Here is a 210161-nt window from a genome sequence, read left to right as displayed (position 1 = left end):
TTAGACACTTCATTATTTCTAGAACTACGATATGTTGTTTTGTCCTTGTGTCCGTTCATGTTTTTCAGCATAAAGTACTCTGCAGCCACTTAGTGTGGTGTGGACACCAGGTGAGGCCACACACACAGATTCCTGTTGAACACTGTCCCTTTAACTACCTTATTTTCTCAACAACAGTCTCTCTCCTTCACTTCATCCCTCTTCTCCCTAAATCCTCTAGGTTATATCAGCTGTGTCGGTGAACCCCTCCCACATCTGAACTGGCTACATAGAGGGCACAGCATGATCAGAGGGGTCAGCTCAACATGAAGTATTATTAAAGAGATAGATGCAGTAGTCCCAGAGTTAATGATCCAAGGTCAGTTTTGCATTTCACCTGATTGTTATGATGAGTAACAATGTTAGAATAAAAACTAAAAACACAAGGCTCTCTCGCCATCTGTCTCTCGTCTGCAGTTATGTTTTGATGTGAGAGAGGATGCCAACCCCCAGTCCCATCATCGCCACCTCACCTGCTTTTAAGATAACCTTCGGGCCGACGAGACACTAGTATGTAATTGTGATGAAGTGAGAATATTTGGGTAGCACTGATTCATGAATCATATCCCTGCTCCTATGTTCTTATCTCTTTCCCTTTCTGTCTTTATCACCTCTCTCGCCACCTCCTTTCTTCCTCTGTTTTTATAATGCACAACAGATGTGCATTGAAGTACAGATTGAATTTGCATTGATATTCTAATTGTAATATTATAATACATGTATTTATAACACTTGGATAATGAACTTCTTTCAATAAAGTGTTTCACATTCTCTACTGGTTGAAATTAAGTCTCTCATTTGATGAAATACTACACCTATCCTGCGTTTATCAGATCAATGTAGATGAAGGGCATTAGATATTGAGATTTTAGAGTATTTACATGATGCATAGGAAGTGTAGTGTACTGTTTCTTTTTTAAATTATATTTCTGTATATATGAATTACAAATCAGCCTTTAACTAGTTACATCCTGTTTCTAGTCTATTAGTTACAATGTGTAACCATTGATGTCCCAGGACCAAGATTGGTAAACACTGTTGAAGTGTATAATTGTAATACATACATGCAGACACAGCATCATTGAAAGACTGAAATTTGATACTCCTGGTATTGGATATGACTGAAAAATAATCTAAAATACCTTCATACCTGAACTGCACCTTTATTTGCCAAGGTAGAGTACATGACCAGTGAATATATTAAAAGTACAGGCTACAATGTGAGGATCTCATTCATGGTAATAACTACATGTATATACGACTTGCATCCTTGGCACAACGTTATTACAGTATATTCTACTCAATCCATAGGATTCATTAATGTCATTCAGATTGTTTTTAAATTGATACAACTGGCTATGATAGCTGAGGTTCATAGCTAGGTTCTGAACTAATATGTATACCAAATGTTTGGGTCCATACACAGATGGCTAGATAGCTAGCTACACATCCATAGGCGTACAGGTATTTTTATCCTCCACTGCACAATAAGCAAGAACATGGCTAGCTACGTTATTTAATCTATCTGCATGGCAAATATTAGCAAAACAAGCTTACAAGTTTACATTCAATTTGCAGTAAATGCTTTAGCTAGCGAGATTCTTTACATCCACTGTTTCACTAGACGACATCCTGGTTTGCTGGTTGTTTCAGGAGTCACTAAAACATTAAAACAACCAGAATTACAATTTCATAGTCATGTCACAACACCCATAAAGCTAGCCAGCTATCTGGGTAATGTTAGCTAGTCGGCTAGCTTGCTAAATTACGATTTTTCGTAAACATTTTTATAAAAAAATATACAATCGTTTGTCTCTACATTAACTAACATATTTCTGTCAAGTGTACATTATTTTCATGATTCGTTATGACCATTAGTTTGAACTTCAAGTTTCATTATTCGTATGTACAGTATACACCGTACAGTACTGAGTCAATATGCTGGGTACAAAGTACTTGAGGTACAGTGCCTTCAGGAAGTATTCACACCCCTTGACTTTTTCCAAATTGTGTGTGTTATAACAGTGGTCACCAACAAGTCGATCGTGATTTCCAAGGCATTTCTAGTCGATGCCAAACATTTCTGTAAAAAAAAAACAACGATAAAGCCTTGTGTTCCTATTTTTTTTTTTATTGGTCTCGGGCTGTTGGTTGTACGTGCAGCCATTTCATCTGCCCTGCGTGCCGGGTAGGCAAACTGTTGACATTTCATGTGTCTGAAGGTACAAACTCTGCCTTCCCGGTGGGCCTGGAGAGGAAATCAATGCCACCGTTTTCCAATCAGATTACTCAGATTACCAAGTATGCAGTAATGTAGGAGGCATAAAGAAGGCTACGGCAAAAATTGATACTGTGAGATTTTAAAACCATGACTAGAGAGAGACTGTCAACGAATACAGCAAATAGCTGCTGTTTTCATGAGTGAGTTCATGTTTAAGTTCTTACTCAGAAATGTCAACACTTGATATTCAACAATTTTGTAACCCATACAATGCGCGTTCTTCCTATTTCCACTCAGCACTACAAGCAGTGCAGCAGTAATGAAAGAGTAGGAAAGTGTCTATAGGCTTGCGTTGTTGTTATAATTAGAGACTTGGGTATTTTTTTATATCAAGGAAGTTTGCGCTCTCCTCCTTGCGCGTCACAACACTACAGCCATTTATCTGAGATTGATGCTTCTTTCTTTGTCTCCGTCAAAATAAATGATCAATATAAAAATATTTTTACGGTTGGGTTGTCTAAGGCCGCCTATAACGCCGTCCCTGTGCTAACTGGGAAGTGTTTGTTCTAGAACGTAATGTATAGCTATGTTCCTTATCGACTGAGGTCAATGAATGAAGCTACAGCAGCCAAGGTGATAGTGGCTGTTTTTGCTGTTCTCCAAAAAGCATTTTAAAGCTTTTAAATTGTGTAGAAATGCATTAAATCAGCTTCAACTTTCAAATAATTAATTGGATGAGAAAACAAGTCCTTGGAGGGGGAGTTACCACCAAACATGTATCGAACTTGAATATGGAGCAATATGGATCACTTAAAATGGATTTATTTGAATAAATTAGAGCAGATATAAATTAACAATTTAAACAATTATTCAATACAATGCATTGTAGTTTACATTTTCAATGCTATTAGTGATACAATGTGCTGATTTTCCATGGCCACATGACTGATTTTTGGTCCCTCCTTGGCCACCCCATTAAAAAAATCCTAGAAACAGTGCTCTAACATGGCCAGGAGATAGGAATTTATCCAGGAAAACATTGCTATCTGTCTGGTGGAGAAGCAAGTTAAGTCCGCTTATCTCATTTGTACCCCCTGAAGGCTACAACTGCTCAGACCCTCATCTGTTCCATACTCAGACTATAGTGTCAGTCTTTATCTCCATCCCCTTTTCATTAGTCCTCTAGCAGAGACTTCCTCTTGACAGCTGTCTGATCATGCTGGATGTGGATAGATTTCATATCAGATCCGGACCGGGTCACAGCTGGATAGAATAAAACAGAACCTGATTTCATCTTCTTGGTCATGCATTGTATTCATGCATTGCTATGTGGACCTATGAGTCTTATAATGTGACTTATGCCTAGTTTCAATTTGAAACGTGAATTTAAATAGAATTTTGAATAGACCTGTAGGAAACGTTATGCTGAAATACTGAAATTCCCACAGAAGAACGTTGTTTCTTAACGTTCTTGGAACAATTTGAGAACATGACTTTAAATAGAAACATGAATAAACCTGTAGGAAATGTTATAATGAAGTACTGAAATTCCCACAGAAGAATGTTGTTTCTTAACGTTCTCTGAGCTATTTGAGAACATTCCCAATGTCAAACCATTTGAATAACATTCCTAGAACATTAACAAGATTTATATTAAATGTAACCATGTTTGAGCTTTTAGGAAAAGTTCTGTAAAGTAATGAAATACCAAGAAAATAATGTTCCTTAAATGTGCTGAGGATGTTCCAAAACCAACCCAGCTAGCACATTAGGTTCCTTGGAAGTTGTGGAAACGTTTTTTTGGTTTCCCAGTGGTTCTGGGAACAAAACCATAAGTTTCCTGATCGGTAAAACAGATTGTTTAAAAAAAAATTCTCAGAACGGATGTGAAAATTCTGTCTGTTCTGGGAACGTACATTTTTAGGTTGTAAGGGAGGTTCTGAGAACGTTTTACTATGGTTCCCTGAAAGTTTTCCTGGGAGGTTTTATTTGTCATGTCTGTGACTATCATTAAATGTGAAGACTCTATATTATAAAATAAATTATCTATGTGTAATTTAATTACACAATAAAACTAATCATGTAACTTTAATCAACTAGGAAGTCGGGGGAACCATGGAAAAATTTGGTTTTCACACACACTCATGAAATACATAATTAAATTTCTTCCCAAATGAGCGGCTTTGCAGCACTAAGTGATGGTTCCATGGGGACTTTGTTTATGGCTCTATCACTTCCTAAGTGTCAAAGGAACTGAAACCAAAAAGGAATAAAAGCATAAACAAAATATATACAAAATGTATTTATCACACCAAAATCATCTAATTGGACTGTATTCTCTATACGTCCAATGTCCTGGCAAAATAACCCTATCATGGCATTGTCTAATGTCATATCTAGGGTGTTCCTAATTTGCTGTGTGTTGATTAGGGCACTATCCTAAGTTGATTACTACATGATAAGTCTACAGCTGTAAGGCCCCAGCTTCGGGCAGTCTACAGGGATGACCTATGGACCCCTGTGGAGAAACTGGTGAGTACTGCAGCTGTAGAGTCAAAAGGCCTAAGAGTAACTTTTCAACTTCACTAAGGCTGGTATTTTGTTCGGACCCTCATGTGATCCGAGCATAAATACTTATTAAATGTTCCGCTGTATGTGTGTGTTTGTGCTTACACCAGCGCACATACCATGGGAAAGAAACCAAGTATCCGGGTAGGTTGAAATGTGTTCAGAATGGGTCTGATGTCATCAGATAATTTCCAGGTCAATGCCTGGAGGTCAGTAAGAATTGATGTCGACCTTAAGACATTTGTTAGAGGGACCTGTAGTAGTTTTCCTACACTTCAATGTGTCTTACACCATTGTAGTGGTGGTAGGTATGAAGGAGTATTTAATAGCTATGTCATCCACAGAGGAGCTAACCTCACGACGGAAGTACTCTCTAAGCACTGAACCAGTCGTATGCTGTGTGATCAATGTTCATGACTTCTAATAACTTTCCTCCTGAATGGAGGGTTCTATTTATTAGTGGCATGTGTGTTGACCATCAGAAGACTTTTCTGGAGATTCCCTTACACGTGCTGCAATCTGGGTGACTACTAACTCCTCTGTTATCAATAGCAATTTGACTTGAGGTCTTTAACCTTCTTACTGATTGTGGCTGGACTGACTGTGCTGGCATTGGTACTGGTACTCAAGGGGACCAGTTGTCCTACCGATTTATTCTGAAATGTTATTCTACTGGAATACATGATTAGATAATTTTACTAGTTGTATAGTATTTGAACCTACACATGGCAAGGAATTACTATTTTTTTTTTTTGGAGGTGGAACGTCCACTGGACTTCTTTTACGACTAGTTTGGTACACCTCCGTAATATCTTAGATGAGTTCTAAGATTATCCCCGTCTAGGGGCCTGTCTGCTCCTCACTGTTCTCATAGGGAAGTTTACAACTAGATTTGTTTTCTCCTCTGGCGGCCTCATACGGTGTTGCATGTAGTCTCGACCCCTGCATCGGCCTCGATGAGGCTCATCATGGGTCTGGGCTACTATTCCCCCCTTTGTGTCTCGGGAACCCCCCCACCAGTGGTTGATGTTGGTATCTGAGGTACAAACGAAAAGATCAGACCCTATGTACGAGTTGTCAGCGGCCGTGTTGTTATAAGAATGGCTGTAACCTTTTAACCAAATCTCCTGGTGTTTGTGCTTCAAAACGCTCAGTGGCTGTCGGCCTGTCAGTCAGTCACCACAGCGTCTGCTTCAGTACCTGCGAACTGAGACGAGGATATCTGTCTGTGAAATAGCAAAGTGTTTCACCAGTGAGAGTCATTAGTGTCATTGTAAGGGGTGACAGTCCCCCACAAAGCAGAAGATGTATCATCGGAAGCAGAGTACACTCTGCGCATCTATGTTTTTCTTGCTGAGACAGCCGCAGTGCTTGCGGAAGTGTCCGAAGGGCAAGAGAAGTTCTCAACTACTGTAATTCACAACTTCAAGGAGGAGGGAAGTTGCTCATTCACAGAGACTGCTGGCTCGAAATCATGAACATTTATGGTCCTTCAGGTTTGCTGATGGAATGTGTCGAGATATCGTAATATCTCCTTGGATCGGATTCTGCACGAAGAGGATTCGAAACGTCTTTTTCCCAAGGGGTGCTTTTGACAGATACCCCTCGTTAATGACTGTGTTACAGCTAGCGTTAGGAGAAGACCGTGTGGTCAGTGGAGAAGAAACTGTGACCTGTGACCATACATGGTTGGTTTTCCAATCTACCAGTGGGAGTAACTGATCCATCAAGTCTGCTGAGAGTAGCAGGGGTTCAGATTCGAGGCTGGTAACATGCACAGGATGAACGAGCGATACGTCCTGGAAGTGTAGTTTCAGCATGACTCACAATTTGAGTCTGAGTGAAACCTTGAAGTGTAGTGTCGCATCGTTCCACTTTTAACCAAAACACTTTTTTTAATCAAAACACTTTTGAGATCATCTAACAATGTTTGAGAGACGAGCGATATCGTCGCGCCCGAATCCATTAGCCCATGACAAGTTAAGCAGTCCGCCAGGACTGTTTCCAGGTATGGCCGTTTAGAGTTGCATTTGGTGGACATGTTCCCCATAAAGTGGAGTGGTCGTTTCGCAACGACGTGATGTGCCATTTCTGTTCAAGGTGAAAACAGATGGACTTTTCTGATTTTGAGTGGGCTTTGTTTTAGCGAAGCTTTTGATCTGTTTCTTCGGAACCTTTGTATTAGAGTCTAAAAACAAAGCCTGTGGGCTTGTTTCTTGATCGAGCGGGCCCTGGATAGGATCTCGAGTGAGAGCGGGAGAAATATGATTTTTAACTTCCTTGCTAAGGGTGTTAATTCCTGCGGACCTGGTGTCCGGCAATTCCCTGTCTAGTCCTTGTGACTTATCTTTGACCCTTTTCTCAAAAATGTCTTGCTTTAGTTCTTCACATAGTGGAACTACTAGAGAACATTGTTCTGCGATTTGATTGTCCTTGAACCCTTGGTTACCCTTGTGCTCTGTCACTTTGTGTGAGTTGGGTGCAGGAACGTAGCGAACTGGTCTATTGTAGCGGTAGTTGTTTCGATGGCACTCGTACTTTACAGTTATTTAGACCGCGGTGGGTATTGGATTCATGGTTTTGTGGTAGAAACCATTGTTTTGAGTCATCTTTCAATGCTCCAATACCTGCTATTGCACCCTGGAGTGAGTGCTCCTGTTCAAGCTTCAAAACCGAGTTGTCAGGGCTCTTAGTTTGGTGAGCTTTTGATGCCTCAAAAGCAGTGCTTGCAAGCACTCTGAGTTGTCCGCCAATGTGGGCTGTAGGGCCCAAGTAGGTAATGAAGGTGGGATACATGTTCGACAGAAACATTTGTTTGAATGGTAACAGCTCTTCCATTCTTGTTTCAGTGAGTAGTCCAAAGTAAGCTGAACGAAGCCTATGATAGTAACATTGTGGGTGTTCATTCCAAGCTTGTTTGACAGTGTTAGCCAGTGAGCAATTGTGTTTGTGAGTTGCAGATCCACTGAATTCATATTTCACAGCTGTGACAAGTTTAGCGTAGTCATTTAGCATATGTTGCTGTTGTAGACAAATGAACCGCATCACTATTCGATGTTCGCTTCAACAGGTAAACCCTGACAGAACCCGTAGCATTCGGGTAGCCATCCGATGCATCCTATATGTCAGCTAGTAATGTCTCAGTATCGTTTGGCTGACCTGGAATGTGGTCAAAGGTGGGGACATTTTTGACGAGAGTTTGTCAAGGCTTGCCAAGCAGGCGGAGAGGGTTGGCTTCATTCTGTGGGGAAATTGGGGCCGAAAGGCCAAGAGAAGAAGCCAAGCTTTGGCTTTGTTGGCGAAGATTGTACCAGATTGTACCTAAGGGTGGTATTCTGCTGCATTGTTAAGTCCACTTGAGTGCTTAGAGTACTGATTTTGGACACGTAAGTGTCATACTTGCTCCTTTCAGTCTCATACTTATCTGTCATGGTTTGCAAATACAAGTCTTGGGTATGGTGTGAGAGATTCAGTGATGAGATTTTCTCCCTTTGCTTAGAAATCAATATTTCCATCTTCATCACTTGAGTTCTCTCATCATTCATTAGGTCGGCGACTTCAACTTAGTCATTGTGTCCGTTGACTGATCGTCTTTGGTCTTCAGCATTTGGAGTTGAACATTGTTACTTTGAGTAATGTTCAACAAAACTGCCTACATGTTATCAAATTGCACGTTCCTGTTTGTAGATAACTCAACAGATTTATCTAGTTTGGAGTGGACTACATCGTATTTAGTTTTGGCTAAATCGAGTTGTTCCTGTAGAAAATTATTTTGTTGATGAGTTTGTGCTCATTCATCGTCATAAGTATTTGCAGTTACTTTTAATTGTTCAGATTTCAAACGCAGTTCCTCGGTTAGCAGAATGCATTAATTTCCTGCTTTTGCCAATAGTTGCTTGGTTCTCTGTACCTGTCCCTTCATGTCAGCCATGTCTTGCACGTGCTTCTGCTGAGCACTGTGGTACTGGACTGATGCCAATCTTTGATGGTGATACATAAGGGCTAAAGTGGAGAGAACCGTTACAAAGCATGCGTTCGATGGTTAATTTTGGAGAGCGATGTTCACCATTTCTGCAGTTTTTCCGCTAATGTCATAATTAGGGTTTGTATCGCTGCTGAGGTTAGGTTCACTAATTAGCAGGGGAGTGGGGACTATCGCATCTGAAAGCTTGCACATTATCAAAACATTTTAAATAAAAATAATATATTAATATATATATTAATATATTAATATATTATATTATTGGAAGCTGCGAAGATGATTTTAATCTATTTATAGACATTAACTTCTTGGTGACGGGGCAGTATTTTCACGTCCAGATGAAACATGCCCAAATTCAACAGCCTGCTACTCATCCCCAGAATATATGATATGCATATTATAAGTAGATTTGGATAGAAAACACTCTGAAGTTTCTAACTGTTTGAATCATGTCTGTGAGTATAACCAAACTTATGTAGCAGGTGAAACCCCGAGGACAAACTATTCAGATTTTTTTTTTAAGGTCACTCTCTTTTCAATGAGTTTATATTGGGAATCCAGATTTCTAAGGGACCTTCTTGCAGTTCCTACCACTTCCACTGGATGTCACCAGTCTTTAGAAATTGGTTGAGATTTTTCCTTTGTGTAATGAAGAAGTAGCCCTGTTCAAAACGAGGAATACAGTGTACCGTTAGATAGAGGTGCGTGACCAGAAAGGTAGCGTCAGTTTGTTTTCTTCCTGTATTGAACACAGATCATCCCGTCTTCAATTTTATTGATTATTTACTTTAAAAAATACCTAAAGTTGTATTACAAAAGTAGTTTGAAATGTTTTGGCAAAGTTTACAGGTAACTTTAGAGATATTTTGTAGTCACGTTGCGCAAGTTGGATCCGGTGTTTTTCTGGATCAAACGCGCAAATAAATGGACATTTTGGATATATATGGAGGGAATTAATCGAACAAACGGACCATTTGTGATGTTTATGGGACATATTGGAGTGCCAACGAAAGAAGCTCGTCAAAGGTAAGGCATGATTTATATTTTTATTTCTGCGTTTTGTGTCGCGCCTGCAGGTGGTGCTATCCTCAGATAATAGCATCGTTAGCTTTCGCCAAAAAGGCTTTTTGAAATCTGACATGTTGGCTGGATTCACAACAAGTGTAGCTTTAATTTGGTATCTTACATGTGTGATTTCATGAAAGTTAGATTTTTATGGTAATTTATTTGAATTTGGCGCTCTGCATTTTCACTGGCTTTTGGCCAGGTGAGGTTAATGAACCATCACTACTGTATCGGTAATGTAGGAGTTGAACGTGAAAGCAAATTTAATTGATTAATCATACCTGGATAGGCAATCTGGGAATTTTACTTTAATTAACCTGAAAGCGTTGCTTCATCTAGGTTAATATGGAACAGTTTAAAATGTCTCATTTACTTGGAAGAACCTGAAAAGGTACACTACCTTTCAAAAGTTTGAGGTCACTTAGACATTTCTTTGTTTTTGAAAGAAAAGCTATTTTTTTGTCCATTAAAATAACATCAAATTTATCAGAAATGCAGTGCAGACATGAATGTTGTAAATTACTATTGTAGCTGGAAATGGCAGATTTTTAATGGAAAATCTACATTGGCGTACAGAAGCCCATTATCAGCAACCATCACTCCTGTGTTCCAATGGCAAGTTGTTAGCTAATCCAAGTTTAGCATTTTAAAAGGCTAATTGATCACTAGAAAACCCTTTTGCAAATATGTTAGCACAGCTGAAAACTGTGGTCCTGATTTTAAAAAGAATCCCCTTAAACAAGGAAACATTTTTACTAGTGATCGTCTTACGTTCAAACCTTTTTCGGCATTCTTCTTTGCTAGCACTAAGTTACCAGAATTTGCGGTAATTTTAGGAGAAAGATATGCCTGTGCCCTCCTGGCGCTACTGAAAACGCGGGGGACCGAGAATTATCGCTTGGCCAGCTAATATCTCCTCAAATTTCTATTGGCTGGCTCTGTGTCCTCGCTCAAGAAATTAATAATGACCGAGTCTACCTGATTCTGAAACGTGGGAGACAGAAATAGCACGTCTGGCCCAACGCGTCTATTTCTCAAATTTCTAAAATTGCTGGATTGTTATCCATGTACTAGAAATTGAATCACTAACTTTACCAACTCATAAGACACCCTGACATCATCAGATACTGGGACAACTTCTATAGGCAAACAAACACAACCAATAATTCCTGTCTACTACTCCCATGCTGCATCACATAATACGGGTGTATATTGCAATCTGTTTTTCAATTTTATATAGGCTGAATCAAAATTCCTCACAAGGGGCACCATAATGTTGTGTCTGTGACTTAAATCATTAAATTTGACTGTATATTATCAAACTAATCATGTAACTTTAATTAACTAGGAAGTCGGGGAACCACGGAAAAATGTGGTTTATAGAGTGTCAATTTCCCGAATATAACTCTTCAGATATTTTCATATCTTATCAAAACAGTCGCTTATTAATGTGTTATTATTACCTCACCAGTTTTCATTACTGAACTGAAGGTTGAAAGCCTTGGATATCTGCATGAACCCTACCATAAATTATGAATCAGCGGTATACAAATTGGTTCAATTATTTATTTACTAACTAACTTAATCAATCACAGAATTACATAATCACACACTATTAGTTCACACATGGGTTACTACATGATACAAAGAAAAAGTCTCTAGCGGACAAAACCGATATGACGGCTTGGTAGACAAAAGAAAGCTCAAGAGCGGGAAACTCATAGCTGATAATTACACTCATAGAAATTGCTAATGCTTTACATGAATGACCGCTCATTCGAAAAAGCAATTGCAATTTACATATTTACCATGTGTATGTTTTGTTGTCTCTCTCTGTGGTCGCCGGTCCGTCTGCTGGAGAGTCAATCGACAAAGTCTCTACGTTGTGTTCATAATGGATACGTCAGGCATAGTTTTTATAATGGCTACTTCAGAGTACTATTCGGAAATCTACTTAGATCGGCGGCATTACCAGACTAAAGAACTTAACAGCTGCTGTCTGAATAATTATTCTTTAGTTTGTAGATTTCTTCGTCATTTCAACGTGGGAATGTGCTCCACGTTCTCTGGTCTTGTCCTTTGGTAGAGTTGTAGTATAAACCACTTCACACACCAGCGTCACCCGGCATGTTTTGGTCTTAGAAATTCAACCATCTGCAACCTTAGCATACTCTGTGGTTTGCGTGGTCTGGTGTGAATTGTGTCACGGGGGCTCTTATATTTGGGTAGCAAAGGGCCGTCTCATCATGTTTGTGCCCACCTGGGCATCGCCACTGACTGTGTATAAGTTACCATAAAACAACCACTTCTCATTTAGAAGACTAAATAACATTACGTATTGTTTAATTATTCAAACTATTGATGTTCAAGTGTCTGTCTGTGTTCCACAATTTACATTCCAATCTTGAACACTACAGAGCATATTTACAAAAAAAGCAATTGGGAGGAAGCATTGCGCAGCAGCTGAAACCTGGTCCCGACAGTCCGAACGCTCCTTGGCAACAACAACACCAGGCTCCAGAGCATCGAAACTGTAAAACAGGAATAGTTTTTTTTTGAAGGCATTACAACCTTGCACAACATCAATTCACCTCCCAAGCTTAGATAAGAAGAATAACCTCATACAATGCAATGAAAATGATATTCACCTGACGTGCTGGTACTGCTTGATCTGTGGCAGTGGCCTGAAGTACAGAGCCAGGTGTTGTTGCCAGCCATAGTTTTCCAACAGCACCATACCATCCTCCAGTCCGACCAGCTGTGGGATGTTGACCCCTATCACAGTGTTGACCTTCACAACACCAGCAATCTCATACAAAGTGTTCACTCTGGTATTTCTGAAGCGCTGCTTGATGAGGCCGAAGCACCAGTCGGGGGGAAAACTTGGTGTGGCCTGTGATCAGGAAGTGAAGGTCCAGACTGTGGTGGAGCTTGTGCATGGTCCGCCAGGCACAATACCAGAGCACAAACTTGTTCTTGTTTTGGCCACTGCAGTTATCACAATTCAAGTCCACATGTGTTTTCCCAACTCCATGGTTGGAGAAGAAATGGTGCACATAGTTGATGACTGCGCTGCTGCCTTTGCTGGATGACATGCCTTCATCAATCAAGTAGTTGACTTGTGGTATTCCTTCACAGCAGACACCAAACAAGCCACACTTGCGAGGAGTTAGAAAAGAGATGGGACCTGGCTGCATAGCGTGAGAAGAATAGTGCACCTGCAAACAACAAAGAACATTAAGATAAATTACAATTAATTGTCTCACCCCTGTCAGTCTGTCTTTACACCGCTCAATGAAAGATATTTGCCTGCCTCCCATATATATATTTTTAGGCATATTTTTGTGTGTGTATCTATCCATCTATTGTCCTTAATCAGTGTGAAGGAGGAAGTGTTGCTTACGTGTTGAGCGATATCAAAGCTGTAATAAATCCTGATGTCTTTGCTTGCTGGTTCAGTAGGAGCCCCCCAGAGACAACTGAGGGTCTTGACAGGTGGTCTTGCAGTCAGCAACCATCTTCTGATAGACAGACCGCTCACTCTGAACAAGCAGGAGATGCTGCTCTTGCAACTTCAGCTTGGCTGCCTTAAACAGCTTCTGGCAGATCTGAAGATCTGATAGTTGTTCCTCTGGCACTGTCAGCGCAGGTCTGTCCTCGGCTTAGTGCTTGAGATGTGGGGCAGCAATTTTCTCCACAGATTCCTGAAGGAAGATGTGAGATCAATAAAATAATCAATACACGTTGTGATATCAATAAATGTAGTGCCAAACATGTTGTAGGTCAATTAAATAATCAAAATGTGTTTATGCTTTACATACCAAGTGTTGTCATCGATTCCTTGTAAAGACGCCACATTTTGAGACATGGGATGGCAGCAGCTTTCCACCAAAGTGTTTGTGTCAAGGGTGGCGTCCTGGTAATACTATTGCATTATCCTCTGTGTAGTTGTTGATGAAGATCACCACTCGCTGCAAGTCCTCATGCTTCAGGAGTAACCTGTGCTTGCTTGGACCAGCTCTCTTTTTGATGGGAGGCATTAGAACATTCTTCTTGTATGACTGGTGTAGGAGAGTCTGGTGTGTTCTATTGATGCTGAAAGACAAATTCCAGATACTAACATTACACACTTCATACATATAAGTTAATGTTAGCTAGCAAGCCAGCCATCTACGCCCTGTTAACGTTAGCTAGCTAACAGCAAGCTTTAACTTGGGGTCTTTTGTTTAGACATGTAACATTAACTTTAGCTAGCTTGGCACGATCGTCCTCCAGAAAGTCCATCACAACTTTTCCCCACTGTCCTTTGTCGATAGCGCCTGATAAATTCAGGACAGCAATGTTCTTGAGAGCAGAAGCAACATATTTGCATTTATCTGTGGCTAATGCTATATCTTTAAAAAAAACTGCAGTAGAAAGGATTATCTACACATTATGAGCAGCTCATTTTATAGACAGCAGATCAATCCAAACTCATCTCTCGGCATGTCCAGCCCATTCATTATCTCAGCCAATCATGGCAAGCGGAAAGGTTGCTTACCTTTTCTGTGGCTGAACAAACTGGGCTCGTAATTTAACAATTGTATTCACAATTACAAATAGCATACAAGTTTAATATTAAGGCACATGAAAGTTCACATGTTCGAGAATGTATTTCTGCCCCCAAAAAATGCATTTTGATAAAAATGTATTTTTTAACCTCACTAGGGTAGGGGCTATTTTCACCTCTGGATGAAAAGCTTGCCCAAAGTAAACTACCTGCTACTCAGGCCCAGGAGCTAGGATATGTATATAATTATTTGGATAGAAAACACTCCAAAGTTTCTAAAACGGTTAAAATAATGTCTGTGAGTATAACAAAACTGAAATGGCAGGTGAAAACCTGAGAAAAATCCATCCAGGAAGTGGGATTTTTTTTGTTTGTAGTTTTCCATTGACTGCCTATACAGATTCCATTGACTTAGGACTCAAATTGCACTTCCTATGGCTTCCACTAGATGTCAACAGTCTTTAGAAATTGTTTCAGCTTGTATTCTGAAAAATGAGGGAGTAAGACCACTCTGAATGAGTGGACACTGCAATGTCCCAGAGGTTTTTCATGCGTGCGACCGAGAGTGCGCCTATCTTGTTTTCCTTTTATATTGACGTAGCTTTTGTCCGGTTGAAATATTATTGATTATTATGACTTAAAAACAACCTGAGGATTGTTTATAAACATTGTTTCTACGAACTTTACTGATACTTTTCGGATTTTTCGTCTGCCTGTTGTGACTGCGTTTGAGCCTATGGATTCCTGAACAAAACGTGCAAACAAAATGGAGGTTTTTGGATATAAAGAGGGACTTTATCGAACAAAACTAACATTTATTGAGTAAATGGGTAAGTGCAACCATATGAAGATCATCAAAGGTAAGTGATTAATTTTATCGCTATTTCTGACTCCTGTAACTCCTCTACTTGGCTGGTAACTGTTTGTAATGATTTGTTTTCTGGGCGCTGTTCTCAGATAATCGCATGGTATGCTTTCTCTTTAAAGCCTTTTTGAAATCTGACACTGTGTTTGGATTAACAAGAAGTTAATTTTTAAACCGATTTGTAACACTTGTATGTTTTTTATGAATTTTTATAATGAGTATTTCTGTTTCTGAATTTTGCGCTCTGCAATTTCACTGGATGTTGGCCAGGTGTGACGCTACCTTCCCACACCCCCTAGAGAGGTTAAGTTCAAACGGCTCTCCTGTGAAGTCGTGACTTGCGACATATGCCTAATTTCCTGAATCGGGTCACATATATCTATTCAAACAGACCCCATTTCAAAGGAAACAAGCAGTCATTAAGATCAGGTGTGGCCAATTAATGGGAGTGGCCAACACACCTGAACGCACTTAACAAGATAATGTTTTGTTGACGCTGAGAATGTAATGTACATGTTTTTAAATGACATTCTTCAAACATTTAGGCATTAGGTTCAAGAGGACTTAATGTATTGTGCATCCTAAATGGCACCCTATTCTCTATGTAGTGCAATACTTTTGACCTGGACCCATAATGTGCTATATAGTGGGAACAGGGTGCCATTTCGGACACATCCGTAGTCTGATGACACATTTTAATGTACTTCTGTATGGGAGACGATAGTAACAAAGAGGGAGGGGTCGTTTTTAAAAAGAAAGAAAGCAAGTCCTTGGAATGTTTTTCATCTTCATAACAAAAAAATTGCTTGGGAGAATGTATAATGTTCAAGTTGTGTAATTGACTAACTGGGCCGGGTCAAGTCACGCTCAGCTTTACTGGAAAACAATTTCCAAGCTGGCAGAGGAATAGATGCATACAAATCAAACACTTTCTGTGTTTGGGATAATGGTGTGATGATTTTAATAGAGTTCCCAGAGAGGAGGAAGAGAGGAGGAGAAGATGATTAAAAGAGAAGTGACAGCAGTAGAGGACAGAGGAAGAGAATGCAGAGTGATGCTGACTGAAAAATGCAGAGGAGATAAAGCAATGAATAAAAGTCTGACTCATTTTATTTCCTGAGTCTCAATGGGAACAGTGCAGAGAAAGAGAGAGTGAGAGAGAGACCCTCAGCTCACAGGGTTCCAAACACCTACCTGGAGGTGACAGCATTCCCTCCCCCATATGTCCCTCTGGACACAACTACAACAACATAACCAACAAAACAGGTCACAATACCTGCAGCTCTGTCTCACACAAACAAACCAAAACAAAGGCAAATTATTTTCATGCTTTGTAAATTTCAAAAAACCTTGTGACTAAATTTGGTAAGAGGGTATGCTACACAAATTGATGGAAAGCGATGTTGGGGGAAAAACATACAACATCAAATCCATCTACACAAACAGCAAGTATACAGTTAAATTTGGCAAAAAACACACACATTTCTTTCCACAGTGCCGTGGGGTGAGACTGGAATGCGACTTGAGCCCCACCCTCTTCAACATACAGTATTCGGTACAATCAGAAAACATTCAGACCCCTTGACTTTTTCCACATTTGTTATGTTCCAGCTTTATTCTAAATTTGAAAAATATAAAATTCTACACACAATACCCCATAATGACAAAGCGAAAACAGGTTTTTAGAAATGTTTGCAAATGTATTCAAAATAAAAACAGAAATACCTTATTTACATAAGTTTTCAGACCATTTTCTATGAGACTCGAAATTGAGCTCAGGTGCATCCTATTTCCATTGGTCATCCTTGAGATGCTTCTACAACTTGATTGGAGTCATCCTGTGGTAAATTCAATGGATTGAACATGATTTGGAAAGGCACACACCTGTCTATATAAGGTCCCACAGTTGACAGTGCATGTCAAAGCAAAGACCAAGCCATGAGGTCGAAGGAATTGTCCGTAGATCTCCAAGACAGGATTGTGTCAAGGCACAGATCTGCGGAAGGATACCAAAAACTTTCTTCACCGTTGAAGGTCCCCAAAAACACAGTGGCCTTCATCATTCTTAAATGGAAGAAGTTTGGAACCACCAAGACTCTTACTAGAGCTGGCCGCCCGGCCAAACTGAGCAATCGGTGTAGAAGGGCCTTGGTCAGGGAGGTGACCAAGAACCCGATGGTCACTCTGACAGAGCTCCATTGTTCCTCTGTGGAGATGGGAGAACCTTCCAGAGGGACAAACATCTCTGCAGCACTCCACCAATCAGGCCTTTATGGTAGAGTGGCCAGATGGAAACCACTCCTCAGTAAAAGGCACACGACAGCCTGCTTGGAGTTTGCCAAAAGGCACATAAAGAACTCTCAGACCATGAGAAACAAGAGATTGAGACCAAGATTGAACTCTTTGGCCTGAATGCCAAGCATCATGTCTGGAGGATACCTGGCACCATCCCTACGGTGAAGCATGTTGGTGGCGGCATCATGCTATGTGGATATTAGGGGACTGGGAGACTAGTATGGGTCAAGGAAAAGATGAACAAAGTAAAGTATAGAGATCCTTGATGAAAACCTGCTCCAAAGCACTCAGGACATCAGGCTGGGGTGAAGGTTCACCTTCCAACAGGACAATGACCCTAAGCACACAGCCAAGACCATGCATGAGTGACTTCGGGACAAGTCTCTGAATGTCCTTGAGTGGCCAAACCAGAGCCCGGACTTGAACCAGATTGAACATCTCTAGAGAGACCTGAAAATAGCTGTGCGAAGACGCTCCCCATCCAACCTGACAGAGCTTGTGAGGATCTGCTGAGAAGAATGTGAGAAACTCCCCAAATACAGGTGTGCCAAGCTTGTAGCGTTATACACAAGAAGACTTGAGGCTGTAATCGCTGCCAAACATGATTCAACAAAGTACTGAGTAAAAGGTCTGAATACTTATGTAAATGTTTTTTTAATTCAACTTTTTTTTTTAAATGCCTAAACCTGTTTTTGCTTTGCCATTATGGGGTATTGTGTGTAACTTGATGAGGGGGAAAAAAATGATATAACACATTTTTGAATAAGGCTGTAATGTAACAAAATGGATGAGCCGTTGTTGCTCCTAGACGTTTCCACTTCACAATAACAGCAGTTCCAGTTGACCGGGGCAGCTCTAGCAGGGCAGAACTTTGACTAACTGACTTGTTGGAAAGGTGGCATCCTATGATAGTGCCATGTTGAAAGTCACAACTCTTCAGTAAGGCCATTCTACTGTCAAGGTTTGTCTATGGAGATTGCATATCTGTGTGCTTGATTGTATTCACCTGTCAGCAACGGGTGTGGCTGAAATAGCCAAATCCACTCATTTGTGTGGTGTCCACATTCTTTTTTATATACAGTTGAAGTCGGAAGTTTACATACACTTATGTTGGAGTCATTAAAACTCGTTTTTCAAATACTCCACAAATGTCTTGTTAACAAGCTATAGTTTTGGCAAGACAGACAGATTATTTCATGACATCATGGGAAAATCAAAATAAATCTCCCAAGACCTCAGAAAAAAAATGGTGGACCTCCACAAGTCTGCTTCATCTTTGGGAGCAATTTCCAAACCCGTTTAAAGTACCATGTTCATCTGTACAAACAATAGTACGCAAGTATAAACACCATGGGACCACACAGCCGTCATTCTGCTCAGGAAGGAGACACGTTCTGTGTCCTAGAGATGAACGTATTTTGGTGCGAAAAGTGCAAATCAATCCCAGAGCAACAGCAAAGGACCTTGTGAAGATGTGGAGGAAACGGGTACAAAAGTATTTAACCAGGTAGGCTAGTTGAGAACAAGTTCTCATTTACAGCTGCGAGCGACCTGGACAAGATAAAGCAAAGCAGTTCGACATATACAATGACACAGAGTTACACATGGAATAAACAAACAGACAGTCAATAATACAGTACAAAAACAAGTCTATATCTAATATCTATAAAGTATCTGTATCCACAGTGAAACGAGTCCTATATTGACACAATCTGAAAGGCCGCTCAGCAAGAAAGAAGCCTGCTCCAAAACCGCCATAAAAAATCCAGACTACGGTTTTCAACTGCACATGAGGACAAAGATTGTACTTTTTGGAGAAATGTCCTTTGGTCTGATGAAACAAAAATATAATTGTTTGGCCATAATTGTCCATCGTTATGTTTGGAGGAAAAAGGGGGAGGCTTGCAAGCCGAAGAACACCATTCCAACCGTGATGCACGGGGGTGGCAGAAACATGTTGTGGGGGTGCTTTGCTGCTGGAGGGACTGGTGCACTTCACAAAATAGATGGCATCATGAGGAAAGAAAATTATATAGATGTATTGAAGCAATATCTCAAGACATCAGTCAGGAAGTTAAAGCTTGGTCGCAAAGGGGTCTTCCAAATGGACAATGACCCCAAGCATACTTCCAAAGTTGTGGCAAAATGGCTTGAGGACAACAAAGTCAAGGTTTTGTAGTGGCCATGACAAAGCACTGACCTCAATCCTATAGAACATTTCTGGGCAGAACTGAAAAGCGTGTACGAGCAAGGAGGGCCTTACAAACCTGACTCAGTTACACCAGCTCTGCCAGGAGGAATGGGCCAAAATTCACCCAACTTATTGTGGGAAGCTTGTGAAAGGCTACCTGAAACATTTGACCCAAGTTAAACAATTTAAAGGCAATGCTACCAAATACTAATTGAGTGTATGTAAACTTCTGATCAACTGGGAAGGTGGTGAAAGAAATAAAAGCTGAAATAAATCATTCTCTCTACTATTATTCTGACATTTCACATTCTTAAAATAAAGTGGTGATCCTAACTGACCTAAAACGGGGAATCTTTGCTAGGATTAAATGTCAGGAATTGTGAAAACTGAGTTTAAATGTATTTGGCTAAGGTGTATGTAAACTTCCGACTTCAACTGTATATTTGCATGATTTAGCATAATTAATTCATCATTACCGTTTTGTTTCATTCATGTGACCGACCAATACTGTTTCATAACATGACAGACCAACACCTCATGAGGCTTCTCCTCTCTAAGCTGAGACCTTGAAACTGAGATATCGTTTGTTCGTTCTCAAAACAACGTCTGAGGATTTTTACAGTCAGCCACTTGCATGAACACAGAAATCGGTTATTAGAAAAGCACAAATAGTACACAGAAATTACTTTATAAGAAAAGCACAAACATTAAAAGTCCCATTGCATTCAATAATGTTATTACTATGTGTGATATTAATCATTCATTTGTAATGTAAGCATTTAGATTTGAGCTTCTATATCAAAATATTATATATTCCTATTAAAGTTTTTTTTTAAACAGACACTTCATCATTTTAAACCCTTCATTCTGGGTTTCACAATCCACTTAGTATGGTAATACTATGATCAAAATAAAGGTTATACTTTATTCATGGCATTGAGTATAAAAACTACACAATGGATCTGTAGATTCAGAGGTGAATAAATCTCTCGATGTTAACCATTGTTTCCATATTTCTTTCCACAATCGGGTTTTATTGACCTATATTTTCACAAACTGTCCCTGGGGCATCCACCTAGTCAAAATATAAAACCCAGTGGTTTAACTTGCTTGTTCCACTTAATGTAAACAGGTTAAGGGTTTAGATGACCTTAGCCTCTTAAAAGAAAACAACCTTCAATCTAACTGTTGCACCATTCTCGGGAGGAGTAAAAAACAAGATAGCTGCTGAAATCTTATCAGCCAGAGAGGCACATTACCTTACAGCATGTTAATAACATATCAAAGAGAAGAGATAGAGGACACATGACAGTTTCACCCCAAACTTGCTAATATTGAGATTGTTGCAAGGTTAGCCCAAGCTACAATCTCATCTCTCCTAATTTTTTAGGGCACAGCTCTGTCTCTAGAAGCCTTGCCTTTCCCAATCATAATTATTGATACAGTATAGTATCCATCCCACATTTAGAATCAGAGTTCTTATCAGGTTGGAAGGTAAGACCCAGATGCAGACACGTCTAATTAACAGTGGTTTAATAATCCAACAGGGGCAGGCAATAGACAGGTCAAGGCAGGCAGGGGTCAGTAAACCAGAGGCGGGGCAACGGTACCGGACGGCAGGCAGGCTTAGGCAGGCTCAGGGTCAGTGGCAGGTAAAGTGGTCTGGCAGGCGGGCTCAGAGTCACGACAGGCAAGGGTCAAAACCAGGAGGGCGAGAAAAAGGGAGACTGGGAAAAGCAGCAGTTGAGAACAAAAACGTTGGTTGACTTGACAAACAAGACAAACTGGCAACAGACAAACAGAGAACACAGGTATAAATGTCGAGGCTGAATCAGAATTAGTTACACATTGATAAATAAGATGTTTTATTTACATAATAATGCTTATGTGATATGTTTGTCATTAGGAAGTTTTATTTTGGATAATACTGTTGGCAGTTGCATTTTCCTCTCTTTTCTCCAGGTCTTAGTCACTCGGGGCCCAGAGAGTGGAGAGGTCAGGCTTGTCTTCATATGTCAATGTATCTGTTAAACCATGTGATGCTATGAAGAATATCAGAAGGGGAGGAGGACAGAATGGAGGCTTGTCTTCTTATGGGGAATGTGTCTGTAACTATTGTATGTCCCCTCTGAGGTTGCCCTTATCTTGACCTAGCATATGATCTAAGAGGCTCACTGTCTCGGTGAGCTTGTCCATTTGAGATGGGTGTATATAGAATTGACCATTGATATATGCCATTGGATGAGGAAAAGGTTTGGACTATGTTGTACCAAGAACGAGATAAGAACTTTGTTTAGGAGACCAAACTGAACAATAATGTATAGCTAATTCTATCTGGCTATGGGATACTCCTCTCTCAAGTAAAAGGCCCTTTGTAATGATCCTAAGATCTGTTATTTGTCATGTGAGTTGAGAGCGGTGTGTCTTGGCTATAAAGGATACTAAGAACTGTTTTGTAAGCACTCTCAGAGAATTCATTTATAGACACTGAATTGATCTCAGAGTCACAGGGTGAAGCTCATATAATTAAAGATGGACTTTATACTATAACTCTGACTTGTGTGTGGTTTGCTCTCTCAATGTTTAGTAATACAGGAAATTACCACAACAAAATACACAGGGGATAATGAGGAAGATGGGCGACACCTGGAGGGGGGTGGAGACAATCACAAAGACAGGTGAAATAGATCAGGGTGTGACAGTCCTTAGTGCATCACATTGGTTCTATCACTTTAATTTAAGACCCTCTCTTTTCACATCACTTGTGGTAATGATAGATTGGTATTTCAGTCTAAATTATACAATTTTGAGATCTGCAGACCTCCACAATCAACCTGATACTTCAAATAAACAATTTTAGACAAGCCTAACTCAATTACGGGCACGGTTGACCACTCCCTTCCACGGCACTCATTCTTCCTCCTGGCGTCTCATGTTCTTCTTCAGATAGTGTTTCAGTTTGTCCTTTTAATGGCACATGTTCAAAGTGGATGGCCCTTGATAATGTCTCTCACCTGAGCCGCCACTGTCCTTTACAGTCCATTATGTCTTTGTCCATTTTCCTACCTGTACAACAGCAGCATGAGAGATGTTTGGACTGGATCTCTCTCCATGCTCACTCCACATGCAGCCCATGTTGCACTCCATGAGAGAAAAAGCATGAGAGAAATGGCAGTTGATAGCTTTGAATGCTGTGTACAGGTTGCTGGCTTGGACTCAGGTCTTACAGTAGAAGTGGTGTGGTGAAGGACCCTACTGAACGCCATTCTCGCCATTTTCACCAATTTCAAGCGGTTAGAGGGGGTGTTGAGGTTCATCGGCCAAATTATCTTCCATGCATCTAGATACCATCTCAGCCAGTACCTCAAGAGAGGACAGACCAGAACAACAGTTTAGTTTAGGATAACAATACACAGTTCACCAACCCCCCCCTCCCCAAATTGTCTTATACTCCCCTATCATCTTGGTGATCTCACTGCTGCGTTACAGGTCAGGGAGACAGATGGCTAATCCTTAGGGAGGGATCCCGACCATCCAGCAGACCCAATCTGGTGAGATTTGTTATGGAAGCAGGACAAAAACAAAGGAAAGAAAAGAAAGCAACAACAGCAATACACATCTATTACTCGAGGTGGTGAAAACTTAAATTAATTTGAAGTAACTGTCATAAATTACCAGCATCTCTTTTTCTCTTTTACAGGCAGGCATGTGAATAAAATCAATTCACATATTTACCAAAGGGCCCCAGGGGATCGGTAATTCCTCCGTTGGATACATGACTCACATCGTGATTCATGCGTCCGAAAAAGAAGAAAAAACGACACTGCCTGTTAAATCAAAAATAAACCAATTAGAATAAATCAAATATAATTATATATTGATAACTCCATAAGGAAGGAATTGTATCCATAAGGTAATGGTAAAATAGGCTAGAGACAGCTCTCTCTCTCTCTCTCTCTCTGTCCTTCTCGTGGTCTGAATCACACATAGGACTATTGACAAATTACAAACTTCTTCTTAATTTAATTTATTTGTTTTTACATAGCCCATAAAAAACAATGTCTCCTGTCTTCTTAGTAAGGGTGATCAGGCCTCACTAGGAAGTCAGAACAGAGGTCAGAGGTCAGTCAGACCTATTAAGTGAGTGTTTGTTTTTCCTGTACCTCAGACATTATTTAAAGATATTTCAAACATTTTAAACATTTTGTATATCAGGATTACATTTGGGTTTTTCAGTGCATTTCTTCTAATCAAGAGAACCTACATGTGTGTAACCAAAACTCTGGCAATAGAAACTTTTATTTGTGTACAGCATCCTTTCTAACCCGTGAAAAACCAAACAAGAGTATTAAAACCTCTTATGGATTCCTTCATGTGCCAATCCCTTTAGCGAGATCAATTTGACAACATCCAGTGAAATTGCAGAGCGTCAAATTCAAACTACAGGAATATCAATATTCAACATTCACAAAAATATGAGCGTAATACATCAAAATAAAGCTTAACCTCTTGTTAATCCAGCCGCTGTGTCAAATTTCAAAAAGGCTTTACGGCGAAAGCAGACCATGCGATTATCTGAGGACAGCACCCCGCATACAAACACATTAAAATAATTTTTCAAACAGGCAGGTGCGACACAAAAGCCAGAAATAACGATATAATAAATGCCTTACCTTTGCAGATCTTCATCTTTTTGCAATTCCAAATGTCTAAGAGATGGTCATTTTGTTTGATAAATTCCTTCTTTATATCCTCCAAGCCTCCTACTCTGTCCCAGATGCTAATATATGCATATTATTATTAGTATAGAAAACACTCTGAAGTTTCTAAAACTGTTTGAATGATGTCTGTGAGTATAACAGAACTCATTTGGCAGGCAAAAACCTGAGAGGAAATCCAAACAGGAAGTGAGAAATCTGAGGTTGGTCGAGTTTCCCTATTGAATTCACAGTGAGATATGGATGAAGTTGCACTTCCTAGGGCTTCCACTAGATGTCAACCGTCTTTAGAAACTGGTTTGAGGATTCTACTGTGAAGTGGGACCGAATGAGAGAGGAATGAGTCAGGTCTGCCATGAGCTGACCATGCTCTGACCATGTGCGTTCACATGAGAGTTATATATCACACTTCTGAAGACAATGGAATTCTCCGGTTGGAACATTATTGACATTTTATGTTAAAAACATCCTAAAGATTGATTCCATACATCGTTTGACATGTTTCTACGGACAGGAACGGAACTTTTTGACATTTCGTCTGCAACTAGGGAACGCGCTTCATGACTTTGGATTTGTTAACCAAACGTGCTAACAAAAGTAGCTCTAAACTAAATCAAACATTTAATGTCGAACTGGGATTCCTGGGAGTGCATTCTGATGAAGATCATCAAAGGTAAGGGAATATTTGTAATGCTATTTATGAATAATGTTGACTGCCCAATATGACGGATCTCTTTTTGGCTGCTTTGTTGTCTGAAAGCTGTACTCAGATTATTGCATGGTTTGCTTTTTCCGTAAAGTTTTTTTGAAATCTGAAACAGGGGTTGCATTAAGGAGAAGTGTATCTATATTTCCATGTCTAACAATTGTATTTTCATCAACATTTATAATGAGAATTTCTGTAAAATAATGTGGCTCTCTGCAATATCACTGGATGTTTTTGGAACTAGTGAACATAACGCGCCAATGTATACTGAGATTTTTTTAATATAAATTTGCACTTTATCGAACAAAACATATATGTATTGTGTAACATGAAGTCCTATGAGTGTCATCTGATGAAGATCATCAAAGGTTAGTGATTAATTGTATCTCTATTTGTGCTTTTTGTGACTCCTCTCTTTGCCTGGAAAAATGGCTGAATTTTTCTGTGACTTGGTGGTGACCTAACATAATTGTTTGTGGTGCTTTCGCTGTAAAGCCTATTTGAAATTGGACACTTTGGTGGGACTAACAATAAGATTACCTTTAAAATGGTATAAGATACATTTATGTTTGAGGAATTTTAATTATGAGATTTCTGTTGTTTGAATTTGGCGCTCTGCAATTTCACTGGCTGTTGTCATATCGATCCCGGTAACGGGATTGCAGCCCTAAGAAGTTTTTAACCGATACTCGTATGTTCATAAATGTTTAATATTACGATTATTTATTATTTATCCAATTTTACCGGATGTTGTCGACAGGGGTCCTGCTGACGGGACGCCTATCCCTAAGAAGCTCTCAAGGCACCTGTCTCAGGAAACCTTTTCAAAGGGAGAGATACAGAATCATTGATAAAAAATTTTTAAAAATTACTTGGTAGTGGACATTTCATCACTCCTGGAAGAAAGAAAATAAACATGTACTTAATTTTTACAATACTACACTTGAATCAGTCCTAAAAATTCTTAATCATTAATCGAGTTTACTGCATCTAGGGCAGGAAGTCTTAATAAACCCACGCGTATACATAATTATACTTCAAACAAATTTATATTTCAGACATATCAGATGATACTGTGTCCCGTGTAGCTGAATTGGGCACCTTCAAAAGTAAACACTTCTCTTGCATTCATATTCTTTTTGGCCTGTTGCATTGACATACAATTATGTACAAACTGTCCCAAATGTCCCCACTGTGTCTCTCACAGCCTGTTTGAGTTCAGTGTACACAGGCGGCTATCTATTGTTCCACGGAAAGGTTATCTCTCAACCAAACAAAAGATGACGTAAACATGAGAGCAGTGGACCAGGCCTTGAAGAGTGAGCAGCCTCTAGTTTAATTTCAGTCCCAATGCTCAATCCCTCTGTTTTACTCAAATACTGCATTATTGGATTGCTATCATTCACTTTGTTACTTTCACTTGTCTCCATAATCAGTTTCCTTCAACTAAAACCCTTCTACTCTTTCCAGTAGAAAAAAAAACATTCTCAATCACTACTCCTAATACACACGCACCACTCTCAAACAATGTTCTGCCAGAGTCAATATAACAGAGCTCTACCAGGCGGTTGAAAAGTCAAGAGGGTCATACCAGCAATGCCATATTAGAAATGCAATTTAAATAGCTTTGCCATTGAAATCAATCTAAAGTAATTTTTGCAATATTGTTGAGAAGAGTAAAAAATTGTATATAAATTGCAATTCTAATATGTCCTGGTCTCCACACACACACACACACACACACACACACACACACGCAGCATGCCCATGCATTCTTCCAAAAAAAACAAACAGAGCAGTGATCTACAGTAGCTACTTTCATGTATATCATAGTTTGTAACAGATTGGGTGTCGTACTGGGCTGCGTGTGCATCTTGGGCTGTCTGTGCGTCTGAAGATCATGGTATCCCACTGAGCTAAACGCCTATTGTCTTTTGTTATGGCAGCAAACACTGCTGCATGGTTGGATAAACATTTGAAGTCGTCAGGACTTACGACAAGGTTACTCACTCAGACGAGCATAGTTTGTCAATCCACCTCCACTACATATGCAGTTGCTCTCCTGTATCTTCAGATGGTGACAGACATTAATCACAGTAACACAACGTTGAACTGAGGGATACTGAGTCTGTTCAGGGGGATATCATATAGGAACATGTATTATATACTACAGTACAGATGTTACACACAGACATGGGGAATAAAATCTATAATACAATTGATTAGATAGATGGACATGATACCAGGCTCTTCCTTATCTTATCTAAGAGTTCATCCCTTTGAATGTCTTTGTCATAGAATTTAATTACAGCATCTCTATGGTCTTCATTCCAACCCACAAAAGGTATTATATAGACAATATATGCAATGCAAATATTATAGACAAATATAGGGAATAAAACAGATAAGATAGGGAATATATAATGTCCCTAGAATGTCTTAATTAAATCCAAACGAACAAAGGAAACAATGATTAATGATTACCATTGATCCCACCTGCCTGTTTTATATCTGCCTCTGGGGCCCCCTCATAAAACACACACACACACACACACACACACACACACACACACACAGGGCTCTGGTCAAAAGTAGTGCACTGCCATGTAGGACACAGCCCCATACATACACCGTATGGATAAACCTATCCCTCAGTACACAACACGACAGGAACAGAAGTTAGTAATAGCTCCTGGGCTCGCTAGCTAACCAAATTACAGGCCTGTTTTTATGGGCCTCATAGACGTCAAGAGGGCTTCCTCCACCACAGTTCTCCTATGGAAGACTAGAGGAATGCGTGTGTGTCATGGCCCCTGCTCCCAGCTGCTCTTGGGGCGTTCAGCCTGTGTTCTTCTTTAGGTACAGAAACTAACGACTATAGTTTCAACCCATAAGGGGGAGACGGAGCACACATGTCCTGTGTGCTAGGGTGTTGACGATCACCTTGCTTTCATCTTTAGAGGGGGGGGTGGGGGGGGGTGTAATAAGAGAAGTGTTCAAGGTCTGCACCTGTGTGGCTGGGGAGCTGATGCACCCGAGGGTGGTCTCACACACACATTCATGCTGACACATCCCTCATGTGAGCAGGACACACACATACATAGGGACCCACGCACACGCACGCTGAAATGAATGCAGACTCACGCGACCAGGACACACACATCTACATACATGTTGTTACATGCTGAGGCATAAGGACACACATGGGAAAGCACACCAAAGGCATTCCTGTACACTCATAGCTACACCATTACACCTCCCAGGGTTCCACACCAATTATGTGTATATACCCTGGATGACTGACAGGGGGCGCTGTATTGAAGCCACTGTGCAGCCATCTTGTTACCCCTCCTCAATTGTAAAAAAATATATTGGAAGCTATAGAAATGCATTTATTAATGTCTACATTTGGTTTTGACATGTTTGTTATATTACAGACACTTTAATGCATATTTTTAAATAAAACAGAAATATATATGCACATTTTCCTTAAAGTATTTTCTTTAGAGAGTTCTAATGTTACTGTCCACACTCCAGCCTCTCAATGGCCAGTACATAGCATCAGCAATCCAAGGTTTATATACGTCAATGGTTCACACACACTTGTCATTGATGTCTGGATACATACACACACGCACATCTGGTCTGGCCTGGTTTGGCGTGCGTGATACAGGATGGTTCTGTTACTACAGTGTGCTACTTTCCTTCTGATGCTGTGTAGAGACAGTATAGGCCTTAGCAGCCCCAGCCCCGGACACCAGCAGCCCCAACCCCAGCCCTAGACACCCCCCCTCCAACCCTAGCCTCAACCCCAGCCCCTTGCTCTAGTCACCGGGGTGCTTTCCATCTAGGATCTAGGGTTACCCTGCAGGCTCAAACAGGTCCTAGTCCTCTCCCCCCACCTCCCCACCACTGCATTACACATCAAAGCAGGAGAAGGGGCCTCAGTCAAAACCACACAGGGGGTCGGAGATGGGTCGGTGGGGTACGTCTGTTAGAGCGTGTGTAGTCTGAATCTTCCTGTATTCTTTCCTACATTTATTTTGACCCATTTTCTCTCCTCTGGATGGATGGAATGGTGATATTTGAACAGAATTGACGTCCATCGTCTACTGTAACTCCCCTGTCCTGGTGATTTTTAATGAACCTGATACTACATGCTTCTCTCAGTGGCCTTAGTGTGTGCTAATGTAGGTGCCAATTAAGTTTTTGTTAAACATCGTTTTTTTTAGATGATGGATTAGGGATGATGCATTGTCCTCATGGTGTGTGCATGTGTACATTTGACTGTAGATTACTTTTAAAAAACGTAAATGAAGGCTTACTGTACATAACAGACATGGACCCGGTTTCCCGATAGCGAGGGAATTTAGGCTTACAAGTGTTTTAACAATACATCTTTCCTACAACGGCCAGAGATGTAACACGTTGCCCAAAATACCACGCAGAGAGAAAGTTTTCTAAGTGCGTTGTTGAGGCGTGTCGATACTGATATGATCGAAAGAAAGGCAATCAAAATCATTGGAATATATAGGCCTATGTAGCCTATACTGTAGGTAGGCGATTTGTCTTCTAATGCATTCATCTCGGTTTTCATTTCATCCTTCGCTTGTATGTAACAATTGCAAAGCCATTGGCAACTTTGTATTTGTAGTCAAACTTCGTTGTGAAGTTACTGGCGGTCACAGAGACGATAAATATCTTCATTCTATGTTTAGCGGAGATCTTCACATCTAATGTTGCACTTAGCTGTTCTGTGAGTGGTCATGCAGACGGTAAATAACAAGCATTTGCAGGTGCAACTTTAGTAACAATGTTTTTTGGAAAATGCTCTGAGATTTAACAATGTTTCTATGAAGGTTCTAACAATGAACTTAGCCTTAAAGATGCTTTTTGGAAATCTGGGCCCTGCTCTGTTTGTTCGCTGTCTCTTAAATTTGTTGGACTCAATGTTATATTCCTTTGCTGGAAGAAATATTATGTAAATACACGGAGATATCCACGTTAACACTCCCTCTTTCTACTGGTTCCAGATGTATCAATATTCTCATATGGTGTGTGTATCATCAATCATCAATCTTGACTTTGACCAGTTATGTACCTCATGTGTGGGCTCGCTGCTTTTGTTAATCCGATTCAATGTTTGAACAAAAGTTCAATAGAAGGTGTTCAATTCAATAGAAGGTGTTATTACCTTTGGCACTAAAGCCAAATGTACAGTCGTGGCCAAATGTCTGCTGCCTCAGGTTGTATGATGGCAATTTGCACATACTCCAGAATATTATGAAGAGTGATCAGATGAATTGCAATTAATTGCAAAGTCCCTCTTTGCCATGCAAATGACCTGAATCCCCAAAAAACATTTCCACTGCATTTCAGCCCTGCCACAAAAGGACCAGCTGACATCATGTCAGTGATTCTCTCGTTAACACAGGTGTGAGTGTTGACGAGGACAAGGCTGGAGATCACTCTGTTATGCTGATTGAGTTCGAATAACAGACTGGAAGCTTCAAAAGGAGGGGGGGTGCTTGGAATCATTGTTCTTCCTCTGTCAAACATGGTTACCTGCAAGGAAAAACGTTCCGTCATCATTGCTTTGCACAAAAAGGGCTTCACAGGCAAGGATATTGCTGCCAGTAAGATTGCACCTAAATCAACCATTTATCAGATCATCAAGAACTTAAAGGAGAGCGGTTCAATTGTTGTGAAGAAAGCTGCAGGGCACCCAAGAAAGTCCAGCAAGAGCCAGGACCGTCTTCTAAAGTTGATTCAACTGCGGGATCGGGGCACCACCAGTACAGAGCTTGCTCAGGAATGGCAGCAGACAGGTGTGAGTGCATCTGCACGCACAGTGAGGCAAAGACTTTTGGAGGATTGCCTGGTGTCAAGAAGGGCAGCAAAGAAGCCACTTCTCTCCAGGAATAACATCAGGGACAGACTGATATTCTGCAAATGGTACAGGGATTGGACTGCTGAGGACTGGGGTAAAGTCATTTTCTCTGATGAATCCCCTTTCGGATTGTTTGGGGCATCTGGAAAAAAGCTTGTACGGAGAAGACAAGGTGAGTGCTACCATCAGTCCTGTGTCATGCCAACAGTAAAGCATCCTGAGACCACTCATGTGTGTGGTTGCTTCTCAGCCAAGGGTGTGGGATCACTCACAAGTTTGCCAGAGAACACCAAGATTGGCAAATTCGCCACTGGCGCCCTGTGCTATTCACAGATGAAAGCAGGTTCACACTGAGCACATGTGACAGACGTGACAGAGTCTGGAGACGCCGTGGAGAACGTTCTGCTGCCTGCAACATCCTCCAGCATGACCGGTTTGGCGGTGGGTCAGTCATGGTGTGGGGTGGCATTTCTTTGGGGGGCCGCACAGGCCTCCATGTGCTCGCCAGAGGTAGCCTGACTGCCATTAGGTATCGAGATGAGATCCTCAGACCCCTTGTGAGACCATAAGCTGGTGCGGTTGGCCCTGGGTTCCTCCTAATGCAAGACAATGCTAGACCTCATGTGGCTGGAGTGTGTCAGCAGTTCCTGCAAGAGGAAGGCATTGATGCTATGGACTGGCCCGTCCGTTCCCCAGACCTGAATCCAATTGAGCACATCTGGGACATCATGTCTCGCTCCATCCACCACTCCAGCCACAGACTGTCCAGCAGTTGGTGGATGCTTTAGTCCAGGTCTGGGAGGAGATCCCTCAGGAGACCATCCGCCACCTCATCAGGAGCATGCCCAGGCGTTGTAGGGAGGTCATACAGGCACGTGGAGGCCACACACACACTACTGAGCCTAATTTTGACTTGTTTTAAGGACATTACATCAAAGTTGGATCAGCCTGTAGTGTGGTTTTCTACTTTAATTTTGAGTGTGACTCCAAATCCAGACCTCCATGGATTGATACATTTGATTTCCATTGATCAATTTTGTGTGATTTTGTTGTCAGCACATTCAACTATGTAAAGAAAAAAGTATTTAATAAAAATATTTAATTCATTCAGATCTAGGATGTGTTATTTTAGTGTTCCCTTTTGAGCAGTGTATAATTGCGAATGTATGGCTGTTTTTCTTGTCAATGGTTTTTCCTTTATTGTATTGAATACCTTCTCTTTGTCTATGGCTGTGCCACAGGTTTTATCATTACCATCATTATAAATAAACATGGTGATAGATATTGTGTATGGTAATTCAAGGAATGTTTGTTCGTAAGTCAATTATAGATAATAAATGTATGCAATATTGCAAAAGTATAGCTGTATTTTTTGTAGTTTTGAAGGCCTTGAGAATTTTAATCAGCAAATGGTCCCTGTACCACTGTGCTGCCCAAAACAACAACCCCATCCAGCTGTGACCCAGTTGGCCCATAGTGCCCATGCAATGACCCCGTAGCCCCTCCCTAAGTTACCCATGGGGTCATCTTTATGACTTTGACCTAAAAAACTTTTTATTTTCCTTCTCCAAAACAAACCCCAGGAGGGTAAGAGGAACCAGAGGGATTGTGTCCCATACCACTGATCTCTCACTAAGATAGGTGGGTACTGCCGGTGGGGGGTGGCTGGTGTGTGTATGTGTGTGTTGTCTTTATGTGTGTGTTTGAATTTGTGTGTACATGCATGTGTGTTTAGAGGGAGGGTGGGGGCTAATTAAAATAACCTGTCCCTGGTGGATGCTTTGTCTTTGATGTTGTGCGGCAGGCAGCAAGGAGAGCTGTGGTCAATGGCTACCAGCTGTGCAATGCTGGATCTATTAGCAGGACCAGAGGAACTAGAGAGACTCTAGAGAGAGAGAGTCTCTGTAGAGATAGGCTGTTGTTGAGGAAAGGATAGAGGTCTCTTAGGTCTCAGAGGATCCTTACCCACACTGCTGATGCTGTCTGACAGTCATTTCTGCACAGATACACACACATGAATCCAGATAGCCAGAGACATAGACATACCCACATAGCTCCTGGCCTGACATCAACAAAGAATAGAGCAAGTACACGCAAGCACACACACACACGGCTTGCTACACCAAGCTAGAAAAGAGCAAGGGGAGTAAACACACACACACCATCATCATCGGCTATCACGTGGGGTTGAGTATAATTGTCTTCCTTGTGGATCTTGCTTGTTGGTCTTCAGATGGCTGAAGAGGCCGATCCGGGAGCCACATATTTTGGTGTAATGTGGGCAAGGGTCAGTGGTGGTGGTGGTTTGGCCTTCTTTGTGAAAAGTCTCTCCTTTTGAAGTTGCTGCTTGTCCTCTAGCGGCACGGCAAAGATCTTCTTCTCCTCCATGTCCTCTAAGCTGGACATGTTCATGTGGCACTTTTTGAGGTTTGTTTTTAGGTTGTCCTTGTACCGCCTCTTTTGTCCTCTAGAGGGCCTCTGTCCTGTGTTTAGTTGTGGGTTTGGACCTGTTTCAGGAGGCGAGAGTTGGGCATCATGACAACATGGCCAGTCCATCAAAGCTGGTGTTGAGTGATGGTGGTGGTGATGCTGTTAATGTTTGCCTCCTCCAGGACACTGGTGTTGGTGCATTTGCCTTCCCAGCTGATCCTCATGATTTTGCGGAGGCAGCTTTCGTGGTGCGTCTCCATGGCTTTATTAAGGATCAGTATGTGGTTCATGTTTCTGACTCATATAGTAGGGAGGGGAACACTACTCCTTTGTAGACCAGGATTTTAGTTAGTTCTGGCTTGGATGTCATGATCCTTGAAGACTCTTTTCCTGAGTCTCGAGAAGGATCCACTGGCACAGCTTGGGCGGTGGCTAATATCTGCGTCAATGTCGGCTTTGGAGGGGAGAAGGCTGCCAAGGTAGGGAAAGTGGTCCACATTTTCAAGAGTGGTATTGTCAACATGTATCGCTGGGGCGGGTGTATTTTTTGTAGGTATTTTATTAGATTTTTTATCAGGCAGTGATTGGTTAAGGATTTGGCTCTTTATGTTCAGGGCCAGACCCAGCAGCATGTCTGCTTTTGCGAAAGCATACAGGATGCGCTGAAGGTCCTCTTCCAAGTGGGCAGTGAAGGCATTCTCATCTGCATATTGGAGCTCCACAATGGAATTGTTGGTGATTTTGCTCTTGGCCTTGAATCGGTTGAGGTTGAATGTTGCCGTATGTTCTGTACAGGATTTGGACTTTGTTGTTCCTCATCTTCCTGATGCCATCTTACACCTGCTATAGGCTGGGTGGTTCTCCCATGTCCTCCTTTGTGGGTCGCTGTGGGATGTGATTGATGACCTCCATCTCAGCTGTTTGTGCTTCTGTTGAGAGGAGCTCCTCAAGGTGCTCTTTCCACTGGAATTGGATTTCTTTGTCTTCTTTCAGCAGCTTTAACCCATATTTGGAGTGAAGGTGGTTTAGGCCACAGTAACTGGGTATGTACACCGCATGTGTGGTGTCAAAGAAGAGTCTGCCAGCTGCTGGATCTCCAGGACATTTTCTGTCCACCATTTGTTTTTAAGTTCCCTCACGCGGCGTTGGACATCTGCCTTCGCTCTTCCAAGAACTTCACTTTTGTCCTTGCAGTTGATATTGTTCTGACAGGCACAGGATGTTCTCCACTTGGTGTCCATGAGCTGTTCAATTTCTGAGTCATTCTTATCAAACCAGTCCTTGTGCTTTTTTGTCTTATAGCCGAGGGTGTCCTTGCAGGATGGTGAACTTGAGCATTCTCCAGTGTGTTTCAATATCCTCAAGATATTTTTTGGACAGTTCTGCACTGAGAACAGTTTGGAGGTGTTGCTGTTTGCTGGAGTCACCCAGACTTTCAATGTCAAGCCTTGGCTGGCTCAGCTTTTTCTGCACACTTCTTTTCGCATGATTCGGATGGACATAGTGGGAGCAAATTAGACGATGGTCTGTCCAGCAGTTGCCTGCGCTGGTCATTGATCTAGTGATGTTCATATCACAACTATCCTTGGTGTGGACAATGACGTAGTCGATGAGATGCCAGAGTTTGGACTTAGATCCAAGATATTTTGAATTTGTTATTTTGTCAAAGTGTGCTGGTGTGGTTAGTGAAGTGTGTTGGTGATGGTGAGACCATATTCTGCACATTTAGTGAGCAAAATAACTCCATTTGAGTTTGTATTGCCGAATATTGTAGTTCCGACTGACCCTGGCATTAACCTTTTCATGAGCGAATTCCAAATTTCTCTTAATGGTCCCCCCAGCATGAGTTTTTTTTAATGCGTGTGATGTCAGAATGTGCTCACTGTTCCAAAACGTGATTGTTATGCAACAGAACAGTTACCAAGTGCATGCCACAAACCGCGCTGCGCTCAAACCAATATCTTTAGGCTATGTTTCAACTTGTCAGTTTCAAATCATTTTCAAACAACAGTTAAATTTTTTCAAAGCTCTTTAAATGCTTTTGGAGCTCTTCAGTTACTGTTTCTTATATTATTCATAATTGTCATGTTGTCAATGCAACTTCCTAATTCCTCTTTATTCTGTACTTACAGAAACCACACAAACAAATGATATTGAACATGATGTTGACAAATGTTGCTATCTATGCTAGCATCATATTGTTTGGAGAAGGGAGTGAGGAAGTGGGGAGGTGTGTGTGAGATATGATGGAACTGTATTTGATTTGTATGTGAACTCTATGTCCACTGTATGTCCAAGTACAAAAGACCTTGTTCAGTAATCATCTGACTTGTCAGCTGGCGGTGAACTATGTGGCCATTTAGGACAGCAGTGTCGATCAGATAGAGAAAATACATTCTTATATGGCTTGGTGGTTTTCCGAGCGCATGCCACAAAGCTGTTTATCATGTCTGCCTTATCTACAGCCCCAGTTTTGTGATTACAGTCAAGCACACAGCGTGGTTTGATCTTTCTCTCTCCATAAGGTGGTCCAGCTTCCCTGTGCATCTCTCTTTTCCTGTAGCTCCAAGGCATAGTGATTGGTCTCCTTCACTAAGTCTCCCATCAGCTCCACTGTCAGAAACAGCTTGAAGCACTCTGCCTCAGAGGGAGATGGCAAGGGGCTTTGCACTCCAGACTGAGACTCATCAAAGCCAACATCAGGGCCAGGAGGGGTGAAATGGCTGCCTTCCAGCTACCACAGACCCCCTGTACTTCACCTACTGTTGGTCTGCCTCCATCACCACCAGCATTTTCAGAGGGACCTGGGACTTCGTTGGTGGGCGAGGGGTCCTCAGATTCAGGGTTCTCAATGGCCACAAGGTTGGGGGGCAGCTCCCCACTGTCAGAATCTGATTCCTCACATTCAGAATTGACAAAAATCTCCTTTTGAAAGATATTGCAAATGCTACAGATTAGCCCATAGCATGGAACCAACAGGACCCTGAAAAGCTTCTACCCTCAATCCATAAGACTGCTAAATAGTTAACCAAATAGCTGCCCTGATCTGTTTCACCTGTCTTTGTGCTTGTCTCCACCCCCCTCCAGGTGTCGCCCATCTTCCCTATTATCTCTTGTGTATTTATTCCTGTGTTCTCTGTTTGTCTGTTGCCAGTTTGTCTTATTTGTCAAGCTTACCAGCGTTCATCCTGTCAGCTCCTGTCTTTTTCCCTGCCTCTCTTTTTCTCGTCCTCCTGGTTTTTGGCCCTTGCCTGTCCTGACCTTGTACCCGCCTGCCATCTTGTACCTGCCTGCCATCCTGTACCTTTGCTACACCTCTGGATTACTGAACTCTGCCTGTCCCTGACCCTGAGCCTGCCTGCCTTGACCTGTCGTTTGCCTGCCCCAGGGGTTACAATAAACATTGTTACTTCACACAGTCTGCACTTGGGTCTTACCTTCATTCCTGATAGCCCGGATTATCTGCTTTGACCCTTTTTGACTCGTCACATACGCCACTGCTACTGTTTATTATCTATACTGTTGCCTCGTCACATACGCCACTGCTACTGTTTATTATCTATCCTGTTGCTTCGTCACTTTGCCCCTACCTATATATACATATCTACTAAATACAATCATGTGTATTTGTTCTTTGGGGTATTATTTTTCAAAAATGTTTTATTTTTCTCTTTGCTTTGTTGGGAAGGGCCTGTAAGTAAGCATTTCACTGTTAGTCTACACTTGGCGTTTTACGACGCATGTTACAAATGACATTTGGTTTCAGATGTTCTAGCAAAACGAGGTGAAGGAATGGTTCACTCGTCTTTTGAGTAAACTTCCAGAAGTGAATGATGGGAAGTGAATGATGGTAGATGACACACCCCCTTCGCCTTCAACATTCATATTGCGAACAGACCCAACTCATCGGGAAATGGCGGAAGTGGATGCCGGGGTTGAATCGAGCAGCGTGTTGAGCAAAGTTGGTGAAGATGAATGGACAACAGTAGTGAAAAAGAATGGAACAAAAAGGAAATGATCTAAAGTTGGAGTGGAGTATAGATATTCGTATATGTCGGATAATGATTTGTTTCTTGTTGGGATGCTTTTGTTGAATATTGAAGCATGTCTGGGAGACCCATTTGAGGTGTAGAAGTTGGTGAAGCATGCACTGGGAAAATAGGAATCTATCAAAGTGACATGAAGTGGTCTTATTCTGACTAATTGTGTTTCTGAAGAACAGAGGAAGATTGCAATGGGCCGCCAAAAAATCCAAACAACAGAAGTATCGCTGACGGTGTAATCTCCTAACAGGCTGTACATTTCACTGCTTTCATGTGTCAGTCGCTGCTTACAAGAAAGGCAATGGAGCAGATCGCCGAGACCTGTACTGTTCAGAGAGTCAAATGTTGATTAATTGTGCGTTTGTGTGTGTGTATATGTGTGCTTGCGAGTGTGTGTGTGTGTGTGCACGTCCGTAGATGTGTGTGCATACGTGTGTGTGTGTTTCATCTCAGTGGAGGCCTTCTTTTCCAAAGCTGTGTTTACCCATGCCTTATCTCCCATTCCTCATAATTAGCCGAATCCAATTCAAACACAAATAAATGCTCGCCGCTCTGCTCTGCTCTGTTTAAGCCTGTTTCTCTCACTGGGAGTTTTACCTTACTTCAAATCTCCTGTTTTATCCTCCTTTAAACTGACAGATTAGCAGGCCCTGTGTAGTGGTGTTGGCCAAAGATTCAGTTTTTAGTGAGTTTTTTTGTTTCAAGTCTGGTGGTGCAGCTTTGCAGATGCACATTGTTCTGGCTTCTCTTAGGCCTACAATATAAGCATGATTCAATCAATGTGTTCTCTTCTAATATAACCCCAGCTACTCTAGCCTGATCCCAGATATATTTGTGCTGTCTTGCCAACTGCTATGATCATTTTCATTGTTTAGCAACTGTAAAATTGTTATTGTAAAACAGCTCAAACAGTTCAGGAACCAGGCTACAGCTACTGTGCAGTATATGTGGCCTACTCATCTTTAAAGGCTTGTTCTCACATTTATGTGAGTTAAGAAAGCACACTTTACTTAAACACTAACTACACTTGACATTAACACTCTGTGTGACTTTATCACAAGAAAGGGCCTGGCTACTGGTGTTCCCCTTTCTTACCCTCCCTAACATCAGACACTTGAACCCTATTCCCCTCTGAGGCACCCTAACCTAATCCACACACCAGTGGCAAAGTTTAGGGCCGGCTCTCGTTTTTCATTTGAGTCAGTTCTTTTTATAATAGAGAACGTCATCTTCCCAGGCCACAGAAAAGTCAGATACCTCTCTTTAACTGCAACACAGATGAGGGTAACAGAGAGAGAGAGAGCAGGGCCCTGCTTGTGTACTAGTTTTGTGACTACATAACGAATTGCGTGCCATTTGGAACGCAGACTTAAATCTGCCCAACAGAGGAAGCCATTAAAGACTCAATCAGGTGGCGCTATGGAAACTATGGGGCACTAAACTCCACAGAAAGCCTGCGGAAGGGCACTGAGCCAGGGTATTGAGACGTTCACCCACCATACCAAAATATAAATTAATTGCAGGCTACTTGGAAACTTTGTGTTTTTATAAACATGAGAGAGAAACTGGGTGGAGCGAAGTGATTTCCCCGATTTGAGATGATTCAAATGCAAAACAGGGTGTGCAGGGGCCAAATTCAAAATGGGAGGGAGAGAGAGAGAGAGAGAGAGAGAGAGAGAGAGAGAGAGAGAGAGAGAGAGAGAGAGAGAAAAAAAAAACACGCAAGAGAATTGTGGTGGAATTCAATTATTTAGTGATTGTTGTTAGTGTGTGTGTGTTCTGCTCTGTGTTGTGCCACCCAGCCAACACAAACAAGCCCTTATTATTTTGCAACCGTCCTTGACAGGTTGCACTTTTGAACGCTATTTTCAATTTAATGTTTAGGTTAGCAGATATCAAGTTGCAGTTTTTTCAGAGATATACTCAGGGGGATACTTTGATCCCCGATTTCCTCAAAATACATGTACAGTACATTATCCCTAAAAATAAATAATATACTGTATATCCCGTTTAGCAGAAGCTTTTATCCAAAGCATGCATACACTTTGCGAATGGGTGGTCACGGGAATCAAACGCACTATCCTGGCATTGAAAGCACCATGCTCTACCAACTGAGATGCAGAGGACCAAATATTCCACAGTATTACAGTGCCTTTTGTGGTTGGCCTGCACACAATACCCATTAATGTCAAAGTCGAGTTTTTCAAAAGTTTTACAAATGAAATGTCTTGTCAATAAGATTTTAACCCATTTGTTTGTTACGAGATGTCACCAAGCCAATAGATGGCGCTGATGTTATGTGTATCTAAGTGTGATACTACATATTACAAGTGCGCCAAGTTAGGTAATACTTACTATGCACTGAATGGCACTGTATGCATGCTACACAGTGATGCTGAAGTAAAGACTTTCTAATCAACATTACCTTGCTCTTGTATCGAATAAACACAGTACAAAACATGGTGTCAGAAGTCAGAACCAAATAGGTATGTCCTTGACTAATCAAAAGAGCAAAACGACACCATGTTAAATGTGACTCGTTTCTGGAAATGTCGCACGTCACTACTTCACTTGAGCAGCATTTGAAGTAAAAAGTTTTTTTTTTTATCAAAATGCCTTTTTTGGCAGAACTGCCTTCTGGAATATGTGAACTTTCATGTGTCTTGGCCAAAAGTTTTGAGAATGACAAAAATATTAATTTCCACAAAGTTTGCTGCTTCAGTGTCTTTAGATATTTTTGTCAGATGTTACTATGGAATACTGAAGTATAATTACAAGTATTTCATAACTGTCAAAGGCTTTTATTGACAATTACATGAAGTTGATGCAAAGAGTCAATATTTGCCGTGTTGACCCTTCTTTTCACGACCTCTGCAATCCACCCTGGCATGCTGTCAATTAACTTCTGGACCACATCCAGACTGATGGCAGCCCATTCTTGCATAATCAATGCTTGGAGTTTGTCAGAATTTGTGGGGTTTTGTTTGTCCACCCGCCTCTTGAGGATTGACCACAAGTTCTCAATGGGATTAAGGTCTGGGGAGTTTCCTGGCCATGGACCCATCCATGTTTTGTTCCCCGAGCCACTTACATATAACTTTTGCAAGGTGCTCCATCATGCTGGAAAAGGCATTGTTCGTCATCAAACTGTTCCTGGATGGTTGGGAGAAGTTGCTCTTGGAGGATGTGTTGGTACCATTCTTTATTCATGGCTGTGTTCTTAGGAACAATTGTGAGTGAGCCCACTCCCTTGGCTGAGAAGCAATCCCACACATGAATGGTCTCAGGATGCTTTACTGTAGACATGACACAATACTGATGGTAGTGCTCACCTCGTCTTCTCCGGACAAGCTTTTTTCCAGATGCCCCAAACAATCGGAAAGGGGATTCATCAAAGAAAATGACTTTACCCCAGTCCTTAGCAGTCCAATCCCTGTACCTTTTGCAGAATATCAGTCTGTCCCTGATGTTTTTCCTGGAGAGAAGTGGCTTCTTTGCTGCCCTTCTTGACACCAGGCCATCCTCCAAAAGTCTTTGCCTCACTGTGCGTGCAGATGCACTCTGTTACGGTGCGTGAATGAGGACCCAAAAGCGAATTAACTTAAACAGAGCTTCTTTAATTACCAAACATAGGTAGGCTCAGACGGACCGGCAGATTCCGACAGGACAAGACAAGGTTACAGCAAACATGACGACAGTCTGGTTCAGGCATGAAACACAACAAACAAGAATCCGACAAGGACAGGAGCAGAAACAGAGAGAGATATAGGGACCTAATCAGAGGGAAAAAGGGAACAGGTGGGAAAAGGGGTGACGAGGTGGTTAGGAGGAGACAAGGCACAGCTGGGGGAAAGAGGGGGAGAAAAGGTAACCTAACAACGACCAGCAGAGGGAGACAGGGTGAAGGGAAAGGACAGAGACAAGACACAACATGACAGTACATGACAGTACCCCCCCACTCACCGAGCGCCTCCTGGCGCACTCGAGGAGGAAACCTGGCGGCAACGGAGGAAATCCTCGATCAGCGCACGGTCCAGCACGTCCCGAGAGGGAACCCAACTCCTCTCCTCAGGACCGTACCCCTCCCAATCTACGAGGTACTGGTGACCACGGCCCCGAGGACGCATGTCCAAAATTCTACGGACCCTGTAGATGGGTGCGCCCTCGACAAGGATGGGGGGGGGGGGGGGGAAGACGAGCGGGGGCGCGAAAGACGGGCTTGATGCAGGAGACATGGAAGACCGGGTGGACGCGACGAAGGTATCGCGGAAGAAGAAGTCGAACTGCGACAGGATTAATGACCCGAGAAATACGGAACGGACCAATGAACCGCGGGGTCAACTTGCGAGAAGCCGTCTTAAGGGGAAGGTTCTGAGTGGAGAGCCAAACTCTCTGACCGCGACGATATCTAGGACTCTTAGTTCTACGCTTATTAGCAGCCCTCACAGTCTGCGTCCTATAACGGCAAAGTGCAGACCTGACCCTCTTCCAGGTGCGCTCGCAACGTTGGACAAAAGCCTGAGCGGAGGGGACGCTGGACTCGGCGAACTGAGATGAGAACAGCGGAGGCTGGTACCCGAGGCTACTCTGAAAAGGAGATAGCCCGGTCGCAGACGAAGGAAGCGAGTTGTGGGCGTATTCTGCCCAGGGGAGCTGTTCTGACCAAGACGCAGGGTTGCGAAAAGAAAGACTGCGTAAGATGCGACCAATAGTCTGATTGGCCCGTTCAGCTTGACCGTTAGACTGGGGGTGAAAGCCGGAAGAGAGACTGACGGAAGCCCCAATCAAACGGCAAAACTCCCTCCAAAATTGAGACGTGAATTGCGGACCTCTGTCCGAAACGACGTCTGACGGAAGGCCATGAATTCTGAAAACATTCTCGATTATGATTTGTGCCGTCTCTTTAGCAGAAGGAAGCTTAGCAAGGGGAATGAAATGAGCCGCCTTAGAGAACCTATCGACAACCGTAAGAATAACAGTCTTCCCCGCTGACGAAGGCAGTCCGGTGACAAAATCTAAGGCGATGTGAGACCACGGTCGAGAGGGAATAGGAAGCGGCCTGAGACGGCCGGCAGGAGGAGAGTTACCGGACTTAGTCTGCGCGCAGACCGAACAAGCAGCCACGAAACGACGCGTGTCATGCTCCCGGGTGGGCCACCAAAAACGCTGGCGAATGGAAGCAAGCGTACCCCGAACGCCAGGGTGGCCGGCTAACTTGGCAGAGTGAGCCCACTGAAGAACGGCCAGACGAGTAGGAACGGGAACGAAAAGAAGGTTCCTAGGACAAGCGCGCGGCGACGGAGTGTGAGTGAGCGCTTGCTTTACCTGCCTCTCAATTCCCCAGACAGTCAACCCGACAACACGCCCCTCAGGGAGAATCCCCTCGGGGTCAGTGGAGGCTACTGAAGAACTGAAGAGACGAGACAAAGCATCAGGCTTGGTGTTCTTAGAGCCCGGACGATAAGAAATCACGAACTCGAAACGAGCGAAAAACAGCGCCCAACGCGCCTGACGCGCATTAAGTCGTTTGGCAGAACGGATGTACTCAAGGTTCCTATGGTCAGTCCAAACGACAAAAGGAACGGTCGCCCCCTCCAACCACTGTCGCCATTCGCCTAGGGCTAACCGGATGGCGAGCAGTTCGCGGTTACCCACATCATAGTTACGTTCCGACGGCGACAGGCGATGAGAAAAATACGCGCATGGGTGGACCTTGTCGTCAGAGAGGGAGCGCTGAGAAAGAATGGCTCCCACGCCCACCTCTGACGCGTCAACCTCGACAACGAACTGTCTAGAGACGTCAGGTGTAACAAGGATAGGAGCGGATGTAAAACGATTCTTGAGGAGATCAAAAGCTCCCTGGGCGGAAACGGACCACTTAAAGCACGTCTTGACAGAAGTAAGGGCTGTGAGAGGAGCTGCCACCTGACCGAAATTACGGATGAAACGACGATAGAAGTTTGCGAAGCCGAGAAAGCGCTGCAGCTCGACGCGTGACTTAGGGACGGGCCAATCAATGACAGCTTGGACCTTAGCGGGATCCATCTTAATGCCTTCAGCGGAAATAACAGAACCGAGAAATGTGACGGAGGAGGCATGAAAAGTGCACTTCTCAGCCTTCACAAAAAGACAATTCTCTAAAAGGCGCTGGAGGACACGTCGAACGTGCTGAACATGAATCTGGAGTGACGGTGAAAAAATCAGGATATCGTCAAGGTAAACGAAAACAAAGATGTTCAGCATGTCTCTCAGGACATCATTGACTAATGCCTGAAAGACAGCTGGAGCGTTAGCGAGGCCGAAAGGAAGAACCCGGTATTCAAAGTGCCCTAACGGAGTGTTAAACGCCGTCTTCCACTCGTCCCCCTCCCTGATGCGCACGAGATGGTAAGCGCTACGAAGGTCCAACTTAGTGAAAAACCTGGCTCCCTGCAGGATCTCGAAGGCTGAAGACATAAGAGGAAGCGGATAACGATTCTTCACTGTTATGTCATTCAGCCCTCGATAATCTATGCAGGGGCGCAGAGACCCGTCCTTCTTCTTGACAAAAAAAAACCCCGCTCCGGCGGGAGAGGAGGAGGGGACTATGGTACCGGCGTCAAGAGCTACAGACAAATAATCTTCGAGAGCCTTACGTTCGGGAGCCGACAGAGAGTATAGTCTACCCCGGGGGGGGGGTGGTTCCCGGAAGGAGATCAATACTACAATCATACGACCGGTGTGGAGGAAGAGAGGTGGCCCTGGACCGACTGAACACCGTGCGCAGATCGTGATATTCCTCCGGCACCCCTGTCAAATCACCAGGCTCCTCCTGTGAAGAAGAGACAGAGGAAACAGGAGGGATAGCAGACATTAAACATTTCACATGACAAGAGACGTTCCAGGAGAGGATAGAATTACTAGACCAATTAATGGAAGGATTATGACAAACTAGCCAGGGATGGCCCAAAACAACAGGTGTAAAAGGTGAACGAAAAATTAAAAAAGAAATGGTTTCACTATGATTACCAGAAACAGTGAGGGTTAAAGGTAGCGTCTCACGCTGAATCCTGGGGAGAGGACTACCATCCAGGGCGAACAAGGCCGTGGGCTCCTTTAACTGTCTGAGAGGAATGTCATGTTCCCGAGCCCAGGTCTCGTCCATAAAACAGCCCTCCGCCCCAGAGTCTATTAAGGCACTGCAGGAAGCTGACGAACCGGTCCAGCGTAGATGGACCGACAAGGTAGTGCAGGATCTTGAAGGAGAGACAGGAGTAGTAGCGCTCACCAGTAGCCCTCCGCTTACTGATGAGCTCTGGCCTTTTACTGGACATGAAGTGACAAAATGACCAGCGGAACCGCAATAGAGACAGAGGCGGTTGGTGATTCTCCGTTCCCTCTCCTTAGTCGAGATGCGGATACCTCCCAGCTGCATGGGCTCAGCACCCGAGCCGACAGAGGAAGATGGTAGTGATGCGGAGAGGGGGGCAACGGAGAACGCGAGCTCCTTTCCACGAGCTCGGTGACGAAGATCAACCCGTCGCTCAATGCGAATAGCGAGTTCAATCAAGGAATCCACGCTGGAAGGAACCTCCCGGGAGAGAATCTCATCCTTTACCTCTGCGCGGAGACCCTCCAGAAAACGAGCGAGCAAAGCCGGCTCGTTCCAGCCACTGGAGGCAGCAAGAGTGCGAAACTCAATAGAGTAGTCTGTTATGGATCGATTACCTTGACATAGGGAAGACAGGGCCCTGGAAGCCTCCTCCCCAAAAACAGATCGATCAAAAACCCGTATCATCTCCTCCTTAAAGTCCTGATACTGGTTAGTACACTCAGACCTTGCCTCCCAGATTGCCGTGCCCCACTCACGAGCCCGTCCAATAAGGAGAGATATGACGTAGGCGACACGAGCAGTGCTCCTGGAGAAAGTGTAGGGCTGGAGAGAAAACACAATATCACACTGGGTGAGGAACGAGCGGCATTCAGTGGGCTCCCCAGAGTAACACGGCGGGTTATTGATTCTGGGCTCCGGAGATTCGAAAGCCCTGGAAGTGGCCGGTGGATCGAGGCGGAGATGGTGAACCTGTTCTGTGAGGTTGGAGACTTGGGTGGCCAGGGTCTCAACGGCACGTCGAGCAGCAGACAATTCCTGCTCGTGTCTGCCTAGCATCGCTCCCTGGATCCCGACGGCTGAGTGGAGAGGATCCGAAGTCGCTGGGTCCATTCTTGGTCGGATTCTTCTGTTACGGTGCGTGAATGAGGACCCAAAAGCGAATTAACTTAAACAGAGCTTCTTTAATTACCAAACATAGGTAGGCTCAGACGGACCGGCAGATTCCGACAGGACAAGACAAGGTTACAGCAAACATGACGACAGTCTGGTTCAGGCATGAAACACAACAAACAAGAATCCGACAAGGACAGGAGCAGAAACAGAGAGAGATATAGGGACCTAATCAGAGGGAAAAAGGGAACAGGTGGGAAAAGGGGTGACGAGGTGGTTAGGAGGAGACAAGGCACAGCTGGGGGAAAGAGGGGGAGAAAAGGTAACCTAACAACGACCAGCAGAGGGAGACAGGGTGAAGGGAAAGGACAGAGACAAGACACAACATGACAGTACATGACACACTCACACCTGTCTGCTGCCATTCCTGAGCAAGCTCTGTACTGGTGGTGCCCCGATCCCGCAGTTGAATCAACTTTAGAAGACGGTCCTGGCACTTGCTGGACTTTTTTGGGTGCCCTGAAGCCTTCTTCACAACAATTGAACCGCTCTCCTTGAAGTTCTTGATGATCTGATAAATGGTTGATTTAGGTGCAATCTTACTGGCAGCAATATCCTTGCCTGTGAAGCCCTTTTTGTGCAAAGAAATGATGATGGCACGTGTTTCCTTGCAGGTAACCATGGATGACAGAGGAAGAACAATGATTCGATGATGGCACATGTTTCCTTGCAGGTAACCATGGATGACAGAGGAAGAACAATGATTCCAAGCACCGCCCTCCTTTTGAAGCTTCCAGTCTGTTATTCAAACTCAATCAGCATGACAGAGTGATCTCCATCCTTGTCCTCGTCAACACTCCCACCTGTGTTAACAAGAGAATCACTGACATGTCAGCTGGTCCTTTTGTGGCAGGGCTGAAATGCAGTGGAAATGTTTTTTGGGGATTCAGTTCATTTGCATGGCAGAGAGGGACTTGCAATTAATTGCAATTCATCTGATCACTCTTCATAACAATATATGCACATTGCCGTCATACAAACTGAGGCAGCAGACTTTGTGAAAATTAATATTTGTGTCATTCTCAAAACTTTTGGCCACGACTGTATACGGGTAAAAGTCTAGCTACATTTTCCAGATATAAGTTTCTAATTTTGTCAGAAAGTCGTTTTTATTGCTAGTTGAAGTGTACTGTTAGTTAGCTAGCAAACGTTAGCTTACTGGCTTGCTAGCTAACGTTACGTGTATGATCTGTGTGGTAAAATCATTTGAATCAGAAATCCATTAGCATTGTTAGTTATAGCCTAATGTTAGCTAGCTGAAATTGAACCTAGTTTGTTAGCTTTAGCTACCTGCAGAGTCATACCTACAGCTATGACAATGAATGTGTTGGTAGTCGTATGAGTTGGGGTTAACGTGGTTCATTGTTTAGCTAGCTAGCTACATGTCTAAACAAAAGATTCCACTTCGGACAGATTTATCACATTTTAGGAAAGACCCAGATGCAGACAGTATCGAAGTAACAAAAGTTTATTACTAGAACAGGGGTCAGGCAAAACGACAGGTCAAGGGCAGGCAGAGGCCAGTAATCCAGATCAGAGTCCAAAAGGTACAGAACGGCAGGCAGTCTCAGGGTCAGGGAAGGTCTGAGGTCAATAATCCAGTGTTGTGGGACAAGGTACAGAATGGCAGGCAGGCTCAGGGCAGGCAGAGGTCAATAATCCAGTGTTGCGGGACAAGGTACAGAACGGCAGGCAGGCTCAGGGCAGGCAGAGGTCAATAATCCAGTGTTGCGGGACAAGGTACAGAACGGCAGGCAGGCTCAGGGCAGGCAGAGGTCAATAATCCAGTGTTGTGGGACAAGGTACAGGAAGGCAGGCAGGCTCAGGGTCAGGGCAGGCAGAATGGTCAAAACCAGGAAAACAGGAACTTTAGAAAAGACAGGAACAAGGGGGAAAATGCTGGTAAGCTTGACAAACAAAACAAACTGGTGTCAGACAAACCGAGATGAGGGGAGATGGGAGACACCTACTGGGGGGTGGAGACAAGCACAAACACAGGTGAAACAGATCAGGGTGTGACAGTACCCCCCCTCCAGGGGAGCTATGAGGCCTGGCTCCAGGATGTCCCTAGCGGGGACGCAGCACCTCTCCTCTGGGCCATAACCCTCAAAGTCAACCAGGTACCGGAATCCCCTGCCCCGAGGTCGAACCTGTAGGACACGACAGTGTACGCCGATGAGACGGGGGAGAGGGGTGGGCAAGAAAACAGGAGACAAAGGTCTGAGAGATATGAGTTTGAATTTGATTTTAGACACATGACAAGTGGGATGTATACGGAGGGTACGGGGTAACAGAAGACGAATAGCAGAGGGGCTAATGACGATACTGTTACGCCGGGGTCCGGTGAAGGTCCGCTTATCGTCGATACCTGGAGCTGATCTTGAGAAGGGCCGACCAGGCTCTCTTCCAGGTATGACAACGTTCAGACATACATCTGGGCCGAAGGTATGCTGACCTCTTCCACTTTTTCAGGGAAGAGCGTGGGCTGATAGCCCAGGGAACACTCAAAGGGCGAGAGACCAGTGGCAGAGCAAGGAAGGGTGTTGCATATGTATTCTACCCACACTAGTTGCTGATCCACTACCACTACCGATCCACTACTGCCAGCATGGCGGTGTTGCCATCAGACACCTGTGACGAATTCCAGGGATATGTGAGTCCAGGGACCGTGAAGGACAGACAGTGGTTGAGGAAGACCAGCTGGGTCTTGCTGAGGAGTCTTGTTCTGCACACAGACCGTGCAGGCGGCGACAAATGCGGAGAGGTCCAGGACCATGGTAGGCCACCAAAAGCGTTGTCGCACAAAAGCCAGGGTCCGACGGGAGCCCGGGTGGCAGGCAAGCCTGGAGGACTGGGCCCACTCCAGGACCGAGGAGCGGACAGCGTCAGGCACAAACATCCGGTTATCTGGGCAACCCCTGGGGTTCGGCTGGGAACGCTGGGCCTCACGGATCTGCTTCCCTATTCCCCAGCTGAGTGCTGTCGCCAGGCACGAGGTGGGAAGGATGATCTCGGGGTCCGAGGATGTAGCCGCAGGGCTATAGTGGAGTGACAGAGCATCCTGCTTGATGTTCTTGGACCCTGGTCGGTAGGAGAGGGAGAATTTGAACCGGGTGAAGAGCAGGGCTCACTTAGCTGGCCTGGAATTGAGATGCTTGGCGGTGCGGAGATATTCCAGGTTCTTGTAGTCGGCTCACACAATGAACGGATGTTCCACCCCCTCCAGCCAGTACCTCCACTCTTCTAACGTCATCTTCACAGGGAGAAGCTCACGATTGCCCACATCGTAGTTCCTCTCTGTGGCAATGGGAGAAGAAGGCGCAGGGATGTAACTTGAGGTCCAGGGCAGAACACTGGGACAGGACAGCCCCCACTCTGACATTCAAAGCATCGGCTTCCATCATAAACTGGAGGGACAGGTCAGGATGAACCAAGATAGGAACTGTGGGGAAATGGTGTATGAGAACCCGGAACGCCCGGTCAGCACCTGGGGACCACGTGAACGGAACCTTAGGAGAGGTGAGTGCAGATAGGGAGGAAGCCAGGGTGCTGTAACGCCATATAAAGAGGCAATAAAAGTTGCAAAATCTCAGGAAAATGTTGCAGCTGCACCCTTGGATGTAAGCTGGGGCCAATCCACCACTGCTCTTACCTTCCCGGGATCCATCTGTACACTCCCCGCAGCGATGATGTAACCCAGGGATGGGATGGTGGAGCGATGGAATCCGCAGTTCTCCGCTTTCACAAAAAGCTGGTTCTCCAGGAGACGTTGGAGAACCTGCCGGATGTGGAGCACGTGTTCTTGGGTAGAGCGTGAGAATATGAGGATGTCATTGAGGTAGATGACGACACACCGGTTCAACATGTCGCAGAGAACATCATTAACCAGAGCCTGGAACACAGCTGGGGAGTTGGTAAGGTCAAATGGAATGACCAGATACTCGTTGTGACCACTGGCAGTGTTGAAGGCAGTTTTCCACTCGTCCCCATCCTGTATCTGCATCAGGTGGTAGGTGTTCCGTAGGTCCAGCTTGGAGAACACGGTGCACTCAGGAGCACCTCAAAGGCCAAGGAGATGAGTTGTAGTGGGTAGCGGTTCTTCACTGTGATGTCATTGAGGACCCGGTAGTCGATGCACAAGCAAATGGTTTTGTCCTTCTTCTCCACAAAGAAGAACCCTGTGCCAGTAGGGGAGGCAAAAGGACGGATGAACCCTGCAGCTAGGGAGTCCTCAGTGTCAGTCTTGATAGCCTTGGTCTCTGGACCCGACAGAGAGTACAGTCGTCCCCGGGGTCGGAGTGGTGCCTGGGAGATGGTCAATCCCGCAGTCATAGGGTCGGTGCGGCGGAAGCAAAGTGGCCCGGGCTTTACTGAACACCTCCCGGAGGTCCTGGTACTCCGCAGGAATGACGGAGAGGTTCGGGGCAACTTCTGAGCCCACAGGAAGACGTCCCGGGGGAGGCTGCGCTGACTTCAGACAATGGGCATGGCAGAACGGGTTCCAGCCCATAACGGCACCAGCAGTCCAGTCTATGATGTGACTGTGTTGCTGGAGCCAAGAGAATCCCTATACCACGAGAAACTGAGGAGACTTAATCAGCATAAATTGGATTGCCTCGCTGTGGTTCCCTGACACTCGCAGTTTGATGGGAGTTGTAATTGTGAGTGATCCGGCATATAGAGCGCCCATCCAGTGCTCTCACGTCCATGGGAATGGAGAAGGGCTAAGTGGGGATGCCCAGCTCGGACGCCAGGATAGTGTCCAAAAAACTCTCATCGGCCCCAGAGTCGATGAGGACCTAGAGAGATTTCAACTCGGTTCCCCGACAGCAGGATGGTATGGAAAGGGGTGCAAGTAAGGAGAGAGGGAAAGTTCTCCATAAGGCCCACCAGAGTACTAGCCCCTTCTTGAGGAGTCTGTTTTTTTAATGGGCAGTTAGCTACGAAATGTCCCGTAGCTCCACAATATAGACAGCTCTGGGTGTGGAGTCGGTGTAAGCGCTCAGCCAGAGTCAATCTAGCCTTGTCCAGGTACCTGGACTTTGAAGGAGGCGACACGGCAGCCCTCCTGATTCCCGAGAGAAATCCGAGTGTCGTAGGGTTCACTCAAACATGTCGACTTCGGGGGTCTCCAGGATTCTTCAAAGGCAAGGTGGGAATCGAGGGCGAACAAGCTATCCTACGTTCTTGAAGCCGCCCAACGATCCGGATGGAAGGCTATGAGGGAGTCAAGGTCCATGCGCAGCTCCCGGGCTGCAAGCTCATGCTGTAAGCTCATCTTTGACCACGACCGATAATACAAGAAGGAACATGTCGAACAATGCTTCCGTGTTCCAGGCACTCTCAGCCGCCAACGTGCGAAAATCTGTCGCGTAGTGTGCCACACTACGGGAGTCTTGGCGTAGCTGGAGCAGCTTACGAGCAGCCTCTCTCCCGGACAACAGAGAATCAAACACCTTCCCAAACTTCCGCCACAAACTCCTCTAGGCAGACGGCGGACTGTTGCTCCCACACCTCCGTAGCGGTGTTATGATGTATGCTATCCTTGAGAGGTCCGAGGGGAACGAAGAAGGCTGCAGCTCGAAAATGAGGGAGCACTGGGAGAGAAAAGCCCGGCAGGCTCCGGAATCTCCAGCGTAGCACTCCGGAGGAGGTAAGTGAGGTTCTGGGGACACTGGGGTAGGCTACGAGATTACGGGTGTAACCCGCTGCCCAGTGGGGAATCTGCGGAATTGCTCCAGCAAAGTCCGGAATGCCTGGTCATGGAGTTCTGACTGGGTATGAAATCACTCCATAAGACTTTAACTCCTCGTGTCGTCCGATTGTAGCTCCTTGCAGGGAGACAGCATTGTGGAGCTGGTCTAAGTCTACTGGGTCGGTCATGGCCAGTTCATACTATCACATTTTAGGAAAGACCCAGATGCAGACAGTGTCAAAGTAACAAAAGTTAATTACGAAAAAAGGGGACAGATCAGAATCCAAAAGGTACAGAATAGCAGGCAGTCTCAGGTTCAGCGCAGGCAGAGGTCAATAATCCAGTGTGTTGGGACAAGGTACAGGCGGCAGGCAGGCTCAGGGCCAGGGCAGGTAGAATTGTCAAAACCGGGAAAACTAGAAAGCAGGAACTTTAGAAAAGACAGGAGCAAGGGGGAAACCGCTGGTAGGCTTGACGAACAAAACGAACTGGCAACAGACTGTCGTTGCTCCAACGTGTACCTATACAAATGGGATAATGAGGGGAGATGGAAGACACCTGGTGGGGGTGGAGACAAGCACAAAGACAGGTGAAACAGATTCTGTGTGTGACAGATTATTACATGAGCCATCAAATTAGCAGGTGTGCCTGGGGTAATTATGGCCATCGATTTTACATGTCTGGATATAGTAGTGGCCCATCTACTTAGCTAGATGTGGGTGAGTTGTGGTTATAGAATTTCCTTCACATGACCCATCAATTTAGTCAAGTGTGTCAGGTAAGTGTTATCTAATAACAATAAAATATTTATTAAATATTTTTCTGGACACTGTTTTTGATATTGCTACTATGCATGTATGCAAGTACTACCACTGTACTGTTTACACCTTCTGTATCCTGTGCATGTGACAAATAAAACACTTTTTATTTGATATAGCATGTGTTTACCACATGGCTTCACATGTGAATCCTTAAAGAGATGGGTGAGCTAATGCGTAAGAGGGTGTGAATGATTCTGAATGGGTGTAGACTAGAGGTCGACCGATTACTCGTAATGGCCGATTAATTAGGGCCGATTTCAAGTTTTCATAACAATCGGAAATCTGTAATTTTTTTTCCTCCACCTTTATTTAATCTTTATTTAACTAGGCAAGTCAGTTAAGAACACATTCTTATTTTCAATGACGGCCTAGGAACTGTGGGTTAACTGCCTTGTTCAGGGGCAGAACGACACATTTTTACCTTGTCAGCTCAGGGATTCAATCTTGCAACCTTACGGTTAACTAGTCCAACGCTCTAACCACCAGCCTCACAAGGAGCCCGCCTGTTACGTGAATGCAGTAAGAAGCAAAGGTAAGTTGCTAGCTAGCATTAAACTTAATCAATCATAATCACTAGTGATAACTACACATGGTTGATGATATTACTAGTTTATCAAGCGTGCCCTGCGTTGCAGTGCGCATTCGCGAATGACTGTTGTTGCTCCAACGTGTACCTAACCATAAACATCAATGCGTTTCTTAAAATCAATACACAGAAGTATATATTTTGAAACCTGCATATTTAGCTAAAATAAATCCAGGTTAGCAGGCAATACGAACCAGGTGAAATTGTGTCACTTCTCTTGCGTTCATTGCACGCAGAGTCAGGGTATATGCAACAGTTTGGGACGCCTGGCTCATTGTGAACTAACTTGCCAGAATTTTACGTAATTATGACATAACGTTGAAGATTGTGCAATGTAACAGGAATATTTAGACTGATGAATGCCACCCGTTAGATAAAATACGGAACGGTTCCGTATTTCATTGAAAGAATAAACGTCTTGTTTTCGAGATGATAGTTTACGGATTCGACCATATTAATGACCTAAGGCTCGCATTTCTGTGTGTTATTATGTTATAATTAAGTTTGATTTGATAGAGCAGTCTGACTGAGCGATGGTAGGCACCAGCAGGCTCATGAGCATTCATTCAAACAGCACTATCGTGCGTTTGCCAGCACCTATGCTGTTTATGACTTCAAGCCTATCAACTCCCGAGATTAGGCTGGTGTAACGATGTGAAATGGCTAGCTAGTTAGCGGGGTGAGCGATAATAGCATTTCAAACGTCACTCGCTCTGAGACTTGAGTAGTTGTTCCCCTTGCTCTGCATGGGTAACGCTGCTTCGAGGGTGGCTGTTGTCGTTGTGTTCCTGGTTCGAGCCCAGGTAGGAGCGAGGAGAGGGATGGAAGCTATACTGTTACACTGGCAATACCAAAGTGCCTATAAGAACATCCAATAGTCAAAGGTATATGAAATACAAATGGTGTAGAGAGAAATAGTCCTATAATTCCTATAATAACTACAACCTAAAACTCCTTACCTGGGAATATTGAAGACTCTTGTTAAAAGGAACCACCAGCTTTCATATGTTCTCATGTTCTGAGCAAGGAACTGAAACGTTAGCTTTCTTACTTGGCACTTTTACTTTCTTCTCCAACACTTTGTTTTTGCATTATTTAAACGAAATTGAACATGTTTCATTATTTATTTGAGGCTAAATTGATTTTATTGATATATTATATTAAGTTAAAATAAGTGTTCATTCAGTATTGTTGTAATTGTCATTATTACAAATACATTTTAAAAATCAGCATTGGCTTTTTTTGTCCTCCAATAATCGGTATCGGCGTTGAAAAATCATGATCGGTCGACCTCTAGTGTAGACACAGAAGAGCGCTCCAGTAGGTGTACCAAAACATTCAAGGGGCCATTTTCTCAAAAGTGGGGTTACAAGTTTATCAACTTTCAAAGCAAAATGACTTCCCCATTGTTCATCAACTGCAGTGTATGATATACCATTTTCTAGCTCTGAGTCTATACTTTTTTCCAATGTAAAAAACACAATGGAATGAACCCGCCATCCAAGCAGGTGGTGAACAACAAGCTGCTGATATAGAAGAGGCCGCACTGCCTGAAAATATACGTCTGAAACACACCCGAACCAGGGCAAATATCAGTGAATTTCAAATACTGATTCAACCACAAAGACCAGGGAGGTTTTCCAATGCCTCGCAAAGAAGGGTACGTATTGGTAGATGGGTAAAAATAAAAAAAGCAGACATTGAATATCTGTTTCAGCATGGTGAAGTTATTAATTACAATTTGGACTGTGTATCAATACACCCAGTCACTACAAAGGTGTCCTTCCTAACCCAGTTGCTGGAGAGGAGGGAATCCGCTCAGGGATTTCACCATGAGGCCACTGGTGACTTTAAAACAGTTAAGAGTTTAATGGCTGTGATAGGGAAAAAAAACAGAGAATGAATCAACAGCATTGTAGTTATGCCACAATGCTAACCTAACTGACAGAGTGAAAAAGGAGCCTGTAAAGAATAAAAATATTCAGAAACATGCATCCTGTTTGCAACAAGGCTTGGAGTCTAACAATATTTAATAATCCAAAGGGGCAGGCAAGAGAATGGTTGTGGACAAGCAAGAAGGTCAAAACTAGATCAGAGTCCAGAAGGTACAGAGTGGCAGACAGGCCCGTGGTCAAGGCAGGCAGAATGGTCAGGCAGGTGGGTACAGAGTCCAGAAACAGGCAAGGGTAAAACCGGGAGGACTTTTTTTTCTAGCCATGATCAACAACCAATTTGACAGAGCTTGAAGAATTCTGAAAATAATAATGGGCAGATGTTGCACAATCCAGATGTCTCACAGCCGTAATCGCTACCAAAGGTGCTTCTGCAAAGTATTGAATTAGGGGTGTGAATACTTAAGGAAATGAGATATGTCTTTAAAAACATACTTTCACTCTGTCATTATTGTGTATTGTGTGTAGATTGATGGGTGAGAGAAAAAAAATCTATTTGATCCATTTTGAATTCAGGCTGTAACACAACAAAATGTGGAATAAGTGAAGGATACTTTCTGAAGGCACTTTAGGTTTTTTCTCTTGATTGCTAAGATAACATGAATGAAACTGCCGAAACTGGTTTCATGCCATTGATTGATTGATTGAAACGATTAAACATTGATTCAGAATACATTTACATGTATACTAAAGTACATACATTAGGACATAGAGATAAAACAATCTATATGTATTAGGCCAACTGTATTAAGCTTTAGACTAGTATCTCCCTTGATGCATGCTTCATGACACCCTGGTCTCCTCTCTTCTCATGCAAACTGTTTTCTGAGGAATGGAGGTAAGAATCAATATACAATACATTTCTACTATAGCATACAAAATATTAGGCATGCTGTATTAGACAGAGCATATCCCTTGATCCATGTTTCATGACACATCTGTCTGTCTCTCTTCTCATGAAAACAGCTTCTGAGACTCTTTTCTACTGGTGAGGGGAACTTCCCCCTCAAATCCACCCCCAGAATCTCAGAATCCCCAGAATCTCAGAATCCCCCAAATCTGCCAGAACTTGGTTCTTGTTATTGGAGATAAAGGGCTGAAATCCGCCCCAACCATTACCCTTAATGACCTGCTTAACTAACCGCACTATGCCACAGTCAGAGTCACTTCACAGAAGAAAAGGAAACTTCAAACAATACATTTAGAGTACTGTAGATGCTCAGTTAGGTTTGTGTTTTCCCCTTCTCTCTCTTTTGTCTTTGTAACATGCAAAGGGAATTGATATTTGTAAAATGCACTCATCTGATAAAATGGCAGTTGTAGTGTACAGTTTGTACACTTGGTGTTTAATCTGAGTTTCTTTGGCAGATTGTGTGTGGTGTGTGTGTGTAACCAATCTGAAAATTAATGTGTGTGTGTGTGTGTGTGTGTGTGTGTGTGTGTGTGTGTGTGTGTGTGTGTGTGTGTGTGTGTGTGTGTGTGTGTGTGTGTGTGTGTGTGTGTGTGTGTGTGTGTGTGTGCGTGCGTGCGTGCGTGTGTGCGTGTGAGTGAGACATGTGAGTGGTCTCGCACACACAGATTAGCAGAGATGTGCTGATGAGACAGTATCTGTGACTGACTGCCAGTCCAGACTTGATTGTCTCTGACAGCCTCACCCTGTTGATTAAACTCACACATCTCTCCAGCCAGACTAATGGTTTGCTTAACATTATCTCTGGTTTAGGTTTACCTACAGTACGCGCTTAGAACCAAGGGTTCATAAAGGGTTCTTCATTGGGTGAAAGAGTTCTACTTGAAACCAAGAAAGGCTTCTCCAACCTACAGTGACAGCCGAATAACCCTTTGGTTCTAGGTAGTCCTCTTTTTCTATGAGTGTATTGTACTGCATACAGTGGACTGTTATTACCAGGCCATCACCAGAATATGAAATATAATACCCAGAATACCTTAAAAAAAGTGGACCAAGGCACTCTTCATATACAGTAATTAATTAAAATTCCCTTTTTGTATGGCATGTTCAATGGAAAAAAGTTTAAAAACACACAGAATATCTTCTATGGCACATTCAGGTATCATAACGACAAGTAACAGCTTCATCCATTGTGAAAAAAAGTGTTATGCACATTTTAGCCAGATAAGCCTGTTTTCTAAAAGTATTTTAATTTGAAATACCAAATCTCATTATTCACCAACATTTAGGAAAACAAAATGTACTTATAATGTGTACACTACACTGCAATGATTAATTGACTAGATTATGCAGTAGCCCACGGCTCCTTTGTCTAAATCAGCAGTCCTTGTTATTTATGATATCCATAACATGAACCGACTCCTTTATGAAGTCAGTGGGGAAATTTCCCATCAGTAGTCGTGGTTTGAACACGACAGGAGAGGAGGTGGGGGTTCCCAGGCGTAGCTCCCTATGGTATCTGGTTGTGGTTAGCACACACACACAAACACACACACACACACACGCACACACAGCCTTGTACAGCTAACCTTGTGGGGACATACAACTCAGTCCCATTCAAAACCCTATTTTCCCTAACCCCTAACGCTATATCTAAACCTAACCCTAACACCTACTCTTACCCTAACCTTAACCCAAAAACCTAACCTTTAACCCTAACACTAGCTCCTAACCCTAACCCTAATTTTAATCCTAACGCTAATTCTAACCTTAACCCTAAACCCGATAGAAATAGTATTTGCCCTTGTGGGGACCAAAAAAATGTCCCCAGTTGGTCAAACCTTTGTTCGTTTACTATTTTAAAAATAAAAAAAATCTTTGAATGAGTATGTGTAACCCAAATTTAGACTTCTACTGTACATAGGCTATATACACACTACATTGCGTATGGAGTATGCTGTAGACACACACACACATATGCGCACACACAAGCACACACCAGGAAGGCAGCTACTGCTATTGTCTGTTGTCTGGAGCTGTGTGTGTGTGTGTGTGTGTGTGTGTGTGTTTGTGTGTGTTTGTGTGTGTTTGTGTGTGTGTGTGTGTGTGTGTGTGTGTGTGTGTGTGTGTGTGTGTGTGTGTGTGTGTGTGTGTGTGTGTGTGTGTGTGTGCGTGCGTGCGTGCGTGTCTACAACATACTACTGAAACGTACTGTATGTAGCGTGTATGTACCTTATGTAAAGTACCAGTCAAATATTGGACACACAGACTAATTCAAAGACGTTTCTTTATTTTTACAATTTTCTACATTGTAGAATAATACTGAAGACATCAAAACTATGAAATAACACATATGGAATCATGTAGTAACCAAAAAAGTGAAGAGGTTCCCACATATTCTGAGCACTTGTTGGCTGCTTTTCCTTCACTCTGCAATCCAACTCATCTCAATTGAGTTGAGGTCAGGTGATTGTGGAGGTCAGGTCATCTGATGCAGCACTCCATCACTCTCCTTCTATGCCGTACACAGCCTGGAGGTGTGTTGGTCATTGTCCTGTTGAAAAACAAATGATAGTCCCACTAAGCGCAAACCAGATGAGATGGCGTATCGCTGCAGAATGCTGTGGTAGACATGCCGGTTAAGTGTGCCTTGAATTCTAAATAAATCATTGACAGTGTCACCAGCAAAGCACCCCCACACCATCACACCTCCTCCACCATGCTTCACGGTGGGAACCATGCATGCAGAGATCATCCATTCACCTACTCTGCGTCTCACAAAGACACGGCGGATTGGAACCAAAAATCTCAAATTTGGACTTATCAGACCAAAGGACAGATTTCCACCGGTCTTGTGTTTCTTGGCCCTATCAAATTTTCTTATTGATGTCCTGTAGTAGTGGTTTCTTCGCAGCAATTCGTCCACGAAGGCCTGATTCACACAGTCTCCTCTAAACAGTTGATGTTGAGATGTGTCTGTTACTAGAACTCTGTGAAGCATTTATTTGGTCTACAATTTCTGAGGCTGGTATCTCTAATGAATTTATCCTCTGCAACAGAGATAACTCTGGGTTTTCCTTTCCTCTGGCAGTTCTCATGAGAGTCAGTTTCATCATAGCTCTTGATGGGTTTTGCGACTACACTTGAAGAAACTTTCAAAGTTCTTGAAATTTTCCAGATTGACTGACCTTCACGTCAGCTAATAATAATAATAACTAATAATGAACGGTCATTTCTCTTTGCTTATTTGAGCAATTCTTGCCATAATATGGACATGGTCTATTACCAAACAAGGCTATCTTCTGTATACCACCCCTACATTGTCACAACAGAACTGATTGGCTCGAACGCATTAAGAAGGAAAGACATTCCACAAATTAGGGCACACTTACATTCCAGGTGACTACCTCATGAAACTGGTTGAGAGAATGCCAAGAGTGTGCAAAGCTGTCATCAAGGTAAAGGGTGGCTACTTTGAAGAATCTCAAATATAAAATATATTTTGATATGTTTAACACTTCTTTGGTTACTACATGATTCCATATGTGTTATTTCATAGTTTCGATATCTTCACTATCATTCTACAATGTTGAAAATAGTACAAATAAATAAAAACCCTCGAATGAGTAGGTGTGTCCAAACTTTCCACTGGTACTGTATGTGTGTGCGTGTGTCTGTGTGCATGTCCGCGCACACACATGTGTTTGAGTTCACTGGGACATCTGCTCGGCTCCTCTCCTCTCTTTAATCATACATTCTGGCTGCTCCAGTATGAGTCAGAATGTGTTCACTCCTCTACTCTACTTGACTTGGTGTGTCAGGTCCACTGAGGTTAAGCACTCATTATTATTCATGCTGTCTGTTCTGCTCTGTGCTCAACTCCAACCTAACGTACCTGACACAGAATTTAACATACACCATTGACTCTCACCTACTGTTCATCATCAGATTTATCTTCATGCTATTCAGATCATACTTCCTGAGTTTTTAGAAGATGTGATCCAGAATAACACGAAGACATGGTAGGGTAAGCATCAGTGTGATAAATGTGCCTACTAAATGATAAGTGTAAACCCTCAAATGGTCGGCCAGTGTGGGGAATTATGATTTCTTTGGTAAAATGGAACGCCATCTTTATATCCTCAGATCCATCATTCCTAGTACACTGCTCCTCAGCCTACCTGCTTATCTGTCACATTATTCTAGCATTAAACTTAACTAGGTTCTAAAGTTTTTCCTGCTCAGGTCTCATGGTCATGAAAAACTCCTGGTCCAAATGTAAGTAACTGACTATGTCACCTCATACTGTATTTTACAGTAAGTTAAGAGGTACTGATACACCAATACTGTCGTACTGAACATCCTCTGTCATTGATCCTCTTTAGAAGTCCTCCCTCTGAAACAAACTGGAGTTGCAAAACTGCACTGCGTTGGGACATAACATTACTGCCTTTGGATGTGATTTATGGTAGAACTAACCGCCATGCTCTGTGAATCGGTTGTCAGGATAGGGCATAGCTGACATACTTCCCCCCTGACTAGATTCATTTGGTAATTGGGAGTGAGATGTGCGGTTGGTGCGAGTGGTGCCAAACATCGGAGGCACATTTTCACGGTTCAGCGACAAGCAACATTCAGGGGGGTAGGCCTCGGTCCTGGCTGTCTTCAGCAAAGTTCTGAACTTTCAAACAAAACAAACTCTTATTTCTGAGTTAGAGGCTAGAGCAAAACATAATGAATGGCTGTGTCCCAAATGGTACCATATTCGCTATATATTCTCTAAGTCTCCTTGTCAACAGTAGTGCACTATATTCAGAATAGGGTGCCATTCGGGACTGGCCCAATTTGTTTTTGAGGGGACGTACACAGTTATTGTGCTGTGTATGTGTTTGTACACTACACAGTATCAGAGAAATGAAGAGCTGCTGAAAGGAAACATGAAGCTGCATCAGAAGCCCAGTTTATAACTGGTTCTAACATGTGAAGGTTAATGTGAAGCATATAAGCTGTTCATTCTGCTGCTGCTGTAAACATTGTGCCCACACCAAGACGAGCCTTTGTGTCCCAAATAACACCCTATTCCCTATTGTGTACTACTTTGACCAGGGCCCTATGGGGTCTGGTCAAAACAAGTGCACTATTCAGGGAATAGGGTGTCATTTTATACGTAAGTCAAGTATGTTTTCCATCAAGAGCTACAGTATTTACTCCGCTCATATGGTGCGCTGCGGTGCACTCCAAGGAGACGTTGCATTCTCTGGAGGGACAAAATGAAAGGACACTCATCAGATTATGTTTACGGTGTTGTCGGAAAACTTGGAAACCAAGGTTTGTTCTCAATGTACCCCACACAGAGACACACACACACGCACACATGCACACACACATACACACACACACACACACACACACACACACACACACACACAGATGAAACCTCTCATGCTGTTCGTACTTGGGAAGAAATTGCATTTTCGTAATGAACTCGAGATGGTAGAAGGGACCATTTTATACAACCACCCTTTGAAGGCCATGCAGACTCTCACAGCTTTCAGAAGAAAACATTTTCTGAGATTTTAGTCAGTGGTGAGTGTTCTATTTTCTAGAATACAGTGAACATTCTCAGAATCCTTAAAGGGTGGCTGAACTTCCTGATTTGGCCTCGTTTTAAATATGGCTCATTAAGAAATGCTAGCGGCCATGGCTGAATTTAAATGTGAGTTGGTTTCGGGGTGTGTTTTGATGTGGGTGTTTTGTGTGTGTGTTCGCAGGTGGGAAGAGTTAGCCAAATTCTTTCGCCAATTATTAGCTTCAGCCTGCAGTTGTGCAACCATGGCAAAGTTGGTTTGACTTTATCAGTGCCCAAATCTGCCATTTTACGAGTGGAAAGGGTGACAAAACAAGGCTACGACATACAAGTGTCATTTGTATCCTAAGGTTAGGAATGAACTGTCAAAATTGAGTTAAATTGTGGCCTGGGGGGTCTAGCGTTTAGGGCCACTGCCTTCAGTGTGCACATTTAGGCCTACCGTGTCGGCGTGGGTTCGATTGCCGCCCACGCCCTTCTGGCATACATTATACTTGAAAATGCAATAAGTTAAAAACTTTAATTGTTCAAACCCTCAACCCATTCAGAATCAAAACAGCATTGTGAAGACATCGAAATCACCAAAGCCAGTGAAGTGTAGATCTCCAAGATAAACTTTAATTTATAACTGGTATGCTTAAACAGACATTGACAGTTTGTGTACATTCAATTGACTTTGCATGGTTTTTATTCTGTATATTGTTGTGTGTTTAGAATCTCATGAGGAATGTAATCTCCCACCCCCAGCCAATACTGCTTCCCAAGTTATCTAAGTATGGTAGCCTGCAATGCTAATTACTTGGTATCGTTGGTATAGTTGAGTCCAAGTCATGACATTTTACATGACATTTGAATCCCTTCTAGCTAATATTTGTTTTCCCCCTTTACAGCAAGTGTGAGTCTTAGCAAATCAAAGGCAACAGAGGCATAGTCTATGCTAGGTAAAGCTCCGCCTTATCTCAGTTCACTGGTCACGATGGCAACACCCACCCGTAGCACGCGCTCCAGCAGGTGTATCTCACTGATCATCCCTAAAGCCAAAACCTCCTTTGGCCGCCTTTCCTTCCAGCTCTCTGCTGCCTGCGACTGGAACGAATTGCAAAAAAAGTTGGAGACTTTTATCTCCCTCACCAACTTTAAACATCTGCTATCTGAGCAGCTAACCGATCGCTGCAGCTGTACATAGTCCATTGGTATATAGCCCACCCAATTTACCTACCTCAGCCCCATACTGTTTTTATTTATTTACCTTTCTGCTCTTTTGCACACCAGTATCTCTACCTGCACATGTTCATCTGATCATTTATCACTCCAGTGTTAATCTTCTAAATTGTAATTATTCGCTCCTATGGCCTATTTATTGCCTACCTCCTCATGCCTTTTGCACACAATGTATATAGATTCTTTTTTTTCTACTATGTTATTGACTTGTTTATTGTTTACTCCATGTGTAACTCTGTGTTGTTGTCTGTTCACACTGCTATGCTTTATCTTGGCCTGGTTGCAGTTGCAAATGAGAACTTGTTCTCAACTAGCCTACCTGGTTAAATGAAGGTGAAATAAAAATAAATAAAATATACTAAAGGTGATGTTAACGTGCCTGAAATATGCACCTGAGCGCAAAGGGAGCAGTGGGATGAGTATGGGGAAGAAAGAGTTCTTAAGAAGTTAAAAGCATCAAAGCCTGTTCCGACAGTGCCTTTTTTGGGGGGTTATTGCATATCTAATTGGTTTCCAGAAGCCTGTGCCAGAAATTAATTTTGGGGCTTTTTAAAATTATTTATTATCTCTTTTCTGGTGCAATACATTTTAATTTCTTCACGTTGACAGAAAACATTTGCATAACAGTTTTGACATGGGACAAAGGTTTACACAATGCTGTTCCAAGTTACAATAGCTAACAGTTGTATAGACCCTAAGTCTGGAAGATACATTTTGCACTATGAGTATAATTCTATTATACATAGCATGGTGCTTTTCAAAGGTGTGCAACATCAGAAAGGTCCTGGTTGATGCAGTTTGTTTTCCTATTCTTAGCTCAGGCTCTTATCCTTATTTAATGTAAAGATGCCTACATCACAAAATGGCAATTACATCTATACATCTAATCAACACACTTCATGGATTGGTCATCGTCCCTGCTCAATAAATGGTGTTTTGTTGAAATCCCACAAGTGTAAAGGGTTAAGTCATTGAAATTTGGAGCTATTGGAATTTTTACATTTTGTCCCATGTATGTAATTTGGTTCCTAACTAGCCCCATAGGGATAGCCAAAGTTGATCCAAATTTACCACAGGCATTACAATCGGGTTGTGTTCAGCTGCTCTCCGAATTGATGATTACTTGTCTGCTGCCAGCTGTGGGCATGTGGGCAGGATTGAAACAAACCCAACCTTCACTCTGTTTTTGACGAGACTGACATTATGACTAAAATTATCCTATTTACACTTTGAAGTAAATTCTGACAGTAGAACAAATGTTTATGACTCATGTCGATGCCACATAGGCTGTTTTCTAAATGAGAAGTTGTTTTTTAGGGGCAGTTGCTCTTTAACAGAACAACAGAACAGGATGCTCAACACTAATACCATTTTACAGGATTCCATTCCAGCCCAGTGTTTCCGGGTCAAAGGTCATGTTGTTGTTTTGGAGTCAGGTCCGATTAGGTTAATCAAACTGAACTACAACACCATGGCTTAATCCCAAATGACACCCAGGGCCCATAGGGCCAGCTCTGGTCAAACGTAGTGCACTATTTATGGAGTAGGGTGCCATTTGGGACAAACACCATGGCTTCAGACCTCTCTTCTCTGCCCTGGTTGTCTCTGAGATTAGTGGAGTGGAAAGTGTTGAGTCAAAACTCTTATTTCTCCCTCTTTCTCATCTCTCGCTCTCTCTTCCATCTCTCTGTTGCTCAACCCCCCCCCCCCCCCCCCCTCACTCTCTCTCTCTTTCCCGACATTTGGGCTCAGTAGATTCCTGTTATACCAATCTGATTTGCTGTCACTGAGTTCCCCCTGGGGAAATCCACCTTTGTGTGTTTCCCACAGACTGGAACAGGGGCTTGGCCATCTTGTTTTGGCGGGAAGAGGAGAGGAGCACCTCCGGCCAACTATGTTCCGTTCTGGCATCCCTTTGACAAGTATCAGGTAATGACTAGAAAATAACAAGATGATGATAATGATGGTGAGGATGATGATGATAATGGTGGTGGTGATAATGATCCTGATGATGATGACGACGATAACGACCAGAGAAGGTGTCAGAAGAAGCCCAAATCGATTCACTTATCCCCTTGGCCACAGAAGACTACTAGCGTGACGGTACAAAATAGTTAGTGTTATTGTTTAAAGTCATTATCAATATGGGGCTATGCCACTTTTTGTGCACATTTGAAACAAAATATATAGAGTTGTTTAAAATGAGTAAATTCTGTGGATCTTCTGCTACAATGGTGTGTGCATTTATCAACTCAGAGCCAATCAGATTTGACACTGAGGCTTGCAGGAGCATAACCTATATTTTTGTGTCGGCCAAGGAGACCAAAAGGACTGGGCATGCTTCATGATGAAAAATAGCTTTGGAACTTGTTTCATTTAAACATGTGCCATTGCATTTACAAGCTTCCTAGTAGAGGTCTTCATGGATTCACCTGTACTCGAATACCCGAGACCAGTGTGGATCCAGAATTGTAAATAATGTCATGGATCTGATTCAGACCTGATTGTCACGGGTCTCTGTCCAGAAGGGCCCGTGCATTTCCGAACATGAGTGCTGCAGTAAAGAGAAATTCTTTGCAGTAAAGAGAAATTGTATTGTGCAGCTGCAGCTGTTGCGTTTCACTAGACTGGAGCATGGCATGTGTATTTTGTTGTTGGCCAATCATAAGTCATCAAAGTGGCAACAGGCTACACAGTCATATTGCCTCGCTCGATGTGTGAAAGAAGTTAGGAGATATCTAATCAATGCAAGATGGAATTAAAATTACGGAATTAAAAGTTAAAGGAGAAGGATAGGCTACAACGACCAAGAGCCATCAGCTAGGCAGGCTGCCACTTAATATTCGGAATGGAGTTATGTGTAACTGTAGGATCAGAAAGCGTATGCATTGCAGCCTCAGTTAGCCTAGCTAGCTAACTAGCTTGTTAATAACTACCTTCTCGTCCCGGTTTGATGCAGTCCAAGACAGGTACTATGTAATCATATTTGATGATAAATAACTTAGCTATGGCAGCTATTACTGTAGTCTACAATAGCGCAAGCCAGTTTGGTTGCTGTCTCTTGTCTCTCCCTCCTCCCCATGTCACTCGCTCACAGTACGGCCCATCCCCTGCCTGGTAGAGCGGCACCCCTCTCCCTCCTGTCGCACTCAGCTCCCCTCTCCCTCCTGTCGCACTCAACTCCGGTTAATAAAGTAGCTTTTTAAAAAGAAAATCTGCTGATTTCCTTACTTGGATTGGACCAGGTCTGGATCCGACCAGGTTAAAACGGAATGGGTCTAGTTGTCTTCGGGTCCATTCGGAACGGGTTGTTTCAGTATGATATGTTGGATAAAATAATAAAGACAGACACCAATGTCAAGTTTAATAGCCTTGTTCAAGCATTGTACAAGTCCCTACACACGGAGTCCGGGTAAAAGCCCAGCTAGTTGATTACCTATCTACTGGACTCCATAACATCATCCTTTTCAATAGAAAGTGCAAATATAACGGCACAACATTAAGTTCTTAACATAATAATTGAACAAAACACTTTATTTTACTTCAGTTGTCACCTTCCTCTTTTTTTCTTTCTTTCTTTTTTTCATAAACAGAGGACAAGTTAACACAGTCCCTTGCTTACAAAGTAAGCCTGTCCGGTGGCTTGCACAGCCGACTCACCCGTGAGTAAGTATGGGCTCTAACAGGGAAAGGATTCGGGCCACGAGCTGGAGAGCTTGGCCTGGACTGTGCTCCAGGTGAGTGTATGACGTGTTCTGGTTTGTCTGCTCTGCTACGTGCAGATCCACCCGATTGCGACGATAGAGGGAGCCACCAACATCCACCAGGTAAGAACGTGGTGCAACTCTCTATAGGAACGTGCCGAGCCTCCAAAGTCCAGTGTGGTCTCCCATCAGCGCCCTTAGGCCTGGACAGTTTTTTCGTTTCACCCCCCTCCAGCTCTGGTAGGACTCGAGCAGTCCGGTTGTAGAAGCACTTAGCTTTCTGTGTCGCAGTTTGTCCAAGACGACAACACGCAGGGTTCAAGTAGCTTGTTAGCTATGGGGATGGTCTTCATAGTCTTCAGACATCTGGACAGAAGGCGTTGTGCTGGGCTGCTGTCCATGTTTTCGGTGGGTGTATTCCTCCACTGTCAGATGGCTTTCCATGGGTCATTGCTGTCACGCAAGGCCCTGCTTAATAGTTTTTTTGCAATCTTGACAGTTGACTCTGCCTTGCCATTTGCCTTTGGGTGTCTTGGAGAGGAGGCCACGTGGACAAACTCCCATTCTGAAGTGAAACGCTTGAACTGTGCAGTGAATTGTGGTCCATTGTCCGTGATGACCTTGTCAGGCAGGCCTTGCAAACTTCGCCATGCAGTGCTTTATGATCATCTCTGCAGACTAGTCAGGGAGCAGTTCAATTTCCCAAAAGTCAGAGTAGTGATCAAAAATGAGAAGATAGTCCTTTTATCTGTGGCTGAATAAGTCTATGCTGACAATTTGCCAGGCCCTTGTGGGAAGTTTGTGCGACATCATGGTTTCCTTTTGCTGTTCATGCGCGTACTCATTGCATGTGGTGCAGCTGCTGTCAAGGTCTTTAATTTCTGCTTGCATGTTTGGCCAGTATAATGCTTCACAAGCCTGGTGGTAGAATGCTTCACCTCCAACATGACTGGAGTGTATGTGGGTAAACCTCTCTGGACGTAGTGATTTGGGGATAATGACCTCCTGACCTCTGAACAAGATGCCATTTTGCACGCTGATCTCATTTCGAAAGGTCCAGTTTTCTCTCAATGTGAAAGATGTCTCTTCTTTCAGTTACGGCCAACCTGTGAGAACGATGGACTTCAGTGACTGTAGGGTTCGTCCTTGTCAGTGTGTTGCCTAATCTGGGCTAGGTGCGGATCTGTGACTTTAAGTAGTCTGCCTGATTGATCTGTTAAACATCTTGTTGTTTCTGCAGTAGCGAACAGATGGCATGCCGCTGATAGGCAGTGCCAATGCCTGTACATTGTGCTGTTACCCTGCTCAGTGTGTCAATGATGTACATCTCTGTTCCTGGCTTGTAGACAATCTTCAACATGCTCCACGATGTGCAAGACATTTGGTACGGTGAACTGCATCAGTCCCAGGCGTTTGCATGTAGAGCCTGAGAGGAGAGGATGTTGACTGGTTTTCACAATCTCAAACTCCAGCTTGTGTTTGCATCCCCCAATAACACATTCGGTATCAAAGATGCCTATAAAGCTCATTAGCTCTCCTGAGTACAGCTTAAGTCTAGTATCGCTGGGCAAGAGATGTGTGTCAGGTGCCAGATTGATTTTATCTTAGTAGCTCATTACATTGCATGTATCACCGAAATCCAGTTGACATTGTTGTTGCTTGTTGTGTAATCGTAGTGTCACAAACCATTTTTTCCCTCTTGAGTGTACAACCCCAATAGATTCATGCATGTAAATGTCACTTTCACTGTTCTGCTCTGAACACTGAGTGACATCATCATCACAGTGAATCTTGCCATCACTCACCCATCTTTTGCTTTTGAGACACATTTTTGCAAAGTGATTATTAGTTCCACAAGCTCTGCATTGTTTTCCGTAGGCAGGGCAGTGCTCTTTGCCTTGTGCGTGTGCGTTTCCACATTATTTGCATGCTATGGGGCTCTCTGTGTTCACCGTTCGTGGTGAATTACTCTGCTTCTATTGGTTTTGTCTGAATGTCTGCCTGGCAACAGCGTGAACAGTATCAGCATCGGTGCGTGGGGTTTCGATTTCCATTGCTCTCATTCTCATGTCATTGACTTCGGCAGTGCGGCACATTTCAATGGCAGTTACTAATGTTAAGCCTCTCTCTCTTAGTAGACGCTGGCGCTTATCCTCATTTGCAATTCCTAGTACTATTTTGTCACAAATCAATTAATCTTTCAATCACCCGTATTCACAAGTAGCGGATCTTTCTCTCAAACGGCTTACAAAGTTGTGTACTGACTCACCCTCTTCCTGTTTGCAGCTTCCAAAAACGAACCGCTCGTAAATGACTTTCCAGGTTTGAAGTAATTCTCCAATGCACCCAGTATAGCCTTTGCATCACGCTGTTGTTGTGCTGTGAGGGTGAGAATGTGCCGGTAGATATCCCTGCATTCGCTGCCCATTAAGCTCCTCAGAGTTGACTCTTGGACCTCGTTGGATTTCTCATATAGACCGGTCACCAGCGGATAGTCTTTGAATTCATCCCTGAAGTTGTCCCAGTCCCCTGTGAGAACCATGGGATTTGGTGGCGTAATGTTCGCTGCCATAGCGATGGAATAGGAGATCTCTTTGCCTTCAGCCATCGAGTTAGGTAGTGATGCTAGCTAGCCAGCTAACAACGAGTTGATCGGTGTTGGGACTAATGTAAACAGTAGGAAATGGCGCATGTTCGCATATGGAACGTAACCGCGTCTATACTACACTTAGCTACAAAAATAACAAACGTGTGGTTTTCGAGCCACTTCTGATACCATGTTTCAAATCAAATCAAATCAAATTTTATTTGTCACATACACATGGTTAGCAGATGTTAATGCGAGTGTAGCGAAATGCTTGTGCTTCTAGTTCCGACAATGCAGTAATAACCAACGAGTAATCTAACTAACAATTCCAAAACTACTACCTACTACTACCTACTACCTACTACACAAGTGTAAAGGGATAAAGACTATGTACATAAAGATATGTGAATGAGTGATGGTACAGAACGACATTGGCAAGATGCAGTAGATGGTATCGAGTACAGTATATACATATGAGATGAGTATGTAAACAAAGTGGCATAGTTTAAAGTGGCAAGTGATACATGTATTACATAAAGATGCAGTAGATGATATAGAGTACAGTATATACGTAGACATATGAGATGAATAATGTAGAGTATGTAAACATTATATTAAGTAGCATTGTTTAAAGTGGCTAGTGATATATTTTACAGCCTTGAGATAGAAGTTGTTTTTCAGTCTCTCGGTCCCAGCTTTGATGCACCTGTACTGACCTCGCCTTCTGGATGATAGCGGGGTGAACAGGCAGTGGCTTAGGTGGTTGTTGTCCTTGATGATCGTTATGGCCTTCCTGTGACATCGGGTGGTGTAGGTGTCCTGGAGGGCAGGTAGTTTGCCCCCGGTGATGCGTTGTGCGGACCTCACTACCCTCTGGAGAGCCTTACGGTTGTGGGCGGAGCAGTTGCCGTACCAGGCGGTGATACAGCCCGACAGGATGCTCTCGATTGTGCATCTGTAGAAGTTTGTGAGTGCTTTTGGTGACAAGCGGAATTTCTTCAGCCTCCTGAGGTTGAAGAGGCGCTGCTGCGCCTTCTTCACGATGCTGTCTGTGTGGGTGGACCTATTCAGTTTGTCTGTGATGTGTACGCCGAGGAACTTAAAACTTACTACCCTCTCCACTGCTGTTCCATCGATGTGGATAGGGGGGTGTTCCCTCTGTTGTTTCCTGAAGTCCACAATCATCTCCTTAGTTTTGTTGACGTTGAGTGTGAAGTTATTTTCCTGACACCACACTCCGAGGGCCCTCACCTCCTCCCTGTAGGCCGTCTCGTCGTTGTTGGTAATCAAGCCTATCACTGTTGTGTCGTCCGCAAACTTGATGATTGAGTTGGAGGCGTGCGTGGCCACGCAGTCGTGGGTGAACAGGGAGTACAGGAGAGGGCTCAGAACGCACCCTTGTGGGGCCCCAGTGTTGAGGATCAGCGGGGTGGAGATGTTGTTACCTACCCTCACCACCTGGAGGCGGCCCGTCAGGAAGTCCAGTACCCAGTTGCACAGGGCGGAGTCGAGACCCAGAGTCTCGAGCTTGATGACGAGCTTGGAGGGTAGATTGCATCGTCTGTGGACCTATTTGGGCGGTAAGCAAATTGGAGTGGGTCTAGGGTGTCAGGTAGGGTGGAGGTGATATGGTCCTTGACTAGTCTCTCAAAGCACTTCATGATGACAGAAGTGAGTGCTACGGGGCGGTAGTCGTTTAGCTCAGTTACCTTAGCTTTCTTGGGAACAGGAACAATGGTGGCCCTCTTGAAGCATGTGGGAACAGCAGACTGGTATAGGGATTGATTGAATATGTCCGTAAACACACCGGCCAGCTGGTCTGCGCATGCTCTGAGGGCGCGGCTGGGGATGCCGTCTGGGCCTGCAGCCTTGCGAGGGTTAACACGTTTAAATGTCTTACTCACCTCGGCTGCAGTGAAGGAGAGACCGCAAGTTTTCGTTGCAGGCCGTGTCAGTGGCACTGTATTGTCCTCAAAGCGGGCAAAAAAGTTATTTAGTCTGCCTGGGAGCAGGACATCCTGGTCCGTGACTGGGCTGGATTTCTTCCTGTAGTCCGTGATTGACTGTAGACCCTGCCACATGCCTCTTGTGTCTGAGCCGTTGAATTGAGATTCTACTTTGTCTCTGTACTGACGCTTAGCTTGTTTGATAGCCTTGCGGAGGGAATAGCTGCACTGTTTGTATTCGGTCATGTTACCAGACACCTTGCCCTGGTTAGAAGCAGTGGTTCGCGCTTTCAGTTTCACGCGAATGCTGCCATCAATCCACGGTTTCTGGTTAGGGAATGTTTTAATCGTTGCTATGGGAACGACATCTTCAACGCACGTTCTAATGAACTCGCACACCGAATCAGCGTATTCGTCAATGTTGTTGTCTGACGCAATACGAAACATGTCCCAGTCCACATGATGGAAGCAGTCTTGGAGTGTGGAGTCAGCTTGGTCGGACCAGCGTTGGACAGACCTCAGCGTGGGAGCCTCTTGTTTTAGTTTCTGTCTGTAGGCAGGGATCAACAAAATGGAGTCGTGGTCAGCTTTTCCGAAAGGGGGGCGGGGCAGGGCCTTATATGCGTCGCGGAAGTTAGAGTATCAATGATCCAAGGTCTTTCCACCCCTGGTTGCGCAATCGATATGCTGATAAAATTTAGGGAGTCTTGTTTTCAGATTAGCCTTGTTAAAATCCCCAGCTACAATGAATGCAGCCTCCGGATAAATGGTTTCCAGTTTGCAAAGAGTCAAATAAAGTTCATTCAGAGCCAACGATGTGTCTGCTTGGGGGGGGATATATACGGCTGTGATTATAATCGAAGAGAATTCTCTTGGTAGATAATGCGGTCTACATTTGATTGTGAGGAATTCTAAATCAGGTGAACAGAAGGATTTGAGTTCCTGTATGTTTCTTTCATCACACCATGTCACGTTAGTCATAAGGCATACGCCCCCGCCCCTCTTCTTACCAGAAAGATGTTTGTTTCTGTCTGCGCGATGCGTGGAGAAACCTGTTGGCTGCACCGCCTCGGATAGCGTCTCTCCAGTAAGCCACGTTTCCGTGAAGCAAAGAACGTTACAGTCTCTGATGTCCCTCTGGAATGCTACCCTTGCTCGGATTTCATCAACCTTGTTGTCAAGAGACTGGACATTGGCAAGAAGAATGCTAGGGAATGGTGCACGGTGTGCCCGTCTCCGGAGTCTGACCAGAAGACCGCCTCGTTTCCCTCTTTTTGGGAGTCGTTTTTTTGGGTCGCTGCATGGGATCCGCTCCGTTGTCCTGTTTGTAAGGCAGAACACAGGATCCGCGTCGCGAAAAACATATTCTTGGTCGTACTGATGGTGAGTTGACGCTGATCTTATATTCAGTAGTTCTTCTCGACTGTATGTAATGAAACCTAAGATGACCTGGGGTACTAATGTAAGAAATAACACGTAAAAAAACTAAAAACTGCATAGTTTCCTAGGAACGCGAAGCGAGGCGGCCATCTCTGTCGGCGCCGGAAATCATAGATCCTGATAAATGAATTTGCCTGGCTCAGATAAGCTGTCATTCTCGTCCGGACACGTTCATTCTCTATGGCATGGTGGAGATCGCAAAAGAAAAACAACTTTAACATTGTTGCACAGGTTGGAGAACCAGGCAGCAAGCTTCAGACAAACCCCAACTGTTGCAAACCAATTTTCTAGGCTAGAATCTTGCAAAAAAATAATATCTGGACTGTTTTTTTATTTTTAAGTTTATGAATTGCCTGGCTGGGGTGTGGGACAGTAGATGCGCATTGATCATTCAAATGGAACTGTTAACAGGCATTACCCGGAGATTGTGGTGAGTAACTCCCTGCTAACAACCAATCAGAATATAGGATCCAAACTACCTGTTTTATAATTAATCATATTCATAATTAATCATAATCATAGCATTGTTGAATACTCGTTCATGATTGGCTTGAAGGGAATTCTAGAGCGTGCATTATTTCCCTATAACGCACACTATATTAGCATGGTAGAATTAAATGGCCAGTTCATTCATACATTTTATATTGCCGTGTTTATAACAACTGGGAACTCCCAAAAAAATTTGCTTGGACTGGGGAAGACCTGAAGATCACTGAGGTCATGATTTGACCTAGTTCCCAGTTGTCTTGAAAGCACCATTAGTTTGAGCTGCTTTTGAAAGCAAAAGTCAAATTGAAAACATTAACGTTATTGGCATTGATGAATTTTCCTAATAACAAGCTAGGCGTGATGGTTTGGCTAGCTAAACTAGCAAGTCTGTTTGTTTGGTGACCAAGGCAACTACTGTAGCTATCTAGTAAACTTGTGAACACGTTTTTTTCCTGCAAATGAACACATTTCTAGCAGCAAATGTGTTAAATTATAGCCATGGTATAAAAGGAATGATCAACTCGCGGCTCTATGCGTTCTCTGGAAAATAATGCAACTCCGTGGAAGGATAGTTCCACTCCGCTAGCGTGTCTTGGAACACACCTTCCACGCATAGCTCCTGATTGATTATCCCTTACATATTCCCCATGTTATGTTAATTGTGCGCTAACATGGCTGCCATAGAATGTTGTAGTGTCATGTAAATGCATCATAATGCTGAAACTTCAATTGCCCAACTCTCTAAATACATGACTCCGGGGCAGGCCCGGGGGACTGGGACTCTGTAACTCTTTGTGTTGTGATTTTAATTAATGTAGTGACTCGAGACGTGTCAGAGTGTTCGGCGTTTAGTTGGAATTGCACCGACAGCTAAATAGTGAGTCAAACATTAAGAAGTCAAAAGAAGGGTGGAGTAAGGACAACATGAGCACATTTTGTGTTAGCCAAACTGTGAAGAAATATGGCCGTTTTTTATTATTTTGAATGTCATGCATTTGCTAACACTTCATTGGCACAATGTTATCAAAAAAGTAGGGGTGAACTTATTTGAAAAACGTTACGTGACTTTTTTGTTCTTTTAAGGAAACCACGTACTTATTGTCCCCCCATCTCTATCTTTCTCTTTTTTTCTGTCTCTCTCTCTCTCCCTCTCTCCGTCTCTCTCTATTTTTCTGTCTCTCTCTCTTTCTCTCTCCCTTTCTCAGTCTCTCTCTCCCTCTCGCCATCTCTCTCTATTTTTCTCTCTGTCTCTCTTTTTCTCTCTGTCTCTCTTTCTTTCCGTCTCTCGCTCTATCTCTATTGCTCTTGGGTAATAAAACAGCTCATCTAATAAGGCAATTGCATTTACATTTTCATGTTCGTGTTACGCATATTTCTCCTTCGCAAGGTTATGCCCAACTCATAAGACTCTATAATGTAAACACCAATGAGAGCCCCCTATCCTAGACATTTTTCCCTCAAAAAAATCATTTAATTTCAGAAATATAGGGTTCACTGAAATATAATCGCTATGAGCACTTACACTCCACTCCGGATCGTCTGTAGATATGACTAGTCTTGGCTCACCCCACCAAACCGTAAAGTGCAAATTTGATGTATGCATGTAAGAGGGCATACAGTGTTTCAGCAGGAGAGTGCAGGATAAAAGACAAATAGCAGGGTTGCTGTAACTCCAGTTGACCACAAGGAATGCAACCAGGCAGCGTGTACAGACAGGAGAGGAGAGGAGAGGGGAGAGGAACAACGTGATTCCACACAGAGACGAGGATAGACAAAGGCTCCAACCCTGCTCACTGTAGGCTGCTTATCATCATTATCCTCTATGAAAGGAGTAATAGTAGTGAGGAGTAATGGGAGTAAGATAAGTATTTTAATGGGATTCAGTAGAAATTTTGAAAAGTATGAAAATGGCACACAGAGAATATTCTAATAGCTTAAAGAAGTCAATGTACAATATTATGGCCCTTCTTCCGTCTTTTAATATTACTGTGTGAAACAAGGATTTAGTGTCCCTTAGAATAGTTGATATTGACTGTTTTTATTAATAATTATTTGGTTTTCCAAAAAATGAATACATTTGTGAATCATAGACTGTATGTAGAGATCCACTGTAGTGTCGACTTAAAGGCAGTGTGGCCTTATGGTGCTCATGTAGCAGCTTGAGGATACTTTGTAACTTTCATCTCCAAAGGTCACGAGTCACCCAGAATTATTACTTTCCCAGTGCAGTGTTATATAGTATAGTGTACCCTCCCAAACAACCCAACCAACCAGCCAACTCTGTGAGTTCTGGCAACTATGTCATATTTCTGTTGGTGAGATTGGGTTGGTAAGATCATAATGGATATTCTATTTTAGGGTCCTGAATGTTTTCTGACTCTGTGTGTGTGTGTGTGTGTGTGTGTGTGTGTGTGTGTGTGTGTGTGTGTGTGTGTGTGTGTGTGCGTACTTGCGTTCATGCGCGCATGTGTCCGACAGAGCAGACAGCAATACTTCCTAATTGTGATATTATGATGAACACATGAGGGTGCTGTTCTGCTTACAACGTTTGGGAGGTAGTGAGAGAAGGTCAAGCGGTAGAATTACTCAAGCATTTGGGACTAAAGTATAATTCTGCACCTGTTTTCTGCCTGACAACTGATTACTAAGCTATAAATGGTAAAAAGGGTGGTCGCATTTTATTTGGATAGCCCGGATTTTCCATCTGTAGATGCTCTACTGATGGTCATACTATCAATAAACTATTGTTGATAAGCAACTGCTTGCTAAGGTTACGGTTAGGTGTATGAAAATGTAGGGTTAGGATAAGGATTAGGGTTAGGGTTAGAGTTAGGGTTAAGGTTAGTAGATAGTTAGTTGAAATGTTGCTGTAGATAGTCTGTAGAGCATCTATCCAAATAAAAGTTCAAGGCTGCTTATGTTTTAACTCCATTCTAAGCTTTTTATTTGCTTAAAAAAAATGTGGTTTCACCCCCTCCAATAGCCCGGAACCAAATTTATATTGCAAATAAGATACTGTAAACATCATTTGTTTACAACACATTGCAACACATTTCACGGGGACTTCCGGATTTACGTCCCACTTTGTCTCAAAATGGAGCAGGATCATTGAATATGTCAAGGTTCATCCTGGCACGCCCTGAGGGTAACTTACAGGAACGAAACTATAGCATGGTCAGTATAGTGATGGAAGAAACGTTTTGAAATGAGAATAAACTGCTTTCTCCATCTACTCATCCTCACACTGAGCCTCTCATTTCAGACTCCAGACTGTGTGGAAATAATCAGTTCTCCACAGTAAATGGTAGTAGCTGTGCGTCAGGAACAGTACGTTTCAGAGACTTTCAGTGAGTTACAGAGCGCTTCAGAGAGTTTCAGTGAGTCTTGCACATCAAGTCAAACTAAACCAAGGTCTTGGCTCTGTGGTCACTAAAGATCCCAAGGCATCTGTGACAGTAGGGGTGTTAACCCCAGTGTCCCAGGCTGAATTCCAACTTGACCCCTCATCTATTCTCAACCTTATTCCCTGATAAAAGAAAGTGGAATGAATGAACCAGTGTTATTGATGTGTTATTATTTTACTGAGGCACTAAAACTGCTCTGACATGCAAACCCTCAATGACTCCCAATTTACTCGCTCTCAATTTAATTCAATGGGCTTTATTATCTCTCTCTCTCACACACACTCTCACTGCCCAACGCTGCAGGTTGAATCCATTGCCACGATTTCCTGTCACATGATTCGAAATAGGATCCCCTGCTTGCTTTCTACTATCTCTCTTGTGTCTGTGTGTTGAGACCTGCCTGCCTTGGAGTTCACTTCACAGACTTTAAACGCGAACTAGGAACGACACCTCTACCCACACAAAACGACTGGGCGCATCAGTCCGCATCAGGCTGCGTTCAGAACAACAGTTCACCTGCGTCCGAAGCTCTGAACACTCTCTGCTCCGTTCGGGAACACGACTGTACCCTACCCAAGACAAGTCCCCGCTCTTTCTTTCTCAAAGACTGGAGCGATGGATTCATTTTTGACAATTACTGCTGCCCTTCTACTAGTTGGGTTTCTATCTTCGACTGCTTCCAGACAGTTCGACACTGGTAAGTTGATCAGAAACGTATTCTGCTGTTGTTTCTTCTCCCAGTGTGTGTCTTTATCCAACACATCCGCTACCAGAAGCCGTTTAAAAGTTACGAGGTACGCTGCGTACTTTTTTGAGCCGCCTGATAATTTCCTCCCTAGACGCTCAATGGAAAGATGAGGCTATTCGTGTGAAATTCTTTGCGGATGTAATTTACTGTATGACTGAATTTGTGCACATATCGTAGCCCGTGAATATGCTACAATGTTCTGCACTTGTAGCGTACAACAGAGCATTACACATAATTCTTTCTATGCGTCTCCCGACCTGTCTACTGGAATGTTTTGTACAGCCTACTGTACATCGTTGCAGATGCTGAAAGGCTGCTGCTACCTGTCACTGGTTAAATTCAGAAAGCAACAGAAATTCAATTTTCTTATGACAAATGTGTACAAATTATTCAATATAGGCTACTGTAATAATATTCAATTATTGTAATATAAAGTAGGCTAATAATGCAATATTGTCCAAGGTATCGGGTTGACAGTGGGCCAGAGTCATTGGCTGTTATTTATTTCATTCCTTATGAATGGGTTGAGTTGGCTACATTGTAATACAACGTGGACTCCCCACAGTGACATTGGATTCCCTCGTTTCAAGAGAAAAATTAAGAATTGTAATATTTAATATTGATGACCACATAAGCCAACATTTCTGGTGCTGTAATGTGTGATGTGTTTAATGTCTACACAGAAAATCCTCCTGCTTTCCTCTTATTTTTTTTCTTTCTTAATTATACTTTTTTGATTCCAATGAGAGGTTTGACCATCTGGGCTACATATGTTAGTGCTCCCATGTGTACCTATGTATTACCACTGTAAGCAATGGTATTCCCCCTCTTTGCCTGCAATGGACAGAGAACCCTAGTCCAGAATACTGAAGTCTGGCCTAAAGTATTCTGTATGTTAACTGTACAATATCTATGTACCCTCTGCATAATAGATATTGGGTATATAATCATATTTTATACATCCTTTGCATCTGGAAAATCTGTTCTGTTTTCTGTTGCATATTTGTTATAGAGCAACTCAGTGCGGTGATGATGTTCTGTCTATTTTGGATGTTTTCACCCAAATACATTTTAGATCAAGTAGAAGGAACGTTTCCGAGTGTAGACAACACGCACGCATGCACGCACACATACACAAACACATCACACACACACAGAGTTTCCTGTGTGCCACTCATACAACTTGAATTCATGCTGAAGCAAATTGTCCTTTTATATCTTGTCTCCTGTACAGTACAGAGAGGGTCGTCATCCCTACTGTAACTATGCAGTAGGGCAGGGTTTCCCTAACGTGGGGTGCACATATTGGTTTTTACCCTAGCACTATACAGCTGAGTCAAATAATAAAAGCTTGATGATGAATCGGTTATTTGAATCAGCTGTGTAGTGCTAGGGCATAAACCAACACATGTACCCAGGGGGGCCCCAGGACCGAGTTTGGGGAAAACCCTGCAGTAGGACATTTCCATCGTAAAGGACCCATGAGCACCAACATGTGAGGTTTATAGGAGCATATCACATTGGGTGTCAAATGAAAGCTAACTGAAGGTCTTTATACATTTCTCTGTCTCTGTCTCTCTCTCTCTCACTCTTTCACTCACTCTTTCACTCACTCTTTCACTCACTCACTCACTCACTCACTCACTCACTCACTCACTCACTCACTCACTCACTCACTCACTCACTCACACACACACACACACACACACACACACACACACACAGTGTGAACCTCCCCCCATCCAAAAGACCCTATTAACTTCATTTTGGGGAAATGTTTACTGTATAGGGGATGCATTTCCTTCTTGTTTTGACCTTTTGGGATTATTTGTGTATTGAGATTGTATTGCTGCACTAAAGGAGCTAGAAACCCAAGCATTTCGCTGCACCTGCTGTAACATCTGCAAATCTGTGTACACAACCAATAAACTTTGATTTGATTTGTTACATACGGTACATCTCTGATCCTGTCAATATCAGATAAAAAAAATAAAAGCTTAATTGTCACCATCATGGTAGTACATCCAAGTTATCATCATAGTAGTACATATATCATACTTTTATGTTTCTACTTTACAGACATACATTTCGTTTTCAAAATCTGTAGTAAACTAATCGGTTTACATGTAAATATCTATAGGTTTATCAAACATTTAAGTGATTATAAATTAAGAGCAGTCCCATTAAGTAACAGTAAAATGTAATTTAACAAAAGATAAAAGAATCATATCAAAAGTAATGTGCGCATTGCGTTATGAAAGGTAATTACTTTATATGAAAATGTATTGCAATGCGAAACATGTATTTCTAGATGATACACTGATTAAGTTTGGTGAAAAATCTACTGTATGATTTTGTGTTGTACTTAGTCAATTAAAAATGTACATAGTGTTTTGAAACAACTACTTTTTTGATGGTCTGTTTGGAGTTTTGTACTAAGAGTGGTGAAAATGTACCATATACTTGTGAAAATTGCACACACAAAAAAGTGATAACATTTTTTTTTTAAACGTAACGTTCACACTGGACCAAATCTGAACTTATGTTTCACAAGTTTGGATAGCACAGTACAGTAGAATACAGTACAACACAATAAAGTACAAATACAATATAGTACAGTGAGTAGAGCACAGTAGAGTACAGTCCGATACAGTAGTACAATACAGTACAGTAAAGAAAAGCAGAGTATAGTACAGTAGAGTCCAGAATATTCTACTGTACTCTACTGTACTGAACTAAATCGACTTTACTGCACTGTACTGAACTCTACCCTACTCTGCTGTGCTGTATTGTACTGCACTCTACTCTACTGTGCTGCACTGTGTCAAAACTTGTGAAACATGAGGAGAATGACATTCATATCTATAATTATGCATTTCTGTAGTGCAGATCAGGGACCCATGATGTAATTATGTTAGCATAATTCCGTTACCGGGTGTAAATCCAATTCACTTACTGTAGTTCAATAACCAAAATGGATTTTTTTCAAACTCAAGGTGCCATGTCATAGCTGACACCCCATTCTTTCTGCAGAAATCTTTGAATCTTAATTTAGGGAGGATATTTAACAGAGGTTTTGGAAAACGTGGTCACATAAACACCTGAGAGACATTTGACCGTAATTCTACTAAAGTTAGCATTTTCACAGTTCTTCCAAGAAATTTGTTTTTGTAAATTTTTCAGTGGACATTGTTAAACGTAGTCCTTGTGCATTTTTTTTTTTTACAAATTTAACTAGGTTAGTCATTTAAGAACACATTTTTATTTACATTGACAGCCTAGGAACAGTGGGTTAACTGCCTTGTACAGGGGCAGAATGACAGATTTTTACCTTGTCATCTCAGCGATTCGATCTAGTAACCTTTCAGTTACTAGTCCAACACTATAACCACTAGGCTACCTGCCGCCCCAAAGAGTTGAGAGTTGCATAGAGTTGCATAGAGTATGGCTTGTTAAAATCAATGTTTTTTTGGGGCATAATTCAATTTCCGTAGAATTGCCAAGCACAGGCTTACTGTGTCGTAGGTGTTGAAGGAAGATATATAGCTGAGGCTTAAACACTCATCATCTCTGCCTCCTTTTTACACTTACTGCGTCTCAAATGTCACCCCTATTGCCTATACAGTATAGTGCACTTCTTTTGACCAGAGCCCAAATGGGCCCCGGTCAAAAGTAGTGCACTATAAAGGGAATAGGGTTCCATTTGGGACGCACACATTGGCTTTCAGAGCTGAGTGTCTTTAAGGGCTTTATATACGGGCCCAGCCGCTTGGACTCCGACATACCATTCTCCTCTCTAACCAACCAGGAGCAAAGCTCAGAGAGAGAAAGTTTGCTTGGCAGCCGCAGAGACACTCGTACACACAAATGGAAGTCGTTTCATGTCAAAGCTGTAACAGTGACGTTTTGAGTTTTGCTGAAAGCTGAAAGATGGTGATGTTTGCTTTCGCGGTGTGTGTGTGTCGGGCCCTATGAACAACCCGGAGCCTGTTAAACTGCAGTTATTATTCTGTTGTTGACGTTTGTGTTCGGGGGAGTCGAGAAGCAAGTTCAGGGAGTGACTTTTAATAATAACTAACACAAGGAACAAAACAAGAAACACAAGTTGCGTACAGACATGAAACAACGGAACAGAAACTATAACGCCTAGGGAAAGAACCAAAGGGAGTGACATATATAGGGAAGGTAATCAGACAGGTGATTGAATCCAGGTGAGTCTGATGAGGCTATTTGAATCAGCTGTGTAGTGCTAGGGCATAAACCAACACATGTACCCAGGGGGGCCCCAGGATCGAGTTTGGGGAAAACCCTGCAGTAGGGCATTTCCATCGTAAAGGACCCATGAGCACCAACATGTGAGGTTTATAGGAGCATATCACATTGGGTGTTAAATTAAAGCTAAAAGTCTATATAAAAGGCATAGATGCATTTTTTTCCACCATTTTCCACCTTAAAAATTAGGCATAAGTAAAGGCATTGATTTCTGGATAAACAGATGGAAAAGGGGTCTTAGAAAACATCTGCCAGAAAAATTCTTAAAAAGGTTTCAGAAATACAACAAAACAAAACAAAAATCATAACTGCAAGGCCAGCTGAATATCTTTGAGTGCATGTATGGCCATTCCCGTTGCCGACAGGTGTATAAAATAGACAAACATTGGCAGTAGAATGGCCCGTACTGAAAAGTTCAGTGATTTTCAACGTGGCACTGTTATTTGATGCTACCTTTCCATCAAGTCAGTTCATCAAATTTCTGCCCTGCTAGAGCTCCCCCGGTCAACTGTAAGTGCTGTTATTGTGAAGTGGAATAGTCTAGGAGCAACAACGTCTCTGCCACGAAGTGGTAGGCTACACAAGCTCACAGAACGGGACCGCCGAGTGCTCGGTTGCAACACTAATTACCGAGTTCCAAACTGTCTCTGGAAGCAACGTCTGAACAATAACCCTTCGTCGGGAGCTGGGTTGGGTTTCCATGGCCGAGCAGCCACACACAAGCCTAAGATCACCATGCGCAATGCGAAGCGTTGGCTGGAGTGGTGTAAATCTCACTGCCATTGGACTCTGGAGCAGTGGAAACGTGTTCTCTGGAGTGATGAATCACGCTTCACCATCGGGCAGTCTGGCGGATGAATCTGGGTTTGGCGGGTGCCAGGAGAACACCACCTGCCTGAATGCATAATGGTCTGGGGCTGTTTTTTATGGGTAGGCCCCTTAGTTCTAGTGAAGGAAAACCTTAACGCTATAGCATACAAATACATTCTAGACAATTCTGTGCTTCCAACTTTGTGTCAACACTTTGGGGAAGGCTCTCTCCTGTTTGAGCATGACAATGCCCCAGTGAACAAAGTGAGGTCCATACAGAAGTGGTTTGTCGAGATTGGTGTGGAAGAACTTGCCTGTCCTGCACAGACCCCTGACCTCAACCCCCTCGAACACCTTTGAGATGAATTGGAATGCCGACTGCGAACCAGGCCTAATCGTCTGACATCAGTGCCCAACTAATGCTCTTCAGTCCCCACAGCAATGTTCCAACATCTAGTGGAAAGCTTTCCCAGAAGAGTGGAGGCTGTTATAGCAGCAACGTGGGGACCAACTATATATTAATGCCTATGATTTTGGAATGAGATGTTTGACGAGCACGTGTCCACATACCTTTGGCCATGTAGTGTATTTTTCTGCATCACAACATTAGGCTTGGACAGTTTACTGTTGAAATTGAACCCTAACCCTTGCAGGGGTGCATGCTACGCCACTGCCTATGACTATACGTTATAATTATACTTATCGTTAATGAGCTCGAGGAGAACAGAGGAGTTGATTCTGATTCGATAACCCTCACAGCTATCCTCCAATCACAACGATTATTCAAATATTGTAACTCTTCACTTTTTTCTTCTTCACAGAACAGGTTGGTATCCGGTTGCTAAGCAACTGTTTTTTGTTTGTACATGCAAAACCAGTCTGTCAAAAGTTGTAAGTGCTAGCTCATGTCTAAATTCTCCCACTCAATACATACTGCAATTCCAACCACAAAATGTAGGCCTCAAAATCCAACAACTTGCCTAGCTAACAGCTACATGTATGTTTTTTACTTTGTTATAATTCAAATTCTGTTTTTGAGGCTCCACATGTTGTCATGGAAAATATTCATATTATTTCCAACTACCAACTCCACCTGCATATAGAACGTGGATGCCAGTCTCTCTGGCAATGACATTTATCTTTGATTTATTTAAACTTTATTTAACTAGGCAAGTCAGTTAAGAACAAATTCTTATTTACAATCACGGGCCTACACCGGCTAAACCCAGTCAATGCTGGGCCAATTGTGCAACGCCCTATGGGACTCCCAATCACAGCCAGATGTGATTCAGCATGGATTTGAATCACTCAGATGCAATGCCTTAGACCACTGCGCCACTCGGGAGCCCTGGAGAGAAAAAGAGTGGAATGTTAGCTAAAAAGACTGGTACCCAGACTAGAGACATTCAATCCCCTCCTGGATCCAGATCCCTGTTGCCTAAATTGCTTTTATGAGTCCCAAAAAATGTATAAAATAACACCCCTTGTGTGCACTTCCGGTGTAGGTGTTTGACGAAGGAATATCTGAGGAAAACGGAAGGCGACTGAACTGTCAGAAATAAGGCCTGGTGAAAACATGATGTGGTTATCCAGGCAGGATATTAGGGGCAAAATGTCATGGCGTTTGGAATTGATTGAACAGGAGAGAGCGTTAGGTTTGCCATTACTTATCTTGTGCTGTGAAGTCTCCATAGCGATGTAGAGATGCGTGATCTAACTTGTAAGACTGAGCTAATGTGACATGTTAGGAGTGTTCTCTGTTCAGAGAGAGCATCTGATTTGCTGCATGTGAAGCAACAGCATGACGTTCTGACATCAACTGCATTTAGATGAAAATCATATAAAGTAGAGGAGTTTGGATTAGTGTCAATATGTATGGTGTGTGGAGTATATGTGCTTGTGCTCCTTTGTGTGTACGTGTGTGTATGCTAGCCTAGCGGTTAAGACCGTTAAGACCGGAGTGAGGAGAGTGAGTGTCTAGTAATGGATTTCCTTCCAGTCCAGACTGACTCCCCTAGCTGTCTCTGTGAGAGCAGCAGAATTTGGCAACCAAATGGCTTTCTCCTGCTACCTAAGTCTACCATATCTGGCAACGTGACCCCTCGCTCCTACTCCGACTCCTGCTCTGTCAGGCAATCTCACCACTCTCTCTTGCTCTCCCCTGCGCCTGCTCCGAGACGCATCCTGGGCCAGGTTAACAGCAGAACACAGCCTAGTTCACAGAGCCTGCACTCTGTCAGGAGCATCGCAGAGCAGACAGCCAGATACATTACTGGCCTGGAGAGGAGCTGTGTGTGTTGTGTTAGTGTGTTGTGTTAGTGTTAGTGTGTGTGTGTGTGTGTGTGTGTGTGTGTGTGTGTGTGTGTGTGTGTGTGTGTGTGTGTGTGTGTGGCCAACAGCGCACAGTGTGGTAACCGATAAACGGTCCACGCTAGGTTGTAACTGTTTGTGTAATGTTTTTTTCTCCCACTCTGGCAAGCAAGCTACAAAACAGACACGGATTAATGGGCTTTGTGATGACTTCTCAAGTTTCTGGCTCAAGTTGTGTGTGTGTGTGTGTGTGTGTGTGTGTGTGTGTGTGTGTATGTGTGTAGAGGAAGGGTCTAGGCCCTAAGACATCCAGTGACTTCATAAACTCCCCATGTTCCTGCTCAGGTTTTAAAGGGGTCACCACACAACGCTAAGACCCGGGGGTCTCATGTCCTCACCCCTGACTCCCCTTTCCCCGTAGTCTCCCTCCTTTCTCCCCCGTCCAACCCAAGTGTTGCCTCCTCTCCCCCCTCTCTCGCCCTTCTCTCTCCCCCTCTCCCCCTCTCTCCTACTTTCTCTTTCCCCCCTCATCCTTCCTCTCCTCCATCCCTTTCGCTCTCTACCCCCCTACAGCCCAGGTGTTGCCTCGCCCCCCTCATCCCCTCACTATTCCCTGGGTCAGTATCTAGTTAGGTCCCTCTCTCTATTCCTCTCGTAACTGCCGCCCATGCACCATATGTTTTGACTGGGTTATGACTGTTTGACTAGGATGGGGATGGAGATGGGGATGGAGATGGAGATGGAGGTGGGGATGGAGATGGAGATGGAGATGGGGATGGAGATGGGTATGGGGATGGGGATGGGGATGGATGTGGGGATGGAGATGGAGATGGAGATGGGGATGGAGATGGGGATGGAGATGAGGATGGGGATGGAGATGGAGATGGAGATGGGGATGGGGATGGAGATGGGGATGGAGATGGAGATGGGGATGGAGGTGGGGATGGAGATGGGGATGGAGATGGAGATGGGGATGGAGATGGGGATGGAGATGGAGATGGGGATGGAGGTGGGGATGGAGATGGAGATGGGGATGGAGATGGGGATGGAGATGGAGATGGGGATGGGGATGGGGATGGAGATGGAGATGGGGATGGAGGTGGGGATGGAGATGGAGATGGGGATGGGGATGGGGATGGGGATGGGGATGGGGATGGGGATGGAGTTCGGGATAGAGATGGGGATGGGGATGGAGATGGGGATGGAGATGGAGATAGGGATGGGACTGAAGTTGTATGTGTCCCAAATGGCAGCTTGTTCCCTATGTAGTGCAGTGGATTTGACCAGGACCCATAGGGAATAGGGTGCCATTTGGGATATAGCCGATGATGGGGCTGTAGGGGCTGGGTCCTCTTTGAAGATAACAGTGAGGCTGTCGGGGGGGATATGTGACCATGTGTTGGCAGGAGGAGGGAGGGATAGAGATAGAGAGGTAGATGGAGACAGACGGGGGGACACAATGCATGTGTGTGCGCGTGCATGCGTGACCGCATGCGCGCGTGCATGCGTGACTGTATGCGCGCGTGCATGCGTGTGCGCGTGCATGTGTGTGTTTAACCCATCTTGCTCAGCACAGGGAGTGTCAGGGGGTTATAGGCTTCATATGTGGCCCTTGTGGTCCTTTTTTTAACCTCTTAGCCACGGATGGGCTTCAGTGCAGCAGACACTGGTGACCCACTGAATGTATGTGGAGCGGTGTGCTTGTTTGTGTGCTTGTTTGTGTGTGTGTGTTTGTGCGCCTCTCGTCTCCTTCCTCTCCTCTCCTCCTCTCCGATGTATAATCAGTGCATCCCCCGGCCCCATATGTTGCCCTCATAAGTCTTTGATGGAAAGCCAGAAGATGTTCACTTCAACAGGGAAACAAAACACACTAACTAAACTAACACCAATATGTTTCCAGATAGAAGTCCGCTAGTCTCCAGTCCATGTGGTGTTTGTTTACAGCACACAACAAAGAGAGACCGCAGCCTTTTATCACTGTTGTGCAGCACGTGCCAGGTGATGCAGTTACAGTATGGAATTCACAACTAAATGTTTGCCAGGTTGATATCTTATGAAGTTTAGTTCTAAAATGTGCTAAGTGCTCTGCAGTTGTTAATCTGTTTTGCAAATTTCATTTTTTTTGCGAAATCAAGCTTTTCTTGGTAACAGCAGAGAATTCCCTCCTGGATCAACAGCTCTGTTGTGTAATATTTGTCTTGTGCGTGCAGCAAACTGTGAGTAGCATTTTTGAGTTACTTGTGTAACTTTATTAGCTGGGACGTCTGTCCTGCGAATAGTTTAGGTCAGAGACTATATCAAATGTTCGCAGTGCACTCGTTAGCATTTAGTTAGCATTCTCTGTGAGATTTGACATGTACTTGTTAGCATTGCTAGCCTTCGGATTACAGCGGTTTGAAAAAAAGAGCCCCATTTGTTCAGTGCCGATATTACCAAATATCCCAAGATGGCACAAGGTCAGAATGAAGGTATGACAATCTGGATACCGCCCAAACCTAGCTGGCACACTGCAGTGAGAGATCAGGCTGGGCATTACTAGCAGCTTAGTACTATAATATGCTAGGATCTAATTGCTATCCTATCCCTAGCCTATCTTGTTGTCTCATGCGCTAACCTAGGGGAATCAGGCCATCAGTGCTGTTAGCAATGCTAACAATGTGTTTGCGTGAATGGAGACAGAAGTATTGGGGCTTGGAGAGGTTGTGTTAGGACTTATGAAAGGTAAAGAGTTTAAGGGTGGAGAAGGAAGAAGAGAAGAGAGAGACATGGGAAATGGAGAGATATATAGGTACAGAGAGAGGGAGACCGAGACAGAGCAGATATTATAGTGAAAGAGAGAGTATGAGTGCTCCCTATTTGCCTACATTCCCAGTACTTTGCAGCATGCCCTGACTTGCGACGGCTGCCCGAAGTTCAGTGGAATACTCATATTTATTTGGCTGAAAGTGAGTTCAGTTTGGCTGGAAGTAGGAAACTTTGGTCTGTGTTATGTGGCTTAGCGTCCGGCCGCTGGCCCAGTAGCTACTTCCTGTTGACCCCTGGGTGGTGCCCTGCAGAGGTCAGGTTACGGCCGACGCCCTGGGACAGGCTACCATTGCAACCACAGACCCAGACGGACGGAGCCTTATTGTACACTGTCCTGATCGGGATTATTATTACTATTATTACCAAGCCTGATTCTAGACTAGCTGTAGCTGTGAATGTTTTTTTTGTCATGTTCCTCAGAGGATTTCAAAGGCTTCTGTGTGTTTGATCAGGAGCCCTTTTACTGTCTGTCTGTCTGTCTGTCTGTCTGTCTGTCTGTCTGTCTGTCTGTCTGTCTGTCTGTCTGTACTTCTGTCTGCCTCTTTCTTTCTCTCTCTCTCTCTCTCTCTCTCTCTCTCTCTCTCTCTCTCTCTCTCTCTCTCTCTGTTATTCTGTCTTTCTCTGTTCTTACTCCTTTCCATCTCTTTCTCTTTCACCTTGTGCAAGCCACCCCTGTCATCTTCTCATGTGTCAGAAAGTCTCTGCAAGTCTTTGCATCTCACTTCTTTTCCATTTTTCTTTCCCTACCGCCCTTCCTCCCTCTTTCTTTCCTTCCCCGCCCCGTGTCAGAGTCAGATTCGCTTTCTGCCAGAGGCCCTGTCCTGTCTCATCTCTTAACGTCAGAGACACTTCGTCGGATGAGGAGGCGAATGGGGCAGCTATCCTCTATCTAGGTAGTAGATTGGGGACTTGACAGATGTGATGATTATGTAAAGCGTGTTGTGAGAAGAGAGAAAAGAAAGAGGGCCCCAAACAAGGTGGTTTTATGTTCACTGTGTCACTCAGTCTGGCCTGATCCGGCAAGGCAGCTTTCTGCTCTGCTCTACTCTCCTCTTCTCCTTTCTCCTCTTCTCCTCTACATAGAATTAAGCTGTCAAGCATCTGCTTGGTTCAACACTCTGTGTGTTTTTGTGTGCGCGCACGTGCATGTTAGTGTGAGTGTCCAATGCTCAACTGCCAAGACCGGAGGACATAAACAATGTTTAGGTGATGGGAGTGTATTCGTTGTTCTTTTTTTCTGTCTCTGCTGCCAGCTATGACTTTTCTTGGGACATTTTTGTGTTAAATGTAGGTCAAGATCAATCAGGGATGTTTTCTGCTTGGACATGTCCAATTTCAACTGTACTTCACTGTCCTAACCCTTTAGAACTTGATCTATACTGTTGTTGCGCAATACATCAACATCTCTGCACTGCATTCTCTCTTTCCTTCTCTCTCTCTCTCTCTCTCTCTCTCTCTCTCTCTCCCTCTCTCTCTTCCTCTCTCTCTCTCTCTTATTCTCCTCTCCCTCTATTTCTGTCATTCTCTCTCTGTCTCTCTCTCTCTTCCACTCCTCCTCCATCCCTCTCTTATTTGAATGCCATTATGCACGAGCAGCGTTTGTCACCTCATCGGCCCAGTCTTCTTATGTACCTTGACATTTTGCTTCAGCATTAGGAGCCTCTCCTCTCATCTCCCACTGACATTCTCTCCGGGCCCCGCCAATTCCTACGGGCCCTGGTCAAAAGTAGTGCACAAATGGAGGGAATAGGGTTCCATTTGCAACACAGCCTCTGTTATAGGCCATCAAACTGAAGACACTTTGAGACGTGGCGTGCGCAGCGCAGGGTAAATGCAGATACGCAAAGAACAGTAATGGCATTCCATGTAGCAGCATACATGCCCCGTGCTTTCGGAGAATTCTATCAACTCTCTACAGCAAACAATTGTATTTCATTATTGAAATGCAATTTTATTCATCTGAATGGAATTTTAAAGTACGTTTGGTTAGGATTGGAAGCCCCTGAGGGGAAGTGTGTTTCGATGCATTGGCGAATTACACAAAATAATGAGTTTTTGTGCCTAAGCTTTTGGATTCATATAATGAGTTTAAATCCAAATGCCCTGTTATCAGCTGTGGGCGTGTAGATCAGCTGTGGGCGTGTAGATCAGCTGTGGGCGTGTAGATCAGCTGTGGGCGTGTAGATCAGCTGTGGGCGTGTAGATCAGCTGTGGGCGTGTAGATCAGCTGTGGGCGTGTAGATCAGCTGTGGGTGTGTAGATCAGCTGTGGGCGTGTAGATCAGCTGTGGGCGTGTAGATATGAGGAGAACACACATTGCTATTCGAACTGAGTCAGTGCTCTGATAGGTCGCTGTTAGTAATGTATTCCTATTCTTCCTAGTGTGTCAGGAGAAAAATATCAAGTTATGTGAGACACTGTGGTTCTATATTCCCGGTAAAAAAAACAAAACCAATTGTGTTTGCTTTGCTTGCTTCCCCTTTTAGAATACTATTAATAAAGATGTCATATAGTTGTGTTATTAAGGTCAAATGAACTGTTTACTTTTCTCTCTGGTGTAAACGTATAACATGGTTCCAACATCATAACCCACTAGAGATTGGGAGCTTATTCAAAATAATCACCAGACCAGCACCGAATCCCAACCATGCATTTTTGTGGGCCGAAAACCAATCACACATTGGCCGGATATAGAATTGAATTGCTACTGTGTGTGAGACTGAGGCATGACCTGTTTGTGTCGGTGTTTGTCTATGCACGTGCAAGTGTGTGTGTGTGGGGGGGGGGGGGCATGACCTGTCCTGTGAACTCCAGTCTTTTTATACAAGGGTTGTGTTTGGTCCTCAGCCGGTGACCACTGAAGTCTCTGCTTTGCATCCAAAATGGCACCCTATTCCCTACAAGTGGTATACTTTTGACCAGAGCTCTATGGACCCTGGTCAAATGTAGTGTGCTATATTAGGAATAGGGTACCATTTGGGACGTAGCTTGCTCTCTGTTCCAGCCCTGCTGCTGAGGAATGACAGGCTCAGCCTCTCTAAATACACACACACACACACACACACACACACACACACACACACACACACACACACACCAAATGAAATCCCAGGCTCTCTAAATAAATGGAGAGCAATTTCCCTCCAGCAGGGGCCAGTGCCTCAACTTGGCTTGGCATTTTGTGGCCGAAGAAGCAAATTGTCGCCTTTCCCCTCCTGCAGAAGCAGGGAACACCCACTGACATTGGACAGCAGGGATCTGTGGACAGGCCAAGTGGACAGGGATAAGTAGTAGACAGGACATGGGAGATAACAAGACAATGTCTGCACATCTGTACAACATAGGGAGTGGACACAGCTAAATGGACAGGATACAGACGTGAACAAGGCAAGGAGAGTTCAGGACAGTCAGGGAGTTGACATAGTAGTGGATTGGACACAGAAGTGTGCGAGATATAACAAGGACAGGGAGAGGACACCACTGAGTACACTGAACATAGACATGACTTAGCTAAGTGGACTACTCAGAGTTAAGTGGATTGTGGGAAGGGGGATTGCATTGCAATATCTATATCTATCTACTGAATCAAAGTTGTGTGTGAACTCAACAGACACAATGATTTATGGAAGTGATTAAACCTTGGAGAACCACAGGAACATCTTGGTTTCAGGACCTGGTTTTACGACCCAGGTCTTACCCTGTAAGCCGTTTAACTGTGAGCCAGTGATATCCCATTGCAGCGCACTGAATCTCTTTGAATGTGGCTGAAACTCAATGGGTTTGAAACCTGACCTGACAGGACAAGAGGCCTTGATTTAGCTAGCTGTCTGTCTGCCTCCCTAATGGCATCCTATTCCCTACACAGTACCTTTGACCAGAGCCCTACATGGACCCTGGTCAAAAGTGGTTTACTATAGGGAATAGGGTGCCATTTGGGACACATCCCCTGTGTTCTTGAGGTGAATACATCCAACCTCTCTGAGATGAACAACAAGTTGGTTGAATGTGTGTGTGTGTGTGTGTGTGTGTGTGTGTGTGTGTGTGTGTGTGTGTGTGTGTGTGTGTGTGTGTGTGTGTGTGTGTGTGTGTGTGTGTGTGTGTGTGTGTGTGTGTGTGTGTGTGTGTGTGTGTGTGTGTTTCCAAAATACCCCCAGTGCCACATAGACAGTTTGTGGCACCATCACCGTTCCCAGCGCCGACCGAGCAACCAGGGGCGGTCACACACGGCCGATGCCATGAAACTAGATCCTCAATAGATCCCTGTAATGGATCCTCTTTCTCAGGCATGGTAGTGGGACTGGGATGCCCTCTCGCTACCTTTGACCGGAGACATCTGATTCTCTGTACAGAGGAGCTTCCTAGAGCCTCACAGACCACAGTGAAACATACACTCACACACAAACCGCAGTGATAAGGATTCACTTTCACAAGTCAGGACCAGACATTGGAGATGGCCTGGTAAACACACAAAAGAAAGGGGGCTAAAAAGGCTGGTGATGATCCCTGGTTTAGTTCCTTCTTGTGTTGTGTTTAGGGTTGCAAAGGGAGGGTATAATAATGGAAATGTTCCAAGTTTATCTTTCAAGGATTTTATGTAATCTGTCACAAGACATCTAGTGGCCCTTTTGGGTACTTCAGATGATCACAGGTATCTGTAAAGACCTCTGGCCCTCTGTGTGGCCTTATCACATGTAAAATATAGGAAATAATTAAATAGGATGATTTTTAAATAAAACATTTAATGACAAAGCTGTGAAACATTATCCTACATATAAACCATCAATTTAGTGAATACTATTGGTGTTTAATATGAGTGTCTCACACACTTATTTAATTGACTATGTCAATATGTACAGTTGAAGTCGGAGGTTTACATACACTTAGGTTGGAGTCATTAAAACTTGTTCTTAAACCACTCCACAAATTTCTTGTTAACAAACTATAGTTTTGGCAAGTCGGTTAGGACATCTACTTTGTGCATGACACAAGTAATTGTTTACAGACAGATTATTTCAGATATAATTCACTGTATTACAATTTCAGTGGGTCAGAAGTTTACATAAACTAAGTTAACTGTGCCTTTAATAAACAGCTTGGAAAATTCCTGAAAATTATGTCATGGCTTTAGAAGCTTCAGATAGGCCACTTTACATAATTTGAGTCAATTGGAGGTGAACCTGTGGATGTATTTCAAGGCCTACCTTCGAACTCAGTGCCTCTTTGCTTGACATCATGGGAAAATCAAAAGAAATCTGTCAAGATCTCAGAGAGAAAAAAATTGTAGAACTCCACAAGTCTGGTTCATCCTTGGGAGCAATTTCCAAACGCCTGAAGGTACCACATTCATCATAAACACCATGGGACCACACAGCCGTCATACCGATCAGGAAGGAGATGCATTCTGTCTCCTAGAGATGAACGTACTTTGGTGCAAAAAGTGCAAATCAACCTTGTAAAGATGTTGGAGGAAACAGTTACAAAAGTATCTATATCCACAGTTAAACGAGTCCTATATCGACATAACCTGAAAGGTTGCTCAGCATGTAAGAAGCCACTGCTCCAAAACCGCCATAAAAAAGCCAGACTACAGTTTGCAACTGCACATGGGGACAAAGATCGTACTTTTTTGAGAAATGTCCTCTGGTCTGATGAAACAAAAATACAACTGTTTGGCCATAATGACCATTGTTATGTTTGGAGGAAAAAGGGGGAGGCTTGCAAGCTCAAGAACACCATTCGAACCGTGAAGCACGGGGATGGCAGTATCATGTTGTGGGGGTGCTTTATTGCAGTAGGAACTGGTGCACTTCACAAAATAGATGGCATCATGAGGGAGGAAAATTATGTGGATATATTGAAGCAACATCTCAAGGCATCAGTCAGGAAGTTAAAGCTTGGTCGTAAATGGGTCTTCCAAATGGACAATAACCCCAAGCATACTTTAAGGACAATAAAGTCAAGGTATTGGAGTGGCCATCACATAGCCTTGACCTCAATCCCATAGAAAATTTGTGGGCAGAACTGAAAAGCGTGTGCGAGCAAGAAGGCCTACAAACCTGACTCAGTTACACGAGCTCTGTTATGAAGAATGGGCCAAAATTCACCCGATTTATTGTGGGAAGCTTCTGGAAGGCTACGCGAAACGTTTGACCCAAGTTAAGCAATTTAAAGGCAATGCTACCAAATACTAATTGAGTGTATGTAAACTTCTGAACCACTGGGAATGTGATGAAAGGAATAAAAGCTGAAATAAATAATTCTCTCTACTATTATTCTGACATTTCACATTCTTAAAACATTCTTAAAATATAGTGGTGATCGTAACTGACCTAAGACAGGGAATTTTTATCATGAGTTTAAATGTATTTGGCTAAGGTGTTTGTAAATTTCCGACTTCAACTGTATTTTTTGTAAATGTTTTGGCGTCAAACTGGTGGCAGTTGTGAAAAAGTCAGTAGTTAGAAGAGTTGTAGAGTTAATAGAAAATAATGCCATTGTTGATTAGGTGCTTTTTTCATGAATTAGGCTATTTTCTCTTGAACCATATGTTCTGTCTACTGGAAACTCATGGACAATATGGACACAGAAATTAATACTATGGATGAATCCATTTTTTAAAGTTACGCAAATATGATAGATTGCCATAGATTTTCTGTTAATTTCCCAGATTAGATTCCGATAACTGGTAAATGACCTGTAGCTTTGCAACCCTAAGTTGTGTGGCAGCTTTTGTGCATTGGTTTTTGTGTCCTGGTGTTGTGTGTTTTGTTCACGGGTTATCTGTCGGTCTTTTGTCCTTTTAATATGGTGGTATTGCACCCTTTGCTCGTTGGCTGACCGTGGCAAACAGGAAGATAAAACATCAGGCATTAAATGCATTTAGAGAAAATCAAAGAAATCAAAGTACAGATGAATGTGTTTTGTTGTGGTCCTTTTTAGAAAATGTTTCAGATAAGGGGGAATTTAGTGTGGAGAGAGATAAGAGTGACATTTCGGACCGCTCTCTCACCATCATAGCAGAGAGCCCCAGTTTCTCTCGTTTTTTCCTCAGATCCAATTGGAGTAGAAGCAATATGTGACGATGCAGTCGGAGGAATGCAGAAGGGACAGCCAAGACTTCCATCTGTAGTTTACAAAGATCGGCAAAACAAACATGCGGGGCTTTTTTCTGATGTGCTTGCCACTCACACTCTACTAGCTCCATGCAGCTAGAAAAGAGTCATTGGAGGCAGATGGGGCATGTTTGTGTTCCACGTGGACCCGCTGCTCCCACAACACTCTGACGAAGCGTTCTAAAACGAATAGTTCTTGAACTTGGAACACTGAGTTCTAGAACTATGGAGCTACAGGAACACGGGGTTCTAAAACTATGGAGCTAGAAAAACGGAGTTCTAGAACCATGGATCTAGAAATTCTCTGAGTTCTAGAACTATGGAGCAACAGGTATACTGAGTTAGAAAATTATGGAGCGAGGGAAACTCTTGAGTTCTACATGGCTCTAGAATTCTCCAGGTTTCTTAAGTGCAGCTATGAAGTGCAGTCTATGTAATGTTGTCATATGCCCAAAGGGTGAACAAAATCCAATGTTGGTCTTTTCCAATTACGCCTAATCAAAACACATGACTCACTTAGCCTTACTTAGACGTTTTGATCAAATTATGTCAAATTTCCAGCCGGCACTTCATCCCACTTCTGATCTCATCTGAAGAACAACTATTCCAAAGTAAGCCCATTGGCTATAGAACTCACAAGCTGATGTTATATTATTTCACTGTGGCGAGCGGGTTGGCACTCGGCCGGATGTTGGGTTATTGCAGATGTTCCAATCATTGCTACCCAGAATGCCAAGCTGGCATTACTACGTCCTCCTTACTACTTCCACTTCGGTTCTCAAACTGTCAAACTTCTTACGACAACATATTGGGAAGTTCACCGTAATTCTCTCTTTCCCCCTTTGGTTTTGCGTGGTTACATTAAATCCTCATTGCTTCTCTTTCTTTCGACATCAATAACATTCGTATAATATTGCATATTAACATCTGTATTAGTGTTATCGTTACATGTTCTTGAGGAAACAGTAGTGCTGAGCCATTACTGCGTTTTGAGGTTGTTTTGGTTTGATTATATAAAAATTACTTTTTGGGGTTTTGATTTTTGTTTTTAAACATTAAATGCACTATGCATAATGTGGGTTGAAGGCGGTAACAACACAGAATAAAACAATTAATTAACGTCCCGTGATGGTAGTGACTGCCCATTACTGCTTGTCAATTATTAACCATAGTTTATTCAGATTACTTTTATAAAAAAATATCAGGTGTTTTGTATATTTCATTTGTTTTATTTGATGACTTTATTATTTCATTCCAAGTCATCATCCCATCTTTATAGAGCTGCTGCTTATGCTGTCTGACAAAATCACTATGTTAGTAGTTCTTCAAGGTAAATAAGGCATAATTTATGACTGCTGAATACCAGGTATCAATCACTTAGATCAGGTAGAGATACCTCGTGAAGCAGCTGCTCTATCCCTCTCAATTGTGTATTATTCTGTCTCTTCTATGTAGCAGGCTAAAAGAAACATAGATCGGACAAGTAGGCGTGCGTTGGATTACAGTCATTGTAGTTAATTACCACGTTTTCAGCACTAAACGACGTTGAATATTGTCCTGTTGGAAACTACAACTCCCTACTACATCGATCGCACAGTTCGGGCTTGATTTGATTTATCTCTACAGAAACTGAGCAATGTGCACATTGAGCTCACAGAAAAAGAACCAAAATTGAATTCAAATAATTCAACAGATGTTGGTCAATTAGTTCTTTAAAATCTGAAAAATAACCAAAATGCTGGGTAATCGCTCAGCACTAGAACAGAATAACAGAAAGGAAGAACAAAGGTGAATTTCTCTATTACTGTTGCCTGCATAATATACAGTACCAGTCAAAAGTCTGGACACACCTACTCATTTAAGGGTTTTTCTTTATTTGTACTATTTTCTAGATTGTATAATAATAGTGAAGACATCAACACTATGAAATAACACATATGGAATCATGTAGTAACAAGTAACCAGAAAAGTGTTTAACAAGTCAAAATTGATTTCATATTTGAGATTCTTCAAAGTATCCACCCTTTGCCTTGATGACAGCTTTGCACACGCTTGGCATTCTCTCAACCAGCTTCATGAGGTAGTCACCTGGAATGCATTTGAATTAACAGGTGTGCCTTGTTAAAAGTTCATTTGTGGAATTTCTTTCCTTCTTAACGGGTTTGAGCCAATCCGTTGTGTTGTGACATGGTAGGGGTGGTATACAGAAGATAGCCCTATTGTCACGACTGCTGCCGAAGTCGTTGCCTCTCCTTGTTCGGGCGGTGCTCGGCGTTCGACGTCACCGGTCTTCTAGCCATCATTGATCCTTTTTTCATTTTCCATTGGTTTTGTCTTGTCTTCCCATACACCTGTTTTCAATCCCATTCATTACCTGTTGTGTATTTAACCCTCTGTTTCCCCTCATGTCTTTGTCAGAGATTGTTTTATTGTCAGTGTAGTGTGTTTGTTGTATAGGTGTGCGTCGGGTCCTTGTACCCATGTTTATGTACATTTAGTGTTATGGAGCATACTCCGTGGACTTTATTAAAAGACTCCATTTTACACTCCATTTGACTCTCCTGCGCCTGACTTCCCTGCCACCTATTACATCTACGCATGACAGAATCTCTGACCATATTTATGAAGTCAGCAGGAGAGGACACTATGCCCATGGAGCTGGAGGAACGCGTTCAGGAACAAGCTAGGGAGATTGACGTTATCAGCTCCGTCATGGATCACATTGCCATGAAAATGGATCGCTGGGAGAGACAGGGAGTTTCTCCAGCGCCACCACCACCACAACCGGAATCTCCCGTGAACGATTTTTCCTCTCCGGAATCGAGGATCCATTTATCCCTACCTACGGGATACAACGGAGATACTGCCGGCTGCCAGGGTTTCCTCCTTAAACTGAACTTGTATCTAGCCACGGCCTCCCCAGTACCATCTGACCGTGAGAAGAGTTACGCCCTCGTCTCATGCCTCACCGGGAAAGCCCTGGAATGGGCCAGCGCTGTGTGTAGTAGGGAGGTTGCGGCGCTGGACCATTTTGAGGAGTTCACCCGCCAATTCCGGATAGTATTCGATCACCCACCTGAAGGCAAAGCAGCGGGTGAGCTTCTCTATCATCTGAGGCAGGAGACGAGGAGTGCACAGGATTTTGCCTTGGAGTTTAGGACCTTGGCTGCCGGCGCTGGATGGAGCGACAGGGCCCTGATCGACCATTACCGTTGTAGTCTACGCGAGGACGTCCGTCGGGAGCTGGCCTGTAGAGACACCACCCTCACCTTCGACCAGCTGGTGGACATGTCCATCAGGCTGGACAACATGCTGGCTACTCGTGGACGTCTAGATCGGGGTCTGGTTGTTCCATCCTCCCGCACCCTCTCTCCCGAACCTATGGAATTGGGAGGGATGGTGCGCAGGGAGACCGGAGGGGGTTCCCGCTCGAGCACCATTCAAGGTCGCAGAGAGCACACTGCTGGTCGGTGCCGGGTTGGTTCTTCTGGGAATAGAGAGGGCAGGCAGGGCATTCTGGCGTCACCCCAGGTGAGTAGGCACCATTCTCATCCAGAGCCCTCTGCTGCACTAATGTTTGTCTCTGTCTCTTTTCCTGATTTTTCACTGCATTCCCAGTATAAGGCGCTAGTAGATTCGGGTGCGGCTGGAAATTTCATTAATAAAAGTCTAGCTCATAGTTTAGGGATCCCTATTGTTCCTGTGGATATGCCTTTCCCTATTCATGCCTTAGATAGTCGACCATTAGGGTCAGGGTTTATCAGGGAGGTAACCGCACCTTTGTGTATGATAACGCAGGAGGGTCACAAGGAGAAGATTAGTCTTTTCCTTATTGATTCTCCTGCGTATTCTGTGGTGCTAGGCCTACCCTGGTTAGTTTGTCATAACCCCACTGTTTCTTGGCCACAGAGGGCTCTCACAGGGTGGTCGCGAGAATGCTCAGGTAGGTGTTTAGGGGTTTCCGTTGGTGCTACTACGGTGGAAAGTCCAGACCAGGTCTCCACCGTGCGCATTCCCCCCGAATATGCCGATTTGGCTCTCGCCTTCTGTAAAAAGAAGGCGACTCAATTACCACCCCATCGACTGGGGGATTGTGCGATAGATCTCCTGGTAGACGCTGCATATCCCAAGAGTCACGTGTATCCCCTGTCGCAAGCGGAGACGGAGGCTATGGAGACATATATCTCTGAATCCCTGCATCAGGGGTTCATTCAGCCATCCATTTCACCCGTCTCTTCGAGTTTCTTTTTTGTGAAAAAAAAGGATGGCGGTTTACGCCCGTGCGTTGATTATCGAGGTCTTAATAAAATCACAGTGAAATATAGTTACCCGCTACCTCTGATCAATACGATTATTGAGTTAATGCACGGGGCACGTTTTTTCACAAAATTGGATCTCAGGAGTGCGTACAATCTGGTGCGTATTAAGAAGGGTGATGAGTGGAAGACGGCATTTAGCACCACCTCAGGTCATTATGAGTACCTGGTCATGCCATATGGGTTGATGAATGCTCCATCAGTTTTCCAATCATTTGTAGATGAGATCTTCAGGGACCTGCACGGGCAGGGTGTAGTGGTGTATATCGATGATATTCTGATATACTCTGCTACACGCGCCGAGCATGTGTCCCTGGTGCGCAGGGTGCTTGGTCGCCTGTTGGAGCATGATCTATATGTCAAGTCTGAGAAATGCTTGTTTTTCCAACAATCCATCTCCTTCCTAGGGCATCGGATTTCCACTTCAGGAGTGGAGATGGAGAGCGACCGCATTACAGCCGTGCGTAATTGGCCGACTCCAACCACGGTAAAGGAGTTGCAGCGTTTTTTGGGGTTTTCCAATTACTACCGGAGGTTTATCCGGGGTTTTGGTCAGGTGGCAGCTCCCATTACCTCACTGCTAAAGGGGGGCCCGGTGCGCTTGCAGTGGTCGGCTGAGGCGAACAGGGCTTTTGAGCACCTGAAGACTCTGTTTACTTCTGCGCCTGTGCTGGCTCATCCGGATCCCTCTTTGCCATTCATAGTGGAGGTGGACGCATCCGAAGCTGGGATAGGAGCAGTGCTCTCTCAGCGTTCGGGTACGCCACTGAAGCTTCGCCCCTGTGCTTTCTTTTCTAAGAAGCTCAGCCCGGCGGAGCGAAACTATGATGTGGGGAACCGGGAGCTGTTAGCTGTCGTAGAAGCTTTGAAGGTGTGGAGGCATTGGCTTGAGGGGGCTAAACACCCTTTTCTCATCTGGACTGACCACCGCAATCTGGAGTATATCCGGCAGGCAAAGAGATTGAATCCTCGCCAGGCAAGGTGGGCCATGTTTTTCACTCGTTTTGTGTTTACTCTTTCTTACAGACCAGGCTCCCAGAACGTTAAGGCAGACGCATTGTCTCGGCTGTATGACACAGAGGAGCGGTCCATGGATCCCACTCCCATACTCCCAGCTTCGTGTTTGGTGGCGCCAGTAGTGTGGGAGCTGGACGCGGACATTGAGCGGGCGTCACGTGCAGAGCCTTCTCCCCCTGAGTGTCCAGCTGGTCGTCTGTACGTTCCGTCTGCTGTACGCGACCGATTGATATATTGGGCTCACACGTCACCCTCCTCTGGTCATCCTGGGATAGGTCGGACGATGCGCTGTCTTGACGGGAGATACTGGTGGCCCACTTTAGCTAAGGACGTGAGGATTTATGTTTCTTCCTGCTCGGTGTGCGCCCAGTGCAAGGCTCCTAGACACCTGCCCAGAGGTAAGCTACAACCTCTACCCGTTCCTCAACGGCCGTGGTCACACCTGTCGGTGGATTTTTTGACCGATCTTCCACCTTCACAGGGTTACACCACGATCCTGGTCGTTGTGGATCGGTTTTCTAAGTCCTGTCGTCTCCTCCCTTTGCCCGGTCTCCCTACGGCCTTACAAACTGCAGAGGCCCTGTTTACACACGTTTTCCGGCACTATGGGGTGCCTGAGGATATAGTGTCTGATCGGGGTCCCCAGTTCACATCAAGGGTCTGGAAGGCGTTCATGGAGCGTCTGGGGATCTCGGTTAGTCTTACCTCAGGTTTTCACCCCGAGAGTAATGGGCAGGTGGAGAGAGTTAACCAGGATGTGGGTAGGTTTCTGCGGTCTTATTGCCAGGATCGGCCGGGGGAGTGGGCGAAGTTCGTGCCCTGGGCAGAGATGGCTCAGAACTCGCTACGTCACTCCTCCACTAACCTTACTCCCTTTCAATGTGTATTAGGGTATCAGCCGGTTCTGGCTCCTTGGCATCAGAGCCAGACCGAGGCCCCTGCGGTGGACAATTGGTTTCGGCACGCTGAGGAGACCTGGGAGGCAGCCCACGTCCACCTTCAGCGTGCCATAAGGCGCCAGAAAATTGGCGCAGACCGTCGCCGCAGTGAGGCCCCAGTGTTCGCACCAGGGGACAGGGTCTGGCTCTCGACCCGAAACCTGCCCCTTCGCCTTCTCTGCCGGAAGCTGGGTCCGCGGTTTGTGGGGCCGTTTAAAGTCCTGAGGAGAGTGAACGAGGTATGTTATAGGTTACAACTACCCACTCATTACCGTATTAACCCCTCGTTCCATGTGTCTCTCCTCAGGCCGATGGTGGCTGGCCCGCTCCAGGAGGCTGAAGTGCGTAATGTTCCTCCGCCTCCTCTAGACATCGAGGGGGTTCCGGCGTACTCTGTTCGATCCATTTTGGATTCGAGACGTCGGGCGAGGGGCCTTCAGTACCTCGTGGACTGGGAGGGGTACGGGCCGGAGGAGAGATGCTGGGTTCCGGTGGAGGACGTGTTAGATCCTTCCATGTTATCAGAATTCCACCGTCTCCATCCGGATCGCCCTGCACCTCGCCTTCCGGGTCGTCCCCGAGGCCGGTGTCGACGCGCAGCTGGAGCCGCGCGTCAGGGGGGGGGTACTGTCACGACTGCTGCCGAAGTCGTTGCCTCTCCTTGTTCGGGCGGTGCTCGGCGTTCGACGTCACCGGTCTTCTAGCCATCATTGATCCTTTTTTCATTTTCCATTGGTTTTGTCTTGTCTTCCCATACACCTGTTTTCAATCCCATTCATTACCTGTTGTGTATTTAACCCTCTGTTTCCCCTCATGTCTTTGTCAGAGATTGTTTTATTGTCAGTGTAGTGTGTTTGTTGTATAGGTGTGCGTCGGGTCCTTGTACCCATGTTTATGTACATTTAGTGTTATGGAGCATACTCCGTGGACTTTATTAAAAGACTCCATTTTACACTCCATTTGACTCTCCTGCGCCTGACTTCCCTGCCACCTATTACATCTACGCATGACACCTATTTGGTAAAAGACCAATTCCATATTATTGCAAGAACAGCTCAAATAAGCAAAGAGAAACGACAGTTCATCATTACAAGACATTAAGGTCAGTCAATTCCGGAACATTTCAAGGACTTTGAAAGTTTCTTCAAGTGCAGTCACAAAAACCATCAAGCACGATGATGAAACTGGCTCTCATGAGGACCGCCACAGGAAAGGACGACCCAGAGTTACCTCTGCTGCAGAGGATAAGTTCATTAGCTTCACAGTTCATGTAACAGACACATGTCAACATGTCAACTGTTGAGAGGAGACTGCGTGAATCAGGTCTTCATGGTCGAATTGCTGCAAAGAAACTACTACTAAAGGTCACCAATATTAAGAAGAGACTTGCTTGGGCCAAGAAACACGAGCAATGGACATTAGACCGGTGGATATCTGTCCTTTGGTTTGATGAGTCCAAATTTGAGATTTTTAGTTCCAACCGCTGTGTCTTTGTGAGACACAGAGTAGGTGAATGGATGATCTCCGCATGTGTGGTTCCCACCGTGAAGCATAGAGGAGGTGTGATGGTGTGGGGGGCTTTTCTGGTGACACTGTCTGTGATTTGTTTAGAATTCAAGGCACACTTAATCAGCATGGCTACCACAGCATTCTAAATCGATACACCATTCCATCTGGTTTGCACTTAGTGGGACAATCATTTGTTCTTCAACAAGACAATGACCCAACACACTTTTTGACCTATTTGACCAAGAAGGAGAGTGATGGAGTGCTGCATCAGATGACATGGCCTCCATAATCAGCAGACCTCAACCCAATTGAGATGGTTTGGGATAAATTGGACCTCAGAGTGAAGAAAAAGCAGCCAACAACTGCTCAGTATATGCGGGGACTCCAAGACTGTTGGAAAAGCATTCCTCATGAAGCTGGTTGGGAGAATGGCAAGAGTGTGCAAAGCTGTCATCAAGGCAAAGGGTGGCTACTTTGAATAATCTCAAATATAAAATATAAAATAACACTTTCCTGGTTACTACATGATTCCATGTGTGTTATTTCATAGTTTTGATGTCTTCACTATTATTCTACAATGTAGAAAATAGTAAAAATTAAGAAAAACCCTTGAATGAGTAGGTGTGTCCAAACTTTTGACTGGTACTGTAAGTGATTAAATTGTTTTTTGAGAGCACTTGAATGCCAGGTCACACTTGACTCACCTCAGTTCAGGCCCTCTATTTATCCTCCCAGTCCGGCCCCATCTTCCCTTAGGCCTGTAATCAAGCAGGGGCCCAGAAAGAGAGAGGAAAGGAGAGGGAGGGAGATGAGGGAGAAAAGAGAGAGAGGTAAGGAGGGGGTCTTTGTTTTGAAACACACCTGTTTTCGATCGTCCTGTTTGTGCTCATGTTGGCTGGCATGTCTGGTATGTTAATTACATGTGGTTTGGGGTAAGGAGGCTCTGGCTTTGAGCTGTTTCAGGGGCATGTGTGTGCAGCTATTAGCCGCTCTCTGTTCTCTCTCTCTCTCTTTCACTCACTCACTTCACTCACTTAGTTAAATAAAGGTTAAATAAAGAAATAAAAAATAACTTGCTCACTCTCTCTCTTTGTGAGGTGTGTTCGCGATGTTGCAGTGAGGCTTTGGCTAGAGTAAGAGGGGTTTGGGAGATCCCTGGAGATAGATGAAAGTGTCTCTGATAGCGAGGAAGGAGAGTTGAAGTTCACAAAGATGCCTGTGGGACTTCACATTTTGGACACACATTCAACCTTATGGATCAATATGTTTGCATTTCTACTGTAACATTTTATTGTTTGAAGCTAATGACGGATTGACTTGCTGTTTTTTGCTTTCATTCAGAATGCCAGGAAATGAACAAGTCACCCTAATGTTCTGTACTGTAGATACCACAGGCTTACAGTTAAGCAATAAGGCCCGAGGGGGTGTGGCAAGGGCTGTTCTTAGGCACGACGCAACGTGGAGACAGCCCTTATCCGTGGTATTTTGGCCATATATACTGTCCAGTATACTGTCTGATATACCATGGCTGTCAGCCAATCAGCGTTCAGGGCTCAAACCACCCAGTTTATAATAAATTATTTAGCACAATGATTGCTGCCTTTGAAAGTCTGGAACACGCTGGTCAGCCTAGATTAGAATGACTGACACACACACAGTGGGCGGACATCCTTTGGGGAATTACACTGGCAGTACAGTCAAGAGTGGGTGAGAATAAATGAATGACATGGGCACAATGACATACTCCACTGGGAAGTTGGAACAATGCAGTCTGTGTGTCTGAGTACCCCCGTCCTCCACATCGGATGCAACTTAAAACACTGTCGCCACCGCTGCTCGGCTGATTAAAATTGCACCCGTCTGAAGAGTAGAAGGAGAGAGAAGGGAGGGAGAGAAAGAGAGAGAGAGAGAGAGAGAGAGAGAGAGTAAAGGAATGCTGTGGTTATTAGAGACAGATTAATGCATGTTCTGTCACTGCATCTGCGTATCACACATCTCTGAGGCTGCCTCTGAAATGCCCTATTCCCTATATAGTGCACCCCTATGTGCCCTGCTCAAAAGTAGTGCACTGTGAAGGGAATAGGGTGCCAGTTAGTTAGTGTTAGTTAGTGTAGGGATAATTTAACTCACTCTTTTTTTATATATAAAAAGAAGGGAATAGGAGAAGAATAGAGGAAGAGAAGAAGAGATGAGAAAACCCCAATGCAGTTCTTGAACAGACTTTAGCAACAGTGGGCCGTCATGTCCCATATCACAGCCATAGATCCCAAAGCTAGCCAATCCCCGATAGTACTAAGAACCCATATGCGTGTGTGTGCGTGTGTTTGTGTGTTCATTACCTTCCTTCCTAGCAGACAAATTAAACAGGCTCGGTTTTTTTTCTCTCTCTAAGCCCTACATTGGTTGTTTGTTTGCTGGTATAGGGGCCCAGCACGTAACTGCACCACAGAGCTCATCTGGAATGGCATTTGGAGCTCTGAGCTGAGACCTGGCTGGTCTGGTGTATGTTAGCTAGGCGCTTGCTAGCTTTGTCTTTGTTTGCTGTACATTTTTTATGAGCCTTGGCTTGTTGGGTCATAACATAACAATAGGAAATCAAATCAACCAAGTGTTACTTCACTGGAGCAACATGGAGAGAATGAGGGTTTTGAAGAAAGCAGTTCTAACAACAAATAAAGAGTTTTCTATCTCTCGCTCTGCCACTACTTCTCCTGTGGTTTCTCTTTGGTACACTCCTTTTGTTTCATTCTCACTTCCTCATTTTTTTTTCTGTGTCTAATTCTCTCTTCTCTCATCCTATCTCTCTGTTTTTCTCTTTCCCATTGGCTCTTTCTTTCATCGTGTCTTCTTTGCTCTCTGTGCACCCGCTTAATTTACGGTTTGGTTTATGATTTCAGATGGATCTTTCCTAAACACCCTAATAGTGTACCTTGGAATAGAGCAACTTCACTGAGCCTCTCTCTCTCTGTCTCCCTCCCTCTCTCCTGCTCTGTCCCGGGGCCTCATTTATAAAAATGTTCTTAGATATATACTTGAACTTAGTCGTAAGGTCATTACCGACGGTGTGCTTACTTTCGATTCATAAAAGATACTGAGCATAAAAAACCTTGCTTATGCAGGTTCTAAGAAGCCCATTTGTAACTTACGCACCTGTGATCTATAAATCTCAAATGAACTTAAAATGGACGGCACCTGAATGTGCCTTACAGGCTGACTACACTGCTCGCGTTGCAAAATAAATTTAGAAATCTGTTATTCAATTATTGCACCCACACTGCTCGTGCGCTCCAATTAGCGCCTGTGTTGCCAATGGCTAAAATAGAAATCAGTTCTATTTCTGACGCAGATCGCGTTGTAAGTTCTGCCTCTCCCATCTCCTCATTGGTTATACCCACGTTGGTGACTGAAAGTCGGACGAGGTCAGTGGCGGTAATGCACCTAATTTATGAAAGCTGCCAATTGCAATATAAAGTCAAGAGAAGAAAAAGCATGGAAGGATGAGAGATGATGACTAGAAACGATTTGGTTGACCGTTTTATGTGTGGATTAATTGGCGAAGTAGAGGACCTTGTGCATTTCAGGTAACATAACACCTCATTGTTTATATCCCAGGACAAATTAGCTAGCAACAGCAAGCTAGCTAAAACGGACAAATTAGCTAGCAAGTGCAAGCTATCAAATTAATATAATTGGTTCAGGGTTTGTTTTGATATTTTAATCTGCGTGACTTGATCGCGTTTGGTGTGGGGGGACAAAATAAATGTATGGTCGATGGCGCACGCACGCAGCCGGTTTGGGTTCCGTGTTACAATCAGCAATTTCCCCTTATAGAATGCTAGCACAAATGAGGGAATAGCCATGGACCAAAAGAGAAATGCAAACCTTTTGGAAGACAAGATCATGGAGATGGTAGAGGAGATTGAAGACAGGCAACACGTATTATTCGGTGGACTAAATAGTGGGTTGACAAACAAAGCCAAACAGGTATCTTGGGAGCGTGTCACCGCGGCAGTGAACGAGGTGGGTAGCAAGACAGAACTGTGGAGGATGTGAAAAAGAAATGGTCTGACCTTAAACTGCAAGGGATAAAAATAATAGCCATACATAACCGCAGCATTAAGGCAACGGGGGGAGGGGGCCTGGCACGCCGGAGCTCTCCCAAATGGAACAGCGCATTGGGGCAATCATTGGAGAGCGTGTACTCTGGCACATGCTCTAACGTCGATAGTGAATGTTTAAAAAAAGGTGAGTTTCTTCTATTTTGCTTTATTTTATTTTTCATATGGTTTAATCCCAACTTTTACATCGTTTAGCAGTAACATCGGAAACGGTGAAGTCGGAGCGCGAAACCCCCACGACTGCATCACTGGATCACGGTAAGTTATTAAGAGAATGTGAAACGTGGTTGTCAGTAACTTAATATACAAGACGTGCACTGATTCATTTTATTCACATAGAAACGGGGGAAGCTACTTTGCAGCCCGTGCGCCGGGTGAGTGTGTCCCCTCCACCAACGGAAGCTGCGTTGCAGCCATGCGCCCTCCACCCGGGGATAAAGTGCACGAGGCTCCCAAATCAGCAGGTGCCAGGAGTGAGGGGGAAGGTTTGGCCACAGGTGTCGAGGGTCCGTCCACATCTGTGTCCACGTCTACAGTTCAACCCAGAACGAGTTGAACACATTGGTTGGGCAGATTGTGACTGAACTCGGAAGAATAGTTAGGGTTTTGATTCATTTACATAATGCAATTGTTGAACATTTTCCACAACGTGAATAAAAAAACCTATGCTTTGTATATTGTCTGGCATTCTGTTTCTTACCACCAATCTCTGTTTGAGCTGCCGCCTCCTTCTCATTGCGTCAGCCGGGGCAGGTGCTCCATTGGGTGGGGGGGTTAGGAGGGTCTTGGGGGTCCATTCTAATCTCCGCATCCATTTCAATACCATGCTTCAGGGCTATGTTGTGGAGCACACCACATGCCAGTATGATGTGTGTCACCTTTGATTGGGGAGGGAAACCATTCATTCTTAAAACAGGCCAACATTTTATATTTAGGTTTGAAATTGCACACCCCAATGTTCTTGTCAAACAAACTTGCACTGCAAATAGGCACTACAGTTACTGAGATGTCCCCTTGAAATCTGTTTGCATTTTGTTGCAGTGCTAGTGGAAATGATAGGAATCAGCTGATTCCATTCGTTCACACTAGCAATGCTACAAAATGAACAAGCTTCAAAGGGACATCTCAGTAACCGTAGGGCCAAAATAAAAACTGTTTTCAGCTATTTGGCCAGAAATTTGGGTGTGCAATTTCAATAAAATGCTAAATATAAAATGTTGGTATATGTTGCTTTAAGTTGACCCATTTTAAAACTAAATTAAAGTTTTGCATTTTTATGAAATGAAATGACCTTCTCTGGCTTGTAGAGTAGTTTTCCACCTGATGCATCAAGGCAACGTGGCCCTTCAGCAATCGGACGGTGCGCTCCACAACCGAACTTGTTCTGCCGTGCGCCAAAATGCAGCGCATTTCCTCTGCTGTTCGGGGATCAGCAAAGGGAGCAAGAAGCCACTTTGTCAGTGGATAGCCCCAGTCACCTAATAGGGTAAAACCGTCGTGTTAGACGCTGGCCACTTGGAGCATACATTGAGGAGTTGCGTACGGGCATCGCAGATGATCTGAACATTAAATGAATGGAAATTCTTCCTGTTGACATATACATGTTCATCTATGCGTGCAGTCAACTGCACCTACAGTACGACCCCTGGGAAATGAAATGAGGGTGTAAATGGGAAACTAAATGGGTATCTCATGGACAATATGTGTAGAATCGCCAATATGTGTAGAATCGATGTGGCTGAATGATGGCTGTGATATATACCCGACCTGTCACTCATTTCCCTCTGGAATGTCCCAGTAGTGAGGAATCCCAGAGTGGACAGTACTTGGACAGATATGGATATGGCTTGATTTACAGAGTGTCTTCCTTTCCAGATTAGGGACTAAATCCGCGCACAAATCTAACAGAAGATTTCTTGGGAGACGATAGGCCATAGACCATGGATCATTGTCCGCAAAGTCGTTCTGGTCTCTGAAAACTCTCCCTTCTAAAAGCACAGATTTTCAATGTCTTCCAGTAACGCCAGAACAGCCATGTTTACTTTATTCTAATTTGACACACTATTTATAGAACATCGCATCCTGTTTTTAATTCAAAACACCTTGCGTCTGGCAGTTCATTCCTCACACCTTTAATTGATAATTCCTAACAAATTGTTCATAAAGCTAATGCAAAGTTCACCACAGGTTTGGACGCATATGCGTCCCAAACTGCAATACCCCTACATAACCAGTAGGAAAATCACTTACGTCAAGTCTAGACTTTGAGGAGAGATAAGATCATTTCCACGTCAATGTAAGGTTTTATAAATAACTACTTAGACGTGGTATTCTGCGTAATCATACTTAAAATCAAAATTGATCGTAAGTCCGTTTTATAAATGCGGCCCCTGGCTGTATCCACTGAGACCCTCTCTCTCTCTCTCTCTCTCTCTCTCTCTCTCTCTCTCTCTCTCTCTCTCTCTCTCTCTCTCTCTCTCACACACACTCACACTCACTCCCCTCACCTCTCTCCCCCTAACCTCATCTCCACCTTGTTTACTCTGGTGTCAGAATTGGTTTAGAGTGAGTTCACCGGGAGCATGTGTTGAGTATGCGGAATGGTGTAGCAGGATGGACATATCCCCCTCTATATTTGTTTAACCTGCTAACCTTGTCTACTTAGTCCACTTAGAGGCCTGGGACATGGCAGATTAACTAGCTTGAGATACAGTAATGGAGCGAGGCAGGCAGGGGTGAAGTGTGTGTGTGTGTGTGTGTGTGTGTGTGTGTGTGTGTGTGTGTGTGTGTGTGTGTGTGTGTGTGTGTGTGTGTGTAATAGGAGGTGAGGATATGAATACCCTTTCAATCATGTTTGGAAAATATGCCTTCATTTTCATATTTGTCTTTGTCTCACTGAACCTGCAGATGGCTAGAGCAAAGTGACTCAAGAAGAAACAGGGATACTGACAGGGGGTGCTAAGGAGAAGTAGTTTAACGTGACACCCGTCCTCCCTTGTGTCACGTTGGCATTTCGTCCTCACACATGTCAGGTCCTTCCTTTCCACTTTTGTTTCAACGTCCTCCTTCAGGTCATAGTCAGTGTATAAGTCACATCTTTCACCTTTCACTTCCTCATCCCCCCCATTCACCCAAAGTGTGCACTTGACTTCCACACTTTCTCGCATGGATTTGACAATGGTGGAAGTGCACACTTCCTGTAAAAGGGTGGAGAATCGGGACGCAGCATTTGCCCACGGGTCACCCAGACCAAGCTGTACCCTCAGTCCGTCTGTGCTGCTGTGTTCTGTCAAACATCATTCCAAACCCCTGTGGCGATTGTTTTAAAGGTAGATACTTTATCACCTTTAATCTATTCTCTGATAGATTCTCCGACATCAGTCAAAGACTTTAATTGAAGGCCAAATCGCAGCTTGAGACAACGTTTGTTTCTTTAAGCTTTTCTTTCGATCGGCATGTTGTATCCTGACAATAGAGAGAGAGAGAACTGAAGGCTACATTCGTCTCTTCCCATTACGGCGTGAGTAGAAGTAAATAATAAGGAGCACGTTAGACCAAGAAGCAGCCACATTTTATAGATGCTACTGATTCCATTTTGGCAAGGAATCCCTTGGACTTGTGGCTAGGTAGGTGAGGTGGTGGCCTGGGGTGGGTGTGTGTGTGTGTGTGTGTGTGTGTGTGTGTGTGTGTGTGTGTGTGTGTGTGTGTGTGTGTGTGTGTGTGTGTGTGTGTGTGTGTGTGTGTGTGTGTGTGTGTGTGTGTGTGTGTGTGTGTGTGTGTGTGTGTGTGTGTGTGTGTGTGTGTGTGAGGGGTATTCGGGGTAGTGTTGAAGCTATTTTAGGGCTAAATTGGGTTTCCATGGTTTTATTGCTCCCTTATTCAAGCCACTAACAAAACAGAAGGACAATGGCTCTAAAGGAAACGAGGCATTGTATTGGAGGAAGACATTGAGGTAGTGAATGGGCATCTCTCACTTACGTGGGAATAAGACTCTTTTCAATGATGTTGTAGCAAGTCTATCTTTTTCAGTCACGTTCACACTTTTGTTGACCCTTGCAAGGATGAGAGCATCTTGCCTGTTTAGTCACAGTTGTAACCTGTAAGTCTAGACTCCTGATATCCCATAGTGGAATACTGTATCTAAAACACCTCATGGGAAATAAGTTACTGTACTTGCATAAAACTTCACAGCCCTGCAGTATACCTGTAAAAATATGTTTTCCCCCTCTGCCATGCGGTGCCTTCCTCAAATCAAATTCTATTTGTCACGCGCTTCGTAAACAGGGAAGTGTGGACTGAAGGCCTCTGCATGCTTCCCAGCCTAAACAGTTTGGGATGGTTTGTGCATATGTTATGACAACATTTTGTAACGTTTTTGTTAGTTTTGGTCCCCAGCAATGACTCCATGCCTGGGGTCCTAACGCAACTCCAGTCATGTTTGTGCTTGCGAGATTGAGTCTGACGAGTAGAGAAGCGTTGTCTTCTCCTTTCCCTAGCAGTTGAAATTCAATAACAGGAAAACAACCTAGCTTGTGAACAAAACAATGGAAATAGTATTTTGTTTCAAGTAAATTAGACCAACTTGTATGTCTGTGCGCTGTGCTTATAAAAAAAATAATCTTTCAGCTCTTCACATGTGCACAGCCCCCCAGCCAGGCATTGTTGCAGCGCAAGGTGGAATAGGCTATGTAGGTTTCATAGTTCTTTGACCCAATTTACCAGCTATGGAAAATACTTTGAAGAACAGCTAATGTAGAATTTATTTGACTAGAAATGTGATCATACTTGACTATTTTTATTCACAAATGCGAGTGAAATGCTCGCATTGTGGAGCCCTGACCATCTGCCAACCTGGCTGGTGAAATAGATATCTTACCCACCAATGCCAAAATCTACTTGCATTTGCAGGCGGGCGGGTGTTTTTAACCAGAGACTAATCGTTTTCATTCAAATTTTTTCACTTGAGAAATACTGCACCAAACATTTTACATTCTGACTAGGCCGGGCATGCGCTTGCGTCCGCCTTCGCACGCATGCTGATTTTGTCCATCCACACCAGACGCGATCAGGACATGCAGGTTGAAATATCAAAAATAACTCTGAACCAACTATAGTTAGCGAACGCACTTTTGTACATCACACTGTAACGTACAATTGACCTTATTTTAGCGCCCCAAAAACGTAATACTTCCAGGTCAACTGTAATATGAATACCATTGTCAAGCACAATTTATCCCCTTTCCGGCCAAATCAATGACGAGACCTTCATGCTGCACATCTCTGCATGATTGAAGAAGGCAATGAGCTCCATCGGGTCTTTTTAAAAATGGCGGGTGGGGAAGCGTGTGATAGGGAAAGGGGGAGATGAGCAGTGTGGGGAAACCCAATCTGTCCAACTTATCACCTCTAAAACGTAAATAAAACACTATGAAGAGTTTATGTCGAATTTGAATCAGGTTTTTAGGGCGCGCTAAAGTTATCTTCAGAAGTAAATAACGGCTTTTGAGAGTCATGATGGCTTGCGGTGATGACGCAAAAAATGAATGCATTCAGTTGTCAAATTGACTAGGTATCCCCCCCCCTGACCCTGTCCCTTTCTTAGTTTTAATCTGCGAGAGAAGTGCTATACCTGGTAGAGAGAGGAAACGTGCTGGACGTTACGTCATGAAACGCCGCAATTTTACGTACAGTGTCAGAGGGGTTCGTTTTTTTAAACTTTTCTCCAGTACTATCGGTCCATTACCATGTCAATCAACGCTTGAATAGAAATGTAGTTCTCACACCAGATTTTGATGCCAACACAGTCGCTACAGTCCCATTAGTTTACATTGCAGCCTCGTTTGAATGCTGCGGTTGCGCAAATTTGTACGGAATGGGGTTAGTCAACAGTATATTCGTTTCGGGACAGGTTGAAACACACGAAACGTGGTTGGACATTTCGCTAGCTAAACGCGGGCTGTGGTCAGCATGTTAGTAAAATGTAAAATCGCGCAAATAAAATCTCCTTGGCAGAAACGTCACAATTACTGACAGATTTCTTGAATTATCTTACATTAATTCAGACTATTTTGAGGAAGTGTATACTGACTACGGTGTCTCCAAATGGACAAGCAGTACTATTGACTCGTTTTTTCTTGTTTCTCAAATGAAGGTATTTTAACGGAGTATGCAGGCACACATGTTCGTTTCGCCTAGCCGAGTTCGTCCCGTGGTGCCCCAATGCTTTATTAAGACACTTTATGTTGGTGTTTACTTTATTTTGTCAGTTACCTCATATATATCTGAGATATTTACTGTAGCCCTCATCCTCCACATACAACACCCGTTCTGCCAGTCACAATCTGTTAAAGGTCCCCAAAGCACACACATCCCTGGGTCGCTCCTCTTTTCAGTTCGCTGCAGCTAGCGACTGGAACGAGCTGCAACAATCACTCAAACTGGAAAGTTTTTTCTCAATTTCTTCAATCAAAGACTCAAATGTACATTCTTACTGACAGTTGTGGCTCTTTTGCGTGATGTATAGTTGTCTCTACCTTCTTGCCCTGTGCTGTTTGTTGTCTGTGCCCAATAATGTTTGGTTGCTTGGTTGTCATGTGTTGCTGCCTTGCTATGTTTGTTGTCTCTCTTTATGTAGTGTTGTGTTGTCTCTCTTGTCGTTTTGAATTTTTTTATTTTTAATCCCAGACCCCGTCCCCGCAGGAGGCCTCTTGCCTTTTGGTAAGCCGTCTTTGTAAATAGGAATTTGTTCGTAACTGACTTGTCTAGTTAAATAAAGATGAAATAAATACAAATGTAAAAATACATATATATAGTCTGTCCTACAGTCAGTCCTCATGGTTGTCCCTCTGTTACTCCCTACTGGGTTGCAATAAAGATGGCAGAATGGATAGAAGGATGGAGGGATATAGAGAGGGATGGAGGAAGCTCCTGTCTTTAGAACCAGACCTATGTAATTATCTCGCGCTTTGTTTCATCCCTGCTCATAGCTAACACAACAACACAGTGCTGTATTAATAGCGTGACCTGGCAGCTCTCTACAGAGAAACATCCTTTGTTTGTCTGCTTGTTTGTTTTGTTTACCAATGAAATCACATGACCACAAGCAGGCAGGCACAGCTCTCTCTCCCTCTTTCTCTCTCTCCCTCTCTCTTTCTCTTTCTCTCCCCCTCTCTATATATCCCTCTCTCTCTCTCTCTCTCTCTCTCTCTCTCTCTCCATCACTCGCCAACGAGCACTATTTGAAGTCTTAGTATGGAAGTAATTAGCCCACAAATCCCGACAAATATAATAACAGGGTGATTAGCTCTCAGTGAATTATCCTCCTCTCTTTCCTTTTTTAAGACTTCTTGGGTTTGTGTGGTATCCTGCGAGAGCAAGACTTTGCTGGTTGGGGTTTGGGGCGAGTCCTCCATCCTCCTCTTCTCCTCCCTTTTCCCGGACTTTTCTATTTGAGGATCTTGCATGTATTTAAGAGGTTTTTTTCTACTCACCCCCCCTCCCCACTCTCTCTCTCTCTCTCTCTCTCTCTCTCTCTCTCTCTCTCTCTCTCTCTCTCTCTCTCTCTCATGCGGTCGTGGTCTCTGGTTCTGTTTCCCATCAGGCTGTGATGCAACCACAAGAAAGGCCCTTGTCATGTGACATGAGTGGAATGGTCACATGCTGACAGAGAGGGGGGGGGGGCTGAGGTGGCGATAGTCACCAATCAGAGGGAAGAGGACAGCTGGAGTATGTCCCAAATAGCTTCCTATTCCCTTATATAGAGCACTATTTTTGATGGTTCCTGGTTAAAAGTAGTGCACTAAATAAGGAATAGTGTACCATTTCGGATGGAGACCTTGTAGTAAGTGGATGGATTGTGTCACAGCTTTTGGATCTCTCTTCCTATCCTCATCCTATAGCGGGAGGAACTTTCGTTTTGAAGGACATGTGCATGGTATCCCTCCCTCCCTTCCTCCGCAGACCTTTTAAACACTCCATTCATCTTTAAGATGGCCTCAATTATCTCTGAGTCCCTGCAGATACACTACTTCCCATTCCCACCGCAGGCAAATGGTGCCTTCAGACCACATCAAGCCCTTGGCCCGGCCGCTAGGAAAACACTGTCTTATTTACCGTCTCGTCCTGGAAGGGTTAGATAGCTTCGCCATAGCAGGGACATGACTGCCAACAGCAGGAGTAGTATCCAAAGTACTGAACACTGAAACAGTACACTTTCACAAAAGTTGAACAAATAGGAGACATTTCACAAAGTCACGTTGGGTTCCTCTCCTTTTCTCTTCTGATCTATTGCTTTGTAAAGCAGGCACAATAACATCAGTCGCTTCAATTTCAATCTAGTGTGTGTGTGTGTGTCTAGTTTGAAGGACCGACACGAGGCCTGTTTGTCATGCAAGGCTCTGCCTCAACGCTTCCTGCAAGGTACTGCTGTCTGTCTAAGATGACTGGAGTGGAGAGTATAGCACCCTTGACGTGATTGCTCTGGGATATGAGTGACTCATAAACGCACTGGAACTGGCCCTCAAACTCTCCACACTGCTCAGTGTGAATCCTGTGACACACACACACACACACACACACACACACACACACACACACACACACACACTCATCCATATTAAACCACCTCATCTGTCCTCTGAACGCCAGACTGATCGCTGATGCTATCTCTTTCTGTTTACATTCTCTCTATACTCCCCATACGAGTGTGACACGTCTCCTAACGCTATAAAGCCGGATTGCTACTTTTATGAATACATGTTCGTTCCCCTTCGCTTTAGTCTCTAGGTATATTTATGATGCTTGGCTGATACTGAGCCACGCAGACCTAGACACTGGCAGAACTAATTCACTGAGGGAGTGAGGAGCTGTTTACGGTTTACAGACAATGGAGTGGCTTCATAATTACTGAAACCCTACACCCCTCAGCTCCTTACGAGCAGTGAAGCCTGTCAGTCTGTCATACCGCTGATGGATCGTGGATAGGGCTGACCGAACAATTGTGCCTGCCCTAAATGTCTTTAATTTAAACCCACTTTTACATGACACTGAAAGCAACTAGAGGCCTCTCCTGGTTTGACATGGAGGCAGCTCGTTTTTCTGCAAGAACATAGTGTTTCACGAGGGAAACTATTGTATGTGATTATTAGTGTAGAATACGTTGTTGGAGTTTCTTTGTATGTGTTTCCTGTTACTTTTGGCACGAGACATAGAAGGAATGACTTCAGACAAGTTGTGTTTCAGATATCAAACCTCCATAACCTCCATACAGACAACACTGGATGACTGAAGTCGTTTTGATTTAGTTTCTGCTGTATTTTGCTCGGTGTTCTTCCATAGATCAGCCTTATGGAGGACTGGGTAAGGGTCTCTTGAGGAGAAAACGGGAATCAGGGGAGACCAATACCAAGTGGTAGGACTAATTGACTCCTTCGTCTGTGAACTAACACATCTAGGGCTGAGTTGCGTGGGTGACTTTGGGAACAGTCCTGCCAAGGCTCTGTGATGCTGCTGTCTCTTCCCAAACAGGCCGGTAACGAGCTGTACAGGGCTGCTTCAAGAGGGTCTATAGACAACGCTGTTGGGATAGACTGATCTGAATGATGTTCTAGCCTAGATGCTGTGGAACAGGAAATGAGCTTTAAACTTTAGACTCCAAAGGGGAAGCAGAAAGAGACCGACATCATAGCGTCATCTCTCAGGGCAAATGGCTGTCACTGCGAGCAGGGTGGACAGTAGAAGTGACAGAGCTTCGCTCTATACTTCACTGTACTGCACCTCAAGTAGATGAGAGTTTAAGATGCATTTTCAGACAGTGCCTGTGTCTGTGCTGGCCAGGCCAGAGACCCTCTTCCCTCCCTCTGAGCCCCAGGGAAACACTGCGCAATGAGGGCTCATCAGACTCCCTTCACCACTGGCTGTGATAATTTGGTTACTCTTTCTTTTGTTGTCTGAGAAAAAAAGTGTTTATTTTCTCCATTTTGTGTTTTGCTTGAGCGTTAGAATGGAGATGAAGTTGTTTAACCATGCTTTAGTTTGTTCTCTCTGTCCCCCTCTCTCGCTCTCTCTCTCACTTGCTCTCGCGCTCTCTCTCTCTCTCTCGTCTCCATATGGTTGTCGTCCAATTTGACAGAAAATTCAAACCATGCCTGTTTTGTTTTTTACTGTATACATCGTAGTGGGTTTCTCAAGACCCTTCACATTTGGAGGGCATTAATTGGAACAATATTGTGTGATTGATCTCACACTAGCTATCTAACACATTTGGCCATCTTTAGAATCTAAAATTGGGTAAAGAACACAACTATTCCAAGACTTACAGTTATTTCGATTGTATCCTATTTGTGTAAAACACTTTTGGCCCAATATTAACAACAGACTAGGTCACTACATTGATGTGAAAACATGACTGAAAAAAACTCAGCCAAGCTTTGGATTTTATCAGAATAGATCTTTCTCTCGAAATGCCAAACACAGTGAACACTTGTTAAATCTTTCTCTCCCCTCTCTCCCTTCTCTCTCTTCCTCTCTCCTTCCCTCATTCCCCCTCCTTCCCTAATTTCCCCCCCTCCCTCCTTCCCTCCCCCTCTCCCTCTCTCTCTTTTTCTCTCCAGAATGTTACACAGCCAATGGAGGGGACTACAGGGGCTGCCAAAACCAGACAAGCCTCCTTGGGGGCAAGCCATGCCTCTTCTGGAATGAGACCTTCCAGCACCCCTACAACACCCTCAAGTACCCCAATGGAGAGGGGGGTCTTGGCAGCCACAACTACTGCAGGTGAGACCCCCTCTGGAGCCTGAGATGGAGGAGTTGGGTTAGCATTTAGCCTCACTATAATATCTATAACATTTTCAGACAAGATAGAACTGCCAAAGTGTTGCGGAGTTGCAATCTACTGCAGAGATAGCCTGCAGAGTTCTGTCACACTATCCAGGTCTGTGCCCAAACAATTCGAGGTTCTACTTCTAAAAATTCTCCTTTCCAGAAACAAGTCTCTCACCGTTACCACTTGTTATAGACCACCATCAGCCCCCAGCTGTGAGCTGGACACCATATGTCTATCTTCAGAGCTTGTTCTGTTAGGTGACCTAAACTGGGATATGCTTAACACCCCGGCCATCCTACAATCTAAGCTAGATGCCCTCAATCTCACACAATGATCAATGAACCTACCAGGTACAACCCCAAATCCGTAAACACGGGCAACCTCATAGGATATCATCCTGACCAACCTGCCCTCTAAATATACCTCTGCTGTCTTCAACCAGGTCTGCGGTCAAAACAACCACCCCTCATCACTGTAAACCGCTCTCTAAAACACTTCAGCGAGCAGGCCTTTCTAATCGACTTGGTATCCTGGAAGGATATTGACCTCATTCTGTCAGTCAGTGCTTTCCTCACCATCTTAAATAAGCATGCCCCCATTCAAAAAACTTAGAACCAGGAACATATATTGCCCTTGGTTCACTCCAGACCTGACTGCCCTTGACCAGCACAAAAACATCCTGTGGCGTATCGCATTAGCATCAAATAGCCCCCGCGATATGCACATTTCAGGGAAGTTAGGAACCAATATACACAGGCAGTTTTTCAAACAGAAATTTGCATCCTGTAGTGCTAACTGGAAAAAGTTCTGGGACACTGAAAAATCCATGGAGAATAAGAGCACCTCCTCCCAGCTGCCCACTGCACTGAGGCTAGGAAACACTGTCACCACCGATAAATCCACGATAATTGAGAATTTCAATAACCATTTTTCTACGGCTGACCATGCTTTCCACCTGGCTACCCCTACCCCGGTCAACAGCTCTGCACCCCCCACAGCAACTCGCCCAAGCCTCCCCCATTTCTCCTTCATCCAAATCCAGATAGCTGGTGTTCTGAAAGAGTTGTAAATTCTGGACCCCTACAAATCAGCTGGGCTAGACAATCTGGACCCTCTCTTTCTAAAATGATCCGCCGCCATTATTGCAACCCCTATTACTAGCCTGTTCAACCTCTCTTTCGTATCGTCTGAGATCCCCAAAGATTGGAAAGCTGCCGTGGTCATTCCCCTCTTCAAAGGGGGAGACACTCTAGACCCAAACTGTTATAAACCTATATCTATCCTACCCTGCCTTTCTAAGGTCTTTCGAAAGCCAAGTTAACAAACAGATCACTGACCATTTCGAATCCCACCGTACCTTCTCCGCAATGCAATCTGGTTTCCGAGCTGGTCATGGGTGCACCTCAGCCACGCTCAAGGACCTAAACGATATCATAACTGCCACCGATAAAAGACAATACTGCGCAGCCGTATTCATCGACCTGGCCAAGGCTTTCGACTCTTTCAATCACCACATTCTTATCGGCAGACAACTGCCTTGGTTTCTCAAATCACTTCCTTGCCTGGTTCACCAACTACTTCTCAGACAGAGTTCAGTGTGTCAAATCGGAGGGCCTGTTGTCCGGACCACTGGCAGTCTCTATGGGGGTGCCACAGGGTTCAATTCTCAGGCCGACTCTTTTCTCTGTATTCGTCAATGATGTCGCTCTTGCTGCTGGTGATTCTCTGATCCACCTCTACGCAAACGACACCATTCTGTATACCTCTGGCCCTTCTTTGGACACTATGTTAACTAACCTCCAGACGAGCTTCAATGCCATACAACTCTCCTTCCAAGGCCTCCAACTGCTCTTATATGCAATTAAAACTAAATGCATGCTCTTCAACCGATAGCTGCCCACACCTGCCCGCCCATCCAGCATCACTACTCTGTACGGTTCTGACTTAGAATATGTGGACTACTACAAATACCTAGGTGTCTGGTTAGACTGTAAACTCTCCTTCCAGACTCACATTAAGCATCTCCAATCCAAAATTAAATCTAGAATCGGTTTCCTATTTTGCAATAAAACATCCTTCACTCATGCTGCCAAACATACCTCGTAAAACTGACTATCCTACCAATCCTTGACTTCGGCGATGTCATTTACAAAATAGCCTCCAACACTCTACTTAGCAAATTGGATGCAGTCTATCCGTTTTGTCAGGAAAGCCCCATAAACTACCCACCTCTGTGACCTGTATGCTCTCATTGGCTGGCCCTCGCTTCATATCCGTCTCAAAACCCACTGGCTCTAGGTAATCTGTAAGTCTTTGCTAGGTAAAACCCCACCTTATCTCAGCTCACTGGTCACCATAGCAGCACCCACCCACTTTAAGCACTAGCTGTCAGAGCAGTTCACAGATTATTGCACCTGTACATAGCCCATCTGTAAATAGCCCATCCAACTACCTCATCCCCATATTGTTATAATTTTGTTTTGCTCCTTTGCAGCCCAGTATCACTACTTGCACATTCATCTTCTGCACATCTATCTCTCCAGTGTTAATTGCTAAATTGTAATTACTTGGCCACTACGGCCTATTTATTGCCTTACCTCCCTAATTTTACCTAATTTGCACACACTTTTTTCTATTGTGTTATTGACTGTACGTTTGTTTATTCCATGTGTAACTCTGTGTTGTTGTTTGGTTGTTTGTGTCGCACTGCTTTGCTTTATCTTGGCCAGGTCGCAGTTGTAAATGAGAACTTGTTCTCAACTGGCCTACCTGGTTAAATAAAGGTGAAATAAAAAAACTTTTAAAAACTATTAGTATGCTGGAAGCTAGCTGGTGAAGTTAGCTTAGCCTGTTAGCATTTAGCCTAACTATTAGTATGCTTGAAGCCTGCTGGGGGAGTTAGCTTACCCTGTTAGCATTTAGCTTCACTATTAGTATGCTGGAAGCTGGCGCTGGTGGAGTTAGCTTTGTCTGTTAGCATTTAGCCTTACTATTAGTATCTCTGAACATTGTTTCGACACTTTACAACAGCAACCCCATTCTGTCTTTCCTTGTTATATTTCTTCCCTACTCTATTCAATCTGCCGTGGTTTTATTTACATGAGAAAGTGTACTCACACAACACATCAATAAAATCATACAGCAAGGAGATTTTAAATTCCTGTTATTGTCTGAAAATACACGTAGTGATGTCACTTCTGGTGCATGCAGCATGGTGTATGATGTGATTGACTTAGGCAGACTGTTCTTAAAATGCAACCAAGTCTTTAGAAGTAGAGCACATAGAGACATGCTTCTGAGAAGTCAGGGGAGAGATTCCCTCTCAGATGGTTTGACACAGAATCCCCTAAGTGTGTGTGTTTGTGTGTGTGTGCGTGCATGTGTACATTTGTGTGTGTATGAGCGGGTGTGTTAGTGTGTGTGCTTGGGGGTGTGGGGTTGTTTCCCCCCTTGCCCCTCTCAGACATTCACGTGTGAATATTTAATGGTGGCGGTCTTTTTATCCTTGTCATCACGGGAAGCCAACCACGCTTGAAGAGTTTGTACAAGCAAAGTCCTCCTCACCCCACTGATCCAGGGAATGCCAGGGGACACCACCGCGTCTGGGCTGTCTGGAAAACACAATTCCCGCCATCGCTGTCAGTCTCATATAAAACACTAACATGGCTACAGCACTCACACAGCCATACTTACTTATGTACCACACTCATAGGCCTATGATTGCTATCAGCTACACTCAAATACAACACAACTCTGTGATATGTGGTTGTCCCACCTAGCTATCTTAAGATGAATGCACTAATTGTAAGTCGCTCTGGATAAGAGCATCTGTTAAATGACTAATATTAACTCACACAGCCCTACTTACTTACATACAACACTCACAATCATAGGCCAATAACCTCCCATACATATGCCCATAGCCTAGTAGACATTGCTGTCAGCTGCATTCACAGACAACACTCACATAGGTCCAGTGGTGTAAAGTACCTAATAACCTTTTGCTGCAGTGGGCTAAATCAGGGTCACACACAGTGATTCTTGGTAGTCTTAAACAAATATACTTTGAAACAAAAGTATACACCTAACACACATTGTTACGGGCTTAATAAAAGTAGACACCTGTACCATGTCAGATTTTGAGTTTGCATCACAATATTACAGTTTATATACTACACAGAAGACTGAAATATAGCAAACCTTGTTTGACATAGAAACACCGGATTTTTTGCTTTTTTAACACAATGTTTATTATTTATGAATTTATGAAAAATATTAATAGCATTCCACCCATGAGGCCACTAGTTATTAGACTTCAGGAAAGGTCTATGTAAAAGTATTTTAAAGCACTACTTAAGTCGTGTTATTGGGTATGTCTTCACTATTTATATTTTTGACAACTTTTACTTTTACTCCACTATTTTCCTAAGAAAATTATGTACTTTTTACTCCATACATTTTCCCTGACACCCAAAAGTACTCGTTACATTTTGAATGCTCAGCAGGACAGAAAAATGACTAATTTGAAATTATGTAAACTTTTACATTTTAGCGATTATGTTTACTTTTGATACTTAAGTACAGTGCCTTCGGAAAGTATTCAGATCCCTTTGTTTTTTCCATATTTTGTTTTGTTACAACCTTATTTTAAAAAGTATTAAATATTTTTGGGGGACTCAGCAATCTACACACAATACCCCATAATGTAAAAGTGAAAACAGGTAAAAAATATAAAAACTGAAATACCTTATTTACATAAGTATTCAGACCCTTTGCTATTAGACTCCAAATTGAGCTCGGTGCATCCTGTTTCCATTGATCCTCCTTGACATGTATCTACAACTTGATTGGAGTCCACCTGTGGTAAATTCAATTGATTGGACATGATTTGGAAAGGCACACATCTGTCTATATAAGGTCCCACAGTTGACAGTGTACGTCAGGGAAGAACCCAAGCCATGAGTTCGAAGGAAGTGTCCGTAGAGTTACGAGAGAGGATTCTGTCGATGGACAGATCTGGTGAAGGGTGCCAAAACATTTCTGCAGCATTGAAGGTCCCCAAGAACACAGTGGCCTCCATCATTCTTAAATGGAAGAAGTTTGGAACCACTAAGACTCTTCCTAGAACTGGTCAACTGGCCAAACTGAGAAATTGGTGGAGAAGGGCTTTGGTCAGAGAGGTGACCAAGAACCTGATGGTCACTCTGAAAGATCTCTACAGTTCCTCTCTGGAGATTGGAGAACTTTCCAGAAAGACAACCATCTCTGAAGCACTCCACCAATCAGGCCTTTATGTTAGAGTGGCCAGATGGACGCCTCTCCTCAGTAAAAGGCACATGACAGCCGCTTGGAGTTTGCCAAAAGGTACCTAAAGAACTCAGACCATGCAAAACAAGATTCTGTGGTCTGATGAAACCAAGATTGAACTTTGTCACATCTGGAGGAAACCTGGCTTCATCCCTATGGTGAAGCAAGGTGGTGGCGGCATCATGCTGTGGGCATGTTCTTCAGCCACTGGGATGTAACGGCTGTCGTGGGAAGAAGTTGAGGACCAAAGCGCAGCGTGGTAAGTGTTCATCTTATTTAATGAAAAAACTGAACACTGAATAACAAACAACAAAGAAACAACCAAAACAGTTCTGTCTGGTGCAGACACACAAAGACTGAAAATAACCACCCACAAAACACAATAGAAAACAGGCTACCTAAATATGGTTCTCAATCAGGGACAGCGATTGACAGCTGCCTCTGATTGAGAACCATACCAGGCCAAAGACAGAAATAGAAAATCATAGAAAAACTAACATAGACAACCTACCCAACGCCCTGACCATACTAAAACAAAAGACAAAACAAAGGAACTAAGGTCAGAACGTGACATGGAAGACTAGTCAGGATCGAGGCAAAGATGAACGGAGTAAAGGACAGAACCTTGATGAAAACCTGCTCAAGAGCGCTCAGAACATCAGACTGGGGCGAAGGTTCACCTTCCAACAGGACAACGACCTTAAGCACACAGCCAAGACAACGCAGGAGTCACTTCGGGACAAGTCTCAATGTCTTTGTGTGGCCCAGCCAGAGCCCGAATTTGAACCCGATCGAATATTTCTGGAGAGACCTGAAAATAGCTGTGCAGCAACGCTCCCCATCCAACCTGACTGAGCTTGAGGGATCTACAGAGAAGAATGGGAGAAACTCCTCAAATACAGGTGTTCCAAGCTTGTAGCATCATACCCAAGAAGACTCAAGACTCTAATCGCTGCCAAAGGTGCTTCAACAAAGTACTGAGTAAATGGTCTGAATACGTAAATGTGTAAGTAAATATCAGTTTTTATTCTTAATAAATTTGCAAACATTTCTAAAAACCTGTTTTTGCTTTGTCGTTATGGGGTATTGTGTGTGTGGATTTATTTATTTAATAAATTTTGGAATAAGGCTGTAACGCAACAAAATGTGGAAAAAGTCAAGGGATCTGAATACTTTCAGAATGCACTGTATATTTAAAACCAAATACTTAGACTTTTACTCAAATAATAGTATTTTACTTGGTGACTTTCACTTTTACTCTAAGGTATTGTTTACTCAAGTATGACAATTGGGTACTTTTTCCACCACTGCAAAAGCCTACAATCTAGTGGACTCATTGAACCCTGTAGCTAGCATTGAAGTATTTCCCCACTTAAAAGCCCTAAAAATATTTCCGAAGTCTAAGTCATTGATCTTGAGAGACTTCTAGTAAGTAGCTAAGTCCATAGATATAGGAAAAAATGTATTTCCCCACCACCACTTAAAAAACAATTTAAAACATTTCCTAAGTTAAGTCATTGCCATAAAGTCCTAAAGCAACAATGCTTTGAAGTGGCCGAGGACTGATTTGTTTTTGCTTTGCTTGGATTGGGATTCCTACTATTTATGAGCGGGATACATAGAGGTTGTGTCCCAAATAGCACCCTATTCCCTATATAGTGCATTACTTTTGACCAGGGCCATAGAGGCACAGCCAGAGAGGATAGTGGAAGTCTTTCACCCACAGCACATTAAGAATATATTACTCCTGACAAACAATGTGAAATAGGACATCTTAATTTTTTGGAGTCTAGCCCATTGTGTGATCCATGCACAATAAACATTTCATGATTCAGGCTATTGACAACTCACCACTTCGTAAATCTAGTTGGGTTGAAAGTAAAAGACACAGATCCATGATCTGCAAAGTTGTTCCTGGGTTAGCTTTAATTGGCACCTTATCTAACCCCTTCTCTCTCTTTCTGTCCCTCATCAGCATGAGTATTGGGACTGGATTGGCTACTTCACACTGAATAGATGAGCGATGGCATTTACGAGTGGCTCAGTCACACAGTCACGCCTCTTTTGTTATTGCCTTGCCTTATCCTGGCTGGCATTTCCCTGAACAAGGCTGAGTGAATTAGGGAGTGCAAGAGAGAATGTAAGGCTTCCGTTTTTCAGTCTCTCTCTTCCCTCTGTCCCTTTTTCTCTCTCTCTCTCTCTCGCTCTCTCTCTCTCTCTCTCTCTCTCTCTCTCTCTCTCTCTCTCTCTCTCTCTCTCTCGCTCTCTCTCTCTCTCTCTCTCTCTCTCTCTCTCTCTCTCTCTCTCTCGCTCTCTCTCTCTCTCTCTCTCTCTCTCTCTCTCTCTCTCTCTCTCTCTCTCTCTCGCTCTCTCTCTCTCTCTCTCTCTCTCTCTCTCTCTCTCTCTCTCTCTCTCTCTCTCTCTCTCTCTCTCTCTCTCTCTCTCTCTCTCTCTCTCTCTCTCTCTCTCGCTCTCTCTCTCTCTCTCTCTCTCTCTCTCTCTCTCTCTCTCTCTCTCTCGCTCTCTCTCTCTCTCTCTCTCTCTCTCTCTCTCTCTCTCTCTCTCTCTCTCTCTCTCTCTCTCTCTCTCTCTCTCTCTCTCTCTCTCTCTCTCTCTCTCTCTCTCTCTCTCTCTCTCTCTCTCTCTCTCTCTCTCTCTCTCTCTCTCTCTCTCTCTCTCTCTCGCTCTCTCTCTCTCTCTCTCTCTCTCTCTCTCTCTCTCTCTCTCTCTCTCTCTCTCTCTCTCTCTCTCTCTCTCTCTCTCTCTCTCTGTCTCTCTCATTTCAATTTCAATTCAGTTTCAATTCAATTTCAGTTCAAAGAGGCTGTATTGCCATCAGAAACACGTTTATATTGCCAAAGCAAGTGAAATAAACAATCGGAAATTATCAGTAACCTTACACATTCTCTCTCTCGCTCTCAATTCAATTCAATGGGCTTTATTGACATGGGAAACATATAGTAAGGTTACATTGCCAAAAAAGTTAAATAAACAATTTAAAAATGAACAGTAAACATTACACACAAAAAAGTTTCAAAGGAATATATACATTTCAAATGTCATATTATGGCTATGTACAGTGTTATAACAATGTGCAAATAGTTAAAGTACAAAAGGGAAAATAAATATACATAAATATGGGTTGTATTTACAATGGTGTTTATTCTTCACTGGTTGCCCTTTTCTTGTGGGCGTAGGTCACAAATCTTGCTGCTGTGGTGGCACACTGTGGTAATTCATCCAATAGATATGGGATTTGATCAAAATGTGATTTGTTTTCAAATTCCTTGTGGGTCTGTGTATGTGTCTTTAATATGGTCATACATTTGGCAGGGGGTTAAGAAGTGCAGCTCAGTTTTCACATCATGTTGTGAGCAGTGTGCACAAAGGCAGACCTGGCTTAGCAATGCTCACTGAGTCTGTACATAGCTTTCCTTATTTTCAGTCACAGTGGTCAGGTATTCTGCCACTGTGTACTCTCTGTTTAGGTCTGTTCTTTGGGGTATTCTTTCCAATGTGTCAAATAATTATCTTTTTGTTTTCTCATTTGTGACTCGTTTTAGGAAACTAGGCGTATGTCGCTCGGCACTACTTCACAGGAGAGCCATTTAAATATGAACTTTTTTAAACTCAAAATGTGTTTCTTTTTAGCAGAAATGCCTTCTGGAACATGTGAACTTTCATGTGCCTTAATAACAAACGTCTGTTAATATAAAATTGTTACATTTACAAGCCTAGTTGGTTTAACCACAGAAAAAGGCAGCAACCTTCCTGCTAGCCATGATTGGCTGAGATAATGAATGGGCTGGACATGCCGAAAGATGAGTTCGGATTGGTCTGCCATGTAGCATGCTTCTGTCTTTTTGAGCTGGTCAGTATGTGTAGGTAATCCTTTCTAATGGACTTTAAAAATATATATATATATCACATAGTAGAACTGCATAAGTGTTGCTCTCCACTTTCTGGAGGGCCGAGTTTTAAAATCAGTGGAATTAAGGGCAACCATGGAATCCGTGATGGAGAGGGAGAAGCGTCCATCCATGTATATGGGTAGGATAGTCTAGCTAGCTACATTTTTAGATATTACACATTTCAAATTCTGTCAAAAAGTTGTTTTCATTTCAAGTTAGTGTACCGTTAGCTAGCTATTGTTAGCTGGCTGGCTTGCTAGCCGACATTACGTGTATGATCTGTGTAGTAATATTATTTGTATCTCAGAGCCAGTTGCTTGGCTAGTTATAGCCTAATGTTATCTAGCTAACATTGAACCTGGTTGGTTAGCTACCTGCAGATTCATGCAGGGTAGTGACATCATGAGTTGGGATTATGGTTCATTGTTTAGCTAGTTAGCTAACTAGCTACATGTCTTAACAAAAGACTCCACTATGCAAGTAACCATTTCAGTAGAATGTTCATGATGTCACTGCGAGAACTGTTGATAGAAGTAGCTGGTAAATTCACTCTGCTATCTACTCTGATTTCAGAGCACTCTTGTCTGAGTATGCCAGAGCGCAGAATAACTGACGAATTTATGAATGTTCAACACCCGTTGAATATGTCAGTAAACGTTGGGGGGAAAACACGTAATTAAATTGTTGCCAGCAGCACAGTTACAGTCACCAACACTCTGGATAACATAAAAACAGCCTAACCAGCTCTGCTAGGGTGAGTGAAATGGTCAGAGTGAGCTGTTCTCTCATTTGTGTCTGGAAGTAGCTAGCAAGCTAGCCAACGTTAGCCAGTTAGCTTGGGTGCTTGACTGCTGTTGTTAGGACAGAACGCTCAGATCAACCCTACTCCTCTGCCTCACATGCGAATCCTTAAAGAGATGGGTGGGGCTAAAACTTAAGAGAGTGTGAACGATGCTGAATGGGTGTAGACAAAGAGCTCAACCAGTAGGTGTACCAAAACATTCTAAAGCCATTTTCTCGAATCAAATCAAATTTTATTTGTCACATACACATGGTTAGCAGATGTTAATGCGAGTGTAGCGAAATGCTTGTGCTTCTAGTTCCAACAATGCAGTAATAACCAATGAGTAATCTAACCTAACAATTCCACAACTACTACCTTATACACACAAGTGTAAAGGGATAAAGAATATGAATATATTCAGTAGATGATATAGAGTACAGTATATACATATACATATGAGATGAGTAATGTAGGGTATGTAAACATTATATTAAGTCGCATTGTTTAAAGTGGCTAGTGATACATTTTTTCCATCAATTTCCATCAATTTCCAGTATTAAAGTGGCTGGAGTTGAGTCAGTATGTTGGCAGCAGCCACTCAATGTTAGTGGTGGCTGTTTAACAGTCTGATGGCCTTGAGATAGAAGCAGTTTTTCAGGCTCTCGGTCCTTGCTTTGATGCACCTGTACTGACCTCGCCTTCTGGATGATAGCGGGGTGAACAGGCAGTGGCTCGGGTGGTTGTTGTCCTTGATGATCTTTATGACCTTCCTGTGACATCGGGTGGTGTAGGTGTCCTGGAGAGGCAGGTAGTTTGCCCCCAGTGATGCGTTGTGCCGACCTCACTACCCTCTGGAGAGCCTTATGGTTGTGGGCGGAGCAGTTGCCGTACCAGGCGGTGATACAGCCCGACAGGATGCTCTTGATTGTGCATCTGTAGAAGTTTGTGAGTGCTTTTGGTGATAAGCAGAATTTCTTCAGCCTCCTGAGGTTGAAGAGGCGCTGCTGCGCCTTCTTCACAACGCTGTCTGTGTGGGTGGACCAATTCAGTTTGTCCGTGATGTGTACGCCGAGGAACATGAAACTTACTACCCTCTCCACTACTGTCCTGTCGATGTGGATAGGGGGGTGCTCCCTCTGCTGTTTCCTGAAGTCCACAATCATCTCCTTTGTTTTGTTGACGTTGAGTGTGAAGTTAATTTCCTGACACCACACTCCGAGGGCCCTCACCTCCTCCCTGTAGGCCGTCTCGTCGTTGTTGGTGATCAAGCCTACCACTGTAGTGTCATCCGCAAACTTGATGATTGAGTTGGAGGCGTGCATGGCCACGCAGTCGTGGGTGAACAAGGAGTACAGGAGAGGGCTCAGAACGCATCCTTGTGGGGCCCCAGTGTTGAGGATCAGCGGGGTGGAGATGTTGTTACCTTCCCTCACCACCTGGGGGCGGCCCGTCAGGAAGTCCAGTACCCAGTTGCATAGGGCGGGGTCGAGACCCAGGGTCTCGAGCTTAATGACGAGTTTGGAGGGTACTATGGTGTTAAATGCCTAGCTGTAGTTGATGAACAGCTTTCTCACATAGGTATTCCTCTTGTCCAGATGGATTAGGGCAGTGTGGTTGCGATTGCATCGTCTGTGGACCTATTGAGGTGGTAAGCAAATTGGAGTGGGTCTAGGGTGTCAGGTAGGGTGGAGGGGATATGGTCCTTGACTAGTCTCTCAAAGCACTTCATTATGACGGAAGTGAGTGCTACTGGGCGGTAGTCGTTTATTTCAGTTACCTTAGCTTTCTTGGGAACAGGAACAATGGTGGCCCTCTTGAAGCATGTTGGAACAGCAGACTGGGATAAGGATTGATTGAATATGTCCATAACACATTTAAATGTTTTACTCACGTCGGCGGCAGTGAAGGAGAGCTCGCAGGTTTTGGTAGCGGGCCATGTCAGTGGCACTGTATTGTCCTCAAAGCGAGCAAAAAAGTTATTTAGTCTGTCTGGGAGCAAGACATCCTGGTCCGCGACGGGGCTGGTTTTCTTTTTGTAATCCGTGATTGACTGTAGACCCTGCCACATACCTCTTGTGTCTGAGCCGTTGAATTGTGACTCTACTTTGTCTATATACTGACACTTAGCTTGTTTGATTGCCTTGCGGAGGGAATAGCTACACTGTTTGTATTCGGTCATATTTCCGGTCACCCAGCCCTGGTTAAAAGCAGTGGTTCGCGCTTTCAGTTTCGCGCGAATGCTGCCATCAATCCACGGTTTCTGGTCTGGGAATGTGTTAATCGTTGCTGTGGGTATAACATCCCCAATGCACTTTCTAAGATCTCGATCACCGAATCAGCGTTGTTGTTGGACGCAATGCGGAACATATCCCAATCCACGTGATCGAAGCAGTCTTGAAGCGGTGAAATCAGATTGGTCCGACCAGCGTTGAACAGACCTGAGCGCGGGAGCTTCTTGTTTTAGTCTCTGTCTGTAGGCTGGAAGCAACAAAATGGAGTCGTGGTCAGCTTTTCAGAAAGGAGGGTGGGGGAGGGCCTTATATGCGTCACGGAAGTTAGAATAAAAATTATCCAGGGTTTTACCAGCCCTGGTAGCACAATCGATATGCTGATAGAATTTAGGGAGTCTTGTTTTCAGATTAGCCTTGTTAAAATCCACAGCTACAATGAATGCAGCCTCAGGATATGTGGTTTCCAGTTTACATAGAGTCAAATAAAGTTTGTTCAGGGCCATCGATGTGTCTGCTTGGGGGGGAATATATACGGCTGTGATTATAATCGAAGAGAATTCCCTTGGTAGATAATGCGGTCGACATTTGATTGTGAGGAATTCTAAGTCAGGGAACAGAAGGACTTGAGTTCCTGTATGTTGTTATGATCACACCACGTCTCGTTAATCATAAGGCATACTCCCCCACCCCTCTTCTTACCAGAAAGATGCTTGTTTCTGTCGGCGTGATGCGTGAAGAAACAAGCTGGCTGCACCGACTCCGTTAGCGTCTCTCGAGTGAGCCATGTTTCCGTGAAGCAAAGAACGTTACAGTCTCTGATGTCTCTCTGGAATGCTACCCTTGCTCGGATTTCATCAACCTTGTTGTCAAGAGACTGGACATTGGCGAGTAGTATGCTAGGGAGTGGTACGTGATGTGCCCGTCTCCGGAGCCTGACCAGAAGACCGCTTCGTTTGTCCCTTTTTCGGCGGCTTTGTTTTGGGTCGCCGGCTGGCATCCGATCCATTGTCCTGGGTGGAAGGCAAAACACAGGATCCACTTTGGAAAAGTCATATTCCTGGTCGTAAGGATGGTGATTTGACGTTGCTCTTATAAGCAGTAGTTCCTCCCGACTCTATGTAATGAAACCTAAGATAACCTGGGGTACCAATGTAAGAAATAACACGTAAAAAAAAAAAAATACTGCATGGTTTCCTAGAAACGCGAAGCGAGGCGGCCATCTGTCGGCGCCGGAAGAGTGAGTATACAGGTTAATCAAGTTTCAAAGCAGAATTACTTTTCCATTGTTCCTCAACTGTAGTGTATAATATACCATTGTCTAGCTCTGAGTCTCTACTTTTATCCAATGTAAAAAACACCATTTCAAATGTTACTACATAAGACAAAATTGAGCCTGTCAGTCACAATAGGTTTGATCTAATTGTGTTGCTATCTTGGGGCTCTGTTCACAAACACAACCAGACACCACAGAGCCCCAGGACAGCAACACAATTAGATCAAACCAAATGTGACCGACCGGCTCGAAGAGTCCCCTAAGCAAGCTGGTCCTGGGGCTCTGTGGGGTCTGGTTGTGTTTGTGAACAGGACCAGCTTGCTTAGGGGACTCTTATCTAAGTTAATCTCTCTGTAGGTGATGGCTTTGTTATGGAAGGTTTGGGAATTGCTCCACTTTAGGTAATTGTAGAATTTAACGTCTCTTGTCTGGATTTTGATCATTAATGGGTATCAGCCTAATTCTGCTCTACATGCATTATTTGGTGTTTTACTTTGTACACGAAGGATGCTGTTGCAGAATTCTGCATGCAGTCTCAATTTGGTGTTTGTCCCAATTTGTGAATTATTGGTTAGTGAGCGGACCCCCGACCTCACAACCCATAAAGGGCAATGGGTTCTATAACTGATTCAAGTATTTTTTGTCAGATCCTAATTGGGATGTCTAATTTTATGTTCCTTTTTTTTATGGCCCTTCTTGCCTTGTCCCTCAGATCGTTCCCAGCTTTGTGGAAGTGGTGCTGATTTTTAGGCCAAGGTAGGTATAGTTTTTTTTGTGTGCTCTAGGGTAACGATATCTTGATGGAATTTGTATTTGTGGTTCTGGCAACTGGACCTTTTTTGGAACGCCATTATTTTTGTCTCACTGAGAATTACTGTCAGGGCCCAGGTCAGACAGAATCTGTGCAGAAGATCTAGGTGCTGCTGTAGGCCTTCCTTGGTTGGGGAGTCCAGTAGGGTGGTCTCTCTCTCTTGCTCTTGTTCTGTGTGCATTTGCGCGTGCGCGCTCGTGTGTGTGTCCGTGCGTGTGTGTGTGTTAAGTGCGTGCGTGTGCCTGTGTGTGTGGAATTTCTGAAGTCCCTACCACATGGAGAAGACTTTCTGTTCAATCCATTTGGTTTGATGGAAGGGTTGGTTGATTGGATATGTAAATGTCTAGCCAGATCGGAAATTGACTTGGACTGAAGAATTTGGAATGCAAAATACCTGATTTACATCATGGGCATCTTTCAATTCAAATTCAAATCTCCAGTACTCTCTCTACCTTGCAACTCTCTGTCTCCTTCTCCATGTTATCTCCCCTCTCTCCCTTTCTCGTTCTCCCTCTCTTTATCCCTTCGTCTTCCACATGTTTTCTCTCACTCACTCACGGTCTTTGTCTTAGTTTATTTCTCCCTCTCTTTACATCCTTCCCTGGCACAGGTTTTTACTGTGTTGGGAATATGGCTGGATAGGGCCTTCGCTGGATCTGGAGCTGCACTGTAGCTGGTAAGATTGAGACGGAGGGAGAGAGACGGAGGGAGAGAGACGGAGGGAGAGAAACATAGGGAGAGAGGAGGAGGGAGAGAGGAGGAGGGAGAGAGACGGAGGGAGAGAGAAGGAGGGAGAGGATGGGGCGACGGTCTGTCAGGGCCAAGGGAGTTTTAATACAAACCAGAGCAAGTTGGGGCTGAGGCCAAAGCACAGGTGATGTTTTAAGGAGTCATTACATTTCTTTCCTTTAAGGTGGTGGCTGTGAATATGGAGTTTTCGCCCATGGCCCATCCAGAACCCTCTTTCTCAAAGCTAAGGATCTGAATCACGTTCTGCACATTTTTTTGTTTTACGCACAAAATCACATTTCTTCTCACCGTCTTCTGAACACTCAACCAATGATATGATGATGTAGACTATATGTCTCTGCCTCCCAATAGCCAATGTTTGCACATTAAATCGCTTTTGACTGCCTGCCTGTCTGTCTTGTCTAGTTCGATATGCTGCTGCTTTCCTAAATAGCTGCATGCAAGTGAACTCCCCTCCTAAAAAATAACCGCTTGACTGCCTGTTGTGTCGTGCTTATGTTGCAATACATTACAGTTAAAACAGACAAAGAACTTTGTCTGTTCAAACGGTCTTACTTGCACAAGCGGCAGCAGAGTCATGGGGTGGGCACTGAGCCAAAGTGTGGGAGGGGGGGGGGTCTGAGAATGTGAGGGTGTATGTGGGATTTGGACAAGAGAAGCAGGTGGAATGGGGGTGGACTTACGAGGAGCGATGGGGGAATCGTAAACCGTGCTCCCATCCCATTGTTGGCTTTTCCCCATACTGATTTAGTTGAAAGGGGTCTGTGGCTCCATGGCAGTGTGCAAAGAGGGTCTCTAATAGCCCTCACATTTCATCTTTATAGCCGTCAGTAAAACAGCCTAGGGAGAGATGGGGTTATATGGGGCAGAGGGAAATGTCATATTAATTACAGAAAAGGAGAGAAAAGCTGCATTAAATGTCAAGAGAACTCGTGTCTCTCCGGAGAGAGACACAGTTAGATTCGACCTCGCACAACGCATTTCAAATACTGACACTGACTGACACCGGGAATGTAAGAGCATACTGTTACAGCAAAGTGCCCTCAGTTTTCAGGTGAAGACATACGTCACTTCATTAATAAATTAAATGTAAATTAAACCAAATTAAAGGGGGGTTTTGTACATAGCCTACACACAGCTTTAACCTTTATTAAGCCAGGTTGCCCCAAGTTGTCAGAAGACCTCTTGTTGAAGAGAGACATGGCCTAATCTGGTGTTGTGCTGCTGCCACTGGCGTAACGTAGTTTCTCTGGACCCCCTTGCAAGGCAGGCTGGAGTATGCCTCCCCCCAATTTGTTTTTGAATGTGTCAGCCAGACAGCCACTCACATTACCGATCGCTGTCCATGGTGCTGAAATCGTTGCCTTGACCGCAGCATTTGTTCACCGATATCCCCTTATACTTTCAATCAGTGGAATTGTTTATATTTCAAGGCCTGAGGCCTTTTCAGTCATATTCCTGAATCCCAAGATATGGGACAAAAATTCCCCCACGATACGAATACAGCTTTTGCAGAGGCCCAAACCAGACGGCGGTCTAGCTCTACCGGATTTCAGATTCTATTATTGGGCCGCTAACCTTAGGATCATTCAGTACTGGTTACAGAGCAGAGAGATATTCCCACCCCCAATTTGACTAGTGATGGAGGCCGCCTCATCTATACCGGCATCATTGTCTTCCCTCGCTTACTCCTCCTTCACCAAAAATATGTGTCAAAACAACATTGAAGATCTGGAATCAAATTTAGGCGCCACTTTGGGTTTCAGACAACCTCTTCTTTTGCTCCGGTAGCCTCAAACCCAGCTTTTCCCACATCTATGGTTGATGGTGCTTTCTCAACATGGTCTAGTCTCAGTATTAAAATATTTAGAGAACTCTATATTAACAGTACATTTAGTACGTTTGAACAATTATCAGCTAAATTTGGTCTCCCCAGACATCATTTCTTTAGGTTCTTACAAGTCCGGAGTTATGTCCACAGAATAGGGCCCCGATTCCCCACCCTTCCTGGTGAAACACAGTTTGACACATTTCTTATCCCACTTCCTACTCTGAAAGGCACCTTGTCAATAATCTATAGTCAGATTTGCTCACTACAAACCACCTCATTAAACAATATTAAATTCTCATGGGAGGAGGAACTGGGTGAGGAAATATCTGATGAACTATGGGAAGGGGCACTCAAAAAGGTACATACCTCTTCTATTTGCGCTCGACACGGTCCCATTTAATGCAAACTCATTCATAGGGCCCACTGGACCAAAGCAAGATTATCCCAGATTTACAAGGATATGAACCCTAATTGTGTACGATGTAACCAGTCTCCGGCTAATCATGTACACATGTTTTGGTGTTGCCCATCTCTTGTTGGTTTCTGGAAAGACATCTTTAACACACTCTCAGAATTAAGCGGCACACAGATCGAGCCAGACCCTTTTATTGCATTATTACAATTGACCAAAATGAATAAGGATGTAATTGCCTTCGTCACTTTGGTAGCGAGACGATTAATTTTACTTAGATGGAAATCCTCTGCAACCCCTTCTCATGCTCTTTGGATTAAATCCGTTTTGAATTGCATAACGTTGGAAAAAATTCAACACTCACTCAATGGGTCTATAGACAAATTCTATGCAATGTGGGCTCCCTTCTTTTCTCATGTTAAACGACTACATTTCCCTGCAGTGCCAGAGTGATGTATATTTATATATTGGTGATGTAAGAGGCCTGGTATGTGTATACACAACATCTTGGATATTAAGGACTGTATCTGTGCTAGTTGACCTGTAACAACTGTATCAAAATATATATTTTTTCTTGTCTTTTTCTTTTTTTCTTTTTTGTTTGTCTCTCTCTTTGTTTTGCTGTATTGTTGTATTTGATGTGTTGTTTTATATTACTACCAAATAACTTACAAGTGCAATTATTTTGTAAATGCTGGTGTTTCAAAAATTAAACAATTAAAAAGAAAAAATGATTCCGTTGTGCAAACCCACAGTTTTATCAGCTGTTTGGGTGGCTGGTCTCAGAAGATCCCGCAGGTGAAGAAGCCGCATGTGGAGGTCCTGGACTCGTGTGGTTACACATGTTCTACGGGTGTGAGGCCGGTTAGACGTGCTGCCAAATTCTCTAAAAAGAAATCGGCTTATGGTAGAGAAATGGAACATTACATTCTCTGGCAACAGCTCTGTTGGAAATTCCAGCAGTTAGCATGCTAATTGCACGCTCCCTCAAAACTTGAGACATCTGTGGCATTGTGTTGTGTGACAAAACTGCACATTTTAGAGTGGCCTTTTAATGTCTCCAGCACAAGGGGCACCTATGTAATGATCATGCTGTTTAATCAGATTACCGATATGATACACACCTGTCAGGTTATTGAATCAGATTATTGATACACACCTGTCAGGTGGATGGATTATCTTAGGAAAGGAGAAATGCTCACTAACAGGGATATAAACACATTTCTGCACAAAATATGAGCAAAATAAGCTTTTTGCGGGTATGGAACATTTGCAGGATCTTTTATTTCAGCTCATGAAACATGGGACCAACACTGTACATGTTGCAGCATTTATATTTTTGGTCAGTGATTGTCTGTGCATTCGGGAAAGTATTCAAACCTTAGACTTTTTCCACATTTTGTTATGCTACACCCTTATTCAAAATTTTTCATCAGTCCACACACAACAGCCTATAATTACAAAGAGAAAACAGGTTTTTAGACATTTTTGCAAATGTTTAAAAAAATAAATACAAAAATACCTTACCTTTACATAAGTATTCGGACCATTTGCTATGGAACTCGAAAATGAGCCCAGGTGCATCCTGTTTCCATGATCATCCTTGAGATGTTTCTACAACTTGATTGGAGTCCATCTGTGGTAAATTCAATTGATTGAACATGATTTGGAAAGGTATACACCTGCCTATATAAGGTCCCACAGTTGACAGTGCATGTCAGAGCAAAAACCAAGCCGTGAAGTTGATGGAATCCGAGACAGGATCACAGATCTGGGGAAGGATACCAAAACATTTCTGCAGCATTGAATGTCCCCAAGAACACATTGGCATCCATCATTTCTTAAATGGAAGAAGTTTGGAACCACCAGCTCTTCCTAGAGTCCAGCAAAACTGAGCAATCATGGGAGAAGGGCCTTGGCCAAGAACCCGATGGAGTTCTAGAGCTCTAGAGTTCCTCTGTGGAGATGGGAGAACCTTCCAGAAGGACAACCTTCTCTGCAGCACTCCACCAATCAGGCCTTTATGGTAGAGTGGCCAGACATAAGCCACTCCTCAGTAAAAGGCACATGACAGCCGCTTGGAGTTTGCCAAAAGGCACTTAAAGGACTCTCAGACCATGAGAAACAAGATTCTGTGGTCTGGTGAAACAAAGATTAAACTCTTTGGCTTGAATGCCAAGTGTCACGTCTAGAGGAAATCTGGCACCATCCCTACGGTGAAGCATGGTGGTGGCAGCAGCATCATGCTGTGGGGATGTTTTTCAGCGACAGGGAGACTAGTCAAGCCGGAGGCAAAGATGAACGGAGCAAAGGACAGAGAGAACCTTGATGAAAACCTTCTCCAGAGCACTCAGGACATCAGACTGGGGCGAAGATTCACCTTCCAACAGGACAATGACCCTAAGCACACAGCCAAGACAACACAGGAGTGGCTTCGGGACAAGTCTCTGAATGTCATTGAGTGGCCAGCCAGAGTCCGGACTTGAACCCGATCAAACATCTCTGGAGAGACCTAAAAATAGCTGTGCAGCGACACTTGTAGTGTCATACCCAAGAAGACTTGAGGCTGTCATCGCTGCCAAAGGTGCTGCAACAAAGTACTGAGTAAAGGTGAAATTTCCATTTTAATTTTTTATAATTTAGCAAACATTAAAAACATTTTTTTTTGCTTTGTCATTATGGGGTATTGTGTGTAGATTAATGAAGGGGAAAAAACAATTTTATACATTTTAGAATAAGGCTGTAACGTAACAAAATGTTTTAAAAAAAAACAAAGGGTATAAATACTTTCCGAATGCAGTGTGAAGGCTAGCACAGTGTTCAACATACAGTACGTGAACAAAAGTATATGTAGTCGGTCCCCCCTTTGCTGCTATAACAGCCTCCACTCTTCTGGGAATGCTTTCTACTAGATGTTGGAACATTGCTACGGGGACTTGCTTCCATTCAGCCACAAGCATTAGTGAGGTTGGGTAATTAGGCCTGGCTCACAGTTCGCGTTCCAATTCATCCCAAAGGTGTTTGATGGTGTTGAGGTCAGGGTGTCAAGTTCCCAGTCAAGTTCTTACACACCGATCTCGACAAACCATTTTTGTATGGACCTCGCTTTGTGCATGGGGGCATTGTCATGCTGAAACAGGAAAGGGCCTTCCCCAAACTGTTGCCACAAAGTTGGAAGCACAGAGTCGTTTAGAATGTCATTGTATGCTGTAGATACCCTTTAATTCAACTAGGCACATGCAATTGCAGAGTTCGGTAAACAAATTGCCACTGGATTGATGCAAATTATCATGATATCAGTATACCAGGTAGGCATAAGTAACTTTGTAGGTAATTGAGAAGGTTTTTGGGAAAGCCTTTCCATCTACCAGAAGACGGTTGTTATTATTATAAGAAGGGACGTCAAACATTCAGCCTGCTGCACAGACCCTTTGGACGCTCTAATAATAATAATAAATCATTGATTATATTTATATAGCGCTTTTCTACCAACTGAGGTATTCAAAGTGCTTTGCATAGTAGGGGGAAGCTCACCTTATCCCCCAGAAACGTGCGGCACCCACCTGGATGATGCACGGCAACCAGTTTTGTGACAGGATGCTCACCACACATCAGCAATCAGGTGGAGAGGTGAGGAGTGATATATGCCCATTAGGAAAGAGGAGGATGATTAGGTGGCCATGATGGAATGGGGCCAGGTTGGAAATTTAGCCATGACACCGGAGTTTACACCTCTACTCTTACAATAAGTGCCACTGGGATTTTTTTATGACCACATAGGGCTCTAGTCTTGAGCGCCAGGAGAAATTGTGCTTAGCAGCATTTTTAAACTCTCGCCATTGCTAAAGTAGGAAGAAATAGAAGTAATTGCTGTAAAAATGTTTGAGTGTGCTATGTTTACTATCATCATATATTAAAATATATAATTAATTTAACATATTTCATTGTTATATTATGCTAATTTCCTATGGTGGACAAAACTTGTTACATTTCACAAGCTTGCAATTTCACTACATAACATTTTGTGGAATTACATCAGATTGGGGATGTGTATAGTCTGTCACAGCCAGGACTTATAACGCCGTTGTCATTTTCAAATTGAAATGGCACAGACAATTTGTGGCACTCTCTGTATAAAAGTCGCTGGCCACAAACTAATACACGGATTTGACAGTGAAGCTATCACTAAAACGAAAGCCAACCCCTGTCACTGTTTAGAACTCTCTCTCTCTCTCTCTCTCTCTCTGTCTCTCTGTCTCTCTGTCTCTCTCTCTCTCTCTCTCTCTCTCTGTCTCTCTCTCTCTCTCTCTCTCTCTCTCTCTCTCTCTCTGTGTTTCTCTCTGTGACAGTCAGCCTCTGATCCTCTCCTGACCTCAACCTAAACCTAACAAGCCTCTCAAACCCTCTTCAGCAGTTTTACACAGTCATTTTCCAAAGGGGTTTTCAGCTATCATATTTTCTCTGTGGCTTCAGTGCGCGGCCAAATACTACACTAATACAATTTCAAATACTTTCAGCATTTGCAGTTTGAGTCCCAGATGTGTGGGGTTTGCAGCTGTGGGACCCTTCTATTGGTTCCATTGCAACAGGCAAGCTCAAACAAGCACAGTATTGGAAATTATTTCAAATAGTGTTTGAACCCAGCTCTGAACCGCAGGCTAGTGGCTTGCTAATAGCATGAGTCCTGGGTGAACAGACCGACCACCTCACACAGAAAAGCATGTTATTTCCAGCCCAGCTCTGTGCTGCTCAGCACTGCAGGTTTTTCTCCTCTCTGATGTTGACGATTCAGAGCTTTTTATGGCTACGCTGTGCCAGATATTTTAAAGTTTATCATACATTTTATGATGAGGGTTACTTGGAAAATGGTTATTAAAGAAAAGTCTTTTGAACAGCGGCCAGCGGGGAACAGCTGTTTTTCTCTGTTCTCAGATGTAAGACACACTGCCCAGTTAAAACACCGCCTAGCAGCTAGCTAAAACAGAGGAGTTAAACACAGACACAAACACAGTACACCCCCCACCCCCCTCCTGCCAGCCCCCCCCACACTACACCACACTACACACACACACATACAAAACACACACACACACACCCACACCAAATCCATACGCCCCTAGAGCTACTATATCAGAGCCAGGGCATCTCCACTTAGGCAGCGGTCTTTCTCTGTACTAACAGGTTCAAATGATGGATTCTCTCTCCCTACCACAGCCCATTCTCCACCTGTCCTCTCCATCCTCCATGTTCACCTCGAGGTTGGGGATAATGCCTCTCCTCTTTCATGTGGGTTTACCCAGTCATTCACCCCTCTCCTCACCTCCACCCCCTCCCTCCCTCCCTCCATCACAGGGGGCTCAGGACAGGGACAGAAAACGGATCGTTTGTTGATCAAAGCTACCGGTTGTGTGTGTGTGTGTGTGTGTGTGTGTGTGTGTGTGTGTGTGTGTGTGTGTGTGTGTGTGTGTGTGTGTGTGTGTGTGTGTGTGTGTGTGTGTGTGTGTGTGTGTGTTCAGGATGATGCCCTCCTGAGGCTGTGATTAGGTTAATTAGATTATTGACTATAGGTGATGGATAACCTCATATCAAATAGAGCAGTTTGACAAGTCCAATTTGTGTTTGTGTGAGTGCATTGGTGTAGAGTAGTGTGTGTGTGCGCGCTTATGTGTGCGTGTTTCTATTTGCGTGCATGTGCTTTTGTACATTTGCGTGTAGCGTGTGTTTGTTCCCTAGAGATTTGAACCTAGCCTCCCCTATCTTTAACGTCAGGATAGTATCCCCTCCCCCCAGACAAACATGTGTCAGCCCTAACAGCTCCAGAGACTGGGTGTATTACCATAGAGATAATGGAGAAGGTCAGGCTAGAGCACAGGTGTCACACTCGTTCCACGCAGGGTCGAGTGTCTGCGGGTTTTCGCTCCTCCCTTGTACTTGATTGATGAATTCAGGTCACTAGTTAGTAAGGAACTCCCCACACTTGATTGTCTTTGGCTTAATTGAAAGGGGAAACTAAACACCTGCAGACACTAGGCCCTCCATGGAATGAGTTTCACAACCCTGGACGAGAGTGTCCCAATCCGAGTGGAAAACAAGTACTGTGTTTCCTGTGTGTGGCAGGCTGCACTTTACACTAGATTTACATGGAAATAATGGAGATGAAAACAATATTTAGGGTATGAGATATGAGAAAGAATATATGGCTGCATAGCCAGGTAGAGTGCTAAATGGCACCTTATTACCTACATGGTGAACTACTTTTGAACCAGGTCAAAAGTAGCGCACTATATAGGGAATAGGCTGCCATTTGGGAGACGAGTTCACGGTTTGGAGGAAGAGAGGGATTATTTTCTCCTAACGGAGGGAAAAAAAGATCCAAATGTCCACAGTACATAACTCGACATCATCCCCATCCCTAGGTAAAAGCTTCCCCTTACGAACAAGAACAATATCCCTGTTCCTAAAACGGCATCTTGCTCAAAAACCTTTTTTCTGCCCTGTGAAAGGAGAGGAAGAGACCCTGGAAAGTGTTTTTGATAGGAGAAGAAAAGGAATGGAAACGCCCTTCAGAATTCCCCCCACAATAGGGCTGAAATGGGATAGCTGAGGCCCCTGGCTTTTTTACAATGAAGAACGTCAAAAGAGAATAGAAAAGAAGAGAATAGGTCCCAGGCAATTACAGTCAGAGCTGAGGAAAGGACAACAGTAATGCTCCTAAAGAAGATCCTTCCTCAATTGACCTAGGATGTTTTTTTTTTTGTTGCCCTGTGCACCTTATTGAAAAAAAGGCTCCATACTAGGCTTTGGTGGTATACCGTACAGTATATACTGTATACCTGGGCATCTGGAAATAGCCACGGGATGGTTTTTCATTACCATCAATATCGTTGAAACAATTTCGTTGACGTTCATTTTATACATTTGAATATTTGTAGCTACTTAAGTTAAATACCTGCAGTCAACTTGTGCAATACGCTAAGAGATAACGAAGATTGCGTTCTTCATTTCACCTGTCACATAATTTTTAATTATACAACTTACCGGTAGTCCCCAGGCACTTGGTGTTTGTTTACCAGCACACAACAGTGAGAGACTGGAGTCTTGTGAGTCACTCACTGTTGTGCAGCATTTGCAAGGTAGCATTTGCAAGGTATCTTATATCTATCTATAAAGTAACATTTCTAAAATGTGCTAAATGCCGTGCGGTTGTGCATTTGGTTTGCTAATTTAGTCGCTAATTAGCTATCTAGCTAAATTGTTAGCTTCTTCCAAAATCTAGCTTCGCTTGGTAACAGTAGAGAATCCCCCCCTGGATCAAGAGCCTTGCTGTGTAATATTTGTTTTGTGTGTGCAGCAAACTGTGAGTAGCATTTTGGAGTCACTTATATAACTTTATAAGCTGGGACATCTGTCCTGTACAGACACTGCATAAAATGTTGGCAATGTGCTCGTTAGCATTTAGTTAGCCTTTAGTTAGCAATCTCTATGGGATTTGAGATGTACTTGTTAGCTTTGCTAACCTTCAGATTACAGAGGATCAGTGGGGTTTGAAAATAGCACCCCTTGTGTTCAGTGCCGGTATTACCAAATATTCCGTTATGGCGCAAGGTCGGTACGAAGGTATAACAATCTGGATACCACCCAAGCCTATTCCACACACTGGGATATGTGCTCCAAATGGTGTCTATGTAGCTATTTATTATGTAATTAACAGTTTATAACCTTCTTATAAACCCTTTTCAAACTCTCCATTAAACCCATTATAAAGGGTAAGTGAAGTAGTAAAATTAATTGAACAAAGCACACAGACAGTATAGACAGTTCACAGAAACTAACAGTTGCTCAAAGGCCCTGTCTGGATGTGTGTATGTTCTCCCTCCCTTCCCGTCAGTGAAACCAAAACAGCCAAAGTGCCACCTGGGGCCAAAAGGGGCCAGGCTGTCAGGTTTGAAGGGTTAAAAGTGCAGAGTGGCGGTTCAAATGACCGTGGCCCCTTCAGACAAAAGACCCTGCTCCATTCTCACCCCAGGACAGTTCTCTGTCTCAACCAGAACAAAGACCCCAACGTTCCTTTAGGCCACTGTCTGCCTGTCTGAGAGCCCACTGTCTAGGCCGGGGTCTGCTGGACATGCATGGTCAGGCCACTGAGGACAGGCTAACATAACAAACAGAGCAAAGCGACTAGCTAGCGCCTAGTGTGGGTGTTGCAGTAGGGAGATGATAATTTGCACCACAGACAGACACAATCTCAAAATCATCTCTCCCGCAATATTCAGTGTCCAGTTTTTTGGTCGATAACCTCTTTTTATTTCTGTTTTCTCCCCCTTATTTCCCCTCCGTCTCCCGTCTCTCTCGTCATCCCTCCTTCCAGGAACCCTGATGGTGACGTCCAGCCGTGGTGTTACATCGCTGACCACGAAGAAGGAATCTACTGGAGATACTGTGACATCTCCACCTGTCAGAGTAAGTGGCTGTGTGTGTGTGTGTGTGTCTTGTTCTGTGTGTGTGCATGCTTGTGTGTGTTGACTCATGGAGTCAACGCCCTGTGTTCCTGTATTACACCCTGACCGACCTGAAGCCCGGAGGCCCTGTACCATTTGCATGATCATCTGTTCATCTCCCGGTCTCTCATTCGGACAGATAGATACAGTAGTTATGAAAATGTTTATAGGTCGTCAGCAGGGTTTTACTGAGCTATTATCATCCTGAAGAATGTGCCTAATTGCCTCTCATCACCAGCCCTGCTATGTCTGGGCCTGTCTGTTCGAATGAACTGTCAGTCAGTCAGTCACACTGTGTGGGTTTCACTACTTACCGCATGTGGGTGTGTTACTGTGTGTGCATGTGAATTGTGTGTGTAAACATACATGTTTGTGAGTATTTGTGTGCATGTTAACACGTCTGTATGTCTATGCATGTGTGTGTGTATCCTTTTTTTTTTAATCCCAGTGTTAGTGTGTGCGTTTACATTAATATCAGCGTGCCGACTATCTCTATTAGCTGTCAGTCAGCTCAGCAGAGCAGTGTGCGTGTGTGCGTTGTTGCATCTATGCATGTTTTCTACTGGCTTGGCACAGACCTGGTAGAGCTGTCTGTCTCTCTCTCTGTCTGTAATGCCATCAGCCCAGCCTGGAACAGTCTCATCACCACATACGTTAAACCCTCCTCCCTTCCTTTATCACTGGCTGGGAGAATGAACCGCTTTGGTATTACCTGATTGATGGGAGGGACAAGGAGCGAGAGGGAGAGACTGGGCCTAATGCATCAACCAGTCAACTCAATCACAGACTGGACATGACCTGAACTCAAAGTCAGTGCTACTAGACTCGACTGTGATGTGTGTCAGTGCTCTGGACTGAAAACTCTCCCATTCTTTATGTTTCTAACTTAAACCACATTATCAAATTAGGCATTATTTAAACAGCACATTCCAGACATGGAATGCAACACAATGTGCTTCACAGGGAAAATAAATAAATAAAACCCGGAAATATTTACAAACATAAGCATAATAAAAAACAATATAATAATAAAAACTCAACGACTAAAAAAAAACCCTAAGGAAAAACAAAGCTAAAAAGGTGTGTTTTAAGATACCAGTCGCAACGTCAACAGTGAAGAGGCGACTCCGTAATGCTGGCCTTCTAGGCAGAGTTCCTCTGTCCAGTGTCTGTGTTCATTTGCCCATCTTAATCTTTTATTTTTATTGGCCAGTCTGAGATATGGCTTTTTCTTTGCAACTCTGCCTAGAAGGCCAGCATCCCGGAGTCACCTCGTCACTGTTGACGTTGAGACTGGTGTTTTGAGGGTACTATTTAATGAAGCTGCCAGTTGAGGACTTGTGAGGCGTCTGTTTCTCAAACTAGACACTGTAATGTTCTTGTCCTCTTGCTCAGTTGTGCACCGGGGCCTCCCACCCCTCTTTCTATTCTGGTTAGGGCCAGTTTGCGCTGTTCTGTGAAGGGAGTAGTACACAGCGTTGTACGAGCTCTTCAGTTTCTTGGCAATTTCTCGCATGGAATAGCCTTCATTTCTCAGAACAAGAATAGACTGACGAGTTTCAGAAGAAAGTTCTTTGTTTCTGGCCATTTTGAGCCTGTAATCGAACCCACAAATGCTGATGCTCCAGATATTCAACGAGTCTAAAGAACGGCAGTTTTATTGCTTCTTTAATCAGAACAACAGTTTTCAGCTGTGCTAACATAATTGCAAAAGGGTTTTCTAATGATCAATTAGCCTTTTAAAATGGTAAACTTGGATTAGCTAACACAACGTGCCATTGGAACACAGGAGTGATGGTTGCTGATAATGGGCCTCTGTACGCCTATGTAGATATCCATTTTAAAAAATCTGCCATTTCCAGCTACAATAGTCATTTACAACATTAACAATGTCTACACTGTATTTCTGATCAAGTTGATGTTATTTTAATGGACAAAGAAATGTGCTTGTCTTTCAAAAACAAGGACATTTCTAAGTGACCCCAAACTTTTGAACGGTAGTGTATGTCCACAGTTTCGGCCCCCCTCAGGTTCTCTGGGAGGCTATTCCAGTGGCTGGGAGCATAGTAACTAAAGGCTGCCTCTCCATGCCTCTTGGTCCTAGGCTTTGAGATAGTTAAAAAGCCAGTGCCAGTGGACCTCAGAGACCTACTGGATACATAACTTAACATATAACCAATTATAACCAGTGTCATTTGACACTGCCAGTGTTAACAAATGTCACATAATAGATCTTGACAGGCCTGTTTGACCCCGTATGAAGGTCCACACTCTTACAGTACCAATGCCTATTTCAGACCTACACAACCAACTACTTAAGAATACTACAAGCAGAGTTCTTCCTTGACCTCACGCGACCAGCCTGGACACAAAACTAACGAGGTGGAGCCACTGCCCGCCAAGCTGGCGTGACCCTAGATAACAGGGCACAGTGGGACAACTTACTGATCAATCCTGGCAGATACAGACAGAGCCTTAGTGAATGGCCACGCTGCCACACGAAAACACAGACCAAACCACATGTAGACCAACAAAAACATTTACATTTGAGTCATTTAGCAGATGCTCTTATCCAGAGCGTCTTACAGTTAGTGCATTCATCTTAAGATAGCTAGGTGAGACATAGTAAGTACACTTTTCATCAATAAAGTAGCTATCAGCAAAGTCAGAGCTAGATTTTTTTTTTTTTTTTTGGGGGGGGGGGTCGAGGTAAGGTGGGGGATTATTTAAGATACTCTTTGAAGAGGTAGGAAGATGGGCAGGGACTCTGCTGTTTTATCTTCAGGGGGAAGCTGGTTCCACCATTTGGGTGCCAGGACAGAGATGAGCTTGGACTGAGCTGAGCAAGAGCTGCCCTCCCATAGGGGTGGGAGAGCCAAGACACCAGAGGTGGCAGAACGGAGTGCTCGGGTTGGAGTGTAGGGTTTGAGCATAGCCTGAAGGTAGGGAGGGGCAGTTCCTCTTGCTGTTAAGTAGGCAAGCACCATCTTGTAGTGGATGCGAGCTTTAGCTGGAAACCAGTGGAGTGTGCGGAGTAGCGGATTGACATGGGAGAACTTCTAAAGATTGAAAACCAGGCGGGCTGCAGCGTTATGGATAAGTTGCAGGGGTATGATGGTACAAGCGGGGAGCCCAGCCAACAGCGAGTTGCAGTAGTCCAGACAGGAGATGACAAGGGCCTGGAATAGGACCTGTGTCCCTTCCTGTGTGAGGTAGGGTTGTACTCTACGGATGTTCTAGAGCATGCTGCAGAAGCGAGTCACTGCTTTGATGTTTGCAGAGAATGACAGGGTTTTGTCCAGAGTCACACCAAGGTTCTTTGCACTCTGGGAGGGCGACACTGTGGAGTTGTCAACCGTGATGGAGCGGGCAGGCCTTTTCCGGTAGGAAGAGCAGCTCAGTCTTGTCGGGTTGAGCTTGATGTTGTGGGCCGACGTCTAAGCTGAGATATCTGCCAGGTATGCAGAGATGTGTGTCGCCACCTGGGTGTCAGAAGAGGGAAGGAGAAAAGTAATTGAGTGTCATCTGCATAGCAATGATAGGAGAGACCATGTGAGGATATGACAGAGCCAAGTGACTTGGTGTATAGAGAGAAGAGGAGAGGGCCTAGAACCGAGCCCTGGGGGACACCAGTAATGAGAGTACGTGGTGCAGACACATATCCTCTCCACATCACCTGGTAGGAGTGGGCTGTCAGGTAGGATGAAATCCAAGAGTGTAGAGCCTGAGACACCCAACCCTGAGAGGGAGGAGAGGAGGATCTGATGGTTCACAGTTGCAAAGGCAGCGGATAGATCTAGGATAATGAGAACAGAGGGGAGAGAGTCAGCTTTGGCAGTGTGGCGAGCCTCTGTAAAACATAGAACAGCAGTCTCAGTTGAGTGACCCGTCTTGAAGCCTGACTGGTTAGGGTCAAGAAGATTATTTTGAGGGAGATAACGAGAGAGTTGATCAGAGACAGCACGCTCAATTGTTTTGGAAAGAAAAGAAAGGGAGGCAGGTCTACAGTTTTACGTCAGATAAGTCAAGTGTTGGTTTCTTGGGAGCGTCTTGGCCATTTTGAAGTCAGAGGGGATGCAGCCAGTGTTCAGGGATGAGTTGATGAGGGAAGTGAGGAAGGGGATAAGGTCTCCAGTGATGGTCTGGAGAAGGGAGGGGATGGGGTTGAGCGGGCAGGTTGTCGGCCAAACCTCACTAGTCGCAGGATTTCAGGTCGATGTGTAGGGTAGTTCTGTGTGAGTGGGACCAGTAGACTCAATAGGCTAAGTGAATGAGGAGCGGATGTCGTCAACCTTCTTTTCAAAGTGGTTGAGAAAGTAATCCGCAGAGAGGGAGGAGGGAGGAGAGCAAAGATTGCGATGGCGCATGACCCTTTGGGTAGGGGCTGAGGGGCTAGGGTTGGAGGAAAGGGAGAAAGAAAAGGAACCAAAGTAATGATCAGAGACCAGGCAGTGAGTTTAGTAGGCAAACAGCCTCTAGTAAAGGTGAGGTCAAGCGTATTGCCTGCCTTGTGAGTTGGATGGGGATTGGGAAAGGGTGAGGTGAAAAGCGGCTAGAAGGAGAAAGAGAGTTGGAAAGACATAAATTGAAGCCTGACATCGGGGGTTGATGTCACCAAGTATGAAGCTTATCAAGGTGTTAAGATCATTGAGGAATTCTCCAAGGGCACCTGGTGAGCGATAGGTGAAAACAATTTTAAGCTTGAGTGGACAAGTGACAGTGACAGCACGGAATTCAAATGAGGAGATGTTCAGGTGAGAGAAGGAGAAGAGAAAATCTCCAGTTAGGAGGAATTAGTAGCACTGTGCCACCACTGTGACAACCACATGCTCTTAGAATTTGACAGAAAACGTAGTCAGACGAAGCGAAAACAGCTGAAGTAGCAGTGTTCTCTGGATGTCTCCACCAGGGACAAAAAGTCAAGGGACTGAAGGGCAGCATGGGCTGAGATGATCTTGGCATTCTTGACCGCAGATCGGCAGCTCCAAACGTTGCCAGAGACCCGGAATTCCACATGGGTTGTGCCCGCAGGGTACACGGAATTAGAAGGGTTGGAGCCAAGTGGTGGGAAGTGTCTGTAAAGGCCTACAGGGAGAGGCGCGAACAGGTATAGAAAACACACAAATTGTTGCCAAAGCTACAAAAGAGCACAATGAGATCATCCGAAAGTAACCAGGTAAGATACTCAAGGGAGAGAGTTGTTGAGCCTTCCTTCCTCGAAGAACCTTCTTTGTTTCGGTGACGGTATTAGTTTTGCAGCCGAGACCGCCACTGAAACGAGCGCCGCTGAGAAACCAGGGGAGACTGAAGTACTAACACTAATTGCTAATTGCCTAGCAAAGGTGAAGAACACACCTCCTCCAACACAGCCACTGATTACCAAAACAAGTCAAATGCAGACCAACCAAAACACAGACAGACCACATGAAGACCAACCAAAACACAGACAGACCACCAAAACAGACAAAAGGGAACGCAGACGACCCAGATCCCTTTCTGAAAAACCACAGGAGCTCTGAGGCTCTCGTTGTTTGTCATGATCTTGTGAGAAGACACTGACAGAAAGTGTGTTCTTTCTTTCACTTAGCCGCTACCTTTTAGATGCAGAAGAACACATTGAGAAAGGGCATGGCTGGAGGTGAAGGCAGGCAGAACCATGTGGCGACTGTGGTTTCACAATAAGATCAGACGACTTGGTTTCGTGTTCTAGAACGCACTCTCTTCTCGCTGGATGCCCTTAGGGCAGAACTGTCTCCTCAAGACAGAACAGGCACGTTCTCATCTGTCTTCATTGTAGATGCCTCGCTCAGGGCCCTTCCCTTCCTTTCTTTATCTCAATTGTCTCTTTATTCAGTAACACAGTGTGTCTATCTACTGTAAAGCCAGGGCAGAAAGGGGAGCAGGGAGGGTGTGTGTAGATCTGCATTCAATATAGGCAATGCTCGAAGCAGGCAGAAGAGGTGGAACACACACACGGCACAGGGGTAGGTTACAGGACAGGCTGGCTGCACCAGTCCAGCCCGGAAGACAACAGACAAAATATGCATGGAGGCAGGGAGCACTATGGTGACCCAGCCACCCATCTGCACTGCAACAAAGGCTGGCCTCAATTTCCCTGAGATAAGTAATCAGCTTAGCTCTTACTCCAGCCAGGGGAATGGGTGGATGGATGGGAGGGTCGGACTGTTCCGCTCTGACACAAAGGGCATGGGATCGCTCTGGTCCAGACACTCATGGATATATGGACACTTGTGTGAAATAGGTCAGTCGAACGAGAAAGAGAGACGTAGACACCTAAAGTACACACACGCACGCACACGCACTGCCTTTTCAGAAACCCACGCATTGTTGGATGGGTCGATGGGTCCTTTAGTCATTTGGCCTCCAGAGGCTGAGAGGACAGTTGAAGACTGAGAGGACAGCTGAAGACTGAGAGGAGTAGGCTTGAGTCACACAGAGGAGTAGTGGCCACAGTCTCTCTCTCTCCCTGTCCCCTCCTGCCTACTACATTCTTGGGGCTGGCTGGGAGGGTTAGGGAAGAGGAGGAAGGGAAGAATGGGGTGTAATGGTGTTCTGTGAGAGATCACCAGTGGTTAATGAGGTGTGGGGAATGTACCAGATAAATCCCTGTAAACCCCCACAGCCAAACTTACAATAGGGCCAAGCCCACTCTACCCTGAGCCAGGCCTGCGCCAATAGAACCCTTGGTGGCAAAAAAAGCTGTAGGCCTATCCTCATAGTAGGATGTTGCAGAAACATTCCTGTCCCACTACCTTGAGTCTGTTGTGACCTTTCACCTTTTTGCAGGTATTGTTTTTCAGAAACATTTTGTAGTTATAGAATACTCAGTGGTGGAAAAAGTACCCAATTGTTATACTTGAGTATAAGTAAAGTAGCTGTACTTTAATAGAAAATGACTCAAGTAAAAGTGTAAGTCACCTGGTAAAATACTACTTGAGTAGAAGTCTAAAAGTATTTGGTTTTAAATATACCTAAAATAAAAATCTGATAGTAAGCAAACCAAACGGCACAACGTTCTTGATATTTTTTAAAAATTTACAGATAGCCAGGGGCACACTCCAACGCAGACATCATTTACAAATGAAGCATTTGTGAATTTACTTGATGAAGTCACCCCACCACTTTCCCTCTTCCATCTGTCTGAGAATGACACAGATCGAAGAGCTTTCTGGCGGTGTCAGGGGGAGGGCTCCGGGAACTAAAGTCCTGGAGCCTTCTCTGAAACATGCACGCACACACACGCACGCACACACACACACACACACACGCACACACACACACACACACACACACACACACGCACGCACGCACACACACACACACTGTACTCCTTGAGCGTTCTCTAAAAAACAAAGAGACTTTGAGACATTGAAGTGAGTGAGGCGAAGAGCTCATCTCTCAACAACCAGCCATATGATCAGGAAAAACAGGCTCTGTGTGTCACTACTGTGCATTCCTGTCTTCAGATACAGCCTCTCAGTTTTCTCTGCTGCACTCAACACTAACAATTTGTTCTTTACAGCATGTTTACATTTTCAGTTCAAAGAAGGGATAATCCCATGACTCATATGTATACTTCATAAACATACATATTATTCCACCCAGGGACAATTGAACTGTGGAGAAGAGCCAATATGCTAAAAGTATATGCTATACATGTTTTTCTTTAGTGCAGTTGACATGTCAAGCAAATCATTAGAGGATATCCAAATGAACTTACCCTTAGTAAGTTCAAAGGCAAGTCCCTCAAGGATCTTATTTGTGATTGATTAGAGAAGCGGGGTAAAACTTAAAGCTGTATTTTCCTGTTGCACCTGAAATGTGTATTATAAAAATAAATATGTATTATAAATCAAGTTTAAAAAACGTAGAGTGAGGTCATTTCGTACAGTGAGGTCATTTCGTACAGTGAGGTCATTTCGTACAGTGAGGTCATTTCGGTCTATGCAGAGGCCTTCATCAGACAGAGGACATGCTAATGTACATGTTTGCTCTGTGCATTGAAGTTCAAAGTAAAGACAGTCGCTGAAGGGTGTTAGTCGTGATTGATTCGGGAGGACAGGGGTAAAGCCTGACGCTTCAAAGTGTGATCACTGATTCTGTTATCAGAAATACTTCCACACCGTCATTACCACGCTATCTGTCTGCCGTTTTTATGAGATGGTCCATTGATTTATTATTACGCTACATATATGTTCTGTTTTATTATGCTATAAAGGAAAAGGTTATGATGCGATATATGATCCCTTGGTTGCAATATATCACTCGTCCCTGGAGCTTGTCTGTGGTCGTGTCATGTGGTCAGTGTCGCATGGTAATATATTTGACATTTTAATCCTTTTCTCTTTAACCAGAGCGACAATCAATGCATTCAACCAAGGTAGGTAAAAACAACCCTGTTTTTTAATCAGTTGCCATCTTGCTCCACCTGCAGAGTTGGTGTAGGTTGAAATGTCCCCTAGACGCTGATCTGGGGTCAGTTTCCCCCACTAATGGTTAATGTTAGGATTGGGTGAGGGGAAGCTGATCCTAGATCTGTATTTAGGTGCTAGGGGAAACTTCACTCCGGAGCTGGAGAGTTACAGTTCAGTACAGTTCAGGAGAGAGTCAAAGTCATATCATCTCCCCTCAGTAGGAGTGAGACTGTTCACATAGGACACCTGAGACTGAGAACTCTCCCTCCATTCAGGCCCTTCGTGTAACTGACCAGCCATTCCAGGCCCAGGAGAGCACAGGGACCATTGTTCTGGCAACTCAATGGCGCCATTGTGGGGGGTGAAAGTGAGACGCGGGCGGCTCAGTGGCTTAAGGAGTTTTTTATGCATCCCCTCCCCACAGATAGATGAGTTAGTGCAACTGTGATCATCTGATTGTCTGTTTCCAGGGCATCTAGTACAGAGAATATGGGAAAAACATATTTTGAAGCATTATTATCATCTCGTAATGATCCTGACTAAATACCAAATATGTAGTGGCAAAATACTGCTCCTGACTGTAGATAAAAGGCAGTATGTTTTCAACACACACAGACATACCTGGTTTGTTGTTTAAACCAGAGAGACTTTCAAGTTGTGTTATTGTGGTCGTTATTCTCATCATGGTCACTCCTGTTAGAGACAGATGCAAGTCTATGGTAGGTGGTCTCATCCTCTCCACCCCTTTACACACACACACACACACACACACACACACACACACACACACACGCACACGCACACACACACAAATGTGCATGTGAGCAAGAGTGTGTGTCTGTGTGCGTACATGCCTGTGTGTGAATGTGTCTGTATGACTAATCTCTGTCTCAGCCCTGACGCCTGTCTGTCAGTATAAGCTGCCCCTCTCACCTGTCTGTTCCAGACCCCTCTCCAATGAGTAAACTCTTTGTTGGGTCTCAATGACCCCTGACCTCTCACAACTCCGCCCACATTACCCCTGGGGGTAAATGCCTGCACACAGGTACAAACAAGCTTTTCGTATCCCTAGGGGGGAAGTAGAGGGGACGGAGGAACGGGACAAAAACAAGAGAATCACTTGGTAGATTCGTATTTCTCTCTCTCTCCCTTTCTGTCTTTCTCTGTTACATAGTCTAAATAGGGTCATTGTCATTAGGGAATTAAGTGGATTGATGTCAAGGAGAGGTAGTTATACAGACTGGCCTTTAATAGAAACAAATAGACGCTTGTTATCAAACCTTGGTCTGGAGAAACAAGAGAAGAGAAATACTGTAGCATGGTGACCCTCTTACATAGGAATCATCAGAGCAAAGCCAAGTCCAGACAAAATGCATATAGCCTATGGAATAGCTTGTATGGGATATGGGATAGTTTATATGGGATATGGGATAGCTTATATGGGAGAGCTTGTATGGGATATGGGGATAGCTTGTATGGGATACTGTAGTTTATATACAGTGTATATAGAGGAACCACCATATTATCCTCATTGATAAATGAACCTGCTCTGTGAGTAATGTATTCTTGTGAATTAGGACTCAATCCACACAGAATAGTTCAGTTGAGACAGAACCTAGACAGAGAACACATGCTATACTGGCCCGTAGACCGGTTTATGTATGACCTGAGAGGAGGAAAATGGGGTTTTACATCCGCTATTACAGGGTACTGAGTCACACACACAAACAGTCCCATTCAAAATGTTAGTAAGGACTTAAGTTAGGGAATCTGGCCAAGAGGGCCAGATGTCCTATGGGAATGGCATTCTGTTGTCTGCTTTTTCTGTTAAAGACATGTCACCCTCGATGTCTCCTGGCTCACATGGTCTTCTTCTTGGGTCAAATGGGAAGAGCCCATCAAAGAATATTGAACAGATAAGAATCACCCAAATTTCTTAAATATAGTCTGAACCCTCTGTCTTGATAGACGTCTTTTCGCATGCTATTCTACACAAACCACTGTGCCGTTTACATTGGAACACACACACACACACCAGGACGTATGAGAACTTCCCTGTGGTCTAAACGGTAGCTAAAGCAACCTGCTGTCACAGTTATTAAAATCACGAAAGACACGTTGTTCACTTTGAAAGAGGAACATGATGAATTTGAAGAGCTAGCCTTCCCGGGGTCTGTTATGTGTCGGACTGCAGGAAGACTAGCTGTCGCCATTGGCGTCGGCTAATGGGGATCCTACTAAAATCATAAATCATTCAAGCGCTTCTGAAAGAACCCCACAGGGGCAGACAGACATTTAGGAAAGCCATGCTTTTCATCTCCATCGGATCCGCCGATGAAATAGAAGCCTATCTCCCCAGGACACACACTGCAGTGTGTGCGTGCGTGCAAGTGCTGTGTATTCATTCGTCTGTCCTCTAGAAAAGCCTATGTAAGTTACGATCGGCAGAACGTACAAAAAAACAAAACATTTTTAGATGGCTGTTTTGGCCTCTTAAACGTGTTTATTATGATCGATCCCCACATGGAGTAAAAAAAAAGAAAGTTGGCTACAAATCGAGACATTTCATTAAATAGTGATCAATTCTGACTACTACATTTGTCGTCACACAGGACCACCCTGCTGACACAGACCAATCACGGGCCAGCAGGCGAAGAGTCGTCTCGCAACCTCATGCCATAGACATTAAGGCTGACAGGATGAAAACAACTACATCGACAATGAGCCTTTGCCGGTTACAGCTACTTTCACCACAATCATTATCGATTTTTTTTGTGCCATTCAGCCCCATTCAGCCCCATTTCAGCTTCAAATTCAAATACTTCCGGCTTCATGCGCTATTGGGAGTTGTCCATAGGAATACATGGGTGACGCCAGCGCTATTACAATCCACTGGTTTTAACGTCTATGGTGTGTGTGCATGGCACAGCGGCCATTTTAAATGTTCTCTCCTTTGTTCCCTGGTTCAGTCAGGCACACAGAAAGCCCTCTAATTATTAATTTAGAACAGAGTTGTGTTCTGTTCTCTTCCTTTAATTAGCTTCTTCTGCTAGGGGCCCTCAGGCAAACGCATTGATCTCCTCTGTCTTCTATCTCTCTGTCGTGTTGTAACACGTCTAGCCAACACACACACACACACACGCACACACACACACACACACACACACACACACACACACACACACACAAACAGATTAGGCAGGCAGACACACACAGTGCACCATGCACACACATAGGATGCACGAACACACACACACAGACATACACATGCAGCAAGCACACACAGACATACACACAGGGCCAGGCGAATTACAGGACGCATACTCAGAGCATGCGCTGACCAGCTGGCGGGTGTCTTCACTGACATTTTCAACCTCTCCCTGACTCAGTCTGTAATACCTACATTTTACAAGCAGACCACCATAGTCCCTGTGGCTAAGAACGCCAAGGTAAACTGTTTAAATGACTATCGCCCCGTAGCACTCACATCTGTAGCCATAAAATACTTTGAAAGGCTGATCATGGCTCACGTCAACACCATCATCCCAAACACCCTGGACCCATTCCAATTACGCATACCGCCCCAACAGATCCACAGATGAGGCAATCTGTTAAAGCAAATCACTAAGCTCAGGACACTGGGACTGAACACCTCCCTCTGCAACTGGATCCTGGACTTCCTGACGGGCCGCCCCCAGGTGGTGAGGGTAGGCAACAACACATCCGCCATGCTGACCCTTAACACGGGGGCCCCTCAGGGGTGCGTATTTAGTCCCCTCCCGTTCACACACGACTGCGTGGCGAAGTACGACTCCAACACCAACATTACGTTTGTTGACGAAACGATAGTGATATGCCTAATCACCGATGGCGATTAGACCGCCTATAGATAGGAAGGCAGTGAGCTGTTTGTGGACTACAGGAAACAGAGGGCCGAGCACGCCCCCAACCACATCGATGGGGCTGTAGTAGAGCGTGTCGAGAGCTTCAAGTTCCTCGGTGACCACATCACTAAGGAATTAACATGGTCCACACACATCAACACAGTCGTGAAGAAGGCACGACAATGCCTCTTCCACCACAGGAGGCTGAAAAGACTTGACATGGGCCCACAGATCTTCCAAAAAATCTATAGCTGCACCATTGAGACTATCTTGACTGGCTGCATCACCGCTTCGTATGGCAACTGCTTGGCATCAACCGCAAGGCGCTACAGGGGGTAGTGCGTACGGCCCAGTTCATCACTGGGGCTGAGCTCCCTACCATCCAGAACCTCTATACTAAGCGGTGTCAGAGGAAGCCCCTAAAAATTGTCAAAGAGTACAGCTACCCAAGTCACAGACTGTTCTCTCTGCTACCGCATGGCAAGCAGTACCAATGCACCAAGACTGGAACCAACAGGACCCTGAAAAGCTTCTACCCCCAAGCCATAAGAACACTAAAAAGTTAACCAAATAGCTACCCAAACTATCTGCATTGACTCATCACATACACTCCTGCTACTGTTTATTATCTATCCTGTTGCCTAGTCACTTTACCCCTACCTACACTATAGTTGAAATGTCCTTATTTTAGAAAGAAAATAAAAAAAATTGTCCATTAAAATAACATAAAATTTATCAGAAATACAGTGTAGACATAGTTAATGTTGTGAAAGACTATTGTAGCTGGAAACAGCAGATGTTTTATGGAATATCTACCTAAGCGTACAGAGACCCATTATCAGCAACGATCACTCCTGTGTTCCAATGGCACGTTGTGTTAGCTAATCCAAGTTTATAATTTAAAAAGACCTATTGAACATTAGAAAACCCTTTTGCAATTATGTTAGCACAGCTGAAAACTCTTGTTCTGATTAAAGAAGCAATAAATCTGACCTTCTTTAGACTAGTTGAATATCTGGAGCATCAGCATTTCGATTACAGGCTCAAAATGGCCAGAAACAAATAACTTTCTTCTCAAACTCGTCAGTCTATTCTTGTTCTGAGAAATTAAAGCAATTCCACGTGAGAAATTGCCAAGAAACTGAAGATCTCGTACAACGCTGTGTACTACTCCCTTCACAGAAAAGTGCAAACTGTCTCTAACCAGAATAGAAAGAGGAGTGGGAGGCCCCAGTGCACAACTGAGCAGGAGGACAAGTACATTAGTGTCTAGTTTGAGAAACAGACACCTCACAGGTCCTCAACTGGCAGCTTCATTAAATAGTACCCGCAAAACACCAGTCTCAACGTCAACAGTGACGAGGCGTCTCCGGGATGCTGGCCTTCTAGGCACAGTTGCAAAGAACAAGCCACATCTCAGACTGGCCAATAAAAATAAAAGATTAAGATGGGCAAATGAACACAGACACTGGACAGAGATATGGCTTTTTCTTTGCACACACACACACATGACACAGACACACATGAGTATACACAGACCCTCAAAATCTCCCCCTTCTACACCAGAGGGGTGACACCTTCATCCCAGAGGAGTAGTAAAAGCAAAGAAGGCTGGGTAAAATAAAAACAACATTCTGTTTAAAAACCAGCTGCCTATTGTCTTACTGAGACCTGTTTCACTACCATAACCACCAATAACCCCCCTTCACCACACTGTGTTTTATGGTGCACAAACACACACACACAAAGTATGTGTTTTATGAAAGCCTTGTTGCAGTGCCTCATTTACAACAGGCTGGATTTATGATGTCTAAAGCCCTGGATCAAGAATAAAACACACAGACACACATAAAGACATAAAGCAGGAAACACCCTCTCTCTTTAATAACACTAACTAGAATGTCTCCACATCTCTTTTTTTCCTATGGGAGTTATGGCATATTCTCTCTGTTTAATTTTGTTGCTCATAAATCATGCTGGAGTAAAACAGAGCAGAACAGAGCTGTCCTGACCCTAATAAGACTCAGCTGTTTTTATACGTTTTAGTCTGAGTATGAGGAGTTTCATTCCAGAACACTATACAGTACCAGTCAAAAGTTTGGACAAACCTACTCATTCAAGGGTTTTTCTTTATTTTTTACTATTTCCTACATTGTAGAATAATAGCGAAGACATCACAACTATGAAATAACAGGCATGGAATCATGCTATAACCAAAACAGTGTTAAAGAAATCAAAATATATTTTATATTTGAGATTCTTGAAAGTAGCCACCCTTTGCCTTGATGACAGCTTTGCAACACTTGGCATTGTCTCAACCAGCTTCATGAGGTCGCCTTGTTAATGCATTTCAATTAACAGGTGTGCCTTGTTAAAAGTACATTTACTGAATTTCTTTCCTTCTTGAGCCAATCGGCAGTGTTGTGACAAGATAGCGGTGGCATACAGAAGATAGCCCTATTTGGTAAAGACCAAGTCCATATTATGGCAAGAAATAGCTCAAATAAGCAAAGAGAAACAACAGTCCATCATTACTTTAAGACATGAAGGTCAGTAAAATCTGGAAAATGTCAAGAACTTTCAAAGTTTCTTCAAGTGCAGTCGCAAGAACCATCAAGCGCTATGATGAAACTGGCTCTCATGAGGACCGCCACAGGAAAGGAAGACCCAGACTTACATCTCCTGCAGAGTTACCAGCCCAAATAAATGCTTCACAGAGTTCAAGTAACAGACACATTTCAGCCTCAACTGTTCAGAGGAGACTGTGTGAATCAGCCGCCCTTAATGGTCGAATTGCTGCAATGAAACCACTACTAAAGGACACTAAGAAGAAGAAGAGACTTGCTTGGGCCAAGAAACAAGTACAATGGACATTAGACCGGTGGATATCTGTCCTTTGCTTTGATGAGTCCAAATTTTAGATTTTTGTTTCCAACCGCCCTGTCTTTGTGAGATGCAAGTAGAACGGAGGATCTCTGCAGGTGTAATGGTGTGGTGGTGCTTTGTTGATTACACTGTCGGTGGTTTATTTAGAATTCAAGGCACACTTAACCAGCATGGCTTCCACAGCATTCTGCAGCAATACAGCATCCCATCTAGTTTGCGCTTAGTGGGACTATAATTTGTTTTTCAACAGGACAATGACCCAAAACACACCTCCAGGCTGTGTAAGGGCTATTTGATCAAGAAGAAGAGTGATGAAGTGCTGAATCAGATGACCTGGCCTCCACAATCACCCGACCTCAACCCAATTGAGATGGTTTGGGATGAGTTGGAGCGCGGAGTGTTAGGAAAAGCAGCCAACAAGTGCTCAAAATATGTAGGAACTCCTTCAAGACGTTTGGAAAAGCATTCCAGGGGAAGCTGGTTGAGTGGCTACTTAGAATAATCCAAATTATAAAATATTTTTTTGGTTACTATTTGATTCCATATGTGTTATTTCATAGTTTTGTCTTCACTGTTATTCTACAAAGTAGAAAATAGTTCAAATAAAGAAGAACCCTTCAATGTTTTGACTGGTACTGTATATCTATTTTCAGAAATGCTGGTCATTTATTGTTTAAATAGATTATGAAATAAATTGGTGTGTTTTTTCATTATATGGTTGTTCAATGACAGACATGTACTCTGTTTGTTTAAAATCAATCACTTGGTGGTTTCATTTCAGAGACAAATAGTCACGTTCACTCTCAGAGAAATAAGTAGTACTTCTGGGTTATACACAGTCAATGTAACAAATAACTACATTTTGTATAAATAAATGTACGAATTATACATTTGTGACATCGATATTTAAAAATATATATACAGTTGAAGTCGGAAGTTTACATACACTTAGGTTGGTGTCATTAAAATACATTTTTCAACCACTCCACAAATGTCTTGTTAACAAACTATAGTTTTGGCAAGTCGGTTAGGACATCTACTCTGTGCATGACACAAGTCATTTTTCCAACAATTGTTTACAGACAGATTATTTCACTTATAATTCACTGTATCACAATTCCAGTGGGTCAGACGTTTACATACACTAAGTTGACTGTGCCTTTAAACAGCTTGGAAAATTCCAGAAAATGTCATGGCTAGAAGCTTTTGTCATGGTTAGAAGCTTCTGATAGGCTGATTTACATAATTTGAGTCATTTGGAGGTGTACCTGTGGATGTATTTCAAGGCCTACCTTCAAACTCAGTGCCTCTTTGCTTGACGTCATGGGGAAATCAAAAGAAATCAGCCAAGACCCCAGAAAAAAAATGTAGACCTCCACAAGTCTCGTTCATCCTTGGGAGCAATTTCCAAACGCCTGAAGGTACCACGTTCATCTGTACAAACAATAGTATGCAAGTATAAACACCATGGGACCACGCTGCCGTCATACCGCTCAGGAAGGAGATGCGTTCTGTCTCCTAGAGATGAACGTACTTTGGTGTGAAAAGTGAAAATCAATCCCAGAACAACAGCAAAGGACCTTGTGAAGATGATGGAGGAAACAGGTACAAAAGTATCTACCGGTATATCCACAGTAAAACTAGTCCTATATCAACATAACTTGAAAGGCCGCAAGGAAGAAGCCACTGCTCCAAAACCGCCATAGAAAAGCCATACTACGTTTTGCAACTGCACATGGGTACAAAGATCGTACTTTTTGGAGAAATGTCCTCTGGTCTGATGAAACACAAATAGAACTGTTTGACCATAATGACCATTGCTATGTTTGGAGGAAAAAGGGGGAGGCTTGCAAGCTGAAGAACATCATCCCAACCGTGAAGCACGGGGGTGGCAGCATCATGTTGTGGGGGTGCTTTGCTGCAGGAGGGACTGGTACACATCACAAAATAGATGGCATGAGGAAGGGAAAATTAAGTGGATATATTGAAGCAACATCTCAAGACATCAGTCAGGAAGTTAAAGCTTGGTGGCAAATGGGTCTTCCAAATGGACAATGACCCCAAGCATACTTCCAAAGTTGTGCCAAAATAGGTTAAGGACAACAAAGTCAAGGTATTGGAGTGGCCATCACAAAACCCTGACCTCAATCCTATAGAAAATGTATGGGCAGAACTGAAAAAGCATGTGCAAGCAAGGAGACCCACAAACCTGACTCAGTTACATCAGCTCTGTCAGGAAGAATGGGCCAAAATTCACCCAACTTATTGTGGGAATTTTGTGGAAGCCTACCCAAAACGTTTGACCCAAGTTAAACAATTTAAAGGCAATGCTACCAAATACTAATTGAGTGTATGCAAACTTCTGACCCACTGGGAATGCGATGAAAGAAATAAAAGCTGAAATAAATAATTCCCTCTACTATTATTCTGACATTTCACATTCTTAAAATAAAGTGCTGATCCTAACTGACCTAAGACAGGGAATTTGTACTAGGATTAAATGTCAGGAATTGTGAAAACTGAGTTTAAATGTATTTGGCTAAGATGTATGTATTCTTCCGACTTCAACTGTTCATTTGACATGTTAGTCATTTGGCATGCTCATATACAGAGCGACGTACAGTAAGGGCATTCATCCTAAGATAATCATTATTATTCTTATTGTTATTATTGTATTATTATTATTTATTACATTTGTAAAGCGCTTTCCATTATACAGAATCATCTAAAATGTCATTAAAAAAATGGAGCCAACTGAACAGAGCAACTGACACAAAGACCACAGCTGCTACAAGGGACAAGGACACCAAGGAGCAAAGCTATCAACAGAAAGCCTGAAAGGGAAAGGTCTTTAGGCCCGTTTTAAAGGAGCCCAGACTCGGCAGTGTTGTAGTCGAGTCACAAAGTTCTCTGTACTTGAGTCCAAGTCGAGTCACGAGTCCCTATAGTTGAAGTTCAAATCGAGTCCAAGTCACCAATGGTCGAGTCACGGGTCCCTCAATTTATAATAGGTCTTATTGTCCTGTGTGGCTCAGTTGGTAGTGCACGGTGCTTGCAACACCAACACCAACACTGTAAGTTGCTCTGGATAAGAGCATCCGCTAAAATGTAAATCTATTGTGCCATTTTTTTCTAGTCACAACCAGATGGCAATACAGTGCCTTGCGAAAGTATTCGGCCCCCTTGAACTTTGCGACCTTTTGCCACATTTCAGGCTTCAAACATAAAGATATAAAACTGTATTTTTTTGTGAAGAATCAACAACAGGTGGGACACAATCATGAAGTGGAACGACATTTATTGGATATTTCAAACTTTTTTAACAAATCAAAAACTGAAAAATTGGGCGTGCAAAATTATTCAGCCCCTTTACTTTCAGTGCAGCAAACTCTCTCCAGAAGTTCAGTGAGGATCTCTGAATGATCCAATGTTGACCTAAATGACTAATGATGATAAATACAATCCACCTGTGTGTAATCAAGTCTCCGTATAAATGCACCTGCACTGTGATAGTCTCAGAGGTCCGTTAAAAGCGCAGAGAGCATCATGAAGAACAAGGAACACACCAGGCAGGTCCGAGATACTGTTGTGAAGAAGTTTAAAGCCGGATTTGGATACAAAAATATTTCCCAAGCTTTAAACATCCCAAGGAGCACTGTGCAAGCGATAATATTGAAATGGAAGGAGTATCAGACCACTGCAAATCTACCAAGACCTAGCCGTCCCTCTAAACTTTCAGCTCATACAAGGAGAAGACTGATCAGAGATGCAGCCAAGAGGCCCATGATCACTCTGATGAACTGCAGAGATCTACAGCTGAGGTGGGAGACTCTGTCCATAGGACAACAATCAGTCGTATATTGCACAAATCTGGCCTTTATGGAAGAGTGGCAAGAAGAAAGCCATTTCTTAAAGATATCCATAAAAAGTGTTGTTTAAAGTTTGCCACAAGCCACCTGGGAGACACACCAAACATGTGGAAGAAGGTGCTCTGGTCAGATGAAACCAAAATTGAACTTTTTGGCAACAATGCAAAACGTTATGTTTGGCGTAAAAGCAACACAGCTGAACACACCATCCCCACTGTCAAACATGGTGGTGGCAGCATCATGGTTTGGGCCTGATTTTCTTCAGCAGGGACAGGGAAGATGGTTAAAATTGATGGGAAGATGGATGGAGCCAAATACAGGACCATTCTGGAAGAAAACCTGATGGAGTCTGCAAAAGACCTGAGACTGGGACGGAGATTTGTCTTCCAACAAGACAATGATCCAAAACATAAAGCAAAATCTACAATGGAATGGTTCAAAAATAAACATATCCAGGTGTTAGAATGGCCAAGTCAAAGTCCAGACCTGAATCCAATCGAGAATCTGTGGAAAGAACTGAAAACTGCTGTTCACAAATGCTCTCCATCCAACCTCACTGAGCTCGAGCTGTTTTGCAAGGAGGAATGGGAAAAATGTTCAGTCTCTCGATGTGCAAAACTGATAGAGACATACCCCAAGCGACTTACAGCTGTAATCGCAGCAAAAGGTGGCGCTACAAAGTATTAACTTAAGGGGGCTGAATAATTTTGCACGCCCAATTTTTCAGTTTTTGATTTGTTAAAAAAGTTTGAAATATCCAATAAATGTCATTCCACTTCATGATTGTGTCCCACTTGTTGTTGATTCTTCACAAAAAAAATAAAGTTTTATATCTTTATGTTTGAAGCCTGAAATGTGGCAAAAGGTCGCAAAGTTCAAGGGGGCCGAATACTTTCGCAAGGCACTGTATATCGCCACTCCCTCATGAACAAAAACCACTAATTTACTATTAATCACTACCTCACAAGTTATACTCAATACCTGTGTTTCACTACTTATTTACTACATAAATGAATGTTAAGTTAGGCTCTCGGCTACTTTTTTGTAATCAGCCACTGATATTTGGGAGACTTGTCAGAACCTGGCAATGGGATGCAGGGGGGAAAGTGGCAGGGTAGAGCGAGACGACAAAGACAGCGTACTTTTCCGGCGGGGAAAGAGACAAATAGCTAGACTGTTGTTTTACCATTAAACTCAATACTAGTATTGTTACCAATTTCGTAAAGTAATTTGTGTTTCTTAACCAGGCAAAGCTAACTAGTAGGCTGGTGACTGGGGGTTACGGGGAAGCAAGAGAGTCTATTGCTCGATGTGTAGCCTATGATTGGAGGCGAAGCCGGAGCGGTGCATGTCTGTCCACACTCATACCATGCTCTCCCACACTCATACCATGCTCTCCCACACTCATACCATGCTCTCCCACCATCATACCATGCTCTCCCACACTCATACCATGCTCTCCCACACTCATACCACACTCTCCCACACTCATACCACGCTCTCCCACACTCATACCACGCTCTCCCACACTCATACCATGCTCTCCCACACTCATACCATGCTCTCCCACACTCATACCATGCTCTCCCACACTCATACCATGCTCTCCCACACTCATACCATGCTCTCCCACACTCATACCATGCTCTCCCGCAGCTCACCAGCTGATGTAGGCTGCAAATGCCAGGTGTGGCACATCCTTCCCACTGCTAGATAACAAAACCCTTACTGCTCTGTGCAGCCAGTGCTGCTAATATTCTGCCTATCATAGTAGCCTATGCAGTCCACGTGCAAATACAAGTCACGAGAAGGCGAGTCAGAGTCCTGGACTCAAGTATTATAACACTGCTAGCTACATTATGCGAGACAACCACATATACCAGTCAAATATACAGGATACGAGCATTCCATTCCAGTTAAACAATGAATATATAGCATCTATGAATAGAAAATCTGAGAACAGTAATATTTTTTCTTTTAATGGTAGATATAGTGTTTTTGGGAAATAAACTCTTCATATAGACATACAGAGAAATAAACTCACAAACACAGAAATGTATAAGGACATAGAGATGAGAACGAGCGTGTGTGAGTAATGGAGAGAGATCAACAGAGGTAAAGACAGAAAGTGAAAGAGAGAGAGAGAACTACAGAGAGAGAGAATAACTTATAAACACAGTCAGTGATAAGTATTATTTCCTTGGTGCATGATACTTAACATTCCCGGAGAGACAGATGAGTCTGTTCCAGGCGGTGAGGTGTGTGTGTGCGTGAGCGTGCGCGTCAGTGCTTGTGTACATGTGTGTGTGAGAGTTGTTAAGGTGTTGACAACCCGTCGGTAAGGTGGTGGCATCGTTAATGGGCCTCTGGGATCCTGTCCAAGCCCCAAAATACCTTCCTGTGTTACTGTAGGGCACTGAGACACAAACACACACACATTAGTGTAGGTAGGTAGAGATCCAGCCATGAGGAGCATCTTAAATTGCCTGACTGTGAGTGAAGAGTCTTTTATGACAGGGGTGTTTTTAAAATCTCCATCTCCCTTTGTGACATCACAGCATTCCTAACCAGGAAGTGCTAATGAGCTTCTCTCTTTATGGCATCACGTAGTTAGATGTAAATGAACCCACAGCGTTAGCGAAGAAGCTAAAGTGACCCCACGCTGTCCGCTCTTAGCATGGCCCACACAATGACATTAAAGACCGTAGATATCGTTTATGATCTGTGTGGGCAGACTAACCCTTATCGGGAGTTGCGTAGTGTGTTGCTGCTAAACTGACCTTTTGTGTTCCCCCGGAGTGGGAACGTTGTGCATTCTTTAGGCCGATACACAGAGAGTGGCCATTGAGACATTGACCATGGAGACATTTACACTGTATAAAGAGTGTTGAGTCAATACTGGTGTGCTGCAGATACTGTATGTTTTCCCCCTCATGAATGAGTCCTGCAGGTCATTAGCACTTGGCAGCTAGTTTGGAAAGACTTTAGAAAGACTGGCTTATTAACCTTTGACAAGTCATCGACCTTCTTATTGTCCTCCTCCTCTCTCACTGTCTCTTTCTGTGCCTCTCTCTTTCTCCTTTCCTCTCATCTCTCATGTATAAATATCCCTGGCTGTGTGTTCTCGGCGTGGCACGTGGAGTTAAGACTACATTTATGTAAAGTCCTCTCTCTGTTTCTCAGTCTCTCTCTCTCTCTCTCTCTCTCTCTCTCTCTCTCTCTCTCTCTCTCTCTCTCTCTCTCTCTCTCTCTCTCTTTCCAGATGTAATTGCAATTTATGTCTGTAACCACAACACGGTTGGTCGGGGAGAGACAGGGAGAGGAGAGAGAGTGAGAGAACGAAGAGAGACTAAGACAGAGAGAGAATGTGGCTGGAGGCATACAGAGCTGCTCGCCTGCCACCGCTGCCAAGTGAACTGTGTTGCCAAAGCCTGCTGCCGGTCCCTGTGTGTTTGATGTTGTGGTGTTTGTTATCATGCTGTGGCCCTCCCCCCACTGATGTTTTTAGTTCTGGTCTAGGTGTCTGCTCCTTCTCCAGAGGTGTCTTATCCTGTTGCAGACAGACCGTTTTTGTTGTTGTTTTGTCTGCAATGAACCCTGGGGTGTGGTAAGCGATCTCTTCCTAGCCGAGGCAGCAAGTTGTGATGATTCTGTCTATAGACAGGTCCTCCTGTGTCGGAGTCTGTGTGTTTCTGTGTGTGTGTCTCTACTCATGTGATTCCCCCTGCTTGGCTCTCCCCAGGCCTCTCTCCAGTCTGGCCTGGCTGATATAGCTGCCGCTGCCTTCATACACCTTGTTTCCCTCATCTCCCCGGCTTGTTAAACCAAATTCCACTGACGGCTTTGAAGTGTGTGTGTGTGTGTGTGTGTGTGTGTGTGTGTGTGTGTGTGTGTGTGTGTGTGTGTGTGTGTGTGTGTGTGTGTGTGTGTGTGTGTGTGTGTGTGTGTGTGTGTGTGTGTGTGTGTGTGTGTATTTATTTTATTACAAGCAAAGATTTTGTACTGGTTGTGCGGCTTGCGTCTGTGTAGCAGATGTAACGGACGAACAATGCTTTGCTCAGGGCCTTTTCTTCTGTTAAGGCATTTCTGCTATAATTGCCGACGTTAGCAGAAAAATTCTGCCGCCTTCCATTGTCATCTCAAGTTCCTGAGCGAGCAAAGCTGTGATTTAAGGGCTTATATCACACACACACACACACGCACACGCACACACGCACACACACGCACACACACACACACACACACACACACACAGTCACAATCCACGAGTTGCCGCTCCTCCTTTCAGTTGAAGCCGCTGCCGCTGGGATAACAGGACAAGGGCAGACAAATTGACAGTCGTCCACAATCGTCTTGTCAAAAGAGAACCAAGGGGCCTGCTGCCTTTAAATCTCACTGCTGAACCCTGTAGTAGCATCCCCTGCTGTTTGAAAGCCTTATTGAAGTGGCACCTACCTGCCTGGGTTAGCTTTAGCTCAGGGGAGGAAGGTTGCTATACAAACCACCAGATGTTTACTGGGTTGTGTGTGTGCGTGCGTCCGCGTGCGTGTTTGTGTTGCTGTACACACCAGGTGTTTACCGCTCTAAAGACTAAACTCGGGGTCACGCCCTGCGTACTTTTACGGGGTTTAGTGTGGCTGGAAGAATACCTGGGCCGCTTAAACTCATGTCCCAACCTCTACCTGCCTCACCCTGGAGAGTATGAAGTACCTAATCAAGACTTCAAATATCCACATTACTGTCATGTTTGTCTTTAACTCGCCACTTAATCTCCCTCCTAATTCCTAAAGTCAGCCGCTGTGTGCTGAACTGTGTGTGCGCTCTGCCACACTAAATGAGCCAGACAGAGGTATTCATCGTCTCATAAAGCGAGAGCTTTTTTTTTTTACATGACTGTAAAGAAGAAAAGAAAGGATAAAAAGAGGGAAAGGAAGACAGGAGGGATATTCCTGGTGATTTATAGAGGAGAGGAACTTTTCCTTCCCTCTTCACTGCTCCTCTCCTCAAACTCAGATTGCTCTCTCTCCCTCTGTCCTCTGTCGTCGTCTCCTCTCTTCCGCTCTCTCCATCTCTCTCTCTCTCTCTCTCATCATCACCATGGTCGCCTCCCATCTCCTTTCTCTCCTCTGCACTTTGTTGATCCCGTCGTGGCCCTTCGGCCAACAGCGTGGTCGGACTGCGGTCAGAGAACGTGGGCGAGAAGCAGGGCGTAGAGTAGCACCGTTGTCCTGTCCTTGTCCGGGACATTTGGGTTAATGTCCCAAATGGCACCCGATTTCCTATATAGTGTACTACTTTTAATCAGGGTTCTGGTCAAAAGTAGTGGACTAGAAAGGGGACAGGGCGCCATTCGGGAAGCGCCCTTGGTTAGCGAGTGTTCAGCACTGGCCTTTTGAACCTCTTTTGGGATTCCCAGAAGGCCTCGCCCTGCTCGTGTTTCGTCCTTATGCAAACACCAACGCATCTGTGGCATCTGCTATTTACATAGATGAGCTATTGTGTCAGCCAAAACGTTTACATTGGCACCGACGAGGCAGGCAGCGGGACTGGGGAGCGCACGTGTGTGGTCTTCGTCCACTCTCTCCTCTCTCTTTCTCGCTCCCTCCAAATCTCCCTGTCTTTCTCATAATACAATACAATACATGCTCTATTGGCATGAATTTGTGGTTGCCACTGTTGCCAAAGCACTGTATATGAAGTATACAAATCAACAATATGTTCCCTCTCCCTCTCTCTCTCTGTGTCTCTGTGTGTGTGTGTGTGTCTCTCTCTGTGTGTCTCTCTCTCTCTCTCTGTGTGTGTGTGTGTGTGTGTCTTTCTCTCTCTCTCTCTCGCTCTCTCTCGTTCTCTCATTCTCTCGGTCTGTAGAAAACACCCCAGGGAAAAAACGTGAACTAGGCATAGGTTTTAAGTCTTAAACATCCAGCATGCACCAGTTAAAATGCGTGGGTGCGCTAACTAGATGTCTACAAGCCTCTTCTAGAACTCTCGGAACTCATTCTCTCTCTAACATGACACAGTAGAGCTGTATTGAAACTTCGTACCAATTTAGTGTATTGTTTGTATAAAGTTATACACTGAGTGTACAAAACATTAAGAAAACCTTCCTAATATTGAGTTGCACCCCCTTTTGCCCTCAGAACAGCCTCAATTCGTCAGGGCATGGACTCTACAAGGTGTCGAAAGCGTTCCACAGAGATGCTGGCCCATGTTGACTCTAATACTTCCCACAGTTGTGTCAAGTTCGCTGAATGTCCTTTGGGTGGTGGACCATTCTTGATACACAAGGGAAACTGTTGAGTGTGAAAACCCCAGCAGCATTGCAGTTCTTGATCGGCATGCCTGGCACCTAGTACCATACCCCATTCAAAGGCACCATCTGAATGGCACACATACACACATACATTTTGCCCTAAAATTTGCCTGGTTGGCACCTTAGGTTGATTTTCAACAGTCATATCACTGAGTTGTCCCTCAAACCAGCCCTGACAGTCAGATAAACCTCCCTGTTCTCTCTCTCTCTCTCTCTCTCTCTCTCTCTCTCTCTCTCTCTCTCTCTCTCTCTCTCTCTCTCTCTCTCTCTCTCTCTCTCTCTCTCTCTCTCTCTCTCTCTCTCTCTCTCTCTCTCTCTCTCTGGCATTGTTCTAGCTTGTGGCTAGATGACACAAATTCCAATTTGAGACAATAGCTTTGGGGTGGAATAGAAATGAGTTTGATATTGTGTTTTAATTTTGTTCTCTCTAATACGTTTTACCCATAAAACATTGAAATGTGAATAAAAGTAATACAACTTGAATCATAATGAGACAAAGGATTCTAAATCCGATTATTTGTATTAGTCCAGGCTTGAAGGTTTACCTGGAATATAATGCATTTTATTACTTACTTACACGGTGTTTAATGAATGCACGGTGGATTAGGGTGAAGAACACTCTATTTGTCTTCCAGAGAACAGAAAAGCTGTCTTTACATCTTTACAACCCAACACCCTGGATAGGGGCAGCCTCTCTCCTCTCTCCCAGACCATGTCCTCAGAAGTGTCCTTTCACAGCCCATGTATATTGCAGCAGAGGCTGTCTGCTGCTTATTTTTGACCTCTGACTCAATAGACCTTCTCTCTCCTCTCACGTCAATGTTTAAAGAGAGCCCCAGGCTGTTGTACTATGAGGTATTCTGGGGTCAACGCGTCCACTGTACCCACTTCTCTCTGTCTAGCACAGTTAGGGCGATAAATGCACGTACACTCAAGCATGCAGACACACACGCACGCACGCACGCACGCACACACACACACCCTACAGCAGTGTTTCCCAACTCCAGTCCTCAAGTACCCCCAACAGTACATATTTTTTTGTTGTGGCCCCTGACAAGCACACCTGATCCTACTTGTCAACTAATCACCAAGCCCTTGACAAGTTGAATCAGGTGTTTTTGTCTGGGGCTACAACAAAAATGTGTGCTGTTAGGGGTACTTGAGGACCGGTTGGGAAACACTGCCCTACAGCACCCTCAGCGATAGCCAAGTAAAACTCAACTCCGCAATGTACTTCACAGCTCCGACATCACATAGAATACATTTTTTTAAATCAAAAACTACGTATTTCTTCACCCAAAGAATAGCACGCAATTACACAGGACATTACATTTTATTTGACGTTGGAGCTCCAGTCCACCCACTCTCGTCTCCGCTCAACTCCATTGCGTGAAATACATTGTGGAGTTGAGTTTTTCTCGGCTATCTCAGTAACAACCCTTGAAAGTACACTCTTACTGCCAGTTCCTGTCCCTCTCACGCACACGCATACGCACGCACAAACAAGCACAGCCAGTTTCACACACGCCACCTACCCTCTATGGCAGTGATACTTCCAGCTTGCCCGGATATCGACATACTCTAGATTCCAACCCCCTTTCACTGTGACTCAGACACCCTTCCTCTCCTCCCTCACCTCCTCCCTCTCTCCTCCCTCACTCCTCACCTCCTCCTCCTTTCTTCCAAGCCCAACTTTTTGTCTGGTGACAATTAACAAAACAATCTCAAACTGAAGCCAGCCAGAGAATTCTGGGGAGATGGCTTTTTTTTTTTTTTTGGCGCAGCTCATCGTGTTTCATGGCGTTCCCAGTCCGCCGGAGTGTGTGTGTCTGCATCTGTGTGTGCGTGCGTGTGCATGCCTGCCTGTGAGTGTGCCTGTGCGTGTGGAGCCAGGCCAGCCATGTGGGGCCAGGCAAGCCATTGGAGAAGAAGTGTTAATCACACCTTATAAAACACAACACTATTCAACAGAGCCACATGACAGACCAGGTTACAGGAAACATACTGTATGATCTAATGATCTATTACAGAACTACAACCTAGGACTGGCTAGAACTGGCTCTGAGCTTAATCCTGCATATTCAAGGGTCCCTCAGGATTGGATCTGTCGACCAATGTTCTATATCTTCGTTGACGCCTGTTCTATGAGACACAGGTGGATTGTGGGATGTGTAGTCCCACACGACCACTGTTCTGGCATATGGCCTCATGGTAAATGATCCCTGGGATTGGTTGTTTCAAACAGGACTAATACACCACACAGGTGCATCATGGGGGAAAAGTGGAGGCAAGTGGGAGGAGCTATAGGAGGACGGGCTCATTGTAATGGCTGGAATGGAATCGATGGAACAGAGTCAAACATGTAGTTTCCTTATGTTTGATGTGTTTGATATCTTTCCATTGATTCCCTTCCAGCCACAATGACCCCATCCTCCTATAGCTCCTCCCACAAGCTTCCTCTGTGGGAAATACAGTGAATGTTTAATGCAATGTGTGATTTGACGTACAGAAGGGCCTCTTAAGAGGAACTACATCATATCACAACACATTGCAAATGCTTCATGGGAAATGTAGTGAATGCATAATGCAGTGTGTGCCTGTTAGTATTGAAGTGCCTATCGTTATGAAATACATGGCTAACCCCTGCTGTCTTCTCTGTGTTTTCTCCAGTGCCAGGTAACCTGGGCTGTTTCAAAGACAGTGGAGACCCTCCCACCCTGACAGGGAGCAGTGAGACCTCCAACAAACTCACCATCCAGAACTGCATCAGCTTCTGCCGCAAACAGAGATACAAGGTAAGAAAGTACAGAGATGGATGTGTCCCAAAAGTAATGCACTATAGGGACTATGATGCCTTTCAAGATTTGGTTCACCAACCTGTTTCATCTGCAGGAAGTCATCTTTGAGGGAAGAATGGCTGTCTGTTCTAGACACTGTATTTCTATATTTATGACCATAACTATCCTCCCATTTCAAATTAAATCAGTGACACATCAGATGATGAAACATCGCCGCCAGCTGTGAATGTACAGGCTCGATGGCCTTCTATTGTCTTGGGTACTGACCATGGGTGTAAACAATGGCAGGTGTTTATGTTCGGTGTGAACACGTCCAGTTGGCCCTGCGTCAGACCCAGCTCTCAGACGCTGTCTGCACTGATGAGCAGTGACAGTCAGCCCCCTCTGTGTGTGTGCGTGTGTCCCTCCAGTCCCGCTCCGCAGATGGCACTGACATTATGTGTCGGCAGCCTGAGACCATAACGTCTGTCCGTCCTCTGATTGTCATTGTCTCTAATACACATTTAAAACGCTGCATTGATGCTCTCTGACTTCACTATGACAAACAACCACATCCAACCATAAGTCAGTCAGACAGTAAGTCGGTGAATACGTCCCAAATGGCACCCTATTCCCTGGGGCGGCAGTTAGAGTGTTGGACTAGTAACCAGAAGGTTACAAGTTCAAACCCCTGAGCTGACAAGGTACAAATCTGTCGTTCTGCCCCTGAACAGGCAGTTCAGGCAGAACAGGCAACCCACTGTTCCTAGGCCGTCATTGAAAATAAGAATTTGTATTTAACTGACTTGCCTAGTTAAATAAAGGTAAAATAAATATAGTGCACTACTTTTGGCCAGGGCCCCACAAGGAATAGGGTGCCATTTGGGACACACCCAATGACTTGTGATTCAGTGATTCAGATGCCCCTTGCAAACAATTTTCTGCTCTGTCACCAGAGTTTGTCTTCCTTTCTCAAGTACATTTTCTTTTTCATCTGATAAATATGTAACACATTCACGTCGGTTCGGTTAGCGGCGGAGGAGTCTAGTTACATAAATTCCAGCTTCATGAGAAAATGTTCAGAATGAAGGGAAGTGATGCGGTACCTTCATATGAATTCATTTATGGGAAGAAAATGACACAATGGTCTTCTTTTAATGAGAGACAATGGCGCTCTTAGTCAGTGTTCTGCCTGCACACTGAGTACGACTGGTTTGGATCTGAATTCTGAAAGGAAAGGTCAAGATGATTGAAGAGGTTTGACTGAGTGTGTCCCAAATGGCAGCCTAGTGTTCCCTTTATAGTGCACTACTTTGCCCTGGTCAAACATAGTGCACTTTTAAGGGAAGAGGGTGCCATTTGGGAAGCATTCCGTGATTCTGTCTCTCATTCTAATACAGCCCAACGCAACATGGCTTTCGGAAATGTTTACTATGTTTTGACTAAGAGATGTAGGTTAAGTGGTCCGATGCTATTTCAGACTAGTTTATTTGAGCCCTACACTGAGGTCTTTGATGTGAGTTCGTACTCAACTAGTCACCCTCTAATTAATTACTGCTGACAGAGTGGGGATTTGTCCAACATTGCACCCTATTTCCTATGGAGTTGCACTACTTTTGACCAGGGCCCATAGGGCATATATATGTATATTAGGGAATAGGGTGCCATTTGGCACGCATGAAGGAGTGGTGACTGTTCTGTTTCTCCGAACGCACTGGACTCAAACCAACCACACCATATTATTATCATCAAACGCCTGATGGCTTTAGACACATAAATCACTTTATTTTAGGACAGAAAAACAGTCATTTTGGGGATTTTTATGGAATCATTCTGAAAGTATGCTTATTAACATACAATTTTATGATATAGTAGTATCTCTGATTAAGTTGTCTGACTCTACCATCCAGAGTTGGCTTAAGGAGGTTCAGCTCTCTCTAAATTCTGTTTCCTCTCAAGGTTTCTTTCTTTGCCTTCATCCAAAGGGTTTTATACTACTTTTTTTTAAGTTACCCTCTTGTGAAGCTTTAGACAAGTGCTAAACAAATAAAGTTTGATTTGAGCTTAACATTTGATGATCATTGATTGATTTGCATGTCTCTCTCTGTTCTGTAGCTAGCTGGGATGGAGTCGGGTTACGCCTGTTTCTGTGGCAACGACCTGGACCAGCATCACCATGGCAAAGCACCCAGTATGGAGTGCAACCATGTGTGTTTTGGTGACCACACCCAGCCCTGTGGAGGAGATGGATGGGTCATCATCTTCGACAGTGAGTAGGAGATCATTTGCTCTGGGTCGTATTCATTAGTGCACATCGCTGCAAACGATAGACATTATTTCCCGTGTGCAAACAATACAAACTATTCTTATTGGACATATTCAGGTAGTCCTTCACAGTTTTGGGCTGTTTTCTTCCATTTGGCTTTTAGTGAAAATGACCCTAGACTGGTCAGCCCTTTATAACATCTATGATGCTTCACCTAATATGTAAAAAGGGGAGTTTGCATTTTTTTTTTTTTACACATAAGCTCCACCACACTGGCGATGGTGAATAATCCACAAACAATTGAATGGTTCTCTCAGAACCAACATTGGAAAGAAGTGAAACAACCGAACAGAATATGAAAGGATTGCATCACTCTCACCAACTCACTTTTTTGGAAGAGTCATGTGAACATAATGTTCTATCTCTCCCTCTGTTGTCGTAAAATGATTTGCTGATTTTTGGCAAAACAATGCCTGCTAAATCTCTTTCTAATAGGCTACACAAGCATATCGTTTATGGCAGACACACCTGCTAGATAATGAGACGCAGATTTCACAGCTGTAGTCAACACAATTACAACGATGATGAAATACTCCTTGTTCAGTCCAGTCTCATCTTTCCTCTCTGTGTTGAAAACTCTTCATTCCACTCTCTCTATCATTGAGAGAGTCTGTTGTATGTAGTTTCTATATGAAAAGGTCTCTTTGACAACTCTTGAGACATAGGAGTCAACGGGGTTAGTTATATAAGAGGGTGAAGTTGTATGAGAGACTTATAAAGTTGCAAATGCAAACTTCAATAACTGAACTGTTATTCGTTGAATCATCTTTCTCTGTTTCTCTCCTCCAGCTCGTGTTGGGGCGTGCGGGGGTAACTACTCTGCTCCCTCTGGGGTGGTCTACTCCCCTGACTTCCCTGATAAGTACGAGGCAGGGAGGGTCTGCTACTGGACTGTCCAGGTATTGTGTCTCGTTTCTTAGGTTGTGTATCAAATGGCACCCTATCCACTTTACAGTGCACTACTTTTGACCGGGGTCCAACTGTAATGTGTTATATTGGGGATAGGGTGTAATATAATGCACTACAGTTGGACCCTTTCTGTTTGTTGCCTATTGCCTAAAGCATCGTTGGCTTTCAGAAAGTAGTAAGTATCATGTATTATTAAGTACTATGTGTTTTTTTCTATTTGCATTATTATTAGGTACCTGGAGCCTCCATGATCCTGTTCAACTTCACCTTCTTCGACATCTCGGACCAGACAGACATGGTGGAAATGCTGGATGGCTATACCACCCAGGTGTTAGCACGGTTCGACGGTCGCAACTCGCCCCAGGACCTGGTCAACGTCACTGGAGACTTTGTCATCCTCTACTTCTACTCAGACCACACCAACCAAGCACAGGGCTTCTCTGTCACATACCAAGGTGGGTTTGCAATGGGATATATACAGTATACACACACACACACATATACAGAGCGCACCAAGCTAGCTGTCACATACCAAGTTAAGAGACCTGTAGACATGTCGTAGGTAAGGACTTCAGGAGGGGGTAAATTAGTACTGTCCCCAACCCTTGTTGCCAACATCACCCACACATACACTATATATACAAAAGTATGTGGACACCCCTTCAAATTAGTGGATTCGGCTATTTCAGCCACACCCGGTGCTGACAGGTGTATAAAATTGAGCACACAGCCATGCAATTTCCATAGACAAACATTGGCAGAAGAATGGCCTTACTGATGAGCTCAGTGACTTTCAACGTGGGACCGTCATAAGATGCCACCTTTCCAACAAGTCAATTCGTCAAATTTCTGCCCTGCTAGAGCTTCCCCGGTGAACTGTAAGTGCTGTTCTTGTTAAGTGGAAACGTCTAGGAGCAACATCGGCTCAGCAGCGAAGTGGTAGGCCACACAAGCTCACAGAACGGCACCGCCGAGTGCTGAAGTGTATAAAAAGCGTCTGTCTTTGGTTGCAACCCTCAATACTGAGTTCCAAACTGCCTCTGGAAGCAACGTCAGCACAAGAGCTGTTCATCAGGGCTTCATGAAATGGGTTTCCATGGCCAAGCAGCCACACCCAAGCCTAAGATCACCATGCGCAATGCCAAGTGTCGGCTGGAGTGGTGTAAAGCTCACCGCCATTGAACTTTGGAGCAGTTGAAATGCATTCTCTGGAGTGATAAATCACGCTTCACCATCTGGCAGTTCAACGGACGAATCTGGGTTTGGCGGAGGCCAGGAGAACACTACCTGCCCCAATGCATAGTGCCAACTATAAAGTTTGGTGGAGGAGGAATAAATGGCCTGGGGCTGTTTTACATGGTTCAGGCTAGGCCCCTTAGTTCCAGTGAAGGGAAATTTTAATGCTACAGCATACAAAGTCATTCTAGACGATTCTGTGCTTCCAACTTTGTGGCAACAGTTTGAGGCAGGCCCTTTCCTGTTCCAGCATGACAATGCCCCCGTTTACAAAGTGAGGTCCATGCAGAAATGGTTTGTCGAGATCGGTGTGGAAGAACTTGACTGGCTTGCACAGAGCCCTGACCTCAAACCCATCGAACACTTTTGGGATGAATTGGAACGCCGACTGCGAGCCAGGCCTAATCAACCCAACATCAGTGCCCAACCTCACTAATGCTCTTATAGCTAATTGGAAGCAAGTCCCCGCAGCAATGTTCCAACATCTCATGGAAAGCCTTCCCAGAAGAGTGGAGGCTGTAATAGCAGCAAAGGGAGGACCGACTCCATATTAATGCCCATGATTTTGGAATGAGATGTTCGATGAGCAGTTGTCCAAATACTTTTGGTCATGTCGTGTAGGTTGTTTTGAGGTTGTCACAACAATTGTACAAAAACCAAGCAAATTGTTATAGTAGATATGAGAGATTACTGTAACAAGCTTTTCCATCGCCTTCGGCTTGGCTTGAATTATTTCAGCCCCATGCAGTGATTTGACTGAACCACAAACTCATCTCTCTCCGGGAGCCATAATTTGCATGAACAGGTGCAGGCTGACATCCTGCTATCCTGGTTCCATGGCAGGGTTTTGCATAGCAACCAAGCCGGATGGACACTGTTAAATCGACCAGACGAATGTGTTGTGGCTCTACTTAAAGCACACACACATAAACACAGACACACAGGCACATGCACACACACACACACACATGCATGCGCCCAGCCACACCCTGAGGGTAAGAAAGGGAGACAGGCAGGGAAGTGCTGCCGGCGGTGGACCCTTTCTCTTATAATTTGCTAGCCAATGCCTCAACGCCGCAGGTGATATTGGTGTTGCGTATATTGAAATGTTTTGTTTTTCTAGGAACTCACCGTGAGACTCACACTAATTCACAAGGTGCATGTCGTAGCATATTAAACATTGGCAGTGTGGGGGGATACTTTTCGGGATGGTAAAAATGTTCTGTGTTAACTTGAATGACTAACAAACAGATACAAAAAACATGTATGTAGAAAATATAAATAGCCGTCTTTGAAAACTAACAATCACCAAAATAAAAACTGCACGGTCAGGTAGAATAAAAAATTCTAAACATTTCATGTCATTGGGCTCCCATTGATTTTGTTATAATGTTTGAGTCACTCAGATAGCATAAGAACATGGCATAGAATTGCAGGAAATTAGTAGAGCTGGGAATTGCCAGGGACCTCACGATACGATATTATCATGATAATTAGGTGCCGATACGACATGTATTGCGATTCGATACCGCGATTTTATTGCGATTTGATGATTCAAACATATTGCTCACTACATGTCTGCTGCAAAGAGACAAAAAAGAGCATGAGAAAATTAGTTTAGATCATTCAGGGAAATAAAAGTGCTGAAAACATTTTTGGCTCACTATTTATGTAAAAAGAAGATGGAGAACTATAGGATGAAAAGTTTTGGCACAGGTACAACAGGCTAGCGCTAGAACATTTACAAATCAATACTTCCAAGTCAAATATCAATATAATATTGAACAAAAACTAAATTGCTATATGTAACTGTATAGATTTTTTCCCTTCCTTTTGTTTTTGGTCTTTGTCCTACTCACAAACCTCTGTTGGAAACAGGTCGGGTCGCGCGTCCGCCAAAAGGCCATTCTTTGCCTATCTCCCCTTCCAGAACAGCCTTGAGTTCAAATTTACACTTCACATTTCCATATCATAAAACTTATGTAATATACAGTGTCAATGTTTACTATGTTTGATGTACAGTAAAAAGATGACATGGTGTCATACCCTGTGTTGTTCTGAACAGAATGAGCCTGTTTTGTTTATTGTGAAGGAAATTCACTGTGGAGCACGCACCTGAATGCACGCATGATTATTTTCTATGCGCACCAAAATGACCATCTGTTTCTCTGAATTTCCATGTGAAAGCCAAACACTCCGTGCTTGACTTGGGCCGGAGCTATCTGGAGGACCGTACTGGCACCTCCAAATGTTGAGGAACTGCGTAACGGCTCCTCTATAAAACAAAGTAGCCTATCACCAGCCAGGATCAATCAAAAAAAGATTGATCAAAGCGGAATGAAGGCGGGATCTGCATGGAATAGCAATGGAGAGTGGGCATTCAGATCCTGATTCCACTTTCTTCAGTGTATGTCTACCAGTAGACTGTTCCGAGTTTGAGAATGCGCAGATTGAGAATGGGGCCAGCCTGAATGTTCAGGATGCGCTGTTCCAAGTTGTCAAATGAGGGTTCTTACGGTCATGAAAATCCTGAAAAAGTTATGGAATTTTTATATTGTGTTTTCCTTTTTAAGTATATGTCTATTTTTAAGTTATTTATCATATCAGCCATGATCAAAATTAGGCCTATCCTTCAGCATGTCTTTCTGTGTGTGCTGTGCATCATCTGTGTGTGTACCAGTGCAAGTGGGCGTTGCTCGAGGAGAGAGAGGGAGCCCAGCTAGCACACAACATTCTGAGAAGCATATGTTTCTTTAAGCTTGGTGAGAGCGTGGTTGTCCTATGGTTAGTTTGCATACAACCTTCCCACAAAGTTCTGGGAATGGTGCAGATAAGTTGCTTAGCATTGGGACTTTCTCAGCACATTTAAGGAACTTGACAAAATCATGTTATTTCTTGGTATTTCATTACTTTAACAGAACGTTTCTTAAAAGTTCAAACATGGTTACATTTAATTACATTTTTGGTAATGTTCTAGGAATGTTCTTCAACTGGTTTGACATTGGGAATGTTCTCAAATAGTTCAGAGAACGTTAAGAAACAATGTTCTCCTCTGGGAATTTCAGTACTTCAGCCTAACGTTTTCTGCAGGTTTCCTCGTGGTTCTAGTTGAAGTCATATTCTCAGAATATTAAGGAAATGTTCCATAAAAACCACAAGAAAACATTAGTAACGTTGAAAGAACGTTCTAATAAAGTTATTGAAAAACACATACATTCCGTTCTCAGCATCAACAAAACTCTCACTATCCACTATCTTGTTAAGTGTGTTCAGGTGTGTTGGCCAAGCCCACTAATTGGCCTCACATTATATTAATGAGTGCTTGTTTCCTTTGAAATGGGGTCAGTTTGAATAGACTAAAATGAACAGCTTTGTATGAGTTAAAAAAATAAATAATACATTGCTTGTTAGCTCCAACCTGGTGGACTAATCCCATGGATCGAAAACAGAAGATCATAGGTTTGAATCTCACTGACGGCTTGTCACAATAAAAAAATACCTGTGTTTGCATGATAATGCTTAAGCAAATTAATTTCCAAATGTTCCATCTGTGCTTGGAGTTCAAAACAGTTAACCTAAGCTAGCAGTCTTATTAAAACAACAAATATGGCGAAAAGTACAGTAAATATAAAATCAACATTGTAATGTTTGGATTCAGTCTTCTGTCAGGTGAACTGTTGTGTCCTCAAATTTGGTCAAATAATTTTCCTATAATCTCCAGACGTTTCCATTTCAGTTGCTACCATGCTTCTGCATAAAAAATGTATTCTGTAAGAAACAATTCAATTTAGCCCTATCCATATAGGCCAATTCCTATAAGGTTAACAGATCACAGGAGTGTCACAATATTCTTTGCCAGCTCTTGTCTCTGTGTTAGGAAAAACTTCAACAAAAGGAACGTTTTATACGGCTAAGAATTAGCTTTGTCTCTTTTTCTCCTCGAGGTCTCTTTGTAGCTAGCATCCGGAACCTGCTGGCTACAGATACTTGGCTAGCTTAACTGCAAGGTTTCGCTAACCAGGCTAGTTCACTATCCTACCCTATATTTTCTACCTGCAAGGGAAGAATTTCTAATCTTTCTCTCGGTAGAGAGATACGCTTTGTCCGTCGCAAGACTAACTTAGCGCTAGCTTCCTCCTGCTAACTAGCTAGTTCAGTACCCCACTTGGCGAACGATAGCTACGTTCACTTGGTTAAGAGGTTAGCTTTTCCCAGCTAACATTGTGCTAACTAGCCTAGCTGGCAGCCAACACACTGCTAGTTAGCTGTGTTTTTATTTTGTTCTGGGATTAGCTTTCCCATCAGTGCTATGGAAGAAGCTAACCCTGCCTCAGGGGATCCGAGCACCAAGCTAGTTTGACAGCATTGAGATTGCTCCCAGCGGATTCCCTTGGAGGGAGTGGGGGCATCTGACCTAGGGGAACGCCCCAGCAGCAGAAAAGTGCAGTGGACAGTTACACTCTGTGTTCTGCGCTGGTACCTTCTTGGGTGGAGCACAGTGGACGTCAATGTGCTACTGGTGAGTGCCTCCCCATGTGCTGCTCACTGAGAGAGTAGAAAACCAGCATGCATCCGCAGTCAAGTCTGGGACCCTATCCACTGTTACCAAGTGCTACAGACTGCAGTTCGCTATGAGACCTCTTGCCTTCAATGGCATTCTGGAATCAGATGAACCGTGACTTGGCTCGCATACTAAAGCAGGAAATCTCCTCTCTTCTATTCAAATTGAATATCAGAGCGATAGCAGAGGAAGAGAGACATTGAGCCTTCTACTCCTGGTACTTTCTGGTTAACAAAAAGGGGAGAGATTTGCCCCATTCTGGACCTACAGGTCCTCTACAGTTATCTGAGGAATTTTGCGTTTCGTTTGCTCACACCGAACGTGCTGTCTCGTTCTATTCGTCCAGGCGACTGGGTCACATCAGTTGAACCGCGTACTTCCAGATAAGCATCCACACAAGGTTTCTAAGGATTGCCAAGGCAAAGCCTATGAATAACTTGTTCTCCCGTTCGGGCTAGCGCTTCCCGGACATTCACCAAGTGTGTGGAGGCGCTCACAAGTCCGTCAGAAACGAGGGGCTGAGGGTATCCGCCTACATAGATGATAACCTGCTCTGCTCCCCTTCCCGGGAGCAAGCGGGGCGAGATGTTACCTCCTTGGTAACCCACCTTTCCGGGCTCGGGTTTCCAAATCAATCAGATAAAAGTTTTTTGTACTGACACAGAGAATATAGAATCAGTATCATCCAACGCTGTTGGAAGGCCGCATCGCCTCATTCCGACAGTGCCTATCCCTATTAAACAGGAGGCACACGGCCATGTTCTGAATACGCCTCCGGTTACTGGAGTTAATGGACTCCACTATCTCAGTGGTCCCACATGGCCTACTGAGGATGAGAAGTTTCAAACGCTGGGTTTTATCCCTATGTCTGTGCACTCAAAATCAGAGTGACTCACATCTTTCTGGAAATGGAGGGGCCCCTCGATCTTCACATTCGGCACCACTCTGAAAGTGGAGGAAGGTGATGACGACAGACGCATCACTCATGGGTTGGGGCGAAGTTTATGAGGGCCAGGCAGTTAACTGAGTGTGGACCACACAACTCTGTCTTGCCCATATCAATTACCTAGAATTTCTGACAGTGTTCCTCTTTTGAAACACTTTCTGCCCTTCCTTCGGTATTGTCACGGCCTTGTCAGGACAGACGGCCTACATCAACAATCAGGGATCATCATCATCAACAATAATTTTAAGGCACATGTTCCTTAAAATTCCATATGGCATAGCCAGATCAGGGCCTAACATAAGGACAACTCAGAGTATGCTATTCTGTTCTTCTGAAATAGACTACATTTTCTTCGTATCATGTTTCTTTATTGTGATGGTGTAAGCTATGTTACATGGATTTATTAGACTTTTCTCAAATGTAGATGTTCCAAATGCCTGCATCAGTGGCGTGTCAGCGATGTGTGGAAGCCAGGAGATGCTAAAGGTGTTTATGTTAATTCATGGTCAATTACTATGAGACCGGAAGTTATTTGCTTGACAATCACCGGCTGACAAAATGTCATGACTACCACAGCCATAGTTGGTACACCCTTGGCCAAAGGCGCACCGCTCTCTGCATTTCCCCCTATGCGCCTCACATTCCCCACTCTAGCCATCGTCCCTCATCCTGGTAGCACCCACATGGCCGGGCAAGCTCTGTTTAACAGAGATTATTCTCTTGCTTTATGACGAGCCCTGGCAACTCCCATTATCTCCTGACCCAGGCAAACTGGCCCTATGGGTCTGGCCCGTGAGGTTAAATCTGGACAAGACTAGTCTGCCTCTCAGAGCCATTGAGACAATCCAGAGCCCCTTCTACATGCTCACTTTACAGAAATAAGTGGTGCATCTTTGAGAAGTGGTGTGACCAAAAACAAATAATTCCTTACCAATGTTTTGTGTCAGAGGTTTTATACTTCATGCAAGGCCTTCTGGCTTTCTCCACGGTTAAGTTCTACTTAACCGCTTTCTCAGTTTGTCAAATAGGCCTTAATAACAGCGCAGTGGACAAGCACCCTCTCTAGTGCCGTTTCAAGAAAGGGTGCGCCGCTTATGTCTGTATCCAAGCCTGTAGCCCCGCCTTGGGATCTTTCTACTGTGCTTGAGGCTTTGAGATGCTGGAGAATGTAGGGATGAAGTATCTCTGTCTCAAGCCCTCTTTATTCGTAGCCCTTGCTTCCTCAAAGCGAGTGAGTGAACGACATTCACTGTCAGTTCAACATTCCTGCCTACTATTTGTCCCGGGTTTTACCAAGGTAACCTTATTGCATAACCCCACCTTTATGCCAAAAGGTCAGCGACAGTTAAAATTGTCTCACCTTGAAGCTTATGGCTTTCCACCTACCGCCTTTCTCTTCTGCAGAGGAAGATCGTCTCCACCGTTTGTGTCCAGTGCGTGCTATACTCATGTATTAGGATAGAACGAGAGCTTTACGCAAGAGCGACCAGCTCTTTGTGTCTTGTACACCCCCCTTCTCTCGTCAATGGCTGTCACATTGGATAGTGGATGCTATTATACTAGCTTATAATAGCACGGGTTTACAGTCTCTGGAGGGCATGAGGGCTCATTCCACCAGAGGTACAGTATGGCTACCTCTTGGGCTCTCCTTGCAGGAGATCTGTAACGCGGCATGTCGGGCATCCCCTCATGAGGTTCTACCGACTGGAAGTCACGGCACCTTCTCTGGTGCATACTGTTCTCAGTATCGGGGTCTCTGAGGGGTAGTCTGGAAACTAGTGTTCGGAGAGCGTGCCTACGTTACGGGAGTTTCATACATCTCATATGTGAGACGTCTAAACAAATAATTGAAAGAGAACTCCGTTATTTGAGTTTTCTGCAAACAGGCACGTTCCCACATGAGTCGACTCACTCATAATATTAGAGAACCGGGGTTATGTAAATAACCTTGAGATGTTTTGTTTGTCACTGGTATCGTATATCTTTATATATCATTCATACATCATTCTCCCCATCCTTAACATCATTGTATACAACAGAGTGCACCACCTCCTAGGGATCCCAATCTGAACCCAGTCTTATATTACACACTCATCATAATGGAATGGAAGTATTTATGTATAAATAGCAGTTCTCTGTTTAGACCAAACTCTTGTAAACACCCCACTATTGTTTCAGTTCCATTTCCTTAAGGCATCAGCACTCAGCACAACTCTCTCTGAATTAGTTAGTATTGTTGACATTAAAGCGAAGAGCTTACAGGGCTGGGAGGCACGCACACAATCACAGACATACACACATACACACACACACACACAATCACAGACACACACAGACACAGACTGTCCTAACCTTTTCTCATTTTGTTCAACTAAAAACAATATTCTTAGGTCAGAGTCTGACCCCCAGACTTGCAGCCAATTCCCTTCTGGTCATGTCTCAATTCTGACTTCCCCTGTTTCAGACTGCACATCAGAAACAGAAGTTGTTGAAATGAAAATACAATATTATGAGACATGTTATAAGAAAAGGTCAGATAAGTAAATTGTTTTTTTCCCCCTGCTGAGCTGGGAGGAGAAACGGATGGGGAAAGAGAGAAAGAGAGATTCTCTCTTGAGGTTAAGCTGGATGTTAGTTCATCCATACAGTGCTGAGTGGTGCGATGTTAATTTCCTTCTCAGATGAGGATAAACGCTCTTAGATGACGTCTGAGGAATTTCCTGCCGAACCGAGGTTTGAAGCAATGGCAGCACTGCATTCTGTTGTATCAAATGGAGAACATGTGGGAAAAATCGCAGTCAAGTTGAGTTATGTCAGACAAAAACCTTTAATCCTAGTAAAGATTTAGGCCACCATTTATGGTAGGGATAAGGGATTATAATAACATGTTTTGATAATTTCATAAATGAACCTTGTTAATTTAGACAAAGTCTTAGCTCACGGGTTGGCAGTAATTTTGGTCCTGGGGCCACACTGAGATTTCAAAATTCAGTGGAGGGTCGCACTTATTTATTTTTATCAAACTTGTAGACCAGCTGATCTGACACTGTTATGGTGTCAAACCGTCTGGATACAAGACAGCGGAAATGGCATAGGAAATCATATTTATTTGTGTCGACCCAATGAAGTAACACCCTATCAGTGAAATGTAAATAAGGAAAAAGGAAGAATATTACATATGGCAACCAAAATAAAATGATTTGACTCAAAATGTAGCCTATGTCAATTAAAATGATTTAGTTAACACGTTTAATTGTAGACAATTCAGCCAATTATGGCTACATCGAGGCTACTCTTCTGAGAAAATACATGTATAGAAGACCAACTTTTAATGAATTACCACATTGTAAATTAAAGTGATATGGATTGCAGCAACATGTGTGACATACAATTGAAATATCATTATCAAACCAAGCCCTTTGTATTTGTTTCTTTGGATAACGACTTCCAAATAATAAATTCATCTCCACACCAAATTTCCTTCCAATTCAGATATTGTTTCTTCAATAAAGTACAATATGCCGCAGCCGGCCTAATGGCCTAATTACTGTAGTCCTGTACGAAAATATACATTTTACTATTGAGTGTTGTACCCGCAAAACACTGGCAGCGTCATTAAATAGTACCTGCAAATCACCAGTCTCAACGTCAACAGTGAAGAGGCGACTCTGGGATGCTGGCCTTCTAGGCAGAGTTCCTCTGTCCAGTGTCTGTGTTCTTTTGCCCATCTTAATCTTTTATTTTTAATAGCCAGTCTGAGATATGGATTTTTCTTTGCAACTCTGCCTAGAAGGCCAGCATCCCGGAGTCACCTCTTCACTGTTGACGTTGAGACTGGTGTTTTGCGGAAACTATTTAATGAAGCTGCCAGTGTTTTGTGGGTACTATTTAATGAAGCTGCCAGTTAGCGTCTGTTTCTGAAACTAGACACTCTAATGTACTTGTCCTCTTGTTCAGTTGTGCACCGGGGCCTCCCACTCCTCTTTCTATTCTGGTTAGAGACAGTTTGCGCTGTTCTGTGAAGGGAGTAGTACACAGAGTTGTATGAGATCTTCAGTTTCTTGGCAATTTCTCGCATGGAATAGCCTTCATTTCTCAGAACAAGAACAGACTGACGAGTTTCAGAAGAAAGTTATTTGTTTCTGGCCATTTTGAGCCTGTAATCGAACCCACAAATGCTGATGCTCCAGATACCTAACTAGTCTAAAGAAGGCCAGTTTTATTGCTTCTTTAAGCAGAACAAAAGTTTTCAACTGCGCTAACATAATTGCAAACTATTTTCTAATGATCAATTTGCCTTTTAAAATAATAAACTGGGATTAGCTAACACAACGTGCCATTGGAGTGATGGTTGCTGAAAATGGGCCTCTGTACGCCTATGCAGATATTTCATAGAAAATCAGCAACAGTAGTCATTTAACAACGTATTTCTGATCAAGTTGATGTTATTTTAATGGACATAAAATGTGCTTTTCTTTAAAAAATAAGGACATTTCTAAGTGACCCAAAACTTTTTAACGTTTTTTTTTTGTTCGTTTTTTTCAAGTGATTAAAATGATTGGTTATATGGCTGCAATCCCAATACCGGGATCGATATGACAACTACCAGTGAAAATAGAGAGCGCCAAATTCAAACCACAAATCTCATAATTACAATTCCTAAAACATACATGTGTTTTATATAATTTTAAAGGTAATCTTGTTGTTAATCCCACCAAAGTGTCCGATTTCAAATAGGCTTTTCAGCGAAAGCACTACAAACGATTATGTTAGATCTCCACCAAACCACAATAAGCACAGCCATTTTCCAGCGAAATATAGCATTCACAAAAAGCAGAAATAAAGATACAATTAATCACTAACCTTGAATTATCTTCATCAGATGCACTCATAGGACTTCATGTTACACAATACATGCATGTTTTGTTTGATAAAGCTCATATTTATATTTAAAAAATCTGAGTTTACATTGGTTTATTAGATTCACTAGTTCCAAAAACATCAAGTGATTTTGCATAGCCACATCGTTTCAACATAAATACTCATCATAAATAGATGATAATACAGGTTATACACATGCCATATGAGTTCTGTTATACTCACAGACATAATTCAAACAGTTTTAGAAATAGAAACTTAGAAACTTCAGAGTGTTTTCTATCCAATACTAATAATAATATGCATATATTAGTAACTGAGACTGAGGAGCTGGCCGTTTACAATGGGCACCTTTTCATCCAAGCTACTCAATACTGCCCCTGCAGCCATAAAAAGTTAAAAACACAATGATATATTATTTGTGCAACTTTAAATAACTTCATTACTATTATTAGAATACAATATAATTTGATTCATAACACAATGCAATCACGATTTAGTTTAAAATGTCAAATGGAATATTTCCTTTTGCCCTCTTGATAAGAAATGACCATATTCGATTCAGACAAGTAAAATCATTAATGGATAACATTAATTGGAAACATGGTGTAGGAAAAAGTATTCCTACACCATAGATTTGCATAGGGTAGGCTACATTTACATAGTAGATTTGCTGTGGTAAACGAGGGCATTAAATACTTTATTTTAGTTCTGCGGAATGATTGTCAAATAGATAAATCGTCCTTAGTCAAGTAGTATTGCCAGATCAAATTGTTCCGATGATAATACCCAGTAGAGGGCTTTTTTGTGCTAATTTTGGTTGCAATGAGGACTAAAGGATAAACCCGACATCCGCGTTGAGGAGCAGTAAATCGGTGGCCAATGCTGCTTGCAATTGAGATCAGCTGCTTTGGTGAATGTATCATGTATTGATGGTTTGACAAGAGATCATCTGCCAATAATCTACAGGCCAACCTTCGTTGCAATAGGCCCATGGAAACATTTGATTTGTTGTTGTTTGTTTCAGCGCTGAGAGGCCTGGACACCAGACCTATGGATGAGGATGAGAAGGAAGATGAGGACACTAGTACAGTGAAGCCTCTGCTTAACGGCGTAACGGAGAAGTCTAACGGGAGCGATAACGGACGTTCCTCTCAAATCCTCTATGTGATAACGTCCAGTCCCGGTAAACCAGACCACAACATGCCAGGTCAGTGGGCCGGACCCAACGGGACCAACGGACACACCTCTAGTATGTAGATACCAATATTGTTGTTTTCTATCTATCACTTACCAGCATCATATCTTTCTATTTCTCTGGGTTTCTAATGGAGCTTTCTACTATGACTCACCTCTATTGATACCGACGTTGCAACGTCCTACCTCTCCGTCTCTCAGTTACTACTTGTTTCTTTTTTTGTACCGTTGGTACTGTTTTTTTACCGTTCTGGGGTTTCTCTTATGTGTAACCAACATTTTACCTTTCTGGGGTTTCTCTCATGTGTAACCAACATTTTACCTTTCTGGGGTTTCTCTCATGTGTAACCAACATTGTACTTTTCTGGGCTTTCTCTCATGTGTAACCAACATTGTACTTTTCTGGGCTTTCTCTCATGTGTAACCAACAGCGTACCTGTCTGCATCTGTGGTCTCACACTGGTTTTGATTGGTCAAAAACTGTATGTTTTACAAAAAAGGTGTGAGACCTGTTTTGTTATATGAATATATAGTGAACAAAAATATAAACGCAACATGCAACAACTTCTAAGATTTTACTGAGTTACAGTTCATATTAGGATATCAGTCAATTAAAATACATTCATTAGGCCATAATCTATGGATTTCACATGACTGGGCAAGGGTGCAGCCATTGGTGGGCCTAGGAAAACATAGGCCCACCCATTTGGGAGCCAGGACCACTCACTGGGGAGCCAGGACCACAAAATAGCTTTATTACAGACAGAAATACTCCTCAGCACCCTCTCAGATGATACTGCAGGTGAAGAAGCCAGATGTGGAGGTCCTGGGCTGACGTGGTCTGTGGTTGTGAGGCCGGTTGGACGTACTGCCAAATTCTCTAAAACGACTTTGGAGGGGGCCTATGGTAGAGGAATGAACATTAAAAACAGCTTTGTTTGACATTCCTGCAGTCGGCATGCCAATTGCACGCTCCCTCAAAACTTGAGATATCTGTGGTATTGTGTTGTGTGACAAAACTTTACATTTTAGAGTGGCCTTTTATTGTCCCCAGCACAAGGTGCACCTGTGTAATGATCATGCCGTTTAATCAGATTATTGATATGCCACACCTATCAGGTGAATGGATTATCTTGGCAAGGAGAAATGCTCACTAACATGGAGGTAAACACATTTGTTTAAGCTTTGTGTGCATATGGAACATTTCCGGGATCTTTTATTTTCAGCCCATGAGACACTTTAAATGTTGCGTGCATATTTTTGTTCAGTATATATTAAAATAAAAAGCATGAGCTGGCGCACACCCAGAGAAAAGGATTTAGTGTAGAGGTGCTGACTAACGGTGAATAAACTGTCAGCTATGAAAACAAAGAGAGTCGCACACTCCACATGTATAACCTCCCAGTCATTTATTGGGCATTAAGGTTGAACCAAAAGATTACATGTAACAAAAACATTTAATGAAATTGGAAATATTTTAATATATAGGTGATATTAAATGAAACAATTTATGTTGACGCTAATGTTATAATAACGCTAATGTTAAGAAAGGAATAATATATTCAATATGCTGTGTGCTATTGTCTTTCAACAGTTTCGCTCAATTCATTCTGATCAAGATAGCAATTACGAAACACCCCTCACTATTGACATTGGTTGCACTAGTTGTCTACATAACCTGGTTCAAGCATTGATGACATTACCCTGAGGAAGGCACAGTGATGCCGAAACATTGGTGTTTTTTCCCCCAGTAAATTACTGGGAGGTTATACTTTGACCTTATAGCTTGCTGTTAAGTAACAGATGCACCAATAACGTAGGTACTAATATTTTACCATCTGAATCGGTTGTGACAAAGGCCTTTAGGCTAACGTGTGCCTGTAGATCAAGCCTTACACTGAGTGTCCTCTTTCCCGACATAGACTGACCAGGTGAAAGCTATGGTCCCTTAATGATGTCACCTGTTAAATCCACTTCAATCAGTGTAGATGAAGGGGAGGCGACAGTTTAAACAAAGAGTTTTATGCCTTGAGACAATTGAGACATGTTATTGTGTATGTGTACCATTCAGAGGGTGAATGGGCAAGACAAAATATTGAAGTGCCTTTGAACAGGGTATGGTAGTAGGTGCCAGGCGCACCGGTTTGAGTGTGTCAAGAACTGCAACGCTGCTGGGTTTTTTACTCTCAACAGTTTCCCATGTGCATCAAGAATAGTCAACCACCCAAAGGACATCCAGCCAATTTGACACAACTGTGGAAAGCATTGGAGTCAACATGGACCAGCCTCCCTGTGGAAGGCTTTCGACACCTTTTAGAGTCCATAACCCCAACGAATTGAGGCTGTTCTGAGGTCAAAATGGGGTGCAACTCAATATTAGGAAGGTGTTCTTAATGTTTTGTACACTCAGTGTATAGTACTGTACAAATATGATGTAGATATTCCAGACTGTTTTTAGTTTATAGATCCCTTTTATCTCTATCCGATCAGGTTTCTCCATGCCTGTCTGAGAGTCTACTCAAAATGCATAGGGTGCTTCTTAACTGGTATGTTTTCTTCTAAACTGTCTGATTTCAATTGTGTTTCTGTGTTGACAGTGTGGACCATCTACGCCCTAGCTGCACTCCTGACTCTGACAGTCATAGCCATGGTGGCTAAACTACTACTGCATATTACAGTGAAGTAGGTATTACATTTTACAGTTTGATGTAAATTATGGACAATGAAGTTTTATTGTACTAATGCCTCGAAAGTATAATCAAAGTGTAGTTTATTGTATCTAATATATTTTTAACACTGTGAGAGCCCCAGACAGTGGAATATGTAACCTAATGTTACTGTTCTCTCTTGCCATATCTATTTCTTTCTTATCTCCCCCCCTCATCCCTTGTCTCTTTCCAGGTCTCCCAACATCCCGACCAGCAGTGGTTCAGAGAGTTGCAGCGTGCAGAGTGCTGCGTCCGAGCCCTGGATCATCTTCTACCGGCCCTCCACCATCTCCCTCTTCAAGAAGAAGCTAAAGAACCACCATGGAGACCTCAGCCCTCTGGTGGGCAACTAGCGAACTGCAGTCTGGTCTACTAACATCATCACCATCATGTACCAGGGCCTAGCGTACCAGAGCTAGTTATAGAGCTAGCCCCTCTACCAATGAGACTCTATGGGGTACTGAGCTACAAAGCTAACATAATCACTAATGACTGATTCACTGACTCACTGAGTGACTACTACCAAATGGCCCAAGAGCCAAGTCCCTAAAGGGGATCCAGACAGGGCTGTCTGTGTCTGCTGTGTACAAGGCAGGAGAGGAGGGCAGCTATACAGTGTGAGGTGGATGTTTTACTGTAGGGAACTCATCTTCTATGGGTTCCACTTCCATTGTCCATGGATGTCTGAGAGCATTGCAGTCCTCCTCTAGAGACAAGGGTTGGCTGGGGCCAAAGCAAGCAGTTTCCATAGGACTCCTCCAGAATGCAGGCCTTTCATTGTAACTGTGTGCCGGTGGGGCACAAAATGTCTGACAATCTCTCCAAATTCGCTAACCTGCGAACAACTGAGGGAGCCATGCATATATTCCCTATCATAGGTGTAGGTGTCTCACAGAACAAGGTGTTGGATCACAAGGTGTTGGTGTTGGATCACAAGGGGTCAGAGCAATGCCTAGATTCAATCAGATCAAGCGTTAAACAGCAATATCTGATGTTTTGGTGGTGTCAGAGGTGTAACTGTTGGAGCAGTCAAATCGGTTAGCAGGTGCTCTTGATCATTGTCACAAAGCCACACCCGCAGCTCACGTTAGAAGTTCAGAACGAGAAAATGTAGGCTGTCTAGAAATAATGACACTCAAATTAAAAATCGTTAGACGAAGAAAGCGTCATCGAGGTGTAGATTACAACTCACATTCCAGTGTTCGAACTTGTAGAGAGGGCTACTTGGGATTTCTCTTAATGCGACTCCGCGCAGCCAATGGCAAAGTCCGCTTTAGGTATAATGCCAGGAGCCACTTGTGGATTTGAATGTTCTAAAGCAGTTCCACCACCGACACTGCTATCTCTTCCACAACGCCTCTGGAGGAAACTGTATCAAGAGTCTCTTCCATGGCCACTGGTGGATGAGGGATGTGGTTTCATGAAACAACTGCCGTTCAAAAGAGTGTTTGAAATGCTCAGAGGTTCTCTCTCATCCGCTCAGCTGTGGTTCTTATCTTTCTGGTTGAACTATGTTTAAGTGCCTTAAGGATCTTAAAGAAGCCTGCTATGGCTTCTTTCCCTCTCCCCTCCCCCTCCCCCCCCTTCTCACTGTCTTTGAGTCTATTGCTTGTGGTTCCACACCCTATGAGAGACTATGTCGATGGGATTTACTGTAGCGTGGGCGAGACTTGGGAAAAAGGTTTGCTTCATTTTTGTATCTTTTTCTTTCTGTGTGCTCTTATGCGTAGTCTTCTTGGACATTACCGAACATATTGCTATCGTTATGTTGCCATTTGATTACAAGGAGGGGGTAAATTGTGTTGTATATTGCGTAATTCAATGTGGGGGATGATGATGATGACATATGTCCTGCTCTTTCATTTTGTGTCTCGGCAAAGCAATGGCAAAATCCTTCAAAGTCGTTTTTGTACTTACTCATCAACTGCTACTTAGCTCGGAGGTTGGAGCACATTTTTTTCCCCCCCTGTCTTCAGCAGCAGATTCATTCCCACATTCAGAGGGCTCACGAGACCCAAACAACCTCTCTCAACTTACAGCTAAAGCACAAATAATATGGAATGAGTGAATGAAACTACTCGTGATGGTCCACTGTGGAAGGCAAACGACTGTTGCAGTCCGGCGTGTTTCTGTGAGCATTGAGGACACGTTATAAGTTAACAATGCATTAATGTGCCCCTTGAATACAGCAGGTTGGAATTCCATAAAGAGAGGTTGAACCATCGATGAAATATATGTTAATATATATTACATTATACTGTATATGTATAATAATGTTAGAATTCTATTTCTATGGCTTTGTTTTTCCCAACAATCTCAAACCCAGTGAAAGCTGATTCATCTGGTCCAAACGTCAATGCACTTACATTTGCCTCTACTTGTATGGTGACAGATAAATAATACTGAAATCCAATTTGGCTCTTATTTGCTCTCGAAACCAAAACCGTTTGAAACTGATGATAGGAGATTTGCAAAGTGCAAACTTGACATTGAGAGCACTTGCAACAAAAGATTAGATAGGTAGATTACATTTTAGGTAGTGTAACTTGGTCAAAAAATACTTTAATTTCACCTCATTTTAACATTCTGTCATAAACAGCACATGTTCAACTACATAAAACAACATGTTTTCCCACCCCAAGGGGTATTTTTGTTTTACTATTGTAAGTACCAATAAAGTACCATTAAAGTAACAGAGTTGTATATACACTAGATGATACTCTCCATTTTGGCACTCCCCCACTTTTGTAAAAAAAATATATATTTTGGAAGCTATGGAAATGCATTTATTAACATCTACATTTGTTTTTGTCACATTTATTATTATTTTAATTTGACATAAAATTATGTTTGCTAAACATAAAAATTCCAAATGAATAAATAAATAAAAACATTTTCCTTAAAGTATCATTTTTTAGAAAGCACTAATGTTACTGTCCCCACTAAAACAACACAAATACTTAAATACATGAAATGTTATCTTTGAAACATTTAAATGAAATACTGTAGAATTCCATTCATTCCTATGGAGGACTGCTTTTCTGAGGAGTGCCAATATGGCCGACTGGTGGCTTCAAAGCCTTTGCATTTTTCCGATACATAGCATCAGCAATCCAGTTTCTATACTTCATTGACTGTAACAGTGTTGAAGTTTCCATCTTAAATCAGCCATGCTTTTGATGGCTCGTGACAGCTTGTTGTGTGCAACAGGCCAAAAAGAGTTGACCCAGCTCACCTGCTTTTACACTATGATGTGACTTGAAATTGGAATAGTTCAATTGGAATAGCTTCACTAAATTAAAATGAGATTTCAGTTCACGTAACAGGGTTGACCTTAAAATGAGGGGCAGACGTATATTATTCACTAATCACAATTAAATAAATAACAATCTTCAGAAATAACTCTGTCAAAGCAAGGACATAATTAGGGCTTTACAATGATGGTGAAAACGTAATGACATTTTGTGGTTAAGTGGGTTCAAATCTTCCTACAAGTCAGAACAACATGACAAAAGCTCAGATTTTTTTCATTCATTTCAACAAAAATCTGATTTATTGAATTGTCGATGTGGTTTATATTAAAGGGCACTTCATTTAATATAACAGGCTTTTAAAATTCAATATTGGCGCGCAATTTCTACTTAAAACATCAAAGGGACCAGTGGCTGTGTCCCAAATGGCACCCTATTCCCAACTATATGTAGTGCACTACTTTTGACCAGATTCACATTGGAATAAGGTTTAGGATTTATCGTAGGTGTGACTTAATGAAAGGGCCTTGAACTTTTCTTCTTCTCAACTCTAATGTTTGTCTGCTGGGTGACCTAATGTTGTATTTTGGCTGTCTGCTCATCTGTTACTCATGTTAATTATCGCAGTACAAGTTATGATCAGTGCAGTTTGTGCTTAGAGAAAGGGAGACTGTGTGTGTGTGTGTGTGTGTGTGTGTGTGTGTGTGTGTGTGTGTGTGTGTGTGTGTGTGCGTGTGTGCGTGCGTGCGTGCGTGCGTGTGCACGTTTTACTATTTTTGTGAGTACCAGAAGTCCTCACAAGAATAGTAAACAAGAAATTCAGAGAAGTCCTCACTTGTAAAAAGGCTATTTTTGGTTTAGGGTTAGAATTACAGGTTTGGGTTAGGAATTAGGTTTAGGGTTATGGGTTAAGGTTAGGGATTAGGGAAAATAGGATTTTGTATGGGAATCAATTGTTGGTCTCCAAAAAGTCCTCACAAGTATAGTATAGGAAGACATAGAGTGAGCTCCAAAACCTTTGGGACAGTGACACATTGTTTGTTGTTTTGGCTCTGTACTCCAGCACTTTGGATTTGAAATGAGGTTAAAGTGCAGACTGTCAGCTTTAATTTGAGGGTATTTTTGTGAATCGTTTAGAAATTACAGCACTTTTTTTTTTACATAGTCCCCCTATTTTAAGGGACAAAAAGTATTGGGACAAATTCACTTATGTGTATTAAAGTGAAGTATTTGGTCCCATATTCATAGCATGCAATGACTACATCAAGCTTGTGACTCTACACATTTGTTGGATGCATTTGCTCTTTGTTTTTGTTGTTTCAGATTATTTTGTGCACAATAGAAATTCATGGTAAATAATGTATAAATAATGTATCAATGTCATTTTGGAGTCACTGTTATTGTAAATAAGACTAGAATATGCTTCTAAACACTTCTACATTAATGTGGATGCTACCATGATTACAGATCATCCTGAATGAATCGTGAATAAGGATGAGTGAGAAAGTTACAGATGCACAAAGGATGAGTGAGAAAGTTACAGATGCACAAAACCCCAGGACATAACCTCTCACCATTACAATAACAGTGAAGGTTAGTATTTTTTTTTTGGGGGGGGGGGGGGTATAATATTTGATCACCTGATATGGATGAAAATACCCTCAGATTAAAGCTGACACTCTGCACTTTAACTTCATAGTTATTTGTATCATTTCAAATCCGAAGGGCTGGAGTAGAGAGCCAAAAGAATAACACGTGTCCCAATACTTTTGGAGCTCTCTCTCTCTTTCTCTCTCTGTGTGTGTGTGTGTGTGTGTGTGTGTGTGTGTGTGTGTGTGTGTGTGTGTTTGTGTGCGTGCGTGCGTGCGTGCGTGCACGCGCGTCGTGTTTGGATAGCCTGGTGAATAATAATACCAACTCCATTTTCTCCCATGTCAACGGGACAATTCCATGGTACCTCCATATAATAATAGAAACTGTCTTCTCTTTTCTCTATCTGCGACTCATTCAAAATGTTACTCGACACTCTTGTCATGATAACAAGATGAGCCGCTCTGTGTGATGTGGAGACCAATGGGTTTTGGGGGAATACAAAATATTGTTTTCATGAAAATTGTAAATAAATTAGTGAAATTGTAATTTATACAGTAAATTATTATTATTTTGTATGTGAATGGGATATAATCTATGTTTTGTATAAGTTAAGTATCTTTGCAGTTTTATTTAAGTGAATGTGTCCTGGTTGCTAAATAAATTCTGTATGCATGTTTCTTATTCCTGTGTCCAGCCGTGATTAGTTGACTTCGGTCTGTCATATCAATATCAGCACACAAAACCTACCCTACACATTTTCAGAATACATTATTATGGATATTCACATGTACAGTGTGAATACATGTGAACCACCAGTATCCCTGCACATTGATATAGTACTGGTACTGACCTTTATAGCATTCGATACTGGTGTGTTTCTATTTCATGTGTGTTTTTTTTTTCTTCATTTGAAGTGACCCAGTAATTGATTCCCTGCTCTTCTTTTAGTTTACATGTTTACCTTTGATATTGTTGAGGAAAAGCTTGCAAGTAAGCATTTCACTGTACTGTTTACACCTGTTGTATCCTGTGCATGTGACAAATACACTTTGATTGATTTTGAGGTGAGAAAATAGAATAATATCTAACAGTAGAGATGAAAAGGGGAATTGTTGTTTATACACATAGAGAAAAGTATACTATTATACTGTAGTAGTACTGAAGTAAAGGTACTAGTACAGTGGATAAACATTATAGTCACAAACATGTTTTGAGAAGTAGTACACATGAAGTACCTATTTTTATCCATGTCCCACAACTCTACAACTTGAACTAACGATCCACCGTGCCTCCACAAAGCATCCATAGTCCTTTTGGGCCACTTCAGTCAGTGCTTGAAAAGACTGCACGGAGGGTAATTCAAGCCCTATTTTTCTCCAAAGCAGCTTAATCCTTATCGTATGTCTGAAATGACTGCCAGACTCTCTCTTGCTATCTCTCTGTAGATGCATAGAGACAGAGTGGTGGGTCTTCGGAGCAGACCTCAAATACTACTCTAAATCATTTCAAATAATTTTGCTAAACCGGATTGAGCTAGCCTATTGTATTGCAACAATAGAGAAGCCCCAAAAGTGAAAACCAAGCAAATGCGGCACACCTGGCACACCAGGCAGGCTAGGGCAAACGCTCAAAGTATTTAAAATATTTTAAATCCCATGTGAACCCAGGTATGGGAATGGGGGTGCCATGTTTGACCCATTGTCAGTCATGCAACCTGCAGATTTGGAAGAGTATGAGGTCAGAGATTTAATTGGAGCCGCATAAAAAGTAAAAACAGGAACGGATATATTATGATCTAAAACATTTGTGTCTGTATGGGTATCTTTCTTCTTCAACTGGACTAGTGAAGAGGGCAAGAGGCTCTAGTTAACTTAACTCAACAGGACTTGTAATTTGTCAAATACAATTGCACACAGAAAAAATATATATTTTGAAGCAAGACTTACACTGTCACTGCATATCTAGTTTGAATCCGACAGGACACACATTTAGAACAGGTAATTAACTTAAAGTGAGGCAGATCGTTACGTTTTTTTAAGGAAAATATGATGTTTAACATGACCATGGGTCAGGATATGTTAACATTGTGGTGCCTCACCCATGCGATAGATAGCCTAGCAGTTAGAACGTTGTGCTAGTAACAGAAAGGTTGCAGGCTCGATTCCCTGAGCCAACCAGGTGAAAAATCTGCCGATGTGCCCTTGAGCAAGGCACTTAACCATAATTGCTGGATAAGTGTCTGCTAACATGTAAAACAAATAACTGTGGTGAAGAGTTGACCTGAATGTTTATTACTTTGAAATACTGTCATCTTGCCCCCTCTACTGGTGGCATGAATTTCTGCTCCATACCAGTTTACAACTATAGGCTTAGAAGAATGGAAGAATGAAGACAGCAGCACACTCTACTCATAACTCAGAATAGCATGGGGGTCTGTGCCACTGACCTCTCATGGAGACAGAGATAATGAGAGAGACTTGCTCTGTGAAGAAGGGAAGGAGATAGAGAGAGACAGATAAACATAGTCTTTTGCTACCACACGCACACAGACTACATGACACCTCGCCTTGCATCAACCCTGACTGCTCTTTTCACTCCCCTGGTCCACTGGTGCTGCCTAGCTATTGTTAGGCTGTAACACTAGTCCTGTGACTCTAACTTACCCCTCTCTCTCGCTGTATATGTGACACAGAGACGTAGGAGGACTTTTTCTCCCTTCTCTCTCCACAGAGCCAGTGTGTTTCCACCATCCACTAGGTCCTTATGAGATGGCCATGCAGGCCATGGCCATGGCCCTGTCCCCTGTTCCTTCCATCACCTTCCCTGTAGCAGAGGCCATGAGAACAGACTGGTGCCAGCTTCTCCCTCCGAACATGAGACTTAGCCTCTAATTAACACAACAATAGAGACAATGGAACCAGGTGTCTGGTTACCACAGAAAAGAGAAAAGGTTTGGTCCCAATCGATGAACAGGCAGGAAAACTGCCACTTTCTACACTAAAAGAGAAAGAGGTAGAAGAAGTCAGAAACTGGAGTAGGATAAAACCACAAATAGGTGTGTGTGTGTGTGGTAGTGTGTGTGTGTGTGTGTGTGTGTGTGTGTGTGTGTGTGTGTGTGTGTGTGTGTGTGTGTGTGTGTGTGTGTGTGTGTGTGTGTGTGTGTGTGTGTGTGTGTGTGTGTGTGTGTGTGTGTGTGTGTGTGTGTGCGTGCGTGTGTGTGTGCAATGTGTTTACAGGTCTGTTTATTTTCAGTTTTGTGAAATTGGAGCAAATTATCGAACATAAAACATAAAACAAACATTGGTGTTGAGCACTAACTTACTTATTATATAATCGTGCTGAAATTGCATCAAAATGAGGAAGATATAATTTTACGTATTTAACTCAAATGAGAATCAAGCTTGCAAGTAAGCATTTCACTGTACTGTTTACACCTGTTGTATCCTGTGCATGTGACAAATCAACTTTGATTGATTTTGAGGTGAGAAAATAGAATAATCTCTGACAGTAGAGATGGAAAGGGAATTGTTGTTTATACACAGAGAAAAGTATACTATTATACTGTAGTAGTACTGAAGTAAAGGTACTAGTACAGTGGATAAACGTTATAGTCACAAACAGTTTAGAGAAGTCGTACACATGTCATGGTTTGACCTCATTTTCTCAGAGTTCCCAGTTGTCATGTGGTACTTTTAAAAAATATGCCAGTTTCCAACTTGGGTCGGATGACCATTCAAAACACATTTGAGTTCCCAGTTGTCTTGAACGCAATTTCCGAGTTCCCAGTTACTTTTAAAGCGGCATGAGATTCACCATGGCGGCCTGAAAGATGGCGGAAGCGGACGCTGATTGGAATATAGTAGTGTACAGTGCTGAGAATGTATCTTGTAAGAGTATGGTTTGTTAAAGAGGAGCAGCTGATCGGATTCCCGATCTTGAAGAATACATTTGAGATATTCAAAATGGTGGAGAGAGTGCTGGGTAAACAAAGACCTCCTTCATTCCTGTCATTATTGAAAGAGATTGTGATATCTCACATCTCAAAATAGGGCTACTTAAAACTTTGGAATTTTGGATGAAAAGCGTGCCCAAATTAAACTTCCTGCTACTCGGGCCCAGAATATATGATATGCAACGTTTTCAAAACTGTTAAAATAGTGTCTGTGAGTATAACAGAACTGATTTGTCAGGCGAAAACCTGAGAAAAATCCATTTAGGAAGTAGGATTTTTTCTTATTTTTTAGTTTTCTATTCAATGCCATTACAGTATCCATTGACTTAGGACTCAAATTGCAATTCCCATGCCTTCCACTAGATGTCAACAGTCTTTAGAATTGGTTTCAGGCTTGTATTCTGAAAAATGATGGAGTAAGAGCAGTCAGAATGAGTGGACCCTGCCATGTCACAGAGCTTTTTCATGCGCGCGACCGAGAGAGTGCCTTTCTTGTTTACATTTTATATTAACAACGTTATTGTCCGGGAGAAATATTATCGATTATTTAGGCTAAAAGCAACCTGAGGATTGAATATAAACATTGTTTGACATGTTTCTATGAACTTTACGGACACAATTTTGATTTTTTTGTCTGCCTGTTGTGACTGCGTTTGAGCCTGTAGATTACTGAAGAAAACACGAGAACAAAACTGAGGTTTTTGGATATAAAGAGAGACTTTATCGAACAAAAGGAACATTTATTGAGTAAATGAATGTCTTCTGAGTGCATACATATGAAGATCATCAAAGGTAAGGGATTCATTTTATCTATATTTCTGACTTGTGTAACTCTTCTACTTGGCTGGTTACTGTTTGTAATGATTTGTCCGCTGGGCGACGTTCTCAAATAATCTTAAGGTATGCTTTCGCCGTAAAGCATTTTTGAAATCTAACACAGTGGTTGGATTCACAAGAAGCTCATATTTAAACCTATGTAAAATACTTGTATGTTTTCTGAAATTTTATAAGGAGTATTTCTGTATTTGAATTTGACGCTCTGCAATCTCACTGGATGTTGGCCAGGTGGGACGCTATAGCATCCCACATACCCTAGTGAGGTTAATGTTAGATCCCTCACTTCCAAGGCAGTTATAGTCAATGAACTAATCACGGATCATAATCTTGATGTGATTGGCCTGACTGAAACATGGCTTAAGCCTGATGAATTTACTGTGTTAAATGAGACCTCTCCTCCTGGTTACACTAGAGACCATATCCCCAGCGCATCCCGCAAAGGCAGAGGTGTTGCTAACATTTACGATGGGAAAAAAAATGACTGTCTTTTGGTCTTTTGAGCTTCTAGTCATGAAATCTATGCAACCTACTCAATTACTTTTTATAGCTTCTGTTTACAGGCCTCCTGGGCCGTATACAGCGTTCCTCGCTGAGTTCCCTGAATTCCTATCGGACCTTATAGTCATGGCAGATAATATTCACATTTTTGGTGACTTTAATATTCACATGGAAAAGTTCACAGACCCACTCCAAAAGGCTTTCAGAGCCATCATCAACTAAGTGGGTTTTGTCCTCCTGGACTATCAGACCACCATACTCACTGCCACAGTCATACTCTGGACCTAGTTTTGTCTCGTGGAATAAATATTGTGGATCTTAATGTTTTTCCTCATAATCCTGGACTATCAGACCACCATTTTATTACGTTTGCAATCGCAACAAATAATCTGCTCAGACCCCAACCAAGGATCATCAAAAGCCGTGCTATAAATTCTCGGACAACTCAAAGATTCCTAGATGCCCTTCCAGACTCCCTCCACCTACCCAAGGAAGTCAGAGTACAACAATCGGTTAATCACCTAACTGAGGAACTTAATTTAACCTTGCTTAATACCCTAGATGCAGTCCTAAAAACAAAAAAACATTTGTCATAAGCAACTAGCTCCCTGGTATACAGAAAATACCCGAGCCCTGAAGCAAGCTTCCAGAAAATTGGAATGGAAATGGCGCTACACCAAACTGAATGTCTTCCGATTAGCTTGGAAAGACAGTACCGTGCAGTATTGAAGAGCCCTCACTGCTGCTCGATCATCCTATTTTTGATACTGTCGCAAAGCTAACTAAAAAGCAGCATTCCCCAAGAGAGGATGGCTTTCACTTCAGCAGTGATAAATTCATTAACTTCTTTGAGGAAAAGATCATGATCATTTGAAAGCAAACTACGGACTCCTCTTTAAATCTGGGTATTTCTCCAATGCTCAGTTGTCCTGAGTCTGCACAACACTGCCAGGACCTAGGATCAAAGGAGATACTCAAGTTTTTTAATATTATATCTCTTGACACATTGATGAAAATAGTCATGGCCTCTAAACCTTCAAGCTGCATACCGGACCCTATTCCAACTAAACTACTGAAAGAGCTGCTTCCTGTGCTTGGCCCTCCTATGTTGAACATAATAAACGGCTCCCTATCCACCGGATGTGTACCAAACTCACTAAAAGTTGCAGTAATAAAGCATCTCTTGAAAAAGCCAAACCTTGAACCAGAGAATTAAAAAAATATTGACCTATATCAAATCTCCCATTCTTCGCAAAATGTTTTGAAAAAGCTGTTGTGCAGCAACTTACTGCCTTCCTGAAGACTAACAATGTATACGAAACGCTTCAGTCTGGTTTTAGACCCCATCATAGCACTGAGACTGCACTCGTGAAGGTGGTAAATTACCTTTTAAAGGCGTCAGACCAAGGCTCTGCATCTATCCTGGTGCTGCTAGACCTTAGTGCTGCTTTTGACACCATCGATCACCACATTCTTTTGGAGAGATTGGAAACCCAAATTGGTATACACGGACAGGTTCTGGCCTGGTTTAGATCTTACCTGTCAGAAAAATATCAGTTTGTCTCTGTGAATGGTTTGTCCTCTGACAAATCAACTGTAAATGTTGGTGTTCCTCAAGGTTCCGTTTTAGGACCACTAATGTTTTCACTGTATATTTTACCTCTTGGTGATGTCATTTTGAAACATAATGATAACTTTCACTGCTATGCGGAAGATACATAGCTGTACATTTCAATGAAACATGGTGAAGCAGCCAAATGGGCCCTCCCTGGAAGCCTGTGTTTCAGACATAAGGAAGTGGATGGTGGCAAATGTTTTACTTTTAAACTCGGACAAAACAGAGATGCTAGTTCAAAAATCAAATCAAATCAAATTTTATTTGTCACATACACATGGTTAGCAGATGTTAATGCGAGTGTAGCGAAATGCTTGTGCTTCTAGTTCCGACAATGCAGTAATAACAAGTAATCTAACTAACAATTCCAAAACTACTGTCTTGTACACAGTGTAAGGGGATAAAGAATATGTACATAAGGATATATGAATGAGTGATGGTACAGAGCAGCATAGGCAAGATACAGTAGATGGTATCGAGTACAGTATATACATATGAGATGAGTATGTAAACAAAGTGGCATAGTTAAAGTGGCTAGTGATACATGTATTACATAAGAATACAGTCGATGATATAGAGTACAGTATATACGTATGCATATGAGATGAATAATGTAGGGTAAGTAACATTATATAAGGTAGCATTGTTTAAAGTGGCTAGTGATATATTTACATCATTTCCCATCAATTCCCATTATTAAAGTGGCTGGAGTTGAGTCAGTGTCAGTGTGTTGGCAGCAGCCTCTCAATGTTAGTGGTGGCTGTTTAACAGTCTGATGGCCTTGAGATAGAAGCTGTTTTTCAGTCTCTCGGTCCCAGCTTTGATGCACCTGTACTGACCTCGCCTTCTGGATGATAGCGGGGTGAACAGGCAGTGGCTCGGGTGGTTGATGTCCTTGATGATCTTTATGGCCTTCCTGTGACATCGGGTGGTGTAGGTGTCCTGGAGGGCAGGTAGTTTGCCCCCGGTGATGCGTTGTGCAGACCTCACTACCCTCTGGAGAGCCTTACGGTTGAGGGCGGAGCAGTTGCCGTACCAGGCGGTGATACAGCCCGACAGGATGCTCTCGATTGTGCATCTGTAGAAGTTTGTGAGTGCTTTTGGTGACAAGCCGAATTTCTTCAGCCTCCTGAGGTTGAAGAGGCGCTGATGCACCTGTCTGTGTGAGTGGACCAATTCAGTTTGTCTGTGATGTGTATGCCGAGGAACTTAAAACTTGCTACCCTCTCCACTACTGTTCCATCGATGTGGATAGGGGGGTGTTCCCTCTGCTGTTTCCTGAAGTCCACAATCATCGCCTTAGTTTTGTTGACGTTGAGTGTGAGGTTATTTTCCTGACACCACACTCCGAGGGCCCTCACCTCCTCCCTGTAGGCCGTCTCGTCGTTGTTGGTAATCAAGCCTACCACTGTTGTGTCGTCCGCAAACTTGATGATTGAGTTGGAGGCGTGCGTGGCCACGCAGTCGTGGGTGAACAGGGAGTACAGGAGAGGGCTCAGAACGCACCCTTGTGGGGCCCCAGTGTTGAGGATCAGCGGGGAGGAGATGTTGTTGCCTACCCTCACCACCTGGGGGCGGCCCGTCAGGAAGTCCAGTACCCAGTTGCACAGGGCGGGGTCGAGACCCAGGGTCTCGAGCTTGATGACGAGCTTGGAGGGTACTATGGTGTTGAATGCCGAGCTGTAGTCGATGAACAGCATTCTCACATAGGTATTCCTCTTGTCCAGATGGGTTAGGGCAGTGTGCAGTGTGGTTGAGATTGCATCGTCTGTGGACCTATTTGGGCGGTAAGCAAATTGGAGTGGGTCTAGGGTGTCAGGTAGGGTGGAGGTGATATGGTCCTTGACTAGTCTCTCAAAGCACTTCATGATGACGGAAGTGAGTGCTACGGGGCGGTAGTCGTTTAGCTCAGTTACCTTAGCTTTCTTGGGAACAGGAACAGTGGTGGCCCTCTTGAAGCATGTGGGAACAGCAGACTGGTATAGGGATTGATTGAATATGTCCGTAAACACACCGGCCAGCTGGTCTGCGCATGCTCTGAGGGCGCGGCTGGGGATGCCGTCTGGGCCTGCAGCCTTGCGAGGGTTAACACGTTTAAATGTCTTACTCACCTCACCTGCAGTGAAGGAGAGACCGCATGTTTTCGTTGCAGGCCGTTTTCGTTGCAGGCCGTGTCAGTGGCACTGTATTGTCCTCAAAGCTGGCAAAAAAGTTATTTAGTCTGCCTGGGAGCAGGACATCCTGGTCCGTGCTGGGCTGGATTTCTTCCTGTAGTCCGTGATTGACTGTAGACCCTGCCACATGCCTCTTGTGTCTGAGCCGTTGAATTGAGATTCTACTTTGTCTCTGTACTGACGCTTAGCTTGTTTGATAGCCTTGCGGAGGGAATAGCTGCACTGTTTGTATTCGGTCATGTTACCAGACACCTTGCCCTGATTAAAAGCAGTGGTTCGCGCATTTAGTTTCACGTGAATGCTGCCATCAATCCACGGTTTCTGGTTAGGGAATGTTTTAATCGTTGCTATGGGAACGACATCTTCAACGCACGTTCTAATGAACTCGCACACCAAATCAGCGTATTCGTCAATGTTGTTGTCTGACGCAATACGAAACATGTCCCAGTCCACGTGATGGAAGCAGTCTTGGAGTGTGGAGTCAGCTTGGTCGGACCAGCGTTGGACAGACCTCAGCGTGGGAGCCTCTTGTTTTAGTTTATGTCTGTAGGCAGGGATCAACAAAATGGAGTCGTGGTCAGCTTTTCCGAAAGGGGGGCGGGGCAGGGCCTTATATGCGTCGCGGAAGTTAGAGTAACAATGATCCAAGGTCTTTCCACCCCTGGTTGCGCAATCGATATGCTGATAAAATTTAGGGAGTCTTGTTTTCAGATTAGCTTTGTTAAAATCCCCAGCTACAATGAATGCAGCCTCCGGATAAATGGTTTGCAGTTTGCAAAAAGTCAAATAAAGTTCATTCAGAGCCATCGATGTGTCTGCTTGGGGGGGGATATATACGGCTGTGATTATAATCGAAGAGAATTCTCTTGGTAGATAATGCGGTCTACATTTGATTGTGAGGAATTCTAAATCAGGTGAACAGAAGGATTTGAGTTCCTGTATGTTTCTTTCATCACACCATGTCACGTTAGCCATAAGGCATACGCCCCCGCCCCTCTTCTTACCAGAAAGATGTTTGTTTCTGTCTGCGCGATGCGTGGAGAAACCCGTTGGCTGCACCGCCTCGGATAGCGTCTCTCCAGTGAGCCACGTTTCCGTGAAGCAAAGAACGTTACAGTCTCTGATGTCCCTCTGGAATGCTACCCTTGCTCGGATTTCATCAACCTTGTTGTCAAGAGACTGGACATTGGCAAGAAGAATGCTAGGGAGTGGTGCACGGTGTGCCCGTCTCCGGAGTCTGACCAGAAGACCGCCTCGTTTCCCTCTTTTTCGGAGTCGTTTTTTTGGGTCGCTGCATGGGATCCGCTCCGTTGTCCTGTTTGTAAGGCAGAACACAGGATCCGCGTCGCGAAAAACATATTCTTGGTCGTACTGATGGTGAGTTGACGCTGATCTTATATTCAGTAGTTCTTCTCGACTGTATGTAATGAAACCTAAGATGACCTGGTGTACAAATGTAAGAAATAACACATAAAAAAACAAGTTCTATGTCCCAAGAAACAAAGAGATCTTCTGTTGAATCTGACAATTAATCTTGATGATTGTACAGTCGTCTCAAATGAAACTTTAAAGGACCTTGGCGTTACTCTGGACCATGATCTCTCTTTTGACGAACATATCAACTCTGTTTCAAGGACAGATTTTTTCCATCTATGTAACATTGCAAAAATCTGAAACTTTCTGTCCAAAAATGACCCAGAAAAATGAATCCATGCTTTTGCCACTTCTAGATTATACTACTGCAATGCTCCACTTTCCGGCTACCCGGATAAAGAACTAAATAAACTTCAGTTAGTGCTAAACACGGCTGCTAGAATCTTGACTAGAACCAAAAAAATCTATCATATTCCTCCAGTGCTAGCCTCTCTACACTGGCTTCCTGTTAAGGCTAGGGATGATTTCAAGGTTTTACTGCTAACCTAGAAAGCATTACATGGGCTTGCTCCTATCTAGCTTTACGATTTGGTCCTGCCGTACATACCTACACGTAAGCTACGGTCACAAGACGCAGGCCTCCTTTTTGTCCCTAGAATTTCTAAGCAAACAGATGGAGGCAGGGCTTTCTCCTATCGAGCTCCATTTTTATGGAATGGTCTACCTATCCATGTGAGAGACGCAGACTCGGTCTCGATCTTGAAGTATTTATTGAAGACTCATCTTTTCAGGAGGCCCAATGATTGAGTGTAGTCTGGCCCAGGGGTGTGAAGGTGAACGGAAAGGCACTGGAGCGACGGTTCCCCTCTCTCCACTAGGATTCTCTGCCTCTAACCCTATTACTGGTGCTCTTCCATGCTGTCCTTAGGAGAGGTGTGTCACTTGAGTGGGTTGAGTCTCTGACGTGATCTTCCTGTCCGGGTTGGCGCTAGAGGTCGACCGATTATGATTTTTCAACTCCGACAGCGATACCGATTATTGGAGGACCAAAAAAAGCCGATACCGATTAATCTGCTGATTTTTTTATTTTATTTGTAATAATGACAATTACAACAATACTGAAGGAACATTTATTTTAACCTAATATAATACATCAACAAAATCAATTTAGCCTCAAATAAATAATGAAACATGTTCAATTGGGTTTAACTAATGCAAAAACAAAGTGTTGGAGAAGAAAGTAAAAGTGCAATATGTGCCATGTAAGAAAGCTAACGTTTCAGTTCCTTGCTCAAAACATGAGAACATATGAAAGCTGGTGGTTCCTTTTAACATGAGTCTTCAATATTCCCAGGTAAGACGTTTTAGGTTGTAGTTATTATAGGAATTATAGGACTATTTCTCTCTATACCATTTGTATTTCATTAACCTTTGACTATTGGATGTTCTTATAGGCACTTTAGTATTGCCAGTGTAACAGTATAGCTTCCATCCCTCTCCTCGCTCCTGGGCTCGAACCTGGGCTCGAACCAGGAACACATCGACAACAGCCACCATCGAAGCAGCGTTACCCATGCAGAGCAAGGGGAACAACCACTCCAAGTCTCAGAGCGAGTGACGTTTGAAACGCTATCAGCGCGCACCCCGCTAACTAGCTAGCCATTTTACATCGGTTACACCAGCCTAATCGCGGGAGTTGATAGGCTTGAAGTCATAAACAGCTGCTGGCAAATGCATGAAAGTGCTGTTTGAATGAATGCTTACGAGCCTGCTGGTGCCTACCATCGCTCAGTCAGACTGCTCTATCAAATCAGACTTAGTTATAACATGATAACACACAGAAATACGAGCCTTAGGTCATTAATATGGTCGAATCCGGAAACTATCATCTCGAAAACAAGACGTCTATTCTTTCAGTGAAATACGGAACCATTTACGTATTTTATCTAACGGGTGTCATCCATAATTCTAAATATTGCTGTTACATTGCACAACCTTCAATGTTATGTCATAATTACGTTAAATTCTGGCAAATTAGTTCGCAATGAGCCAGGTGGCCCAAACTGTTGCATATACCCTGACTCTGCGTGCAATGAACGCAAGAGAAGTGACACAATTTCACCTGGTTAATATTACCTGCTAACCTGGATTTCTTTTAGCTAAATATGCAGGTTTAAAAATATATACACTGCTCAAAAAAATAAAGGGAACACTAAAATAACACATCCTAGATCTGAATGAATGAAATATTCTTATTAAATACTTTTTTCTTTACATAGTTGAATGTGCTGACAACAAAATCACACAAAAATGATCAATGGAAATCAAATTTATCAACCCATGGAGGTCTGGATTTGGAGTCACACTCAAAATTAAAGTGGAAAACCACACTACAGGCTGATCCAACTTTGATGTAATGTCCTTAAAACAAGTAAAATTGAGGCTCAGTAGTGTGTGTGGCCTCCACGTGCCTGTATGACCTCCCTACAACGCCTGGGCATGCTCCATGATGAGGTGGCGGATGGTCTCCTGAGGGATCTCCTCCCAGACCTGGATTAAAGCATCCGCCAACTCCTGGACAGTCTGTGGTGCAACGTGGCGTTGGTGGATGGAGCGAGACATGATGTCCCAGATGTGCTCAATTGGATTCAGGTCTGGGGAACTGGCGGGCCAGTCCATAGCATCAATGCCTTCCTCTTGCAGGAACTGCTGACACACTCCAGCCACATGAGGTCTAGCATTGCCTTGCATTATTAGGAGGAACCCAGGGCCAACCGCACCAGCATATGGTCTCACAAGGGGTCTGAAGATCTCATCTCGGTACCTAATGGCAGTCAGGCTACTTCTGGCGAGCACATGGAGGGCTGTGCGGCCCCCCAAAGAAATGCCACCCCACACCATAACTGACCCACTGCCAAACCAGTCATGCTGGAGGATGTTGCAGGCATCAGAACGTTCTCCACGGCGTCTCCAGACTCTGTCACGTCTGTCACATGTGCTCATTGTGAACCTGCTTTCATCTGTGAAGAGCACAGGGCGCCAGTGGCGAATTTGCCAATCTTGGTGTTCTCTGGCAAATGCCAAACATCCTGCACGGTGTTGGGCTGTAAGCACAACCCCCACCTGTGAACGTCGGGCCCTCATACCACCCTCATGGAGTCTGTTTCTGACCGTTTGAGCAGACACATGCACATTTGTGGCCTGCTGGAGGTCATTTTGCAGGGCTCTGGCAGTGCTCTTCCTGCTCCTCCTTGCACAAAGGACCCCTGCTGCTTGGTTGTTGCCCTCCTACGGCCTCCTCCACGTCTCCTGATGTACTGGCCTGTCTCCTGGTAGCACCTCCAGACACAGCAAACCTTCCACAGCTCACATTGATGTACCATCCTGGATGAGCTGCACTACCTGAGCCACTTGTGTGGGTTGTAGAATCAGTCTCATGCTACCACTAGAGTGAAAGCACCGCCAGCATTCAAAAGTGACCAAAACATCAGCCAGGAAGCATAGGAACTGAGAAGTGGTCTGTGGTCACCACCTGCAGAACCACTCCTTTATTGGGGGTGTCTTGCTAATTGACTATAATTACCACCTGTTGTCTATTCCATTTGCACAACAGCATGTGGAATTTATTGTCAATCAGTGTTGCTTCCTAAGTGGACAGTTTGATTTCACAGAGGTGTGATTGACTTGGAGTTACATTGTGTTGTTTAAGTGTTCCCTTTATTTTTTTGAGCAGTGTACTTCTGTGTATTGATTTTAAGAAAGGCATTGATGTTTATGGTTAGGTACACATTGGAGCAACGATACGCACCGCATCGATTAATATGCAACGCAGGACACACTAGATAAACTAGTAATATCATCAACCATGTGTAGTTAACTAGTGATTATGATTGATTGATTGATTGTTTTTTATAAGATAAGTTTAATGCTAGCTAGCAACCTACCTTGGCTTACTGCATTCGCGTAACAGGCAGGCTCCTCGTGGAGTGCAATGAGAGGCAGGTGGTTAGAGCGTTGGACTAGTTAACTCTAAGGTTGCAAGATTGAATCGCTGAGCTGACAAGGTCAAAATCTGTTGTTCTGCCCCTGAACAAGGCAGTTAACCCACCGTTCCTAGGCCGTCATTGAAAATAAGAATGCGTTCTTAACTGACTTGCCTAGTTAAATAAAGATTAAATAAAGGTGTAAAAAATAAATAAATAAAAAATCGGCCAAATTGGTGTCCAAAAATACAGATTTCCGATTGTTATGAAAACTTGAAATTGGCCCTAATTAATCGGCCATTCCGATTAATCGGTCGACACGGTCTAGTTGGTGCCCCCCCCTCGGGTTCGAACCGTGGGGGAGATCTTTGTGGGCTATACTCAGACTTGTCTCAGAGTAGTAAGTTGGTGGTTGAAGATATCCCTCTAGTGGTATGAGGGCTGTGCTTTGGCAAATTGGGTGAGGTTATATCCTGCCTGGTTGGCCCTGTCCGGGGGTATAGTCGGACGGGGCCACAGTTTCTCCCGGCCCCTCCTGTCTCAGCCTCCAGTAATTACGCTGCAATAGTTTGTGTCGGGGGCTAGGGTCAGTTTGTTATATCTGGAGTATTTCTCCTGTCTTATCCGGTGTCCTGTGTGAATTTAAGTATGCTCCCTCTAATTCCCTCTCTCTCTCTCTCGTTCTCTTTTTCTCTTTTCAAGATCTCTTCTCTCTGAGGACCTGAGCCCTAACACCATGCCTCAGGACTACCTGTCCTGATGACTCCTTGCTGTCCCCAGTCCACCTGGTCGTGCTTCTGCTCCAGTTTAAACTGTTCTGCCTGCGTCTATGGAACCCTGACCAACTGACATTTACTGCAGAGGTGCTGACCTGTTGCACCCTCTACAACCACTGTGATTATTATTATTTGACCCTGCTGGTCATCTATGAACGTTTCAACATCTTGGCCATGTACCGGCACAGCCAGAAGAGGACTGGCCACCCCTCAGAGCCTGGTTCCTCTCTAGGTTTCTTCCTAGGTTTTGGCCTTTCTAGGGAGTTTTTCCTAGGCTGGGTTTCTGTACAGCACTTTGAGATATCAGCTGATGTACGAAGGGCTATATACATACTTTTGATTTGATTTGATGTGTTTTAAAAGTGATGAAAATGTGACATGTTTCAATTGTGGTGGGAACCATGAAGCCACGTCTTTCGAATGCCCGACAA

The 210161-nt window shown here is 43.6% G+C and overlaps 1 protein-coding gene across 2 annotated transcripts; it reads left to right on the top strand.

Moving 5' to 3' along the window:
* The first annotated feature begins 76543 nt into the window (after positions 1–76543).
* On the top strand, positions 76544–192584 carry kremen1 (kringle containing transmembrane protein 1). Of its 2 annotated transcripts, none has more exons than XM_021606620.2 (10): positions 76544–76864; positions 116733–116895; positions 142623–142714; positions 170810–170934; positions 173032–173185; positions 174032–174141; positions 174384–174606; positions 186800–186982; positions 189567–189651; positions 189871–192584. In XM_021606620.2, exons 1-10 carry the CDS (start codon positions 76783–76785, stop codon positions 190028–190030), a joined length of 1377 nt encoding a protein of 458 aa, XP_021462295.1. In that variant the 5' UTR covers positions 76544–76782; the 3' UTR covers positions 190031–192584. The 2 variants fall into 2 exon arrangements, with proteins under 2 accessions (XP_021462295.1, XP_021462294.1); XM_021606619.2 differs by having other exon boundaries at positions 186800–187024.
* Positions 192585–210161: the final 17577 nt, after the last annotated feature.

The sequence above is a fragment of the Oncorhynchus mykiss genome, chromosome 6 (assembly GCF_013265735.2).
Source record: "Oncorhynchus mykiss isolate Arlee chromosome 6, USDA_OmykA_1.1, whole genome shotgun sequence".
Taxonomy (NCBI): Eukaryota; Metazoa; Chordata; class Actinopteri; order Salmoniformes; family Salmonidae; genus Oncorhynchus; species Oncorhynchus mykiss.
Note: the sequence above shows the minus strand (reverse complement) of the source record. Positions and strands in the feature narration are given on the sequence as shown.

What these genes read in the sequence shown, in the direction of transcription:
- kremen1 (XM_021606619.2), top strand. Translation starts at nt 76,783, where the DNA reads ATGGATTCATTTTTGACAATTACTGCTGCCCTTCTACTAGTTGGGTTT. An exon ending in TTCCAGACAGTTCGACACTG is followed by an intron (nt 76,865 to 116,732) that starts GTAAGTTGATCA and finishes TTTTCTCTCCAG; the next exon opens with AATGTTACACAGCCAATGGA. An exon ending in CTACTGCATATTACAGTGAA is followed by an intron (nt 189,652 to 189,870) that starts GTAGGTATTACA and finishes GTCTCTTTCCAG; the next exon opens with GTCTCCCAACATCCCGACCA.